The sequence below is a fragment of the Myiozetetes cayanensis genome, unplaced genomic scaffold (assembly GCF_022539395.1).
Source record: "Myiozetetes cayanensis isolate MyiCay16 unplaced genomic scaffold, myiCay2020 scf5-8, whole genome shotgun sequence".
NCBI classification, from domain to species: domain Eukaryota; kingdom Metazoa; phylum Chordata; class Aves; order Passeriformes; family Tyrannidae; genus Myiozetetes; species Myiozetetes cayanensis.
The window spans coordinates 60364706-60653063 of NW_026087742.1; the positions used below are offsets into that span (position 1 = coordinate 60364706).

At 39.7% G+C, this 288358-nt stretch overlaps 8 protein-coding genes across 14 annotated transcripts; 4 read left to right on the top strand and 4 right to left on the bottom strand.

Moving 5' to 3' along the window:
- Positions 1 to 3294: 3294 nt before the first annotated feature.
- Positions 3295 to 23669, bottom strand: SUCLA2 (succinate-CoA ligase ADP-forming subunit beta). Its single transcript, XM_050332590.1, has 11 exons — positions 23527 to 23669; positions 21955 to 22138; positions 13408 to 13507; positions 13050 to 13212; positions 10211 to 10339; positions 9655 to 9793; positions 8279 to 8440; positions 8055 to 8197; positions 5577 to 5697; positions 5209 to 5297; positions 3295 to 4108 (listed from the first exon to the last, which is right to left on the bottom strand). The coding sequence occupies exons 1-11, from the start codon at positions 23611 to 23613 to the stop codon at positions 4034 to 4036; spliced, it is 1392 nt and encodes a 463-aa protein (XP_050188547.1). The 5' UTR covers positions 23614 to 23669; the 3' UTR covers positions 3295 to 4033.
- A 6077-nt stretch (positions 23670 to 29746) lies between these two features.
- NUDT15 (nudix hydrolase 15) lies at positions 29747 to 31895 on the top strand. Its single transcript, XM_050333093.1, has 3 exons — positions 29747 to 30005; positions 30096 to 30286; positions 30865 to 31895. The coding sequence occupies exons 1-3, from the start codon at positions 29851 to 29853 to the stop codon at positions 31008 to 31010; spliced, it is 492 nt and encodes a 163-aa protein (XP_050189050.1). The 5' UTR covers positions 29747 to 29850; the 3' UTR covers positions 31011 to 31895.
- Positions 31896 to 34015: 2120 nt separating this feature from the next.
- On the bottom strand, positions 34016 to 41410 carry MED4 (mediator complex subunit 4). 2 transcript variants are annotated; one of them, XM_050333092.1, is made up of 8 exons: positions 41294 to 41410; positions 39484 to 39550; positions 38954 to 39124; positions 38517 to 38574; positions 37472 to 37558; positions 36574 to 36705; positions 35331 to 35549; positions 34016 to 34164 (listed from the first exon to the last, which is right to left on the bottom strand). In XM_050333092.1, the coding sequence occupies exons 1-7, from the start codon at positions 41377 to 41379 to the stop codon at positions 35377 to 35379; spliced, it is 774 nt and encodes a 257-aa protein (XP_050189049.1). In that variant the 5' UTR covers positions 41380 to 41410; the 3' UTR covers positions 34016 to 34164; positions 35331 to 35376. The 2 variants fall into 2 exon arrangements, with proteins under 2 accessions (XP_050189049.1, XP_050189048.1); XM_050333091.1 differs by lacking the exon at positions 34016 to 34164 and having other exon boundaries at positions 34797 to 35549.
- Positions 41411 to 70628: 29218 nt separating this feature from the next.
- ITM2B (integral membrane protein 2B) lies at positions 70629 to 97863 on the top strand. 2 transcript variants are annotated; one of them, XM_050333088.1, is made up of 6 exons: positions 70629 to 70866; positions 87663 to 87791; positions 89815 to 90021; positions 92005 to 92115; positions 95697 to 95847; positions 97136 to 97863. In XM_050333088.1, the coding sequence occupies exons 1-6, from the start codon at positions 70768 to 70770 to the stop codon at positions 97222 to 97224; spliced, it is 786 nt and encodes a 261-aa protein (XP_050189045.1). In that variant the 5' UTR covers positions 70629 to 70767; the 3' UTR covers positions 97225 to 97863. The 2 variants fall into 2 exon arrangements, with proteins under 2 accessions (XP_050189045.1, XP_050189046.1); XM_050333089.1 differs by having other exon boundaries at positions 70656 to 70866; positions 89818 to 90021.
- Positions 97864 to 104769: 6906 nt separating this feature from the next.
- RB1 (RB transcriptional corepressor 1) lies at positions 104770 to 176296 on the top strand. Its single transcript, XM_050333079.1, has 27 exons — positions 104770 to 104934; positions 105202 to 105319; positions 112892 to 113004; positions 114595 to 114729; positions 115947 to 115985; positions 116655 to 116722; positions 118133 to 118243; positions 120432 to 120580; positions 121314 to 121391; positions 124602 to 124711; positions 126155 to 126232; positions 128512 to 128599; positions 129064 to 129180; positions 129876 to 129932; positions 130019 to 130050; positions 130128 to 130204; positions 130421 to 130623; positions 168144 to 168262; positions 168641 to 168786; positions 169470 to 169615; positions 170179 to 170283; positions 171312 to 171425; positions 171510 to 171676; positions 172541 to 172571; positions 172897 to 173039; positions 173327 to 173376; positions 174377 to 176296. Exons 1-27 carry the CDS (start codon positions 104846 to 104848, stop codon positions 174448 to 174450), a joined length of 2757 nt encoding a protein of 918 aa, XP_050189036.1. The 5' UTR covers positions 104770 to 104845; the 3' UTR covers positions 174451 to 176296.
- On the bottom strand, positions 144880 to 147829 carry LPAR6 (lysophosphatidic acid receptor 6). Its single transcript, XM_050333086.1, is given in 2 exon segments — positions 144880 to 146308; positions 146311 to 147829. Coding segments are annotated over 2 exon segments (1002 nt in total). The 5' UTR covers positions 147188 to 147829; the 3' UTR covers positions 144880 to 146183.
- Positions 176297 to 178246: 1950 nt separating the features above from the next.
- On the bottom strand, positions 178247 to 214621 carry LOC126649172 (RCC1 and BTB domain-containing protein 2). Of its 5 annotated transcripts, none has more exons than XM_050333082.1 (13): positions 214527 to 214621; positions 205931 to 205991; positions 203283 to 203441; positions 202655 to 202805; positions 200455 to 200621; positions 199597 to 199755; positions 197993 to 198100; positions 195888 to 196030; positions 192922 to 193112; positions 189883 to 190009; positions 186741 to 186877; positions 186000 to 186130; positions 178247 to 182415 (listed from the first exon to the last, which is right to left on the bottom strand). In XM_050333082.1, exons 2-13 carry the CDS (start codon positions 205967 to 205969, stop codon positions 182275 to 182277), a joined length of 1653 nt encoding a protein of 550 aa, XP_050189039.1. In that variant the 5' UTR covers positions 205970 to 205991; positions 214527 to 214621; the 3' UTR covers positions 178247 to 182274. The 5 variants fall into 5 exon arrangements, with proteins under 5 accessions (XP_050189039.1, XP_050189037.1, XP_050189040.1 ...); XM_050333080.1 differs by having other exon boundaries at positions 203283 to 203444; XM_050333083.1 differs by lacking the exon at positions 214527 to 214621 and adding an exon at positions 212847 to 212867.
- Positions 214622 to 266143: 51522 nt separating this feature from the next.
- CYSLTR2 (cysteinyl leukotriene receptor 2) lies at positions 266144 to 267501 on the top strand. The gene is given in 2 exon segments (XM_050333087.1): positions 266144 to 267248; positions 267250 to 267501. Coding segments are annotated over 2 exon segments (951 nt in total). The 5' UTR covers positions 266144 to 266549.
- Positions 267502 to 288358: the final 20857 nt, after the last annotated feature.

Here is a 288358-nt window from a genome sequence, read left to right on the forward strand (position 1 = left end):
AGACACCAGCCAGTATCTAAGTTTTCTTACAATGAAACTTCCCATAATTGGGATATGGCAGATATTAAAGACACCACCAACAGTGATTAAGAGGTTCATCAGGCAGACTGACATAATGATTTAGAAGCAAGACTTGGTACTCCGACGCACAGGTTCCTCACTACAAAATAGCAGAAAGTAACTAACTATCTTCTGCCTATAGCCCTCCCACAGCTCACAGGTGAGCTTTTGCCTCATGCACATTGTAGGTCAACTTTCGCTTTTCTTGGTAACAGCTTGATATTTGAATTTAAATTTAAATGTTTGTTTTACAATAGTACACTCTCAGCTTGCAATTAAACCTCCGTTAAATCCAGGACTACTTTCATCTGAACAAGGTAAGAAGTTGGTAGCTACTTGAAGTTCAGCAGTTTCCCTTTCATGAAACTGGAGTTTTTCTTCTTGCTGCAAGGAGTTTTTCAAGGTGTTATTATACAGGCCTTCCCCACATTAAATGCATTAGACCCATAAGTAATTTGAAACACAGCTTTAATCTCAAGTCCTTTTGAGTTCCATTTTTTTTTTACTTCTTTCAAACTGTTCAACATAGGGATGCTAGCATAAGAATTGTTTTAACCAAATTTGATTACATCACCCAACAGTATCTATATTAATACTACTTAGAATCCTATTGTCTGTTTTTCCATGAAGGTCAACTATTTTATCAAAGTATCTCAGTAGAAAATGGTTTAATATATTGAATAGAAACTGGTGGAGTAGATAACACGTAAAAAAGTATGATACTTAATATTTTCAAACATTTATGGAATAATTTTCACCCTTAACTTTCACCAGAGCTGTTCTCAAGCACACTGGCCACAAAGTGTCCTGAGTCTAACACTTGAGGTTGCTAAGGAAAACGAGACCAGCTAATTTCTGAATTTCAAGATTAGTAGCAGTTATTTATACTACTCTAAAAAAGAGGCATTTGCTTTAATGGTATTTTAAAAACAGTTCCAAAACTCTGCTTTAATGACAAATGCATCAAAAGGCAGTAAGTCATCTAACATAAGCTCCTGTCATTAAAATTCCTGCTCCTTTGAAGCTCTCATCTGTAAGAAGTTGTTTATGCTTTATGTTTATTTTTCATGTTTTGTTTACTTTGTCAGAAATTTTGCTTTTGGCCGTATAGACTAATTTCAGCAAGTCTCCGTTCTTACAATTCTTTTGATTATTGATATTACAATATAGTACGTGTAAGGAGGTTGTCTAAAAGGCTTCAAATAGATTTAGATAGTTCTTACATGAGCTTTGGGCCTTTAAATTATCAACTACACACCAAATGGATTAACATTCCTTGGTTGCAACATCCTTTGATTTAGGCAAAACAGTTTGAAGGATTAAAACATACACATAATTAAAAGGTTCCACAGCACTCTTGTACCTCATTAATTAGAGCAATCTCCATGTGCCTACTTATTTCAAGATACTTAACATAAATCACTCAATCGCTAATTCTGTTTCTTCTTCAAGTGAAATAACAAGAAATAACATTTCCAGATGCCTCTCTTTGGAAAGGGGCATGATTCACACCTATATATACTACCTGTATGTGCCATCCTGGTCACAGTCCTTCATATTACTGTTCTCACTCCTCCCATGTCTCCCATATTGTCTGTGACATCATATCCAACCCCTTACACAACCCAATTCCAAAGGGAAATTTTCCATTCTTTTCCTATTAGGAAATACTTGGATTACAAAGCCGTAAGCATTGCTGAGGTAACTTAACATTACTATATTCCACTCTACAGATTCTTTTAGCCATGAGTGTGATTTGGTACCTTCTGAACACTCTGGTTGGGAAGTTGTGTGCAGCCACCTTCCTATTCCACACCTATTCTTCATCTGTTGTTAAAGGAATACTTTGGGCTTCAGAATTCCCCTAATGGCAAAATGCTGTTTTCTGTCGTTTCTGTTATGTGTAAAGACTCTAGTGAGAACGTCAGTATTTTACATTCCTCTCAAAAGATGGACTTGGCTCCCTCTCCCCTATTCTACGACATTTAACAGTTCAAACAAGGTGTGAGCAAATTCTGGATCAACAGCCAGATCTATTTTTGCCCACACTCCACACCAGGTTTGTATGAAAAGACCATTTTCATTTGTCATTTTTTTCCACAACATCAAGTCACTTTTGGTTTGTATGTTTAGGTATGTTGTTTTTTTTTAAATTACCTTCTTATGGATATTCCTTACCTGGAACATTATTACTTCACACAGATTTCAAAGTAAAAAAAAAAAAACAACCACACAAACAAAAAACTAAAAGCAAACCCACATACTAAAAATTAATTATCTTCTCTAAATTATTCAATGCCTAACAAATGTATTCAAACTAGTTATGTCCACAAATCAATTCAAGGCCATTGAACAGAAGCAATTCCTAGCATACACAGAAGCCCAATTTAGCATGATGGGTCAACAGCATACAGTACTCAGCTGTGAAAGACCAACTAGGATCAAAAATAACCCAGTTTAAATTCAGAGGGAATTTAATTTCTGCTGATTTTTTTTTTAGTACTGCCAAAAATTACTGAAATATACTATCCTAGTATAAGGTTTCTTCATTTACTACCCCTCAAATTTATTACCTAATTTATTACCAAATTTATTACCTTACCCCTCTTCATGTATTACCTACCTCAAAACCACGTTTTATTCATGTTTCCTGACACACCTGTGAGTTTCCCCACATTTTATACAATCCTTCCAAGTCCTTAGTTCATGACCATATAATTTCCCATTCTGAAATCCCATCATAGATAAGGCTTCATTATTTTCAGATAAAACTACGCTATTATTAGCCAAGAAACTAACATTTTAAACAAAAACAGATACAAAACACAAACAAAAAATGAGTACTGAATAAACAGATCATCATCCAAGTTCCAAGTTCAATTTAATGACAAAATCAACAGCACTGGTGGTATAAGTAAGGTGGGAATAATTAACAGTTAATACTAGATTTGTTAGTAGAAGCAATACTTCCCCAAAAAGCAATATTTTCCTGCATATTTATTTGTGCAGAGATCAGTTATGGACTCTTTAGAAGGATGTTATATGCATGATATCTGTCCAAGCTTTTCAACACAAGTTCATATGGTTTTAATCACACAATGCATTTCAAGGAAGAAAAAAACTAACGTGTGCCACTGTAACTTTAGTCCTAAAAAGCTTTTAGTTTACTATTTTAAATTATAATTTAATCCATATGCAATTTTTCAAAATGGTAACAAATAAGGAAGAAGCCAGTAAAAGTTTTGGGAGATATTTTATTAATGTACAATTTTATTAGCAATGTACAAGAGACATTTTAATTATCTATGTATCCTGTCTCCTTGAAGTTTGGTAAATGCTTGTTCATATATAAAACTACACAATGCTTTTTTGCGAAGACCGGAAATTGTGAAAATCTAAGTGCTACAGTATATTTTGTAGTGATTTAACACGTTGTCCAGAAGAGTTACCAGTTACTTCAGTGAAGGACTTCTAAAAATATTTCTGATCAAGTTCAAATGCATCTGTTCATAAATAACGATTGATTTGCTCATGTCCATCGTACGGCTAAGTACAACTGTCTCCAACATAAAATACCGTTTCAATACATTTCTCCACATGGACAACTAGATAATCCAGTCATATTTACTTTTAACCAAGGCTAATACAAATTTACAAGTAAAGTAACTTTAAAATTTATTCAGAATAATTATTTTCCAACCAGAAGCTTTACTTTGGACAACGCAGAAGTATATTGCAAGTGACATTCTGCAGCAAAAGCTGGAGGCTTGAGAATAACAACAAAGAGAGACTAAGTATCAGCAATACATGCTTTTACAAGAATTCTGACCATTCTGAATGTTAACATTAATGACCAGATATTTAAGTTTGTGCGCCTGTCAATCAATACCTCCACAAAAAGAAAAATTAAAAATATCCCACAGAACACAGTATTTCAGAGAACATGTTAGACACTGGCATGACATTTCTCAGATCAAATTGGCAACTGAAATTTAACATCCACCTGAGCTTGCTTTGCTAAGCTTACTATTTCAGACAGCTTCACCACCTGAAAAACAGAAAATAATGACTTAATTTCAAAGCAATCCTAACTTGACTGAGCTGGATCAATCTTTTTAAACACAGTAATGCCAGAGAATCATCAGTAAGATCTTAAAGGGGGAAGTAGGGGTAGGATTATTATCTAGTTCAGTACCTCTTAACCACTTTTAAATGAAAGATAGTCAGGTCTTCTAGAAAACATCTGAGTTAATAATGTTTGTTTCTCATTTACAACCAAATATCTTGATAAAATGCTAAAAGCTTTAAATTTTATGTGCCACCCTATTATCCTGGGAGCTGTTGGGGTACCCCCTCACAAGAGAATCTACATATCTAGAGCTATTTCTTCTCTGAATTTTTGTTGCAAGCATTTCTGGATCTTATTTTGATACCTTAGGGAGCCTCATCTTCTCTTGCATAACAACTCTACATCTCTCTGAATTATTTCTTGCTTAGAATGAAATGTTATAACTGAGTAAGTGGTTCCACCCCCAAAAAGAATACTCAGAAATGTGTTTCCCCATGATTAAAAAAAAAATCCACCAGATGCCTTCTAACTTTCTGCAGATCAGAAATTTTCATCCTCACTGTTGCTACATATTTCTAGTGTGATTTGCAAAAACAAAGCAAAGCAAAACACACACAAAAAAAAATCACAAACAATGTGCCTGAATGTCTAACTTTCTAATTATCTTATGATAATTAGATCAACAGGATGATCAACTATGGTTTTAATCACGCACACTGAAATACAGTGGTGTATCAAAGGAAGTGTTACATTGCATTTTTTCATCCACCTCAATTTAAATATTTTCTCAAAATTAATAAAGTTAATCTCTTAGCCATTCCCCTATCAAGCAGAGTGACTGATCTGATCCTTGGTCTGGTTTTGGTTTCTGGGGTTCAGTAGCTTCTGCCTGCATAGTTGTTTCCCTGACAAACTATGTACTTAGTAAGTTGTTAAACATTTGCTTCAGGTTCTGATAATAACAACTGGCACTGATTTATCCTAAGCTACCTTGAGTTGGTTGAACAGAGTTTCAACTCTTCAATATTCTGCAACAGATGCTATGTTCTGAAAAGAATATTCATAACCAGCTATCTTACCATTTTTGCAGCTTCATCCAAGTCATCACATGCAAGGATTTTGAGGCCACTAGCTGTTATTAAAGCTTTGGCATCATCAACTCGTGTACCTTAAGAAACAGATAAAATGCCACTTATTGAACAGGAGAGTACTACTACTAGGGAATGTCTTCCAAAAGTTAGTGAATAAATTTAGAAGATACCTTTAGTAGTTTCAAAGCAGTAAGCCTCTTTTTATTAACTTGCCAATCCTCACCATCTAAACTCAGTGTTTGCCATCTTTTTCCATAGACTTCAACTTACAAGCAACTTGTTACACAATATACAAGCTCAATAACAGTTTTCAATATGGACAGAAATATATTCAAATATATATGAAGCGCACTCACCTTGCAACCGTACCACAATAGGGATTTTTAGCTCCAAATCCTTTACTGCCATAACAATGCCTTGTGCTATAACGTCACATCGCATAATGCCACCAAAAATATTTACCAGAATAGCCAGTACCTACAGAATAAATGACAATATTCCTGTTAAAAATGGCCAAAGGCACATCAGATAAAAGCATCACTCAGCCTTTCAGCCTACGAAAAATTTAAGCTCTTTAAATGTATTAAGGGATTCTGCAAAAGACGTAGAACATTTCTGTTCTAGAGAACACTGGCAACAAAAGTACAGTTCTATAAAGTACAGCAAAACATACGGCATAACACAGAGCAGAACAGCTGCTTCAGGAAATCAAATTCGTCAACTGCTTGTCTTTCCATTTCTAACAGTACTCCAGCAGAGGTACCTCCCACACCAGTACCTCCACATACTGAAGATGCTGTGCTAAAGAACACAAAAAATTTAAAAAATTCTTACACAAGACAATGTTCATACAGTTCACAAAAAAAATTAGCATGCTTTGAGTTAAGCTATCTGAAATAAACTTTATTCAGGAGGACTAAGCTGGCAGCTAAAGGATAGTCTTTTTCCTACTCAAGCAGTGGAAAGGAAGGGTAAAAAGATCACAGTTAATGGTGAAAAATTAAATAAAGCAGGAGCCAAAATGGATCAACAGCCTTGGAGGACAGAATAAACTTAACAACACAAAACATTCCATTGCAGCTGATTAATGAACAGTAACTTGGTTCTCCTTATCTTGCAATTAGACTAGCTCATCTTGTTACATCGTTATTGCTCCTGCTACTGATGGGCAGAAGCAACTTAGACTGACATCCCAGAAGGCTGTTCCAAACTAGCCCTGAACTGAACCCCAAGTGCCAGCCAGACTGCAGTCCATGACATGAGCGGGCTGCACTGCTCTTTGACTTTCAGCACCAGGAATCCCAGTTATAGTCATCATTTTTTGATCAAAGAGAGAGCAGCTGAAATAAGGCAGAAAGGAAAAGTTGTATTACGTCTGTTTGGACATCCTCTGTCCATACATCAGCAGAGAACTGGCATGGAAAAACTTGTCGCAAATCACCAACCCCCAGATTCTCCCTGTTTTCTCTCTGCAATTTAGATGTTCTGTTCCTGTGTCCCTCACCATTCCCTTAGTTTGCTGGGAAAAAGGGAAGAAAGAACAAGTCCTATGAGGACTGGCTGAGGGAGTTGGGGTTGTTTAGCCTGGAGAAAAGGAGGTTCAGGGGGACTTTATGGCTCTCTGCAACTACTTGAAAGGAGGTTGTGTAGTGAAGTGGGGGTTGGTCTTTCCTCCCAAATAACAACCAGTAAAACAAGATGAAATGGCTTCAAGTTTCACCAGGTGAGTTTTAGATTGGATATTGGGAAAAATTTCTTCCCCTCAAGTTGTTAAGCACTGGCACAAGCTGCACAGGGAAGCAGTTGAGCCTCCAATCCTGAAGTTACTTAAAGGACTTGTAGACATGGTGCTTAGGGACAAGGTTCAGTGCAGACCTGGGTAGTGTTAGACTTATGGTTGGATTGAATTTTCAAGGTCTTTTCCAATCTAAATGGTTCAATAATTCTAAACACTCTTGCAGAGTGTGTCAGACTCTGCATTTGGTAATAAAAGTCTTTCCAATGAGGCAGAGACTAAGCTCTTCTGTTAAATCACTCACTATTTGTTTCAGGCCCCTTCCAAAGATGAGCAAGTGGTGCCCAACATTCTTGTGCAAAAGTAGCATATCATTACCCGGTTCTGCAAGTTACTCCCACCATTTTCAGTTACCCCTTTTTAATATTTTTCTTTCTTTTTAAAAAGTCCCAAACTGCCAAGTTCCCACTAAGACAAGCACCTCTTATGCAGACCATCAATCCAGTTCTCACATTATTTTTCTGGAACAGTAAAGCTCTTCCTCTAGTTTCATCTGATTTATTAATAACATGCAAACAGTTCTGATAAACTTTAATAGGATGAAACATTAATGCCCTTCCCAAGCCCTTTACAAAGTTATTTTATCTTACATGACACTTAACCTGTACTTTAGAAACTTGTTTGTGCACAGCACAGCTAACATTCATCTCTACAACTCTATGCACAAAGCAGACCCAGCTGCAAAAGAAAAAAGTAGAAACTCATCTGAGTACTGCCTTCTGTTTGAACAGTGGGCTGTGGGAGTTTCCAACTGCAAGATTTCTCAATTCAAATACAGCTCTAACTTCAACCAAAAAACACAAAACTGCCTATTCAGTACACAGCCAAAGAATCCATTTTTTAAAAAGTGAGAAAATGCAATAGGTTTTCATGCCTCCTTCATCTGCACCAAGATTAAACTAACATCTCCATCTTTTTCCCTTTCTAATTTTACTCTTATAAAAACATGTTTTCTGGAGAGCACGCACTAAGCATTGTCTTCCTAATCCCAGCCTTTCTGCCACTGTGTAGGACCTTGATACACCAACTCTTCCCTCACCTTTTTATCAGAGGTAATAAGCTTAAAGGCTTCTGTCACTTGCTGCACTGTAGCACCACCACCAACATCAAGGAAGTTTGCTGGAGTTCCGCCGTGAAGTTTAATTATATCCATTGTGGCCATAGCTAAACCAGCACCATTGACTACATGAGAATAAAGATAACATTTAGGAACTCAGTTTATAAATCCATTAGGTCATTTAAAATTCATTAAATAGAGCATACCTAAGCAGCCTATGTTTCCATCCAATCCTATATAGTTGAGATCTGCTTTTGCAGCATCCTTGTCTCTTTGGTCTTCCTGTGTCCAATCCTGCATATCAAAGATCTTCTTCTGACGAAAGGCTGAATTACTGTCAAAGTTTATCTTTGCATCCATGCACATCACTGAAAGGGAAAAAAACCCCCACAACTAACCATCATTTAATATCAGAATAACAGCTCAACTGCTACATGAATGCATTACAGTATGTTAAGACAAACCTGGCAGATAGGTAATACAGTCCAAGCAAAAAGATTTGCAGAAAAGACACACTTAGCACTGCAAGTAAATACAAGATTCTCTCCAGTTTACCCACACAATCAGTTAAATACCTTTAACTGCACAAAAAGGAGGATAACTACTTCTTGAGACACTCTAAAAGCAAAAAAGTTTACAACAAGCTGTTTGATAAATCTGGGCAAATTATGCTTCAGTAATTAGCATAAAATTAATCCCTACAGAAGATCTCTGGTTTGAGGGTTTTTAATCCCTCTTAGTTTTTTGCTTTTAGATTAAGTATATATAGTGCAGGTGCATGCATGTAAGCACACAGAACCACAATGAAACAGATGTCTAAGTTGGAAGAAAAAAGGTGTTGGGAGAAAACACACAAAACTGAGATTTACTTAGATATAGCAGGTGATGTGGAAAATCTAGAATGCTCAGTAACAATAATTACAAACTTTGATGAAAGAGCTACATTCGTGTTTAAATTTAAAGCTGTGGTACCCAAGTTCAAGTACAAATATTCTCTACAGATTTATTCTTTATTGAGAGGGGAATTGGCTGTGATTGAATATTAGATAACTATTCTGCAACTGCATATGCTAAAAAACTGATAACCATCAAGGTATTATTTAATACATCAGTAATGTCTTTCAATACATCAAACCCAATCATTCAGTCATTCTGATGCCTGAATAGTAAAGGTAGGAGATTTCTAGAAGGTGCTACTATTCCGGTTACCTTTACAGTACCAATTCTGGATACATGAGATGGCTCAAGTTTCAACTCATGAATTTTGAAAAGACCTAATTTCCATGAATGCCTTATCCTGGGTAGTCACTCAAGAGTGGAAGATGTGTTCTTTAAAAAGGAAAACCTTGAAAAATTAAAATAGGAAACTGCTTAAATTTAAGGTCCTACTTAGCAATTTAAAGCAGATATCTACTATGTTTAGGTTGCCAAATTTATTTGCTGTATTAAATTTGATTTTCACCATACCATGTTAAGGCTAAGTCCTCTTGCTGTATACAGCTGAAGTTTTAGCAGTGCAAAGCAAGTAAGATTTACAAAAATGTCAAGGTGGTACATGAAGCATATGAGTAAGAAACATTACCAACTCCTGATGCATCCTCCACCATAGGATTTATTTCTATCATGGTAGCATCATATTTCAGAAAGAGATTATATAATTTGATCATATTTTCAGCTGCTTCATCCACCAGATTAGGAGGAAATCCCATTTTCTGGGCAAGCTGAAAGTAAAAGATTGGTTATCGGTTAATTCATGTCAGCGGTGTCTCAGTTTAGCTATTATTTCAGTGTCAATTGAATTTACAGAAATAGAACCTGTCCTGTCTACCTGGGGGAAACAAAAGAGTAACTCTCAAGTTTCAAAAGACTGTTTTCAGTACAAAACACTGCACTTATCCTAAAACACAGCTAGTAAAAATTTATCATCACATGCCTTTACAAACCCATATAAAAGCTAGATAAAGCACTGCCAAGTAGTTGGATTTACACTATCACCTGAAAATACTCCGATACCTAGTTCAAATCTGTTTCAAAAAAAGGGTTTATGACAACTCAGTAGGTTGAATGCACATACATTTTACAAAATTTAGAGGAAACCCTCCCATCCTTGATAATGTGTACTGTCCCACATCAATTACCCTAACAGCTTGCTCCTTTTTTATGCCTTCCACTATATCAATGGGTTCCTTAATTATCGCGTCAGGATTCTCTGCAGCAACATCTTCAATATTAACACCACCCTGAGAACTGCCTATCAGCACAGGACCCTAGAACAGAGAGGGGAAAAAAAGGCATAAGTAATTTTATACCACAAAATCGAAACTCAGCTCTTCCCACATGATAACTCACAGCAATAAAACCTTGTAAGAATTTTTTTTATTTGAGCATTTTACTTGTATCCTCTGAGGAGAGTGTTATTATCTTCTCAATACTCCTATATAAAACCTTTTAATAACACTTTCAATATTTTAAGGTGTATGTTGGGTCTAATTTCTTTTAAAAAGGAAAACTGTCCTTTGTGTCCACTGTAGCAACAGAGCAGTTAACACAGATATACTAGTTTTAAATTCTGATAGAAAGACTCAACTTAGTAATCATATGCATTTTATCTTTTAGGTTGTTACTAGAAAAAGAACAACCTTCTCATCTCCATGTTCTCCACTAAGCCCTGTACAAACACTGATCAAACACCAGGCATTCATTTATTCATTCTGCCATGCTCCAACTCCAAGGACAAATGTAAGTGTGCAAAATCTAATGATAAATTACTGCAAAACCACACCTGTTCAGCGACTACAGCAATCACTGAAAGTAAGTCATGGAGTTCTGACAAAACAGCACTGAATTATTCCATAATAAAAGAAATCAGGAAACCAGAATTGATAGCATTTGCAGCAGTTTTGTTGTTTGGGTTTTTTTTAAGCTGCCTAAACCTCAACAAAAGCACCAAGGACTTGCTATCGTGGAACCTAAAACTCTCTCCTCCAGTTCACTGTTAAAACACACTCACTTGTATCACCTCAACCTACCTTCCCCTTATCAGCACCCATGCATGGATTATGACCGGGGTGTACTAAAGCATGGGTGTACTTATCAGCAGAGGTCTTAAACATTGAACAGCTTTATAACTGTTGACAATTAATTATAGAAAATGTGACCCTGGTTCAGAGAACATGCTTAATAACCATACCACTCCCCTCTCATTACCATCCTTCCAAATGGAAATATATAGCTGGCAAATTATCCTGCATCTAATAACAAGGTTGAACACACAATTAACATTTTTGGATATTCGTATCTTGAACTGTCAGGAAGCTACAAACACATCATAAAATAACAATCAAAGTGAACACTTTTGCTTAAAGCATAAACCCCTGTTGGCGAATAAAATCCACATCACCAAGTTCCAGTTTCAGCTGACTATTTTAGTCTTTCTTCCCCCTTAAAGGAAGAGGTTTGCAACATGAGGAATAAACACTGTGTGCTATTCAATCCTTACACTTCCTTCTTTTGAAAGGTATTTCCTCACCACAAGCATCCTATACAAGTTACAGCAACTACAAGCACATTTAAAAACATAACTTATGAAGTCAGCAATAAAAACAAAGCATATCCCTATCACAAGGCAATAGCCCACACAGTGTACTCAATATACACAAATAAGATTTATTTTTCATACAAGAGCAAGAACAAGTCAGGAAAACATGTTTCCCTTCTTTATCTAATTTGCTTAAATCAGTTACAGTAAATTTTATTTCCATGAGGATCCTTGCTTATTGCTTACAAAATTTTAAGTCTAAATCTGTTCATTTACAGCATTTTAGCGCCACCCTGTGGCAAATCTGGGGTTTGTACAGCAACATTTCAATCTTCCCCACTCTTACAGCAAATAGGTAGGTGCCTAGGTCACATAACTGTACTAAAATCCAACACAGCTGATGCTTTCCTATCAAAAAGAACACTACACAGGAAGAGAAAGGAGCAAATACAATATTTAATTCCTAATACTGTCACCAAAATATTAGAGCACGGCTAGTTTTCTAATTCCTCCATAGAATATCATTTCATACTCACAACAGAAATACTCCACTTACCAAAACCAGTGCCTCTGCAAACTCTGAAGCACCTGAACAGATGCATCTGAACAAAAACCCAGTTTTTGTTGAGCTTCAGAAAAATAAAAGTTTCAAGACCTGTTTTACCCCAGCTTCATTAAAATTATTTACCAAATCATGATCTATGCTCCACAATAGAATACTTGTTTGTCAGATAAACACTGACTCATCTCAGTAACCTGGCTTGAAATGTAGCCTAAAAAACTACATGCCCACACATAGAGTTCATACAAGCAGAAAAGACTGTGGTATTCATTTTCCTGAAAGCTCTGAAGACAGACCTGTAGCCCAAATCTTCTTACCACTTCCTGAAGAGCACTGGCATAAGAAAGCTACCAGCACTCTCAAAATCGAGGGACACACTCATACACCTCTAGAACATCCCCACATTAGAGAAAAAGGATGTTTGATTTACATAGGACCCTTTGCTCTTCCACAACACTTTTACCTATCTTGTTCCTGACACCCTTAAAGAGTGTGTACATGCACATGCACACACTGAGAACTCAGTTTAAAAATACAGCCAATACAGGCATCCAGTAGTAAGTGCAAACTAAAACTAAAATGAAAATAACCTCCTCATTCCACCCACTTTCCCTTCATCCCTGTGACTCTGAACTTCAGTTGGGACTACCGATGCTCATTTATTATCCCGTAAATTTAAATTGTAGCATTTTTAAAGCACTTCAAAACTAAGGCAATCATATAGTCAGATATTAGAAAACAAAATTTAGCTCATATATACTTTTGATTTTCAAAAGCAAGCAAGTGAACAACAGTACAATAAACAGTTTTGTTGATTTTTTTGAAAATTCAGTTAAAACAAGTTAACTAGCTTACTTCTATTTCTCATATTACTCACTTGAAAAGACCTTTCCATTGTTATTGCAAAATAGTATTCTCTCCTGGGATATCTGCGCTCACAGATAAATACTTGATTGCATATCCTGCCCTTTTCTCCTGTCTGCTTGGTAAACAACTTCTTTCCAATCATTTGGGAGGAGACAGCTTTCGCTTCTTCTGGACTAGAATAAAAGAAGCTCAGAATGTGACACAGAAACTGCTGGAAAAACAGAAGTAGCATTAAAAAAAATCTTACCTAATTTTTCTTATTTTAAGGTTAAGAATTAAAACAATTGTTCTAAAGAAAGCAATAGGTTCAATTGATAATGTGAAACTTAAGTTTTTCCACTTGGTTGGATAATTTAGAAAAAACTTACGAAAAAACTATTTTCACTCCTCCTTTGAGGCCACCTTCAAATGTTCCTTTTCCTCTACCACCAGCTAAAACCTGTGCTTTTACCACAAGATCCTTTGTACCTAGAACAAAAGAAAACCCAAAAAATTGTCATCTGTGACTACTAAAACAAATTGTCCCAAGTAGAATAATAAAGGCTTGCTTTAATTTTATCCCCCCTTCTCCACCCCCACCATTCAAAACACAAACGTGTAAACTGAAGACTGTATTGTAGCTCACATAGATTATTCCAAAAGTCTCAAATAATCCACACATTGCAGCTTTAGGCTGCTCTGTGAACAAACCTTGGTGAATTAGTATCCAGAAGTGTTGGTACTTTGAGTGTTCTGATACATCTTTAACATGTGTTTGAATCACAAATGATCAAGCACCCAGTAAGAAATGGTTAGCATCTCACGGACTATTAACAAGATGAAACTGATTACCTGACACACCATAATCCAAGATTTTCCTCAGTCAAGTACAAATACTCTATATCTGTAGCCACTACCTTCCCAGCAATGATGTGTAACTATAGCACTTACCCAAGTAGCTTGCAGGTCTACAGCTTTCAGCAGAGAACTGATGCATAAGCTTGAGTGCTTTGCAGAATTCAGAGGCCTAAACAAATCCACTACTTTTCCAAGAACAAGCAAAGTAAGCCCTTTATTTGCTTTAAATGTTTAAAAATCCTTTGCAAAATATTATTTTAGACAGGAGAGACTGTGCATTTGGGTTTAAAAAGTAAAGTATGAGAATATAATTAAAATGAAACCGGGATATTCTGGAATATTAAAAGCAAAGAAAAAAGTTCATAAAGTCATTTAAGATGATAAAGGAAGAAAAACTAAGTCCTGACTTATTATTCAAGTTTACTTAGAGTACAGAGAGCAACTAGACTGCAAGATGTTTTTACATTTGTTCAGCACATCCCATCTCTTCTCATGCCACTATTAGTTGAGCCACTCTGGTCTTTCTAAGCAAAGAAAGAACTTGCTGTTCTCCTGGATGTGAAAAGGGAACCATGGAAAAGACTATGAATAATTACAGTACTCAGGCAAAACTAGCCACTACACATACTGAGGAAGATTACGGCAGACATAAAAAAGTTGTGTTGATTCCTATTTTGACCTGTACACTGCCTTAACAGGTAAAATTTAACTTGCATGACATCACAAGCTAGGAAGGCTATAAACAAAGGGAATACTCAAGTTACTACTCCCAACTAGCTACTGGTTGATTTTACTTCTTGATTGTCTACCTAACAACAGATCTCTGAATTCACAACTGATTTAAAGCCCTTTTTTTTCCACAAAAGCATGAGGGTTATAAATACATAAGTATATCAACTTATTACAGCCTATGATCTAACATTTAATTCAGTTCCTGAAGATAACTATTTTTTTAAAGCTACCAAGTACTGGCAATTGAGTAAGATATTTGACAGAAGCCACAGAAGACTTAATTTTAAGCAGTTACTCTAAGTACCAAGCCTGCTTTAGGAAACACTAAGCCTCATGTATGAATAAGACTGTAAGTAGAGGCTTCATGGATAAATGAAGCCATGTACTCCAACATGCAAGATTAAAGTTCCATCCATCTGAAAACAATTTACCTTGTATATACAAGGAACACAACTTCTCAGCGTTAATATAAAAGAGAGGAAAATACTTTCTTATCTGTGAAGAGGTTAACAAAACCCACCCCTTCACACTTGTTCACTTGCTCATAAAGTATTCTACCAGGGCTCCTCCACAAGGATTTGAAGTGCCTCAAATATTTAAGATTTAATATATTCACAGCATTATTTTACTATTTTGAGGTTTCCATGGAAGATCTGACAATGTTTCAGAGGCAATATACTTATCAATCAAGACAAAAAGATTTAACTTACAGTCCACTTTTAAGTTCAGAAGAGAGAGTCCTATTTCTCCACTCTACTTTTCATTTCCTACACTAAGTCCAGAAGCTAAAAAGTTGCTACTACAGAGAAGTTTTCAGGAAAGCCAAAAGTTCACCCGCAGGCACCTCTTCTGTGGTGGTCATTCCTCCTAGCAATAAAGACCAGAATCTGAACAAGTCAAAACTAGATCCCAACTAATGCTCCAGTAAGATCTCAGCTGGAACATCACATTTAGCTCTGGACATAGAAGTTTTTTCTGGCTACTAGGATGATCACTGAAATTTTAAGAGATAACCTCACAGGAAAAGACTAAAGGAGCTTAGCACTTCTTTACATCTATCAAAGGAGAAGACAGTAAGAACATGATTACAGTCTTCAGCCATACCTGGGAGGGATAGAACAAGAACACACAACTGTGGTGTAACTCTTGGAGATGGTTCTCTGCAGAGCTAGGAGCTGGACTCAATGATCCTTGTGGGTCCCTTCCAACTCAGCATATTCTGTGATTCTGTGAACTACACGTACATCATTCAATCCAGTTTCTGCTCTACACCAGCCAAAAACAAAAGCAACCTACCGAGGGAAGTCGGTTTTAAAACAGTGCAAGAAAAAAGACCCTTCTTTACACAAAAGATAATGAAGACTGCCAGGAGATGGGAAAGAAGAACAGAAGAGTCAAAAGAAACTGAGTAGAGATGTTCCCTCTGATATTTCTAAGACAACAAATATGAATGCTGAAGGGAAATAGACAGCAAAAACAGGCAGGCTAAAAATTGTCCTAAATACTATGTTCTTTTATCTTTAGGTAGAGTATTGGGCTAAATGCATCACTCACCTGATTCCGTAAGATATTTCTTAAAAATGTCATTATTACACATTATTAAACTTTGTCAATATCTGAAAAAAAGCGTGATAAAAACAACTTTTGACTTTTCACAATCAGTTTGGCCATAACATCATTGTACTATCCCTTATGCAACAACTGTGTCACTGAATGAGCACGATATTAATGATTTGTAAATTGTTTTCCTACAGCACTCCAAGCAAACTAGCTGCTTGATTGCAAGAACACATAACACTTCAAGGTTTATTTAACCACCTATGTTTACAAGCAATTAAGCTGCACAAATGTATCTGAAACAAAACTTAAGATAATATGTCCCAAGAAAACCATAATTTAAGCCACCGTGCAGGAAGTTTATTGTTCAATAAACATTTTTTCCCACAGCTCCTATATAAAATTACCCTAAAACTAGAGGACAGAAATGTTTGCTCATACACCCCATGTGCAGCATCAGAGCTTCAGCACTGTCACACAATCTGACACAGAGAACTGCTGATACACGGTAATTCAAGGAAAAAAATTGGAAACCAGCAGCTACCATAGTTTTCTACACAGTATCAACAGTTGTGCCCTTGTGTTTTGCTTACGTGGCTTTGAAATACTACTAGGCTTTTGTTTCAATAAAACATAGCAGTTTCTGCCCTAGAGCAGGTACCCACATACAAAGCCACGACAGTTTATACCAGCAAACACAAACCCTCCAGCCTTTTCTTGTGCCAGCACAAGCAATTGTGTGATCATGCCTTGAGAAGAGCAATTCCCTGAAGGCAAAAGTTCATCCAGCAGACAATACTTTTGCAGACTTACGCACCGTGTGCCAAGCACATGCACAGGGACACTTCAGTGAGCAGGACTTCAGCTTTCAGCAGCAGTAACAAACCGTAAAGCCTTAACACAGGGCACTAGAACATCAGTACAGATAATGTCCAAGGTTACCAAGCTACAGGCCAAGGCACAAGTCTCAGAACAAGCATTTGTTAAGCATCACGTTTCCATGTTTATGAGAGTCAGCACTAAATGCACATATAAGTAGTACAGCCTGAAAAAAAATTAGGAAGTGTTTAGAAAATTAAGAGTAGATACCAATGAGGACAGGTGTCTGAAATCAGCAGAACGCTGACTTAGCACTAATGTGTTCAGGACAAACTTTATGAAAACGTTCTGCTTTACAAGTTTCCATTCTGACTCTTGTCAAATCGCATTAATAGCCACTTCTCTGCCCAACACTAACTGTAGCAGCAGTACTGCATTCCACATATTACAGATGCCTTCATGATAACTATGCAAGCCTAACTACTCGGACAAGACAGACAACAATAGAAGGCAGTGACAGGTTAATAACACAAGTGTCGACCAAGTTCTCAACTACCATTCAACTGCAACGTATCCTGGAAGAGAGACAGACATATAACTTTTGTCTCAGCTAGTCTGTATTTCAAAGTTCTTGTACCAGAAAAAGTAACTCTCGGGTTATAACACAAACTATTTTTTTTTGTTACACAGATACAGTAACAGCTCCAAGTTTAAACAATATAGTTGTATTTACTGGTATTAGGAAGCCAAAAGATGGGCTTGTAACTTACAACAGAAGTGTCAACCTAAATAATATGTTGACCCTAACTCTGTCAACAGAGGCAGAGAATCTCTTCAGATATACAGTCTGCGTTTTGTTAGTAAGTAGAGTTACTTAGAACTTTAACTTCAAAATCACTTTTTTTCCAGCATTTGAAACTTTTGAGTGTTCAAAGTCTCAAAATTATTTGTCCTACTTATGTGCCAGGAATCTTCATACTTTCACTGAAAGGACCATACCAGTCAGGAGAGTAAACAGATGTTTTGCTATTACAAATTATTTTCTACTCAAATACTTCATGACATTAATCAACCACATCAAGTTCGTCATCAGCTCACAAGACAGGTTTGGTTTTGGCAACAGCCTAAGTCAAGCAATTAAAATATAGAGGTCAAAATTTGAATCTGCTGGTTAGACAAGTTTATTTTAATTAGTGAATTATCATCAACAACATGTTTTGGTATTTTAACTTCAAAGGAGTGAAGCACTACAGAAGAAAGCAAAAGCTGAAGCAAAATCTAAGCTTCAGATGCCAAAAAGGTAACATTTGCCAGGAAACATCTGTTTGGTTTCTGGACTACAAACTGCTACTGCTGGTTATCCAGAGATTTTGACCAGGTAAGTAGAAACATAACTGCATGATTTTTTTAACACCTGGGGGATTTCTGCACAAATTTGCCACTTTAGATCATCATCCTTGTCCTACAGCATCTGAACAAACACTCTGGAGTTTCAGATTCTACAGATAACCTAAAAGACATTAGATAATATAGTCAAGCAGGTAACTGACCAACGGGGAAATCTGATAGTGGTAAAACAACCAAAAAATACTAGGAATAAAATCTAGACATGAGCTTTCAGTATGATATAGAACAAATAAAAAAAACCAACAACTTAACCACAGACTACCAAGGAAGGTGTGGTACATACTAGGGAAGAAAACACCCTAGCTATTGTGCCACAGTGCCTGGAATACCTTTCTTTTGAAAAGCTAATAAAGAAAAAGCACTTTACCTGAAAAAATTCTGTCATACATTGTTCTAAATTTTGATTTCTGACTAAATCAAGCCTGACAGAAAAATTTCTATTCATAAATCTGCCCAGGTTTACAAATTACTTTTTTGGTTTTTTGTTGTTTAAACAGATACAGGTTGTATGCTTAAGGAACAGACGAAAAAGTAAATAACATCAAAAAGAACTTAAAAGGTTTTAATAACATTGAAAAGACCTTAAGAGGTCTGAAAAAAACCACCTATTAATCAGGGAACTTTCAGCAGTAATACAGCCAAGCCAATTATTGGAGTCATACCAAAGCACACCAAAAATAGAACATTCTTTATAAACCACACAGATATGGAGCTGAACTAGATCTCTTAAACTGCAATAGCAAAAGCAGCAGACTCCATTGCTTTTAGTCTCCTTACAAAAACTTTGATGTAGAAAAGTGAAATGTTATGCACTCAGTTCTCAATATCTCCTATTCTGTACAGTTTTGTTCTAAAATTTGACACTCTGCCATAAACATGTGGGATTCACTATCTGAAAATCCAACAAAACTACTGAACACAAAAGCTTCTTCAAGATATTAATAATTTAAAAAGTCTTACTTCTCAAATCACCATGAATAGAAATATATGCTATAAAACAAAAGCAGGTTTTGCTACAGGCACAATATGTCACTCCCTTCCACACAGCTGTTACCGGAGGAAGGTGTCAGGAAGCATCAAAACCTCAGTTACAGCAATACATACACTTTCATAGGTGCTGTCTTAGCTCAGCAGAACACACTATTTGAAATGCTGTTTGTTTTCTGCTTTCCCACTGATAAAGCACTGTTCTTCACTGTTCTTCAAGAAATAGTCTTTAGGTTCATTAGTCATGTTCTTGATATCAAACACATATCAGCTTCTAAATCAGAACTGCTCACAGTGCTAGCTGGAACGCACACATGGCTGAGAGCAAACCATAAACTTGGAGGCAATCATCAGGACATGCTGCAGCCTCTTATCAACACTCAGGAACAGGACTTAGATCATTTTTTCAAAATTTAAGCGAGATGTTCATGTAACACTGATTTAGCTGCAGCCACAGCTAACAATGATAATCACTGTTAATGGGACATTTGTACTTGTTATACACTGGATAAAAAGTTACACATTTCTAAGTCAAGTATTTGCAAAAGAAATCCAATGCCAAATTCAACCTTTAGTCAGAAATCTGCTCTGTGTAAATTTATCAGGAGCATGTGGTTCAGCACTACAGAAACAGAGCAAAGAGTATTACCAACTATCTTTGTAACAGTCTAGGCACACATTTGAAAAAGCAGTTTAACACATAAAAAGAAACAAAAAATAATTTCGTATCTACTGGCAACTACTCTTACACAACAAAAATAAACAATGAGCAGGTGGACAAAAGAAGTGGTTTTTTTTCATTCTGCTAGAGATTTGGTTTGTTTAGTTTGTGTTTTGTTGGGGTTTTTTAAATACATACTAAATGAAAACTAGTGGGTAAATGGCAACAATAACAAAGAAAACCAAACCACTGGAGCAAAGGATAATCTGTCACCATTCAGAATAAGTTCATGTTTGAGCAATGCCTCAGAAATTCAAGATCCTTCATTGTGTTCTTCCTTTTGGGAAGTCTTCCTTTCCTCATCTCAGCCACAGTGTTGAATACACACCAACTTCAACAAAGTATCAGGCTGTCAACCAGGAGTCCTGAATTCCTTTACTGAAGGATACTAACTCATCCACTGCACAGCTTCATTTTTGTGATCCCCAAGAAACTGGAGTCACGTGCTCCAGAGAGGAATACCTGTGACACCACATGGATGACAGAGCTATAAAACACCAGTTGGATGCACTTACTTTGCTATAGGATCCCATTTTGAACAAGGAACAAAACAAAGGAACCCTGACCTATGAGTTTCTGGGCTGCTGATTGAAGAGCCATAGACAAAGTTTGTCTGTCTCGTTTGCCACCAGCAAGATCTGTGCAGATATTAAAATAGAGCAAAGGGGTATGCCTGATTTGTGAAGTTCTGATCATGTTACAAGCTCACTTTTGACAGAGGGTGAGGGTCTGAATTTTAAACCATTCTCAGAAGTACTTTAGTATCTTCCTTTCATATTAATAAAATTATTATAATTTTGTATCATTTACTCTGTAACAGAAACAAGATAAAGAAAGAAGGCAGACAATACCTGAATTTCTGGGACATCAGAGGTTTTCAATTCCTTTCTATATTACAAAGCAGCATAACTTGCTCGAGAAGAAAAATTATCTTCTTTTTCAGATTTCATTTCTTAAATTAAATCTACACATGAAACTGAAAAGAATCTAACAAAACCTATAACCTCAAGACTCACTACAAATGTATTCATCTGGAGGTGAATAGAGATTTGGGCATGTACATAGGAAAGTGGAATACAAGTAACATCCTTCATTAAAACTATGTGACAAGCCTACTACATTTTTCCAGGGGGAAAAAAACCTCAAACTTTAAACTAAAAAACAACCCAAACTAGCAAATCAACCAATCAAAAAAATCTCCACCTATTAATGCCTCACACAATAGAAGCTGATTATATATTACATTCAAATTAAAGAAAAAATTTTACTTGTGCACATAGTAGGTAAAGTGGCAAATTAATAGGCAGAGTCAAGTCCAAATTAAAGCTCATCCTAAATAAAGTATTTAAGCAACAGGCAAATGAGATTGGATACTTTTTCCACCAAAAATCCAGGAGTTAAGTATATAACTACAAGTCATCAAAGTGCTCCCCTCCTGTATGAAGCAGGTGCATTCTGCCAGAAAAGCACACTCACAAAGGAGAGGACTTTACTCTTCTTTTGCAGCCTAAAGGTAGGTATGTTTTGCATCTTCTGCTCTCTATGACATCTTGTCACCACCACTGAAGCTCTTCACACAAGATTTCCTTTAAGCTTGCTTGAAAGTAGAAAGAAATCCAGGATTTGCAGAGAGCTATTACTCATCTCAAAGTTTAGGTAGTTATATTAGTCTAGGCTAATACAATTTATACCTGACCTATTCCTTCTTAACAGGAAGGCTGCTTCACAGGAAGGGCTCTCTTAAAGAGAAGGTATATTCAGAACTCCAACCAATGCCTTACCACGAAAGAGAAAAAGCAGTTACACCTTGTATCAATCCCATGCCTATTTGTAAAATTTCTCTTTAATATTATACCTATTTCTTTTGCTATTTTGTAAGCTTCGTCTGGTGTCTTGGCAACTACTCCATGTGGAACAGAAATGCCAGCCTCCTTCAACAGTCCCATGCTCAGGTATTCATGGAGCGATAGCCTCCTCTGTTGCTGTTGTTGCACCTGAAACCCATGATTGTTGAGTATTCCTGGACCTCCAGCAAGTGCCTAAAGGAAAAGAATTTAAAAAAAAAAAAGAAAACAAAAACAACAAAGAACATGACTGTTGTGAAAAACTGCCCACTTTGTTTAGGTTTAAAAACGTTTACATATTCAACAAGCACAGGTCAGTATCCTAACGCAAACACCTGAACACTTAATCCTACCCGTCCACATCAGTCGTTCATGTCTAGTCAGGTATTTGGTTTTGGAGGTTTTATTGGGCAGTGGGAAAGCTGATGAAGCTGCTAGCACTGACAAGGACTGGGCAGGGTTAAAACACCCTTGACTATTCAGTTAACATTTAAGTACTTTAAGGAAAACACCTGTAAGGAAAAGAACCTTGAGGAATTTCAGAAGCATATTGTAACATAAAAATTACTAGGAAGAGAAGTGAAAAACGTTTGCTGCTTTTTTTGTATTTCACTCTACAGGAACAAGACCTTAGTTTTTTACACACATGAAACAGCAAGCCCACTGAATTCAGCTAATCCATGAAGAGAGATTAGCACCAAAAAATTCATGGCAAAAAGACTACAAACTTTTCCTTTAATTATGATTTTTTTTCTTTCCTATGCACCACTGGCACAAGCACCAAAGCAAAAATCAGCCTGTATTGGGAAGTTTCTAATCGACAGGATTTTTACGGTTTTTTGTTTTGTTGTGTTTCACTTTAAACAAGCAAGCAGACATCACAAGAGCTTTACTACGACATTCCAATCGGCAGGGCCTCTTTAACCTCCAAAGGATTCCTCCTGCAAGCAGGAGGCCCTTTCCTTGGCACAGAACCCAGGGGAGAGGCGCCGACTGACCGCCGGCCCCGGGAGGCCGCGCGTAACACGAGAGGGGCGCTCGCAGCGACCCTCCCCCGCCGGCGGCAGGCGGAGAGAGCGGCACCGGGTGTCACACGCTGTGCCACTCACGGCAGCCCCCGCAGCCCTTTCGTTTGCACCGCCTGCCAGGGGTGCCGCAGCCAAAACCAAGCCCGCGCCCCGCAACGGCACTCACAGGAATCAAGAGCGGAGGCTGGCGGAGATGCGAGCCGCAAGAATTTGACTGGCACAGCCCGACCGACCTGTCCCTATGGGCAAGGTGACGGCGGAGATGGAAACATGGGGTTTTCCAAGCAAGTTAGGGCAGGGGGGCGCTGAAAAGGAATGGAAATGGAACCACGCCGGGAAGAGCTGCCACAAGCAAGAACAGCGCCGGCGGGGGGGGCGAAGGTAAGCACAGGGCTGCCAGCCCTGCCAGCACCTCAGGGCAGAACGGCGGCGGGAGCGGGATGAGACGGCCGCTCCTCCCGCCGGCGCTACACAGCGAGCGACCGCGATCCCGGCCCGGCTCTGCCTCGGCCCCGGCTCCGCCGGCCCGCCCCCTCTCCCGAGCGGCCGCTGTACCTTCCCCGCGGCGGAGCCCAGCGCGGCGCGGAGACCACTGCCCCTGAGCCCAGCCGACGCCCGGCCGCAGATCATGGAGGCCGCCATGGCCGAGCCCCTTCGCCCTCAGGTGCCCCTGGCAGCGCGCAGGCGCCGCTCCCGGCGGGGGCGGGGCAGGAAGCGCCTGGCGCGGCGCCGCTCCCCGCACTGACGCCCTGAGGGGAGGAGCGGCGGTGTTGGGGTCCTCGGAGCCTTCTTGTTTGTCAGCTGTTTTGGTTTTTAATAAAGGTTACTTTTTTTTCTGACAAGGGTACTAAAAAGGGTTGCAGTCCACCCACAGCCTTTCCACCGCGTCGGCCTCGGCTGGCACCGCCTGTGTCAAAGGGGAGGCGAGGGGCACAGCTCCCTTCTGCCACCCCACCCTACCGGTTCAGCTTCAGAATGGAAAATTTTTCTGTATTTTTACTCTGAGGAATTGGGGTTTTTTTCCTATATCAGGGTACTTTCATGCAACAACTCAGACGCACCCATTACTTGATAGGACAAGAGGAAATGGCTTTAAACAGAAAGAGGGCAGGTTTAGATTAGACATTAAGAAGAAATTCTTTACTGAGGGTGGTGAGGCACTGTCACAGGCTGCGCAGAGAATCTGTGGATGCCCCATCCCTGGAAGTGTTCAAGGCCAGGTTGGATGGGACTCTGAGCAACCTGGTCTAGTGGAACATGTCCCTGCCCATCTTTGAGGTGTTAGAACTAGATGATTTTTAAGGTCCCTTCCAACCAAAACCATTTGCTGATTCTGTGACTGCAGTCCCAGTATTTCTAGGTATTTTGCAGCTCATCTTCCCCCCACCCCATGCCACAAAACCCATTTCTGCCCTATGCAGCTTCAACCTGCACCTCCCCCTCTGCAATTGAGGGTCTGTACCTTCACGGCCTGAAGTCGGTCACTGAGGAACTGAAGCACGGGAGAGGCATCTCTGCAGAAACTAGTGACCAGACCTGTGATTTACAAGGAGGTGAAGCTTTTTCCTTAAAACAGCAATTGGAAAAGAGTAGTGGCCTAGGAAATTGGAACGAGAATGTCCTCTACCAATAACAAGGAAAAATGCAGTTATTGCTGTACATTATGAACATCAAAGCTAGATCTGATTTAAAGGAAAGCCATGCTGGAGGCTATGATTCCCCTGAGTTTTGTAGCTGGAATTATCCATTAACCGGACAAGTTGCCTCTTTTTGTTCTGAAACTGAAAATGCTCTATCATAACTTCTCCTTGGATGAATATTGCAAAAGATGGAGTTATCATCGATCAGTTATTTTGCTCCTGAACCTCTGCTGTCCTAGTGTTGTCACCTCTTAGCACTGCAGTGAGCTCAGCAGAATGGTTAGCTCTGCACCTCTACGCTCAAACGTGCAAGGTAGGAGGATGTGTCACTGAACCTGTAAGCAGCTGCAAAATCTTAATAGACCATCCAAAATTTTCCACCACAGCTGATAAAATACTTGCTTCCACCAAGGGCAAGGGAAAACAAAGCACTTAAACTTTGTGCTCTTCCATTCCTCTGTACATACAGTGCCTCTTCTCTAATCATTGGGCCTACCTGTGGTTCCATCACAGGACAGTACCCATATGCCATTTCCCCATATAAACTTCAAGAAATCTCAACTCTGGGAGAGTCCCCAGAATGACCTCCGCCCTGGAAAGAGTACCCAACAAAGTTTACAAGACAATGTAATGAAGCTTAGCAAAACTTTAAAATTAAGCTTAAAAGCCTAAAGCTTTATTTTCAGAGATAAGTACTGGCTGCAGGTCAGGAACCAGACTTACCTCCTGACTCAGTTGCTTGCTACTGCAAGAAAAGTGGACAGCTCTATCCAGGCTTACAATTAATTCTTGCCTTAGCAAAGAGCTGTAAGACATTCAGAGTACAACTACTACTGTATCTTCTTCTCACTATAGGTGACTTACCGTTCCAGTTTTAAGATGAAGATGTTTTTTCCTTATACATCGAAAGAAGAAATGTTACATGGTTGACAATACTTAAGGACTTCTAGAAAGAATGATACCATTGTCTATAGTATGATACACAGCTGTATGGAGAGCTTTATTTATCTGATGTGTTGTCCAATTTCTTTCCAGCTGTGGAACTGGTTTAACTGGGATGCACTGAAAAAAACATGGATTTCTGTCTTATCTGTCAGCACAAGGTGATCAGGAACCAGTGCAACTCAAAAACAACAGTTCTTGGAAATGACACATTGACCTTTTCTTCACCTTCTTAGAGAAACAAGAAAATATAACGATCTTGACTGCAACCAGACAAATTCCTAGTGATTGCAGTTCAACTAACTCAGGTTTGTACAGGCTCAGCCTAATTCACTACCTATACTGCAAACGCAGAGTGTGTACAAGGAAAGGGGAACGCACTGTAGTATTCTGGTAGATATCCAGATGTTTTGCTAAACCTCCAGAAATAGATTTCTTCGAAGTTTAAAACTGTGAGATTTCTTGCTGAAGTTGGAATAAGCTTTTTAACATAGGATAGAAGCCCTCTATGAAGCTGTATTTAAAACTATAAAGAAGCAGGGAAAAGGTACATTGCAAATGAGATAGAAGGAGCCAAGATGTTTTAGCAGACAAGCAGTTGCTTGAGGCCAAATGAGAAAATGGCTTCAGGCCAAATTGAGAAAGCATCCCAGAAGGCTCAGGCATTAAGAAATAGATATTAATTTGCTTTATTATGGATTTACCACATCTACATAGTGACTACTGTACAATTTGATTTGTTTCCCAGACCTTGTAAGCTCCACTGGTTGATATTGCAGAAGAACATCAGAATGAGAAAGCCAAAGCCTCTGCCAATGATTCTGACATCTCTCGTAACAAGCATTTAATGTATGCAGTCTCAGGTGTGAATGGGTGCAGTTTTCTACAGGGGACAGTACAAACATTAAGAACCAGCCCACCATCTCCTCCATTAGAAGAACTGTAAAACACCAGGGGAGGCTGGTAGGTAAAATGTTCAATGAACAAAAGGATTTTGTTCACAAAAGTGATTCCTCACATAGTTAAGCTGTGGAGGACCTTGCCATGGATGCTGAAAATTATGGAAGTTTACATCAAGAGGAGTCTTGGTAGGTTTAAAGAAGAGAAACAAGAAGAAGGTTAGTAAATACATAGAAGCCATCTCTGCCTTGAGAAGTCACTGAGCCACAGATCGCTGTAGAATAGTAGTCATAAGCCCCATCATGGTTTCTTGCCTATTATATTCCAGACATCCACTCTGGACTGCCAGGTACTATGCTAGATGGATTTTGTTCTGAGCTAATGAATACTTTTATATTCTTCTGATTCAGTCTCCCCTGGGATTGAATACACCCAGAAGTTTCATAGAAGCTGAAGCACAGTCCATCTTCTCCAGTCGTCCAAGGTCACTTACTATGTTAGTGGCAGAGCTACAAATAAAACAGATTTGTTTCACCACCTACACTCATTCTGATGACTCAGTCTTTTCTGTACACAGCAGAGTAAAGAAATCATTAACGAGCAGTGAAGACAGTACACCTATAGCACAGCTCTAATTTGTCCTATTGGTCCCACATGCACACCCCATTATTCTCTATTACCTAAATGTGATCAAAACTTATTTACGTTTTAGAGTAAAAACAACATATCGTACATTGCCTGATTTCCACTAATGTCTATAACGCTGTAATATTACAACAAGGAATGATTTATTGTCAAAGACAGCAATTTAGTGGAAACATTAGGAGTCGTGGAAATGCTTCTGCTAAAATACAAGTGAGGAAACAGTTAACAATGTTAAATGTTCAGTATCAAGGTTTAGGATAACAACCAGCTGCTTGAACGCAAATGAGGGAAAATCCTCCGAGCTCAAGTTTCAGCCAGGTTGCTGGCAGGACTTCTGTGCCATGCATTGCTGTCACATTCCACCCAGCTTCTCAATGACAGCTTTCCAATATAAAATATTTAAATATAATCCTCACATCTTCCAGTTTATACTTCTGCTAGGCAAATGTGAATATATAGTAAATTCCATGGGCAGGGAACCATGTGCATGAAATTCTCAGTAAGATGGATGTTTTGTGGTTGTGTGCCTGCTTTTTAAGAAGCTGTTGTACACTGTGTGCTTTTGTGACCTGCTTTCTCTATGTGTGTACTTATTAGGGAATGGCTATGTAGTCATTCTAGGCTGTGTGGTCATTTTAATGCTTCTTAGGCTGTGTAGTCATTTTAATCTGACATAAATCTGGCCTGTCACTGACATGCTTAGTCCCACCATTCTTTTTCTCAGCGCTCCTACTTGCTGCCTCCCTCATTTATGTAGCTGATCTGTAAATCACATCAGGGAACACATCCTGCTGAAAAAATAATCTCTCTCCCAGTATGCTGAGTCAGGTTTGGCTTTATACTATGTTTAATGTGATCAAACTCTGTCCCGTCCCCTCTCTGTGCCTCCATGGCATGCTGGAAAACAAATTATTAAAAAAAAATGCGTTTTCTAAATCCAGATCGGTTCACTCATCCCATTCATTGCATAGCAACTGCAATTAATAACAGTGTTAGCATAAGGAACAAGGGATTGGACCTGAAAAGTAGGTGCCTCTTCTTTGGGAGCCACCTGGACACATGCAGGTTTAAATACACTGAGCTGTTTATCTCACAAAAGTACTCTGTCAGATGAAATATTAATAAACAAGATTTACAAGAGCATATAAATCATAACCTTGCAAGCTTTTCAACAAACTACCATGGCAGAAGATGCACCTTACCAGTTTCTCATTCTTGGCTTATTCTTATGTCTTTCTTCAGTGGATGTCTGTTCACTGTCAAACTCAGAAACAAACTTCATAATCTGCAAAAGCTAACATTCTAAACAAGCATAATGACTGTATGAATCTTTTTTTGTATTTCAAAATGTATCAGCAGATCAGTAGAATGACAGTGGTTCACCCCTCAGTCTTGTTACTAAATCCTGTTTGGTAAAAGGTAGGGGAAAATGGTGTACACAGGAACACAGGAAGTAGAATGTTTTTATTGTTCAGATAAACAGCCTTGTGGTGTTTTAATGTACTGGACCAGAATGAGCTTCATGGCTGAGGAGTATTTGATAGGGCTTTTGTAAGATCACTGTCTTCTTAAAATGTAAATACAGAAGTGACATAACTGAGTGATGTTTCATCTGGAGATTAAGATACTCCAGCTGTGCTGGAGGACAGATATAAGTGAATGAGCTTGGTTTACAAAAAATCAGTTAGCTTGTTAGCTTGGCAATTTGCCTATTATTATTATTATTATTATTATCATTAATTTTAACTAATGTCAGTAATTTGGGATGTGGACTGACATCACAGCTAAACAGCATAGCCAGCCACAGCCAAAGGGCAGTCTTCCTTCTAGCACATCCAGCCAATCACTTCTGCAATTTCCTTTATGCCAACACTGGGACTCATCTGATGCTGTACTGAGCCAGTTCAGACAATTAAACCTCAGAAAATTAATCCCACAAAAAGCAGTGATTAAGCTTCAGCTGTTTGGACCTGTGACCTTCATATGTAAATAAAAACATCTGTACATAGATATTTTAAAACCTTACGAAACAAACAAACAAAAAAACCCAACAAGTACTATTTCAAAGGTCTGCAAATAAGAAACTTCGTATCTATTGGGATCAATAGGCTGAGGAAGGGGAAATTATGACAAATTTTACAGTTGCTTGTAAGAAAATGAAAGTTTGTATATTCTACATATCTCTGTAATTTAAAAAAATGTGAAAATGAGGTAAATATTTGCTAGCAGAAACCTTTATTTCTTCTTTATCAGCCAGGAACTGTTATTCTGATTCTGGAGCTCCGCTTAGCTAAGTTTGTAGCTCCCTTTTTAAATAATTTCAAAGTGACTCTACAGAGTCAGACTCTTCACCCAGCAGAAACTGTGGCCTAACCAAAGAAGGGCCGCTTTTTAAGATCTAAATAAATCTGCAGTCAAGAGACCAGCTGGCTCCATGTCCTCCAAGAACCCGAGGTGTATCTTCCTCCTCGTTTTCAGACGCCCCTCATTTGCACAAACGCGCCTTCAGTTCTCGGTGCTCTCCCGCAGTCCCTCAGCGTCCAGCGGCCGAAGAGCCCCAAACAAACAGAGACATCACTCCCTGCCCATCCTGCCGGGGAACCTCACCGACCTCACCACCCGGTGCACCTCTGCGCGCTCCCGACACGCCCCCCGGGCAAGGGCCTCCCAAAACCGGGCATCCCAAAGCCTGATTGGCGGAGCCGCCCCCGCCCGCGGGGAGACGGAACCTCCCCGGGTGCCCAGGGCTGCCATGGGCGAGGAGGCGGCGCAGCCCCGGCGGCCCGGGGTCGGCGTGGGGGTGGTGGTCACCAGCGCCGCGCACCCCAACTGCGTCCTGCTGGGCAAGAGGAAAGGCGCCTTGGGGGCCGGCACCTACCAGCTCCCCGGAGGCCACCTGGAGTTCGGGTAGGAAGCCCTGCGCCCTCCCCTCCCCGCCCTCGCGTGCTGTGCCGTGCCGTGCCGTGCTTTCCCTTCCCTTCCCGTGCCGTCCCGCAGGGAGAGCCTGGCGGAGTGCGCGGCGCGGGAGACGCTGGAGGAGGCGGCGCTGCGGCTGCGGCACGTGCGGTTCGCGTCGGCCGTGAACGCGGTGTGCGCGTCCGCGCGGTACCACTACGTCACCGTGCTGATGAAGGGCGAGGCCGAGCCTGGCGCGGAGCCGCGCAACAGCGAGCCCGACAAGAACGAGGGTGAGCGAGGAACACAAGAGGCCTGGGTGGGAAGCGACCTTAAAGGTCATCTAGTTCCAACCCCACTGCCACGGGCGGGGGCACCTTCCACTAGATCGGGTGGCTAGTGGAAGGTCTAGGTCAGCTCTATCCAGCCTGGCCTTGAACACTTCCAGGGATGGGGCATCCACACTTTCTCCGGGCAACAGAGAAGTTGCTCAGGCAGAATGACTCTGTGTGCGACAGAGAACTTGGCTTTCTGTTGGCAGTTTCTGCACGATCCGTCCTGACTTGCAGGGGAAGAATTTTTATAACACAGAATACCCTGAGTGGGAAGTAACCCACAAGGATCATCAAAATCCAACTCCTGGCCCTGCACAGGACAACCCCCAACAATCCCACCCTGTACCTGAGAGCCTTGTCCAAACGCTCCTTGAACTCTTGTCAGGCTTGGTGCCATGACCACTTCCCTGGGGAGCCTGTTACAGTGCCTGACCACTCTGGGTGAAAAACCTTTTCCTGATACTCAGCCTAAACCTCCCCTATCTGAATTCTAAACTCTGATTTTTTTTCCCCCTTCTTTTTTTCCCCCCCTACAGGCTGGGAATGGGTTAAATGGGATGAATTTCCTCCAGCAGATCAACTATTCTGGGCCTTACGCTGTTTAAGAGAGCAAGGCTACAATCCCTTTACTGAAGAGCTTGATCATCTGAAGGGGTACACAGGAAGTCACCAACTAGAGTAAAACTAAATTGTACATATGTAACAAAGTAAAGGACAGAGCTGCTTTTTTGATGTAAAAGAAAAAAAGGGTTTATCGTGCTCACCCTGCCCACGTGAAAATACTACCCTTCCCAAAGCCAGAAAGATGCCAAATGTTTCAGCACTTTTACCATGATTCACACAACAGTGGTCTCTCATTCCAGAGTTATTTCTAGCTGTAGTGGTTAACAATATTTGCTTTTATAGCAAACTCAAAGTGTTTTATCTGGTTAATCTTTATATAGATGAACAGTTAGAACTAGCCAGAGAAGCTTAGTCACTTAAAAACAGTTGCAGCATCATGCCCAAGAAAACTTACTCGTTTAAACTAATGCCATGCTTTCTATGTAAACCTACTTTGTATGTCATGCTGCTTTCCTATAATTATTGGACCAGTTTTAAAACTTAGCCTTGTCTCTTAGCTTCAGTTATGAAGTTACTGTCATGAAAAAAAGTTACATTTCACAGGCAATGCCTCATTGTCCTGCAGACAGCAGTGTATACTTGAAAATCAAGAGCCCTATAAATATGAAAAGGTTATGATGGCTTATTGCAGGGAATGACATTACCTGATTCTTCTTGTCACTTGCTTTCATAACAAGAGTTCTGTTTGTGGCCTCAGTTACATTGAATTTATCTGCAAAAACGTCACAGATGTCTGCAGTTGATCTGACTTCATGTTACTAAACTATTATAATGGTGCCTACAGTGTTCTACTAGGCTGACACAAACAACAAAATTATCTCATTTATAGGTGTAGCTCAATGGCAAAAGTCATACTTTTCTGCTACAGAGTTGTCAGTATTAAAGAGCACAGATGGTGTAATTCTGTATGGCTACTGGGACTCAATAAAATTGTGAATTTTCAGTTTGACGTGATTAAATGACTTAATTGGTAGTGAAGATACATGTAAGATACATACAAAACCAATGAATATTTATTTTTAAATTTTCTAGAATCTGTAACCAAATTTGATTCTTTTACAGCTGTAGTCACTAGGACATCAGCAATTACTTTTAACATATGACTTTTAAAGAAATCACTAATTGGCTCAATTTTTTTTCTTGTCAGGGTTCTTCTAAAACACAGTTCTTGTCTGTTTCTTTTAGATATACTCGTACAAAAATGTTGTGAGATATCTTTAATTCCTTTTGAATAAAACACAAGCACAATATTGAAAGATTAAAATTGTCTGAAATTATGAGTTGACTCCTCAGTTCTTAAATAAGCTTGAAAGATTTAAGGCTCTTCCTTACTTTGCACATACATTTTCTTAAATGGAGATGACTTTTTTACTGAGAAGCAGGCAGAGTGATACGAGGTATGAGGACACTACTGCCAATGGCAAGTCTCCTGCTTAGAGTTTGAAGTATTGCCTATGTGCAACTTTCCTTATGACAGACACCCTTTCTCTGAAGAAAGAAGATAATGTTATACAGCAGTTTTGGCACTGGACATATCACCGAAAATTCCTTTGCTGCTGTACCTTTGTAAAAAGATTATTTTTTCTATTCAAAAGTGGAGATTTGCTTCCCAAAAGCAACCTTATGTACACTGAAAATTATTCTACTCAGCAGTCAACAAAGAAGCTGGAGGAATAGTTGACAGATGTCCTACCCATCTGTCACAAAGAATAATGAGGGAAAAATATTTAAATTATTTAGTACAATTTTACATTTTAGAAGGCCTCTGGCTCCTAATGAGAAAACAGTGGCTACTGTAAAATGCCTTGTCATGCAATAAATACTTTCTTACCCTATTTTGTTAATGGTTATATTTACTCTATCTCTTTTAAATACACAAATAGTTACTGAAATGAGGACACAAGCAGTATCTCCATATGTCAGCCTTCCTGTATCCTTTTTAAGTGGACTGATTAAGTAACTACAGTGCATTACTGCAACCAGCTGTCAGCAATGCCCAACTTAAATAACTGTTTGTATGTATCGTGCATTGGTATTTCCCACCCCCATTCCCTCCCCAAAATTTGGTTTAGTAGATTTTAGCTGCTAAGACCCAGTCCTTTCAATGAAATCTTTACTTTGGTTTTTGGTACTTTTGCTAAATAGGAAAATACATTATGTACATATCTAAACCACCGAATAACAGAACACTCAGTTACAACTTTGTGGCTCACTAAACTGCTTGTAACAGACAGAATTGACCTAAAATGGTGTTATACTTAGCCAGAGGAAACATACTCATGAACTGTACACAGTTGGGAGCACTGATGCAAAGAGAGTTATTAGAATGCATCTTATACCCAGAGTCTGTTTTTATGCTAAGTGAACAGTGGACAGAGCTGTTGTCTTACCTGTTTCTTACATGTAACACACTGGCCCCATTTAATCCTTTAACAGAGTAACACACAACCCAGAAACAGAAGTGGTCTTTGCTTTAGTTCCCTCTTATTCATGTCTGGAAACAATCACCCTCTCTACAGTATTTCAGTTAGTGAACTACATGATACAGCCATAGAAGAGTTTTGGGTAGGTTGCAACATTACACTTTGCATGACTTAAGTATCTATTTTTGTATTTCACTCCAAGAAAAGAATGTCCTTGTAAGTTAGAAGATAAAAGAGACTAGAGAACTGTGTCTGTGTCATGTGTTGAGAGAGGCATTTAGAAAGAAAATGCTAGTCCAATGATACCAAGCATTAAGAAACTCCATTTTGCAATATTGTGTATGATTCTGATCATGTTTTAAGAAAAAAAACCAAACATAAACGGGGTAGGCAAGGTTAACTAGGATGACTGAGACAGGGCATATGTATTGGGATTAACGTGAATTAGAGAGGAAAGACATTGGTGGTAAACACCTAAGAGGAAAATATGATACTGAATAAAGGTTAAAATATAGATGCATATGGATAGTCTTAGACTGTGAAAGAAGTGACAGTTTAATGACTCTAAAGATACTTCCAAAAGGAACAGATGAGACAAAACCAAATTGCCCATTTCTCTTGAAACAAAAACCACTGCTCCATATTATGTGATTGAACCTGACTGAAGTCCTTTTCCTTTCTGCATCCCTATGGGATTCATACGTACGTTGGTCATATGCGGCAGCATTACAAAGACTGTCTGGGCAAAGGAGGAAGTACGTGAGTCATCAGATACTTCCTGTAAGGAATCTAAAAAATAGAAAAGTGAAGAGAATTGTGATCTGTGCTGCAGGACAGAAACCTGTAACTGCCAGGAGCAACAGTTCCCATTAGTTTTCTGATTTGATCGGAAGGTTACCTAAGAGAAAAGCAGCTGTCATAGAATGACTCCTTAAGCAAAACAGAACAAGGAAAGGAGAGCCAAAGGAAATGCCTTTGGAAAGACAAAATAACACTGTAGCTGAGGCAGGACATGCAACTGACCAAGTAAACAAATTAGCAGGTTCAAAGAACTGAAAAAAAAATTACAGATGACAAGAATAAAAAAAATCTGTGAGCACTCTGAACTGAAAAGAGCTGAACCTGCAGTGTGCCTCCAGGGTCCCAGGACGCTTAACCAAGTGTTGGTGCAGCCTTGTGAATGGGCATTGCTGCCTCAGGATCTGCCCACTTACATGTGTACCTGATACAGCTCACCTGAAAACGGACAGGCTTTCTGCGTCTGACTCCTCCTCAGCTGCTTCTAACACTGAGTGGGCATTTTACAAAGGCAAAAATGGAGTACAAACTTCTGAAACTCAGTCAAAATCCAACCATATACTGGGATAAAATATGCTGAGTATTGATGTTACAAGGTACCTCAGATTCAAATTTGGAAAATAAAGTTAGATCAAAGCTGAGTTTATTTATAACAAAACATTCATTATATAATACAATAATTACAAACTCTTTTTTTACACCTTATTTTTGTTCTTGATAAACAGATGATCAAGAACATGGATTTAGGCAGTAACAAAAACAGATACTAAAATTACAAACTTCATGTCTCATTTCTGTGGCATAGAAAAGGTTATCATCAAAAGATTAAAGTTACTAACAAACATACAAGGGGATTCCCCTTACACCTTTTTTCCCAGGAACTTTTGTCATCTAATGTATAGTAAATACATATATATATATACACGTGTCTCTTGCAAACATACACACTCATACAATCACTGAAAATTTTACATCTCTCCCCAGCAGAAAGCTCCCAGTCACTTTTCTTGAATATGTAAGGGAAAAAAATAAAGTCTACAGTCCACGGTTTTAAATTAGTCACCTTATTTCTGAGCCAGCTGTTATCTTGTCCCTACAAAAGGCTGCCAGCGTAACAAAGGGATATTGCAGTTTGTGACAAACAGCATCCAACCTACCTTCACCACAGGAAAGGTCTACTAGGGATACTGTCCCTCTCGTACCCTAGTCTGAGTCACTGCTACTGCTTGAGGAGTCTGTTGACATAACTTCTACGTCATCTTCATTCTCTTTATTGTGTCCTGGAGGCTCCAACATGAAGTCATTACTATGATTAGGAGGTAGCATATTCATTGACATATCACTTGACTGCCAAGGATACTGAGGAGCAAGCACATCTGGAAAAAAAAGGGGCATAATCAACCAAACTATCAGTTTTATATATCAAAAACAAGACAGCTCAACCAGAACTTCAATCTGAAATCAAAACAAATCTTAAAATCCTTTCTGAATTTTGGAAAGATTAAATGCTCCAGTAACAGCTGGAAAACATTTCATGATGGAATAATTCTCTGACTGTAAAAGTCTACTCTGCCAGAGAGGCCCATTCATGTAGATGGCTCTTGATCTCTCATCACTCCACTTCAAAACAGTAAATATTCATACAGACCTAAAAAGAACAGAAAAGACACGTGGACCCATCTTCAGCATTTCCCTGGTGGGTTGCTATGGACAGATGTCAGGGTACTACTATTCAGCTCACCAACCCATTTTATCCAAGATCAGAGGTTTACAGATCAAGAGGATACAAAATTTCAAGTCACTTCCTAAGATGTGACAATAGGATTAGAGAGATGATCAGAAACCACAAAAGCCAAGTTTACTATTTCTGCAATGGTGTAGTAATATTTTTTTTTAAACAAATGAATCCCACTGAAGTCAATGGAAGTGCCTATTTCACTAAGCAATTAAGGGATTAAAGCTCAATTCCTACAGTCAGTTGTCCCTTGTCATGTCTTTTCCATCCAGAACTTCTAAGCATAAACTTAAATAAAGGCAGAGGATGAAAATAAACCTCTTCCAAAACCAGCTTTCACAATTCCATACTTTGTCATCACTACTAAGGAAATGTTGCTCTGAAAATGCTTCTAATATGATTTATCTTAGTTTAAAGCCATTTAAAATAAATTAACTGAGTTTTGGTTATACTAACATATTTGTCGTGTCTGCAGTTTAACATGAAATAAAATAAAATTATGCAATTTCTAATTGTTAACATTATTTACTAGGTCTTCACTGCTAGGTAACAACATTATTATTTTCATTACTTTGCCTCTGATTTGCCATTGCTAAGGGAAACGTGTAATTGCTGTGCCTGTACAAGGAATAAAGAAAAGCAAAACAAAACTGAGTTTCTCTTACCTGGCAGTCTGCCCGCTGCAAGTGCGTCCCCTGGTAAGTGTCCATTAACTCCATTGGTGGATGGGTTGTTCATCTGACCCAAGAGACCACTCCTCATTTCCAGATCTGTAGGATATGGCCTACGTGGGTCCCCTTTAAGGAAAAAAAAAAAAAAAAGCTTTGAAACATTTAACAATTGTTTTGCAGACATTAGTTTTCTCTTCAGTGCTGAGTTTAATGACCAAAAAACTCCATAACCTGCTTAGATAAGCAAAAAGCATTGAACCTGTTTTATTAAAATTCAATCCTGGCTTTCACTCAGACTTTATTTGTTCATTCAAACTTGGCAGAAAATGCACATTAAAAAACAAACAAACAAACAACCTAAAACAACTACAACCAAAAAAATCTCATCACGTTTAGAAGATATCTTTGCTCTCCCTGTTACTTCATATCTAAATGGCAAGGACAGGAACTGGATCAAACACATTTTCATTTCAGACAACAAGTAGGTAGTACCCAAAATTGAAATAGTCCTGAATTAAAGTCCTGCTTCTGACTCCATGGATTACTTAAATCCTCTGAAAAGAATATTGTAAGGGGCAAAAGGGAACACAACCAGGCACGCATAAAAGCCTTTAGCATACTTGGTTTTAACTTAAATCCAAGCCAACATTCCAGGGAAAAAGGCAAACAAAGGAGAGCGGAGGACACCAGTCAGTTAATGGAAACATATAGTTTTTTGAATACCTATGAACTGGATATCCATTTTTGTTGAAAATATTAGGTATAACTGCTGAAAATAATGTTACTTTAATAAACCCCAGTGGTTTTCATGGTATAAAAACATTATAAGACCAGATATTAACCATGATTTATTACAAAAAAAGAAATCTGTTGTCATAAACACAATAGTTACCTGGTACCCATGTCAGAGGGGCACAAACTGCATTGCTAGCACTGATCCTATGGGCATATTTAATTATTTCTTCAGAAGAAATGGCACCTGGAAGAATGGAAAAAAAGTTTCTCTTATTCTTAAGACATTGCATCATTTAACTATTTCCGAATATTGGACACTAATATCTAAAAGACTGGGAACGTGATTTTGCCAAACATTAACAGCCTGGTTTAAATGCAATGACTGTTCAGAAGATTCTCAGACTATGCACAAATGAGCTTTGCAGTGATTTTACAGCCACAAGTTCAGTACACCTTTGATGTCAACAGTTCTCTAACCTTGTGAAAAACACAAACCAATCTCTTAAACCATGTACTTGACAAGTACAATTTGTAAAACTTCAGCACCTGATTTATTATGGAGTTTTCTGTAGTAAAGAATTTTTTTGTTTATTTAGTAATTGTAGAGCATACCTGTAAGAGTCCTTCTAAATATGTGCCTCTATTAGAGTAACAGAAACTTTTCGAAATTCCTTGATTTTTTTAGATGAAAGAGGTATAACAAAAAGGTAAAAGACACTGTAAAAAACAAAAAACAAACCAAAACCCAGAGAAAATGCCTCTTCCCCCCAGAAAAAAGGTCAGTTTAGCTTGGCAAGTACCACAGTATGGGAGGAATTGCTACAAACTAGTATCAGCAGCTAGGCAGTCTTTCAAATACAATACACATACAAACAAACATTCTCTCTCTTTCCTCAACAGACCAACTGAGGCAATTTGGTGAGATACTTAGATAATCAGATATACTATTATCAGTCCAAAAAGACTGTTGAGACACTTTATTATTAAGATATGTCTCCCAAAAAATTTTTATTGCCTGCTTTTTTATTCTGAGGAAATGGTTATAGTTTCATAATGAAATGGAAATTTGTTTACACATAAAGCATCCAAAAACTGTGGTAGTAGAATTAAAAAAAAAAAAAAATAAAAAAGCCCCAGTTTGAGCTCACTAGCATCTTTCTTACAACTGCATTTATGTAGTATGGACAATCATGAATACTCACCTTTCCGCGCCTTTTCAATTGATTTCAGTTTTTCCTTTGCTTGATAAACAGCTGTTGCCTAGTTGCAAAAAAAAAAAACCCCAAACCATAAAGTAAACAAACCTTCAATGCCTCTTTAATTTGTAAACATCTGCATAAAGTCAGCTCTGTGAATAAAACCCTTAGTTTAATTGCATTTGAAGAGAGAAATTATTCAGTGAACCTTTTCTAAATATACAGAAATAAAGTAGGTTTAGAAGAAAATTAGCATTATAAAACAAAACTGAATACCATGATAACTAAACAGCGTTTGACTACTGAGAAAAAGCCTAAACCACTAAGCTCTTATGAAGTTTTAAAATATTTAAATCTTCTCAAACTAACATAACACCATTTTCCCCAGAACCACCTTTTCCCCAAGTAAATGCTCAAAAGAAAACACATCATTATGAACTTACCAGTATGTGCTCTGCTTCTTTTAGTTGTTTCTGCAGCTGCTGAATATCATTATCCCGCTTTTCTACTACCTTTTCTAAAAGCTGCATTTCATGATGGATTTTTCCCTGATCAACTGCCAACTTCATTAGCTCTTGAAACTCTCCATCTCTCTGAATCAGCAGTTCCAGGATCTATTGAACAAGAGTTTTGTAGAACTTTTAATTTGGCTAGAGTAACAACACACCCTCACGCTACAAAGAGGAGCAAATGTCATCCACAGGAGTATTTTTGTTTGAATGAAAAATGAAACAAAATTTCTTCCTGTTTGCAGAAACAGCCTATGAAGCATACAACAAACGAACAACAACACGAAAAACCAAGAATGCCTTTGTAGCAGGGCCAAAACCTCATCATCAACATTAGATTGAGTATAGGCAAGAACAAAGGGAAAAAGAAAGAACGAACAAAAGAACGAATGAAAGAACAGAAAAAAATTAGAAGTAAAGCATTATGGTTACCCAAAGAAATACAGTTTAGAAAGTCAGCTTACCTGGCTCTCCTCTCCTGGTTGTGGAAGCTTTTGGTTTCTCGAAATTGCCAAAATTTCTATTAGTTCCCTGAAAGGAAAACTCTGTTAAGTGCAATTTTCTAGGGCATTATCACATCATGTCCTCATAAAATTATCAGAGTACTGGTATCATTACAAAAGTATTTCTTGACTTGAGTATTTCAGAGTTTTATAGTACAGTGTAGGCAGGCATGTCTCAACCAAGAGAGCACATTTTCTTTGGAGTTCATGAAGTACTTGTATATTTGTACTCAAGAAATGTTGTGCAAAGTTCCTGTCAAACCATAAAAGACATAAGCAGAAGCTGAGAAACGAAACAGTATTATGAAAGTTGTCTTCACCGTTTTACTTCTCTACTTTTTCTCCATTTTTTTGCCAACTGAGCAAGTTTCATGTGTGTTTAGAGCAATTAAGACCATACTGCAGTCTGTTGTGAAACTACTTTTACAACAAGTATTTCCACAATGCTATATTAGTTGTGTATCAAACACACAAAAATACCAAAAAACTAGTATTATTCTGGTGCTAGGTTAGAAGTGCCTCTCCAACAAACCTCTCGATCACGCTTCCATGTACCCAGCTACTTTGCCACTGTTCTGAAAAGCCAGTAAGAACCTCTGAGGGACCTGGCCAACACTGGGCAGTACCAAATTGAATCTGCCGCAGGTAGGTCAACTACTGCCATCAAAGCCGATATCACAGAGCACTGTAATTCTGCCCTGTGTTAGCCAGACAATGCACAGGCACAGATTCAAAACTATGCGAAGGCTACAGAGTAGATGTTGCTTTATTTTCGCCCCCACCACCAAACAGATACTGTGACTGTGAAAGGCCTAGCTCCAGGGTGCTGCAACACTCTGCTGATCAACAGGAAGATTCACATATACTGCTCAGGGTTGCTCTGGATTCATTATGGTAGAATATTAGTTCAAACATTTTAAAAAAAAAAGTTTAGATAAAGAACAAGTGTTTGTTTGTTTTTTTCCAAAACTACATGTTCTCCAGCAACCCTTGTGTCACAATAAAATCTAAGATTGAGGATAAAACCTAACTAGACACAAAAAGGGCAACAGACCAATACCTTGTCCTACTAGTAGCAATCATAGGATAATTAGGAACCAGTTGAACTTCCAGCAACAGAGGTGGACAGCTTGGATGAGGGCTACCAGTCTGGCCTCAAGAGCACGGACTAAGTATCTAATCCGAGCACTTATATCACTCCAAAGGCGAACCCTGCAGCCTACCTGGAGTCACTTAACACTAATATAGCCAATGAGCAGGACAGCTTATGTCATGCAACACCATCTACACATTTCTGACTTCAGCATAATTTTTAGTGACTAATGGCTAAAATCGGTGTGTGACGGTGCATTTCACTGGAAATGCAGGTGTCAAACAAGAGAGAATGGCAAGTGGGAGAATAAGGATAATAAGAATAATAAGAATAATAAGAATAACCTTTTCTCTCTGAAAATAGGAAACGAAGCGTCGCCGGCGGTTTCCCACTGGGGTGAGCGCCGGGGAACAGCGCAGGGCAGGGCCGGGCCCGGCCGAGCCCCCGCGCAGGACCAGCCCCTCTCCCGGGGGAGCCGGCCTGGGGACGGCGGGAGAGCAGGGAAACGTGCACTCGAGCTCGGCCAGCGGTCGGGTCGCGCCGATCTCCAAGCCAAGGGGCTCCCGCTCCTCCCGCCGCCCCCGCCGGAGGCTCCGCGCACGCATCGCGCCGGGTGCCCTCGCCCCACCCCTAGTGCCCCGCCGCCACCTGGGGCCGACGGGGGGCCGGGCGCGGTACCTGGCCAAGAGCTCGAGGTCCTCCAGTGCCGCCAGGAGCCGGTCTCGGGTGCTGCTCCGCTCCCCGCCGGCCGCCGCCGCCGCCATGGCGCTCCGGGCGCGGAGCCGAGCGGGATCCGCCCCCTCCCGGCTCGCGGCAGCGCCCCCGCCGGCCGACGGACCAACTGCAGCCGCACGGCGGCCGCGCATGCGCAGGGAGGCCCAGGAGGAGACGGCTCCACCCTTCTGCCGGCGGCGCCCGTGAGGCGCGGCGGGGCGGCATGGAACGGGACGGGACGGGTGGGAAGGGCCCGCGGGGGTGAGCGGGGATTGCCGAGAGCCGTGGGTGTCAGGAGGGAGGAGGAGGTCACATCTGCTTTGGTGAGGCCCGAGGAGCGTCTGTGAGCGCCCCCTCTCCTGCAGCCGGATCACAGGATCAGTGAGGCTGGAAAAGACATCTGAGATCGAGCCCGAGCTACGGCCGAACGCTGTCATGTCAACGAGACCGTGGCACTGAGTGCCGTGTCCAGTCTTCCCTTAAACGCCTGCAGGGACGGTGACTCCACCGCCTCCCTGGGCAGACCATTCCAATGTCTAATCGCCCTTTCTGTGAAGAAATTCTTCCTAATGTACAATCTAAACCTCCCGTGCAGCTTAGGACGTTGTTCTCTCATTCCATTGCCAGCTGCCTGGGAGAAGAGACTAACCCCTAGTGGCTACAACCATCCCAGCTGGAGTGCATTTCCAGTCTCCGCGTTTCCACTAAGAGCCTCCAAACGAGGTTCAGACGTATGCTAAAGACACAGAAGATAGGCTGCAAGGAAAGGGCATGTAACTGAATTACATCCTGGATTTTTTAACTCAGTTTTTGAGTGTCTTGGTGTCAAAACATCCCTTAGGAGCTTTCGATCAGATGGAGGATGAAATCACAGAATGGGCCAGGATGGAAGGGATCACAGGTCATCTGGTCCAACGTCCCTGCTGAAACACGGTCGTCCTAGAGCACACAGATTCATGAATATCTCCAGTGACTCTGGAGACTCTGCAACTTCTCTGGGCAATCTGTTCCAGCATGCGGTCACCCACACAGTAAAGTAGTTCTTCCTCATGTTCAGGTGGAAATTCCTGTGCATCAGTTTCTGCCTATTGCCTCTTGTCCTATTGTGTGGCACCACTGAGAAGGGATGTGTCTGCCCTCTCGGCACCCCCACTTTAGATATTTATACATGGTGCTTTACTGATGGCCAAAGAAGGTTCAGTGCTTGATACTGAAAGTGTAACAAAACCCCAAGCTTTAAATGAGACCAAGCCAAGGGCTTTACCTGGGCTGGCTGTCCCATGAGTGACTGAAGCCAGCAGGGACCCATCTGACACTGCCCATGTAGACCTGTGTGGCCGAGGAGGCTAAAGGCAGCTTGGCATCCATCACAGACCTCCACACACGATGGTGAGGCAAGTAACAAGTGCAAATCCTGCCCCCAACCCTGCCAGCAGTTGAGCTATAGTTAAAAAATATTGGTTTATTGTGGGGAGTTTTAGTGGTGCCGTAAATAGGCCTCTCGTTCTGGGTGGGGCCATATTGAGTCCAGCAGAATTTTATATGTTCGTGAAAGTTTCAGGAATGTGAAAAGACACTGAGAGGCCGGGGTGGATGGCAGATGAGGGAGTATGGAGAGAAAGCTAATTTGGGGCCAAGGTTATTAACTGGTACAAGCACTGCCACAGAAGAACTGGGAGCCCCAGACCCCGTGTCTTTCTCTGTCAGCAGGCAGCTGCAAATCTTGCCAGTAAACAGCAGTTCTCTCCTCTCCTGATTAGAGAAAGCACTAGATGAACAATAACATCCCTGACTGTTCTGGTATTTACTCTTTCACCTTTCGCAATAAGTATGTTCCTGAGAAATTTACACTTATTAAAAAAAAAAAAAAGTGCAAGAAACTCATTAGTCAGTGTTTCTTTGAATTGTGGTTTAAATAAGCAACTCAACATTATGAGATTTGTGATAAAGCAATAAGATTTGGCAACTCTGACAAAAGAAAACTTTGCCAACAAGAGTTATTTAAAATTCATTTACAATACACAACAATCCCCAACATTCTGATTGTAAATAGTTTGGGAATTCTCTTTAAACTGCATAGCAGATAAAATCTCATCAAATAGTTCTGCCTTTTAAATAACTTTTACTTCCTTGTTTTTTTCTCTCCTATATTTCCTCACTTTTGTTCAGGGAAAGATGTAATCAGTGATGCTGTCTGGTTGTGCATCCAGTTCACTGATTTGTTAGTGTCTGTATGGGTGCATAAACAGAAAGAAATAGCAACTTCGAAAACAAAGCAATCCTTCTGCTAAATCATTTTCTTCCTCATACTCATTTTGACATCTGAATTATTTAGACTTGAAGTACTTCTGATATATTTCAGGACAATAATGCTAGTTTCACTAGAGCTAAAAACTTGCAGCATTAATAGCACACCCAAAGTTGACAGGTGTGGATATTGGTTATAGGAGGTTCCTATAGGCTTATCTTTCCTTCTCCTTGTGCCCAGGAGTTTGTTCCCTCCCTTCCTCTTGACAGCAGTACTACTCCCACCCAATCAGGCCAATACCACTAGTCTTTCACTGGAGCAGCCACCCTTCTCTCCCAACTTTTCAATTTTCTGTCCCTTTTCCAGGCAATATGTTCATCTATCTGCTTTCTCATGCCCAGTCCTTCACTTCTCCTTGTCCTGGGGACGTAGCTATGGCTGGGAAGTGCAGGGATATAGGCAGAGACTTAATTGTGCTTGTGCCCCTGTGTGGGAGGACAGGGTGAGACCAGAGGCATCAGGGAATGCCTGCCTGTGCCAAGACACAGAAAGTCATTCATACTATGTCAGAGGGGTCATCTCCTTCAGGACAAAGGGAAAGGCTGAGTGAAATGGGCTCATGCCCCAAACTTGCCCAGTGGGCTGATTGCTTTAAGACCGAGTAGATAATTTGCTGAATAGACTTCTGAAACACTTGCCCATACAAAACAACAGAGCCTCTGTTTCTCCAGTGTTGGTTCCTCTCTTTCCTCAGTTCTTCAGTGCTTTTGGCCTTCTTTCCCCTGAGTAAACTTTTTTCATAATTGTGTTGGTTTTGAGCCAGATCTGCTTCTTTAAAGATCATACCCCTCCTGAATAACTAAGCATTGTTCCTAATTTTTTTCAGTAGTCTGAGAACATTTTAGATTATGTGGTCATAAATGTGTCTTTCCATCCACAGTGAGATTATTAGGCATTTCAGAGCTCTTTCATTTCATGTTATCATTTCAGTGGTATACTAAATGTACTGTTAAGAACCTGCTAGCACAAGCAAAAATAGCTTACTTTATCCTGTTCAGTTGAGTCTTGTCTCTTCCAGAATGGGCCTTGAAGTAATGATCTCCTCTAGACAGATCCATGAGCAGCTGAGCTGATCTAATAGTTCACCAATGTCGAGAAGCTGAGATGTTGCTGACTCCTCGTCTCCCAACCACAGATTTTCACTCTCTCTTAGGCCCTTGGTGTTTGCCATATGCTTCCATGAGCCGCATCTACTCAGTAGCAAGACTGAGGAATATTTAATTTGGGAGAGGGTATTCATTTCCTTCTGGGTTAGCGAGTGAACTTGAACCTCCTCATAGGGAACCATGCCTTCAAGGTGCAGTTTTAGTTACAACTAATTTAGTATGACTCTGGGCTAGTGCTGAAAAGTGCAGTCTTGCTCATCTCTCTTCAGCCATGCTCCCCCCGCTTTTATGAGGTCCAATGACTGTGAGACTGCAGAATGAATCGAGTGAGCAATTGTGTTGAATGGAAAACCATCATTTTTCTGGTGGATTTGTTTTCTGTCAGATGAGCACGTTGAAGTCGCTGAGTTCAGGGCTGGCCATTGCTAGGTCACTAGACACAAGGGAGTATGTGGCCAGGGGAGGAATGAGCGATGCTACTCTCGTTAATAATGAAGTACAATTCAGACCTAGGTTTCCTCTGGTGCCAAGCCTTTTCTTCCAACATACTATTGTGATTTCTTAACTCCTGGTGTTCCTACCTTACTTTTCATGAACTAGAAGATCACTTGGGAACTTGGAAGTTGAGCTGTAGAGAAAGTCATCTAAGAAGCCCAAAGCAGGTATGTGTTTCACTTCCAGTCTGTATCTTTTCCACGCTACGGTGCTTTTCAGCTGTCTTCTTATTTATACATTCCAGACACTAGACATCAAGTGTTCAGTTGGCAACTGTTGGGTAGAACACACCTTAAAATAATAAGGAAAAATACTGACTACAGAAGATATGTAACTCCTGAAAGCTCTCAGGACCATGTGTAATAAAACAGTGCAATCACTCACTGCAGATAAAAAGGCAGGAGAATAAGCAAAGAGAGCAAGAAGGAAAGGGACATAACAAATTCTCATCTCCACTTCCCCTAGAAAATGTAAAAATAAAATCCTTTCTGTCAAATATCAACTAAAATAGAAATCAAACATCTTGAGCACTGCTTGGAAGGATTCCACAGCTGTACTTTGGTCTGTGGAGATGAGAATAATCATCCCTTATTTGTCAAACTGTCTTTACACCATTAATAGTTTGAAATGCCTCTGATAAATCATCTATTTCTTATTCCTATTTAAAAAGAAATTTTTATTTCCTTGCTCACTTATGTTAGACAGTGATTTTAGAATGAAATGAGAAAGGAAAATTAAAAAAATAAAAAGTGGCTTTGCTTAGCCGGTGTAATTCTAGAATACATTAAAGATGAGGTAAAAATATATAATACTATGAGCCAAAGGCTTTTTTTTTGGGGGGTGGGGGGGGAAGGAGTGTGAAACACTAGTACATATGGCCAAAACTAGCGTGTGGTATGCCATTCCAGAATGTTCCAGAACAGAATTAGCTCTGCTTTGAGCTATATTAAAACTGAGTTACACTGATTTCTGCCGGTGTAAATTTGGGCACAGAGCCCTCAAGACAGGAAGTCACCCAGGCAGAAAGCAGTCCTGGCCTTCAGTCTGCCAGAGGGCTTGTGGGGACTGGTACTGCCTATGAAGTAGGAGGTGTTGAGTGGGAAAGAGAATCAAAACTGGCCCTGGATAGTGAGGGGAGGGAAAAACGAAAAAGGTAAAAGACAAAAGAATGTCCTTTGAAAAGGGAAAGCTTGCTTGACAACTTGGCCACTAGAGATATTCACAATCCTGCCAAGTGTTCCCAGGAATAAAGGAAAATTTGGGGGCAATTAAATATGAGATATTTCCCTCATCAAGCTAAAAGTTAACACTGACTTCTTCATGAAATAAAACATCCAATTAGGGATAATGAGACTCTTGGGGTAACCCCCCAACACATATTAATTTTGAGTCTTCATTAAGTTAAATGTGTTTATTTGGAAAAAAAGAAATCTCATTTTCCTTGCAGCTCCTGCTGCAACCTGTTTACCAAAAACTACTGGGACACCCACACAAGCTTCTGTAGAAGCCAGGCTGAAATTTAGAGTTGTTTACTTCCCCTCACAAAAAAATCCAAGGGCAGTGATGACAGCAGCAGTCCCTGCTCTCCCACATGCTGAATTCCAGCTAGGTTGATAGGAGTGGTAATCTACTTAAAATGAATCTCTTCCCACATCTCACTCACCCTTTTATTGTGCCCCATTGCCTGCTAAAGATACAGCTGTCATCTCTTCCCATTTAGTCTAGGTCAGCTGTATTTTAACTGGGTGAGTTCATCTTCTGATCTCCAAGATGCTCCTCCGATTTTCATCTGCTTCACAGTAATGCAAGTTCCAGATAGGTTTTCAAATACCTGCATCTGATATCCGCTTCTGCCCTGAGATTCAGAAAGAGCAGAACACCAGCCAGAAAGGGAGGTAGCTGACTTAAATGAGTTTTGAGGACTGAGTTCTAGGGTGAAGATAAAATGTAAGATTTATTTTAAAACCTACAAGAGCGAAAATGGGAAAAAAGTGTTTTTTCTCCTAACAGTTGGAGATGGGCAGAGGTAAAACTCCTTATGAAAGAGGAGTCTTGGGAGAACTGAGGCAAGTTTTTATTGGCAGCTGAGAAAACAGTATGATACACTATTCCAAAAGCAATTACGGAATTGTGCTCAGCAGCCAAGTTGGATCCCATGGGAGATTCTGAAATCTAACAAACTACTAACAGTGTTGATTCCATGTGAATTGAGGGGAGAGTTCATAGCTATTAAGCCTGGGAAAGACTATTAAAATCAGCCTGTCCTGTGTGAAGCAGGCCTTGCAAGGTTCTCTGCTTCAGGACTGTGCTGTTTATCTGGATACTAACATATAATGTAGAAAGAAACTCCACTCTCATTTAAATACTGGCAAATTTATTATGCCTGTAAATGAGTTGTTCCAGGGTTAGTGGTTGGGCCAAGTGAAGAGTTGTTTCCATAGTTTTGATCATCCACAAGCGTAGATACTGAAGGCACATTGAACACACATTCTTCATTAGTGACTTATGTGGATGCTTTCAGGCCAAGAGAGGTCATTAGAGAGTCACCTTATCTGCTTCCAGAATGGATGAAGCCCTTCAGCAGCACTGTCATTCCAGAATCAGAGACTGTATCTCAAGGGCCAGGTTGGGTTGGGGCCCTGAGCCACGTGATCCAGTGGAAGGTGTCATTGCCCATGGCAGGGAGGTTGGAACTAGATGGTCTTTAGGTCCCTAACAATCCAAACTATTCTCATTTCTATGATGATTTCTATAATTTCTGTGATAAATTCACACCAAACATCTCTCCAGTAGACAAATCCTAACTACAGTTCATGTTTACTTGTGTCATATCTCCTTTTTAGCCCAAACTGCAACATGGTACTGACATGAGATCACTAAAAGCCATGCAGTCTTACCATGCCACCTTGTGCTAGATAGGTGGCAGTCAATGAAAGTAATCTGCCAAGAGTTCATACATGATTAAAATAAATGTATCACTGATATCCAATGTATTTTGAAATCATCCTGGGGTTTTTGTCTGTTTAATATAAACTTCTTGTTCCAGGACTTGTCTCTTGTGCCTTGTAAGGACATAGAACCTTGCCCAGCTCCAAGCTGCTTGTCAAAATTTCATATGTTATACATATGGCAACACTATCATCGGAAAATGCTTCTTTAAGAGCCTCTTTGTAGGCATGAACTTGGGCACATAAGGCATATATGCAAAATGCACTCTGGAATACAGAATATGAAAAGCAACCAGCACAATCTGTCACATCTTTACAGACCTTGGAAAGTGCCGTGACAGGAGAATATTTTACATGTTGTCATTTCTCTTAACCTCATTGAATTCCTTTCATAATCCCTGCCCTGTCCCCATCCCAATAAGAGGTATGTCGTCACTACAGTAGGAGGGAACGTGGCCAGGCTGGGATCCTATGTAATTCTTGTCTATAGGTGCTTCATAAATCACACTTAGGTTATCTGGTAATAAAGTTGGCAATGAAAAGAATGTCATAGCAGTGAGTTATAGGCATTTGCAGGTACTGTGGTGAGGAGTTCACCCCAGGGAACTCTCTTACTCAGTCGTCTGCTTCTTCCCCCACAATATCCCTTGTGCTTTCTAATTCTCACTTGTCTCTGATTTTGTTCTGATTACTCAGGGCCTGAGTCATACACCTTGAAATAACAGTCACCCTCATTTCCAAATTCAAGCCTCAAAGACACATGAACAATTGTGGTACTTCAAGAAATTAAGGTTCAGTTTTGCTAAGGGTTGACCTTGTGAAGTGCTAAGGATTTTTTCTCTCAGTTCAATAGCATGCCTCTCCCTGTGTTTAACTTTGGGCTTTGGACTCATTGCTTGCAATTAAGAACATATTTAAGCTGTTTGGTAGACTGTGGCCTGAGTATACACTACCTGGAAGATTCCAGTCTTGCAGGTCAGAGTACCTGGGGACACATTTGTGCTAGGACTGCACAAGTACATTTATTCTAAATGTTCATAACTGCCAAGTGCTTCTATATACCCTACCTTCCAAGCTGTGACACTTTGTCCTTTAAAATATAATCTAGTTCTGTTGTTCCTTGATCATTTCCACAAGGATGGAGTTGCATCCAACATGGATGCAGGCAGGACGCTTGTAGAATTGCAGGCAGTTGTATGAACTAGTTGAGTTGCTTCTGGTATGACCATTCCACTGTCACAGAAGAGTGTCCTTCCACATTCACCCAAGAGCTCAAACCAGTATAGATAAGAAGTTAGTGCTGGAGATGGCAACACGCTGTCAGTCCCTGCCAACACTGACTATACCTTTCTGTTGTGTGCGGCTGTAAGCAAAATTGAAGAATCTTGTGGGGTAAGCTCCAGAACCCAGCAGTGCCTCCACGGTAGTCCCAAGTCCAAACACATGTCTCTGGTATGCCAAGGGTGAGCCTTGGGTGTGCACCAATCTATCCTTTTGCCTCACCCACTTCTTTTCACCTTTGATTCATGGGAAATAAACTCATTCAAAAGACAACTGTGACACATTCTTCCAGACCCCCAAACAAGGCACACAAAGTTGAGTATTCCAGACCTGTATTCTGCATGTAGCCACATGTCTTGTGTTGTTTTACATCTTCTTTCTCTGTTAATTCTCATTACCTGTGTGGGAATATAAGTGTTAACATTTTTCAGGAAACAAGTATTTAATAAATAAGCTCGTTTTTGTCTCCATGAAAAGACTATCCTATCCTTATGGGACTTCTATCAGGCTATCAGTAGCTTTGCAAAATCGTTCCTTGCTTATTAGGCACTCATATAAAACTCCTGCCTTGTGAATTCACGTGTGCCATTTGTTCTGTCATCTTACTAGACAAACAGTTGCCTATCTCTCACCAAAACAGATAATCCAGGTACTAGGGTGCAGTCTTATAAGAGAGGACCATGCCAGACTCTGCAGAGATAAAATCCTAAATCCATAATCCTCCTTCTTATCCAGTTCCTCTTCCTGGCCTGAACATAGGTTGTCAAGAAAGAAAAGAAATAAAGAATTAAACAGTAGCCTAATGCTGTAGAGTCTTGTGAACAAGAGGAGGACTTGATACAGGTTTTTAAGATTATTTTATGCAAGGAAATAATATAGAAATTCTGTTCAGGCATAAGCAGTTAGAAAAGGTTTCAGGCTTTGATAAATTCTTCCCCTAAAATATAAAATTTTTTAAACCTTAAAACTTTCACAGGGAGACTTTAGTTTTGCTTTTTTTACATGATTTTGGTGTCTGTTTTTTACAGTCCTTATACAAGTATTTGGTATTAACCTCATGTGCCCAATTACCTCGAGGCTTGTTTTTATCAAAACAAAATGCTGTGATTTGTTTCAACATCTGAACATCAGAGGTAGGTTAGCTGGAGAAGCCAAGCAATGTCCTTAGTTTCCAACTGACCTCTGGCAATCCTACCTCCTGGTGGAACAACAACATCATGTGTTCACTTCCAAACACCTGACATGCACTAATTTTCTAGAAATAATAGTATGTAGGAAGGGAATCTAACTCTTGGTCAAACCCCATTTCCTCTGTCTTTTGGAGAGATGACAAACTTCTGTTAAGAGAAGGAGAATTGAAACAAATCCTTTCCAATTTGAAGTTTCACACATTTAGAGGAATATGCTAACCAAAGTTTGCTGAAAATAAAATGGAAAGTGATGCGGAAGCTGAAGTAACTGCACGTGCTATATTCAAAGCCAGACTGTGAATGGATTTCTTGAAATATCAAATTTTAACTGTAGAAAAGCTGTCAGAATGTATCACATATGAACACAGAAAGACATTACAGACCGCAGGCAGATGAATATCTGTGATGAAAAAACAACCCAACTGCCATGTAGAGGAATGCTTGAAGCCTCCTTTGTTATGACTACAGTAAAAATACACATCTATTTTCCTAGAATAACAAAGCATTCATTCTCTCTCCTGCTTGGAGCTGTTGAGCAGTTACAGCCTGTTATTAGCAACTGTACAAATGTCTTGTGTTTTGAAAAATCAAAGAATTTAGTGAGTAAAGAGAATTAATACCTTCCCTATAGCCCTGCCCCTGAATGTGCTTATATGTTTTGCTTTAAGGGGTCATTAAGGATGAAAAAATGTAATCTTTGCTGAAATAAAGGACTGGCACCCAAGATCTTTCAGGGGAACACCTCTACAATTAAGGTACAGAGATGGGCTTCCTATTGTTGCTTGTGCTTTTCCTGGCTTTGTAATTCTTCATTGTCTTTTTTGTCTAGTGGTCTCTACTGTAGGAGAGAAGGGTCATGCAGCTTAGGCTCCTGGCTCTGGCATAAGAAGATCTCCCTTAAGAGGGAACTGCAGGTTTGAACACCGTCCCTTTGAGGAAAACCCCGATCTCTTTTTTCTTTGGGTGGATATTCAAACCATTGCATATTCTCCTTGGAGGCCACTTTTCAACAAGACACATTTGTTTCCCAGGGCAGAGTTAGTTACCTAAGTCTAGAAATGAATGAAAGGAAGGAGGGATTAAAATATATTCCAGCCTGACACATGAAGAAGCCTAAATCTGAGAAGAGGAAGAATCTCAGATCTCCTCTGCCTTGTCTTTCCCTTTGGCTAATTTCAACAGATACTGCTCTCCCTCATTCAGAGGTTTTGTTTGTAGGAAAAGGATGCACCACTGTCTAACTCCCTCTGTTCCTGGAAGGGGCGAGAGATGCCTAAATCAAGGTCATGAGTTACAGCCCTTGAGTACCTGCCTAGACAAAAAATACCTTGAGTCCCTTGTGAATCTTCTCCTTTGTCTAAGTTTGAAAACACATCTACCATACATATTAAAACAATAACAGGCTGTTAAAAAGGCAGAAGTATCTTTCTCTCCTTTGTTTATGCCATCAGCTAAACATTTGTATTCCTTCCTTTGCATGAGATGGACTTGTGCAGTGTGTGATTCAGAAAATAGATTCCTGAGGAAAAAAATCCACTCAGGACAGGTTAGATTCTTGTTAGATCAGCTTCCTGAGCTTAGTTCATCTTCTTGTTCCACTGGCATCAGTGCTATGCAAGACACAAGGCCAAAACATGTGGGAAAGGAAGAAATATGTGAGGAGGGAGGGGAACCAGACAGCAGTAGCCCAAACTTAGAGCAGCTTATGCTCTGTTGGAATCATACTCCAAGGTATGGTTTGGGCTGTTATCTTCCCCGTGGGTTGCCATTATCTATACCTCCTGTAAAATAAATCTGTTTGAACTGCACACTGAGTTCCCAAATAGATTAGATATCACCCGTTGTAGGGTTTTGCAATTATAAAAAAAAAAACAAACCCAAAAAAACCCACAAAACAAAACAAAACAAAACAAAAACAACGAGCAAGGCCCACGGGTGGGGTTTCATAGGATGCTGAATGCAATTTAAAAGCTTGCTGCTGCTGGAAGAAGGGCTGCTCATCTTTTTTCTCCTGCATTTCCTCCCACACAGGAACATGCCATTAATGCTTGCCTTGCACCAACTCCAGCATTCAGCTTGCCCTTAGTTTAAGAGTGGGTCAGTTTGTCTTGCTAACCACATAAGAAAACATAGCCAGCAAAAAAGTGAATGGTCTACTGGGCTTAGGAGCTGAGTCAGCTTTCTTGGTCACCTGGCATGATCGGAGGAACACCACACCAAGCAATTCCAAGGAAGGAGCAGGATGCTCAGCTGGGAGTAGGATCACAACCTGTTGGGAACACTAAGCTGCTAGGTTGGCTCAGTTTCCTGCCAAATTGCAGCCCAGCTCTTCTTGGACTTTGCTATCCAAAGCATATTATGAAATACATGCAACTCCTCTGTCAGAGCCCTGTCAAACTTTTACTGCTATGCGCTATGGGCCAAATGAGTTTGCAGATCCTTGTAGATCCAAGAACCAGCGCTCTCCTTGGCTCTTACTGGCAGCTTGGGCAGGTTGCAGAACAGTGGTGCAATGTGCTTCCCCTACAGGAAATTCTGCTTACTAAGAGAGCAGTCTAATTGTGTGCTTGAAGCTTTTGGAGAATCCATATCACCAGTCCCTGGAGGGGAGCAGCAGGAATCCAGATGCTAGGCAACAATAGTAGGAAATGCTGCGATGAAGCCTGCATTCAGTAGAGAAGAGTGTCACTTAAATGACAAAATACCTACTTGAGAACTTCCTCTCTTTGAGCAGCAGTCTAGCAATTCCTTTGTTAAGACTTGACATTTTATTTGCTGTCAGGCCATAGATTTTACAGACAGCTGTCGTAATGGGCCCAGCCTCTCTCTGCTGGAATTTATAAGATTCACAGATCTGTTTCATAGGTCATAGCTCTGACCCTTTTCTGTTCCCCAAACCAAAGTGATTTCAGTTTACCAACAGTCAAGCAGAAGGAAGAGCTCTTTTGCCTCTGAGGAGCAGCAGGATACAGTTTGAGTGATTACAACCTACAAAGTCATCCACACTCTTTGGACAGCACAACTACTTATTCTGTTCCTGAATCCCAGACACCCAGGCAATAGGACCCACTCAGAGCAGTTTAGATGCACTGTGATTTTGTAGAAGCTGTAGCAGAGACCTGGGAACCCTTTTTTCTTCTCACACAATGAACAACATGAGCTTCCCAACCTCCTTCAAAGTGACGTTGACTTGCTTCAGTGAAAATTCCTCTGTGCGATACATACACCGAGTTCTTATCAACAGCATCTGCTGCTGAGCTATTGTTGAGTATGTAATGGAGCCATAGGAACCCTAGACTCCAGATTATTCCGCACAGAATCATTCGACTTATGCTGCCAAGACCTGGAAATAGGATGCATGCACTTTTTGACGGAATTTGGGAAGTGCAGGTATTGCAGTAACACAGCCAGGGACTTCTGAAGAGGAGGCATCCTGAATTTCTTGGAAGGCGTGGAAGAGGCAGGTCTGAGTCACCAGTGGTGCAGCAGAGCTTCCATATTTTCATTTGTGATGGTGGCTGCATTTTCTTCTTTCCACACTTAAGCCACAGCGTGCATGGTCTTTACACCCTGTTTCAAGATCTAGTTGTGCAAAGGAAGATGATTTGTGGTGGCTGCGTTCAGTGCCTGGTGTGGAGCCTACTTTCTGAGAACAGGCTTGCCTTAGGCTTGCAGCATGAGTGTTCAGATATGCTTAGCATTAAAATGTGGTTAACTTGGTTTCTAGCCCAGCTGAACTTTTATAATTAAGGAAGACACTATGCAGCAAAATCAGACTTCTGTGTTTATTTATTTTTAGCTTCTATGGAAATTGCAATGATGCGGTCTTGCTCTGAGCATATGTGTGCTCTTGTGTGTCTGTCTGTCCTCCACTTGCAAACAACCCCATGGCCATTCTGAGCCCAGTTTTACTCAAAGTTTTACTCAAAACCAGCAATTTCAAACATTCTGGGTCCCTACATTTATCACTAAAACAGACAGTTGAATATACCAGAAGGAAAGCCTACAGCCTTATATAGAAGAAAATGTATACCATCAACCCAACCCATGTTAGGTAAGAGGAATCTACACAGGAGTGCAATATTATATGTCCCAACCTCATAAAGTTTTAATCAGAAGTGGCACCACTATCAGATGGTGGAAGATCCACCATCAGATGAAAAGGAGTTGGAAACCAGGTTTCATTTGCTATGTGGCATAAGGAAATATTTGATTACTTAGGTGAATAAAAAATAAATACTAATTTTGTCTCCTACTCTTTCCTGCTCTGTTGCTTTGCTTTTTTTGCTGCAGGCCTGTACTGTAGAACCAGATCCTGTGTGACAAGGAAGTGAGGGCTGATAACTATGCATAGAAGGCTTAATTTTAAGAGAATGTTCATGAAACTTATCCATTGAATTTGCGTAAGGAATATTTTACTTCTCATGTTCTTGTTCATCTTACCCTTAACCCACCATTGGTTAGGTATTAGCAGGTCATTGCATGTTTCACATGTCCTCTGCAGGACCTGTAAAATATATTATGCACATATTATTCCCCTTAGGTGAATTAAAAGGCTCTATTGGAGAAAAACACAATAAAACTGTGCTAGCTTCAAAATTCTGGTAGGGTTCCAGCTACTTTCAACAATCCATACATCTCCCATCTTGTGGTGAGGGCCTTACCTTCTCCCAAAAACTGAATCATTCATATTACCAATTTTCTGAATCAGAACACAGTGAAGTACTAAGAGAAATATAATATAAATTGCTGTTGCCAAAAGAAATAAACTACATGTTGTAATGTGCATTCCCCATGGGTTTTACTGTCTGTCTTTGTCTCGACCACAGTATGTCAAACCCTTAAGTATGCAAGTAACTCTATGCATATAAATAGCCACCAGACCTTCTCAAGTATTCAGAGGTCTGTGGCTTCACAGAACAAATACATATGAGTATGCAGAGACTGATGTTGTAATAATTACTAATCATATTGTAGTTTTACATAAATTGTACAGTGTACTAGATCTATGCCTTCATTAGTATGAGTTATTCTATTGACTTCAGCACATTTATTTGCGTTAGACAAGTGCACTGTTCTCCCTACACTGGTGAAAGAAATAGTAAATGCCCCTCAGAATCAGAATTTGAGCATTCAGACTGTTAAACTGGAAGACGGATCCCAGCAAGGGATCCTGTCAGAAGGATCTCCTGACAACTTGAGCGAGCCCCTCCCCTCACGGTCCTGGATGCTGCGTGGTAATCAGTTACGGACCATTTGCAATATGCAGTTTGGATGCAGCCACCCTCTTTGGGGAGATAAGAGAGTTTAACAAAATGGGTAGTCACAGTGGGATCATGAGTGTGTTTAATTTGCTAGCACAGGCATTGCCTTAACATCATGCAGTTGCTAACATGGATACAGATTATGTGAATTTGTGAGCATAGAAAGAATCTCCTTTAAAGCCTGATTATTTGCTATTCTTGCCTACCCATTTTGTTCGTTTAAAGATGGTTTTAACGTCAGTTCCTTCTTCATCTTTGAGGCCCGGCTGTCAGCCTTTCCAGTTTCTCCAGCTCACCCTTAAATTAAGGTAGACTCCTTATGCTCCCCTAAGCAGCAGTGGTGTCAGCAAGTATTGCAGAAGCAATGCAGAGCCAGAAAGAAAGATCTGAACTCATCTTTGGCAGATTTAAAAGCCTGTTATCTTTCAATGCAAGAACAAGCCTGTGTAAGGGAGGATTAGCTCAGAATGCATTTTACATTAAAATTCAAACACTGTCATAGGAGAAAGACACTCTTCTGCTGCCTTTTTTTTTTCTTCTTCTTCTCACCCAAAGGAAAGCATTCTAGTGCATATTTTGATTGCTGTGGAGGAAGACTCAAAATAACAAAATGCTGTTTAAACAGGGCAAAACTTCAGTAATTAAGAAGTCAATATATGCTTTTTCTTAGTCATGGATGTATATGTTTTAGCCGTGTTAAAAGCTGCTGTTTAGTCCTTGATTACTTTTCATTCCCTTTCCTTATAGCTCCTTTTTAATATTGTCAAAGGATCTAGAGGCCCAGTCCTGACTGAGGACTAAGGTCATCATTGTGCTCACACACAGAACTTATGCTTGATGGGCTTATCTTTCTTTCAAAATGTTTGCTCAACTATGGTTATCACTCAAATGATGCAATACTATAACTATATACATAGGATTACCATAGACAGATGGTCTTGAATCAGTTCACTGTGTTTTGTTGTTTTAATAAATTACATGCTTTAATTAACTAAAATCTCAGCCAGGCGTTTCCCTATCAATTTTCCATAGGCTTCCTTTGCCTTTTTAATTGTAACAGCAGCCATTTCACATTCAGATGTTCAGAATATGTATATTAAAATCCCACCTTTCGTGGATAATTTTGAAGCCACCTCCAAATCAAGTGCTTATAGACAAATAATTATTTTCCCAGTGCACTTGTCTGATCATGAAAAAAAAGCTGACTTTGTCAGCATTCCTTGCTTTGCTATTAAGTATTATTCCTGTTTTATGGAGGAGGGCAGTAAGAAACACAGTTTAATGCCTAATTTCTGAAATCTGATATCAGGCAACTTGAACCCTCTGGGTGTATCTCAAATTGTGGGACAAGAGACCTCATTCCCCAAAATGTACCCTGGCCCCATTGTAACTACATATGAGGATAAGGTTCTGGTGTACAATTTTCCCTCCTTCCTGTGTTCTGTTTTTCACTGGAAGGAAATTCAGGTGTATAGGAAAAGGCTCTACAGTGTTCTCCAATTGCTCTCCATCTGAACAGGCACAGGATCACAATAGCAGCAAAGACAGGGAAGGGGAAGGACAGAGGAGGGACAAGCACTAAAACCCATACTACCCCACTCATTGCCTGTTACCAATGAGAGTAGGCATGTAAAGTGAAAAAATTCCATTAGCACTGGAGTCTAGATAAAGGAACTTGTTGACAAATATGGAACTAGGCTGCTTTTTCTTTTTGTTTATTCAGGGTTATGGTCTTATTCCAGGATCATTTTTCCCCTTATTTATGTTTGAATGCTGCTGCAGAACCACTCTGGATATTATATTACATATTCATATTACAGTTGCAAAATAATACTCTGTGCAATTTAAACTCTCATTTTTAGAAAGCACCTTGGGATAGCAAATCTGAGAAATGAACAAATTTTCTCCTTATGATCAGTTAATATATGACCTCTCTCTACAGCCATATTTTCCTGTTCCTGATACTCACCTCTAGATCACTTTGTTTTTCCAGATCATATTTTCATTATTACTCTTCATCTATGAGAATTATTTCAGTTTCCCTGCAGCAGACTGGCATTTCTTCTGGGATGTTTCAAGGGAAGCTAATTTGCATCAGGAAATTGCTTCAAGGTGATCTATCTGGGACAATCAAAAAGTCTGTATACTCTGTATGTGCTATGTAGACATATTTTGTTATTTCTTTTGTACTTCAAAACATAACCTCTGGCTCACAAGGATCTCACCACCATGACCAGTCTTTGCCTTTTTCATAGTAAGTGGGCAATAAATGTGTGGTTGTCAATTGCGGCATCCAAGAAAACTGGTAGGGAAGAATCTGTCCAAACTTAACCAACAGCTGGAGAATAAAGGGGACTTCCATGGGTCAAGGCTGGCTTCCAGCCCTGAAAGGAAAAGTGCTGAGGGACAAAACCGGGTCCCTTCTTTGCCTGGAGATATTGTGAAAAGACTGCTCAGAATGTCCTTCCTTTCTGCAGAAGGTTAATTATTTTTTCTAAGTAGAAAACTTGTTTATTTTCTACCATGTCCCAAGTTGGAAATGCAAAATGCTTCATTTACCACAGAGCCACTCAGCATCAAGTCAAGGGGCTCCATGCAAGAACTTGAAGTGGGTTGAATAAAAGCAGTTCCAGTGGGGAATTTACTGACACATCCTATTTTGTTGACTGACACTACTCAGTTCCTCAGGTTCCCTCAGGCCCATGTGTATGTGCCGGGTCACAAGACAGGCAAGACATTCCATTCCTGCAAAGGTCCATTTCTCTCTCCCCATCCAGCCTTGATCTCAGCCAGAGAGGAAAAAACCAGGATTGCATCTAAGTGGGGAGCAGCGTGTGCTTGCCACATTTTTACCCAGGCTATGGCATGGCTCTCATTACACAGCAGATGTGGCTTTTCTTCTTTCTCTTTACTCTCTCTTCTCTCTATCCAATGACTTTTTTGATCATTTGAACTGATTAGCCCAACAAAAAGCCAGTTAAAGGGTTCTACGCAGCCCTATCAGACGTATGCACTGCATCTGCTGATGCCATGGCTCAGTTAGACAGTGATCTTCAAGCTTTCTGCCTCCCACATCTCTCTCACAGGAAGGCTTTCTCCAGAAACATCAGTAAACGTGTCATCTTACACTGTCCCTCAAGTATTTAATTACACTCCTCAAAACTATCCTTTATAGGAAAAGTTGGTAACAGTGCAGGAAGTGCCATGCAGGTCTGTCATGATTCCTGAGTTGTTTTCTTGGTTTCTCTGTTCTGGTCTGTTGTCTTCAGTTTTAAGCTTAACTGCTTGGTTCTGAGAGGTAGAGACCTGTCCTGTGTGTGTACAGCACACAGCACTATGGTGTCCTGTGTTCCTTGCCTCAGGTTTCTAAAAATGGATGCACTCTGATTGATCCTAATTGCTCTTCTCCATTTCTAATGGTTAATCATATTTTGTGTAAGCCTACTCTCCCTCCCTGAGTATGAAATTATACTCAGAGAAGTAAAATCTCCAGGGACAGAGAACAAAAAACTATTTCCTTGACTTCTCATTAATTTTTGGGATGACAGTGTGTCTCCTCAAGGGCTCCTACACAGGACTTTTGTGCCCTAGGTCAATGAAAGTGCCATAGCCACACTGTAACAGGCCACTCAAACCTACCACCCTAAAGATTTCTACTGCTTCACCCCAAAATGGGCAGCCTGTTTGTAGCGCACACTGGCAGTAAAAATTCCCAGCCAGATCTGCCTTTCCTCTATCTGTCCCCGGGCACAAGACAGCCAGCTTGAGGTGGTACTGAGAGTAAAGTCTTGCTCCGGTGGTGGTGCTTCCCGAGGCAGATATGAACCTGTCAGATGAAGTCAGTGGTTACAACCACAGTGTCAAAAAAAGATCCTGCGTTGCTGGGTATTGGTAGCAAGTAGCTCTGTGGTGGAGAGGAAGCTGCCTGAAGCTGTGCAGTTCAGGATGTGTTTTAGTCAGAATGAAACTGAAAGTGTTAGATTAGAAAAATATACAAACCATTATGTGACAATAACGCAAAAGAATCTTGGAAAGATACTAATGCTTCTACATGATCAGAGAGAGAAAAATGGGGCATACTGGAGTATGGGTGGACAGGCCATATGTGCAGGGTTAGAGGTTTGGTGGAGAACTGAGAAATTGCTCCCTGTATGCTGTCTCTTCAGCATCTGTTCATTCTGTTGCTGCATGAAGGCACTCCCAAAGTGCTGGGCAGACTGAACACAACTTGCCATCACTCATTAAAAAATTGCTGTTCAGGCCATGAGGATGTGCTGCCCTAGCAGAGTTTGTCCTTGCTTACCCTTCTCCAAAGTGGCACATGGGCTCCCTGGAGGAGATGGACAGCCAGGAGGCAAGTCTATCTTTGTGGTGGCTGTGGAAATGGGTAGGATTAACCTTCCCACATAGGAGCCTGCCTGGCAACTGTTTCCACCCCCGTGACTGAAGAGCCCTTTGAGGACACCAGGTTCCTATCTCCAGTCACCTTAAGGCAATGTGGGGGAACTTACGCAAAGGGTCTCCCGAGGAGCTCATTCCTGGAAACACCCAGCTTAACTGGAATCCTCATTTGTCTTGCCTCACTCTATGAATCTGTAGGATTTTTTCTTTTTAAAGCCACATTTCATACTATATATGAAACACCTCCCTCTGTGACACCTCTCATTTCAGTTTCAGGGTTCCCTCAGGCCCATGTTTCATACCCAAGATATCATGTGGTCATTATTTTACTACCCTGCTGGTTGATCAGCATACCCTTTTCACCTGCTCCTGCTGAAAAAGCACTGGAATCACTCCCACCTTGAGACACACAGCAGTGTAGCCCAATTTTTCTGCTAGGATCTCAGTTCTCTTTCCATGCCAAAGGCTCTCTGTCCATATCATTTTCCCTTGTCACCAACCCTCCTACCCAGTGCAAGGATTTGTCTTCCTCTCATTTTTCCCACTCTTGGTTTAGCCCAACCTGATTTCCTGATGTTTAAGACTTGATGGCCTTTCTTTTTTGATGCTAAGGAGCAGATGGTCTTTTTTTTACAATTCAGGCTCCTCCACTCCCTTCCCTCCCTAACTCTAGAGCTCAGTTCATATCCACTCCCTCACTATTTTTATGGGGTTTTATTTCTGTCTGGAAGAGGAATTATTCAGTGTGTGGATGTGTCCCAGCTATATTGACAGGACATGCAGAGAGGATGGATGGGCCCTGCTATCTAGGATTTTTGGTTCACTGTACACATAGAAAAGTGCCTGGGACTGTAGTTCTGATAAACATAAGAAAAAGGTCTTCTACCTCTTCATTTTTTGTTCCTTCTTCATTATTAAATATTTATTAAAATCAAGAGAGTTCGGCCCACTTGTGCCAAGAACACACCCTGAAACTCGAGACATAAATGGAAACTGTGTTCAGAAGTTACTCCTTTAGAGAACTCAGAGGTACCATGAGGCTGAGTGCAGGGCTCACAAACTTAGTCTGTGACTTGTACAAGAAAGAGGAGAAAACACAGTCTAGCAAATATGATAATGTGATTTATTCAAAGATGTTTTCACACTGAGAGACATCTCTTTAGGTCTTCTAAACCAAAACAAGGTGATAACCCCTGTACATATTGAGAAAAGAATGATACACCAAAAGATGCCTACACTCTGTTTTTTTTTTATAAAATACTTACCACTTTCTTCTTAACGTGGGTTTAAAACTAGCATAGAAATTGTCTTAATCTCCACACTCCCAGTCTCATCGAACTGTCTACGTCTCTTACTCTTTTTATTCTGGATATTTATTTTTGGCTCCTCTGTCATTCCTGTTTCATATTTGTTTGTGTTTGTTCTTATTTTTCAAATATGGGACCTGCTTCTGTTGTCTTTACTCAGGCAAGTCTTTATTGAAAGCAAATGTCTGGAGGAAAGGCAGTGGAAATAACCCACGGTTTTCATATTAGGATTGTCATGGCTTGTGTGACAAGCTGCATGATGGTCGGGATATTCCACTCTACATAAGTAACCTCAGATTTGATCACAGATGACCAGTTAAATAATATGTTTCCATTTACAATCTCTGTAAAGAATGAATTGTTCATAAAATTCACTATTTTTAACCTATTTTTAAATGCTTTCCATTCAGAAGGAGCAGTATTATTTAGGAATCTAATTCTTGTGCTATGAATTATTGAAGACTGAAGGAAAAGTAACTAGTTTGCTGGCAAGGTACATATGTAAAACATTGACCCATGCCTTTGATTGATGATGGCTTCTTGTCATTCATTTCAGTGACACAATTTGCGCCAAAAACTCTGTATTCTTCACTGTTACTACCAGAAATGGCCAGGTGTTTCTTGGTAATTTTGTACATTGGTACATTTTGCTAATCTTAAAAGGGGATTGTAAGCTCCTTTTTTAGCAGAGTGAAGATGGATGATTTACCTCTAAGGCAGTCAAGACTCATAATTGCACATCTCCATTCAATGGGAATATTGCTCTTGACTTCAGTAACTACAGATGAAGTCATAGGCAGGAACACAGATCTTTTCTTTCTTTCTTTTCTTTTCTTTTCTTTTCTTTTCTTTTCTTTTCTTTTCTTTTCTTTTCTTTTCTTTTCTTTTCTTTTCTTTTCTTTTCTTTTCTTTTCTTTTCTTTTCTTTTCTTTTCTTTTTTCTTTTTTCTTTTCCTCCCTAAAGGAGATAGTTGAGAATTGTTCTTAGATTGAGACTACCATTTTCTCTTTGAGTCCTGATGTTTCTTTACAAATTACTCTTACCTTTATCTTTCTGCATAATTTATCTCCCTAGTGCAGAGTCTGAGCCACCCTGAACAGGGAGGTAGTCACATTGCCACAGCTTGTTTTACCCTGTGCCAGTGTGATCAATGCTGTATTACAGCGGATAGAGAAGATTATAACAACCAGCCATAGAGATTTCCGGAGAAACTAAGAAATATCTCTTTCATTTCTTTCAGCTTCTTCAGTGTTTGAGCCTTGTAATCATATCACTACCCCACTAATCAGCCTCAAAAATATAAAGAAAACTCGATTTGTTTGCTCTATAGCTTTAAATAATACTGAAGAGAAAAATGTTGCAGAGAGACTGCACGTTATTTAATTTTTTTGTCTTTGTAATCAAGCAAAAGTTGAGGTTTTCTGGGGAGTAAACATATTTTCACAAATCCATTTGGGATTTGAGAAGGTGGTCCTTTAGGAAATTTTCCTGAAGGAAATTTTAAAACAGGTTTAAATTATTGACAGATATCTAACTCTCTTTGGCCCAGGGACAGTACTTAACAAGCAGTATGATGCAGCCCACTCCAAATTCTACTGTCATTATAACCTATGGTTTTAACTTGCCTCACCCTGCCCTGCCCCACCTTGCCTCACCTGAGCAATACTGGAAGGTCTGGGCTGTGTGATGTGAATAAGTCATAGGCTGGGGATGCATGCTTATTGCTCTGCTTAGTAGAACTACAGTATCATAAAGGAAACCTCCCTCATGTTGAGCATTCCCAGGGAAATCTGTCCTTGTTCTTATTAAGCCAAGTGACCTTACTGAATTTACAGTTGTTTTTAAAATACATATAAAACGGGGTGGGGTGTTTTTCAAGTTTGTAAATTGAGTAGAAAAGTAATGTCCAAGCATCTTAAAAACTTACCTCAAATGCAAAAGTAGGGATACCTCTGATTACTGCCATGGGACAACTGGCAGATCCCATTTTCTGTTGCCAGTAATCTCCCTCTTAATTTATATTGCTGCTCCTTCTGTCTTTCCAGAATGTCCTTCATGTCACCAAAAACAAAAAAAAAACAAAACACAAAACAAAAACAAAAACAAACAACAACAACAAAAAAACAAACAAAAAAACCAAAACAAAACAAAAAACCCACCCACACCAAAACACCATAACCCCCACCCCCCAAAAAAAAAACAACACAAAAAAACCCACAAAAAAGAAACCGCAGAAAAACAAGACTTGATAAACACAGAGATCTCAGCCATTTTTGCATGCTCACACACAACCCCAACATCTTCATTGCCAGACTGACAATGTCAGTTTTCTGACGTAAAGAATGAGGTTTCATGTTACACCCAAAGCAAAGTGACTGTGGCTGCTGCCTGCGCAGAGCCCTTTAACTGATCCTTCCCTTTCCTCCCCCACCAGCCAGCTCTGGCTGCTTCCCTGGAGGCAGCTCCAGGGATGGTGCAGCTGAGCAGAGTGGCTCAGAGCTCATGCAGTGAGAGCTCATCCACCAAGCAAGCACAGTAATAAAAAAAGAAGCATTTTAGTCTTGGATCCAGCTGATTTCTGACCACACCAAGGCCTGACTCATAGGAAGCAACAGGGCTGTCACTGTAGCAGATATATGCAGTTGTCCAAACTTCATTGTAACCTGAAACTTCTCCTGAAGATACCAGATGATGTTTTAAGCAGGCACATCTGGGTTCAGCTCCTGCTGTTGGGAAGGTTTGTCTTAGGTGTGGCAGAACAGCTAGCAGAGAAATTAACCCTCCAACAGAAGACATGGTTTACTGTTCTTTGAGCAGCACTGAGCCAACCACATCAAAACCTGTTTAAACAGGACAGAGGCTTTTGTGCTTTGTATTGTGCAACTCGTGCAGCCTTGCAGAAGTTTATCTTACAACCCACCAGTTGTGAGGTAGAATTAATCTTACAGCATCAGGCTGAAAAGGTCAATTCCTCCCCTCTTTGTGAAATGCTGGTAAACACAGAAGAGATTTAATATCCACAAGGCTAACAAAAGCTTTAGGAGGAAAAAAACCTACCAAACACAAACAAATGGAATACCTTGGCTAATAGAAATTTTGACAAATTTGGTAAATAAGAATTCTGTTCCAGTCACACACCAATGATATTCCACTACCCTGCTTGCTTCAAACAAACAGTAAGGGTGCTATTGGAATGGTTTGTACCACAGGATTGCCTAGGGGCTAGTTAGCTAATGCCAAAAAGCACTATGTGCATGCTCATACTTCCACAGGATCTATGAAAAGACAATCACAGATCCAGAAAAGCCATGGGAACACACAGCAAATGGGGGGAAAGGGGTGAAAACAAGGGTGCAGAGCAATGACAGGATGATTTGTACTAGTGAGGTGAGCAGTCCGTCACTTCAGCTCAGCAGGGCTGTCATTTTACCTGTACATCAGTGCACAGGAGGCTGTGTCCTGAGTCCTGGGATTGCAGAGGACCTATAGTAGTAGGGTCTCACGGTGTGTGGGTCCATCCAGATGGATGATGGATGACTCAGTGCTTCAGGTATGGCTTCTTTTTCTCCTTGGCCCAAGGGAGAGCAATGTTTTAAATGCTTTAAATGCAAATATGTGAGATCCTGGTGGTCTGGTTGGGAAGTATGACATGATGGCAACTTTACAAATCTGTGGTGTCCCAGCTGCCATAGATGCGGCTCTTCTGCTGTGCTAAACACATAGTTTTAGCAGTATATGGGTTTTGATGGACAGGACAGCTCCTTCCACATATGGGTGAGCCAAGGTCCAAGACAAGAAAGTTTGCACCAGATCTGTACGACCTGTCACAAGATCTAACAACCAATATGGACAAGGCCATGTACTGGACAGGGAAAGCCTAGAAGGCCAAGTGAGAAAGTTTGCATTTGATGCAGCAGAAAAGGAGACAAAAAGACAAGTACAGAAAACTCCTGAGGCCTAAATAGAAAATTGAGACTATGACACTCTATGTTAGAATATATTGTAATGGAGCAAGTCGAATTTGTCTTTAACCTCCTAAAGCAGGTGTCCTGGGATAAATGAATCACATGCACCCAACAGTTCTGGCAGTCTTGAGTGCTAAAGGACAAAGTGAAAAGGAGTGATAGTGTCAGCTCAATAAATCCTAAAAGACAAGAGATATTTGCAGCATTTAATGTATAAAAAAGGGGGAAATGGCATTTGTTGGGCTGGCAGGGAGAAGGAAACAGCTGCTAGGATACTAGAGGACAAGGGCTTGCACACATTTTTTATTTCTGTGAACGGAAATGAAAGAAGGAAAAGAGCTTAAGGGAAAAGAGAGTGAGCTTTCAAAGTTATTCTGTGACCTTAGCTTCCCTGACAAGTTTTTCTTTCTGTATCTGATTTAGATTATAAAGTCCCTAGGGCAGCAATAGTCTTTAATTTGAGTCTTCTTCAGTACTGGCTAAATCATGACGCTTAATGAGCAAATAAAGTGTTGATAAATTCATATGAAGGTTGCCTTCCTGGAGTCTGGCACTTAATACAAGACACCCAGTTAGGACTGAAGTAAAAACATTTGTACTGAACCTGAGTACAGGATCAGCTTTAAGGGAAGAGCATGAGAGTCCTTTCACTGCCTTCGAATGAGGGAGGTTCTGGTTCATGTTGCAAACAATTCTTTGAAATTAAGAGTGTGCAACTGGGTACTGTGCATACAGGTACATTTCTGCATATTGCATATGGTAATTTCCCACCAGACAAACTACAGACCCAGTCAGGCAATCTGCTGTGTCTTGATGAACCGCAGGGTTCCACGTAGGTGCAGAAGCCGGCCATGCAAAGCAGCTTGCTGGATTATGGCATAATTCATTGCTGTGGTACAGCTTACTCACTCTAAAGGGCTTTATTCACAGCAGGGATGAGTGAGGTGCCGGGAGGCACAAGCCAAGTTGAAATAGATTTGTCAGGCTTATTTCATGCTTTGTTGTAGTGGATACATTTTGGACAGCTTGTGAAAATGATGTTATTCTTAAGATTTAGATTACAGTACTGCTTGGAAACTAATAAAAAAATGGAGATTCTGCTGCAAAGGTTGGGTCCTAAATTTTGTGAAAACACCAACAGTCTGCAATCCCAACCATCTGCAAGCTAAAGAATGGCAAAGATTTATGCACCATTTGGTTTGCCAACTTCAGCAGGCTCTGGGATATTTAGAAGAATATGGACGCTGATAAACAGACTCAAATGGCTTTTGATATGTTTCCTTTCTTATCCTCTTCTGTTTACAATAGTAAGTGCCATCCTTTGTTTTCTGCTTTAGCCCTTAAGAATTTAGGCTAATTTTTTTTTGTTTTGAGTTGTTAAAGGAAAGGTAGACTTGGAGGTGTAGCATATTTAACTCAGGACAAAGTTAAAAAATGCTGCTATGGCCATATTACCCCATCTAACCAAAACAAACAATCTGGAAAAAATTGCCAGATCAACACATTAACCAATGGAAAAAAATTCATTTTGCTGATAAAAATGGCATTCCCAATAGAGGCTTTTGTCACTGGAATTATACAAATAAATAAAATAAAACTACTATTCTTACCTGTGCTCTAATGTATCTAAAGTCTACTCTTAGTAAAGTCCTAGTGAATTAATTCAGGGATTGCACAAAAGGGACACTGTGACAGTAAGTTTTTTGTTGGCCATTTGGCTAAGAATCTGGTAGATGAGACTTCTTTCAGGTGAAAGCTGAGGGAGCCCTGCGGAGAAGAAGCGGGGGTGGAAGGCAGAATAAGGCAGAGAGGAAGAGCCAGCCATGGTGTGAAAAGCTTTGAAACAGTGTAAATGGATTTCAACTGCTAGCTAAGAAAGCAGGCTTAAAAAATGTCTGTCACAGAAACAACTTCCGCTTGTCTCCTCCCTCCCCCTGCTCCAAGAAATGAGAATGATATACATAGTTAGACATAAATAGATAAATATATATGGGGAGAGACATAAAACTGGGAGTAGTGGTTGAGGGAAATGTTAAGACACACCATATCACAATGTTATTCGGTTAACGAGAAACAAGCAGTAGCAAAAACAATTAAAAAATACCATGATACCATATGGAATTTTCCACATTCAGTTGCATTTGAAAGCTTTGTAAAAGAAACTTTAAATACAACTGCATTCTCCTCACCTCAAAATAGTGCCCTTTTTTTGGCAGACAAAATCGATATTTAACAGCCCTCCCAGTTTTACATGTTTTAATCCACAGATGTCTACCAAAGGCATTAGAATCTTATAATCCCAGTATAAGAGATAGCACAAGGTGATTTTGAACTGTAGACGGGCAAGCAGAGATACTGCTTGAAGTACTGTGGCATTTTAAGAGTGACATCAGGAAGAGAAAGCAGCTCCCAGTCCTATGGATATAATAGCCATTTTCCACTCAGGGTAAATAAGGAATCAATGAGTTGCCCACTTTTTAGTGTCAGCTGAAAGAATGCAAAACATCTGCCCAAGGACACAGACAGATCTAAATAACATAGGTCATCTCTTCCTGGGGGAGGAGTGTCTGATATCCAGTATATGATGGGGTAGGGCACTGAAGGAAATGAAGCCTTGTAGGTGATAGAAAAGGGGCAGAAACCTGAAACCTGAGACAGAATGAGAAAGTCATACAGATATAAACTGAGATTCACCTACTTGCCTGAGAAAAAAAATGACACTGTGGTTTTGTGAGAGGTAATGGGCTGGTTTAATACAGTTATCTATACAGAAGTGAGGAGACCTTTGTCCTCGCTTCCCCCCTTCTCCTCGCCTTGGCCTCATAGGCTCACTGTTGATACTGGTGCTGGTCTTTATATCTCTCTGGATTGACATAACTCACCAACCAAGCAAAAAGCTAACCCAGAAAAACTTAGATATGCAGGGGCCATATATGTAGCACAGGCAATGGGTGAAACTGCCGGTGGGAGGAGGAGAGTATGAAGAATGACAGGGAAGATTAAGGACAAGAGGAGGAAGAAGGTGAGACAAGATTTCCTTCTGGAGGAATGGAGCCATCCTATCAGCTTAGCTGCTTGTGAAACCACAGCCTGAAAGCAAGCACATAGAAGCAAAGCAAAGTACCTCGTGCTTTATCCTTTGCCTGGACACTAATAGAAGTAGTCCTAATATCCTAAATTGTCACTAAGAGAAAGGTCAAAAGTGGCAACACGTAAGTGTGCTGCTCTAATTCAGCTGCAGTAAGCTGCCATGGTTTGTAAACATGATTCATGAAGCAGACAGAGCATATTTGATCTGGAAAGATAAGAGTGTATGCTGCCCGGGGAAAGAGTTAGATGTACTTTGACACAGATAATAAGATGCCATGCCTTAGCCTTGACTGTCTTTTGCATACCCATCTCTCTGTGAGGAATATCTGAAGATGTCATTAAGGAGAACAAAGCAAAGCAAAACTCTGAACTGCAGCCTTTGCATGCTAAATATTGTCCTGAATACACAGTGTGCCTGCACAGATTCCCTTTGAAATGGGAACAGAGGTGTCACCTGGTGCTTTTCTTAATCTGGGAGTGAGACAATAAAGTTCCATTTATTTAAAAAAAAAATTAAAATCCATAGTAGTAGTCTGGGAAAGTGTAGCTTATGATAGTTTTATTAAAGTACTTTATTGTTTTCATGTAGGATGCTCAAATACTTTCAATGAAAGTTCCTATTAAAGTAAAACCTCCAAGGTCATACCAAATATGGTTGGAAAGTGCCTAGAGAAATCTCTGTGTTTTGTCTTCCTCAGCTCCCATAACTTTTTATACTTCAGTGAAATATCTGCAAATGATTCAGTTAACCTCTCTTGAATTTTAAGGCAGTTAGACCAAATTTTGGAATACCTGGGGCAATTTGCAGTCTTGGGTGCAAGCCATATCATCAGCTGTTTTATCTTGAGATCATGTAAAATTACCATGGTTTGCTTTCTGGATTTTGTATCTTAAAAAAAAAAAAAATTAAATGATCCATAGTTCTTTAAATACTTTAGGATGATAGCATGATGCAGGTTAAGTTTGCTTTTCTGTCAGCCATTTTATGTCAACAATTTTAAAGGACACAGATGACCAGGCACACAGCATAAGGACAATTCAGTCCTGGTGCCATCTAATGCTCTGGGAGAAAGACCAGATTTTGCCGAAGTCAGCAGCAGAGCACCCGCTGAATTCAAGGACTGCATTTTGCTTGCCAGGTATCTCACTAAGAGCGACAGAAACATTACTCTGCCAAGCTCGTGCCAGGAAATCAGCTGTACCCAGGTGAGTCACCAAAATGAAATCCTTGTCAGAGCAGCCTACAATCATCCCCACAATGTAAATTCGCATAGGCATATCACATAATTTCACTGTAGAGCACCCAATTAGGATGGTGTGCTGGGTTCACTGGACTTCTAACACCCATTGCACCGGAGATGAAGGGGGAAGGTCACCTCCACTTCCCCGTTGCTCCTCGTATCCTTCCCGAGGAGTTTAACAACTGCTGGACTTCACCTCCACGCTGTCCATGTAACATTTTGGGGATTTTCTTCCCGGACACAGGACCCAAACACTTTAACAGAAATCAAATTAAAATGGCAACCAGAGAAATGCTGGCACTGCAGCGGGTGAACCGAACTGCTTGTGCCACCCGTGCCCCCGGGAAGCGCAGGGCCAGCAGCGTGTGGGCCCGGGGGAGCCGCGGGACGGCCCCCGGGCCTCGCACAGGAGCCAGACGGCGGCTGGGCGGCCGGACCCCCGCGGGGCTCCCCGCCGAGGCCAGGGCGATGCCTCCCGGGCACGGCCAGGCACCGCTAAGCGGCTACCCTCGGCTACCGACCGGGCAGCTGCAGCACAGACCCTCCCAGCCACGACCCCATCGCCTCGCCGCACCGGGCCGGGCAGGGCAGGGCGGGGCGGGGCGAGCAAAGGGCGAGGCCCCGCTGCCACAACCTCCCCTCTTTCCGTCCGCCCCGTCAGGCACCGCCTCCTCCTCCTCTCCTCCTCCACCTCCTCAGCCGCCTGACAAGGGGACGGGGGTGGCAGTCGCTGAGGGGCGGCAGCGGGGGGTCGGCGAGGCAGGAGACAGCCTGCGAGGCTCTGCCGGTGCGGGCTGCTTCTCGTCCTCTTTCTCCTGCCTGCGGAGCGCTGAGAACCGGCCATGGTGAAGGTGTCGTTCAACTCCGCGTTGGCGCAGAAGGAGGCGGCGAAGAAGGAGGAGGAGAACAGCCAGGTGCTGATCCTGCCGCCGGACACCAAGGTGAGGGCGGCGGGGGCACCGAGGCGCCGGGGCCGGCCCTGCTGCGGATGGTGCCGGGCGCTCTGCTCCGCTCCGCGGGGCCGCCCGGCGAGGGGAGCGCGGCGGGGACGATGCTGCTCTTTGTGCGCCCCTTGCCCGCGGCGGTGAACCGCGGGCGGGCCAGCGGGGAAAGCTGCGCTGCGGTGCGCCCCGCTCGGCTCACGCTTCTAAAATGGCTGACAGGGAACGAGCTTTGCAGCTCCGCTTCTTCCGACTCCGGGGATCTCTGTGGTGGTTCTGGTTTAATTTTTTTGTTTGTTTGTTTGTTTTTGTTAGCTCCGACAGCTCATGGACCGCGGCCAACTCGGCTTTTAGGGCCGGCTGCCGGCCCGCACCCTCAGCCCCCTCGCTGTGCTCGGGTCGGCGGTGGGAGCTGCTTTGCGTGCAGAAGGCGCATCGTGCCTGGTCTTCCCACCGCATGCGATCCCCCCTGGCCGCACGGCTCAGTCCGGCGGGCTGCGGGCTTGCTCCCGGACCCCAAAGGCTTCGGGGCGAGGGAGAGCTTGGCGAGGGTGAAGTTGGGGGTTTGGCCGAGCTTGTGCCGCAGCGTGTTCGCAGAGCCTGGTGGTTGTGCGATACCGAGAACTTCGCCTCGGAACTTGGCGCTGGCTTAAATAAAGGAACAAAGAGCTGCCTCCCCCCACCCCAAAACAGCACCCAAACTCCAGGCGCTGCTGTCGCCTCCCCTCTGCAAACAGCAACGAAGCACAAAACAGCAGCGGCTTTTAAAGTTTTTGAAGTGCAAAACTGCCTAGAATATAAAGGGTTTTGGTTGCAATTTTTATGCTCCAGTAATCAAAACTACTCCTTAATTAGGAGTAAGGTACTTTGCTTTAAGCTCTTTGAAAAGCGAATGAAAACTTAAAACATGGTCAGTTGCACATAAACAGCATGTCTTGATGTTTTCATTTGGTTTCACAACTTCTTGTGCATCAGGCCTGTGAATTACCAGATTTGCTCTGCAAAAGCGACAGTGTTTGTTAATTTTCTAAATCTTCATGATGAACTTCTGCCTAGGAAGACAGTTTGTAGCATGAAGTTGTGCCTTCGTGCAGGTTTTGCTGTGATTTTGATGGGGCCAGGTTCTTCGCCTGCAGAATCCGTTGTCGTTTCAGGAACCACCAAGGTGTTTCTAGTGACATCTTCCTGGTACAGCAAGTGGTTAAATTTCACACTTCTACTGAACGTACTGCACTTACAAATAAAACTCTGACCAAAGTATTTAAGTGAGACTTAATAAAACAGTGTACCACAACAGATGAGACAGTATTGTTACCAAATTGTCTGCAATTATGGGAAATCTGTTAAGTGCTTCCTATTCATAGCAGGAGTGCCATTCTCTAGAAAGTCGTGGCTTCCCTGAGCCCAGATTGAGCTATAGAGTTCTTGACCCCAGGTTTGGTGGTCAGTTTAACACCAAGCACGTAAGGGAGAAACAAGCTACATGGGGTTTTCATACTATCTGGGAATCCAGACCTGCCCTGGGTGATGTTTGTTTCCAGACAGCCTACCATATTGGGCTTGTTTTTCCTACTGCTAAGCAAACAAAATACATCTGGCTAATTGTACACTAGGGAACAAATCCTTCTGACCCTGTCCAGATACTGACGGAAGCGTGTCATTTGAATATGATTTCCTTAACGCAGAGCTGTAAATTCTTGCAGCTGAGGATGAGGTACAGGATCTGCCTTAGCTTTGTCCAGGTCTTAGTAGTGCTTTCCTTGTCTAGAAATGAGACTTGTAAACATTTATTAACCAGGTCAAAAGGTGGTCTGGTCTCACAGTAGCTACTTAAAAGTTCTTGCACTGTTGTCAGGGGATGAACGTACCTTAACAAAGCGTAAACCAGTCCTTAAATAGAATTCTAGGAGCAGACGCTCAGTACAGATGAAAATTTGAAAAGCAGATGAATGCTCTTAAGGGACATCAAGTCTTTGACATTCTCCTTGACACATTTCGGTCTTTTCTCTGCAGGACTGCAGACCTGCACCTAACAGTTTGCAAAATTCTCTTGACTAAGGTTTTTTTTTTTGGATTGTGTGTTTTGGAGCATAAATAAAAGTGTATCTGAGAACAGTAGTGTCATCTGTAGTTTAGTAAAAAATGCTGTGCAATCCATGCAGGATTAACAATAGTGGAACAAATTATGTCATGTAGCTCTAGAGGTATGTGGTTCTTCAATGCTGGTAGTTTATTCTCAGATCTTAGGACAAAATAAAGGAACTGAGGGCCCTTGTAAAACTTGATACCTTTGAGGTAAGTGCAAGATAGGCTCTTTGAACTTTGCCTTCTCTAAAACAGTTGCATTAGAAACAGATCTTGCCCCTCCCGCTCCACAACTTCAGCTGCCTATGCGGTTCTTTGGAGGAAAGGGGGAAAATAAACCACATCTGACAGATGTATTATTCATATCACTTCATTGCTGGAAAAGTGAGGTTTGAAGACAGTGTGGGAATGTATACTGGAAGAGTGAATTCTGGTAGATTGAAAAAGTCACATATCCAAGCCAGCATATGTTGGACATTTGTTTTTCCTTCTGCTACATTGTTTCTCTAGGAAAATAAATAGATTTAGATTGCAACTGTAAACATGAAAAATATAACAACATTTTATGAAGCTTTCTTTTATAAAGAAAGTCCTGGGAGGCGTTCTGGACTGAAGTAAAGGGAAAACCATAACAGTGGAAGAGGATCAGAAGAATTGTACATTCAGAGTTTTATTATCAAAAACCTACCAAAGATTTGAGCAAGAGGTATTAGTAAACCGGTTGATATTAGTGAAAACAGACAAATGCTCTGAAATGTCCAGAAAATAGAAATTAATGGATTGAGTTTTTGAGCTAGTTCTTTGAACAGTCTTGTTCTGATGCTTTTCCCAGCACCATGTCTTGAAGAGTGCAACTCTACAATCACAAAATTACTCTCAAATACATAATCTTCCAAGGACTTATTAAAGAGTGTTTGCAGCCAAAATATGCATAGAAATACTCTGATCTTGCCAAAATTTGCTCAGTAACCTCTGATGCAGGTACCAATAGGAAATAAATTGGGGAAGGTAAGAGAAGATGCAAGAAGAGTAGGGAATATGTCATGGGAACAACAGCTTAAAAGCTTTTGCAGAAGGCAATGATCTTATGCACTGGAGTATGTTACTTTAAAAGGAGTTTAAAAATCAAGAGTGCTAATCCTGTCTCTGCATAAATCATCAGTATTACATGCTGTGTTTTGAAAGCATCTCCATACTTACTGTAGGCAGCCATTAAAACTCTCTTACTGACTTAAAAACGGTAGTTCTTTGCCACAGTTCTTGACCAAAATACAGAATATTCTTAGTGAAGGTTCTCAGGCCACATTTAATTCTCCACTTTGCTCACTGTCTTCACAGTAGGGTATTTTATGACCCAGTTTCCCAACAAACAAACAATGTGTGGTATTTTAACATTTCTCCCTACAATAGGTCTTTGGAGAGCCAAAGATGGTTCTGAGCACAGTTGAAGTCTTCAGACATTTTGCAGAGGCGATTCAATAGATTAGGCCCTCCCCAAAGATCTTTGAGCCCTCCATAGCTCTCAGGCTGTTGCTCCCTTCTGTGTTTGCAGTAGGTGGCAACATTTTGAAACTGTATTTTTTATCTGGGGGTGCTCAATGCAGTGCATCTTTACCACAGGCAGCTTTGGGCAGGGAAGCTGTGGGTTCACCCCTATGAATTGTAGCTGACCTTTGGATAACTGTATCTGCAGAGAGTTCAGTGTGAAAGTGTAAATATTAAGAATTTTAAAAGCAGCAGCTTTTTGCATTTATTCCTTCTGAGAACGTTATTACTCCGACCTTTAAAATTAATCTCTTTTTTTCACTTTAGCTTAATCTTTCCTAAAGTGTACTAAAATAGGCATTTTTAACATAGAGTGAGGGGATCCACCTGGGAAATATGTTGAGCAACTAATAAGCACTATTTTGCTATGCAGAAACCCCCTTAGATTTTATGTTATTGGTGTTAGATGTGTCTGAAATAAGGATGTTAACTTTGCAGTTTATATATAAGTACTATGTAACATATTTATGTGTTACAGATGTTAGTACACACACATAAATAAATAGTCATTTCCTTATTGGTTTGCTGTCAGAAAAGCATGTTTTCCCACTTTATGGGACATGTCTGTAGTTAGATGGTTAAGGGTTGGGTTTTTTTTTGGGTTTTGTTTCTTTTTTTCTTGGAGGAGCTTCCTTATTCCCTTTATAGGCTTCCTCCAGACAAATTTTCTACAGGCCTTTCACCAGTCGCCACTGGGGAAAGAGCAGTCTTTGTATTTTCCCGTATTTTCTGTGATGCAACTAGGTCATTAAACCAACCAGCTTCTGCTATATGTCAGATCATTGTGGATTAAGGCATGATTATTTAAAGGAGGACCAGAGGTAAAAAATCCTAACAAACTGAATTCTTTCCCCCTTCTCCTTCGAGACATTGCTAAGATTTTAATGGAAACCCAGCAAACCAGAGATGAAAAAACCTCCCAGTTTCAGGCACAAGGGTACCCAGGGTTCTGTTACTTCATTTGACTTTGTGCATACCTGCAAACATAAATTAGGATAAACTGAGTTTATTGAACAAAATTTGTGTTGTTAATGAGGAACACTTCAAAAGAAAAGAAGGCTTGTGGCTGATGTCATTGCCTGCATCCTTTTACTTGGTGAATCTGTGCTACTGGTTAAGTAGTACAGCTTCCTGATAATAAGGTAACTGTGATCTTGAGACATTTGGCTCCTAAAGCTATTCCTTAGAGGTTGCCAGCCTTTGAGAGATACTAAAAAACAAGATCTTTAAAAGTTTGTGGTGCTCCTCTGACAATCTCTTGCTATTTTTAAGTGTGTTTCAGGATTTGGAATTAGAAGCTAGAAAGTTCAAAAAGTGATCTGGAAGAGCTTGTGCCATTCCCATCCCCCCAGCAATGGAAATGAACCTGTGGGACAGAGGAGTTCTGTCAGTGCTCTGTATCTCACTTCCTTTTCTGTTTCTCATAACTTCCTGACCTGAATAACAAATACAAAGCCTTGGTTGGGAAATACAACCATTTCCCAGTAGAATGATATTTAATGCCAGACCTTTGTGATAACTGCTGTGTCAGTTATTTGTATCATTTGTGCTTTTGGCTGACTGAGCAGGAGCTGATGGCTGTACCTTACAGCTCATGTGAATTCACTGCAGGGATGACTACAGAGACAATGCAAATGCTTTATGCAGTTCTGAATAGTTTCTCTTTCCAGATTAACAAAGTTTTACTTGGCTGAGGCCCATTGCCCTAAAAATGTATTTGTAGAAGTTAACATCGTCATGTGGAAAAGTCTGTAATTAGATGAAGCTTTATATAGTGCGATATTTAGAAAAACTGTCCTGTGCTGTAGTCATATAGTAAGTGCCATAAGCACTCCTTTTATGTTCACTCCTGTCCTTCTGTATTGCAATAGTCTTGTCTTTCTGATAAGCTCCAAGAAACTAGTTTGGATATTAACATTGTATAGTAGTGTGAAGAATACCCCTTAAGAGGCTGTTGGAACCAAAGTTCTATTCAGTGGGAAAGCTCAAATTAAATTAGTTAATTTCTGAAGATGTGGGTCAAAATGAAACGCTGAGCTTTACTGTGAAAAACATTTGAAAGAAAATTTTCTTGGCATCAACAGTGTTTTCAAGGGAAATGGTTTAGACTCCTTCCATTATAATGAATATTTAATCAAAATATGAACATCTATTTCAAGAAAGGTTTAATTTCCAAATATAGTATATATATTGTTTTCATGTTAAGTGTTTTAATGAAACATTTGCAGTTGCAAGTATAATCTTAACAGTTTTGTTTTTATAGACTCAAATTATATTTTTTGTTACTTGCATTTTTCCCCCCCCTTTTTTTTTCTTATCAGCATTTTAGTAAATGTTGATGCTACAGGTCTTTTGGGGACAGTGTAAGAATGGTAAGCATACTTACCTCCAGTAATGTTTTCAGTTAATTCTTCTGCAGTTGCAGTTTTGGAATATTTGTCGGCATTATATGTATTTTCTCTCCAGTAGCCACTAGCTACAGGCACCAAATAGCTTACATACGAAGAAAATAGTCTTTTCTGTGACTCTCAGGAAATACCTTCAAAAGCAAATGCTGCATTTTTAAGTCCTAGTAGTTTTAAAAGTTCTTTATTCTGTGCTTCCAAAAACATTATGACATATTTAAAACATAACTACAGCTGGGATATGTAATTATGTGTTTTGTTAGCTGTTGCACAGATTCCTTTTTTTTTCCCCATTTTTTCTCCCCATCCCCCCGTATGCTATGATTGACAAAGGTTAGTATTATCTGCTTTTACTCTCTTGATCTGTATGAATAATACAACATTCATTTTCTTACTATTTATGTACTGCTTTTTATCCTCAGTGGAAATTACTTTGAATCTACAGATGAAAAGCATGCTAATTTATAAAACTCGGATATCTGTCCTAATTTTACAGATGTGGTAAACCAAAGGAATGAGATAATTAATAAGATTAAGCTCTGCAGTGAAGTCAGAAATGGTTTTGTGGCAGACATGACGTGGCCTAAGTAGGGTTTGGATGACAATAGACATACAGAGAAACATAGGTTCTTTCTGAGGGATCAAAGTGTCGTCTACAAGCAAAATTCCCCATCAAAAAATGGCAAAGTAATATTTGCCCGACAGTTACTATAGAGATTGTGAAAAAAAAAAATTGGTATCTTGTTTGTCCTTTCCATATAATAGTGTCAGTATGTGTATACAAATATTCTTATAAAGTTTATATATTATTAAGTATGTAAATATATATATATACACACACATAAAAATAAAACCCACAGGCATTTTAAGAGTAGAGTTCCTTGAATGCAAATCCTGGGTTAATTTGTGGTTGTCTTCTTCCTAGGGTTCAGCAAACAGCTGCTTTTGATGGCAGCTTTCTGCTCCTTTGAGGGTAGAATGAGAGAGTGGAATGACTGTGAAAAAAGAATATGCTGGGGAGATCATAACTGGGAGGTGTCCATGATCTCTGGGGTGGATCTCATATAGTTGCTGAATCACCAAGGCCTACTTATTTATGTATTTATTTATTTTAAAAGATAAAGTCTACAGAGAAATAGAAAACCCTTGCACTTAATACATGTAGTACCCTGTGCAGCGTAGGAGGCCAAACAAAACCTTTTGAGATTGCTTTAGAGGGTGATGAGTTGTCTTGCCTGAAGTTTGAGTTTCGTGAAGTTCTCTTGGTGAGGTGTTTGAACAATGGCCATCGTCTGTGATTGTGCAGGGTGTGATGCAGCCAGGTGTTGGGCACTGGAGTGTGTGCTCCACCTCAGGCTTTGAATAGTCTAATTGCAGTGAAGCCCTGTAGTTGGTTACAACAGTTTTTACAACAGTTTTTCCTAGAAAGGGGACATAATCAAATATAAGCCTTTCAAGGTCAGCTCTTCTGTGCTGATACTCATAAGTGCTACAATTAAATGCTATTTGGTATTTGCATATAGAATGGTTTTCACTCGGAGAACTCTGCTTGCCGTACAGGTACTATGCACCTTAATTCTCTAATGTATGTATTAGCAGGGTATATTTGTTTGAGGACGGGGCTCCCATTTAGAAAAACACCAGCAGGCTACGCTAATGGGCTGAACAAAATCTCCTGAGTTTCAGAAATAAGAAATGCAAATACAAAGTCCTCTACCTGGAGAAGACTCGTTCCCTCCATCAGGACAGGCAGGGGATCACCTGGCTAGGAAGCTGCTCTGCATGAGAAAGACCCAGGGCTTCTGGTGGACCATCAGCTGGGCTGAGAGCTTTCTGATCCAAAAAAAGACAGTCACAAACTGGTGCAAGTCCAGGAGGGGCCACCATGATGGTCAGAGTCTGGAGCATATGCCCTGTGAGGAGTGGCCAAGGGAATGGGGCTTGTTCGACCTGGAGATGAAACTCAGCAGGGGGATGTCACAGCAGCCTCCCAACACCTGGGCAGGTGACTGAAAAAACAGTGGTCATAAACTGAAAAAGGAGAGCCTCTAATTGGTATAAGCAAAATATTTTTCAGTCTGAGGAGAATTGAATGCTTCTGAGGAGGTTACCCAGAGAAGCTTTGAAGTGTCAGCCTGATAGGTTTTCAATCTTGGACAAGAGCTCTGAGCAACCTGGACAGGCTTCAGAATCCACCCTCATTTAGAGCAAAAGGCTGGACTACAGACCTCACAAGTGTTTTCAGTGATGCTGGATTCTGCTTTTGAGAGAAACTGAGACACAGCATTTGTAACTTGCTTGAGATGACATACCATCTGTGGCTGAACTGGGAATAGAGTTATTAAATTCTGAGGCTCAGTGGCGCATATGTGCATGCTAATGAGATCTCTTGGGTGAAAGAGCCAATGTCGCTTGGGAAAATAGCCTTGAGAGAAATCTAGGTTAAATCCACATGGTGTTCTATCATACTGATGTCTGAGATTCAGGCAGCTGTAGGAAAAAAGCAGAGAAATTTCAGATAAAAGAAGTGAGCAGGATAAGAGAGACAGGAACTAGAACAATCAAGGTCAAAGAGATAATTTAGTATTGATCCATTTTAAGTGCAATAGGAGCCTTCTAAGTTCCTGTTTTCAAACATTGATCTAATTCAGGATAAAGATGAGAGAAATACTGCATTAAAGTTATAGATTGATTTAGTGTACTTTTTATAAGAACAGGAGAATGTAAGTCAGTTGTAAGTCAAAGAATGCAAGTGGGGAAAGGGTTGTTTTTTGTGATGTTTAAAAATGAAGTGTTTCTCAAAATTGGACAGTTTAATGAAATGCCGTGTTTGACATGCTGTAACTGTAAAGGGTGTAGTGTTTTTGTTTTCTGAAAGCAAAATGCGTTCTGAAAAATGTCCCATATGACCTCTTTGGTTTGAGGGTTTTTGTTTAAAATAAATACACGTCCCTCAGGCACCTCTTGCCAGATATGTAGACAAACTTTCACCTGCATGTTTTGGTCTAGGACTTGCAAACTTGCACCAGAACACTTATCTTTTTTATAAATACTTGAGAAAAGTAAGTGTTGAATGCAGAACAAATCTCCAGCATCTTACTTGATGAAAACGCATCGATAAATTCAGCAACATTATTATATCATATAAATAAATGTGACTTCCACCACCTCTTCACTAGCCAAGCTTATGAAAACTCTTTGTATTCAGTATAGGACAGTGGCAGTTATGGATTTCTCTGATAGTCAGTGGCACAAGAACTTTTGTATTCAGCATCCAGACATTTAAAGACAAGACATTTTTCCAAATGTAGGTTTTGTTGAAGTTTTCATGTGTGTGTGTATGGGGGAAATGGCAGAAGAATGATAAAACCCCAAAGCAAAGAAAATTAAGGATGTGTGGAGCTTTGTTGCTTGTCTAGCAGAGACCCAGCAGTCCGGGAGGGTATTTTTTCTGTAATGAAGCCAGTGGTTGAGTTTATTTATTAATCCTTACCCTGTATAGTGTTAGTGTTACTTAAAAACTGTAGATATGTGTCACAGAATGGTTGGTATTGGAAGAGGCCTCTGGAGGTCACCTCCCCCCACCCCGGCAGCTCTAGCAGGGCCACCTGGAGCTGGTTCCTTGGGACCGTGGGACCGTCTTCAGTCAGGTTCTGAATATCTCCAAGGGTGATATCTCCACAACCTCCCTGGGGGAGCTGTGCCAGCATTTGGTAACACTCACAGTAAAAAAAGTGTTTCCTCATGTTCAGAAGGAGTGTAAGGGGGTGTTAAAATCCTGTTGTACTAATCTCTGTACAGAAAGAAAAGAGAGAGCAGTCCTTACCCCTGAGCGTTTACAGTAAAGAGGCACAAGAGTGCTGGCTGGTGTGGCAGGTCAAAGTACAGAGCGCTTCTGTGGCCACAGCCCAGCTCCTCTTCACCAGAGCGTAGCACACTGATGTGGTGAAAGGTTTATTTGGTGGCAGTGATGAAAGGAGGAAAGGGAAACAAGGTGTGCCCAGTTACTCAGTACATGGCAGAGACTGGAGAACTCTGCTTTGGGGTGGGGAAAGATGCAGGGGGCATAGACACAGGACAAGGAGGAAGTTATAGGAAGACTTGAAACCACTGGGTTTAGTGGCAAGAGAAGGAAGTTTGTGGATCTTGGAACTGGACAGAGAAGAGGAACAATCTGGGGGAACACAGTTTGAAGAAAACAGTAAAATACATTGTGTGTGGTTATTTGTACAGTTGTTGTAGACAGCTTGGTTTGAGGATATAGCCAGAAGTTGTGCATGTGCACAAACAAAGACTTTGCCTGGTCTACAGAGACAGAACTTTGAGGCCATTTAAGCACGTCTGGGTGTGTCACACACACTCCACCTTCCTTCCCTCCCATACCACTTTCTAATCTGTGTAAGACCAAAGCTAACAATCTACTCTTAACGCTACTCCAAAGTTTAACCAAAGCAGCAGTCTAACCAAAGGCCTTTTCCTTCTTTACCCATCCTTTTTAATTGTTGGCTCCCATCAATTTTTGCAGTCTCTTTTCTCAGAAATGAAGGCAGTATTTAGGTAAATCAGGATTACTCATGTCAGTTAGTTGCAGGATTACTCTTCAGGACATGTTTTTGGTTTTCCCTCTATCACGTAGCTGTAGGTGAACTGCTGATTCACGTCCTTTACATTCACTTTACAGTTGTAATTTTCCTTTACTTCCTGCAGGGAAATTGAACTCTTCATTTTCTATGATGTTTCTCTCTAGTTTTATTTCCTGCTGCCCTTCTCTTGTCTGCATTCCGATTTTTGTTCTCTCTTCACCTCTGTCTTTCCCAATACATGCACCTGCAGCTCCTTTCCTACCCATCAGCGATGATTCCCTTTCTAAGATGATTTTGAGCTGGCTGCTTATACTAATGTTTTTATTCTGTTATAGTTACGATGTTTGAACCGTGAAATGAGTCATTTGATAGATACCTCATTTTTCATAAAACTCCCCCATCATTTGATGAAAGGTAGCATTCAAGTAATATGAAAATTGACTTTGGATTTTGAACTTGGTAAAGCTCTTAAAATGTATTTTCTTCTCACTTCTGGATTTCCCAATGCTGTATAACATATTTTGCATTTACAATATTATTTCAAAGACCATATACAGATATTAGAAATACAGAAGGAGGAGTTTAAAAATACAAACTACCTAATAGTTAATTCTGATTAATCTCCTTGTTTTTTCAGGCTATGTGACTACAACAAACAGCAGTAGAACTAAGTTCTGGTTTTCATGCTATTCTTCAGGCAGAGAGCCTTTGGCCAGATGGACAAGTCCCTGTCTATTGTGACAGAAGAGGAACTGGCAGTGCTGCCACAGAAGGGTTGCAGTGTTCAGATATCAACTGCACATAAACAACCATAGCTTGTTTGTTGGATAAGCGAGAAATCTCTGAACCATCTATTGTATATAGAGTGTTTTTTTCCAAATGGCAAGTTAAAAGATCATTGTACTTAAAATTTAAATTTGATTTTATTAGTAAGCATAAAATTACTGCTTGAGAGGCAGATCAGTACTATGGCCTTACAGATTTGCATCATCTGCCAAGTGAGGAGTCTTGCAAAAGCCTGCCTTAATTTCCCATCTGCAATAAGTAATAAATAGAATACCAGGCTTGGAGCAGTCTCCAGGCAGGAATGCCATTGAAGGAATGCAGAGCTCTTCCATAATTTAGTTCATTTTAAATGGACCGTCTTTTCTGCAGATGTCAGATTTACAAGTCAGAGCAGGTGAGCCTGACCAACAGGATTCAGTTTATACAGCCGTTGGTCAGTATTTTCTTTCAAGACTTTTTAGGCTCTCATTAAAAAACACTTTTAGGGAGTCATCATTAACTTCCCTTCTTCCTGTTCCACTAATTAAAGCTGCAGTTGGTCAATATTTGGATTTAGGAAGCTCAGTCTGCTCCACTGTATTCTGTCCATCCATGTGAACTAAGTGGCATACTAAGGACCTCAAAAGAAAACTGTTCTGAACAGCTTCCAGCCAGTTTTACCCACAGTAACTGTAAGCTTTTATATGTGTGTGTGTATATATATATATATATATACATATACACACACACATATATATAGTAGATGTTATTCTCACCTTCATTATTATGGACATTTTGTGTATTATGCTGTAGACATTTTTAGTAATATTTGTAATACCCAGCAATACTCTGCATCTGGTTTCTCTGTGAATCAAAGACTGTGTGTTGGTTCTCAAAGACATTTCCCCCTCCCAAAATTGCTTGTATTGCTATCATATCTATTTTTAAACTGGGGACATTATCTTTTGCGTAGCTGTTTAGCAGTCATTCAGTATTCTGGACTTCCCACAGCATATTGTCCATCATACCTGGTTTAGGTGGATTATTAGCTAACTGATTCGTTTTAATTTTTTTTTTTAATCATATCATTGATGTGTCCTTAATTTCTGCAAAGGCATAAGGTCTGATAATCTCACTCATTTTAATATGAGCTAGACATATGCCTTGTAAGTTTTTAGACTGCTTTACTTTTATAATGTTAAAGCAATTATATTCCACTATGTACAAAAAGCCACAAGGGGAAAATCTAAGTAATTACCAAGTCTAATTATACATATTTGTGGCTCAGTGTTGGAGCTTCTTAGAATAAATTTGTCATACTACCCCAAACATGAATTTGGTCATTCTGAAATTCAGGATTTATTTAAAGAAAGAAAAAGTAGCATTAAAATTGAACTGAAAAGAGCAAGAGCATATATGGCTAGTAGCCATTAATAACTGCTAATGTTTGCATGTTTAAACGGGTATTAATTTTTTTTCTTTTAACCTACTGCAGAACAGTTAATGCTAATTATCTTAAAGATGTTCTTGTGAAGAACTCTCTGTAGTTGAGTGGTGCTTTGGTAAATAGTTTGTGGTATCATCTGTCCATCTGCGAAGTGTTTCATGGTTTCAGTAACAAGACAGCAGCTTTACACTACCTACTGTGGTCATTGATGAAGGGATCTGTACTGAAATCTGCATTAACTTCCTTGTGAGAACTCTAGATATAAATCTTGTGAGTCTCAAATAATACAGAATTTATTGCTTCTGATTTTCTATCTGCAGGAAAATTGTTCCTGCAAGAGCTTGAAGCTACTGAGTTTGGGAAGTTCTGAACCATTTAATTTTAACACTGTAGTATTTAATGTTCAAGTGGCAGAGAGATGCTTCTGTTTCCTGTCTTGTCCATGGGAAATAGGCTAATCAAATGTTTTCCAATTAGAACAATCAGCTCATCAAGGGAAACAAGCCAGTTTTGGGCTTGCATCCAGTTCCTCCTAAGGCATTTTGCATCGGAAAAGATGAGTTCTGTGGCATCATCTTAAGGCTGAGGATTCACGAGAGAGTTGAAAGTACCCAGGGCAGGGATGAAACAGAAGAGGGGAAAGAAAAGGACTGTAACATTAATGATTAATTATCACTGCTTACAAAAGTAGAGAGGCATATTTTTAGAGGTCAGTCTTCACCTCAAGTACACGAGGCTTCCTTTTGCCAGATACCTCTGTCAGTGGAAAGCTGGCCTAGAGAAAAATTAGTCAGTGAGGCTGCAATCTCACGTTGTGCTCTGGCAGTTGTAACCATGTGGGGAGAAGTGCTAATTCAGCAATGTCCCTCCAACTGGGAATCTACTTTCACTTAATGTGTTCTCCTTCGGAACATGAGTTACCTGGAAGGAGGGTGAGCATCTATTGCACTTTGTTCTCTTGCAGTGCAGAGGGTCAGATTTATATAGCAAGGGACAAATTATTCTTTTGGGTCAATGCAGTCCAAACTAAGCTGTCACGGCAACAATACAAAAGCTTAGAGAGCTTAGCCACGGTGCAGCTAGTAATATGAGTATAATTTAGCTTCAGTAAGTTATTTATAATATTTTAATTTAAGCTGTTTTTAAACTGCTTGGTAATATACTTAGTTTTCAGCTTAGGAAATCAATCCTGTGTTCTCTTTCAGTAGCATAAAATGTTTTCAGTGTTGTCAGTCTCAGTTTTTCTCTGTAATCAGGTGCTGTGCATTTACGCATTCTCCTAAGCAAGAACCTAAACTGGGCTTGAACTCTTGCTCTAAATTCCGTGGGCTGTTTTCAGTAGGCTGGGGACAAATCAGTGCAATAGGCAAGTACAAATACAAAATAGATTGACATGCCACCACTAGGGATTCTTTCAGAAATAATAATGATAACATTTAACTGCTGGTAAAGGATAAGAGAGTTGTATTAAACCTGTTGTTTACACCTGTCATCTTACATATCAAAGCAAAATTATTTACGTTGGAATAGTGAAAAACTTGTCCTTAAGGTTTCTTCTAGCATGGTGAAATGTAAAAGTTACCTTGTTTTGTCTGATTATTTTTTTGGACTATGTAAAATTAATCTAGCATTAATTCCCATTTCCAGTAGGTGCTCACACTGTGTATGCCTTCTGCACCATTTCCCAAATGCATGTTTGTGTTTCTGAACTTAAAAAATAATGTAAAAATGGAAGATTATTACACTAGTGGGTAATTGTGCTCGGAGAAAAAAAGGTGTGTAGGATAAAAGCAGTACTGAGAAAGAAGAAAGATTCTCTTTATATTCAGGTTTAGGGAATATTTTGACATTGTATCCCAGAGTCAGTTTGCTATCCCATTTTCTGACATTAACTTACAGTGGTTTAAATGACAGCTATTTTAAAACGTTTCAACGGTGTGTCCTTTAAGCTTTGAAATATCTAGGGAAATAGTTACCTAATGATACAGGGCAACATAAAAATCCTTGGTTTACCTGGTTTAGATTTATAATTGAGATGATTTATAGAAGAGTCCACAGTGACTCTCAACCTGACCTGAGAGTTAATTAGCTTAGCATGGGTATTATGTCCTGTTCTGAGTCTTTGCAAGCAACCAGGTTAAAAATCAGGAAGCTAGAAATCCTGTAATTTTTACACTGAGTTCCTTAAGTAATTAGTAATGTAAAAACTGTAGAGTTCTTACTTGTCCTTACATTCTGCTTTCTCAGTCAACAGCAAATGTTTTCTTGCCAAAATCACTTTATCTTGTAATGTATCCCAGAAATGTTGGTTGGAAGTGGCTTCTGGAAGTCATCGGCTCCAGCCTCCCTTTAGAAACAGGATGGTTGCCAAAGCAAGATTAGCCATGGCTTTCTATGGTTGAGTCTTGAAAACCTCCAAAGATGGAGATTTCGCAATCTGATTTACTGCAGTAGTTAGCAAGGTAATGTAAAACAAAATCTGTGAAATATCTTCAGTTTGACTCCAGATATTTCTGAACCAGATTTTAGCAGCCATTGCCTGGCAAAGAAGCTGCATTGCCACTTTGGTATGAAAGATAATTGCAGTGTACTGTAAAGGTGGGTTTCACATCACTTAATTTTAGTGCATATGAATTAGGTACCTAATTTGTTAACCAAGGAATTTCCCTCTATAATCAGTGGAAAGGAAGTAAGTCCCTCCAAAATGCTGCTTCTCCTTCTCTAAGATGGCTGGGATGAGTCATTCCAAAGAAGTGCCACTTTCTCCCATCATTTACAGGAAGAGTCCTCTCTCCATTAGGTGTCTCCAAATAAGTGGAATTACTTTCTAACTGGACAAAGACGGCATGGGGACTACACCCACAACTTTGTTCACATGCAAAATCGTTTATATTTAGCAAATACTGCAAAAAACCCAAAACCATGAAGCACAACATTGACTAACAACCTTAGCTATCAAAGCCTTCTCAAGCTCATACTCTTCCTCAGTTTTCTGGTTTGGTGGTTTTTATTCATTTGGTTTTAATGATTTTGCCCTGATCATCATTCTGTGCTGTTGTTTTTTGGTTGCAAAGATGTAATTAATTTCTCTGTATTTATTTGAATTCAGATATTTTCCCAGGATTATTATGACTTGGAACAGGGTGAATCAAAGTTGGATTTTCTTTTTTTTTTTTTTCCTTTGGGTGTGAGTTATGCAGACACTTGGAGGAGAAAAGAACATTGTAATGTGGCTGATAGAGGAAAGATTTTGCAAGCAGCAGTGTATTGCTTAGGATGCCTGTGGGGACTGCATGGTTATGCAAACTAGTGCCCCAAAGGGGAAACATCCTGTCATTCCTTTAGTATTACACAAACAGCAGATAGAGGCATGGCAAATGCTGTCTTAGAGCAGAAAGCTTCCTTAACAACAGCTTACAAAGCATGTTGTTTTTATTCCCATTTTTACCATTCTGCCAGCTGTGGTAAAGCCTCTTTCGACCCGATGGAACAACTTAGGAAAGGATATGTTCTGCTACTTTGATATTTTGTTCATTCTTCAAGTTAATTTAAATTGCATATACTGAGGTAAAAAAGAATCTGACCTTTCTGAATTGACTTCCTCACTCTGCTGTTGTTGCGTGGAGGTTGCCTGAGAATGGATATTTTTCTGTCTGCAATCTGTGAAGTAGCTGGCTCACTGTGTGTTATTAGGTATCTCGGGAGTTTTTATTATATCTTTAGTCTACTGGTTTAATCGGTGGCAATGGCATTAAAAGTGACTAATAGTACAAGTTTTACTAAACCTCAACTTAAATAGACCTGTTTTAAACTTTGCCAAATACAATAAATTTCCAAACAATTTCGATAAAGTGCATACAGCCTTTTCTGGTGGATGCAGTGTTTGTACTTGCTGGGCCTGAAGTATCTGCTCTCATACCTGTCATGGGAACAGTGTGTTGAAGGTCCCTCTCTGATGCCTTGCAGGACCCTGAGGATGCTGTGCCTGTTGGGCAGAGGAGGGCCTGGTGCTGGTGCATGTGCTTTGGATTGGCCTTTATGCTGGCTGGTGTGATCCTGGGTGGTGCCTATCTGTACAAATATTTTGCATTCCAGGTAAGTCACATACTTGTAATGAGAGGGTTGTGTTAATGTTTTTATCTGTGGGAAGTGGAGTAACAGACTGTTTTTCTGCATTACATTTAGAAGAGGAGCAGCAGACTAAACTAAAGGAACAAAATATTTTTCTCTTTCCAAAACTTCAGCTTTTCTAAAGGCCAGTGGTAAGGGCTGCTCTGAAGTTACAGATCAGCAGAGGAGGGCGGAAGTGAAGCTGACAAATAAAAGGGAGCAGCACTTTGAAAACCTTACTTTGCAGAGAAAAGATTGTTATCTAAATAGAACTTGGGTTTATGAACCCCAGTGGTGTCCCAGATTTTCATCTGCTCTCATTCCTCTTTTACAGTGCCAAATGTTGGAGGTGGATTAACCCCTTGAAAGCCTCTTTGTTTGATCCCAGGTTTCCTAACACATGTGGTACTGCTAATGCACAGGGAAGGGACTGCTTGTCAAAGCAACACAGTGACTCTTCTCTTTCCTAGCCTCCACAGGGAAAAGAAATATGGGCCCTGCAGGGGACTTGGGAATAGCACAGTCACCGTGGTTTAAACATGCTCTGTCAAGTTGAATCCGTGATGACAAGATTAGATCTCTAACAAAATGTATTTTCAGTCTTTTAACAAATGGCACCACTGCAAGAGGAGCCCTGTGAAGGCAGTGGTGCCAGGGAAATGGAGCATTTACCTGAAACATGGGAGATCTGATTTAAACATTGTCTCCCTTGCAGGCAGTTGTCACTGGGCAGTGCTGGATGTGCTGGGCTGTTGCCCAAGTGGTGCGAGCACACCCTCCCTGCTTCAGAAACTGCTGGGGTTGCAAGATCACAGAGTCAGAAAGGGAGAGTGTAAGCAAAACATGAATCCCTCTAGCCCACTGGTAGTGCACATAATTATAAGGTAGAAATTCTTGTTCTTGTCCCTGATACCAGGATTGTTGTTTTTTCCCCATTTTAGTAGCTGCTAATGTGGAAGGCAAAGTGATTAAACTTGAGAAATTCTAGCTGGCTTTGCAGTTTATAGTCTCTTTGGCTATCACATTAAACAAATTTACGGGGGAGCAGTGGTGTTGCAAATGATGCTTAAACAGCATAGTGTATCTTGGTGGATTAAGAAGCCGAGTAGCTGAAGGCCTGCTGTATTTCTAATGCACTGGGCTGCTCCACCTTTCACACGCCAGTAAAGTGAAATTGAAAGTGCCATTTAATTCAAACCTGTGGTACTTGTCTCTGAGTCAGATCTGGCTTGAAGGAAGCATTCAGGAATTGAGCTAACCTTGCACTGAAGACATGTTTTTAATGCAAAACTTCAAATTGATGGCATGTGCGTATGCATAAGTTGCATATTTCTGAAACTATCTGGCCTATAATTTTGGTATATGACTTCCTCTGACTCAGGACTTTATGATACACTTCACTTAGACAACTTGCCATGTGTACTGTGACAGAAGGACACAAACTAGTTGTTTTAATTTCTTTTTATTACTGTTTTGTCTTTTAAAACTGTTGAAAAATTATTTTGGAAACTGACTTCCAAAACTTTTGAAGTCTTGTAAAACTAAGCAATTTCACAATATAATCGAGGTTGGAAGAAAAGTCTTGAAGTCATCTGGATCAACCCTCTGCTGCAAGCAGGACTAAAGAGTTAGACTTGCTTTTTAAAGGTGATTTGGATGACTACTTCTAAATTGTAATTTTGACTACAGTTAGATCATAATTTAATAATATGCATATAGATGTAGGAACTTCATTGTCTTTCTAAAAATACATGTAAGACTAGATTTTAAGAACCTGTTTATGGGATCCTGTTTTCCTTGAATTCAAGGGAAGAACTCCCTTTGAGTTGAGTACAATCAAAGTTTTAGCCATGGTCCTGTTGTAGATAGCAACTGGCTCCTACTTTGGCGTAGGGAAAAAATTTCACCTACCCTGACAAGTTTTTCTTCTTTGCAATGCTTTGAGTATATTAGTTTTAGTCTTCTAGGTTACTGATGTTTTTGTTGCTGGGTTGTTAACTATTTTTAGCAGGGTGGTGTGTATTTCTGTGGAATAAAGTACATTGAAGATGGTTTAAGTTTACCTGAGGCTGGGGCACAGGCTCAGAGTGCTCGCTACCACACAATTGAGCAAAACATTCAGATCCTGGAGGAAGAAGATGTTGAGTTTATCAGTGTGCCAGTCCCTGAATTTGCCGACAGTGATCCTGCTGATATAGTCCATGACTTCCACCGGGTAAGAAACATTTCTGAAGAAGTTTTAAAGCATTTAAAACTTGAAAAATGTTCCCCCTCAGTCATCCTGATAAATGTACTCTCTCATTATTGTGGTTGGGGAAAGTGAAAGGTGAACGAGGCGGCAGAAATGTTTTGATCAGCAGCAGGCTGCAAGCAATTATTAACTGGGCATACAAAGTACAGCATTATACAATCATTGTGAGGAAGTATGTAAACCATCATTTGTTTTTAGAATGGGAAAAATCTTGGACCTATTTCCTTTCTTCAGTATGAGGAAGTTAAGAGAATATACTTCTTGCTTGGCGAAGTTCACTGGGCCAGAATTTGACCAACTGCTGTGGTGAGGAGGAAAGTTTGTAAAGGGCTGTCATAGCTTTGAGGTCAGCTTGCAGAGGCTGATTGCATCTGATGTCACGAGGTGTGTTCAAGCACCCCCAGAGGTGCTCTCTTAACATGGCTCAAAACCCCAAAGCAGCAGCAGAAAGGGAAGGAAATGACAAGTTGACCGACCGTGGAAGAGAGCTCATTTTCCAGATGCCATAGGAAGCCTAGCCAAAGTTTAATTTCTTTGTGCACTATGGGCTACTATGATTTCTAGAGGCACTGAACTAGGACATCAAAGCACTTCTAGCTGTTTCTTCCTTTTTTTGAAGGAATAACCTTGATTGATAGGAATCATGGTAATAAATTTTTGTTAAGGCAGTTGACAGGCCTATGGCTCTTAGTATGAACAGCAGCTGTGAAACAATTAGAAGCCCTCCTTTTCTGTATCCACGTGATTGGAGCTGATATATGGCAATGAAATGTACACCTGGTTTTCAGGAAGCTAAATTTCTGTGAACATTTGAAGACTTTGCTGAACAGCTTTTTTAGCAAGGCTGAAAAAGAAGAATAGGGAAGTGTCCTATTTTTTTTTAATGCAAACTTCAGAGTTCAAAGTTTTTCAGGCAAAACAAGTTCTATCTATCAAATATTCATAACCAGATTTAGAGGAAAACATTGCTTGCTCGAGCTATGTAATTTAAAAGTATTTCTGAATATATTTAGGGAGCATCTGTTAAGAGTTAGAACAAAGACTCTAAAGAGGAAAAACTAGAAAACGGAAAAAAAAAAAGCAGCATCCAAGAAGTGAGAAAGAACAATATAATACTAGAAATTTACTTTTTGATTCAATAAGATAAAGGCCTTGCTGTTAGTGTCATTTGCCACAGGTACAACATTTGCTTCCATGTAATGAGATTAGTTGCAGTGATGATTGCTGTCCTGTACTATTTTGACTGTTGGGCTCTTGGTGCTCAGTATTTTATATACATCCCCAGCCTCAGAGCTTTCAGCAGCTAGAAATAATGTCTTCTTCAGCAAGAACAGGTGCAGTGAAACACAGCTCAGTGAACAGAGCTACAGGATTCATCAGGATAATTCCCTCAGCTTTTTATCAAATAATGGCAAATACTGCAGTATAAAGATAACAGTTGAACTAAGAATAATGATTAACTCTTCAAGTCAGAAGTATTTTTGAAAATAAAAGGACTTTTGTTATATTATCTGTAATGGTATTTCTTTCCTTCTGTGTTTTGTTCACACTGTCAGCATTTCCCCTTTAGAGTATAACAAAATATAAAAGCAGGGAGATTAGAGCAAGGCTTTTGCCCTGTTGTTTCAAAATACAGGCACCAGCAATAAAGACTGAACTTATTTCTTTAACAGTGCAGATACACTTTTGTAGTTTCATTGCTGTAGTGCATTTGAGCTACTCATCACCTGCTGTCTTGCCCAAATCCCTGTGGTGGATACAAACTCTCATCAAGGTTGTGTTATTTCTGCATTTACCTACCCTCAGATTGGAGTTGTTGTACAGACTTTACAGTGAACAAAACAATAATTTGAAGAACTGCATAAGGCAATAGCATTTCAGCAAGATCTGTATGTCAATTTTCCGATGTTCTTGTTATTTTGATTAAAATAAATATTTTCTCAACAGAGACTCACTGCCTATCTTGACCTTAGCCTGGATAAGTGCTATGTGATTCCTCTGAACACTTCAGTTGTTATGCCACCAAAAAATTTCCTGGAGCTGCTCATCAATATCAAGGTACGATTAAGTAACAAGTAATTTGTTCTTAAGACAGGAAAAAAGCAGATGTTTTCCTTTTTATTTTTTGCTTCTGCAGAACTCTGACATTTGCACAAGGTGCATATGTTAGAAAGTTAACTGATCACTAGAGATCCTTGCAAAGAGAAAAAGAGTCTCTAACCTACTTAGTTAATGATCTACAATCATGAATGAATTATTAATTCAGAGGAAGTCAAACAAATGTGATTTTATTATTTAATGCTGTAAATTTGGCTAACAAAATTGTGTAAATTTGGTATACCTGGGTTATTTGGTATAGTCTGTGTGTTTTTTAATTTACAATCCACTGTGACTAAAATTTCCACAGAGCATGGATGCGCTGGACTAAGCCTGGTTAGATGAGAGGAATGAAGCAGATGACTGGGAAGTCCTTTTAACATGGGCCTTGTTTAAAGAACTGGTCCCTAGGGTTGGTCCCTACTTTGATCCAGTGGCTTGAGGGTGATGTACATGAGGCATATTGGATCTCTTCTGTGTGCTTAGGGAAATTGGATGTGGCACTTAGGTGTGATGGAAATTCATGAGGCTTCCAGCAGCCTTAAGATGGACCTTCCTTTTTGCAGGGAGGTTTTGTAGGATTGATCAGGATGTGAGCTGCATGATTAGCAAAGCCAGTTTAAGCAAGAGGCCGGATTCCTGGTCCTGTGAGCACCAGACCTTGAGAATCAAGATTTGTTGTCCTTGCAAAGACCGTGGAAAAGACTGAGATGCCACAATTGCTGAACAACCAAACATGGGTTTTCAGTGTAATGTTGTGGGAGCTCCTAAATGCTTCCTGGCAGGGTTTGATAATTGAACACTACTGCTGGACGTAGGGTGCTGCTGCCGCCTCACTTGTCACCATCAAAGGGACACACTGTTCCATTAGTCGTGGTAACTGGGTGAGATGCAATGGCCTGTGAAATTAGGGAGGCCAAAGCAGATAATCTAATGGGGTTTCTCACTAACTTAATATGAATCTTTCTTTGTTTTTTAAACTTTGACATATGTATGCTTTTAATGCAAATTTAAATAGTATTTACCTTGGTTTTGAGCCTTCTGGTTTCTTCACAGAACAGCAAAACAGTCCAGATGGGGAAGAGAGTTGATTAACTTGTGCCTTAAGATTTGGGGAGAGTGTTTCGAATTTTATTTTACTGGGCTTTTTAAATTAAGAACTGTTACATCATCTCTGGGTTTGCATCTTTCAAAAAAGGCTTTGGAATTAGGACTCCAGGAACCATTTTAGCCATTTCTGAGTGGTTTGTATATATAAATAAATTCCATGTGAAAAATTACTTCACAAGTAAGTCCTCCGCTGCTTTTTAGCTGCCTATTTTGAGACTGGTTCTTTAACCACACTTTCATTTCCTGTACGTAAGGATGATGTGGTGTCTGTAAAACTCAGTGACCCCGCATTTTTTTTTTACTTTCTGTTAGTTTCCTAGTTTGTCATTAATACCAAATCAAATATGCTTGGTTTACGAGTAAGAGGATAACCAGGCATCATGCATTTAACTGAAAATCTGTGCAAAGGCAAACTGTTTTGATCAGTGTCCCAAACAATGAGTGCCCTAATTTTATGAGACATCTGTTTAATTCTCATTGTATTAACAAAAAGCTGTGGGCATTTGATGTCACAGAAAATCAGGCTAAATGTTTTGTAACTGAAATTTGGAAAACTACGCTGCTGATGCACAAAGAGAGTAAAAACTGTCCTGCAGTCACACTGGTTGCACCAGGAAAAAATGTATGAAATTGATGTGCTAGTTTCATTAAAATGAGCTGTGACTACATGCAGAGGGCATTTTATGAAAATGGAGGTTGTCTGGGCTGGTTTGTTTTTTAAGAAAAGCTGTAATTTTAGCTTTGAGAGCCACATTTCTCTATATTGATACAGTTTGCTTGAATGTGCAGACATGAAAGGCCTCCTTTCTTTTGGAAATGAGGCTGAAACCCAGGTATATTTGCTCACCCACCTCGTTCCTGTTGTTGAGCCAACTGGCTAATTTTAACTGTACACGATGCACAGGATGTCTCAAAGATGACGATATTTGCGGCTGTGCTGGATCCCAGTGTTGGATGATTGCTTCTACGGAAGCTGGGCAGAGGAGATTCCTGCACTGAGCTCCCTCTCCTCCTGGACTGGGACGTGGCTGGGGGAGTCCTGTGATTTGGAGGGCATGAGCCCAGGAGCGTCCCTCCAGGCTGCCCCCAAGTCCTCAGCACTGCTGCCTACTCTGCCAGTGCCCTGTGCTGCTGCTTTGCTCTGGAGCTCCCTCAGGGCTCTCTCCTGAAATTCAAGAGAGCAGGAGTTATGATACAGGAATTTACAGTGATTTAATTATTAAAAAATAATGAGTGGGATAATTTGGGAGAATGACGTTTTCTAAGCTCTTACTTAAAGAAAAAAAGTTGCTGTTGTTTTCCTCATAATGTGTGCTGAAGAAAATATTTGTGATTTAGAGCGAATTTTATGCAGTCCTTTATTTACTGAGGAGAATAGCATTTAATCAGCTTCTCAATATGTTGCTGGGGCTGACAAGATGGTCTTGTTTTGCAATGGAAATTTCAAGTTGTTTATTGTCAATAAAACATACAGCCATCTTTCGCCACAGAAGCTGAATATGTTTTCACAATAAGCAATCATTCTATTTTTAGAAATCAAGGAACACCTTCTCTACTGCTCTAAATTAGAACCACTCTAACAGGATTTCTTTAATGAAATAATATTTTTAAATATTGATGATTATTTGCCAGTGGTAGTATTAAGAAATTGGCTGGTAGCTAAGTCTGTGCATCTTCAGCCATGTACAGTGAGGTGTGCACAGAGCAGGATTCCACCATCATTTCATCTGATAACACTGAAATAACACTGAAGGGATTAGAAAAGGCTTGGGAAGCCTTTGCATATCGTCATGGCTCTTCCCTTTTTTAGTGTATTGCCATGAAACACCTGATGTACCACCATGGCTTTCTAGTACCTTTCCATATAAACGATAGTGGGAGTCACCATAATAACTTACCTGGCTAGATGCCTTGTTTAGGGTTTGTCTTGAGAATTGTGACCCATGCTGTGAATAAGTTCAAGGCTTCCCAACCCCATGGACTGCAGCTGGAGTACACTGCAGTTGGCCTGCTTCATCAGCAAGAGTCTCTCCATGTAGATCATGCTTGTGCCAGCTCCTACCTGAGAGTCATTCTATTGGCTCGTTACTAATTAAGTGAAAACTTTGAATGATAAGTGCAGGACTGATCTGTGACAATGGGCACACCTGGAAAAAAACCTGCTGAAGGCTGATGTCACCGTGGCGGGAGGGTGGTGGGTGTATGCACCCGTGGAAGTTTTGTGACTTTTTTGAATATAATCATTATGTATTTCTGTAGTGTAGTGAAGCTTGCACATTTAGAATAAAATTGCGTGGGTAATAGGTCTTTTGAAAGAATTCAAAGAAGATATGTCACAGCCATGTTAAAGAAAAACATTACAAAGTGTGTCTTGTGCACTTAGACCATGAAGAGATGGATTTTGACAGAGCTGTTATATTTTTGTTCAACAGGCTGGAACATACTTGCCCCAGTCCTATTTGATTCATGAGCAGATGATCGTTACTGATCGCATTGAAAATGTGGATCAGCTGGGATTCTTTATTTACCGCCTCTGCCGTGGCAAGGAAACCTATAAACTACAGCGCAAAGAAGCCATGAAAGGTAAGTGTTCCTCCTGCAGTCCTGTGTGTTAGCAAAACGTTCAGTGATGCCTGAGTTCAGTAAGTAGGATTGACTTTGTTGAAAGGAGTGACTGTAATTAAAGCAAGGGTTGCTTACTGCAGTAGTTGCTCTGTGGGACTAAGTACAGCTGATATTTTCTTGTGTAGGTATGGAAATTAGTCACTTCATTGTGCAAAAGTGCTCAAGGCTCCAGTGAGCCTGGAGTGCCAGAATGAGTGTGTGCACGCACAGGCTTGTTTTCTGGAGTTCAGCCTTTCATTCATGCTCTTCTTTAATCTTGTTTCTTGACCCATCCCCACCCAAAATCAAAGAAAGACCTCTAATATATGAGAACCTATAGTCTTGTAGTCCACGTACAGAATGGCAAGTTCTTCCTGTCATTAAAAATTGTTCCACAGTTTCCTGTTTGCATCAGTGAAATGTGAATAAGAGTTGTCTTCACAGGAAAATTGTAGTGGTTGGTACTTCTTCATGGAAAATGTTTGAAAAACATTATTTGGAAGGGTCTTAACAAGCTATTAAATATTGCCTTAAAATTTACATTTAAATGTTACTCAGATTTGCTTTTTGGTTGTTTTTTCTGCTGTTTGGTTGTTTGGGGTTTTTTTTCGGTTGCTGTTGTTGTTTAGTGAGTATGTGATGGGCAAGTGTAAACCAAAGCAGTTTGATTGCTTTAGTCATATTGTTGGACCTGACTGCTTCGGAAAACAAAAAGAAGAAATAACATTTTATGAAAAAATTCAGAAAAAATGTTTGAAAATTAAAAGGTCTTACTAGCAAAAGCTCAGTATGTTTATCCTGTAGTAATAAATGATGAGCATAGGTTGACAGCATTGGTGTGGCTAAAATTTAGTTAAATTCTATCCTTGCCCAATTCCAAGATAATGTTTAAATACTACAAGTCCACTCTTTTTTGCTTATAGCTGTTTATTCCATTTCTGTTCCCTCTCATACATTCTCACAAGCATTTTTACGGACACATGGAGAGGGAGATTGGGAACTGATTGAGTTAAAAACTAGCCAGGGTAGGATTTGGGCAGTTTGGGTACTGCACTTTGGTTCACCATACCTTCAGAATCGTTGCCTGCTTATTGATTCTCTACATCTGAATGTGTGCCTGTGTGTGTTTCCTCTGAGGGGTGAGTTGAAAGGGGGTAGTTCTGATTTCTGGTGACATCTTACCATAGCAAATGTTAAACTATTATGTCTCTGATGTACCTCACCCCCTCTTGTGTTTACCCTCTGTTGTTCTTTACAAATACAACAGGGATTCAGAAGCGTGAAGCCGCCAATTGCCGAAAGATCCGACACTTTGAGAACAGGTTTGCTATGGAAACGCTCATCTGTGAACAGTAAGGAGGAATATTACTGTTACAGGAGACTTAAGAATTACAGTATGACCCCACCCTTTGTATTGTGTGCAGTGATTATTTTTTAAAATCTTCTTTTATGTAAGTAGTGGACAGGGCTTTCTTGCTGAACACCTTCCATACTTTTCATCTCATGATACATGTAAAATCAATATGGTTTAGTTTTTTCCTTATTTTCAGGTGTGGTGTTCTTCTTATCTTTGAATAGCAATTGTATAAAGACTTAGTTGCTAGTGCATTTCACGTGATGAATCTTGAATACTAGGAAGAACAGGAAGTCTTTGAAATATCCACCAATTTTTAAATAAGTAAAATTGAAAAGAATTATTAATGTACAAATGGACTGCAAGAGCTACTTCTAACTGTAATATTACCTGCTATATAGTTTGTTACAGCATATAGACAAACCTGTATTTGACTCTCCCTAACCAAGTGCAATTTGTTTTGTTTTTAAAATATTGTCATATTTACCTTTTTAGATTGATTTCTGACTTGATGGTTCAAAATGGCAAGTGTTTGCTGTAACAATCTTTTAGAAAATTAAGAAGTAACTTATGTTACTAACTTGTATATAATCCATGTATGTGCAATGGAAAATAAACCTTATAAACCTGTTTGTCTAAAAGTCTTGTGCTTTTTCTGCTAAGACTGGGGTGCTTTTTTAAATGGGGGGACTACAGTTAAAGTTAAAATTAATGCTTTTTACTTGAAGTGCTGTTTGTAAACATAGAATAGGTGATGGCTGAGAAATTAAATACGAAAAGAGAAGCATGTTTTTCTGTTCCTTTTTCATTTAAAGGTAATATTGTACTGCTTGCTTAAATTCTGGGTTGGTATTTCCACAATACGTACAATCAGAATGGAGACCCAAAGCTGACTTAGCATTTTGTTAATGTCTGAAATCCCTGTCGTGAGTATTTGTCAAAGGACAGGCATCATCCAGAGCGTGCCGTGAGTCAGGCTGACCTGCCTAAGAGCCAGGAGCATTCACTATATGAAGGACTTTGCCATTCCCTTTGTTCACTTTCCTGGCATTTCTGCCAGCCTGTGCCACTGAGCTTTGCCAGTTAATCTGGAGCTCACTTAAATACCACTAATGCTGTTCTGCATTGTGCCATTTGCACTTAGAAACTGCTACTCTGAAAGCAAGACTGGTTTTGTTGTTGGTTTTTTGGTTTTTTTATTTTTTAATATGATTGGAATCTTTGTAACATCAACTTTTGTAGGGGAGAGTGCAGAATAAGATGTATCATTGTACCTGCTGTTTTGAAGGTGGCTGCAAAACAAAATACAGAACACAAAAAAAGGGAGTAACACTCAAGGCTGGAAAATCTCCCCCAAATCCACTTATGAGCTTCCATGATATGGGAACTGATCTGTCTTCTGACCAAATTCATCAGGAAAGTAGGAATGTTAAACAGAGGATTTGAAAAAAAAAAAAAAAAGTTTAAACCGATTTTTAAATAATATGCACCATAGGTGTCTAAATCATTTGTCTTAGGTTAATTCAGTTAAGAGGCTTTGTACTAATCTTATTTTTCATCTTTTAAAGAATCTTTTCTTAATATAGTGAGAGGATGCTTTACTGTTTTTGGAACTATTATACAATTATAAACATGCTATCGTCCAGCTTCCTGCTATTGTGAATGTTTGGTTTGAGATAAAATAATTTGTTTTAAAGGAAGCTTCCTAAATACACAATGCTTTTTTTTTTCTTCATCTCCATGTGGCTTGATTTACAGTGTAGTCTTAGTGTAAGTGCATTATATATAAAATGAAAAGTATAACTGCTGTTTTCCAAAAGCCAGACTTTCTTAATCCAGTCTTGATGGTGCATGGAAGTCATGAGCATCAAATAAAGCCTCATGTATATATAGGCTACGTGTTCATATATAAATTATATTTATAGCTGCACTTAAGTATAGATGCAAGCAAGCTGGAAAACCTGCTGGGAAGATTTCATGTGCAGACATTCAGGATGTTGCAATTGTGAGCTTGCAACACAGGTCAAGTCTATGTCAGGACAAGGTTATTGGTGCATTCTTTGGAGCCCTGTATGATGCAAGATTCATGCTGAAGTACTTTTTTTTCCTACCTTTTCATGAGCGTACTGTTCCTATTTTCCATTAGTTAAACATGAAACTTGTTAATTTCTAAGCAAACTTCACATTGTCTTTAACTTGTTTTCAAAATAAAACTCAACAGCCAAACTTAGTGATCTGTGGTATGTCCTTTAATGGAGACACCAGCAAATGAGGCTACTGAAGGGGTGGTGAAGCAGGGGGAGAAATAGATTTGTTCTTACAGACAGGTGGTTTCTAAGATCATGCCGCTTGCCTGTGTCCATTATAGCTTTTGAGCCTGTTGGATGGTGGAAGGAAATTTGCTTTGGTCAGTAGTGTGAAAATAAGCATGGGGAAGGAGGGAGAAACTTGTGAGTACTGAGGGGAAGCTCCCAGCAGGTACTCGTGTCATATTAAATGCCAGGCAGTTTGCATGGGAAGATGACCTAAAACACCCAGAGTGCAGCGAAAGCTCATGCTGAAACTTCTGCCCTCTTAGGCATAAGTCCATGAAGCATGGGACATGAATCCATGGAAAGAACTAGGAGATGCTTGGGCTTTTTTCTTTTAAATAAATAAATAAGTATAATAAATAGAAGTATAATAATAGTTAAGAGTAATAAACAAACACAGCTGTGCTGTTCTGAAGAAAACCATGTTTCTAGCCCAATGCATTCCAGAAAAGGATTAGTATAAAAATTACTTCATTGGACAATTATCTTTGCAAATATTTTTAAAACTCCTTATAAGAAAGAAAATTAATTCTAATGCTGAGACACACTTTGTCACTGATGTAGCAAAATCACTAACCTATGCATCCCTGTTTATTTGGTGGAGGGGGCTGTGTTGGTCTCTCACAGGTCTCAAACAGCCTCATGAAATTCAGCTGGTCTTTGCCTGTGTAGGGCTGTTGTGACCAGTATATGTGTATGATCTGGGCTTGCAGATCATGATAAAAGCTCCAAGTCCTCTCTCCTCTAGCTGAAGTCTTGCAGCTTTAGTCAAGGTGCACGGGGCAAGTTTTGGCATGAAAAAAATACTTAAGTCCTGCAAGACAGAAAATGCAAGAGTTCAGTTATCTGACGTCTGGCAAGGTGTGTACATGCTTTTGTTCATAGTGGTTGGGTGGGAGGATGGAAGTCTGACATGTCAGTGTTAGCAGAAGCTTGTGGTTTAGAGAGATTAGAGCTGCATTCGCACTGACGTTGCACGTTCTAGTTGTAGGAGGATATTTTACTGCTATGGAGGAAGCAACATAGAGCCTATAGCACTGTTGTCATACTCTGAGCTTTTCTGGAATGCTATACACAAATGTTTTCACCTAATTAGGGTATTTCACTGCCATGGCTTAGTAAAGAATGTCATTATTTTGGGCACACTTGAAAAGGAAAAAACAAGATCAGAGAAATGTCTATGTCTGTTCACTACAGGCTGTGGTTGCTAATTTTCAACTGGGTTTCAGGTTGTTGGTTAAGATTAATTTCATTCCTGAGAGCTACTTCCAGTAGAGTGCATTCTGCTTCTTATGGGCTTAGGAAATCTTGGAAGCAGTGGCATGGGAAACATCCTCACTGGGGAGACCGCCAGCAGCAGGACAGGGTGTTCCCATGCTGGAGCATGTTGAGAGGAAGCAGAACCTGGAACTGAGCAGGACGGAAAGGGAGGGATCACAATGGGGTCATTAATGTGACAGAGTAATTGCAAGCAATAAGGGTCGTGGCTTGTTTGCTGACCTTTATTTCATTACCAGTTGGCAGTACCAATGAAAATGAACTGCCCTGCAGAGGGGACGCAATGCCCTGCACCCTCTGGGGTCAGAATGTGTCTGGGCCTACACCAGTAAACCATTTCCAGCTTCCAGGGCAGAGCTGATGCCACGGTAATGTCAAGGCAGCATTACCAGGGAAGGTGATGCTGGGATGCGGAAAAGGTCTGTTCAAACCATGGCCTGAGTGTCCTTGAGGCACTCCTGAAGCAAGACCAGCATGTAGGTCTGTCTGTTGTGCCAGGTGCTGCTCCAGGGAAGTTCTTCTTAAGGCCTGGGGCCTATAGGGCAGCAGCTGGAGCAAAGTTGGCCCGCAGGGAGCTGGAGTGCGTCTGTCGCTCCTGTTAGCACTTGTGCTGGGACTTTGAGAGGGACAGCTGGGCTCCAGGTGACACTGATGGCAGAGGGGGATAGAGGCTGCTGCTCTGAAAAGGCTGACCTGGAGAGACTATGTCCCCTCCCTGGTTAATTCTGGCTGTTACAGGCAGGGGAATGCGTGTGATTCAGGCAGACATCTATAATCTGTGAATTTTACAGCCTATGGGCTTTATTCAAGCAAAAATTCTGCCAATATTTAGTACTTGCACTAATATCTGGAGGCTCCCAGCTTGGTGGGTTTAGTGCATACATTTTTGTCATGCAACTCCAGAAGACCTGATTTTACCATAAGTAACAACTTAACTGATAGAGGTCTGTGATAATCTAGAAATAAGCAACTAGTCTTGGTAGGCCATGGAGTGTACTTAAATCAAGTTTTCCTCTCACAAATATTTCATGTTTGCGAAAACTAAAGGAGTAGCAAGCTTCTAGGCTTGATTTCATTTGCAGCGAAATCATGGCTTCTATTCCCACTGGCAATTACCATGAAACTATAGCAACAGTTTTAAGTGAAAAAATTAAGATAATAAAATTACCCAAGATTTTGTAGCAGCTGGAAACAATGTGTCAGGACTGCAATGTTTCACAGACTTCCATCTGCCTATGACCTACTCTTTAAAGGCAGTCGTAGTGAGATGTTTAGAATAAAGATATTGGCAAGTCAAATGAAAAAATGATCATTAATACTTTATTTGACCTTGCATGTTTTCTTTGCTTCTTTTTTTCTTTTTCCCACTCACAGCTGATTTTCTTCTTTCCTTTGTCATTTTATTGAAAAAGGTTTCATTTAAAAGAAGAAGTTTTAAAATAAAGGATTAAAACATTCAAATCGGTACCTCTGACAAGGCAGGGAAAAGTGCAGAAGTTTACGTATGTTTTTACACAAGCACGTGCCTTTCTTTGGAAGTATATACATACATTTTGTGTCTTCTTACTGCAGTTCAGATGTAGTTTCCACATCTGAGACTCCAGGATGGACAATTAAAGATTATTATTGCTTGATTCTTATGCTGCCTCCCTTTTTCTCCCTCTAGTTGTAATTTTAAGTATTCTGAGATAATATTTTGGTTATACCTGCTTATGGAGGGGAGCCCTAAGAGCCTTGCTTGATGAAAAAGTGCATAAAGTTTGACTTGAGAAGGTGCTTGGCATACTAACAATTTTGGAAAATTGGTATTTACACTGAGGCTGGTTTGTGAACTCCTTAAAAAGAGCAATGCACAGAGGGCCAAGAGGAAAATTCTTTGCCTATCATTTGGATGATCCAGGGCCTGGCTCTAACAGCATGTTGAAGCAGCTGTGAGGGAACTGACCCAGGAGGGTGTGTTTCCTTCTTGCTGACAGCTGGGATGGTCTCCACTCACTGTGACCAAGTTTTCTGAGATGCTTTGCTCTCCCTTAACAGTATTTTGTCCTCTTAAAGCCAGTTGTGAAGAGAAGACAGTGGACTCACCTGTGGTTTAGGGTTTTAGCTTACTTTTCCAAGCTGGTAAATCCGTCTAATTGTCTGTGATACAACTGTAGATGACAGGCAATCCTAGACTCTGAACCTTCCAAAGCATCTGGCATCATCTTATTACAAGAAGTATTTAAATGTGCTTAGAAGCAGAAAAAATATATTGCCACAGTTGTACTAGGATCATAACACAGAATGTCTAAATCCCAGTGCAGTCTACAACTCAAACATTTAGTTTGGAGTTTATGTACATTGATTTGCCCCAGAAATCCCACTTTTGGTAATTTGTTTAATTCTAACTATATAGCAGAAAACCAGTCTGTTCTCCTGTTTTAAGTTAATGAATATAAAGGAAAAGCCTGAAAAAATTAACAAAATGTATGAATCTTAAAAATTCTAGTGAATTTCAACTATACTATAGTAATACTCATCTTGGGTTTTGTTCAGTTTTGTTTTTTTTTAAATCTAGAGTTTTGACAGCAATCTCACTAAAACAAGTTGCTTTACAGGCAATAGATAAATATGTGCATGTAGTAAGAATCCCTATGTACAAATATTTTTCCTTTTTCTAAGAAGTTGTCATCATACAAATCTGAAAATAAATGTGCTTGTTTACAACAGTGATCTGCCTTCTAAACATGGGTATGCAACTGCAGACAACAAAGTAGATTTTTAAGATTTGTGAATCAGGGAACTGGGATTTGAATCCCATTGGCTTAAAATCCAGGGGATGCCCATAGACTGAAAGTCTTCCATTAAGCACAATTGTAACGCACGGTGCTAAAGTAACATTTCATTGAGGACTTGGATGAATGTTAGATTGAGAGATCAGAGAATGATTTAGATTGGAAAAGACCTCTAAGACCACAGAGTGCAACCTTTGACTAATCACCACGTTATCAACGAGACCATGGCACAAGTGCCACATCCAGTTTTTCCTTAAACACCTCCAGGGACGGTGACTCCACGACCTCCCTGCGCAGCCCATCCCAATGTTTAACAACCCTTTCTGTGAAGAAATTCCTCCTGATGTCCAACCTGAATCTCCCCTGGGATAGCTTGAGGACCTCTTTTCCTGTTGCTAATTGCTCGGGAGAAGAGGCTGATCCCCACGTGGCTACATCCTCCTTTCAGGTAGTTGTAGAGAGTGATAGAGTCACCCCTGAGCCTCCTCCAGGCTAAACAACCCCATCTCCCTTTGACACCCCTCACAGGACTTGTGCTCTAGATCCTTCACCAGATCCGTTGCCCTTCTGAGGACTTCTTTGTAGTGAGGGGCCCAGGACTGGACAGAGCACTCAGAGTGTAACCCCCCAGTGCCGAGTACAGGGGGACAAGCACTTCCCTGGCCCTGTTGGCCACATTATTGCTGATGCAAGCCAGGATGCCACTGGCCTTCTTGGCCCCCTGGGCACACTGCTGGCTCACGTTCAGCAGCTGCCAACCAGCACGCCCAGGTCCTTTTCCTGAGCAGCTTTCCAGCCACTCTGCCTCCAGCCTGCAGCGCTGCAGGGGGTTGTGCCTTATTGAACCAACGGTCTTAATGGATCTGCAATTCCTGCCCTGCTCTGCATCTGTATAGTTATTTATTTTTATATGTAGGTCTGTGGTCCTTCCCATGTCACGGAAAAGATGTATCCGCTGCCCCGCCAGCTTGCCGAGCACCTGACGTATCAGGCACAGCTGGGCTGCCGTCCCTGGGGTGAGCGAAGGGCACGGACGGATGTCCAGCGCCGGCAGCCCCGGTGGTCGCTGTGTGAGGGACTGGCACCGGCGGCCCGGCCAGGCCTCCCCTTGTCCCTCACGCATTTCCCGGTGTCCCGGGGGCGGGGCGGGGGCGCGGCCCGGAAGTGACGGCGGGCGGTTCGGGCAGGGGCCGGGAGCCGGGAGCGGGAGTCGGGGAGCGGGATCCGCGGTCCCTTCCGTGGCGGTGCCCGGAGCCGCGATGCCGCCCAAGCCCCCGCGCAGGGCGGGTGCCGCCAGGAGCCAGCGCACCAGCCCCGACGGCGGCTCTGCGCCGCCCGCCGCTCGCCGGTAAGCGCCGCCCGGGCCAGGAGCCGCCGCGGCGGAGCGGCTGGGGGGGCGGGCGGGCGGACGGGCCGCCCCGGGGCTCTCGGCACCCGGGGGTCCGGGCCGTGCCCCCTCCCGGGCTGTGCCCCCTCCCGGGCTGTGCCGCCAGGTGGGGTGGCGTCACCCCGGGGCGGCTCCGGCAGCGGGTGGTGTGGGTTCCCCTCGTCGCTCCGGTGTGCGGCCGGTCCGCCGCACCGAGTCCCCGCTGGCGATGTCGGATGCTTTTCCTAGGCTTGAGATCGGCGAGGCTGACTTCATCGTCCTCTGCGATGCCCTGAAAGTGTCGGAGAGCGTGAGGGAGAAAGCGTGGAAGACGTATGAGAGCCTATCCGCAGTGGATGGAGCTCTGGTGAGTACCTGCTGCTCTTGGCATTGCTCTGTGGTAGTGTCTGTCCTGTGCCCCAGTTCAGATATTGAGCTGCACTTTGCTGCACCGGGCACCAAGTGTCTCACAGCCAAAGCTCGTGCAGTGTGACTTAAGTCTAACTTCACTTGAAAAGAAGTGAAGTTGGATGTTGCCGTATTCATGTCTATATATAAACTGGCTTCCACACTTTCTCCTTTTTGCTACTGTTTTGCAGTAAAGGTATGGGGCTAAAGAATTCTTTTAAGTGACTGATAAATGACAGTAGGGAAAAACACCACGTGCTCAGCTAAGTGTTCAAGCTGCAAGTTATTTCAAATAAGTCTTGGTCAGCTTTATAGAGCTTGTCTCGTTGTTTCTCTGTACCTTTCCTGCTGCCTCCTTTATGAGGCTGCAGAAAGGGTCTGGAGAAGACTAGTGTGGAGAAAGGAATGCTTGCATGTTAAACTCTTTTTTTTTTTTTTCTACTGTGTAATGTTAACCTGTATGTACCTGCCATTGAGGTATTTCCATTCAAAATTAGTCATTGGGCATTTGTAAACAAATTAATAAAATATTAGACCTTTTCCTGATTTTTGCTTTTCCTTCTCAGTATTATTGCTGTGTCAACAAGCTGACTCAGAGAACAGCTATAATACAATTAAATCACGTCAGAAGCTTGTTATACAAACTTAGATTTGTAATACCTAGCTGGGGTATTACTCTTGCTGTGTGGACTTGCACTGATATATATGTTGCACGTCTGCTTACTCTTCTGCAACTTGAGCTGACCTGCCAGAACTACCACAGAATAGTTATGGTTGGAAGGGACCTCTGGAGGTCATCTAATCCAAGCCCCCTGCAAGGCAGGGTCACCTAGTGCAGGTTACACAGGAACACGTCCAGCTACGTTTTGGACATTGCCAGAGAGGGAGACTCCACAGGCTCCCTGGGCAGCCTGTTCCAGTGCTCTACCATTCTCAGTGTAAAGAAGTTTGTCACTACTAATACCTGGTTGTCTGTAGCTTTTAAACTGCAGTGTGGATTTACCAGCTCTCAGTGCTTTTGAGTTTTACAACCCAGTTTAGTAACAGCATGGGAGAGAGACTGTACAGCTCTTTCAGTAACAGATACATTTCTGGCCATGGGTGTTCACAGGAAGCATTTCCCAAAAAGGATACTCTAGTTCCCGTATATGAATGAAAACAGGAGTAGTCAGTTTTCTTGAGTGAAAAAAATAAGGCAGGTTTCAGTATAATCCTGCAAATTTCACTTACGGGCCAAGTTTTTGTTTTCACCAATTTGTTTTACCTAGCACTGGCCAGATAAGATATGGGATACTCAAAACCTTTCAGCACCTGAAGATGACTTCCTTTACCTATTCAGAACAGGACAAGGACCAGACTTTCATTATGATTTATAGCTCATATTTGTTGTCATAAGACCAGTTGCTAAGACCTTTTCAATGTATAGGAAAAAGAAATCTACATTATATTGTGTTTCAATCCAAGTCCTTTTCCTCAAACTTTCAGATGTATCAGCAAGGTGTTGAAATGAGTTAGCTCTCAAGTGTGTGCCTCTGTCAGGACCTGGAAGGCACTGGAGCTGCTACTTCTAGCTGAGAACAGACTTCACTTGACTGTGGAGTCAAACAAAGTAACAGCCTGGCTAATTGTTGCTGCACTTTCAAGGTCGAGCTGTTACGGTGATGAGCCTGGCTTCTCAGGGTGACACTGGTTCAAGTTGCAGGGATTCGGGAGGAGGCTGTATTTAAATACCTGCTCCTTTCTCTCTGTTGGTTAAGGTAATATGTCGGAGGGGCTGTCACAGGGCTTGTTCTGCAAGCACCAGCTGCATGTTTTAATCAACAGGGGTCAGTACTAACCAGTTCTGAACTGGAACAGAAGCTGCTTGTGTAGCAACTTTCTGTTCTCAAGCAAAAGGGGAAACGGCAGGCCACTAGTTGAGACAAATACCTACACTTCTGTTTAACACTGTAATTGGTTTTACTTGAGGAAGCTTAAATCATCAGGCCACTGATGGAAATAGAGGTAGCATCTGATGATCCCACTCTCAAGCCATTTACAAAGCACAAAGACCTGAAACCTTACCTTCCCTGGCACACTGGCCTTGTTCTTTATGGTTGATCTCAGAATTGTGCCTGCCAAGCCTCTGAGGTTATGGAGGGGACTTGCAGTGCTAACTAGGAAGCATCGTGGCCCAGACATTGGGTACTGCGGTAACTGGCAGAGATTCTGAGTGCACATGTGGGCGTAGACATAGTCTGAACATCTGCTGTATCCTTGCTCAATGAATATTTAGTGACTTAAAGTGAAAACATCTTTCAGTATTGTCCTTTTGGAGTCACTTAAGGTACATGTAACCATGTGCAGAGACTCTGCAACCAGGTACATGAATCTTGAAAGTATAAAGCCATAATTTTTGGCAGGGGTACACAAAAGATTGCTATAATGTAGTGATGTATCAGCCTAAATGTTCCTGCACTTTGGTGAGACACTTTGCTGGCCAGGAGGCATCAGTCAGGAAGGAGAAAGTTTGTTATCCACTGCACCCTGGAATGAATTCCAATGCCCACTGGAGCCGCTGGCATCACCAAAACTGGCTGACTCACTGCTTTTTTCTTCCTTCAGCATGTCACACCTTTCCACACTGATATTTTTTTCTTTTGAGTATTTGAGCTACTAGTGATGCTAATTCTCTCTGAAATTTCAGCTTTCTTATCTTGCACAGTTGTGCACTGTAGCTTTCCTTGCACTCCTCTCAGTTTATCTGTTTCCTCAGCGTGTGAGTCAAGGATACACAGCTGCACTCTCTTGCAACTGGGCCTTGGGTCCTTGAAACAGCTGAACTCCTGTGAGAGGTGTGAAGGAGGAGAAAGGTGATGAGACAGATGGTAACAGTCTTTCTGGAAAATGTGGCTAACTTGTAATTGTAAAAACTAGATCTGCAGACGGGGATTGTTCAAATCGCTACAGCTGCCTGTTAAATAGGGTGGTGTTTTTCCTTTGTAGCGGCAGAACATTAAAGCTTTCCTCTGTGACAGCCAGAGTTTAATGACACTCTTACAGTAAAATTGTAACTCAAAATCTCTTAGACAAAACCTCAAATGCTGATTCCAGAGATGTCGTACTGAATCAGCACTCTTGGTGTGTGGAGTGAAGGTATCTGATGTGTGTTCAGAAAGATCTTTTCATTTTAAATTCTTTTTATATCTGGTGAACTCCCACACAACTTTATTGTACACATGGAAGTGTTTATCTGAGTAAGAGCTTTTGCATTAGTGTCATACAAATACTTCTGTTGCCTCTATGATTTCTCTTCTTTACCAAACCGAGCTACCTAGGGAAACAGAATGCTTTTTACAGTTGTGGTTTTTACTGTCTTTATTTCAAAACTCTTACACACCCGCAGTTGTTGGCTTAACAGTTGGCTCTGATACTTGCTTCTCTTTTACTTTTAATTTTTTGTAACTCTCCTGAAATTCGTACTATGAACCAATAGTACTTGTAAATTCTAGAAGGAGTGAATAGATTTAGTGGAATTACTAATGTACTTTGGTGAGCAACATGTGATTGTTGGTGTAAGAAATACTAGAAGAGGTCCAGGAAGGCATACTAACACTCCTATAAAAAGCTCAAGGCATTTGTTATGTTCTGATACTGTATGTTCTGGTAGAGAACAATAAAATGAGATTCTGAAGTAGAATACTTTGGATATAATTGATGATATAAGGGTGATATAAGCAGAAAAAAAGCCTTGAGTGAATTGTTGCTGAATATATTGCGAAGAACTAGTGTGAGGAACAGATGACATGCTGACTAAATTGGAACCAAACTTCTGCAAAGAAAATTGAAGTGGTTTAGGAAATTGATAGAAATTGGAGTCTGCCAAGGACCTTGAGGCATAGGGTCTGGTGTGCTTCAGCCTCATCAGCCCAGTTTGCTCTAATATGTAGTGCGTGGGTAGGAGCTCCATTTTTTGTTTGCTGTTCATAGCTCTGTTTTGGAAATGTGTCTTGCTGTTCTCCTGCTGCTGCTCAGCTGTTCAGACTCATGAATTCCTGAGCCATTTTTATCAAGTGTTTGTCTAACCTGCTGTTAAAAAATTCTCATGGTGAAAGATCTGCGGTCTGCATAGTTAGTCCTTCCTAATTTAACTTTCTTTGTCCATGAATTTTTTTCCCCAAGTACAGTACTACTTTTGTTTCTGTGTTATAATTCAAACCAGTTGTCATTAATGTATTATTGCTGCTTTTTTTTTCCCCAGAAATTCTCTAGCATCTGGAGATGTTTCAGTCATCTTTTCTTGTTTCTAATTCCTAATCTTACATTCTGCAATTCTCTCCAACCGATGATTTACACTGGTATGCAGGTGCTTCAGAGCACTTGATTCGCACAAGAGTTGAACTGGTTTTAGTGAAGAAAACTTAAAAAGTGAACTTTAGCTTAAGTCGAGGAATGAAATAATAAATTCTTAATTATAGTGAGGCTGCTCTATATAGACCAAAGAGTTATTGATCAGCAGGTCAGATGTCCCCAATTCATAAAATTTCACGTTTCAATTAAATCAGTTCCTTGTGGTTGTGGTTTCTTATTAAAAAGAGAACATTGTAATTAGCAAGCCGTCTCATCCTCATGTTAAAAGATACAGAGGCTTCTTGGTTTTGGCAAAAACATGAAACACATGTGAGCTAATAAAGTATTTTCTGTTTAGACCTTTGTCTCTTATTTATAGAACTGCAGCTAAACTGAATCTGAATCCACTGAAGCACTGGATGGATGAGCAAAATAGATATTTTAGGATCCTCTGTTGTTAAACAAAAAACTAAGAGCTACTGAAAGTCCCAAAGCAAACATAAATCATCACCATGGCCTCTTGCTGATGATATTCAGTATCCTAGCAACAGATGCATTGCTTGTATGTGCTGTGCCCTTGCACTTTAAAAGCCCAGGTGACTGGCATACTGTTTCTTTTTTTACTCATCTTCTGCCCATCCTGGGTAAAGATGGATGTCCCCTCCAGTCTTGCTACATGCAGAAGTGTAATGGGAACTTACCGTGTCAGATGAACTATTTTCATCAGTTCAATACTTTCCATTGACCTCCATTACTTTTAGATAGTATTAGACTTGAATTTAATCTAAACTGTTGAAAACTGAGTAATCTTACATCCCAGACAATATCCAATAAAAATTTAAAACTGGTATTGCTGAAAAATGGAGGATCTAATCATCTTTACAAAGATCTTCTTATGTATAGACAATGGGTATAATATTCACTTTCAGAAATCTTTTTCCTGGGATATTTTTCCTGCAGGTTTTAATTTTGATCAGTTTTCTATTGTGAGTGCTTCTTGAGTCTTTTCCCCAGTCATCTTCCACCCACTGTAATCATAAACATATAGAATCATAGAATGGTTTGCGTTTGAAGGGGCCTTTAAAGGTCGTCTTTCAACCCTCATGCCATGGACAGGGGCAGGGCCATGGACATCCTCCACTAGACCAGGTTGCTCAAAGCCCCATCCAACCTGGCCTAGAACACTTCCAGGGATTGGTCATCTACAGCTTCCCTGGGCAAGCTGTGCCAGTGTCTCACCACCCTCACAGTAAAGAACTTCTTAATACCTACTATAAACCTGCCCTCTTTCAGTTTGAAGCCATTTCCCCTTGTACTATCACTACATGCCCTGTAAAAAATCCCTCTCCAGCTCTCATGTAACACCCTTTAAGCACTGGAAGGCTTCTGTAAGGTCTCCCCAGAGCCTTCTCTTCTCCAGGCTGAACATCCCCAACTCTCTCAGCCTGTCTTTATAGGAGAGATGCTCCAACCCTCTGGTCATCTTTGTGGCCTCATCTGGACTCTATCCAACAACTACCTGTGAATGTTTCTTGTACCATCAGCTAGGTCTATACATCGACTGGGGTGTATTAGCTGAGATTTTAGTAAGCTAAGTTTCACATTGTTCTCTTCAAAAATCAGGTGCTTGACAGTGAGACATCCTATATCCCATTTGATTCAAATACCCTTCCGTGTTTGCATATTTCTTATGTACGTTTCTCTTGACCTTCAGCATTGTTTGAAGTTTCTATTCCTGGATCACTTTTGTAGGCTATCACCAAAATTGTTTCCAGTGTTGGCAGAATAGAAAAACATCTCTAACTGTGTACTAGAACTGAGACTTCCTGTGACCATCTCCTCCTTGTGACTGCTTTAACACAGGAGAACTTCTTGAGGTAGAAAACAGAAGTTATTTCTGTTGGTGCCTTTAACACTTTGCAACTACATCTGGAAAGAAGAGAGTCAAGAATCCTATTTCACAGTACTTCAGTTGCATGAGCATTTTAAGCATGTGACTCCTCCAGGTTGTTTTCACTAGATTTAAGCTAAAACCAGATGAAATAATAGTAAGTCCAGAACGAGAAATGAATATTTTGAAAGAGTTTGTAAGAGTTGTATATTGATTCAACTGAACTGACCTAACATTTTCTGAAGTTATAGCATTGGTGCCTTAGAATCCTAAATAAAAGGTAATAAAAGAAAAAAAATCTACGTAGACTAATAGGTTTTAAATAAGCTTTGGGCTAGTTATTGGTAGGTAGGCTTTGCTTTGTGATGAATTGAATTAAAGCCACTGCAGCTCATCTTACTGAAACTGAATGACAGCCAAGGGCAGATGTTGAGCTGTTGTCCTGCCTGTTTTCTGTAGTGATGCTGTATCAGCAAAGATCTTGAGTCCGACTGAGCAAGAAGAAAACCCTCAGAAATTAATGTGGCTGTGAATTTGTGTTGAGTTCATTCCCATACATTCAAGTCCATCTGGGATGAATTGTCTGGCTTTAACTGTAAACAAACTGTTGATTTGTGCAATAGGATTGGCTCCCCTGGAGTTTTGACACTGGCAGAATAGTGAGTGGCTTGTTGAACCATCAAGAGTTCTACTCCATGTGGGTGGCATGTCTCATTGTGTGTTGGCTTCTTTTGATGAAAGATGATTGGTTATAACTTGCACCTTCTAAGTAGCAGAAGACAGACCTTAAATGTAGATGTATGGTAGGAAAATGCCTGTAACTGCTTGTTGCTATCATGCTTTGCTAAACAGAGAGATGGATTTGCGGTTCAACAGGAATAAGTGGTTGAGACACAGCTGTACTCACTTAGGAGTGTTTGTTGCCTGTCATTGTAAAGATTTTATTTACTTTTCTATGACTTGGCTTCTGATTCCTTAACCTTCAGTGTCTTGCTAACTGTAAAAAAAAAAATGATCATGACTTCTGCTTTGTGTAAACGTTCCATGGAACCAAAGCCTGTATTTTGGAGCTTTGGTGAATTGTATGGGTAAAATTGATCTTGTGCTGTAGGAGTAAGTATTGAAGTCTTTGGTCTTTCACGTACATTGTAAAACTTGTAATGGTTTTCCATTATGAAATAACTGGCTATCATAGTCAAATGTTTGAGGATGTTTTGATTAACCATTTCTAATGTTTGGACAAATTAGTGCTTTCCATATATTACCAATTTTTGTTGAATAATGAAAATGGCTTCCTCTCTTTTCCAAAAGGCTTGTAACAAAAAGAAAAAGGAAACATGGGGAGTGTGTATCTTTATTGTAGCAATTGATCTGGATGAAGTGACATTCACTTTCACTGAGCTTCTGAAAAGTATAAGCATAAGGTAAGTGAATTAAAGTATGTAAATTTAGATTTCAGTAACTAACTCATCAACGTTTTTATAAAGAAAATGCTTTAAAGCATTGCAAAATTTTGTGCATATAGGCTAGTTGATTTTACAGTGAAGGTTATTTATGAGAATTCTGAATATTTTGGTAAACTAGAAGTCTTGCTAGCATATTTTAGTTTGAGGGAGCAGTGATACTTGTTTGATTCAACTGTGGTTAGCTTTGATTGTATGACTCATTGTATGACTAATTCTTGTTCTTACTCAACCTAAAGTATTCAGCAGTTTTAATTGGTGTAAATTGCACTTAAGACATGTCCCTTTCTTCCCCTGTATCAAGATTTTCTATAAAACCTTTGTCCCAGCATTAGGCTTAGTCTAAATCAAACAGTGGAAAAAAAAATTACTCTTCAGATGGTTGCCAAGCATGCTGCTCCTTTTAAAACATTTTAGTGCCAGTCTAAATTTTGTACTTTTGTACACACTTTCTATAGGGGAGGGTTACTGTTATATTGTATATTGACTAAGTTAGTGGATGAGAAATTAAGATTGTAGGGCAATATCTGCTTTTAAGGTAAATTTAAGTGGCAACAGCAATAGGCATAGCTTGTGTTAGATTCATCAAGGTCTTGTTAGCCCTGGGCTTTTTGTCAGCTATAGGGAAAAACTGGCAGAGATTTCTACCAGTCATCATATCTTCTAGAGCCACACAGATATATTGAAAAGATTTTTTTTATTCCATGGTAAAAGAGTTCTTAAATGAGCTTCTGTCTGGTTTTATATTGTTTCTTTAATCTGACAAAGATCAAAAAGTCTCTCAGAATGCTATATTCTGATAAAGGATCAAAATGTATTTGATACAGTTGAAATGGTTGAATATGTTTGAAAACTTCCTCCTCTTTGATTTTTAGCATTCTGCTCGTTTTGCTTATCAACATAACAACAAAGTGCTCCCCTGATGGCCATCATATTACATGGATGAGTAGGGAGAACTTTGGTCCTCTGTGCAATAGTGTTTCCAAAGGGTGGGAATGGCCTTGCCCTGATACCTGTTGCAAGACTTGAAATTCCGTGTAATTGAATGCATTCATCTCAGTTTTCACTCCTAGGTCTTTATTTAGAATGGATGGAACCAACATTCATGTTCTTGGAGTAGTAAGAGCATTTCTAAAGTAGAACAGAAGAGTTGAGATGTGTTTGTTGGATACTTGTGGTTTTACTGGCAGAATAAGAAGAAAGGTGTGTCTAGTTAGGAAATTCCTACTTCCAAAGATAGTATCTGTGCAAGCCAAGAAAATTTTCCTTCTGTAGTAGTGCCCATACTGCAGCATACCTCTGTTACCTGGTTGAACAGTATTCCTACATCTGGAAAATGTAAAGGTGGGGCTTGAAGTAAACAAGTAGCGTTTCCCAAGGCAGAGTTCTCTGTTACTGAGAGTAAGAATAGTAGTAAAAAGATGCTGGAGTCTAGTGAAGTGAGGCAATGAGTTTTGGTGGGGTTGTGTTTTTTTTTTTTTTTTAAGAGCTATTTCACTATACTCATTCTTAGAGTTATAGATAAACTGTTATTTTTTCCCTTTTTTTCAGTGTATGCACATTTTTTCAGTTTCTGAAAGAGGTGGATGTTAACATGGATACTGTAAGCACTAAAGTTGATAGCACTGTATCAAGGCTGAAAAAGAAATATGATGTATTAGTTGCACTATACCACAAGTTTGAAAGGTAGAGTACATTTTTTCATTTTGAAATTATGATTTCTTTATGCCTGTCAACAATTAAGTATTTGAATTTTTCAAACTGTGTATTACAGGAGTCCATTTAAACTCTGTGTGCTAATATTTACAGAACAGTGAAATGGAACTGTTAACATACATTGAATAAACACATCTTATGTTTTACTCCATAACTATTACAATACTTTGTTAAACAATCCCTTTGTTGCAGCACAAACAGTAGTAAGAGTAGCATGACAAGTGATTGCTACTCACTTCAAACTATTTACAGATGTATAAGAGGATTACTTTACAATCTAATATTTTCTTTTATTTAACATTTTTCCTCTGAAATCACAAAGTATCTCTTAAATGACCCTTGAAAGGGGTAGTAGGCACCCCTTGGTAGTTTATAGGATGAAGGTAGAAATGTGATATAAGCTTTATTTGTCTTTTCAAAGTCCAACCAATCACACTTACTGTTATTCTGGGCAATATGTGTATGACAATACTTCTCTAAAGTTTATAGTTGCCTTAAAGCTGTGAAATTCTGTGAAAGTTTTAAATAATTTGTTTTTATTAATTGCAAGTCTTTTCTGGGCCATAAGTGTGATTGCAGATGTACACAGGCATGTTCTGGTTTTTTTGTCCCTCCTCTAACTTTGCTTACTTTTTTTGAACCTTGGAATGCAGTAAAGATTTTTTCAAACAAGATTCGTCTAATTTTTTGTTTTCCTAATTTGTTTTTGAATAAACTGAATTTATTTCTTGAAATGGTGTACCTAGAATAATTGGGAAGCAGCCTTATACCACAAGGCTTGCAGTGACACTGCAGAAATACTAAAGATTTTAAAATGCCCTTTTACAGAGTGTTCTGTGCAGCAGTAGCACACTTTGCTGTGTTGTACAAAACACTGAGTAACAATGTGTGTACAAATCTTGTCTTTCTGGAAGAAAACAACAGATTTTATTATATCAAGGTAAAATGGTTTTGCTGTTTCAAGCTTTGACATAAGTATGCAAGCAACAACATAATTTCAACTCTGGCAAGGCTGTAGTTGATCTGTTGTTAATTTGTTCTCTGACAGCCAGCATTTTTTTTTATAAAGTTAGAATATGTTTTGTGAACTGATGTATTTTTTTACTGCATTGAAGTCAAAGATACTGCATAGTTCACCTTCAGAAAAAAAAGGTGTTCAAAAACATGAATTTATTTTTATTTTCTAGGACTTGTGGCCTTATTTATCTGGAACAACCTAGTAGTGAGTAAGTTTGATTTTCCTAGATTGTGTTTGTCAACATGAGATATAAAACATGACAGCATTTTATCTTTTAACCCTTCAAGACTGACTTAAGTTGTAGTGCGTCATGTGTTTAATTTAGCCTTGGTGGGGACTTTGAATTTTAATGACATGATGAGAGACTCAGAAATTATATATCTATATACGGCTATGTATATTATATATATATATATCCTTCATGAAGGATCACTCATCCAATGGCATATGTCTTGACATGATGGAAATGACCATTTGGAGAGTGAGCTTCCTAATCACAGCAAGAAATGAGAGTGCTAAAAAATGCCTTAGCAACTCCAAAATGAGCTTGAGCTCACGCTGTGGCTGGAGAACAGGGCGTTAGTCAAAGACACAAGAGAAAACAGCTTGTAACAGTTACGTGAATTGCCTACGTTTGCTGCCTTTTCCAGGGATGATACTGATATTTCGTGATTCTTGAATGGCTTTACAGACTTAATTCTTTCAGATGTGTGGTCATATTTACATAAGGAATGGAATGAGATTTTTAGTAAACTGAAGTATATGGGGAATGTTGCCTGTTGTCTTAAATAATTCCATAGACTGAAGCATGTTTTCAGAACTTATAGTTTAGATTATTACAGAGCTATCAATGCAAAGTATTTTTGTCTCTCTACAGGATTTCTCCTGAACTCAGCTCTGTATTAGTCCTAAAAAATTACTGGATTACTTTTTTGCTGGCAAAAGGTGAGTTTTGATTAAAAGACAGTTATTTTGATGAATATTGTTGAAGTGAGTTTGTTTTACACGTCCATTATGAGACTAGCATCGTTATTACAAATGTGCATCATACAAGCCCAGAATGTTTTGATTGCCTGTCTTTTGTAACTACTCAGTAATATTTTTTAATGCAATTTGGCTATTGCTGTCACTGGTATTACTTTCTGTATAGAAATATAAATATTTAAGATTTCTAAGATTTTTTTTCTTTTACTTTAAAGGTTGGTATTCTGTATCTGAGTCTATTCTGAGGTGCTTTGTAGTCTACCAGTATTTTAATAATGGACAATTACCTGAAAAGACTGGCAGATTTTTTATATTTTATATATATATAATTACATATAAAATAAATATATATTATAATGCTATATGTTTATTACATATATATTTATATGTAATATGCATAAATAAAATATACTTAATAATAAGATATTGTAATAATAATAATAATAATAATAATGGCCAGTCTTCGCAAGCGAATTATAAGATATTGTAATAAGTCCCTGAAATCACATCCTTTGAATACTATGAATCTTTCTTGAAAAGGCGTAAGTTTAAGTTGAGTGATAAAACAATTGTAGTAATCCGTGAAGTCCTGTCTTATTTTACTACTCCTACAGAGGAATTAATCATATATCTTAATTTTTGCTTACTCAAGGTGTGTGTTACCAGCAAAGTCTACACATCTCTGATATCAAAATTGGTCTTGGATCAGCTGAGTTTCATGAAGCTTTTTCACTAGAATTCTCCAAGCATTAGCATAAAACAAAACCCAAAAAAGTTTTTCTAGCCCGCCTTTTCTTGAGAACAATGAAAACTAAAATTTATCAGCAAATAGTTGCAGGAGAACCTGTGTGATGCTTGCTAGTTCTGATAGAAAATAAATACAAAAATTGGACTTGTAAGTAGAGCATGAGTAGGGGTCTGTAGCTGTTTTGAGTCCTTATTGGCTTTCCAAATTTTTCATGGCAATGCATGCTCTCTTGGAGATCTTCCCTGGCATATGGAATAATGCAGCTGGAATAATACAGCTTTAAAATAATAAATAATACAGTAAAATTGCCTTCACCATTACCACACTGCAGTAAAATGAAAAAGAAATCATGAGGGAGCATTGAGGGCAGGAGTTTTGTGCACAGTAAACTTGTCTATATGTATCTGTATATGTTGCTATCTCTAAAGCAACAAACCTCTTTAGAGCCATGACTTTTAAAATCAATAGCCTTTAAAGAACATTGTCGTTGTGTGTGATGCTTTCTGAATTCTAGTGGAAGTGTTTTATTATATGAACTTTGAAATCTTTGTTTTTCAGAATTACTTCTAAAATTAGGTCAAACATCTCACAAAGGCGTTTTTCACCCTTTTAAATATTTGCAGGTAAAGTGTTGCAAGTGGAGGATGACCTGGTGATTTCCTTCCAGTTGTTGCTGTGTGTCTTAGATTATTTTATCAAACTGTCACCCCCTGCTATGCTCAAGGAACCATACAGTAAGGAGTTTAGTTTTTTGTTCAGTAAAGTAGAAATTAAATTGATTAAATTTCTATTAGTCATGCTAACATTCCTAATTAACATAATAAAACGTCTTAAGCTTATTAAAATGGATTTTTTATATTTTACTTCAATTTAGATGATAGCGAACTTGAACTCAATTATCTGAATGCGGCAATGTATTTAATTTTTTTTTTTTCCTGTCATCCGTTTGCTATGTCCTTTGCCCATGCAAATTATTTAGGGACTTGTTAAAACAGCAGTTTTAATTTGGTAAAAGAATTCAGATTCTGGGTAGATTGTAACTGAGAACTATTATTTAGATTTGTTTTGAGTTAAAAAAGGAAATGATGGTGCTATTACTCTCTTACTTCGTTGATGCATAACAATATGAGGACAGCAGAAAGGCATAAGATACTGGACTGCACAGACATTTAAAACAAATATGTGGTGGACAAAAGCTCAAAATAAAATAGTAGAGGTAACATGTAGATAGCTTTACTTTTTTTACAACCCCTTTGTTATTTACAAGTGTCATTTTTTAATTAAAAATATAATGGGTTTTCACTATAGAAACTTCTGTTCAGCAGTAAGTTTTTGTACATTCAGTACAAAAACTTGAGAAACCTCACTAAAAATGCACAGAAAGTAAACATTTACGGCAAATTTCAAAAGTAGAATTATATTTCAGTTAACTACTTTCTTCAGCAAGCTATGGAATTGAAAATGAGTTAATCCTCTACTGGGTTGGGATGTGACCCTAATATTTTTAGCCTAATTTCTTTGTTTCACAACCAAACATCTACTTGGGTTATAATGTCGTGGAATAGATGACGTAGTAACTGCTATATTCTTTAAGTTCCATGTTTTGGTGGATATTTATCTGGCCTAGTAATCATTTGTTGCAGGTGAGAACAAATAACCTTGCTTTTATTCTAATGCCAGTGTAAAGGGTGGCAAAGAGCAGGCTTGGGACAAGCAAATCACTGCCCTTCTCCAGTGCTGTTTTGAATTTAAATTTGTCCTTTCTAATAGGAGAGACATGTTCTACTATTTATTTCAGATATTATTAAGCAGAGGCTTTTCAAAAAACACTGAATTGAAACTACCTGTTTTTGAGCTCTGTGCTCACATTGATTTAGGAGCTCATTGTTAGAAACAATTTGGTTCTGTGCATCATATCCTGAAAAAAAATGCTGCCACTTGAGACTAAATTGCAGATATGAGTATCACCATCATAAATGCATAGTGTTAGATTTCTAATGTGAAACTGTGTATGATATTGTAACTATCAAACAACTCTTCATTCTTTTAGCAAATAACACAGTGCATTGTTCAAATCCTCATGACCAAGAAGCTTTGTGTGCTGAATGATGTCAAGCTTTATGATCTGACTGAGGCTGAGGGGATTAAGATGCGACCATCCCAGCAGTGTAGTTTGTCAGAGTTTCTCAGAACAATTGTCAAATATAAATGAAGTTACAGATGAGAACAGCATGCTGATTAGTGTGCCAGGTTTAAACCAACAAAATTTAATTATATTAATGTACATTATTAATACAATTAACATATTTCAAGCTGACAGTATTGAAGCCATCTCCTTTGAGCTTAACAAAATGAAGTATTTTTAACTAAAGGTATTAAGTCTTCTTTGATATCTTCTTCAAGGTAAATTTGTTTCTTTCTGCTTATTTGTTTGGGCGTATTTGGGGAAAGGATAAATTTCCTGCAGGACCATATTCCAGGTTCCCACTGGCACTTAAGTCCTGAATTGATTTATTAACCTTCAGACATGTAGAGTGAAGTTCATCTTTCAGCTTGTTTTACAGTTCTGTAGAAATGTAAAAAATAGTTACTCATCTGTGAAAAGATAAGGCTTTCCCAGTTTTACAAAATAGGTGCTTATTCAAAGCTACTTACAAAAAGTGCTGTTACATTCTTTGTAGAATAGCTGTTTAAAAGCAAAATGTCAAATATGGATACAGGAATTTAAAAATTAACTTTATTTTTGTATGGGTTTTCTGTAACGAAGGTTTCTTACCCAGCTGAACAGATGAAAAGGAAAATATTTTTAAGAGGAAAACCTGAAAAGCTGTATAAAAATGTAATCTTTTTGGTTTAATATTATAAAATTTCTTTTTTCTTAAGAGGACTCTAACCTTGTGATGGTTCTGAATATCTTTCCAGAGTCTGCTATGACTGCAGCGACTGTTAATGGTTCAGCTCGAACCCCAAGAAGAGGTCAGAACAGGAGTACACGTACTGCAAAGCAACTTGATACTGATACAAAGATTATTGAAATCCTTTGTAAAGAACATGATTGTAATTTGGATGAGGTAATGCCTGCATTTTAATGTCTGATAGGTCTTGCTGCTAAACCCCATCTGGAATATGTATTTATTTAAATAGTCTTGTTTTAAATGTCAATAGTAATGCCAGCTTAACTATTCTCTCAAGTTCAATAGTGAAGGTATACCTTCACACCATAGAATGGTATACCATTCTATACTTTCTCTAGTAAGTAGCTTGAAAAACAAGAAAACAAAAAACCCCAAAACAAGCTCTTTGGTATAAGTGATAACTTTACCAGGGAAACTGAACTGTGAAGAATGCAATATAGAGTTATAGGCTGATCATGGCATGTAACATGTAGGTGCGTGGCTGTTCTGATGGGTTTTCAGAGCTGCATCCCATGATGAAAAAATGTATGCAACAAGCATACTGCTTCTCTGGGGGATCTTAAAAACCCATTCCCCTTTTCCTTGGCTGATGAATCTGTTCCTGTAAAAGTACTGATTTTTGAATACCCAGATGGATGATGGAAGTAGAAATATGAGAGGGCTGGGAAGAGTGCAGTTCTTTCCCAGTTTAGTCACTGAAAGTTCAAGAAGTGGAGTGCTTGCTGCAAAACTGTGGTTTGGATATATAAGGAATTTCCTTCTTGCTTTACTGAAAACAAAACACAGCGCATTACAGAAATGTCTCAATTTCTTGATTGAAAGGTGTGAAAGCAGTGTGTGCATGGCTGACTCTGTATACTGCTAATGTTAGATTTTTTCTTTTCATTAGGTCAAAAATGTGTATCTCACAAGCTTTATTCCTTTCTTGAATTCTTCTGGTATTGTAGCTTCAAATGGACTACCAGAGGTAAGTGGAGGAATTTAAGACAGTGATGGTTTGACCCTGGCTGACTTCCAGGTGCCCACCAAAACCGCTCTATCATTCACCTCCACAGCTGCACAGGGGAGAGAAAATATAACTAAAGGTTCATGAGCTTAGAAAAGGATGGGGAAGAGATCATTCATTGAATACCATCATGAGCAAAACAGACTGAACTTGGGGATATTCACTGAATTTATTAACAACAAAATTCCTATCAGGAAACCTGCTCCAGCGAAGGCTCCTCTCTCCACGAGTCTGCAGGTCCCTGCGTGCTCTAGCATGGACTGCCTATGGGTTCACAGCCCTCTTTCAGGCACCCACATGCTCTGCTGGGGGTCTCCTCCATGGGCTGCAGGTGGATCTCTGCATCCCCATGGTCCTCCATGGGCTGCAGGGGCACAGCTGCTTCACCATGGGCTGCACCATGGGCTGCACCGCGGGCTGCAGGGGAACCTCTGCTCCGGTGTCTGGACCACCTCCTGCCCCTCCTTCTCCACTGACCTTGGTGTCTGCGTTGTGTTCCTCTCACACATTATTACTCTTGTGTTCCTCTCACACATTATTACTCTTCTCTTGTCTGGCTGCAATTACATATGTCCAATAACTTTTTTGCCTTCTTAACTATGATATCAGAGAGGTGTTGCCTCCATTCCCAATTGGCTCAGTGCTGGATTTGTCCTGGAGCTGTCTGGCATTGGCTCTGCCAGACACAGGGGAAACTTCTGGCAGCTTCTCACAGAAGCCTGCTACTAGAACCTGACCACACAAACCCAACACCAACAACAGTGCTTTACTTATGCCACATTGCTTAAGATTCCCTTTACATGTTGATGAAATTTAAATAGGTTCTTCTAAAATCATCTAGCAAAATGCATTGTTTTTCAGGAATGATGCTTAGCAGGGATTTCAGTATTCATAAAGTATGTTTAGCTTTTACATTTGAATTTGATAAATGAATCTCCTGAGGCTAAACCAGTCTTTCTGCTCAAAGCAAAACATGACATAAGCATTGTATATCCATGATCTTGGTAAGGCTCTTCATCTAAAACACAAGTATTACAATATTAGGTTTCTGAAGTCACTCTGTAAATGCAAACAGTCTTAAATTACATACCTAAATTTAAATATAAATGAGACGTGTTACTGTAGTGATGTTGGAAAGATATCTGAAGGCTCAGTTTCACAACTTGGCAGAGTTGGCTTGCTGTGTCCATGCAGAATTACTTTCATCTTGCCGAGCTGTAGCCTGAATGCAACAGATTACCTCTATGCAGTTGCATCCAAGAGTGCACCTTAGTAGGTAACTTCCTGCAATGTGTTTTCCTTTCATCATTCTTGAAAGAGTAGGTCTATCTGCACGTCTCAAATAGATGTGGTAACCTGAAAACAAGCAGCTCTGAAGTTTATCAGACTGATAAGTCTGCAAGGTTCAGCCAGGTGTATCTTCAGTTTCATGGTGCATTGGGTGGGGAACAAAGTACAAGACCCACTAAAGATGTTAATCTCTTCCTAAATTAATTTCAGGGTATCAGTAACCTGTTTAGACTTTTTAATTTATGTGTGTATATATAGTTGGGAAACCCTGTATGAACTTCCAGGCAAAGGTCATTAAACACCTTATTCTCAAATGAGAGGGTTTTCATCCAAGGGTGCTCAACTTAAGCATAGTATCAAAAGTGCTAAGACTCTGCTGGTAAAAATTTTAAAAAACAATGCATTTGAAGAAAAATCCAGTCACATTATCCTTGCTCCTGAAACTTGAGCACCTTGAATGCCAAAGCATAAGATTACAACTATATTTCAGAGATAGTTGGTTCATATGTGTAATCCAGATAACCATCAGCCATAGGTGATGTGGCAATAATAATGTGGCACATTTAAATTGACTTGCATTTTCATAACAAAAACACTGAACTTTTGATAAATTTTAATATTACTTCCAAAGCAAGAAAAGCTTTTTGATGAATAGATTAGTACAGAGCTCTGATTTTTGACTGAAGGTTTCTTTCCAGTTACCCAGTAAAGCTATTTTGTCTAAGAGCTTCTGTTTTTTTCTAGAAGTTTATGAAATACTAAAATATTTTAGATAAAAAGAATGCATAAGCCATTGGGAAAATAATAAAAATAAGGTTAACTTTTAAAATACAAAAAATAGTGCAATGAGAATTGAAATATAGTCTTTAATAGTCCTCATCTTAAACTTTTAACTGTGAGATCAGTTTGGAGCAAATCCATTTGGTGAAGGTAAAAGGAGGGTGAGGAGTGAAGCTATGTAGGAGAGATTTGCAGCTTTCTCTCTCTTGGAACTGAGAGGGGACTAATTTGGTTCATATGTACTGTTACCTGTTTTTCTAACAAGAATTTGCCAGCATCATTTAATATGCTGGGCTCAGGGAACAGACAATTGAGGTGACTGCCTACTTCTGCAGGAGAAAAGCAGCAGGTTTGAAGTGGAGGCCTAAATAAAAAAAAAAAAGCAGAGTTCAAGTTAATGCTAATCACTTAAAAAAATAAAAAATAATAATTAAAAACAAACAAAATAATAATAATAAAAAACACAACCCCCCAAAAAAACAAAACAAAAAAACCCCAACACCACACCATCCAAAAAATCCAACAAACTTTTCTGTGCAATATGAAGTTGTATCAGTCTGGGATCTAATCAATTTAAAGAACAACAAAGTGGATTTGAAATGCCTGTGTTTTTGCAGAAATAGGCACATCTCTTAAGAACTACACCAGTACAAATGTATTAATATGAAATGGGTAAAATCTTAGAACAAGAATATTTGAGTTTGAGCATTGGCCTCCATTTCCAAACCGTCAGAGATGGACCAAACTGATTGTCCAACAGCTGTTCTAAGAACAAGCATTTTATATTTCCTACTCCTGGAGACACCCCTCTTTACTGGAAGGAAAGATTTCCAGATCTGCTTCCCATTATAGCTATTTTTAGCTCTTCTACCCTGTCAAGACCTACACTTCTTCGAAAAGATCTTGGGTTGTCTTCTCTTATAAACATTTTCCTGTGGATGTGTTTCAACTGTCGTATAAGAACTAAATTTGTGAACCACAAGGTCACTCTCTTAGCATTTCAGTATTGTATTTATGAGGTAGAACTAACTTATATTTTTCAGTAAATTGTCAAACTTGTTCCTATAAAATAAATTTGGGTTTTTTTCCGATTTTTTTGAGGTTGAAGTTATCTTGAAACAGTATGACGAACTCTATCTCAAAAACAAAGATATAGATGCAAGATTATTTCTGAATCACGATGAAACTCTACAGCCTGATGTCGTAGCATGGTAATATTTCCTTTTACTGCTCTCACTTTACAATAGAAAATTTGAACTTGGGTTGCTTTCTGCCCCCTTGTGTTATAAATGCAGATCTCTGTATCCTGTTGACCTTCTAGGTTTGTCGTTCAGATAAGGTATTTCTGTCATAACCAGCCTTGCTTTACATTATCACTTAAATAATTAAAAAACATCTGAGTGTGACTCTACCATAAAATAATTTGGAAATTCTGCTCTAACTCTTACTCTATGCAAGGCACTGTCATCCAGGGAGAGCTGAGGGATTGTAAGGAGGAGGCAGAAACCATGTCATGCTAGTTGATTAGATGCAGCCGAGCCCGTGTAATGGCCCTGGAGCCAGCTGGCATGAAGTGGCTTGGGACCTCACTGTCCACATTCTCCTTCCTGAAAATGGATAGTGACATTTGGAAGCTGCCTGCTGCAAGTGGTCTTGAGCCTGTTCTGACTTCTGACCTGTACCCACAAATTGGGAAGTGGTAGTTTGCATGGGACAGTTGATTGAGCAGAATAAACAGTGTATGCCCAGGCACACTCCCTGGAGCTGTTGGGGTCAGCTCAGAGGAGGGCCATGAAAATGATCAGAGAGCTGGAGCATCACTCCTGATATGGAAGATGGCTGAGAGAGTTGGGGTTTTCCAGCCTGGAGAAAAGGAGGCTTCAGGGAGACCTTAGAGCAGAATTCCAGTACCTAAAGGGGGCTTATAATAAAGATGGGGACAGACTTCTTTTAGCAGAGCCTAATAGTTGTAATAAGGCAAGAGGTGATAGTTTTAAACTGAAAGAGGGTAGGTTTAGACTAGATAGAAGGGAAAAGTATTTTATTATGGAGGTGGTGAAACACTGGCACAGGTTGCATAGAGAGGCAGTGGATGCCCCATCCATGGAAACATTCAAGGTGAGGTTAAGTAACCTGATTTAGTTGAAGATATCCCTGCTTGTTGCAGGGGATTGAACTAGATGACCTTTAAAGGTCCCTTCCAACCCTGAAGTATTCTATGATTCTGTTTGTTTGAGTTCTTTTTTTAGTTATACACCTAAATTCCAGTAATTCCTGGCAATTCAAAATTTCCATAATTTGATGTTGAACTCACTGTGTGAGCCTGAATATATACTAGAAAAATACTCTGATTTAAAATTGAATTAAAAAGGAAGTAATATAATCTCTCTATATAAATTAAACTGTTTATAAATAGAATTTAGAAAAGGAGAAAGAAGAAAACTTTGGAGGTCATCTAGTCTATCTAACATTCTGCTCAAAGCAGATCTACTTGGGAATTTAAATTACATTGTTTTACCAACTGGAGCAGTTGGACATCTAGATCTTCTAAAAATATGTTCCACAGTTGTCTCTTTGGATTAATAACTCAATATAGAAAACATTGTTTTTTGAATTACATTAGTTTTGTATAAGTCTGTTTTCCATTTCTGTAGCTCACAGTTGGAGAGGACACCAGTGAAAAACAGTCCAGAGGAAGAAATTAGTCATATACTTCCACAGACTCCTGTTCGGTATGAGTTTTTCTTTTAAGGTGTTTTATCATAGCTCTCTATTTTCTGGCTTCCTTTTGTGATACCAAACTGTATATGCACACACATTTCTTCTGTGATCTTTGGCTTTTTAATATTATTTTTTCTGTATGGGAAGATTTGCATTTCAGAGTACTTACTTTCGGTATTTTTCCTATATTGGGAAGATGAACATTTCAGAGTGCCAACATACTTTGTTCAATTGGGCAAATGGACAGATGTGTTAGAAATGTAGTATTAATTGGAGATTGTTTGGTCTGTAATCAAATGCAGAAAAACTGCAAGCTTGAATTCAGTTAACCAAAGGAAAGGAGATTTGCACATACAATTTTTCCCTTGTGCCATGTAATTTTTTGATAAAATCAATGTGTTTTTGCCTGATTGTGCTTAGAAGTTCCTGGACACTCAAGAACCAATCAGATGTGTGACTGCAATGCCATGTGCTACGTAGGGAGAGAAGTGTCTTCACAGACAGTCATTCTTAAGGTTTAAGGAAATCAAACAGTGAATTTTTGTTCTGTGTTTAATGTATAAATTCCTTTCATTTTAACATGCTATGGAGAAGTTAAAATATTGTACTCTTTATTATTACTTCAGTTTTTTCAAATGAGTAAAATAATTTTTGTTTTTATTAATAATACTTCTGCAATGGAAGTTGGTTGGGGAAGAATGAATTAGGCTCGGGGCTTCTGCATCCACTATAAATCTGCTCAATGCCATTTCCAGAAACTGTTTTCTAGCCAAAAGAGCAGCAAGGTTCTGAAAAGCTCCTTCATAAAAATAATAAAAGGAGACACACAGCTGAGATATTGATCAGTACATAAAAGAACTTTTAATTGCCTCAGACTGCGAAAGGCTTTATTTGATTGCCTTGTGGTCCCATTTAGTCTTATGCTTCAAATCTTTAACTACCAGTGATGGTTTTTAGCCACAAAGGAATCAGTTTGTTTTCTGGTTCCCAGATTTAATGTGCAATGCCAGGGACTAGACCACCTATAACACTCAGTATATTTAACAAGAAGGTCATTGACAACAACAAATCCCATTTTTGACAATTATAGATAGATGTTGACATTTTTCAAATATAGTACAATTAAAACCCTCTAATACTGTGAAAGATGCATAATTAAAGTTCTTAACATGGAAGGAAGTTCTTGACATGAAGAAAGTCCAGGGTATGAAGTTTCTGCACTGCTAAGAATTTGAAATGTGCTAAACCGACTTTGATCTTGAGAGGAGGTCTAGTGAGATATTTAGATTCTCCCCATCCACACTTGGGCTTTGCTCCGAGTTTTCCAAAACTGTTGCCATTTAAGGCAATTCACGTGAAGGCCTATTCACCAGCACTGATTTTGAGCTGTGGTAACTGTTTTTCATAAAGCCACAGAAGTGTCAGCAGATGGCAGCAAATACTTGATCACCAGCATAAAGTGGAAAGTGTATCACTGACTTTCCCTGAATTAAACAGAACCCAGATAGGATATCCTGAAAGCTCCATACTTATTAGTTTGACTCTTCTCATAATGTCATATTTCTGAACTTAGACACTTAGGATCTGCTTTAAAACCCCCTGGAACTGGAGAGAATCTAATAGTTTTTATCAGTGGATTTGTATCAGGTCATTTATGTAGAAAGTAACAGAAAAGAATTAGTGTAAGTACTAGTTCAAAGCACAGTGAGAATCAGGTGTGTGTTTTCATTATATTTTTTCCACTGTCTCTATGCTGTTTCTTATCATTAGTAGATTTCTGACAAAAGTAATTTTACCAAAACCTTCTAAAAACAGATTAAGGAAAATTGCATCTTTGCACTGATACAATAATAATGATTGAACACTTTTTTTTTTCTTTTTGCATTTATTTGTCTGGTGATAGGAGCCAAACTGAGGTTAAATGACACAGAAATTTAAAACAGACAAACACACAACTCCACCAAAAACCAGATTGAAAAGTTCAGAAAGTAACAATACCATAGAAGAATCAAACTGTTTCTTAGGTGTTAGGAGAGAAATTAATACGCTAATTCTTTTGGTTATTAAAATTATTGCAATCCATAGGTAAACAATTAGATTATTGGGTAAACAACATTATTAAAATTCACAATAGTTAACACAATGCAATGGTTTTCCCTAGCAGGTTGTTTGATAACTGGAGTGAGAAGTAAAATTTTTTTTTTTTCTTTTTGGTAGTATCGCTGTTCAGTTTCTAGGAACTGTCACGCCAACCCTCATGCTTAGTATGTATTTTATTGTATTTTTCTAGAGCGGCGATGAATAACATTCAGCAACTGATTATGATTTTAAACTCAGCACCTGATAAACCATCAGATACTCTCATCACATATTTCAATGTAAGTTACTACAAGGAAGCTTTGTTAAAGATTCTTGGAATTACCACTCAACTAAAATATACACCTGTAGATCTTATGCACATGTTTTGGAAGCTCCTTTATTAAAAACAAGTTTTTGAAGAAGTATGTTTTAATTGGGATGGTTTAAATGTAGTTACTTGTTTTAGAAAGCACTTCTATCTAACTGATGTGTACTGGAACCTTATAAGTGCTTTTTTAATTTTTGTTACTGCACTAAATATTAAAATTCGTTTATGTCCATACTGGATGTAAGAAGAACGGGTAATAAAAAGGAGAGAAGATGATGTACTCTACTCTTTTAAATACTCCATTTTTATTTATGCTGGTGAACTGATTGAGAGATGTTACAAGTAAAGCAGGATTAAATCATTAAACTGACTTTGAAGTAAAATGTCCTTTTCTTTGCCTTTCCTTCCCCTACTTTGCTTCATGTACTTTATTAGAATTGCACAGTGAACCCTCACGATAGTATCCTGAAAAGAGTAGAAAGTCTTCACCACATCTTCAAAAAGAAATTTGCTGAAGCAGTTGGACAGGGATGGGCTGAAATTGGCTCACAGGTAAGTAGCGTTTGCATTGAGGGTTACTCATTTGAACCACTGTTAGTACTACCTAATGTGAGAACTAAATTACTGGCTGTGATCAGTGCAGATCACTAATGATAAAAAGTACCAGTATTCTTTTCAAATTGATGAGTATTTTTTTTGAAGCACTGTAAAGATAATATTTAAATTCCTCTTAATATATAAGCAGCAATATGAACCAGGTGGAAATATGTTGGAAATCCTTTACTGAAGAATGGGAAAATTGCTGGGCAAAATGCACTCAGTGAAACATCTATTGGCATTCATTAAGGTAACTTGGCCTAAGACTGCAAAAGGTGACTCACTTCCTTATAAAATCAGTAGAGCAGCTGTGTTTTCAACAAGGATTTTGGAAAATAAATCCAACTGAGTTTGTATTCAACAGTCTCCTTCCTGTCTGTCAGCCCTGCTTTTTATCCTGTTAGCAGTGAATCAACATGGACGCAGTTTATGCTGTTACACTTGGTTAGGTTTTCACGTGGTTGGGGTAGCCACACACCTTAGTACTTTGAGGCATCTCCAGTCTTATTGGCAAATGGAACTGGGGACAACAACTTCTTTATAGTGGCTCTGTCAAAAACTGGACGTGTCCTGGATTGTTAAAACACAAGTCTGCCTGTTGTAGTCTGTTAAAACTTCTTGTAATACTCTTGAATTTCTTCTTCTAACAGAGATACAAGCTTGGAGTACGTCTCTATTACAGAGTAATGGAGTCTATGCTGAAGTCGGTAAGTTTAGCGCTGGTAGCTTAGTACTCCGTGCATTTAGAAATACTAAGAATATTCACCAGTTTGGTCTGATTTATATATTTCAGGAGGAAGAGCGCCTCTCAGTGCAGAATTTCAGGTACTTGCCCTTAACTTGTTATTGAAGTGTGCTATTTTAGCCTTAGAACAAGTACTAATAACTTCCTTTCTCTTTAGCACACTTCTGAATGATAACATCTTCCACACATCTCTTCTGGCGTGTGCTGTTGAGGTTGTCATGGCTACATATGGCAGTAAGTTAAATTTAAGGTCTTAAATAACATTGATATTTATTGATAATTATTGTCATCTGTTCTAATATATAAAATAGAGTAAAGAGCCAAAAAAACCAAAAAACCAACTCACAGAAGTGTCTGAACTAGCAATGATTCAATAAATACAAAAAGGAAAAAACATCAAAAGTGAAAGAATGTTATACTTGTGATAATTTTAGTCCATTTTCCCTTCAGGAAATGCTTCACAAAGTGATGGTACCAGTGCTGAAACAGACTTGTCTTTCCCATGGATTCTCAATGTATTTGGTTTAAAAGCTTTTGACTTCTACAAGGTGATTGAAAGCTTTATTAGAGCAGAACCAAGCCTAACCCGGGAAATGATAAAGCATCTAGAACGCTGTGAACATCGAATCATGGAATCTCTTGCTTGGCAATCTGTAAGTAATACTTTAAAATAGTATTTGCCCTTGTATAACACGCTTACCTGGAAAAAAGAAATCACACCCAACTCTAAAAAATTAAAGTTGTGGTCTTGCTGAGATTTATTTCTAGAAAAATAAATTACAAGAGCAAAACAGGATCAGTTTTGCCATGTCTTCAGGTTTTGGAATAAAAGGAGGAAACAGTCAGAGGAAGGAGTCAACATAACTCTGCTGATTTATTTGACTGTAAGCCAAATTCATTTTACTGGTTGGGCATGAATTATAAGGCCAAATAACCTTAAACAGTGTTTTTGTACCAAAGTCAAGGCAATAAATTCTATGCTTTTATATGAAAGTTAATTTTTATCTAGTTGCTATTCCTACTTGGCAAAAGGACCTTAGTTCTGGGCATCTGATATGTTTGTTAATAGTGCTTAAAATATGTTGTCCTCTGTGCTTCAGTCACTTTGGTATTTTTGGATGCCATTACAATAAAATGCTGGAAGGCTGGGGTTTTTTTGGCTGGATTTCAGTAAGTCAAATACTGTTCTTCTTATTATTTGTTACTTATAAATCAGAAATATGCTATTTATGCCATAAAACATGACAATATAGACTGGTAATTTTGACCAGAGAGACATAATGCAACCATTTAAGAACCCATCCCATATCTTTTAGTTCTGGAGAGTTTGAAAAATATGGTATGCCATAGCTAATGGAATAGTTTAATCATGAAGTGAGTTTTCTTTTCAGGGTAATCTGTGTTTAGTTTGTGTATGACTTGAGAATGTAAAGTTAACAGTTTTCTAGTATGGGTGATACTTTATCAGGCACTGGGTTTATAGTCCCAGATTCAAGGAGTGTTGTTGGCCTGAGCAGTCAGAGCCCCACCTAACCCAGGAGAAGCATGCTGACCTCAGGGTAGTATGGAGGTAATTACCTTGATTCAGAGTGAATCTAGTGGGCCACCTTGTGCCAACCAACCCTTGCTACTTGATTTTTCCTTGCTGACCTTTTCACTGGGGAAACCAAGACTTGTGTATCCAGCTCCACGCTCATCACCACAACACGATATGCGCCCCGGGGTTTCCGATGCGGTGCCACAGCTACTGTACTACAGTGTACATTTTTCCCCTGTAATATTTTTGTATGTTTGATGTCTTGGGAAATGTACATTGCCTCTGCATTGCTGTGTGAATTTCTTAATGGTTTTGCTGTTTTTTGAATAAGATGGCCTGAAAACCCTTGAATTCTTTTCGTCAGAGCCTACAGAAATGGAGGAGGTGGCAGTATTTTAAAAGGCAGACAGTATTTTAAAAAAACTTGCAATGCTCTGCTTGAATGTATTTTAATGTATTGAATCTCTCTGAGCTTCTAGGGGCATATGTTTGATACTGTTTTGGGGTGACTTATATAGCTGATTTGAGTGTTAGTAGCATGGAATAGTTTAGTTGGAAAGGACTTACAATGATCACCTAGAAACAGTGAAATATGTAGAGTGGAACCTAGTGGAGGGGATAAAAAGGAATGTGCAAGACATACACCCAAGGGCCCTGCTGCTTCATTGACCTACGGGTGATGTCTCATCTGGGTCTCCCCAAGCTCAGGACAGAGTCCTATTGTTGGAGGTTTAGCACTAGAGACCACCGTGGGGTTTTCCTCAAAAGCTGAGGGCAGCTATGGCAGCCAGGACAGGCACCCCAAGATTCAGTGCTGGCCTCCATTTCCTTCTCTGCCTACCCATGAGGAAAGGGCTGTGAACTGTGAACAGCAGAGTGTTTAGTGGTGGCTCAGGAGAGCAGTAGTAGTGAAACATTATCTATGCTAAAATGTCTTGCTGAGTCTCTGCATCACTGCAGCAAAGGAGCTGAGGCCACACATAGAAATGGAGAGCCATGAGTCCTCTAGTGCAGAAAATCCATCCCTTCCTCACATCTAAATATTGGCTGATTTTGTCTGGAAACACTTAATGTGTTAGAAACAGGAGAAAATGCTGCTGTGATTGACTTAAGAGGCTGTTGAGATGTCCCAGAAAGGCTCAGCAAGTGAACAAAGGAATTACTGTATTCTTCTGCAGTTTTTTACCTAGATATTGTTTCCATCTAATGGTATACAAGGTTTACAAGTGTCTGTTTAATTAACAATTCCCTCAAGAATGATTAGGCAATTAGAAAAGTGCAATTCAGATCAGTAAATACCTCTTAACCTCCAAACACTTGATAAAGGCGGAGAGAAAAGTCAGATGCCCTCTTACTTACAAAGAATGTCTCGCCATAACTGATTGCTTTGGGTTAATTTTAAACAAAGTACCTGATAGTCTGAGGAAGATTTAATCTCGCGAAGGTTCAAGTTTGCTCATATGGTTAGAGAACATATTTTTTGAGTGCTAAAATGAAGAAGAAAAGCATGGAATGAGTAAAGCTTATGCAAAAAAAAAATTTGGCTTGATAAATAAAAATAGAAACTATTGAAAAATATTTATTTACTAATATTTGCATAATGCAACTCTGATTCCCCTACTTATCTAGCATGCGTTTTTGTTTAGTTCTTGCCTCTCCCACCCCTCCCAGGTAGTGCATTTCATTACAAAGCTTGTCCGCTTTTTGGAGAATCAGGTCTGGTTTTATCCAGTCTTTCCCCATTCTCCTGACTGCTTTAGGAAGCAGGACTTCAATAGGAGATTTAAAAGGACTGAGCATTTAAATACAGAATAGCTTGAATTTATTGTAGTTTTACTTGTCACAGAGCTTTTGTGAGGAAAAATGCCTTGCATAATTTCCCTGAAGAAAAGTCTTAAGTGCATCTGACCTTTAGCTGACTTTGAAAGCTGTATCAAATCAGTGTGAGATTTCTTACTGGTATCTGAAGATAATATATTACTTCTTAGCTAGTCATTATGAATATGTTTATTGCTTTTGCATAGCTAGCTGACTTAGTTGTTTGTGCTTTAGGAAGGAAATTAAACTTTTCTAGGTCATCCTTTCTTTTAACTACAAAAAAAAAAAAAAAAAAAAGAAAAAAGGCATGGCCAGACAAAATAAAGAGTGGAAAACAGCTGAAGGTTCTTCTCAATAATTCTTGATTTTAAAAAGGGGCAAATACATACTGACAAAATCACGTGTAAAGTACTTTCTTTTCCTTAAATTTTTATTGAACCCTGAAAGGAGAAGCCCCATTTATTGACTCACGTATTTACCAGTGAGGTTTTGATGCTTCCAGAGGCAGATTGTGTGGAGATGTTAATAATGCTGCATAACTTTTAGCTGCAAAATAGAAATCTACTGTACAGTAGTCTTTCTTTACTGTAGAACATTTGTGCTCACAGTAGGCACTATTTTGATTTCGTAACTTTAAATATAGGGAACTGAAATTACTTTAGACTCAAAGATGATGATAACCTTTGCTTCATTTTTATTGTATTTATATAAATATGATTTAAACACTGCCATAGTTGAAATCTGTTTCCCGTGAAAGGGATAGCTCATTACCTACCAGCCTGGAAGTTCATGCTCAACCTTTTCCATAATTCTGTCAAATCGATCTCTCTTGTGACCAGCCAGAAAGTAATTGTTTTAAATATCTCAAATCAAGATTGTGTGAACAAATTCCAGAATATCTGAATTTTCCTTAGAGAAATCCCTGTCAACTGCAGTGTCACATCTTTGACTAAAGTGTCACTGTTTGCTGCACTGTGTTAGGAATAAACAAGGAAGAGCAGGTTTTCAGTGCAAGCAAATCAAACACAAAGTCTATCAGTTTTCAATCTGTTTTGAGTGATATGTCTATATATCTGAAATGCATTTGTTTCAGTGTGACTTAAGTTTGGGTTTGTTTTTTTTGTTTTGTTTTTTTTACTGTGTCCTTCAAGAAAGTAAACACCTATGATCTTTTTTATCTGTATCTGCAAAGCAATCTAGCTGTATTTCCCTGTCTCTCAGCTTCCATTCTTCTCCCAAACTCTGAATGGGAGGAACAAGCAAGGTATTACATTTTTCATGCTGCTGCTTAGAGAATGTTCTTCCTGCAAATGCCCTTTCACATGTACAGTAAGTGGAGAGTGTGGAGCATACACATGTTCTAAATCATCACACTTAGCATATTTAAAATAATTTGGCCCATGCTACAGAATACTTTCTCTGCAAACCAGCTTTTGGAGGGCCCAACACAAGATGTGTGAAGCCCTTCTGCTCTGTCAGGGTTCACCTGCCCAGTACTGGGATAGTGAAAGGGTCTTGTTCTTCTGCACTGGAGTTGCGGGCAAGCTGCAGCCTTGTCTAAAGATAAGGTAATTTATGCCAACACAGTAAGGGGGGTTAGAGAAGGAAGCACTCCACACTTTTCTTGTTAGACTCTATGGTTGGTAGAGTGTTCTTTTGTTAACTTGTTAAATCATCTGCAGGAGCACTAGGAGTCAAGGGGTATTCCACATAGGACTGCAGTTTTAAAAGATTATGTGGTAGCTTTTGCTGTTAACAGGGATGAGGTCAGCCGCACCACCTTCTGCAACCCCACAACAGCCCAGAACAGAACAAAAAGGTTCACTGTGGTGGGCAAAAGGGATTTCACTCACAACCTGAGTCTGCTATCTTCAACTGTGGTTTTGATGTTTGTTTTTGTGTAACAAACAGATGTTGAACTAAGTCAGTGCACTGCACTGCAGCTGTTCATACTGTAGCCTTCTTTGGCTGTATTGGTCTGTCCTAATTAGTGTTCGTATTTTTCAAAGGAAGGACGAACACCAGTATTGACATATGTTGCAATTTAGAGTTGTGATGTGCTTTGGAGTTTTACTGACTGATGCAAGATGAAAATGGCTCTATGAAGTTACTTCTCTTAATGGTTAAAGTATGATCAGCAGTAGACAAGTGTGCTTTGCTTTATTTATAACTTCTTCCATGTAGCATTGCCTAAGCTATGCTTCTCCTTTATTACCTGCTTCTTTGTGATTTCTACTGTCAGTTCAACATTTGCCATGAAATCTACAGTACTGTTTTATCACATATATTTTATTTAATATAACTCGATGTTTGCATAAGTATTTGTTAACTAACTATGTAGGTAATGTTTATACCTCATCCCACACAAAAGACTTCTGTTGGTTTTAAGTGATGCAGCTCATTGTGGCAGAAATGCCTTCCTGATGAAAACCATGTATTCCTAGAGAATACATTATTGCATTAATATGACAAACTCACTGAGCTGGAATTACAGCAGACTGACTTTGATCATGTGGTAAAGCCAAAAATATTAAGTGGGTATGTTTAAGATTTGTGTAAAAAGTGTTAAACAAATCCAGGTCAGGGTAAAGCTGTGAGCAATTACAGGTCAGCAAGTACTCCTTAGTACTTTGGTATAGCACAGGCAGCTTCCTAGTCTTCGGTTGTACCAGGACACAGTTATTGTGGAGCTCAGTGTACTCAAGTGCTTCGTGCCTGTTTCCCTGGATGCAGTGCACAATTTCAAGTTAGGTTTCTGTGCAACTTGTAAGGAGTAATCGAGCATCTCAGAAGGGGAGTTAATACATTTGCTTGTGGTGTGTATGCTTCTCAGTAGTGATTTCTATAAGGTTCATCTCAAGTCCTACAGGTCTTCTAGAGACAGGTGTCTACATGCAGTTTGAAGACCTCTTTGATTTCAACATTTTACATAATTCCTTTTAAAACAGGAAGAAATAGGAATGGTCATACTGTCAATGTTTTATACATTAGGTTACTGAATAAATCATTTACTGTTGTATTAAAAGAATGAGTCTAAAATCTTGGCAGCCAAGTAAGGTCAGGTGGCAAAGACTGGGTCTTTGGGGCTAAGTCTAGTAAGTCTCTTTAAAGTCAGTGCTACTGACTTTAAAGAGACAATAGTTTGGGCTTGAGTATTGCCCCACATCAGTGATTACCGTGTCATCAGCAGTGTTTTGTTGGTATTGGGTTCCCTGGTCTGTTTCGGCATTTGTCAGCTCTCCTCTGGACAATGCCTAGGCAAGATTTGGAGCATAATGCAACTCAGGGACTATTTTCAGCTGCTGGTATGGATTAGCAGTGGAGAATGTTTAGTGGTGGTGCATGTGGGTGCAAGCTGTACTTTGCCACTTGCCCTTGAGGCCCTAGGACATGCTGTGGCTCGTTGTGTTACCAACCACAGATGTAGCCATGGGTTCAACCACATGAGTGACTGCAGTGCTGGCAAATGAGTCACAGGTTCCTGCACTGTCTTTCCTCTAGGCTCCAGGACTCATACGTGTTTCTGCACAGCAACTGTCTTCTCTGGGAAAAGCTAGTCTGTTCCTTTCGTGCCTACTAAATTTTGCCTTTCCTCAGATATAGGAATACCTGATTTGTGAATGAGGGACAGCCTTAAGCACAAAAAAAGTGCTCAGCATATCCAGAATGACAACATTTGCAAGCATGCTCGCTGTCAGGGTGCAAACTACTTAGGGAGCTTCACTGATGTAAAGGCAGGCGCCTCAGGAATTGCAGACAGCAGATTGCTCTTGCAGATATCACTCAGTTCCAGTGGTCTTCTGGATTTTAGGCACCTAATGTCCTGTCTGAGCTTGGAAGTTGCAAGGGATGATGATTTATAATATTTTCTAGGGTTTTTTTTGCAAGGGGTGAAACATACTAAGGGCCACCAAACGATGGCTTTTCATGTGCTCAGCGTGCTCCTTTCAACAAAGTTACATTAGGAGAGTGCAGCTTTAACCTTCAAAAAGGAACTGAGAACATATTTGAGGTTTTCTGTCTGTACATACATACTAAATATATTTCAGCTTGCATCATGAATGTGTTTCAGAAGCAAGTGGGATGAGACGGAGGTCACTACCACCACTGCTGCTCTGCGTGATAGTGCTAAAGGAGCATACTGGTTCTGCTGCATGTGCTTTTTAAATTTTTTTTAAGGTTATGACATTTCAGTTATCACAGCTGTTGGTGGAAAACCTTCTCTGATTTTGCCTTTAACATATAGGGCACATTCTTAGAAGTCTGTAAGATGATTGGGTTTTGGGTATTTGTGAATATACTAAGTAGTGTAATATAAATATATATATTTATGTTTATATAGGTTTTTATTTTGAGCGTATATATATATACATACTCTTTAACAAATACTTAAATATGTGTTTCTCTCATGCCTTTCTAGTACTCCTGAAATGTTTCCTTTTATAGAAATCATGCTGTACTTTTGAGGCTTGAAACTTTTATCTGCCTGAACAGCTGAAGGCAAATTGAAAAACCAGGAAGAATAACGAACTATAGCCTTCACTGTCTGTACCACCACTTTGAAAATCTTCCCTGCCACTCCTGTTTATCATGAAGATGACTCAAGCTGTTATTCATGCTTGGGTGTTACCATCTGAGCAAATCCTCTAGGTTAGTGGAAGAGAAACCAGAACACTTAAAGCCGAGGTCCTGTGTTTCCTGCTTTTGTCTCTGTTGACAGTGTGTTCACTTCTCAGTAGACACTCACTAGGTGTACACAACACTCTCCAGGACTGTAAGAGATTGGTTACATTAGCACAGTGTTAGTGGGCTTATCTGCTGCAGGTATACCAAGTCAGCCCAACCCTTAAGGTGCTCTTTTGACTCAAGTACGAACACGACCAAAGAGCTTACCTAAGACACAGCAACTAGGTGGAGTTTTCATTCTGTGAAATTTAGATGCCTTTTTTGATTAAGAACTTAAATTTTTCCCTACTTCATCTACTGCTTTAGAGTTTCTCTTATTAAGGGAATATGAGTCCTACTTCAATAGCTTAGATATTTAGGCTTCCTCTATACTTGAGACGGAGCTGCACTTCCAGAAAACAATTAATTCTGTTTATTTTAAACAGATATTTTACAGTGGGTTTATTCATTTTCCCTAACTGTAGAGAGCACCTGTCTCAATGACAAATCTAAACTAGATCTATAATATTTGTCTGTTAAGGTTAGTAGAAGTGAGTCACATGCTTAATTCTAGTTGTCATAACTGCATTTCCCCCTTCCTTTCAACATGAAGGGGACATTAGCAAGGCAGTTGTGTAATTATGCCTGGTTTTGCTTTAGGTGGCTACTTGTGCTGTATATCTTGCCTGTAGTCACTGTTGTGTTTTCTGTTCACACAGAGGTCATGTATAGTTACAAGTGTAAGTACAGAAGCAGAGTCTGTGTTAGGATCTCTCTGGTTATAGATTTACAGCTGTAACAGGGAACTGGGGTTGACAGGCTGTGCTCAGTGGAGCTGCCAGCTCTTGATGGTGCAGTATAAAGATATCTTGCTTGTCTCTACACCAGTCCCAAGTACAGAGTTAGTCACAGAAATAAGTCTGTGTTAACATGATAGACTATTTTTTTCCTTAAGGTTGCCCTGATTATGAGTAACACTTTAACAAGAAATAGTGAAATAGTTTTCTGGGAATACTTGTTTTCCAAGTTGATCTTTTTTTTATATTGTCCAGTATGGTTATACCACAGCTGTAGGACTTTCATTTTAGTCCTGCTATGTTTCTAGGTAGTTAAAACTTCAGCATTTCATCCTGCAACATTGTAATATCTGCGTTGTAAATACTTTGTAGGAACATTTCAAGGTTGCCCATGAGGGAAGAGTATATTAGAATTCAGAGAGATATATTTGCAGTCCTTTCATTTTTGTAAAATCTTGCTGAATTGTGGCAAATTTGATGTGTCTGCCTTCTTAAATACAAAAATAAACCATGCTTGGGTTAAAATCTGCGGTCATATCGCTGCTGCTTCTTCCTTGTGTGGGATTATGCTCTCCAACCTTGTAGTTTTATGAATCTCTGTAGTGAAACAAAACTGGTAAAATGAATAGAATGAAGTTTTGTTTTGCTTGGGTTTTTGTGGTTTTTTGGGGTGTTTGTTTATTTTATCTGAGCCACAGTCCTGAATAACTGTCATAAGTTTTTATTACTCTTTCTATCCTTATTGCTGTGTCATTTGAACCATTTCCTTGCTAACCTTTCTACGGAAGATAAAATTAGCTTCTGCTAAGAAGCTAAGTAGGTTCCAAACAAACATTCTAATGTGAAGGTTTGGGTTTTTTCCCAGCTATATGCTCAATTTTTGAGCTCTTAAAGGGATAACAGTATCATGTCAAATTCAAACTGTCAAATTATATGCTATTGGAAGGGAGGTTTTGTCTCTCTGCTTCTTGCACTTTAAGTTACTTTGCATAAATGCGTTGGGTTTGGCTTGATTTGGTTTGTTTTTATAGGCTGAAAAAGCTCTTTTGTGCCTGCTTTTATACAGTATGAATACACAGTATATCAGTTACATGTTTGTATCACTTGAGTATGTGTCTTACAGTAACTTTCCTGTAATAAAAACCCCTTGTCAGGCATGTGGATCCCCCTATTCACAGCTGTTGAGTAGACGTAGTGTTCACCATCCTCCAGAAAGGTAATCCCTCAGGGTTTTATTGCAGTTTTTCATTTGGGTTGGAATTGCATGTCAGAATTGGTTAGGCACAGGCTGATAAGAGCCTGTGGTACAGCTGAGTATGGAGGTCTGCTAATCTCTGGACCTGTGTACCAGGTATTCTCCTGAACCCCTGAGCAGAGACTAGAGGTTCACACAGTTAGACTCTGCCTAGTCTAAGCTTGACTTGGGTAAGCACTTGGGCTGTCAACACCCTGTTCTTTCCTTTTGGGAGTTAACCTGCCCAGACCAGAGCCTGTGCTTGGCATGCTCCATCTGTGCCTATTGCACCTTCCAGCAGCTCGGAGGAGCTCACAGATCTTATCTAGACAACACATGGTGCTGATTTTACCACCTGTGGGAGCATGTGAAATACAATGCGAGCATGCACTGTATGTGCTAAACTTTGTTTCACACGTTAAAAGTGTGAAAACATTCAAGCAAACAAGTAGACCAGCAGTTTTCAAATTTGATTTCATTAATGAAACATGTTTTTTCTTAGGGCTGAAAATACAGATATTTTGGCACTTGCTTCACCATCTGTATTCTCATTTTTTCCCATGCTTTACTATATACTTAACAAATGTCTCCATTAAGAAATATCTGCAATGTCTTGGGTACTTTTTTCATTACTTTGTAAGAGCATCAAAGTTCTTTTATAGATGGTTTCAACTTTAGTTAAGTGTAACTCTTGATGCTGCAATGAATGGTAAATTTTTTGTAATCCACTATCACTCCTTAGTGACCAGGAATGTCTTCAGTTTTTATTACTTAAACAATTGCTTTAAAAAGTGCTTGCCAGGACAAACTTCCAAAAATTATTAGGTCTGATAATGTTGCATGATTTTACAGAAGAGTAAAGACTTGCAACTGATATGTCCAATTGACTTCCTTTTATAAAGCAGCAGTATTTGCAGAATTCAGCTGAAAAGCAGAGGACTTAACATAGCCACAGTTGTTTTCATTTAAAATAGACTTAATATTATTCCCAAGATAATGCCATTAATTTTGGGTGCCTCCTGTTGCTAGCATTGTTATTTATGAATTTTGTTATTTATGGCAAGAACTCACTGATTCAAAAAAGATAGAGTTAGGGCAAATCTTAAAGCTGTGTATGTGGAAAAATATTCTTTTTATGTCATCATAAAAGGATTAGAACTTCTTGCTGTAGGACTTCCTTTGTTATTGCTTGTGGTTTGATTCTCAAGTTTAAACTGTAGAGAACTTACCCCTTCTTAGTGCAGGACAGCTTTTAGTTTTGCCAGAACTAGAGTGGGAGACTGTTTCTTAAATAGAAAAAAAGAGTTATTTAAAATCTAAATTCTCACCTCTGGAATTTTTAGTTTTCTAACAAAGCAGTAGGTTTTATAAAAGTCCAGAAGATGTGTGAAGAGTTCTTTTTGTTTGGTTGAATTTTGTGGTAAGGTCAGTTTTCTTACAGGAAAAACTGGGCTTACTTTATAAACAGCTGTATAACAGGAACTGGATGGGAGGGAGGCAATAAATGCAAAAGGCTTCAGTGTCAAAACAGAATTAGACAACTAGAACAAACTTCTCCATCCAACTTCTTGCAGAAGTATTAGACTGTGCAAGCTTGGCTTTCTGAATCTGCATTAACCTTAGATGAGTTCTATTGAGTACATTCTGTAAATGTACTAATGCGATGGCAGTTGCGTTTATACAATGTTTTCAGCATTCTGGTAGTTGGATAACCAATGCAGCCCAGACATTTAAATCTTCTAGATTTAGAATAATTCTGATTTACATTTTACTTTAACTTTTGAAATGTATTCTCTTTCATTTTGTCAGTGGTGCTCAGATGCCAGAAACCCAGAAGTCTAAATTATAATAGTCTGGCAAAAAAGGGAACTTGTCAGGATTTACAGGTCTGCCTAGGTTCAAGAACCTTATAATATTACATTTACTGCTGGAAAAGTATGAACAAATTGCTCTTCATTGATGAAACTACTAGAAAATAACTTGAAAGAATAAATAAGGCTAGAGGATACTGTGCTTGGGTGGGAATTTCAAACTACCAGTCTCAAGGTAAACCTCATGGGGTTCTCTGTAATTTTAGCTGAGTTCTTTGTGTATTTCTGAAAGTCTCATCTTTGGTGAAGATGCTGCTTGAAATTACAAGTGCAAATCACTATCTCATTTGTGAGAGATGATGGAAGACCAACCAATCAAAAGTGATGTGGAAAGACTGAATGACAATCTAGTGCTCCCTGCCTCTTTCAAAAGTGAGGGGACAGTAATGAAACTAGTGGATTTGAAACAAAACGGTGTTTGCATTTCTTAGTTTTATTCCCTCTCCACACATATGCAATGTGAACTTCTACTACTGTGAATGTTAAAAACTTTACACACATTTGAAGGAAGACAGGAGAAGCTCACAGAAGAGAAATTTTTAATGTTGCTGAATACACAAATACATCTGAACTCCAGAGGTCCTGAGATATGACTGGTGAAGTGGGACAGCACTTGAGAAAGTGTTGTGTGCCTCTCCTAGTGTTATCTTCTTTCCCAGGCATCCAACCTTGGCTGCTGTTGGAGGCAGGACTGTAGATTAGCTGAATGTTTGAGGTCTGATCCAGTACAGCCATTCTCATCTTCTACCTGGTCTCAAAAGGTCTTTCTCAATCTTTGCATTTCTGTGTCTGAGGTTACCTCCTTAAGAAATGAAAGCTTGGAGGTTGATTCTAGTTAAGAATTTCTTATCTGTCTGAAGTATCTTCTGTGGGGTTTTTTACACACTTTTGGATAAAAAGTATGAAAACGTGTTTGACTTGGTATTGGTATTTCTTTAAATATCCAAGACATGTATACCAAGGTGGGGGGGGAAATTACTTGCATTCTGTTCCTGAAAAAAACAGAAATTAAAATTTCAAGCTGAGTATAGAAACTATAAAATGGGACATCTTTTGATTTTTGAAGCAGTGATATGTTAGGTAAATCTGAGGCGTTAATCATAAGTTTGTTTCTTTTTCCTTGTCTTTTGAAACTGCTGGTTAACTACCTAGTTATCAATGTCTGCCTGCCTTGATTTAGATAAAAAAACATGCTTGGAATCAACTAAATTTCCTCTGCTTTTATTTTTACAGTAAGTGTGCATTTTCTGCACTCTGTAGATGAAGAAACCAGACTGCAAAGAACAGTTTTTTAAGTTTTGATCCTAAGACTGAACTCCTAATGCCCCCTGTATGGGCATATGAGTTAAAATAATTCACTTTTAGGAAGTACTGGTTGCAACACATTCAGATCCTCAGGAACTCTGACAATATGAGCCTTTTAATTATTTGAGATCTCTCGGCATGAATTAAGAGCATAACTCCTAACCTAGATTTTAAATTTAAATTTTGTGTAAGACCTTACCAGAGAGACGCAAGAGTTGGTTTCAAAGGCAGGAGCAGAGGGAATGAGTGCATTTGTTTAGGAATGTACCAGTGAAAACATTGCTCCATCCACAAGTCTCCAGGATAATCTTGTTGCAGAACCAGAAAAGGTGGAGAAAACCTCATCCAGTCCTGAATAGCTGGTACCTTGGCTTTATATCGGCTTGTTGTGGGAGGTACAAGTTCACTCCTCTTCTAAATCAGTCAGATCAGGAATTTTTCAAGTAATGGTCTGATTCTCAAAATTACAGATGATGGGTTTTTGACTGTGTTGTTTTTTTGTTAGAGTATTTGGTTGTCTCACACACACCCCTGTGGAAGAGTAAAGTAAGTTTAATTATAAAAAACACAGAGTTTTCTCAAATAGTTTTGGGATATCAAACTATTAACTGGTTGGAAAGCTATTGTGTTGTGTGGCACTGTGCTGTTGCAAAAAGCAGAAGCTTCTGCCCTGGATAGTGAGTGCAAAGCAGAAAGACCTCCTGTTTGTGCTTCTCCAGCCTACTCCAGATAATACACCAAGGAAGTCTGGTTTGAAGGGGAGTGCTCATGCATGTGACTTTATCTGCTTGTTCTGCTTGTAAGTCAGTGATTTTTTTTTTTCTTTATTTTCCCCCTTCCCCCACACCCCATAGTTGTGTAATCTCAGACTGAGTAGCTTCTCTTTACCAGAGTGAGGCTCCGGGGAGCTCACTGCTGTAGTGCAGAGGTGTTGCTGAACAAGTTGTCACTCAACTGAGTAACAACTTTGACAAGCTCAGTGAGAGTAGTAGTCTAGAAACATAGCCCAGCATGTAATTAAGGGCTTTTGTCTCCCAGTCTTTAAAAAGGAGTCTAGTATTAAACAGGCTCTTTAGAGAGGGATTCACTGAGATGTTAGAGATGCATATCTGGTTTTGAACTTTGGATTTGTCAGTGGCATATGGAAAATGTACAGGATATCTACTCTATGGTGGGGGTTTCATGCATTTTTCTGAAGTCAGATATGAATCTTAGAAGATTTTAGGATTCCCGATGAAGATAGTTGCTTATTTTCAGATATTATGCAGATGTTTTTATCTGTGATATGTTTGTAGCTTAAACTCATACTGTTTGACTTTTCCCTGTGTAAGTTGTACAGATAAAGATTGAAAATGCTGTTAAATTTAAAATTCAATCAACATTACTTTCTAGCAGTCTTTCAGTAACTCAGTTTCCCAGAAGTAGGAAGGAGGCAATGCACAGTTGAGTTGTAAGAAGCTTTGCAAAGGAAAGTAAACTCAGCCAGATAACGTAGGATATTCTCTGACAGCTCAATATGCATTTTCTCCAACATTGATTCATGCTTCTGTATAGAGCCCTGAAGTAAAAATGCCTCAGTGCTGTATCCGTGTTGCAGCTGACTGTCCTAAAGTGCAAATTCATTTAAACTCAGTTCTTATTCTTGACTCCATTGTTGTTGGGGAGGAAAAAACAACACTTAATTTTACCTTTTAAATTTTATTTTATTTTACAGTGATGTTAAATTAATTTTGAGGAAAATTTACACAGTGTTCTAGTAGCTGGGAAACATATATAGCAGGATGTTTTAAAGTACTTTTGTCTATGTATTCTTGTTTGTAACAGTAATATATGTAGATTCCTCCTTTTACATAGCATTGACTTCTCAAAATGTCTTGGTTAATTTTGCCAACACGTAGCCCCAAGTACTGATTTTTACTACTTTTTAAAGTTTGAAAGAAAATAGCATTTGAAATTTCAAATGCTCATGTTAAAATTATTTCTAGGACATGAAAATTGAGAGGAAGTTGCACTCAAAATCACAGTGTCTTGAAATTCTGTAGGGGACACTGAATAATTTCCTGGAAGAAATATTTGAGTTTATGCACATGTTCATTTCTAGTTGGCAAAAGTCATGTTTTTCTAAGAAATTACTACTTTGAATCGAATTAACTTATTTGGAGGATGTTATTTTCCTCAAAAGTCATGTTGTGTTGGAGAACTCATGAAAGAAATACAGTGTTGCTGTACCTGAAGCACTAACTTCAGTCATCAGAAATTACTTTGTTTTAATTACACAGGCATCTGAGACAGAGGTGAGGAGAAAAACCAGTCTGTCTAAGTCATTTCCAAATCCTCCAAACTATCAGAAGACTTAATTACTTCATGGGGGCCAGACTTGTGGAGATAGCATATGTTTTAATGAGATAAACCTTGGAGAAACAAAGTTCTTATAAACCATGGATTGAAGCCTCCTATGAACAAATGAACATAACAAGAAAGGTGCAGGGGGAAAAAGGAGGGGGAGGAGTAAGAGGGACAGGGAGAGAGAGAGAAGAGCAGGCACAGTAACTGAAGTGATATGACAATATGGGGCAATTTTCCTGAGTAACTGGATCCTATAGCATAAAGTAGGTAGCTTCACCCCCATCCTCAGTAGCTTGGAAACTGATATCATTATTAAAAATGAGCAATTGTTTTAACTTCAGGAAAGAAAACCGATCTATTTTTTATTTGTGTTTGACTTGACAAGAAGTCTTTGGACTTTGGTTAACCTAATCCAAACCCAGTCTGTCAGAACAGACCTTTGACATAAATTCTTAAAATACTTTTTCAGTGTGCTATTATGCTTAATGCTTTTACAGTCTTGTAATAAACTTTTCAGATGTGAAGGAAGCATAACATTTACATATCAGAACATATGTCCACAGCTGAAGAAATGTGCAGGCTTCTAATTCCAGTTTAGTCCCAATAGTCTTTTAATATCATTTATATTGTAGAGTCACTGTCAAATATTTTCATTTTTATGGTCTGAAGGCTGTGTTGAATGAAGTTTTCTGAAACTGGTCTTTCGGAGAATCTGACGTCCCGTGTTCTTGTGGACCGGTTCTTTTTTATTGAATTTTGGATTGTATCTGATGTGAAGTAGTAGACTATAGGGTCAAAACAGCAGTTTGAAACAGCGATACACAGAGTGATGGGGTACATAGTCCTGACTGCAGTTACCACTGAGCAATTAATCCAGGTCTGTGTTCTCATGAGGGAGTAAAGTATTAAGGTAACATTATAAGGCACAAAGCAGAAGCAGAATATCACCAAATGGACAAAAATCATCTTGAGTACCTTTTTCTTGCTTAGTTTATTCCGGCTTAATGTAAGCGGCTTATTCAAAGTCCGTAGGACCATAGTGGAGCAGGTAACATTCAAGATGAGTGGAATAAAAAACCCAACTGTTTCAATGAAGATAACAATCCGGGATAGGTAGGTTTTCCACGTGTCCTCTGAAAAGTTTTCAAAGCATGTCCTTTGTGCAGAATTGTTATGGCAGTTTGTAGACTGGAAAAAGCTTGCTGGTGTGCTGCCTGCTAACACAATTATCCACACTGCAACACAGACAATTTTTGCATTCCTCTTGGTTCGGAGAGTCTTAGATCGGAAGGGGTGTACGATAGCTAAAAAGCGATCTACACTTATGCAAGTCAGAAATAAAATGCTCCCATACATATTCGTATAAAAGAGGGTGACAGAAATCTTGCAAAGAATGTCTCCAAACGGCCAGTTTCTGGTTACAAAGTAATAAATCCTGAAGGGTAATGTAAACACGAAAAGCAGATCCGATATGGCTAAATTAAGCATGTAAGTTGTAGTTTCATTTCGCACTTTTAAGGTGCAAGTGAAAATGTAGATTGCCACACAGTTTGCTATGAGGCCGAGAACAAACACCATGCTAAAGATACACCCATACAAAGTATATTTAAAGGAGTCCTCAGTGGAACAATTAGAGCTTACCATTATAATGGTATGTTTAAAATTCCTGTGATTTGGAGGTTTCTCTGGTATTTTTATTGCAACTCTTTTGAAATTCCAGAAGAACTCGCAGACCAGATGTATTTTGAACGGTGTGCTTTGGCAAATGTGTTGTGCTGTGAATCTTCAGGGAAGAAAGGCGAGCTCTGTAGCAGGGGAGTACATCTCCAGCAGAAATCACCAGAAGGTCACACTTTTCTTCTGAGTGCTATTTGTAATCACATAGCCAGTTGGCAAAAGTCAGAAAAGACATCGTCTGTGGCAGATGAGATCACCTCAAAGCTTGCTTAGTTCCATTTCCCACCTCGATTCAATGAAGCCATTGTAGGGCTTTCTGCCTTACTCCTGGCTGCAGATCGTGACAGCAAACCCTTGTCCATCCAAATGTCCTGGGAGCGTGCGCTTTACGAAACGGTCTCCTGGATGCCACAAAGTGTGGGCACTTGCATTTCTCCCTCAGACTTCTTTCTGTACAACAAGTTTTTCGGCTCGCTGGCTGGCCCCATGGGGCAGGAAGCAGAAGCAGAAGGGAGCTGCTTGCCAGGGCAGAAACCGAATTCCAGAGCGTGTTTGTTCCTGCAGCCCACAGCCCTCGGCAGCTCTCACCAGCTCCTTCTGGGAGGAGAGCAGAGCGCTCAGGCAATTTGTAGCATGACATCACAGGAAGAAGAGGACGGGCCTGAAGAATGGTTTGTTTGGTTTGTTTGCCTTCCCCTAATCTGATAATGTCTCTGCTGTACCTTGCAGACTGTAGCTTGCAGGCGTGCAAATAGTCACCAGCAGAGAGCTCCAGCTGCCTCTTAACTCTTTCCATGCTTCCTGAAAGGTCCTTTGTCAATGTTGCCAGGGCCTGAAAAATCTTTTTCTTCAGTCGTGAGACTTTGCAGTGCCTGAATAACCCTCGTGCCTTAAAGTTCCTGTTTTTCTTTGGAGATAATAGTGATTGTGGGATTTTATGTAGGATTGAATTAGCGTTATGGTTTTTGTTAGATACCTTTCCTTGATCATATTGATCACCAGGAGTCAGCTGAGTAGTTCTATCTAAATTCCCTCAATACCAAGCTCAGGAGGGACAAAGTAACATTGTTAGGTAATTAAATAATTTCACCAAATAATAACTGAGAGAGGATTGCTCTTGGATATTCCCAGGACTGGGATGTGTTGCAGTGGGAGGAGAAATTTTTAACATGTTCCGTGTTAGAAAGCACACTCCAAGCTTTATTGCTAATCAGAAAGGTGGTTCTTTAAAAAAAAAAAAAATTACACTTCAGGGTTTTTTTTTTTTAATATTGTGATGCAGAAAGCATTTTCTTCAATATGTAAGCACAGAATTAATACAGCAAAATGCATACTGTACTGTGCAGTTGTTTCTGGTGATTTAAAGGGGCCAGTTATCGCATATGCACAAAACAGTCCCATTAGTCACTGAATAATGAAACGAAAACATGTTATAACTAATTATATTGTTAAGTAAATATAAAAAAACTCCAGCTCTTACTGCCTTTAGGGGCAGATATGAGGTAAATCTCAGTTTAGACAGACTCATTTATTTAACAACGGCTTGGATAGACTCACTTCTGGCATCAAAACCAGTCTATTTCTAAGTCTTAGAATAACAAACCTCTTCATATCTGGCTGGGTGGCATGGTTCTTTTGAACTAGATTTTAATCAGTTGTACCTAAGGAAGGCTCTGGGCAAAATCTTTATAGTCCGCTGTGAAGGAGAGTAAATAATAGTGCTTCACAGGATTTTGGCATGATTTCTTGATGTAAGCTATTCAGAAACATGAAGAAGTGGTTCTTGCTTATTTTATTTCAAGTTTTCTTTGTAGTTTTTTGTTAAACATTTTCACCTTGATTTTGAGTTGAAATCAAGCAGTTTAAGTTCAATAGGCTATAACCGCAAGAAACCTTCTTGACTATTTTTGAAATTCATGCTTAATCATAAAGCATAGTGCATTTTGCACTTCTAAGTCAGCCAGAAAGGAAAATGTGAGCTTGGCAGAGTCTCTCATGTGTCAAATTTAATTTGCACCTTAGCATAAAGTTGTCTTAGCTGACTTTACTCACAAAAGCGCAGTAAATTTTGTTTCAGTTTCTGGCAACCTTGCATGGTAAGAGAGGGGTTTTCCTGCAAAAGTTCTGCATCAGGACGTGGGAGCTCTGATCTCATTTCTACTGCTCTGACTTTGTACAGGAACACTATGCAGGGCAGGTTCAGTTACTAGAATGAAAATCCATGAAGGACAGAAATTTGACGTCACATGGCAAAACCTCAAGCAATAATTCACTTTTATAGAGAGAAGCTAGGCCACAACAACCCCATGCAGTGCTACAGGCTGGGGACAGAGTGGCTAGAGAGCATCCAGGCGGAAAGGGATCTGTGGGTGCTGATTGACAGGAAGCTGAACATGAGCCAGCAGTGTGCCCAGGTGGCCAAGAAGGCCAATGGTATCCTGGCCTGCATCAAGAACAGTGTGTGACCAGCAGGACTAGGAAAGTGAACCTTCCCCTGTACTCAGCGCTGGTGAGGCCACACCTTGAGTATTGTGTTCAGCTCTGGGCCCCTCAGTTCAGGAAGGATATTGAGGTGCTGGAGCAGGTCCAGAGAAGAGCAACCAGGCTGGTGAAGGGACTTGAACACAAGTCCTGTGAGGAGAGGCTGAGGGAACTGGGGTTGTTTACTGGACAAGAGGAGACTCAGGGGTGACCTCATCACTCTCTACAGACTACCTGAGAGGAGGTTGTAGCCAGGTGGGGATTGGTCTCTTCTCCCAGGCAATCAGCAGTAGGACAAGAGGACATGGACTTAAGCTCTGTCAAGGGAGGTTTAGGTTGGATATTAGAAAGAAGTTCTTCACAGAGAGAGCGATCAGGCATTGGAATGGCCTGCCCAGAGAGGTGGTGGATTCACCATCCCTGGAGGTTTTTAAGACAAGGCTGGATGTGGCACTGAGTGCAATGATCTAGTAATCACAGTGGGGTTGGACCAAGGGTTGGACTTGATGATCTCAGAGGTCTCTTCCAACCCAGTTAATTCTATGATTCTATGGTTCTATGATTCTTTGAAATGAGTATGTGTCTCATCGGTCAATACTTGATTTGGCGTTTGGGCGAAGGTGTGGGTGCACAGAGGCAGGGTGGGATGTCTGATCAGAGGCACTGTCCATTTTACCACAGTGAATGTGCTTTAAGGCAGTTGTGAAGGGGCAGCCTTTGCTTCACCCATTGGAGCCCCTGCCTTGCTGTGGTTTGTGTTGTTGCTCCTGTTACATATGTGGACACTACTTATATCTCTGTTTTAGGGTGTTGTGTGTATGCTTATGTTATCTTTGTGACTATGGCCCCTGTACCCTTTTGGTGCAGTACAGTACATGCACTTTGCGTTAATTGAAGACCTAAGTCATATTTGTGTATGTCCAGAAATACCATTCAGATGTGGAGTCTCTCCATCTGTGGATGAAAATTTGAAAACCCCAAGTTGACAGGTTTTTCATTCCCCTCATGTTTCAGCAAGGAAGGATTATGACTGAGCATACTGGCTAAGTTATTTTAGTGTAAAAGTGTGAATGGCAAAGGCAAATTGTGTACCCTTTCTCTTCATTTAGATGTAGCTGATTGTTACCAAGCAGTGTTTAAATTTGTGTGAGCTGCTCCAAGCTGAAAAGCCTGTACTAGTGCGCTGGGAGCAGCTGGGAGTCAGGAGTTGCCTCCCGTCTGGCCATGCTCCAGCGCGAGCAGGGGCGAAACTTCATTGCATGCTCCCTGTTCGCTGGATCGTGTTCTAAGATGTTGGGCTTTGTGCTGACAGGTTCAGAAAAGAGTTTAGTAGACCCTAGTGCTTTAAAAATTTTTGAAGAAGAGAAAGAATTGGCATGGTAATGACCTTGCTTATGCTCCTTCACCAAAGGCAATTTTCCTTTGGGATGGGGAGGGGAGGTAGGCAGGAGGAAGCAGCTGCAGGGAGGGCCCTGCACACTGAGGGGTGTTTTTTCTCCAAAGGAAACAATGCTGTTGCTGCAGGGAAATGCATATGTAAGTCTGTCTACCTTTCTGCGTCAGGCAGGAATGAGTTAGGACCTGTCATTTGCTGCTAGATGAGCAGAGCCTGCATTTCCCTTAACAGGCTTCCTGTGGCTCTTGAAGAGGCACCAAAGGCAGAGTGAGCATGGGTTCCTAAAGGCAAAAGCTAATGAGATTCTTAAAATCTCTCACTTCAGCAGTGGAAGATTTCATGCACTCCTTCAACCAGTTACCACTTAACTCTGCTTATATGAGTTTAGATACCTGAGTTTAGGTATCCAGGACTAGTTACACCTTTAAACAATCTTGGATTTGTGTGGCAAACCTATTCCAGCATTGAACAGAGGGTCAGAAGGAAAAGCCCTTATAACCCTAGCAGTGTGCTAGTAGAGTAGCTGTAGGACACTGCTCCTTTGTTGTACCCCTAGACGCCACAGAGTTGGATATTTGCTTTCATTTAGGACACAGGGGCAGGGTCCCTTAAATTCAGAAGCCCCAGATGAATGGTAAAGAAATATTTCACTGAAATAAAAAAAATATTGGAAGGCTTTCTAAGCCCTTGGAGTTGTGCTGACCAGGGTTGGGTATTCCTCTGGTAGTGTTTTCCTCACCTTTAGTTCTGGTGGGTGCTTCTGAAACAGAATTTATAGGCAAAGGTGAAAGAAATTTTCAACTTGTCTTATGTACTGTAATTAGTTTGTGTTGATGCTACTACTAAAAGCTCTTTAGAGAAAAAAACCTCAACATTAATAGTGCTGTAATAAATTTCTGCAGTGTTTCCAAGGCCAGAGTATGCACTGTTAAATGATGCACAAAATGCTCTATGTAACTCCATTATTCAATAACTAATGTTACTTCTTTTAGAGGCACATCCGTGTCATGGTGCAGGCATTTGTTCTCACTTTGCTTAAGCAAGCTTGTGCAGAACTTATGCTGTCTGTTGCAGTAAAGACAAACTCTGGCAGGACAGTATTTTCTTGGCTCTAAGTTGTTGTTATTTATCCAGTCATTTTTATGGGTTTAGGCATTTCTTGTCTGTTTACTGGAGTTTCTCTTTGAGCATGTGTATGTACAGAAAGGAATTTATTACGATTGAGAAGTAGAGCTGGGAGCCAGGAAGTCTCTTTCTGGCTGTGCCACAGATTTTCTGTTCCAATCCTGGCAAAGTTTTCTGTGACTTTGTGCTTTAGCTTTCCTGTATGTAAGAGCTCATTCACTTCCACACTGGGTAATTGCTAAGTATAGTTTGAAGTCCTTGGATGGAGAACCCTTTATTAAATAGGATCTTAAGGTAGTGAATGTGATGAACCTGTAGAAAGATTAAAATTTTGTCCTTTTAGATTAGCTTCCAGCCAAGCAAAAGGATCAGTTAAGAGGCACATACAAATTACACGTAAAAGTTGAAAGAGAACTGTAAACATTTTTTTCAGTGAAAGTTTAACCTTCTAGAACCAGTTTTCTCAATTAGTTTTTCTTTTACTAACCATGTTCTAATACATAGCAGCCAAAAATCTTCCAAGTATTAAAAAAAAAGTGAAGTGAAAGTATTTGGGCTGTAGTCTGTTAGGTTGCGTAATTGCTTAAAAAGGGAAAATGAATCTCAGAATAAAACTCTAGAGTTCTTTATTCTCACCTGTTGGAAATGCTTTTTTCTCTTCAAAATTGTTTCAATTTCCTTTACAGGAGATGATACAACTGCTCCTCTCCTGCCTGTAGAAAGAGGAAAGAGTTTCTCTCCCTTTGTATGAGGTTTCAGTTTGCTAGAGTCCTTTCTTTTCCCCTCTGCTCTTTAGTTGATGGAGGGATTTTAAAACCCAAACATATGTACAGCAAAGGTATTCTGAACTTGAGAAAAATAGTTTGCCTTGGTTCTTTGTTCTTAAAAATATGTGCAATGAATATGACAGTCATACTCTAGGAAATGCCACTTTTAGTCAAATTCTAGTTCTGAAACACTTCTTCACAGTATTTATTGTCTATCTGTGTGTAAGCAATTAGTTAGTTATATGAAGTCCCTTCCTGGCTGTTTCCTATACTGTCCTTGATGTACCTAGTGGTATAAAGAGAAGTGGATTAGAGACAACATGTTTTGACTTCAGGAATAATATGTAAAAGCTGATACAGGCAGAAAGGAAAACCAACGTGTTGGTTGATTGATAATATTTAGGCAACTAAGAGGCAAATAAGAATATTCTGTTGTTTCTGAGGTGAAACGTTCTCCTTTGAAATAGAATTTCAGACTTAAAGTGCTGCTGTTGGGACTGTGTTTAGTCATTGCAGTATCCCTTAACATAGTAGAATCCTTCAGAATATTCTTAAGTCTGCTAGAGGCTTTCTAAATACTCTAACTTATGGGGAAACAACTTAAGAGAATGAGAAAATAAGAGAACCTTAAAAAATACTATTAATTTTACATTCTTGTTTTCTTTTGATTTTGCATAAAGGCTTTTTGGAGGAGAGTTTTGGAAAAAGCTTTCTGTGCACAGTATGGAGAAAAGTGCAGAACTGTGTGCTGGAGTTTGTCATAAAAGTTCTGAAGATATTTTTAGGATATTTCAGAAAATATATGTACTCTTTGCTTACATTTTAAAGCTTGGTCTTGCTGTTATTTGGTTTGTTGACCACAAGAGTTGAGACACTGAAAATAGGGGATTCATTTTTAAAAGTATAATAATGCAATTTTGAAAATAATATCTGTGATAGCACTAATAGAAAAATACTATGTCTAATGGCAAAAGAAGCTTTTTTACAAGAAGCTCAAAGGTCCAGTTAATACTGATGAACACGTTAGGGTTACCTAGAATTATGTAAACATTATAATGGAATATGCAGATTGGTTGTTTGCACTGTAAATACACAGGAGCAGTTACAGCGGTGCTTTAGGCCACTGACACGACTGATAAATTCTTGAATGAAGCTTCTAGATTTGCATTTTTTGTGTAACTCATGAAAAGTCCCAGCAGCAGTTTTTGCTTACATTCTCAAATATTTTGATGTGCAAAGTAAATTTTTCTGAGAATGCAGTTATAAAGATATCCAGAGGAAACAGTAATTGGATAAGGTGTTATCAACGTGTCCATTTGTTATCTGATATATTGAAAAGGGTGGCCCCCACCTGCCTCTAATACATGCAGCAAGAGGATGGCAAGAAATGGCACACCTGCTTACCCACCCCTGCACTTCAGCTTTAAATTCTTCATTTTCTGTAGCTATGAACAGTGCTGTTGTGTATGTGTGTGTTGATTAAACCTCTGATCCTTTGCATGGTCTCGTTTTAAGGGAAAATTTACTTTGCAGGATGAACAAAATCATCATTTCCATTGCATCTTAAGAAGCCCACTTGGCAAGATAGGAAACTCTTGAGAGATGATTGAAAATGGTTCTGCTGCTGTGTAGCACAGAGGCCCTACAGTATATGTAGTAGGCATCGTACAGAGATTTGGTAGGGATAGTGACCTGGAGAGTTTACAACAGGTATCCAGACACATCCTGAGGTGATGTTCAGAGCTGCACTTTATAGTGCATAACTTCTTTATGTATACTGCAGTGTATTACCTGGAGAAGAGGGAGCACAGCGTCATGCCTTAGAAATGTGTGTTAGACATCAGGTGATTGTGACACATAAAGAAGTCTAGTTGATCTTACAGTAGGCTAGTAGAGGTTAGATAACAAGAAATCGTTTTGAGCTTTAATCTGTGGTTGACTACAAATTTTTACTCGAGATACCTTTCAAGTATAAAACATGACCCTTTTAAGAAAAAATAAAATAAATTTAAAAATTGGTTGATATATTAAGCAAATACTAGGAATGATAGGAAGGAAGAAGCCTCATTAATGATTTTGGAAACCATTCCAAAAGATACAGGGTGAAATGATCAGGATAACAGATAAGAAAAACATTTGCAATTTGTGGAGTTCTAAGGCAATTACTTGTTATTTTTCAGATCTTTAGCCTAAGTTTTTGGCCAACATGCATTCTGTGGCCCTGATTAAGGTAGTCTGGTTCAATGTCTGGATTACTGGTGTTACTTTACATAGTTCTTGAGGGGATATTTTACTTTCATGCCAAATTACTTGCAACCACTGCACATCCAGTGCTTGCAACCTCTTTCAGTTTTGGCCAGATGGAGGCCTCTGAATTTGTGCAGAAGATTTTAACCTCTGCTTGCCAGAGGCAGCACAAAGCCACAGTCACATTCCTATTCTCTTTTTTTGTAAAGGATAACATTATGAAGCCATTGAAAGAATTTACCATAGTCATTCAATAAGATTTATGAGTTCATATTGTTTAAAAAACCCAAAAACCTATGGTATTAATTTGGTTTCCTTCAAAAAAGCAGAATGTAAGAAGTTAAGGGGGGAAAAAATGTTTTGTAAGAATTGTTCAAGCTGGTAAACTAATTAGTTGAGATAAATACTGACATGAAAATGCTTGTCAGGGGAGAACTGCTGCCAAAAAGCAGAACTTAGGTTTGATTAATGTGAAGAACTATTACTTTCTAAATCTGTAAGTCAGCAAATAACCTCTTTAAATTCTGCATGATAAGACCACTTAAATGATTACCTAGCATATAATTAGTACTGGTAAACAGCATTTAAAAATACTTCAGCTGACTTTCCCCTACAACTGCTCTTTCCTTCCAACCCGTATCCTGAAATTTTATGAAACCAATTCAGTACTTTATGAACTATTTTATTACATTGTTGATCACATTTAGCAGTTGTGTTTTCGGTGTGACCATCAGCTAATACCTAGAAGGTAAGAAAGGAAATGTCAATTGACAATGGACAAAGGACTTGCTTCTCATGTGAAAATTTTCTGCTGCAGTGTTGGAGGAATTGAGTGATGCTTTCAAATGCAAAACATTTGTCATAAATGATATATTTTCCCTTGAATCTGTGTTAATAATCTTCCTGGAAGTGGAAAGGTGTCTCTCTAGGAGACACTGATTTGACCCTGGCAGGAGAGGAGAGGCTGGAAACCACATCACATGCCCTGAGCAAGTGCCCTTGTTATGAGGGATTCTCATGTTTTGCTGTAAGAGAATGAGTCCTCTGAAACAAGGTACTCCATCCCTGAAAGTATTCAAGCCCCAGGTGGGATGGGGCTTTGAGCCACCTGGTCTAGTCAAAAGTGTCCCTGTTTCTGGTGAGGGGGTTAGACCAAGCTGATCTTTAAGATCCCTTCGAACTCAAACCATTCTGTGATTCTGTGATAATGTATTTAGCCTCAGAAAAAGGTACTACATGAAAAACATGAGCTTCATGCTGGAGTTCCCAGTGAGATATCCATTCAATAGTATTTGGCTCCTCCAGGGTACTTCCAGTGGTGGTGGCAGAGGAAGATCCAGGTAGTGTCGAGCAGCATACACTGTCCTGCACACCTCTTACTCACGTCTCTGGGTTTTGTCAAACTTTCTGAGCTGTTATCTACAGTGGTTTAGTGGTTCAGTGGTATAGATGCAAAAAGATAATTTTTGGCTATGCAAGTCTTTAAAATCTGAGGTAGAAGCAGTAGTCTTGAAAGTCATTGGCTCTAAGTTTCAGTTGTTATCACATCATCTTTGAAAGTAAAAAAGAAAATGTTTGATAAGGGGACAAGGGATAAGAGTGAGTGGATCAGGTACCGATTGGTGTGGAAAGATCACAAAGGTCCTACTTCTGCTTACAAATATTACCTTAAATTTCTCTTTAATTCTTTGGGTTCTGATACAGTTTTTATGGTTGACTTAAACAGCTTGAATGTGGGCTGTTGCTTGAAGTAATCCTACTGCTGTCCATTTAAGCCTCTGTGCTTCTTCCCTTGTGCTGTGTGTATATATGCATATATATGAATGAGAAAAACTGTTTGGTTTAAAACTAATCCTAAAAAATATATAATGTCCAGTCATAGCTGTACTAATGCTGAAGCAAAGGGTTGAAGCAGAAAGTGCAGATGTGTAACTTAGAGAAACACCAGTGCACTTTAACTGATTTAAGCCACAGTGAAACAATGCTGCAAGTGTTGTAGCGATGTTCAACTTTAGGGCTTTAAAATCTGTATTGTTTTGGCTCTTGGCCAGACATTAACTTAGTGTTTGGCTGTGTGAGGTTTAAAAGCCTCAGCTAAGCTCAAGAGTGATATCTGTGCTTCTGGTGTACTACCCTATAATTTATTTTCATGTAAGTGGTCTGAAATAGTGATATTTATAATGTAATAAAAGAGAGCAATGTACACCTAATTGATTTTTCCACAAAGAAGGATAAGAATGAGTGGTAATACAGACATAGTATGCATAGTCATGCTTTCCTATTTAAGATTAATAGAGGTGATAAAGGATGTCAGCTTTGTAAGGCAAATATCCAATCCAGCATAAATTGAAGATGCTGTTAGTTTTCTTACTGACTTCAGGGTCTTGGGTGCTTTGGGCCCACTGTCTTCACTGCTGGTATTAGTTTCCATTTTCTTTGTCATACTCTGGTCTAAAGATTCCTAACCAGTCTAGAGGGTTATAAAATCACAAACAAATATGCTACAGATGCCTCATTTCACCTGCAGTTAAAATAGACAAAATAGAGAGCCAGGTAGCAGGGAGATAGATTCAGGTTGAGATCGTCATTTGATGGTCTAACCTCAGAAATGCTTTAATTAGCAGCCTCTTACTTCTTTGGAAGTGGATGGTAAAGCCTGTTTTGTTTTTACTTAGTTGTTGGTTTATATGTTTTAGAGTAGCTATAGAAAATGTCTGCTGAATGATTAATGAGGAACTTGTTAGATACTTAAGTTAAAAAGCAAAATAGAGAAGTCTACATATCAGAACTTCTACTGGATTGTTGTATCTAAGTTGAGGTGCCTTGTACCAGCTTTTCTTAACCAGTGGCATAAAAACATGTTTATATGTAAGGCTTCTGGCTGCTGTTTGGCTATGCTTGTGGGCACACTTTGGGTTTTGTTTGATATCACTACATTTGTGGTGAAGTCAGTGGAGTTGCCCGTAACGGATCCCATGATAACTAAAAGCAGAAATGTGGGTTTTCTTTACAGTAAAAGCAAAGACAGCAGAGCAAAAGTGCATCCAAATTAAAGTAACTGCTTTAAATTTGACAACTATTTCCGTGTGTTCTTTGTCTATCTTCCTCTGAGGTATCAAAAGTGTATAGGTATCCAGAACAACTTAATATATATACCTAAGTCAGTGTGAAAATGGTTTGTTCTCTTATGAGAAGCAATGTGGTGAAATTTCAAGATCAGCTTCTAAGCCTTCTTTTTATTCTTTATATTTTCTGAGGCAGGCAGATTTTCCTTATTAAAATGCAACATGAATTTATGAGAGCTATGACTTTTTAATCTCATAAGTTTTACTTCTTTTGAGATAACCATTTTGGAGCTCCCCTCTATAGTAGAGATGATTTAAAAAAAAAAAAAAAAAAGGTCAATTTTAAGTGAGGTCTCTATTTCTGTCCCCCAACCTTTCTAAAAAATTATTTTCAGTTTATTGAAAATGATGGGAGGAAGGCAGGTTTCAGAGAGCTGTAATTGGGATTGGAAACTGTTTGTTTAATCTACCTGACCGTGCAGTGCATCTGCAGTGTTGTTCCTGCACAGACCGGTCAATCAGAATGCACTTTGAGTTACTTTAGCAGTAGCTGGGCTCCAGATGTAGGTGTAGCTGGAGTCCTCATACCTGCAAGAAGTAGGTTTGACTCCATGTCCATACAGTTCGAGCAGGCTAAGCTTCAGTATTGCTCTGTAGGCTGATGGCAGGAAATATCCAACTTGAAAGTATGTGAAAGGCAGGTTTAGCAGAAATGACTGAGCTGCTGTTCAGGTTTGTGTTTTCCAGAGCAGATAGGAGAAGCTGTAAAATTCAGTAGAACTTCAAATTGCATCATACTCTACGTAACGTGTGACCTTTACACACAGTTTGGAATTTGAGAGCTAAAGGGAAACATTTTAGGGGGTTTCTGTAAGCCTAACAGTTCAAAATTCTGTGGCTTACAAGCCATCCCAACCTTCCTGCATTTGCTTAAACCATAGGAAATAAACAGTAACAATTTAATGTGGTCATATGTAACTTCAGTGGAACAGAGATGAGGTATTTCAATTAAGTCATGCACAATGACAGTTCATGTTGTGATCAGGTTTTAAAATGAGCATGAGGCTTTTTAAAACACTGATCAGCAACTTTGTGTTTTGAAATTGCTAAAAGAGATACCACAACCAGATTTGTGGTACTAGCAGAAGGAATTTGAAATACTTTTGTTGGAAAACATGCTGACAAAATGTAGGGTTTCTGTGGGAATATGTTTCAGTGAAATTTCTTCCAAAAAGGCCAACTGAAGTACAAGAAAAATCTCTAGAACCTAAATAAGTTTTCCTTAAATTTCTGCAAGAAAAACTAGAATCAAAAGACTTGAATTTTCTCAAAATAGGATGTAAAGCATAGTGATTTTCCCAGAAAAATTTAACTCGGAATTTACTTTGTTTTCAAGTGACTGAGAGTTTCTCACAATACAAATGCAAAGCTTTAATAGAAAAAGCACATTGTTACTGAGAGATTTTACATTTCTCATTTGTGTTTTCCAGCAGGGTATTTGTAATTTAATGAATCAGGGGAAACATGATCAAACATTTGGATCATTTAGTAATTGAATGCACCTTGTCAGCTAAGTCTGTTTTACTGCTTTGTTGATAGGTGCTCTTCATGTATTGCCTAATGTCACCGAGTTACTACTTCAGGGACAGTCTCTTACATTCTCTTTTTACATGCTGCAGTTTTTAATTATATTCCAGTGGAAGTACAAGCCAAAAGATAAATGGTCAAGAAGCAAGTGTTGCACAGAGGAAGGAGAGAGCAGAGGCCGTGCAAATTTCTTGATTTCCATACACACATCCATTCTCTACACACAGTAGTATCTGAGCACCAAAAAAGAAAAAAAGGCATCAGAAGCGTTCTCAAAACTTTGACATTCTTTTAGGATATGTTACTTTTGAAATTTGCTCATTTTAAAGGGAGGCTTGGCTTCCTCATTATCTTTATGAAGGTCTGAAACCCACATGCCCGTGCTTCAGCTGGGCAAGCTTTTGCTTTTTAGTCCCCAGTTGGGTGTGTGCTTCTTGGCCAGCATGGCCTGTGTTAATGGCCTCCAAACTAAGTTCTGGCTTCAGATTCCAGAATGGGTGGGCAAAGGACAGCAGATGGGATGATGAGCATGGGTCCTTTACTGCATAGATGTGTAGCACAGGGGCTTCCTAAAGGGAGGGAAGTTTTTACATCAGTGCTATTCAGATGTGATGTGGGGGATCTGGTATGTGGCATTTCAGAAAACAGTTTTTTTGTTTCAAGTCTGTTCAGACAAGTTATTGAAAAGTTTGGGGTGTTTTGAGTGATTATTTTACTATTCTGTTTCACACTTTGAAAATTCCATTATTTCTTTTCCATTTGGGAAGAATGTTTTTTTAATGAACTCTAAATAATAGCCCGAGACCTTTTTTAACCTTCTCTCGTTAATTTGATTTCCAGTGCAGTCTTCCTTACCTCTATTATAGTGCATTTTGACTGATTCTCAAATAACTGCTTGTAAGGCAGAAATGTTTAAATGAAGGCACCTTAAATTCTGCCAGCTGAGCGCTCAGAAGGTCTGCATATGCTTCTGCTTTGAAAGCCAAGCACAGCAGGATGACCACCAGGTCATGTCTGCCATGAGTTAATGCAGGGTATAGACTAACTGAACTTGAGATATTCCATAACGGTAACCACAGAAGTACTGCCTCAAATTAAGACCAAAACTCTTCTCAAAGGTTGTGCCCAAAATGTTGTGACTCAGATTTTTTGTTACAACTTCAGTTTTTTCCTTCTTCTTTGTCATGTGTAATTTTCTTCACATTGCAATGTTTTCTAGAAGTACTTGATAAATCTGTCACATAAAATGGTTTTCATGCTTGTGTTGCCATGCTTTGGTATAAAACATGGCATATTGGTTTTGCAACTCCAATTTCTTTGTGCTGTTTTTCTCTTTTACGTAACATGAAGCTTGTTGCAAAGTATTTATGGTCATTTTTGCTTTTAAATAATAATAGAGCAGTCTGCTCTTAATGGTTTCAGGACAGATGCCATTCCCTAGCTAATACTACTTTTTCTAGGGAATTGGTCTTTCTGTGCATGTTGCTTATTCACATCCTCTGCAGATTATCTGTTATATCCTTTTTTGTTCAGTTCCTGATTCGGTGACTCCTTGATTATGTTGGTGAAAGATACTGTCCTGCTCTTTCAAAAACTGCAAAGTTTCCTAGCACACTTACCACATTTAGGTTAGTAAAAGAATTGTTTGAGGTGCTTTGTACCTAAATTTGTCCAGTTAATGAGAAACTGGAAAGAATACAAGACTTGAAACTGAATTACTGGCTTTGAACAAAAGTCTCAGAGACACCTCATTGTCATGTTTCCACTTGTAGTTGTAAAAATATTTCCCAGAACCTGTCTTAATTGTTCTGGGAACTGGGTCTGTGTAAGTCAGTTAGAATTGAAACCGATGGAAAACACGATGTGGTATTGTAACAGCTTGTTTGACTGTTGCAATAGTAATTACCTAAATAAATTCTCTTTACTGAGGTAGGCATTTTATGACCCAAAAGTTCCTCTGAAGAAAATAAGTGCTTGAGTGTTGTTTTGCTCCCAAGTGTAATAATTTTTCATATATAAAAATAACTATAGAAATGGCCTTTGTAATACTTTGTGATGTCAGTTAACATAATGGTCCCTTAAAACATCTCTTCTCTATTTCCTGTGCCGAAAATATTGCACTGTAGTGTTTTCACAGTTGTTGCTATAGTTCTCAACCTCAAGATCTTTGGCAGAGTGTGTTGTTACTGACTGATATATTGTCATTCCCAATAGTCAAAAGGTTCAGATCAGGTGCATTTTAGTTTAGTGTACACAGTTTCTATCCAGAAAGTGGGGGGAAACTGGTATCCATTCATTTGTCTTTAAAACCTTTGGCTTTTGCCTAAAATTCTTGAAAAGTAAGATTTGTCTAAGAATGAGTCATATTGAAGCCTGGTTGCCCTGGGGGGATAGGTAATACAGTGCTAATTACTTCAGATACAGATTATTTCTGCAGCAGCACTGCCAGTGCAGACCACAGATTCATCTGGAAGACCCTCATAGCAATTGCTTTGGGGAGAAAATGTGTCTTAGATAAGCCTAAAATGATATTTTCTTCATCTTATTGTATTCTATATTGCTTTGTGAATCTGCATGTGCAGAGCATAAAAAACCTGTTGAAGGAAGTGGTGCAAGAGCTGACTGCAGCCTGCTCAGGGTCGTCCTGAGTAGTTAAAAAACCCCAGTTGTATAGAGTTGTAGTTCTGCTTGTAGACTGTCTTTCAAAACTCCTTTCAAACTGATTTTTAAAAAGTTAATCTCACAGGCTTGGCAAACAGGAGCATTCCTGATGACCAGGGTTCATTTCTCCATTCAACTGGTAATTGGTTGCAGAGCTATAAAGCAATAACTGTGTCAGAAGTTTCCATGTTTGCTGAGCGTTATCATTGGTCTGTGTAATATTTTTGAAGATAACCAATAGTATCAGTCACTATGTTAACACAGAAGGCCTATGCTTGGAAGGATATTTTAATGATGCTCTTTTACTGCTCTTGTGCAGTGAGCTTGATCCCATGGACCTTTGCTAAGAGACCCTGTAAAACATAAAAATTGACTAATTGGTCTTAATTTGGTAAAGTGTAATTTTGGGAGTGGAGGGGTTGAAAACTGTAGTATTTATTTTCTGAAATAATGTCTGATTTCTAACAAGATTTGACAGGTCTCTCCAGAGAGTTTTTAGAAAGAGTAGGTTATCCCAAAACTCTGAGGAGAGTGGGTTTGCAGCATCATTTAAAGCAACAAAACTTTAAGATTTATACCCAGACTGTGGTGGCCTGGCTTTCCTTCTCTAACTGGAGAGCTTTAACTCCTTTATCACTAGATAAAAGAAGATCTTCACAAAGCTTGATGACCCTATTACTTTATTTTAAATGCTGGATATGAGTAAGATTGGAATAGGATTTGTATTAATCATACACACGCTGTAAGGAGTGTCTGTATTCTTACATGAATTAAAACATTAACACTTCAATTGTTAATGTTTTTCTTTATAAATTTTGTAAGTAGAAGCTCCAATAGGAACATAATTTATGTAACACAACTTATATGTGTGAAATTAGGACACAATCCTTAATATTACTCTTTTTTTCATGGTCAGTATTATTTCAGTTTAGACTGTGAGGTGTACTTTGCTTTGCCAGGCCTAAATTATTTCAGAATTCTGATAACTAATTATCATGTGAAGCTTCTGAAATGACAACTTTCAAAACTTGCAAGCAGAAGTCAGCTTTCTGGGCATGCAAATCTCTTATGAGGAAGAGGGTTGGAAATACCTTATACTGATCCAGTCCTTGCACTTCCATTCCAAAGCTGTCAGTTCTAAACTGGCTTTGTTTTGCCTTGTATATCACAGCCATCTTTTAGCACATTTTGAGGAAGAAAATTGTTTACCATTATGTATTGTTTTGACTTGATACAATAATTTGAAAGCCAAAATAAACCCCTCCAAAAATAAATAAAAAAGCCAAGGGACCTTGGCACTGAGATATATGAATAGGTAAGTGTTAAACACTGCATTAAAATTTATTGTGAACAGATAACTAAAACCTGGAAATGTATTAGGAAATTATTATAAAGAATAAAAACATAAAGCTTATAGAAAACAAAGACAAAATCAGTTTTTAAAATCCTGTGAGCTGCTAATAGCACTGCTTAAAGCTGCTCAGGGTCTTTCTCTATGGTAAGTGGAGTACACCCAAACCCCAGGGTAGCTCTTCCCCATATTTAAGGATTTAGGTATTTTGTTTAATCTTTTAATGGAAACCAAAGTCTAGTTAAACATGTTATTGGGATAAAGCCAACACAAGGATTGGGAAGGTGGGAAGCACCTGTGTGTCCCGTAGTTTCACTGTAGCCAAATAAAGATTAGCCAACAAGAAATTCTGCCTGTTTTGTCCATGACAGGAGCTTTCAGATGGGGGAAAATCACTGCAGATGCCTGTGATGGAGGTGTTGCTGCAGGGAAGCATCCTACAGAGCTTCACTTAACAAAGCCCCAGTTAATTCACAGATTTGGCGTTGGAGATTTAGTTAGCCCTGGGTAGTGTGAGAGAGGACTGAGTCAAATTTCAGTCTTATTCTTCATTCTGATGCCAGTGGCCTTTTGACCCTGAGAAATTTTAAGCCTTCGTTGCTTTCTTCTTTTTTTACACTAATAAAATGGGGTTTCTGTAGCCATCACAGGGAAACCTCAAATGAAAAGTAGCATTTTGCTTAATTAGTGAAATTTATTCTGTAGCTGCATCTAGTAACATCAATCACTTACTGAACATTAAATTAAAGTAAAAACTGCAAATCAGCTTTCATGTGAAGGGAATGCGTTGGAGGTGACCTATTCACTTTAGTGCTGCTTAAAAGCTTTAAAAAGCAATATAAAATTTGTAAAAGGTAGTGTGAATGACATCACTTCAAAAACAAGTTCCCAATAAACATTCCTGTTCGATTAAGCTGGACCTGGGGGTTAAAGTTCTTTGTGACTATTACTTAGAAGACTAGTAATTGCCTGGTTAATAAAGTTATACTTTGCTCATTTGAGTGTTGAATATCAAACAGGGGGTCTAAAGCTGAAGTTTGTCCTGGTGAGCTTGAAAATTCCCTGCAAGCTGCACAACGTGCTTTGAATTCACTGAACAGAATTATTTTTCATGAGTAAATATGAAGAGAGGAGACAAAGCTGTAATTAAACCCATCAGTTTCTCAGGGTGGAGGGTAGTTGCATTTGAGAAAACTTGTCCCTGTGTAATTCTACATTATGGCACACACTTTTTTTGTAAGGCACCAGTCTTGTCAGTGTAGCACCTATTTCTCCAACTATGTGACCATGCATTTGGAAAGGTACCATCAAGAGTGGTAGGGCTCCCTGGGGAAAGAGCACAGAGGGCTGCATCTAAAGTCTGAGAGGAAGGTGGAAATGAAACAAAAATTTCACGAGGTCTGAATACTAAATGCCCTCTTCCTGCTCATGCAGCCACAGGGCTAACAAAGGCTGTGCAGTCAGTGTAGGTGACAGAGCTGTGGTTTCCCCAAGGGCATGTGTTGAATCAGGCTGTCTCACATCCTGCCATCACCGATGCTGGCAGCTCTGTGCTGCTGGGGCTGGCTGAGTTGCAACACCCTGTTTATCTTGCCATGTTTTAAACTACAGGGTCAATGAGTATTTGTGGGAGCCCAAAAATATTGGACTCACTGCGTCTTTATTCGGTCTCTACAAATAGATGTTTCTGCACAAAGAATATCCTTTTGCTGACTGTGGCTCATCTAACTGATGGAAAGCAGCAGTAGGTTTTGTATATTCCTGTCAGATAAATTTCACTTGCCAAATCAGTTCATGGAACAGGTTGTTGTCAGTAAATGAAGGACATCTTGTACTTTGTTTTCTGTTTTTTTCTGCTTTGCTCCCAGTGTTGCTACCTTGTCTGTTCTTACTGATTATTCTGGCTCTGCTTGTGATTCTCTGCGGAGTGGACCTAAATCTGTGTTTGCTTTCTCTATTAACTTTCTGCTGGCTTAGTGTATCAACTCCACTTAAATGGAGGTCAACTGATTGTCAAGGCTGGCAGGTAGAAGAGGAGGAGTGGAAATTATGAAAAAGTAAGCAGACCTCTTCCATGGGTAGCAAGCTGCTGTGTCCCCTCACTTCATCTAATGAAATCACACTTGGAATAGTGAAAATTAGAGCAGGGATGAGAGAGGACCTGGAACTGCTGGTCTCAAGTGCTAACTCAAAAATAGTAATTTTTGCTTCTGTTCCTAGACCTCGTTCCCCTTTATCAACCCTTTTTCCTCCCACTGATGTTTCATTAAGAGCAATACTTTCCTAGTCATAAATAGCTAAAATGTGAAATGTGAATGAAGCAGGGCTCACTCTTAGTCAAGATATCTCAGCAATAAATTAGTGATTGTGCTGGGAAAGAAACTTGGATTCTTTGGAGCGTAGTGAATGGCAGGAATAATAAAAAAGGAGAGGCCAGAAGAATGAGAAATGGAGAAGGTAATGTGTCTGTGCTTGCAGCAAGTGCAATGCTGAGAGAAAAAAGTGAGAAGTGTGTGCACTACTAAATGCAGGGGAAAATTATGCAAACCAGCCCAAGAGCTGAACTGGTTGAGAAACAATGGAGGAACAACTATGTGGTTATGAATCAGTAACTGATGTTTTTTATGTTATGGATGAAACAGCCAGTATTGCCAAAATCATAATTTAAAAATTGCACAGTGTGAAAAATTGTAAATCTCAGCACTCTCGTCTCATTGCTCTAGATTTTTATTTGATGCACTTCAAAAGAAAAGTGGGGTTTTTTGTTGTTGGGTTTTTGTTTTTTGTTTTAGAAATAAGTCTAAATGAGGAATGTCTTAATGCTAGTTTTAATTCTCATAAATCTAATCTAGTTTTACTGGGCCATTTCTTACTGCCTTAGCCAGGTGATGCTGCATACTTTACATGTGTGCTGTGCTCCTGTTTGTAGCTACAGATTTGTCATCTATGCCAGCACATTTTAGGATTAATAATGTGCATTCGTAGGTTCAAACAGACCATAGACCATCTGATAATGTATTGTGTACAAACAATGAGCTGACTGATTTTACTGCTGTCTTTTGGGAAGATAATTTCAGGAAAATGGTGAATCCTTGTTTTTGCCCACTTCATCCTCAGTTGCTACTATGGACACTGCTTCCCCCCGCAAGAAGGCAGATATTTGCTAATCAAATGTTCCTCTCTTGCTTCAGGAGTTCTGATGCTGCACTTTTGAGAGGCAACATTGTGCTCAAGGATGAGTCTTCTGTTTAAAGAAAACAAAAAACCCTAGAAGCCAGCAAGCCTCTGTTTTCAAAATTAATTATAAATATGGTCCCAAAATATTTTCCCACACAATCTTGTTGTCTCAGCATAATTCTGCTCTGTGCATGACACACAAGCAGCCTGAGATTTTGTTTCTGCAAGACTGATGTTTGTTACTGACATCAGCAGAAGTGCTGATGTTGCTTCACCCAGAACCTTCTCCATTCCACTTACATTCTCTCTGCATCACTTCCTACTTCAAGCTCTTAGTTTCCAATGTATTCCAACTGCCTTGCCTAAAGTATTGATAACTAACCTCAAATCTAAATGGTTTTTGGTTTTGGCCAAGAGGGCAGAGACTTAATGTATCCAGAGTCACTTTAACTCTTGCCAGAGGTGGCTCTGGAACATGATACAGCAGAGACCAAAGTCTCCAGTGCAGTTAAATTAGTTATGACCATGGTTTGTATATTATCATATGCAAAATACTGGGTAGATGCTGTAGCAGAAATAGAATGACAATAGGTACAGCAGTAACTTTCAGTCACCAATGAGTTGAGGTTTCCTTTGATTGTTTTTTGTTTGTTTGTTTTTATTGATTGCTGGGGGTTTATTTGTTTGTTTGTGGGGTTTTGGTGTTGGGGGCTTTTTGTCATTTTTTGAAATGTGACATTTTATGTATTTTCTTCTATTGTTTGCTCTTCTTTTCAGGAATGGCTATTTAATAGGAAGTAGTGAGGGACTCTAGAATACAACTGTGTCTCCAATCTGCAGTAATCCTGTATCTGATGGATTGCTGATGAAACAAGAAAAAATATGCTTGGTGTATTTAATAGTTCAAATTTATCTGGCAAAATATGAGTGTTCTGAAGTACTTCAAAGCTTTAATCTTCTGTTGAAGATCAAATTTTGGTGAATTTTTTTATAGAAGAGGGAACAAAATCCACTTAGAGAGGTTGTCTATTCTTAGTATAATGTAGTATTCCTGTAATTTTTTTAGGGGTCGCCTCTGTTTGATCTTATCAAGCATTCAAAAGAACGAGAAGGCCAAACTGATCAGCCTGAGACCTCTTCTACTCCCAGTACACCTTCCCAACATAATCACACTGCTGCAGACCTGTAAGTGGCATGCATGCCTGAGATCTAGGAAAATGTGAAGTTAATATCACCCTTAAAATTTAAATCCACCTTTATTCTGTTTTCATTTTTGTTAGGCTTGGTACTTAGGTTTTGTTAAATTGTTGTACTTACAGATATTAATTACTTGTATAAATTTAAATCAAATGCTGAAATCTGTTTTTCTAAGACCCATCAAACCTGCACCTGCAAACTGTTACCTCATTTGCCTAGGAATAAATAAGTCCCTCTATCAGGTATGGAGGATAACAGATTGCAATGGCAATTAATTTCTTAAGACTTCCTGCAAGTATTACTCATATAAAATTGTTCTTTTATCCTGTGATGTTAAGTGCTATATGTTATATGTTGAATCTCCAGCTATCTTTCTCCTGTGAGATCTCCTAAGAAGAAAGCATCTGGACCCCCTCCAAGTGCTAACTCTACTCCAGATGCTCAATCTGGTGCGACCCCCCAAACACAGAAACCACAAAAATCTACCTCCCTCTCTCTATTCTACAAAAAAGGTTTGTTGCTTCTGTTATGTGCTGACATTTGCAAAGTTATCGTATGTTATTTATCCGTTTTGGTGCTCAACATTTCTTAAAAGATTATTGTAGAATCTCTAGTGAACAGTGTGCGGACCCTCTGAAGGAAATGGTAAAGTGGTGCCAGCAGGTTAATGGGTGTGCTCTGCACACTGGAAGGTCCAACCAAAAACTTACCTACTGACTGTAAGAATGTCCATATGGGCTCAGATGGAGGGTGTTTCTTTTCCCAGCAGTGACCATAAATACATGTCAGGGGAAGCTGAAGAACTGGGCAAGCTTGGACAGTGTTTCCCCTCAATGCTTTCCCAAGCTTTGACTTTGAGAAGATCGGGGTTTTTTTCTGAACCTTTTGCACTGTGTCTGCTTAGTAACTCTCAGCAGATTCATGTTCCAAATGCTTGTTCAGGCTCTTTTTGAATTGACATATAGACATGCATGTGCAGCATTGTTTGGTGTGGCCTTCCATGTGTCTGCTATCTCTTGTATGAATCTTTTCCATTTATTTTAAAGCTGGCTTTTACTACCTTCATTTGATGTCTCATAGTTTTTGTAGTTGGAGACAGCAAACGTTCAGTTGCTGTCCAATCCTCCATTGCATTATTATTTTGTATCTTCCTATTATTACAATTCCAGTTTATTTTTCCTCTCTGTTTCTGAAGTGTATCTTCTGGCCTATCGTCGGCTACATACCCTATTCCTTCATCTTCTCTCTGAACATCCTGACCTGGAACCTTTGATCTGGACCCTCTTCCAGTACACACTGCAAAATGAGTATGAGCTAATGAGAGACAGGCACTTGGACCAGGTAACATGAACAAAAAAGTTTCAAAAACCTTGAAAAGACTCTCCTGGACAAAATGTTTCTTAGACATTCTTTAGCCATTAGAAATTGTACTCTGAGTTTTTATTTTTCTGTTGATCACTGAGAGGAGAACCTAATTTACACTGAAGTCTCTCATCTCAGTTTTCTAAGCACTGGCAGTTACTCACTATGACATCGTCAGATACCATTTTCATCTATTTTCAAAATAATGAAGACACACCACAACTTCCAGTGATTTGCATAAGAAAATAATGATTTTCTTTGGGAAGACAACATGGGTGGTTGATAAATGTTTTGTTACTCTACTCTAAAATTGCATCATGTGAAATGAGTGTTAGAAGATACTATCAGCTCCAGTTAGTTGATTGTCATACAGAAATAGAGGTAACAGTAGTTGACTTACGTTCTGGGAGCTCTTATGAAGTTGAATTGCATGCTAGTTTACAGAACACTAATAGTAACAGAAAGCTTATTTCTTAACTTGAAATGAAGAAGCTGATTTCATTTTCTGCATTTTCAGTTGTCTTGTCTTGTTTCTTTAATAGATCATGATGTGTTCCATGTATGGCATATGCAAAGTAAAGAATGTAGATCTTCGATTTAAAAGAATAGTTTCGGCATACAAGGAGCTTTGCAACACAAATCAAGAGGTATGGAAGTTCTTAAATGTTACTCCTCCATAAAAATACTAAAAACTAATTCTTTCTCTCTGAAATCAAAATAAACTACCCTTGAACATGCAAAAGAAACTTATTCACGGCATCTCCATTTTGTGGAGGAGAAAACTGACTCTAATACTAAATATCTTTTTTAAACATATTGCATAAATTAAACTTCACTCCATTTTTTAAAAAATACTAAATAATGGTTTATGCTTTTATTTGGAGAGTAGATGAAAGATTTATATGTAGAGCTAATAGGATTTTCAAAAATAACACAAGTTCCTTTAGGAGTTATCTAACTTCCCATGGAGCATTAAGGGAAGAGAAGCAGATAACTTTCTACAGAAGCTTTCAATAGAAATATAGTTTGATATGAAACAGAGATGTATGGTTATATATCAAACAGCTCAGTATGAATTAAAGTTGCAGGCTTAATTCTAACATTAAGAAGTTTCTTCATAGGAGCTTTAATGTAATGAAATTTTTGCACAACACAGTAATTAAATCAGTAGAAAAATCCTCACCAGTTAAAGGAACTGTAGGCATCCTTTGAGTAGCAGAATTTCTCATAGTGTGTTTGTGGATCTTGGCTAAACTCCAGACTTTGTGTCCAAGCCTATAGAACTATTTTATCCACATCAGGTCAGTAATGAGTTTTTTTAGCCTTCCAAGGCATGCACAGTAGTCTAGACGTCTTGACACGTGTGTGCGTGAAAGTAAATGGAGCTTAAATTTGGAAAACGTTAGTTAGAACTGTGTTCACACGAAGGGGCTGTGCCAGTTAATGAAATAGGTGCTTCTACTGGTGTTCATACATGTTTGGGAAAAAATCCTAACAGTTTAGAACAGTTCTAAATAGTAGTTACAGTGGCTTGCACACAGTCCACGTGCCATCCTAGCTATTATCTAACACAGGCTTTATGAATAGTTTTTAAGTTTGTCAAATGTAAAATTTTCATTCCTTTTTTTTTTTTTTTTTTTTTTTAACTTTTGTATGATTTTCTCACCGTATGTAGACTTTCAAACGTGTTCTTATCCGGGAAGAACAATATGACTCCATTATAGTCTTCTACAACTTAGTGTTTATGCAGAAGCTGAAAACAAACATTTTGCAGTATGCTTCCAACAGGGTAAGCCATTAGCTCTGTTCATTTTTCAGTGGACTAGAAATATATAGACAACAAAACCTTATGATTATTTTATTATTCTTATAGCCTCCTACTCTGTCACCCATCCCACACATTCCTCCCAGCCCTCACCAGTTTTCCAACTCTCCTCGGCGTGTCCCTGCTGGCAGTAACATCTACATCTCACCTTTGGAGAGCCCACACAAATTCTCTGATGGGTTTCAATCACCCACAAAGATGACTCCAAGGTCGAGGTAGGTTGTTGACAAGCATTTCTTTGACTAAATTGAAGGTACTTGGGGAATTTTAGTGGAAGCAAATTAGAAAACTGCAGTCTAGTTTGTCAGTCTGTGGCTGTTATATCTTTTCTGTTAAAAGTTTGTCCTCTATTTGAAACCTTTATTCATTTTTGAGTGCTTTTCTGTTGTGCTCAAGGAGGTTTTTGTTGGTTGTTTTTCCTTTTTTTTTTTACGCCCCCAGAGAGGAATTTCCTGACCTAGTTGCTTAAATGTTGTTGGCTTTGACTCTGGATCACGCTCCTGAAAAACAGATGAGCTTTGTAAGCTTGTTCAAAGGAAAAATACTTTTTTGGAACAAAATGTTTATTTAGTTGGCTGAACAGAATATTTCAAAGTGTTGGTCACTAGTTCTTAGTGGACAAGGATGACAGCAAACGTGCCAGTTTCCAGTGGCTTTTCAAACTAGGATCAAGTGAGTTCCAGTGCATCTGGCCCACTGTGTACCAAAGTTTAAATGCTGCTGTGTATTTCAGGTTGAAGTCTTGCATGGTTTTGATTAGCAAACACTTAAAGGGAAAGATGAAAGGATGATTGTATGAGCACCCAGCACACAAGGGTCTTCCTGGTGTGTTCTCTGGTTCTTTTAAGCCACAATTTCATTTCTATCTGTGCGATACAGTTGATTTAGTGATTCAGCATTCACTGGCCCAAAGAGAAATATCTCACTGCAGTAAAGCACAGTATGAGTTTGTGCTGTTAATGCAGAGAGAGAGGAAGGGATCTTGTTAATGCCTTGTGCTAAGCTCTGCAAATTAGTGGATGCTTCTGTCATTGTTAAATGCAGCTTAATCTTAAACAATTCTCTTCTTCATTTGGCAGAATTTTGGTGTCAATTGGAGAATCATTTGGGGTGAGTTTTAACATGTTTAATGTCTGCTCTTAAATGCATGTAAGTTTTAGAGGAATGAGATAACCTGCTCGCATCTCCGGAACTTGCCAGTGAGTGTGTCTGATTATATGTAGTAATTAGAGGAAAGTTGTTTTAACTCCTTCCAAATATCCAGATTCACTTCTAAAATGTGTTGCAGTTTGTTTTTAAGTTGCTTTGGCAAAAGACAAAGTTCATAAAACTCCAGAGTTTTTAGAACTACTAATTTTTTTAGTGGATAATCCGGAAAGTTGGAATTGTTTCAGGATTCATTGGCAATTCTTTCTCTATTTTCTTGTCACTTCAGACTTCTGAGAAGTTTCAAAAGATAAACCAGATGTTGTGCAACAGTGACAGCCAGCTGAAGCGCAGTGCAGAAGTAAGTGCTGCTCCAAAGCCACTGAAGAGGCTGCGCTTTGATATAGAGGGGCAAGACGAAGCAGATGGAAGGTGAGATTGTCCTTGGCTCTTCAGTAATCTTACGTGTATTTAGGTGCTGGGGCCTTCCATCCTGACTTCTTCCCGATATCCTAACTTGTGTTAATTTGTGAACTTTGGTAACTCTATTAAATGAGGGATGGTAGCATCATGCTTCTTAGATGTCAGAAGTGAAGGATTTATTCAGCGCCTGTAAGAGAAGCTGATAACACTGAAATGAACTAACTTTAATTTGAAGTTTAGGTTACAAGGATAAAGAGGTATTTTTATTGACTTAATCATGTGGTTTCTGTCTGCAGCAAACATCTACCCCAGGAGTCCAAGTTCCAACAAAAGCTTGCAGAAATGAGTGAGTATTATTTTCCTCATAAACTGCACAGCAGTGAGTGCTTTGGATAGAACAGTTTGGGCCCACTCAGATGAAAATGTTGCTCAACACTGATGTCATTTGGGTAACTTGCTCGGTTTTTAAAAATGCAGATTACAAAATGGAAATTTACATACACAGGAAAATCATTCATATAGTTTTGTTTGTTGCTTTGCTGTCTTTTGTACTAAAATGTCTGACTGCTTTTTCTTCTACTGTGGATCAGTATTTCCTTCAGATTTTATGGGATCAGTTTTCTGTTTTTTCAAATGAAACTCAGATCTAGCTCAGGAAAAGCAAATCGCCCCCTCCCCCCACCATGTGAGTTGTATTATCTGCTGCCGAGAAGGAGCACACTTTGTCTGGCCAGGCATTCTCACTGTCTGGTGGAATCTGAGCTCTGTAGCTGAGCAGATTTGCCCATTAAAAACTCTTACCTCACTCATCAAGATAGGTATGAATGTGGATCCGGGCACCTCTCCTTTATTTTAAGTAGGGGAAACACTTCAGTGTTTACTTGTGTCGGAGGTTAAGAAGGAGAGTTCTATCTCATGTCCGGTGGTGTTGGTGTGTGTCACTGAGGGGAAAAGGCATTTCCTGGCCAGCTGGCTCTGGCATGTGGGCACTGCTCGGCCCACAGCATCTGCCTGGCATCAAGGCAAGATTCCCTGTGTGATACAGATCATCTGCCCGCCTTGAGGATGAAAACAAACACAGTGAGGGTACAGAAACAATGAGAACTTGAGTGAACAGGTGGAAGAAATTTTCTAGGATGTGTAAGATTTAACAAGAATTGCTGAAGCAATGCAGAATTAGGTGTTTATTTTATAATGAGGGATTTGGTTTATTTAGAATTCAGAGTAGTGTACTTCTATTCCATGTGTCATTACAAATTTTTACAATTATCAGTCCAAAATAATTCTGAAGAAAATTATTTCATTTCATTCTTTTTTGTTTTGTGTTTGGTTTTTTTTTTTTGTAGCATCTACTCGAACAAGAATGCAAAAGCAGAAGCTGAATGATGGAAATGATACTTTAACCAGTGAAGAAAAGTGAGATTCTTCTCAGGACCAGGGGCTGCACTGCTGGCCCTCTTAGATTGTTTTTGTTTTACAGCCTTCATTAATAGAGTTGCATTTTTAGTTGCTTTTTATTCCAAACTGCTAGTTTGAAAGCATTTGTACTTCTTAAATTGTTAAATGTCTTTCATGATACCTTTACCTTATGATGTAGCATATATACAATATAAGCCACTGAATTTAATTTATATATATTTTTGAGGACTAAAAACAGAGAGTTGCAGGGTTTCTGAAATTCCTGTTGCAGCATTACTGATATAAGCTGACTCAGTCTCCTTGAATTGAATTCTTTCTGCCTAAAGATGAAACGTTAGCTAGCATGATAATGAAATGCACTAATTTTGTTTCTTAGGTTTGATTTTTAGATTTTCATTACTTGCAAATTTTTAAGATGAGGGGCCAGATACTACAAAGATTTCTGTCTCTGTACATAATTAGCACATCAAGTTCCCGTTGACTTAAACTGGACAGCAGTCGAGGGCCTTGCAGAGTGTGGGCCTTGCTTCACAAGTACAGCCTGAATTCAAAGTGAAGTCATTACGTAGCCGTACTGCTGAAACCAATACTTGGCATTTTGCAGTTTTCAAGTGTAATTTCAGAGGGCAGTTGGACTGTCCATCAGTTCGAGTTTCATGAAATGTGATTCCCACAGAGAATCTTCCCAGAAGCTGAAGCCTCTTCCCATATGCAGAGTAATTGATGTGCACTTTCTTTTCTTGGAAAATCTCAAAAGAAAAACAAACAAACAAACAAACAAACCTAAGCCTCACCTGGTACACATAAGAATTCAAAATTCTAATGGTGTAGAATTTTCTTGATTTCCTCAAATTTTTACCTAACTGTAGCCAAGCCAAACAGCTTGAGAAGCAGCTGAAGGCTCAGTGACTCCAGCTGGGTTCCAGGTGAGAGTAGACTGAACTCTAAAAAGCACAGGACATCTCCTGTTGGCCTTACTGCAGTGTCTGCACAAAAGCTGAACATGGTGAACCCACGTTGGGAAAATCAATCTGCCTTATTTTACTGAAAAGGCAGTTAATTGGGCAATTTGTGAATGGCTGCAACTAGCAAAAAAACCCAAAACTCAACTTTTTGTCATCTTTTGTAAGTTTCTGATTCAGATACTGGAATTTTTCCTTCAGTGACAAAGCTTTGTAAAATACACATAACAAAAGCACATTTTTTACTTCCAGTAGATTAAATATAAGCAAATGTCTTGCTTTAAAATGACCCATTTTTATGAAATTTAGCTTTTGCAGCTACTTAAATTAAGAACAGTTACGGTAGAAAAGCATGATGTTCATGACACAAACATTCTAAACCAGTATTTTCTCCAAGTAGCTTACGTATAGGTTGTTTAGCTGACCCTAGAGTACTTACAATAGGATTTTTTTTAAAGATCCATTCTAAGCTAATCCTAGAGCTACTAAAAATTCTACAAGCAGCACACTAATGTGTAAATGAATATTAAAATAATATTGAGGGGTTTTTAGATTCACTACAGCTTCAACTTTCTTCCTGAAAAATGTACAGAAGTTTTAAGAGTACCTTATGTTTATTTTCTCACTTTTTGCAGAATTTTACAGAAAGAATGTATGTTAGCATTTGGGTGCACTGACTTAAGATCTGTTACAGTAGTCAGGGTTCTTCCTTTGGCGAGGGGAAGAATACAGAGTCCAGTACCTAAACAGATTCATTATTTCTTTACTGTGACAGTGTATTTTTTTGTTCAAACAGACTGAAGGCTTTACATGAAATTTATGATAATATTTTATACAACTAATCAGTTTCTCTCCTTTCAAGGTAAATAAAATAGCTTTTAAAAGGATTTATAGTCAGTAGTTTTCTTTTACTAGATGGGAAGGTGACTTCATATGGTAATGATGTCCTCCTGTATCACACTCCCACCATGGCTCTGCAGCTGATGCAAGCAGAGGTCACTCCACCTCCAGTGATTCTGTTTGTGTGCAGAGGTCTAAAGAGTTGCACAGTTGGGCTTGTGGTTACCTTCAGAGGCTTCCATGGGATGTTCTGGAAATAATCTCACCAGACCTCGCAGCAGGGTCACTGGCAGGTTGGTAATGCTGGCATATGCAGGCCTGTAGCATGGTCTGGGTCATTGTCATGGTCCGTGCATGGTCCTTCAGGAGGTTGGTGTCTGCATCTGGAAGCATTCCCATCATGAGTTGGGGAAGGTTTAGGTTGGATAGCAGAAAAAGGTTCTTCACCCAGAAAGTGGTTGGGCACCCAGGGAAGTGGTCATGGCACCAAGCCTGACGAGTTCCAGAAGCGTTTGGATAATACTTTCTGGCACATGGCGTGACTCTTGGGATGTCCTGTGCAGTGCCTGGAGTTGGACTCGATGATCCTGATGGGTCCCCTCCCACTCAGCATATTTTGTGACTTCACCACCCTGCTTTTCATAAGCAATTCCTTTCTCTCAGAACTGCTGGAAATAGCCAGGATACCAAGCTCCAGTGTCAGCCACCATGGCTTTGGTGTCTGGCTGTGGGCACATCAGCCTCACAGTCTCCCTGTCCCTGCCTTTTTAGAGTCCAGAGGTGCCTGTGACTCATGACACTGCTGAGCATGCAGGGCTGTTTATAGCATCAGTGCTCGGGACAATGCTTAGGGCACAAAGTTCACTGGCAGGCTTGCCAGTTCCTGCCCCCTCAAAAAAAGGCATTTTCAGAGTCTGATTTTTAAACAGATACATATGCAAATAAGCATATGTTGAAACTAATGGCTTTTCATCAGATATATGGAATTCTTACTGTTTGACAGCACTTTTCTGAGAGCAAGACCCTGTACTAAAAATGACCTAGAATACTGAAACTGTGTTCCAGGAAAAAAGAAAATTAGCATTCACAGCAGAAGAGTTGGACAAAAAAATGTGATGGGCATTTTAGGTGCCTAATGGCACATGTTGCACCATTGGTTGAATGATAATTGCTGCGGAGAAACATAAATTTCTGGAGAAAATATGTCTCTGCCTAAAACTGACATGCAAGATGAGTGAACTGGATCTCAGAAGGGCTTGTTTCTGTCCATTGATGTTTAGGGGAATTTAATCTATTGGCTTGGCTGTGTAGCCATCTGAAGACCGAAGAGCTGATTTTCAGCCTCTTCATTTGCTGTTCTGTAGCTTCATCTCTTCCTGTTGTCCACTGTTTCCAAATGAATGCTCTTTGTTCTTAACATGTCACAGGAACTCATTTCTTCCTCACTGCATTTGACTTGCAAGTGAAGAATTTTGTGCTTAGGCAGTGTTAGTCCAGGAGGGCTGTAGTAAAGAGCAAGTTACTCACAGGTGCTGGAACAGCCATGGGAATGTGTAAAACTGCACATCTTAAGTACAGGAGTGGCTGAAGGAAGACACCTGTGTTGAATATGAAACAATTGGAGAAGGTGATGGCTCTGTGATACCACCATAAAGTACCAGCTGAAATTGTTTAAATTGTTAACTAATAATGTTATAATGTGCATTTGCTTAAGAAACAATCATTGTTTGGTGTTCTGAGGACCATTTTATTAATCATTATGTCACTAATTTCTTAAGGCAATAATTTCTTTGAAAGGTGGAATACACTTGCATAAATTCTCCAGCTTACAAACGTGTTACCTGGTGATAATGATTTCCTAAAGAACACAAATAGCCTTTAAGGTACCTCTGTGAAATATTATCTGGTTTATTAACTACATAGTCAACTTGGTCTACAAGCATCAGGCTTACTTCATTTTTACTGAAAAGAAAGGAAATAACCCCACTCATAATCTTTTAATTATTATGGCATTTTTATTAATGATCTATTAAACCAGGTAAGTTTATAAAGAAACAAAAATTCAAAACATATATTTATGTTCAGGCTGTAAACTTTTTACATCATTACAGAATCACAGAATATGCTGAGTTGGAAGAGACCCAAAGGATCATTGAGTCCAACTCCTGGCCCTGCACTGGACCATCTCCAAGAGTCATACCGTGTGCCCAAGAGTATTGTCCAAATGCTTCTTGAAATCTGTCAGACTTGGTGCTGTGACCACTTCCCTGGGGAGCCTGTTCCAGTGCCCAACCACCCTCTGGGTGAAGAATCGTTCTCTAATATCCAACCTAAACCTCCCTGACACAACTTCAGGCCATTCCCTCAGGTCCTGTCACTGATCACCACAGAGAAGAGATCAGTGCCTGCCCCTCCTCCTCCCCTCATGAGGAAGTTGTAACTGCAGTGAGGTCTCCCCTCAGTCTCCTCCAGGCTGAACAGACCAAGTGACCTCAGCTGCTCCTCATATGCCTTCCCCTCAAGGCCCTTCACCATCTCCATTGCACTCCTTTGGACAATGAGTCCTGCCTCTGTGGGGTAAGTAAATGCTTTGTTTTACAAGGAAAGCCCATGGAAATTGTTCAGATGATCTAAAACCAGCAGTTTATGTAGTTATCAGGCATTATAACAAAACTCTACAGCTGGGTACTATATGACAACGCAGTGCTGGCTTGTAACTTCAGTAACTTAGGTGAACCTTTAAATGACCCTCCATCTGTAATTTCTTTTTCTTTCAAATTCCATTTGACTCCCTTTCTGCAAAGTGGAACACTGCTCTTAATTTAAACCCCAGACACAGTTTATGCTTGACCATATTTTCACTTCTTAATAAATACCTTTTTTCTGTGGTGTCTTAAATTTACCCAGCGAGATCCACAAACACAATGTGTTTGATGCAGACTATCTCACAATGGTAAAACGCATCCCTACTTCCTTCTGAATTCCCATGGTTAGGTTTCAAGCACATATTTACATACATGCATCCACATTTAACCACCTAAGCCAGTACGTTTTTTAAACATTGAGCTTTAAGTGCCCAGGAAAGTGCATGCAACAAAAGTTTAAATAAATAACTGTCTCTATGAATGTAACACTATCACATCCAGGTCAGATGATACAGATGGTATGTATAAATGCCAACACTGACACACTGAGACTTTAGGATCACCCTCATTCAATCCAGAGATGCTTTTTCTCAAGATTACAGGCTTTGTCAATTACTCTGAAATTGCATCTAGGCTTTATTGTGTACAGTCATTTGGAAATTATGAGCAGGAAGGAAATAAATTGGAAAAAAATGGCACTATTGTTTATGTTAAGTAAAAATGCCTTGTTTCAAGTAGCACATCATTTTGATTGCAGTAAGTATTCAACTACTGAGTTATGAACTTGAGGCAATGCAGGAGAGTGGTATTCCTCTCCAGCACTATCATTCCATGGAGTAGTATCTCCAGGGAGCCAGAGAATGTTTTTGATTAGATGTTGAGTCAAAAAAACCCATCATTTCATATTTACAGTTTTGGTTTGTTTCTTTAAGTAAAGCAACAGAAACATCTGCAGAGACCTTTTATAGTACATGTCTTAGGAAGACTGGAGTGACTGCAGAAAGGCCATTACCAGGGGCATGGCTGCCCAGCTGGTTCCAGTTCCCAGTGAGACTGGTTGTGTGCCATCATAATGCCATCTGTGTGGAACAGGGTCTGGTACAAGCTGCTGCCTGAAGGCTGGGCCGTGGTAGTACACCCTTGTTCTGTGTGCTGCTGCAGCTAAGGAAGTGCTGGCAGGTGAGTCTGGCAGTTTGCATGCCCAGAACTGGAGAGAGGAAACTTCAGCCATCCCAGGCTTAACCAGGGATACGTTGCCTTGGCTTTCACGGGATCCTTTGTGTGTATGCTTTGGTATGATCAGTGCTGGGCTACAGCACACAAGGTTTGCAGTAAAGTTGTGCCCTACCATGATACTGTTTTGCTGTCTGCATTAGCCTCTATTTGTGTACTGGCATCAAGTGCTTTTCAACACAAACTTATCAAAACTGATCTCTGACCCTAGCAAAGTTGCAGTTTTGATGAAACTGCAAAGGATGTACTGGAAAGGTTTTGAGCACTTCTGTTTGAATACAAAATACAGACACAGTTGCTGAATTAAAGACTTATCCTGCTGGAGGAAGTTGTACTAATCACAGAGGGGTGACAGAGGTGGCACAATTTGCTTTTTAGCCATAGATGATCCAATATATTTCTAGTGAAAGTCTGAGGCAAATGTCTCAAACACAAGTAAATATTTACCACCGCATTTTCAAAAATGTTTGGTCACCACCCTCTTATAAGTAAATCCTGCTGTCTGCATGCTTCACCCTTCCAACTCACACCCATGAGGTCTAGCGTGAAGAGGGGCAATACCTTATTACTTCTCATCTTCTTTTCTGGAGTATGTGCTGCTCCTTTTCCTACTCCTCCTCAAAGAACAGGATTGTTTGAGAAATGAGCCTCCAATACAGTAAGGAACAGTTATATCTAATTTAGAAATGAGGATGTGATCATTTAAGGGAATTAGTTTCTTAGAAGCCACATCCAAGGATTAGAAAAAGTCGTTGAAGGATTGATCTGCAGGAAGGTCACGTGACTGTATTAGTGTACTGCGCCTTGTCATCGGGCTTCTTGTCTTCCCCATTTGTAAAATACTGCAAAAGGCACTTGAAGTCACTTAACTCAGTCAAAATTTTAAGAGAAATAAATGCTCAGGCTTAATTCACAGTTACCTCTTGGAAAATTCAAGTAAATGCTCCATAAGCTTCACATCTTCTGTAATGGGGCAAACCTTCCTCTGTGCAGCACTGGGTGAGGTTTTCATCTTAACTCACTTCAGTCAGAAATTAAGCATCTACTCTACTCTAGCCATCGCTGATCAGTGATGGGAGAGAAAGGCGTGTCCAGAGGGCAACTTCTCTCTCCTAAACAGGCCTGGTAGCTAAGTGGTATGGTCACCTCACGGCACTGACCAAAGGAGAATCTGAAACAATGTGTTTGGACAAGGTGTCTTTATTGCCTTGTGGAAACTACTGTGAGTTTCACTCTTAGGATCTGATGGTAAGGCCCGTGTTACCACTTCAAAACCACCTTTTCCTCAGTTTTTCTGAAGAATGTCTATCTCAGGCAGATAGCAAGACAGGAGTAAATAAACCTCAAGCAGAACTTCCTTTTCTTGAAATTCTGTTTGGGTTTGCAACTAAATTATTTTCTTGGTAGTAAAACTCATAGCATGAGAATTCACATCCAGACAAATATGGTGAATGCTTCCTGGCCCACTAGGGTGCCAAGAACTGTTTTCAGTGTAATGGAAAGGGAGATTCTTTTCATTCTGCCTAAATAATGGACATAAGTGCTGGAAACTCAAAGCAGATAACCTCCTGCTGAAGCTCCTCATAAATAAACTCCAAATAAACAGCAAGTGAGATATATCCTCCTGCCAGTCAGAAAGCCTCTCATGCTAGAGAATTTATATTACTTTATCATATGTTCAGAAAACCAAGTTTGGATCTTCACTGGATGATAAACCAGACAAACAGAAGCCCACTATGGCATATTAACTTTGGAGATAAAAGTACGCTATGAAAGTTTTAGCAGCAAACAGGTTACTGTCCCATAAAATCCAAATGAACATTGTTTAAAAAAAAGAAAAAAGTCAAACCAGACAGAGCAGATAATGATAGCTTAGTTTGCTTGACTCTGAGTGGGAAAGAGTACTTACTGCATTAGATTTTTGTGTTAAATTCTGTTTGTTGGCAATGAACAGTTACCACACATCTATGCTGTAGCCATCTTTACAAAACCTGCGTGTCAGTGGACTTTTACACATTTCTTAAGCTGATGGATACTGAGGCTTTCTTTCCAAACCACTGCACATTCTGACCAAGGAGAAGTTCTCCAAAGAAGTGCTTCCAGGAGGGAAGAGAACGCTCTCTTCAGCTTGGTGGTAGTCAGAGCTCAGTTTCGGAATGCTCCCACTCTGCTTGCTTTGCTAATGAAGTTTTTCAGGAGGTCGTGGTCCATTTCTGCAAAGCCTTGAGTTTGTGTAACAACAGTTAAATGGTTTATGCAAAATCTGAAGCAAAATTCTTCCAAGTCCTGGGAACAAATTGAGATAATTTGTAATATGAATGACTGATAAAAAATTATTATTATTATTTGTTTCAAAACTGTCATTAGCAGAGAACACACCAGACTGTTCATATTACCAACCCCTTTACTGATCTATTAGATGAGATCACAAACGATAGGATGAAATTTGTTCATAGAAATTATTCAATAAACCCCCTCTGAGAAAACAAGAATAGCCACGTAAATAAAATCAAGAACTCCATCACGTTTACTGAGGTCATTAGAAAAGTTACCAGTAAGTGAAACCATCACTTTTCCCTACATAGAACTACTAGAGCATCAATAACTCTTTTCCTTCCTGCCCTGAATTCAGTAGTACTCCTTTAAAAAATAGCAGATATTCTAGTCTTGCTGAAAATAAAAGCAAAATACGATGCAATATTTGATGATGCTCACTGAACACAAACTGGATGTTAGGATACATGTATCTTTCATGGAAAACCTAGGAATTGTATCCCCCGTCCACTGGGATTCCTAGATAGAAAAAAAAGGTTCTGGTTTGTCCTGGTCAGGCTGAAACAGGATGCTCAGATATTCAGCACAGGTTAAGTACAAGCCATTAAGCCATACAACCATGATTTCATGCAGCGAATTTTGCCCACTCAAACTCCTCACAGCAGTGGCAATCCTTCTCTCCATGCACTGGGTCAGCCTCCTTTATGCAACAACTTGCTGTGATGCAAAATGAATTACCTTCTGCGGGAAGCAGACCTGGAGCCAGCAGCAAGTCAAGTCTAAATTGGTAGTATGATCCATAAGCTATGAACTCCTCAAGGGTTGCAGCAAAAAGAGGTCTCTTAACCCATGCCAACTTGATTCTGTGTTAACTACACTAACGTTGCAGCCTGGAGATTAATATTACAAAGATACTCAGCACAATACTTGCGCATTTTCCCTTTGAAACCTTTAAGGAATTCCTTAGATTCCATGTTTCAAGATGTAACTAAAGCTTTACCAGAAGCACAAAAAAATCCTTCAAGAAATAAGATATAACAAGTATGCACAGCAAGTAAACTGCATCTCTCATCAACAAGTACTGGAAAAGTAAGAAGAGGAATGAGAACAGAAGAAGCAGCAAATTTGAGAGGAAATAAAAAATGTAGAAGATCAAAAACAATGACAACTGTAGTTCCTGCAGACCTGAAATGGTACTGCCAGAACCTCAGTTGCTTTACAGTCAGTGCGTGAAGTTTTATGCTAACTGAAATGAACAACAGTTGCCTTTTCTGGTGGTGATATGAAGAGGACCATAGATGATAAAAAATCATGGTCACTAATTTTGCAGTTCCAAGAAATACTGAATCTTTATTCTGTTGTATAGAAAATGTATCATCTAAAATTTGCTGGAGCGTATATTAGAAATTTGCTTTAAAATAACTTGTAGCAGCAACTCTTTGTATTTTCTGAGGATAGAACAAAGTATTTTCGTTCATTTTAAATCCTAACAGATGCATACAGTAGTAAAGTCAGTCTTCATTTAGTTTGCTGTGTTAAGGGCATGTGACACAGTACTATAATCTTTCAATTGCAGTGTTCACATTTAATTACAAAAATTGAAATCTGTATTTTCAAACCTCCAAAACATTAGGCCTCTTTCATAATTCTTCTTTTGACAGTTTCCTACTGAGGTCCTGATACACTGCACATCGTTCTCAAACCAGGAGTTATTACTATTGATGGCACAGAGTAAAAAATCCTGGCTTTGTCCATGAGTCCTTAGACAGAGGCTATCCCATGTCTTTGATAAGGGACTCTTTGCTGCACTTCCCCAAAGCAGTTCTACCACAGCCCTTTCTGAGCTGTGGATGTAGGGAGGAGGAGCAATGCACTCCTGAGTTTGGCACATGCTGCAGGCAGAGCAGGGGAACCAATTCATCATCTGACAATGGTATAAAATATTACATGTTTTGAAGGAGTAAAGCACTGAATCATAGAAGGAAGAGGAGGATAACGTACATTTAGTCATCTAGCCAATCCCTTTTATTATCTTTCTGCTGTTATAAACTTTAGAACTCTGTCCAGGCTAGTTTCACTACTTCACAATACACCTAAATATGTCTTTAACTACTCCTTAATTACTTCACCTGGTACAGGACAACTGAAAATATTTCTGCTTCAAAGATGTTGAAAAGCTTACAAGAGGAGAAACTCCAGAGTAAAGTTTTAATGACAAGACTGCTGTTAAGAGAACCACATCATTGGGTCATGCCTTCCTGTACAGTCTTCCCCGATATGCTGGGCTTGTACCAGCACAGTACACTGAAAGTACAACTCCTCTTTGCCTCAGTTGTTCATGCCCTCTGTTACTGATACCTTGGTTACAAATGCAGCTGGCAATCTTATTATCTACTAATCTGCTGTTATCCCCTCTTCCAATTTACAGAACTCACTGACTTCCTGGCCTCCTCTTTGCAACTCCTACACAAATTCATCTCCTCTAGTCACCATACAGCACTGACTACTGGAACATTTTTAACTTAGTTTTGTTTCAGTTTCTTCTTTCTGTTTACTTCCTATACTGGGGAGATATAGGTAGATTGATCCACCCTGTTATGCTTCTAGCCTCTCCTCCTTTAAAACTTCATCCTACATTTCATAGCCAGGCAAAGGCAAAAACCCAAGTATTTTTAAAAATAAAAATATTGTAACCAGCTACATATTCTGACTCTTCTCATAGGTAATCTTCTGTTTGGCTATATCAATTTTATTCTTGTAAAGCAGGAGCCCTTAAAAGAAACGAGGACTTCTCAAACAACATGTTCATTCATAACAATGAATTAACTAAGTCTAAATACATAAGCAGACTTTTTGAATAATAAAGCCCACCATATCATTATTTCCAAAATCAGCATAGCATTAAAAAGTTGAGAAAAGGAATACATCTTTGAAAGCTTCTGTTTACAACAAAAAGTGTTTGCAGTGCACTGATAACAGGTTGAGTGCTAGTGACACATTCCAGAGCCAAGGGCAGACCAGATGACAGGATATGGGGAGAGTAATAACAATAGGTAATTTGTTGTATGTCAGCACAATTCACTGTAAACAGTACTGGAAAAGCCCTTTATTTAAGCACAAGTGTCAATAAGGAGGGACTTCACAGGTAAATTCTCCCACTGCCTGTAAAAGGCAGTACCAGAATGACCTGTACCAGACACTGGCAGACAAAATGATCAGGTGTCGAACTTGAGGAGTGAAAGGCAGTGTAAAATCCAAAGGCAGGGACAAATTTGCACGCCATGCCCTGACGTGCCAGGAAGCAGAGTAAGAACCCTGACTCACAGGTGCAAGCCAAAAGGCCAGGAAGAAAACACTAGTACCTGGTTGGTTGGTTGGATTTTTTTTGTTGCTGTTGTTTGGTTTTTTGTTTTGTTTTGTGTTTTGGTGGGGGGTAGTGTTGGGTTTTTTATAGTTTAAAAAGGAGAAAACAAACATCTGGGAAGCCGGAAAGGGAAATTACAGTAATCATGACTCATCAATTAAATGCAGCTATGTTTATATTAAGCAGCATCATTTCTCAGAAAACAACTGCTTGCCTGAAGAGAAATTCTTACCTGAGCTTCGTATTTGACAGCAGCAGAAAGAAGAGCAATGGCATTCTCTTCACAAATGCCTTGTTTGATCGTTTGCTGACAAAGCTTTTTCAATCTGTTTTCTCTATACAGTGTTGCCAAATCTAGCAGCCCTGTGAAAATTCATACAGCTTTAACCTTCCTGATGCAAAACATACTAATTTCTTTTCAAATTAATCAATTACCATATTATTTTAAGCTGAAATCAGCAAAGACTTGTAATATTTTTTCCCCTAGATGATGTGTGCATCCTTTAAGGTCCTCTACAGACATATCAAAAAAGGAACCATTTTATTACATGCAAGTATTCTCTTTTCTTGTTCACTGTATTGCATTTCATTCTAGGCATCAATTACTGACTTGCATCCTCTTAAATTCATCTGGGGAACAGCTCTCTTTTCATTCATGATCAAATCACCACAGATACTCAAACAGAAAAGTTTTAGGATGGAATTTGTGCCTTTTTAAGCGAAAAAAACCCAGTTCTTAGTAAGAGAAATGAAGAGTCCTTATTGAACATTTTGCATCTTTGATCCCACTACTCATTCCCCATGGACATATTTTCTGCTGTTGCATCCCTTCTTCCTGACACATGCCAAAGTCAAGATTTAAGTGCAAATAAAACTAAAATTAACAAGCCCTGCTTTCCTCACCCTATTACGACACACAGCTTGAACTTTTCAGAAACAGTAACCTAGAGTTATTTCCATTTATGGCAAATACCTATTGCATCTTCGGGAGGGAGCCTAATGTTGTCTGTATACAGGTATTCCAGGAAGGCTCGGTAAACAGGATAAGAAAATTCACTCATTTCTATAATTTCATCATCACTGTTCAGTGTGGAGCGAAAATGTTCACACCTACAAAACATGAACAGAGATTGCACACTGTAAAGAGTTAGGATTGAAAGATGTTAGTAAAGAAGTTGGTAATGAAGTTGGCAAAAAAAAAAAAGGCAAGAAGTTGGTAAAAAAATAAATCAGTCATAACAGACAAAATACACAAGCATAAACTCTAGCTACATGATTTCTTGGTTTGAACGTGTTCATTTCTTCAAGCCTTATAAGGCTTATAAGCCTGATATATATAATTCAGATTTTTAATTCTGTTATTAATATTTCATGGTAGGCTCCATTTCTACTTATAACATCTACAAGGATGACCCATGTGGTTTTTATGCCATTTTCTTAAATACATTATACATTAACTATGAATTTTATTAGCTGGCTCATAACAGATAAGAGATTAATTTAGACAATTTTGAGGTTTGACCCCGATTTCTCCAACATGAGCTAATGAAGAGGGAAATTATTAACACTTTTAGATATCATTTATTCCAGAGTCCATACACAATTTAGCATTAAACATTATATTCAATTCAATTATTACATTATTTGAAGACACTCTCAGATTTTTCATCACCTTTTTCTTCTAAGTCCAAATACTTTTGTGACAGATACACACAAGGACAAAGCATTGCCTTTGATAGCTGTAATCTGCAATTTACAGTTCACAGTAATTTACAATGCACTGTAACTTACTGTTTCTTAAAAAACATCCTAATCCATGCATTGTTTTCAAAATTTTTTGTTGAGGTAAATGAACATCCCCACTTCTGATAACCTTTCCTATAACAACCACAATTTAATCAGACTTTTTATACAACACTAATTTATAACTCTCCCACATCTGAATTTTCTCTTCTTTTACTACAACTTTTCTATAAGTAGGATGGTTTTCTTTTAGTGTCCCTGGGACAAAACTACAACAAAGACAGTATCACTTAAATACAGATGAAAAATAATTATTTAACTTATCATTTCTTCAGATTTGATTTTACTAGTTATTGAAAGAAATTATTTTCTTAGTATTGTGGGACTTCTAATAAAATAAAAGGAACCTCAAGTCAAAATCATAAAGAAATAAGAAGTCATTAGCTAGCTTCTGGCATGTCTTTTACCACATTCTGGCATTGGGAGAGGCAGACCAAACCCCACTGTTTGGCTTCCCAGGGCCTCATGTTAAGTAGTGGTGACCATGCTATCCATCCAGCGTGGAACAGGCCTTGGGAATAGTCTGTTGCTCCAATGGCACCACACGGAAGTCAGAGAGAAGGTGGTGCACATTGCTCCCTTAAAGATTAATAAGTAAATAAATAAAAATTGGTTAGTACACATCCTCTGGTCTGCAAAGTACCTTGGAGTGACTCATCCTTTGGAGTGTCTGTCTCCCTCTCACTATCTCTCAGTGGAGACAGACCAGACACCTAATTTTGGCTGGCTAAATGCAGAGCTGATGAATCCCACCCACATGCTCAGATGTATCTGTTTCTGTGGCTTGGGCTGCCTCTCACTGAGCGGGGCATTCCCTGACATTTTGCCTCCATGGCAAGCCAATAACCACCAACAGTCAGATCTAGTTCAAGAATAGGAACAGAACAACATGGAAAAAATTCCTCTCAAGTAGTAAAGAAATGACCGGATAATGAAGAGGAACTTTACTGCATTCATGACAATGGTCTGAACAGGCCAAATGTTGCAAAATACCATTTTAAATACGTTATCCTCTGATCCAGTTGCATCTGAGACTTAAAGAAAATATTAAGTTTAAAGACTGTGCCTGATGCTTTATTATTCCTCCATATCATTTTGATAATGCCATATATTTAAATTCATTTTAGAATTAGACACATTTCCTTCACAGAATGCCACATAGTCTGAGAAAAGTAGAGCAAGAAAAAGGAAACAAGGAAAAGTTACATATAGTCAGATTATCACAAAAAAGAAACTCAGGAACATTTTGGGGATACGTGAGATTTGCCGAGGTATCTGATGGAGGACACATGGCATTCCAGACAAAGAGGGTGGACTATAGGCACGAGTGTAATGCACAAGCAATGAATCCAGTAAAGGGAAGAAAAGAGTAATACAGGTAATTGGAGTAGAAAGAGGAGAGCAGAAAAGACCAAAACAAGGGGAGGCAAGAATTGACAGGGAATTTTAATTTTATGTCGTAATAGACAAGAAATCACTACCAGGACTCAGGAGCAAAAGTATGAAGACAAAAGTGTTGATAAGCCAGATGAGATAGCCAAGCATTTTGAGAAAGAAGATAGCAAAGAGAAAAAAATATTGTAACAATGAGGAGGATAAAGTAGAAGCAATTAGCAAGGCAGAAGAGATCTAAAATAGTGTCTCTAGAATATCCCAGCAGAAACTGTTCTGGCAGTAGCAAACTAATCTCTGCATGTTTATAACAACGTGATTACTCTGTAGATCTGTGTATGTCAAGTATCACTGTAAAGCTGTAAAACCAAAAGAGAAGCCATTTGAAAAGTCAGACTGTTTGAAACAAGTAGGATAAGAAATTTGATAAAAAAGGGGGAAAAAATATAATCTGAATAGCAGCTACAGAAATTGCTGAAACAACTGAAGGGTCCTGTGGAAGGAAAGAAAGGCAAGAATAAACACAAAACCCTCAAATCATTTCAGTGGAGGAAGCCAAGCATATAAAGGAAGAAAAACTGATTCAAACTCCTGAGAAGACAGCAGAAGGAAGTGAGCCTCTTCCTCAGTAGAAAAAGGTTATTGGAAATCAAGGTCAAGGCCATTTAGGTAGCATAGAGGATAAATGTCAGATGGAGAGAAGTGATGAAAGGGCTGGTAGTAAAGCAGCACGTTTGATAATCACAAGGAGCGATGAAATGAGGAAAAAAGACTAACAGTGAAGGACAGCAGATGAATGCCGTGGCTCAAAGAAAAGGGAGTTTGTAAAAACAAGTCAAGAATTTCTTGCAGTAATTACTCAGCACAGTGGACTATGCTACACCGTTTAGTTTATATAGTTTACGCAGTTTGTGCCTTACCTAATTTTGAGAAGAACTTTATGAACATGAATGTATTTTCCATCCACTAGAAACTTCAGGTCTGCAGTTTCAGGGTTGTCAAATTCCTTTTTTAGTGACTGGGCTACTGTTAGGTGGTCATCAGGCTCTAGAACAAAAAGGGGACTTAATAATAAGTAGTAAGCAATGCAAGTATCTCACATTACAACATCATGGGTATCTGTCAGCAGTTAACACTTTAATAAATACGACATCTCCTTAAGGCTAGTAAAAAGCCCCAGCAGATGATGTGTTCTCTCTGAGTCCCAGAAAAGCAAAGAAAGGGTAGCTTTCTTCAGTCCTTACTAGCTTCCTACTCCAACTAACCATCTCTATCAAAAGACCTGTAAGTTCCATTCCTCTAACTCATCTGTATAATGCCAGAAAAAAAAGTTAACAGTTCCAGGAGTTTACTGCTGCATTTGATATGTCTCTACAAGGAGACATTATCTTACAGCAAAAATAAATCTATTGCATAAACAACGTATGCATTGCAGTGAAACTGCCCAGTACAATATCCCTAAAAGTAAATACCAACACTTACAAGTCTATTCAAAAAGAGTAGTTTTCCCTAGATTTAATGGTGTTAAAAGTACTCTGTGTGAGTGTCTGCATATTCCATATTCTGGACACTCAGAGTGCTATTTGTGTGTATATCCCACTCAGCATGTGACAGCTTTGAAAAGTCATCCACTGTCTGCATACAAACTTTCACCTCCTGAACTGATCCAAATCTCCATCATATTTGGCAGTATCAGAGAACTATCCTCTTTAATAGTAGTGGAAAAAAAAGAAAATCAACAACCCAACCCCCAAAACCTCATTCTTAATCCTGAAAACATTTTGTCTTCTTACTATATAAATACATATTACGGGTTTATACAGGTCTTGTGAGTCAGTAATTAGTTGTTCTCTACAGAAAATTACATAAATGCTAGGTCCTTTAGCCTACCAAACTAGAAACCAAAATAATATTCTGCTCAAAATGGAAAGACCTCCTCCACAAGCTCTAGAAAAAACTTAGCACATACACACACACTTTGATACTGTTAGCACAATCATTTTTCATTTCAATTAGAGGATGTCACTGATGTTCAGCTGTACCCAATTAGGGCAATATTATCGAAGTGTGGTGGATTACAGGTAAAATGACTGGAGCGGGTGGGGGAGAGAAATCCAGTGTAGTGATAAAATAAAAAGTCCTTCTGAAACAAGGATACTGTAAAATACTTTGTTAGGTCTTATTTTGTACAATGTGTGGTTTATTTATTCAGACCTCTGCTATCCAAACAAGTAATCATTTTAAGCACTAATGCAAAGCTCTTCTTCAAAGTTAAGTGGCAATCCAATGTTCACCAACACACATCTCCAGACAACTTCTACAGCCAGCAGAGGAAAACTGAGTAAGATTTTCAGCTTTGAAATTCTTAGAGGGAAAATAGATGCTTTTATTTGTTACAGCAGCTAAGGGGGAGCCAGAGGAAGGAAGCGAAGAGGCAGTTCACACTGACAAGGCACAAAGCCAAGAAAACTCCTTTGTAACAGTCAGTGCTAAGAACTGCATTAGAAATGTTAGAACTGCCACAAACAGGGAGTGCATGGGAATGCCTGGCTGTGGAAGCACCAGAATAAAACAGACAGAGAAGGGCTGTAAGCCTGGCAGATGTCCATGGCACCTATTTCAGCAGATTTAAGATCCTAGGATGCAGCTGCCTGAGGATTCTCACCACGCATAGGTCAGATGAAAAACAACAGTGAGTCAGTCCTGACAACTTGCCAAGGGGGGACCAGACAAAGAGGTTAGTCATTCTCAGCTCCCAGAGCATGCAAAAATACACATCCAAAATGAACAAAGAGTCACCTAACCAAAAGGTATCCAGGAGATGTGATTAAGTCCTGTTAGCCAGCATCCTTTATCCTGTGTCATCACAGGGAACCCTCAGACTACCTGAACACACATTTTAGTACCGGGATGCTGGACAGACAATTTGGCACATATGAGAATCTGTGCCACAAATTTGAAAGTGCATCTGAAACTATATTTTTTTAATAGTAAAGGAACCTTTTCCTCCTGTAAGGTTCCACCTTATGCTTCCGCACAACGTTGCTACAGTGTTGCAGCATTATTTCCAAAGTGACCCAGACATCAAGGTAAAAAAATAAAACCCCAAAAACCAGGGAGCTGCTACAGTTAAAAATTACTCCCAAGGTGCCATACAGCAACACAAGAGCAATTATGAAAGCAGTACAGAAGTGGGATGAAGCATGATGGACTCAGTACAGTTCAAATTACAAAGTAACAAATTGCTGCATTCCAGCTTTTAGCTTAAGCTCCCAGATGACACCCACAGACAACCTAATCTTTGATTAGGTCAGCAAAACCAGTAACTTTATTAGCAACCATTATGGGATTGAACTGTAGCTGAAGAATGAGCTCTCTGTTAGACAGTGCTATATAGTGAACTCTTTCTAGTCGAGGCCAGCAAGACAGACCTTAATGTTAATCAAATATCTGCGATCCAGCAACTGGTGTCTTCAGAAGCCCAGGTCATGATTAGTTGTGATGAGACTCTAAGTACCTGTGGCCAACTCTGAAAATGGGAATTTGGGTCCTTCAGTTCTTAGTAGTCTACTTAAGGGTATTCAAAGAAAGCTTCAGCGTTCCTCTAAGTTCTCCATGGCTTGCTCAAATCTCCAAACTCAAACTCAGCTTCTCCACCCACACCATTGGTCAGTAACACGCAGAGATTATACACCACCCCACCCCCAAACCTAAGGCATTTCCCCACAGAAATGAACCGCATCAATAAAACAGACAATTATTTAGAACTGCCATCAGGCTTAAGCAATTTTTTACAATTCCATATTACCATTTACACATATGTAATATGTAATTATGATTATGCTTCCCAGTATAAATTTGTGCAAGAAACAAAGTTTAGGCTTTAATTACATGCAACTGTTTTATGAACTGATGACTCTATTTAGAAGACGTCAGAACAAAAAAATATTTAAGCTCACCTACTGACAGCAGACGCCACATGACGGCAGGAGTAGCAAAGCAAGCAAACACATCGTCAGTGCAGGCAAAGTGAGTGAGGTGGGGGAAGGTCACGGACTGCCCTCGGCACTGGCCCCACATGTACACCTGGCCACTCTGGGTCTTGGCAGCTGATGTGTTAGCAGAGTGGCAGGCTGCAATCTCTATAACTCTGAATTTACAAGCAAACAAAGAAATTAAAGCAAGTCACTCTCATAAGAACAAAATGCAGTAAAAACACTACTGCCTCCTGTCTTTCTCTGGTGCAAACGGTACTTTTAAGCATGCATGTAAGCAAGAACATTTTCTGATCAGACACAGCAAAATTAAAAGGGCTATCAGTATTTCTTCAAATAGCATGCTCTCAGAATGTGTCTCTGTGGAAAAGTAACTTGGGAGCGAGCAGACACTGCTGCAGCAGAGCTGTGTATCTGCTGCAGCACATGCTCTGCTGATCCCCTTGGCTCCCTCAAGCAAAACTATGATGAGTTTCAGGTCTCTGAATGTCCTCAGTGGTGCTGGGCAGTGAGGTGAGTGGCTGCATTAAGCTGTAGAGAACAAATACTTGGAGAAGATTAAGAAGGAAATGAGGACACATTTAAAAAAAATTTTAAAAAATGTGCATTTTGGCTTGTAACTGAAAGTTAATGAAAACCTTTTTTTCTGCTTGCTAATTTGTAACAGTTATAAACTAACAATTTAAATACACTTCTTTTAATTTTTAATAAGTGAAGTGTTGTTACTCATATAATTATTATTACTTATGTTTAACAGATTTTCATTTTGAAAATTAAAAATTAGAACGAAGCAGCTGTTTCTAAGTGTGTTTTAGCTAGGCTATCTCTCTAATCTTAAGGTTGATGTAAGACTTACAAACTCCCACTGTATACAACATTACACAATCCACTGTTCTGCAGTCTTAACTATTGCTTGTTTACTTGCTTCCCCAGCTGCCTGGGGAAAATGGCTGGGAAACAACTTGTTTAAAGCTGCATGCACAAATCTTGCAGGCTTTCACGAGGCGATATTCTCACTGACACTAAGAATGCGTATTCTGGCAAAAAAAAGCAAAAGGCAGCATACAGCACTAAAACTTGTATAAATTACTGTAACATTTTAATTGTTGTCAAAGTGTCTGGAAAAAAAAAATCTGTTACATTTTAAGCAAAAACACAAACACACACAAAGAAATAGCAATGTTCAAGATCATAGAATCATAGAATAGATTGGGTTGGAAAAGACCTCCAAGATCATCAAGTCCAACCCCTGATCCAACTCTAATTACTATATCATGGCACTAAGGGCCATGTCCAATCTCTTTTTAAAAACTTCCAGGGATGGTGAATCCACCACCTCTCTGGGTAGGCCATTCCAATACCTGATCACCCTCTCTGTAAAGAATTTCTTCCTAACATCTAACCTAAACTTCCCCTGGCAGAGCTTGAGCCCATGTCCCCTTGTCCTGTTGTTGGTTGCCTGGGAGAAGAGACCAACCCCCACCTGGCTATAACTTCCCTTCAGGTAGTTGAAGAGAGTGATGAGGTCACCTCTAAGCCTTCTCTTCTCTAGACTAAACAATCCCAGCTCCCTCAGCCTCTCCTCATAGGACTTGTGCTCAAGTCCCTTCACCAGCCTGGTTGCTCTTCTCTGGACCCGCTCCAGCACCTCAATATCCTTCCTGAACTGAGGGGCCCAGAGCTGAACACAATACTCAAGGTGCGGCCTCACCAACGCAGAGTACAGGGGAAGGATCACTTCCCTGCTCCTGCTGGCCACACTGTTCCTGATGCAGGCCAGGATGCCATTGGCCTTCTTGGCCACCTGGGCACACTGCTGGCTCATGTTCAGCCTCCTGTCAATCCAGACTCCCAGGTCCCTTTCCACCTGGCTGCTCTCCAACCACTCTGTCCCCAGCCTGTAGCGCTGCAGGGGGTTGTTGTGGCCAAAGTGCAGGACCCGGCACTTGGCCTTGTTGAACTTCATCCCATTGGAGTCAGCCCATCTCTCCAGTCTATCCAGGTCCCTCTGCAGAGCCCTCCTGCCTTCTGGTAGGTTGACACTCCCTCCCAACTTGGTGTCATCAGCAAATTTGCTGATGATGGACTCAATCCCCTCATCTAGGTCATCGATAAAGATGTTAAACAGGACTGGGCCCAGCACTGATCCCTGGGGGACACCACTGGTGACCGGCCGCCAGCTGGATGCAGCCCCATGTCTCATCCCCAGAGTGGAGATGACACTTCCTTACAACAATGTACACAGACACAAGGTTAGGAGGGACATCTCACTTGTCTTATTATTCACAACAGAAGGCCAAAATCAAGACCTCAGTCTAGAACAGACTAAGATTTCTGGCCATATACATACATGGCTTTACAACAGCAATAGAAATAACTGCCCTGCTACCCGTCAAGGACTTAAAGGAAAGTACTTATCTTGCAAAAATCTAAGCTCAATTTTTAGACAACAATATCAAGAAGGAACTTCTTCCTTTTCTCTCTCTCCTGGATTATGAGCCACATTTAATAGCAGTAAAAACACATAACAATCGCATATGTTCACTCTTCATTTTTCCTGTGCGCTTGTCAAAAGTAGCATATAAAAATAAAACTTACATTCAGAGACAATAAAACTTTCATCATTGACTTCAAACCATGAAACTACATACCACTGAAGGGAAACTGCAATTAGAGCCTATAAAGTACAGTGTGAGCTGAAGCAGAAAATAGCGCATTCACACTCGGAATATTCATTTTCTCTTTCACAGGGGTGGTTATAGGGCAGATTCAAGAACTTTCAGTGAAAATTCTGTTCATATTGAGCAGATGAACCATTGCAGAAAATTACAGGCTACTACTTCCAAAAACAGATTAAAAATACCATAATTTTCTGTAGCTCTTCTGAGAGTATGTCAACTAATGTCTGACTGCAGGACTGTAAGTATTACCTGTCCTTATCCACAACAATTGATGTAGGGTAAGACTGGTTACTTTTATTCCCAGTACCTAACTGGCCATATGAATTGGATCCCCAGGCATATATCTGACCTTCATCTGTTAGCACTAATGTATGTGCATGGCCACAGGCAACCTACAAGGAATAATAAAGAGAAAAAAATAATCTCACTTTTATGTAACATAATACAGATAGATACATGTTATACTATAGGTTAATGCTATTGATACTATGTCAGTGTAAAATTTACACATATAGATAATTTTATTCAAAAGGAAAGGAAAGTAGACGAGGTGACTTTGAGGAAAAAATATACCAATGAGACACCCTGGCAGATAATTTCAAGAGCAGAGAAAAAAAAAAAAAAAAAAAAGATGGAAACTGAGAAAGGAGGAAAGCTATATGACAAATACAAAAAATACGCAGAAAAATGAAGATTGTCTGTCTTGCATTGACCTTGCTTTATGGGCAACTACTCCAATGTGAATAGCTTACCTCTGTAAAAACAGGTGAGGTCTCCCTCCCTGGTCCTCTCCTCCCTGACTTCCAGCCACACAAAATACCCGCTCCTGTGTCCACTCTAATGCTCACTGGGCTCTCTAATACCCCAACCCTAGAAGGCCAGGTTGGATGGGGCCCTGAGCAACCTGTCCAGTGGAAGGTGTACCTGTCCATAGCATAGGGGTTGGAACTAGATGACTTTTAAGGTCCCTTATGACCCAAACCATTCTGTGATCCTATGAACTTAACATCACTTGAAAAAAACTCTCACAATAGGGTCTGAGGACCACTGGTGCCTACATAAGGTCAGCAACCAGAGCAATCAGCCAGGAAAGAGAGGGATGAGACAAAACTCTCCATCTTGATGGCAGCACACAACTGTGTGAGCTCACAACCTCTTGTACAAACCCAAGCTGTCCTGCTGAGCTGCCCTCTCAGGTACCTCACATAAGATCGCTCAAATACCCACTTTACATATGCAGCACATGCCCCACATACAGACAGATACACAGTGCCAATATTAGCAGCAACAGTCTTGCTCTGATTGTGTTAATTTAACTTGGTAAAGCCAGATGGCTACCAAGAGCCAATTTACATTGTTCAAAACTAGTTCACATATATTTATATAATCTGCAAAGCATATATACCACAAGTACATTTAGTCCACTGACATACACGAAGCATGTGATGTGCTTTGAATGAAGAAAATCCTTGATTTATTTACTGATTGGAGGTCTTCAACATGGTAGTAATCAGTATCAGGCAAAGGAAGTGGATGGAAATAGGATCTAAGCCAAACTTACTGGAGCACTCACTCTCTAAATAGGAGAATAAATACAGGGGAACATAACACTCACTTTATTACATTACTCTCCATCAGCAATTGTTACCAGAAAAGCTACTGTCTGCACCCTAGGCACTGAATGTAAAACTATGTAATTAAATTAGTTTCTTTCAAAGAAATCTTTTAAAGAAAAGATCTAAAAAATCCCTAATTTCCCTGAGCAAATGCAATGCAATAAATATGATCCAAAGTTCAAAACACTCTTGTACATTTTCATTAACTTCAAAACCACTGTTTTCTAACAAACAGTATATTCTATTTTGCTTAAATCAATTAAAAACTTTCAGTATCATCTCTGCAGTTACTTTAAATATTTCTTACCAGTCAAAAGAAGTTATCAGTTTGCTAGTTACACTGATGGCAGCCCAGCTAGTTGGTCAAGTGTGATAACCTATAAAGACCAAGACTAACCATGAAATCATACCAACTGTTGACCAAAAGCAGTTGGAGACAATTAGTTCACTCCTTAAACACCAGTCAGTCACTGTGGCTGGACTGCATTTATAAAACTGAGATTCAGTCTGCAAGACAAACAAAATGCTAAACTGCAGTATTTCTCCAGAAAAGAAGGCAGGAGTTAATGAAGAATAGGATATCCTAGAAAGACTCTTAGGATGCATGTTTTTTTATTCTGATAAATTGCACTTTAAACAGCGAGAGAAAGGACTGTCTACTTCAAATGTAGCATATGTATGCCTTAGGATACTTTCAGTGGTTCACAAAGGGTTTGCCACGGAGCATCACAGACGTACCCGCTGCACACGAATGCCCTGCAAAGCTGCGATTCGGCACGGCGTTGGCTGGTTGCCACTGCTGCCCAATCCAAGCTGGCCATTCCCATTGTAACCCCAGACATACACCTTGGAACAGAGACAGGGATTTTTAACTGTTTGCTACTATCTCCTTCTCTCAGAAGCAATAAAACTACTTCAGAGTCTGAATAATAGTAATTTTTCTCAAGATTTCTCTCCCCACATTTCAGGATCTGTACTTTACACGTAGATACACAGACACACACACGTACACATACCCTTATAAGCATACATATATACACACATACATGTTTTTCTGCACTGCAAATTTTGGATGCCATTTCTCTTTAAAATACCAACTCATCTAGAACTCTAAACTTCCACATTCATGTTGCTCTTTAAGAGTTAGATTATGTAAGACTACAATATTTTAATAAGAAGAACAGAAAAGAAGTGATTCATATGCCCGCCTGCCAGCACAGAGCAAATTCAGTATAATACTTCCCTTTTTCACAGAGCTAATTTCTCATTCCAAAATCCTCTAACAGAAAAGAAAACACACTAAAACAAGCATAAGCTGGAAGCTATGCCCAACAGTCTGAGTAGGCAGCTTTACACCAAACATAAAAAGAAGGGAAAATACTGAGCTCTGATTCTGTTTTAGTGACATATGTTCTATTGCAGTCAATAGCTACTTAGTTTTAAACTCAAATGCTGTCCAAAATCTTCAGCTCACATGAACCGAAAAAACAGTAACTCTACAACCTCTTTGTATCTTTGCAAGGAGGATAAAGAAGTATGAGAGAAATTCAAGAGGTACTGCAGTACAACAAATATATGCAATACACTTTTATTTTCTTTGTTTTCTCTTGAGATAAGGTGTGTGTATATGAGCACTGAAAATTATAATACCATTCACTGATTATTCTCATACTCAAGATTCTAGTATAGACAATAGTTTATCTACGAATGCTAAAGACAGCAGTGGGATAATGTATAAATCAGCACCTTAATTTTTACTAGAATATAACATCAGCTCTAAAAATCAGTAAATCAGTGATAAAATCTTAGTTACTTTTACATACGAGAAAATGCAACTGGCATGAAATGCTAAGTATACATACATATATATTCAATATTATTTAATCCCGAATGTATAAAAATCTGACCTTCACAATGCTATTTTTACTTTAGAACTGTATTTTCAATTAAACTTGAAATTTGATACTTGAACTCCTACAGCTCAAAGCCAACTGCAATAGTTGATACAAAGTAACAGCTGCTAAATTTTATGAGAAATTACAGAAACTGAAAAGCCTTAAAACAAATGTCAGTGAACAATTTTACCTGTTTCACTCTACCTCCTCTCTAAAGAAGAAACCACAATCAGCATGGATAGGAGGGTGTGTTTAAGTATGTTGGAATGTGCAGGACAATTCATGATAAAGGTTTTTAGGAGCAGTATAAGCAGGTAGACTTGAGGGAGTCTGGAAAGGTATACTTTTCTGAGAAATAGCTCATTACTATCAGGTTCAAAATTACCTACATGCCAAATTATTACATAAAATAAAATTCAGCCCAAAAATTCACTTCGAATTTCATACCTCTCCATTTTCCACCACAGCCATGGAACACATCTGTCCACAAGCTATATTAACTACTATTTTATTTTGTAGGCAGCTGGTAACTCTTCGAGGAATTGGTTGATTAGCAGTCGAACCAGATCCAACCTGGCCTGAGTTATTATAACCCCATGTGTATACCTGTTGCAAGAGAATTGTCATAAAAAATAGCTATATAACATACAGTTCGAAGTACATATTCAAGAGACAAAAAAGTGATATGCATGAAAAATGATATCTTAAGTTCAAGTGGATGTATTCTAGTACTAGGAAGCTACTAGGAAGATACACAGGTTTACAACTGAATTGTTTCTAACAAAAATACACCAACCTAATTACTTATATATCCCATTCTTTTATGTTCCTCCACTCAAAGGTAAGAGGCAACAGGACTGCTGCATTAATGCTGGAATAATCCATTTCTAGTTTTCCAGAACCCAAAGTAGAATGGCACAAACGGCACCTCCAAGTAAATGACAGGAAACTTTTTACTTTAGCAGGTAGAATTCCTTAGATTAATGTACTTTACATTAAAGTCAGCTTTAATGCCATTAAGCATTTACAGTAGAAGGTAACATAGGAAGGAACTGGCTTCCTTCTACAAAGAAATCATATTTTGGTATTACAAGCAGATGTGGTACAAAAATCAATATTCCCCATGCACTTCAAAACCACTACAACCTTACGGGTTTAAACTTTTTTTCAAACATTTGTGTTGCATCAGCACTGTGAAGACAGCAAAAAGCAACCTCTAATGCTCTAGGTGCAGAATGCATTCCTGTTTCTCACATATGTGAGTTTCATTATGAGAAAATAGGTATTTACTCCTGCTATTCTCACCTCTCCATCAGATGTTAACACCATAGAATGATGAGAGCCACAGGCAACTTCAATAACTTTCTTGTTCACCAAGTTAGTAGAGACTTGACAGGGAACGAAGCCATGATTTGTTGTACCATTGCCCAACTGACTATAAGCATTGTGACCCCATGTATACACTTCTCCTTCTACAACAAAAATGTAAAGAGCTGGTTTAAAAATCTCTATTTTTCCAGTAAGCACACGATGTAAAACTACAAACTGAAAAGTCAAATTCAATAACAACACACATATTTAAGTGTATAAATATATATATGGCCTTTGGGGCTCTTCAGCCCATGGACATACCAATGCTACCTTCACATAGTGTCAAACGCAAACCCAAAATGATAGCATCACCATAATCATAGTAAAGGAAAGCATTGTTACAAGAAAAGGGGTGGTGCAATACAGAAAAGAAAAGGATGAAATGACAGTCCCTATTTCAATTTCTTTGTTACTGACAGTCAAAGTTTCTTGTCTATGCTCTGGCACTGTTTCCCACTTTGGAAAATTCAAATAACAAGCTTACAATATGCATGAGGATGCTTGTAAGAAAAACCTATTGCTACTTACTAATAAAAATTGTATTATTTACTTATTATTTAAACATACTATTCATGCCCTGTATTTTGGAAAACACTAGTAAAATTAAGACTGCAAGAAATGTTTGATTGTGTTAGACCCAATGGTTGACCAGTGCAAAATTTTGTCTCCAACTGGCAATAGCAAAACCAGCTTTCTGTTTAAGGGATACACAAGCTTGGTCACTTTTTGCAGTTCCTAAGCACTGACAATCATTAGAGTACAGATGTTACAAGGTACTTCAATTCTCTTCAGTGTACATATATTGGCCTCTTCTCTATGAATGTAACACCTTTTCATACTCGCTTTCCTTTATCTGTTTTAAAGCAAGTGTCCTCTAGTTACAGTAGTGCAGGACTTGATGAATAGCTCTCCCACATTCATCTTTCTATTATCACCATCATTTTCTAAACCCAAATTATGCCATTACTGTAGGAGAGCTGGGTTTGATATACAACTCCATCAGATTTCTAAGGAGATCACCAAACTTCGTTATCCCCAAGAAGAGTTCCCTCAGAACTATAAAGGCAAAATATGCTACATTAAACCAATATTTCCCTATAATAACTGGTTAAATCTAATCACTTTATCCTGTCAAAAGTCAACATTTTCTTTGTTTGACCAACATGTGAATACAAATTTCAGTGAAACAGCCACACAGAAACATACTGGAAATGACAATAATTAACAGAATACTGAATGGAAATTATTCATATGAATGGAGTTATGGATAAAAATGATCAGGGATCAGTTCTAGATCCCTGACTCTTTTGCAATACTTCATCATCTGGGCAAGAAGTGTGAGTGTATCAGTGAGAACTGCTATCAATAGAACTCAGAATAATACAGATACATATATAAAAAATGGATGCAGAATGATCTGCCATGAGGACTAGAGAAAACGGTGGAACATAACTGAATATAAAGAATACATTTACAGCATCATTCCCCTCACCTACTTTTAGTCATCTAATCTAGACTACTCAAAAACATTTCCTGTCATTAATGTAGAAAGAGAGACAAATGTGAATATCATCAGTCAGGCTCTAACAGAACCTCACTCGGAACAAAATATTAATAATTTGTCTTTGAAAATAATGCACTTAATTATGAACAGAAGGGCCACTACCATGACATGGATAATAGAGTGTCAATGCAGGAAACAAAAGGCTGGGAGGTAATTAAACAGGTCTTTAAAGCATGTTCAAAGGTAGGTACTGGAGAGAAAAGATGAATTTTAGCTAAAGGACAGTGTTGCCACTCTCTCTCTCTCTCTCTCCATATATATATATATATAAAACCAGGTATAATATAGCCACTAATGCATTTCAAAAGCAATCAGAAGTTCCAAACTTAACTGAAAAGTGAAAAAAAACCATCCTAAAAGTAGTTACAAGATCAAAGTAGAGCTTGAAAAGCTTTTGAAAATAACAAGCTATGAACAAAGCTAGCTGACATGTCATATTCACCAATGAAAATATGTTGGACTTAACAGCCCAGAATACCTCTCTCTATGTTACCACTACAGACCTTTCACATCTGCTGAATGAATTAAAGTGGACTTGTCAGAAAAACCAATATTCAGATCATACTTTACCTTCTGTAGCAAGAACAACGTGAGGGCCACTTCCATAACTCAGACAGGCTATCTTTTTGCCACATAGGGAATCTAACCTCTTTGGTTCAATAGTACTCTGCATGTCTCCTGTTCCCAAACACCCACTGCAGTTCATGCCAAGCACAAAAACCTGTTATAAAAGAATCACAGACTTAAAATTTAGGTTGGAATGGAGCCTTCTCCAAAGGTCATTTAGTCCACCTCCCATGTTCAACAAAGATCTAAACAGACCAGTTGACTCAAGGCCGTGTCCAGTCAATTCTCGAATATCTTCAAGTAAAAAAATCCCACAATACCTCCAGAATTTAAACCCTCTTATGGTAACTTTTATTTTCTAGTACTGAATCAGAATTTCCCATCTGCCAGTTTATGTCTCATTCTGTCACTATGCACTTGCAAGAAACGTCAAACTCCATCTTCTCCTTATCCTCTGATTGTGGTAGGAAGCCATTAATTTAAACTCAAAATGTTTCAGTAGCAAACAAAATAATCAGACATTTTTGCATGCAACTTTCTCTAGGTACATTATCATAGCACCGGCTTTCAGAATAACTTGATACATAAGTGATTAAACATGCCATGTTCATACACACTCTTGGACAATTACCTCATCATTTTCAGTTGCATATAACACCTCATTACCAGCACTGCCAAATACACAGGCTTGACGAATTAACTTGAGCTCCTCTTGGGAACAGAGAGAAAAAATTGGCCATTTCCCAACATCCAGCATCTTCAAGGCTGACAATAGTGTTGCCTCCAAGACCTGCTATTATAAAAAATGCTATCAAATACCTAGACAGAGAGATATATATGCTTTTGCACAGTAAAAAATCAGAGAAACACCACTACCTCCTTCTTCAACCACAAATCAGTATTTTAATTCTAGAACAATACTTGAAAGGAAGACATTAAAATAAACAAACAAAATATATCATGATGTAGAAAGAAGGGATCTATATTCATAGAGAAAAGTACCATACAAGAAGTTAAATGGAGAAGTCATAGTTTCAATGTATTCGTACAACATAACAGCTAGCTTATAGAACTCAGTGTACAGGATTCTAATATAAACCGTAAAGTACATATTCAAAACTCGAAATTTGTGTATTTTCCTCTGGGGCTAAAATTACTGTTAAAAGAAGAAACCAGAAAAAAAGTCTGCCCAAGATTATACTTATCTTTGAAAAATATACACATTTGTTTTCATGCACTGAAACTGAAAACTTGAAAAAGGAAAAAGTTTCTCAAGTTTTCGTCTTTACTTCTGAAATTTACTTCTGTCTTTCAACAAGTATCAAGTCTTTGGGAGCTTCCTAAGAATATTTGCATTTTAGGAAAGTAGACTTTTAATAAAATAAAAAAGATAACTGAACATTTTCCAGCTTATCCAAGGACAGATTATAAGTCTACAGTTAAAGGAAACGAGTAAATGATCTGTCCCAACATCAAAACTAGTCAAGCAAATGTCTGAACCTCAGGCAACATTTCTACTGCTTTGGTATAGCATTAAGTAGAAAAACACTGCAGCATCAAAATTTAATAACAAATTCTACATGGTGTGTGCATCAAATTTTCTTCACCAAAATTGAAACAAGCTCTCCATGTGACAGACTTTACTTGCCAAATCAGAAGATAAGCAAGAATAGACTTTACTTATCACAGGTATAATGTATATCACCACATAACAGTGAGGACTGCATCATTAGTTTATTTTAAGCAGATTTTTCAAATTATCTGTTACACTGCGTATTTTTTCTACCTCTGGCTGAAACAAAGATGTGAATAAATTCTAGTTTGGAGTCTGAAGCATGCTGTGTCTGTCACAAGGAAAACATTTACTGGGAAAAAATGTACACAGAAATACAGATAACATTTGAAACTCAAAATATAAACACTAAATTAATCCAGAATTTTAAAAAAAAATTAATTTTAAAGTAACAAATATCACCTAATGACACATTTCTTTATTATATACTTCTGAGAAGAGGAAAGGAGGATTGGTCATTTTCACAAAAACAAAAATAGTTGTGGTTTTGATCACACTAGTTCTTTCTCCGTCTCCTCATAGCAAGTAACTGACCAATTTCAGCCACATTTGCAAGTGAAAGGGAAGTAAGATTCTGCTGACACAATCCAGTTGGCAGCAGTCAGCTGGACAAAGAGACATTATATTATGAAATAAGTCAGCAAGCAAGTAGGTACAAGTTAGTCCTAGCAAATGTTGTCCTCCGTGACACATAGCAGGCTAATCAGAGACGAAGGACCAGAATCCATATGGAATCAGTCTTCATTCATCTGCTGTTTGCAGAATAGTTTGTTTTATGTCAAGAGGTTAGCATTAATTCTACAGCCCTCTTAAAATATGATAATGGATACTGAAAGCATCACAGACTACTCTTCCAATTGCATCACCAAAACTGCATCCCACTTTTGCTCAAGACTGACGAAGCCTGAGGTTCAAAATGACAGTCAGGGTGTCCTTCATTTGTACAGATTCCTTTACTGGAATAATATATTGATTTCTATACAATGTGGGCTCTGAATTACAAATGCTCAGTGGGTCAGAACCCATTCATTTTAAATAGAAGAGTTTTTACTGTAACTTCCTTCTAGAAAGTACTCAAGTCCTACCCTCATAATTAGTACGTTAAAAAAACCCAAATTGTAGCATTTCTTAACACTAAAATAATGCACTGAAAGAAAAGTCCCTAACTAATCTTATAATAAGCAGTCAAGGACATACTTATGATATTTATATTTTTTTAACAAAAGAAATAATAACAACTTTATCAGATAAAAAATATCCATAATCTAAATCATGTCTCTGGAATTATTAGTTACATTCAACTCAGTAAGAGTTACTTTCACCTTTCAATACTTTCTCCCCTCACACACTTCTCCATTATATTTAGTTTCAAGAAAATGAAAAACAGCTTGAACTATCAGCCTGCCAATATTTATATCCCATAAGTGATCAGTTTCCTCATTATATCACAAGAAGTCATGAAAGGCAGAGTTACATCTGACTCTTAGGACACAGACCTGAATCATATGAATATATTGTTCTTCTAATATTTCATGGGTCACTTAAGCAAGATTTCTTTTGCCAGTATCCTTTCTTCTACCTATAACTTCTGTTTTCTGTCTATCTTGAAAGCCACCAGCATTTACAAAGCTACTGCTAAATGGAACCAAGATTCTTCCTTTTGAGCAGAGCAGTACAGAACTCCCAATACAAATTCACAGTCTGACCTTGGCACCGACTCCTTGAGGAGGAGGTTCATCCTCCATATGGATTTGTGCTTCTGTCCCCCTGCAGAGAGAGAACTGTGGTTAAAATCACCATATCGCATTGCTGCAAAACTACATTATGAAACTATACACACTTAATATTAAGCCAGAGCTATTTGATTCTGTGGGGTGAGAAAACAAGTAATACAAAGCTCACGCAGTTCTGCTTTTCTATTCAACTGTACAACTATCAGTTAGACAGACTCTGCACTTCTGTATTCTTACGTAAAATATTAATTCTTGGACAAAACCAGGTTTTCTGAAACAAGTAGTAGAACTAATCATTCTGTGACTGGAAAGAAAGATGCTTTACAAACATAACGCTCTAATGTCTTTTTATTGCAGTAGAAATAAATTGAGAATCTTGTTGACATAATTCTTCAAGACATTTCTTTCTGCAAAGAAAAAGCACGCTGGCCAGAGGATTCCATTTCTGGCCTAAGCCTTCAAATGCTTTTTTTCCAGTTACATTATAAAAACTAATATTAGAAAAATATTTGGGTCTTTTCAGGTTTACTGAGAGTTGTTAACATACTCATTCTACTTCAGAAAATATTGCCAGAAAATATTGACTTAAAATTACATGTCTGTAAAATTCTGACTACAGGCAAAATAACATCCAACAAGAGAGCTACCAATTTACTGAGTTACTTTTCAGAGGAATATCATGCTAAAAGAAGTATCAAATGCAGCTGCATAAAATGACCTAACTTACTTCTCAACATGTTTCTTACGTAAGACTTCATGCCATAAGACCTAAGCCAAGGACATAAAATATATGAAATTCATACGACTTAAGTATTATAAATGTTAATGATTTAACAAATATAACTTAATTTACTGAATAAACAAAAAAAATTATTTACTTAAAACTAATAAAAACCCAAATAATTGCTGCAGCTCAGCTATACTGAATATGCACACTGTTAAGCTTACTCTTTACAAAACCCACAAATCTAGATATGCACAGTGTATTTTATACTCTTAGTTTGGACATTAAATGATAAATTCAGCTCATGTGTGAAAGCCCAGCTACTCTCTTGTCCATGTTGACTCTGAGCTTAAGGCTCAAACACACAACCAAACAGAAATAATTTGAAGCTAAGTTATATTCCCTTTCAACTAGAGAAGACTAAAGGGCTGATAGAGTTGCCTACACGTTAGCACCTACTGCTATTTGAGATAACCTTGGTGATCCCCGACACCAAACAGTGCTGGCAGATACAGGACCTATAGGGAATCTGTGCCAAGCTGGAACAGCAGCTAAGAATTAAATGGCACCAGGCAGTTATCCATGTGCAAGTGGGCAGAGCCCTAAATAAACACATGCAGCCATTTACCATGTTTTACCAGCTTCACGGAAACAGGGTAACCTGTTCAGCTCTTGCAGTTAAGCAATTTGTTATATTTTCTTATTTTCTTCAACACACTTACTTGTACAAGAATTTGCGTACATTATCTCTACTTAGATTAGAAACAAATCACCTAATCAAGGCCTTGGGCATGACCACAGCCTGAGCAGGACTGTACCACTGAACTGAAGTCCTGAAACATTTCATTTCAAGTATGTAACTAGTCCTACTGTGTAACTGATTATCAAGGCTATCCAATATTTTGCAGTATCAATTTCCAGCACTGCCTAGCAATGCTGTTATGGTACCCATTTCTTGGCCATCCTTAGCCTACACCCAGCCTACACCCAACAATTAATTTTCTAATTTAAATAAACGCAGAATTCCAAATTTTCTTCCTCAGGCCATTTGATACATAACTGATATCCATGATTTTTCCATTTCTAATATTTTCCTTCAATTGCGTCTGTTCGGAGAAAAGCACGGTTTGACTTTAAAAGCAGTTTGTTAGTATAAAGAAAGATACGTTAGGGTCTAATCATCTCAGTTTCATGTTTGCCTACTTATAAGAATTTTCCCTCCAGAGGAACAATCATTGTATATGCAGAGTGAAACACTGAAAAAACAGTATTTTCATCAAAAATGAAGAGAAAAATCCTGTATATTTGACTAAATCAGGTACAGAAGAAAAACATATCGTAGCTATTTCAGACAAGTTATTGAGTTCGTTCATCTACTAAATCTTACAATATTCACATAATTGCTAAAAAACCTTACTTTAAAATAGTTAGCTACTACATCTAAAAAAAATGCAATGCTTACTTTAGAAAGTAAAAGGGTAAGCAAAAAAGATTTCCCATGTATTAAAACTTTATATAATTTTCACTAGCTGCATTTCTGCAAAAAAATTCTAAAGTGCAGATCTAAAGGAGAAAACATCGTTATTGTAAACATCCATTTCTTGAGGAAGTGCATAGCATTTTGATACGAAAATATTTATATTAACATTTCACAAATCTCTTATCTGGAATCCAAGAACAATTAAGAATCTGGACAGAATACTCTGGCAGTTTGAGTTTAGGACTTTGAATCTGAAAGTTCTGAAAGTCCTGACCCTCGTTGCAGTCCAGCCGTGATAGGTCTTTGGGTAAAGCACACATGCTTCTGCAGTACAGATAAGACTGAGTTAAGGAACATAAATACTAATTCTAACAGCCAAGCTCTATTAGCAGTCTAAGACCATTTAACTCTAAATACTTAAACAGGTTCACTGACTCATTAGAATGTAAACATTCTTGTAGATTCTCTCTCTAGGAACTTGGCAAGCAAACAAAAATTTTGAGAACTCCACTTAGTATTTCCTCCCACTTAACTTGAGCATTTATGAATCTCATCTGCCAAATCAAAGGTCTGTCTGCAGCTTCTTCCCCAAGGACTCTAACCACAGGCCTAGGAAAAGGAAAAATTCACAGAAAATATGTGACTTGATGAGACTTTTAGGAAAGGAACCAAACTTTCTCTATTTCTGACTTCTCAGCAGTTTCCTACTGGAGTAGTCATGACATGATGCTACCTTGTCCAAGCAATTTTGCAGGAGAGATAAGACCAGTAATATTGCCAACATGTGCTCTGATTGAACAGGTTGCATTCCTTTTTAGGAAGAATATTTTCAAAATTATCTTCCTTTTTCATGTACATGGTGTGACTCTTAGGGATGACCCTGTGCAGGGATAAGGGCTGGACTCGGTGATCCTTGTGGGTCCCTTCCAACTCAGCATATTCGGTGATTCTCTGATTCTGTGAAATGTCACTACCTCATCCAGTGCTGACAATAAATTGACAGAACTCAGCTTATCATTCACTCCTCCACTGATGCAGCATTTTCCATCACCAAGGAATTGCAGACCTTGAGAAACAGCAACTGGTTGTTTGAAAAACTGCTGACTCCAACTAAAGCATAATCTTCTCTCCTTCCCTTCTTGCTTCATGACACCAGACTGTGAATTCTTGGCTCCGGACACAAGTTCCCCTGTCTGGCTACTAATTGCATGAGCAAATCTATGTGCAGTTTAGAGGCTAGATCCAAGAAACTCTTAAAGCCAGGAATATTTAGTCTAAGAGACTGACATCCTTGACCTTGCAAGGTAGGCAACTGCTAGAGAAATTTATAGTTAAAATTATTTGAGATAAAACAGCTTTATTGCCTCAATCTCCAGAGGCAAAACTTTAGTCAGAAACATCTTGTCAGACACCACCTATCTTTTGGCATGACATCCAGTTCCACCTGTGTGCTCCAGGGATGGACCTCCAGCATGACTCTACTGAAGTTTTCAGAGGTTCACCTACATGCAGGCTGCTGTATCAGAGCTAGATGATTGAAACCTATCTGCAAAGCCCTTCCTTCCAGTATCATCATCACCCTCAAACAAAAATTGGTTGCCATAAACACAAACAGTGAAAGATAAGATGTAACCAACACACAGAAGAAACATGGGCACATGAAAAGTAAGGAAGATAGTGGGAATACTGTTCTGTTACCCATATTTAGAAACATCTTCCAATAGAGGTTCAACACTACTGCAGTGAAGAGCGAATACATCACCGTAAAATGTTTTGAAAGAAGTGAGAAAATAGGATAGAAAACAGAGGGCATGATTTTTCAACTTCACAATGGTTTAAAAATAAGTGTTAGGGTCTGGTGTGAAATTTCTGCCCTAAGTGAAAAAATTGCTTTGAAAAATCATACATAGACTCCTGAGAACACCTTCCACTCACCTCCAAAAAATTTAACAGTGGGATTTTGGGCTAGCAAGACAATTTGTCTAATTTGGTTTTTAGAAAGTCACCTAGGACTATTAAAAGTCCTGTATGATAGAAAGACAAGTGCTCATATTAAGTTTCTTTATTTTTCTCTTTACTATTCCAATTACTTTTTCTGTTTTAGAACTGTTTATCACCATCACTGATGTAGAATGGTGGATTGTTTACCAGCCAGCAACAAGAGTGGAAGTGATTGAAAAAAATCATCATCACACACAAGAAGGAAGATCTTTATAGCAGAAGAAAAAAATAATCTTGTCTTGTTAAATAATCAAACGTTCTGTCAGATAGTCTCTTGAGAACAGGATGTCATTCCTGTATCTAAATCTAACCTAATGTAGTCTAATTTAACCTAAATATAACCTTAGATGCTAAAGAAAAATATTTGTTCACAATTGTGATGTGGCTGATCCAAGATTTTCAGAAAATTAACTTGAAAAGTTCTTCCTCTTTGCTAAATTGTTAGCCAAACTCTAAACAGACTTCAGTTCCTGCAATCTATACATACACCAAACATAACAAAATATAACTGATGTAACTGCTGGCTCTTGCCTATTTTAAATGCTACATAAAATTTTATTTACCATACAATTGATTTGGTAGAATTGAAAACTTATTCTTCATTTTGACTTTCCAACACGAAAGTTGGAAAGGCTTTAGGGGAAAAAAATTACTTCAAAGATTTGATTTTAAAAGAACTTTATTAAAAATACAGACCATGTAACAGAACAAAACAATTCAAAATAATGCAGTAAGTATGGGAAAGAAACAGCTACTATTTTTTTTAATAAAGTTAAAGAATCATAGCACAGAAACTATTCAAGTTTTAGGAACTTAAGAAACACTAATAGGCCATGTAGTTTTTCAGGATAAATCATGTACAAACTTCAGATGTCAGGTGCCATTGTACCTGCACATGGAAGCCCGACTGAATATCAGTTCAATGCCATAGGAACTCCATGCCTGGGAAGATCCCTTCTGTTACTGTGTAATCATAGATACTGTATTGCATTAACAGAAAGCCATCATGCAAATGCACACATTTTGTTATGTTCCCTCTAGGTAGATCTGGTCCAGCCTAAACTGATGGCAGCCTGCAGTCACCTGAACCAGCCAAATCCTGAGCCACACATACACACAGATCTAGTTGTCCTCTGACCTCACAGTCTGTTCTAGCTGTTAAAGGAGAAATATTGATAGCTTCTACAGTTCGAACCTTTAATCCCCTCCTTAGATGTCCACAGAAGGTCATTCTATCCTTAGACTAAATGCTTTAATTTACAAAATATATCTTCTTAAACACTCTAAGCCTTAATAAAAAAACCTAAACGTAAGCATTACTAAACCACACCTGGCTTTCTTCCCTATATTCCTTGTTTACTTCAGGTTAGCACAACCCGCACATCGGAGCCTTGGTCCGTGACAGTCTCCTGCCTACACCTAAGAAGGCTACATATTGAGTCACCAAGATCTTTTTCAAGATGATGTCTAGCACAGCTCCAGCATGAATCTGGCTGTAGCATCCCTTTAACACTGGGCATTTGCCAGAGCACTTCCCATGAACCCAGCATGCAACGCCTGGGTGAGTGGGAGGATGGTGAAATCGTTCCCTGACACACAGTCAGAATTTACCTAGGTATATACCTGAAACACACATATACAGAGGTATATACATCAAACACATACCTAAAAAAAAATTAATCTTATATTTATACAAATACACACACATCACAGGTATTATATTCCCAGAGCTAAGAATTCTGATAGTTTCAATTTTTATGGTTATAGCTGTCTGCATACAAAGATACTGTATGTTAAAGAGGAGATACAATCTCTCTCCCTACATTCTATAAGTAAAAGGTGTATATGAAGCTCACTTCCTCTACCAGTAAATGACTCTGTAACTGTCCATTTGTGTATTTAAACAGCCTTCTGATACTGGAACTGCTAAACTTTAAGTGGCAAGAGCATTGGATTAGATATAATACATAGAGGTTTCCCAACTCTTAAAAATAACTAAGAGACAAAATGTTATTCTTTATGGTATAAGTGTAGGCATCTAATATTAATTCTACCCACTGGAGTAGTCTCCTCAAAACTGCAACAGATCACATGCATCATGATATCATGGTCATTTTATCTCAAATTTATCTCTCAGTGGTCTTACTTCTATTATTGCTTTTATCTTACTTCTACCTATTTTACTTACATGATTAAAGAAGCTTTAAAAAACAATTTTCTATAACTAACTGAGAATTACTTATGTCAATCCTCACTGTAGAACTGCACTTTACCTCTTAATTTTTATTTTACTTAACTATCATTTTTCTACTCTTTATTCCTAAAATCCTTTTTGAGATGGGTAGAAGTTGTTTTCAATAGATCTTTTCTCTTTTTTTGGATATAAATTCCAAATAGATTCTACCTTTGGCACAAAACAGCTTTGTACCCTCTTTACTTCTAGGGCCCTCAGGGTTCCTGTGCAAACAACATCACTAATTAATCCTCCTGATTTTTCTAAGTTTGCCTATCTAAAATTGAGAATTTCAAACCCTGTCTCTGTTTAGTCACCTATTTTATTTCTATTTGTTTAAAAATGTCCAAGACACAAGATCACAAACTAATAACCAGTTCTTCCCAGAATTTTTCACACTGCTTACTGAGAGCAAGTCTAAAGCAATTCAGTGCTTATTTGGTAAACTTACAGCAGCTGTATGTAAGATCAACTGGACTGCTATACGCCCAAATGATGCTGTTATCTGTATCTATTGGTTGTTCAGCCTGGAAAAGACAGGGCTCCAGGGAGATCTCATTGTGGCCTTTCAGTACCTAAAGAGGCCTTACAAAAAATGAGGGAGAGCAACTTTTTATAAAGGTAGATAGTGACAGGACAAGGCAGAATGGCTTTAAATTACAAGAGGACAGAATTAGATGTTAGGAAGAAATTCTTTTCACAGAGGGTGGTGAGGGCACAAACACATTGCCAAGAATGTTGTGGGTGCCCCATCCTTGGGAGTGTTCCAGGCCAGGCTTGATGGGGCCCTGGGCAACCTGGTTTAGTGAGCAGCATCCACGGCAGGGGGCTGGAACTAGATGAACTTTAAGGTCCCTTTGAACCTAAACTATTCTGTGATTCTATGATCTAAGAAAGAAATCCATCTGTGACATAATTCCTGATAGCATCTCTCAGTAAGTGACAGTCTTATCCAAATACAACTCCTGCTGTCTATGGTAGACACAATAAAAAGCCCTTATAATTTTATTTTCTCAAAGCAATGATACATGTGCTTTACTTTTTTTTTTATCCACAAAATCTCTTCCTGCTACCTTAAGGTCCATCACACCATTCACATCCCACATCATTCTTACACATTTATTTCTCATATCTGGACAGCATTATCTCTCCTACCCACAGTTAGCAGGGCGATTGATTCTCCACATTTCCTTTACCCCACGCTTGCATTCATATCCTCCAGCACAGAATCACTGAATCACAGAACGGTTTGGCTTGGAAGGGACCTTAAAGATCATCTAGTTCCAACCCCCTGCCATGGGCAGGGGACACCTTCCACTAGACCAGGTTGTTCAGAGCCTCATCCAGCCTGGTCTTCAACACTTCCAGGGGATGGGGCATCCACAACTTCTCTGGGCAACCTGTTCCAGTGCCTCGCCACCCTTACAGTAAAGAATTTCTTCCTAATAGCTAATTTAAACCTACTCTCAATTTGAGCCCTTTCCCCCTCGTGTTGTCACTACATGCTCTTGTTAACAGTCTTGCCCCGTCTTTTCTGTCAGTTCCCTTCAGGTACTGGAAGGACCATCAGTTCAGCCCAAATGGTTTCTGATGGTGCACAAGCATGACTTCCTAGAGACCTTACTCTGTTCATAACCTGGAGTAAAATCTTTTTACTAACTGTGCCTGATATTAGGAATCCATCGATATCAGAAATTTCACCTCCACAAGGAAACACCGTTCAACCCGCCCGTCTCCGACACAATTAACGGTCCCTGGTTTCCAAAGTATCCTTTTTTTTTTTTTTTCCTTAAAACCTCACATCGTCACCAAGCTCAGCTTGTCTAAGGTGCCGCCGCCACCACCACACTCCTGTGCACCTGCGGGCATCGGGCACCAGCACCACACAAAGGTAACTCGTGTCAGAAGTGGAACACACGCACAGACACAACATCCCCCGCCTTCCCCCCGGTTTATCGGCCATTTCCAAATCCGGTGCCTGGGAGACGCAGCCCCGGGGAGCGGAGCACCCCAGGCAGCGCCCTCCCCCTGCCCCGCTCCCCACCGACGGCCGCACGGGGAAGCGAAACACAGGGAAGGGGGGGAGCCAAACCCCTTCCCTCCCCTTCCCTCCCCGCCGCCCGCAGCTTACCTTCCTTCCCCAAGCGGCGGCGGCCCCTCCTCCCTGCTCCAGTGAGCCAAGGGAAGATGCTGCCACGCTCAGGCGCCTCCTCACCGCGAAGGCGGGGGAACAAGGGGAAGGGGAGGGAAGGGGGTGGGCACCTCCCAGGGATCCACCCACTGCAGCAGCAGCCTGGAAAGCGGCGGCTTCTGTCCTCAGAGCCCGGCGGGGGAAGGGCTTCTGTCCCCGCGGCAGAGAGGCCGGCTGGCTGCCTGGGAATGCTTCATGCCTGGGAGTTCTGCCCTCTCCAGGCCTTGTCCCGTGTGATGACATGTCTGCTCTAGGAGGACATGGTCAGAGCGAGTGCGGTGTCGTGGGAGACACCACCACTTCCCACCTCAGAATCACAGAATCAGTTAAGTTGAAAAAGACCTCTGAGATCATTGAGTCCAACCCATGAGCGAACACTACCATGACTAGTACATGAACTAGACCATGGCACGTCCAGTCGTTCCTTAAACACCTCCAGGGACATTGACTCACCATGTCCCTGGGCATGCCGTTCCAGGCTGTTACCTGGGCCTTACTACATGTGGCAACAATGTATGACAACACATGACAACAAACACTGCATGAGACCTTTGGTCAAACGCAATTGTTAGGGGAAGGATAAATATTGCTATGTTGTTCCAATGTGCAATCACTTTTTTTTTTTTTTTTCCACAAAGGAAGTGGGAGAATATTAAATACTCCTCTATTTCTCCTATGGCTTATGTTTAAAATTAAGCACTTCCAAAGAGCATAGACTTGATAAGTTTTCCTAAAAGCAACAATCTGGCTGTTTTGCTTGGTTGTGACTCTTACCTGAGTGTGATAATACCCTGCTATCTTGCTGTGGTAGATATTCACTGAATTACAGAATATGCTGAAATGGAAGGGACCCACAAGGATCATAAGGTCCAGCTCTGAAGTGGATGGCCCATACAGGGATCGAACCCACAACCCTGGCAATATTAGCACTAGGCTCTAACTAACTGAGCTAGTCTTAGGGTCACTGAGTCCAGCTCCTGGCCCTGTACACGACTATCTCCAAGAGTCACACTGTGTGCTTGAGAGTATTGTCCAAATGCTTCTTGAAACATGTTGGCTTTGGTGCTGTGACTGCTTCCCTGGGGAGCCTGTTCCAGTGCCAAACCACCCTCTGGGTGAAGAATCTTTTTCTAATATCCAACCTAAACCTCCCCTGACACAGCTTCAGGCCATTCCCTCAGGTCCTGTCACTGGTCACCACAGAGAAGAGATCAGTGCCTCAGTGCCTGTCCCTTCTCTTCCTCTCACAAGGAAGTTGTAACTGCAATGAGGTCTCCTCTCAGTCTCCTGCAGACTGAACAGATCAAGTGCTCTCAGCTGCTCCTCATATGGCTTCCCCTCAAGGCCCTTCACCATCTTTGTTGCACTCCTTTGGATGCTCTCTAAGAGCTTAATATCTTTATTATATTGTGGCACCCAAAGCTGCACACAATATTCAAGGTGAGGCTGCACCAGTGCAGAGCAGAGTGGGGACCATCTCCTCACTCAACTGGCTGGTGATGCTGTGCCTGATGCCCCCGAGGACATGCAATTCAGAGACCTTTGCTGTGGTATCCAATGATATTGTTACACTTTTGCTGTGGAAACCTTATTCAGAAGGAGGAAGTTCGCTCTGGGGCTAAGGAGTTACCATCCTATCAAAAATGGAATTCCTTTAGCATCTAGGGAAGGTCTCAGGTTTTTTTGTGGGAATGACAGCCTCATGAGAATTTCTTGACATTTTAAAGATTGATATACTTGGATGCAAACCTTTGACTGTCCAAAAATTAGGTTTGTGTAAGTAAAAGTAAAGTAGCAAAAACCTGTCCTTATAGTTACCAAAGGAGTAGAGACTCCATACTTGTATGTTCTCCCTACTTGCTAGGTTGTGTGTGAGTCTCAGTCACCAGGCTTACATCCCATTCCTCACCTATATAATGCATGATGTGCCTGTAGTGCTGTTCACTGTACACTACCAGTGTTCTTCCCTAACATGCTCCTTAATGCCCATGTGTTTTCTGCCACTGACAGCAGTGTTTTCTGGAGTCACTATCTCCTTTTAGTTTGTCAGCTATTTTTTACACTTGAGAATGCACTCAACTTCCTATGCACGCATCCTGAATGCATTGTCATCTGCAAAGATATATGTTTACTGTTTTGTTGGTTCAGTCACTTTGGTTCTTCCAAGATGAGAGTATTTTTTGCTTGGAATTTTTGCTCTGAAATTCATTAATCCATAATGATGTGTGCAAAGTGTGGGATGGAAGACAATGAATTTTTGGGGACTGGGCTCATTAAGGACTATATACCATGTCCAATAGTTTCATTTTCTCTTTGTGTAGAATAAAATGATTACTCTGTAACACAAAGCAACTTGTCTGTTACCATGTTCCCTCTTCAGTTTTCTATTTTCTTGCGCACAGTTCGAGGGTGATGAGGGGGGGAATATTATCAGACAATCACAGAATGGTTTGAGTTGGAAGGAACCTTAAAGATCCTCTAATACCAACCCCTCTGCCATGGACAGGGACACTTTCCACTAGACCAGTTGGCTCAAAGCCGCATCCAGCCTAGCTGGATCTCAGATACATGTGTAAGTATAACAATACACCGGATAATTTCAGCCAAGCAGTCAGTGCTAACAACACCCAGTGGAAGCTGAAGATATTAATTTTCAGATTGGCAGTAAAGCTAAGAGTCATTGTCCCATAAAAAAAGTTTCAATATGGGCTGTGAGCTATATATTGATTCTTCAGTGCCCATTTCTAAAAAATATTGGATATTCTTCCTAAAGTTATGCTCTATTTAACTCCAAGTGCTGTGTTAGGCTGAAAGTTACACTTACAAGCAGTGGAACAGATGGTGTATTTGATCCACTGAAACAAAATGCAGTTTGATACAGTGAAATCCTTAAATCTAGAAGCAACGTAGATCTACAAGCATAGAAATTGAATTCTGGAACTGTTAGCTAAAAGATTGAGTTCAGTGAATGACAGCTGAAAGTGTAATGCCAGAGGATATAGAGGTGAAAAAGTGAAAATTTCATTCCTGAATGTGTCAAGAGAGTAATCAGCAGTAGTTAAAAGGTAATTTGCATCCAGCAATTAGTATTTTAAGCCAGCCAGTAAGATGCTGCATATAATGGTGTTTTACATTCTGATAAGGAAGCTAAAAATGCGATAGGCTACATGAAATGATGAATAGTTTGAAAATAAAATATGGCTAAAGAGATTATTTGTTTAGTTAGTTGAAAATGGTTTTAAAAAACCCATTGCAGTTTATAGCTTCCTTACAATGACAAAATATTAGGTACTGAGTGGCATTTTAATTTAATGGGAAAAAAACCATAAGCAGCAATAGAGAGAAGTTAAAGCCTGAGGAATTCAAATTAGAAATGGGGCTCAAATTTCTGAAAGTGAAAGTCTCCATTTCTTATGCCTTCAGGTAAAACCTGGTCACATTATTTTTGCCTTTCCTTACATGCCAGTTCTTGAACTCCAGTCTCATTTTCTTCCTTTCATTTGAACTGTCTCCAGTTTATTTTTCTTCTTTCGTAAATGTAATTCCAGATTTAGAACTGAGCAGCAATGGAAGAGAATTGGAATGGAAAGGAATGCTCATTGCATGGAGGTTGGACCAGATGACCTTTAAAGGTCACTTCCAACACAAACTATTCTATGATTGTATGATTCTAATATGTGCTTGTCTCATCTTACAAAGACTTTTACAGTTCTTTCCAGTATTTCCATTAATGACTTGGATGATGCTCGTTTTTGTTTGATACCAAACTGGGAAGGACTGGCAGTGCACTTCAAAGCAGTCTAATTTTAGCTTATACAGTAGCATCACGTCATTGCAAAACAGGTAAACATCATACTAGGATGTTTAAAAATAGTATCCTAAGATAGAAAAGAAACATTGCCAGTATCCTAAGATAGAAAAGAAACATTGCCAGGTTCTGAGAAAATGCAGAGCAAGGAGAATTTTCGTTCACTAAATACTCAGGAGAAAAACTGAAGTAAAGGAGGTTCAGCTTTAGCAATGAGGAAAACTGCTTTCACAGTGATAATAAGGAAGTTGGGAATAGATTGCCCAGTGAGATTGTAGTTTCCATGATTTGAGATTTATATCAGAAATAAAATTACTTTTGTTGATCCTAATTCAGGTCACGAAAGTCAAATAGATGACTCGTTGAAGTCCTTTCTACTTTTAGGATTCTATCATTAGTTCCATAAAATTAAAAAAATGTTTGCAATAAAAGTGATAAAACCTGTAGTTAAAATAGGAACAAATAGCAGTTTTAATCAAAGAAAAATGTCTTTCATGTGCGTTGATTAATAAAAAGATTATTTCACAATAACCTAATTATTCAAAATACTCAAGCAGTTTTAGTGACTGAATTCCCTTTAGAAATCGGTAGAAGTTCACTATTCCTTTTTTAGGGGCAGAATATTTTAAGAATGGAATAACAGACTACAAGTTAGCCTTCACATGGCTGATAAAACAAGTCTAGAAAGAATCATATACTTTGCTTTCATACTCAGTAATGTCTTAGAGGTTGGTCTTGTCAAACATTTGTTTATATCCAAATGCCAGCTCCCTCCTGATTTTTTTATACTACACATTACGTTTGTAACACATCAGGATTTTCCTCGTTTGAAAAGTCATGATTATGGAAATACAATTCTTCATAATTTTTGAGTATACATTTCAACAGATAATCCTTGGTTCCTCTTCCCAGTGAGTATCATTCTTTTGGCATCTTCAGTAGTACTGTTTTTCAATCTAAATAACATTTTTTTTTATCTTTTCCAGATATATTAGCAGAAATACTGTTTCACTATTAGTCTCAGTGAGTGAAGGATCAGGGCTCCACCACCTCCATGATTACATTGCTTCGATCTACATAGAACAAATTTACTTTGAATTTTTTTTTAATCTGTGAAGTTCAAACTTTAATGAATGTTTTTGTAAATTCTGAAAACAGTTTTTTTCAAAGTTACGTCATACTATACACAAAGAACAAAACAGGACAGAAACTAAATCTGTGACTATTGCCATTTTCTATAAGCACTGTCATTTAATTCCTTACAAAGATGCTATTTCTGGCACCACAGATATTCTTTTTCCCACAAAAAATGTTACAGACAGGAAATGTTTTGGATAGTGTAAAAACATTTCCTGATAAACATTTTATCACAGCTTGATAACCATTTCCTGTTGGTAGAATTTGTTTTAACTATTGTCACTGTGTTTGCTTTCTTGCTATAATTAACACACATATGTGATCTCTCTAAGGGTGCTCATCCTGTCAAACAAAGGTTTCAGCAAGTCACACTTTTAATTATAATGTCATACAAGATTTTATATTGTCCATTTCCCTTCATTTAAACTTTGTCTGGAGCGGTAAATGAAAGAGCAATACACATGCAGCAATCTGGGAACTGGGAATTCCCAGAAGGGTGGAGGTTCCTCAATATTCCAAACAGAGCATTGTCTGCTGTGGGCTCAGTGATTTCAGTAAACTTCTAAAATAACTTTAAATAAAAAAGTGGGACTTCATGTAGGATCTTGTTGTTCAATGCAGACTTGAACCTGAATTGACCTGGAAGCGTATCAGAAGACATTTGTCACTTTCTAAGGAGCTTTGAAGCACTGTCCTTGCAACCCAATATTAAAATAACACTACATTCAAGAATTGTATTCTATCAAAATATCATCTTTTCAGTCAACAGAACCAGGTTTTGTAGCCATTTTTGTAGCTACCTACTTACTTTATAAGTGGTAAGAGTATCATTTCCATAGAGCTGATTCTGATTCTCATTCACACAAAGATTGGAGGCGTATTTAGTTATGCCTCTACTAAATAGTAGATGGCCAGGACACAGCCTCTGCCCTGCCTAAGGGCATAGCCTAGCTCATGTCCATATTATTTAGTGCTGTATTTCCCTTAAGATCAGACTGGCCAATCAACATTACATCTCTTATGGCCCTGAAGCTGCTCTCTGTTGTTTGTCATCCTGTGGCCTTCCACCATAATACTTATTTATGTCTGCAGGGGGTCTTTTTCAGTTCATTGTCTTTGAAAGTGATTGTTTATTACCTTTGGTTTAAAAGTTTTACCTCCACAGTTCTCTTCCCCACAGTTTTTGGACAAAAGTAAAATTAAGTCACTTTACTGAAAGCACTTAGTATTTGAGGGTGCAGTGCCTACTGAGACAGCATTGAGGGAGTCTGGAGGGAAAAGACTTGGAGCAGTGTTGTCCATAGAGTCCTCTGGAAATAGTGTTTAGTGTGCACTATCCTTGAACTGTGCTAGTTGGCACAGGCAAAGTCTGCCAGGAAGTCAGCTAACAAGCAGTCTGGATGTTTGTTCAGAGGTCAAGTGGTTAGGTATGATGAGATAATGGAGTCTAATTAGGCTCTGCCGTAAGTTTTATTTTTATTGGAAAGGCCTGAGTAAAGAAGAGTGTGGAGGTCAAGGTTTTAGGCAAAAGCCAATATGCATAGAGCTGAATTTGAAAAAAAAAAAAAAAAGATTATTGATGTATTGTGGATAGGTATATTTTGTATGCACATCCTCAGTGTAGTCTTGGAAAAATATCCAAGGAAACAGAATCTGGGAGGTGGTCTTTTTTTTGTTTGGTATTTTTAATTGTACTGAAATAGAGTGAATAAAGTATTCTTACAAAGTGTAACCCAGTGCTGACTGCATAAACTATTCAGGCATCTGAAAGGTGACATTGGTGTAATCACATGTGTCACTCGCTGAGGATGATTGTAAAAATATGAAGTGTTCATGCAACAGGAAAATGAACTCACAACCTTGATTTATAATTCCAAAAGGAAACAAAAATGGTTGCACAGGATCCAGTAAGGGTGAGGATAAAGTAGTTTGATTTTCTATTATTATACTCTAGAAATAAATCATAAGTAAGGCAAAGTGAATGCTATTTATGGATAGTGTATCATATCAATTATCATCATCTGCTTTCTATGGAAGAGATATCTCAGAGATCCTTTGACCATCATGAATAAAGCAGTTTTCTATACTAAGAATGAAAAATTTATGGAAGCATATATTTGATGAGGTGTAAAATTTACAGTAAGTTGCCCTCAGTTCTGTAACTGTGTTATTAAAAGACAAGGTAATTGTTAACTTTAAGCAAATATTTTAGCACTGATCTTAGATAGCTTTCTTGCAAGGAATATATACAGTAACCTTATAAGAGGGAAGATCCGGGGAAGGTTTTTACACCTTCCAGCCTGCGCATTGGATTTTTTAGGTGAGACACAGTGTGCGCGGAACTGAGCCCACCCTTTAATCCTAAGGTTCATCTGCCGGGGCCAAGCGAGCTTGGACGGTGGCAGCGAGGTCCTTAGGACGTAGGTGGGTTGCCTTTAAGGGCTAACGAGCCCCACCTGCCCGGGAGTGGCCCTGACCGGGAATCGAACCCGGGTCTCCGCGGTGATAGCGCGGTGCCTTTACCCCTAGACCAAAAAATCCAATGCGCAGGCTGGAAGGTGTAAAAACCTTCCCCGGATCTTCGCTCGCGAAGACTGGCCATTATATATTTTATTATATTATACTTATATCTCAGGTTCTGTAGGATTTATGTTGCTTGATGCAAACATTTTAAAAACAGTCTGCAATTTTTTCGTTGGTGGTAATTTACGAGTCACTCTATGGACTGTTGAAAAGCTAAATAAAATCAGGCAATAGGTTTTTATTAAAAAGAATGTTACAGATGATAGCAGCATCCCATTTTGTCAGAAGCCAAGAGCAATAATATATTATTTATGATTGCTATCAAAATGTGAACTTGTGAAGTTAACTGTCAGAAGAATAGAAAACTTTTTTTTGTTGTTTGTTTGTTTGTTTTTAATTTACAGCATGAATCCTAAGAGTTCAAACAAAAAGCGGTTTTCCTCTTGCAATTCAAATGGCAGAACTTCCCCTTGTAAGATTCTGGAAGTGCTAAAAGTTTGCATGAACAAGTTGAGGGAGACTGAGATTGCTCACAAGAGTCTCCTGCTGAGGAAGTCTCTGAGCTATGAATGTTCAATGCCTAAGATAATGTTTAAAGGAAGTTTCGTATTTACTTACCCTGTTCTTTTCCAACTCCCTGCCAGGGAACAGATTTTGTTAGAAGGCCTGACCCCTTATGCCACTTTTTCCATTCTGTGTCCTTATGTAGAGGATGTTTAATTATGTGTCTAGCTTTTGAGATAACACTGATATGCACTTTTTACTTCCTGTGAGGAAATGCTCGATGATTTCTGGGATTGGAGTACTTTTTTGTGTTTTGTTTTTAACAGAAGTGTTGTTGCTGCTTGTTGACGTGAGGATTATTCTCTGTTAAAGTTCAGAGGGACTGAAGATTTTGGACTAGTCTAAGAAATGCAATGCAAGACCAGCTGGACAAGTAGGCAGGCCCAAACCCACACTGAATCTAAAATTGAAGTGTTTTCTATACTATTATACTAAAACATACAGAAATAAATAGCTTTAAAAAGGAAGCATGCTGTATATTTGGTATAAATGTATTTTATTATACACACATTATAGAGTATGTACACCATATATAGATATTGATACACTTAAAATGCTGCATTGACCTGTGATATTTCAGCTCTAAAGATGACTTACAGAGTGTCATACATAAATGAAATAGATGGTCATGTTTATGAAACAGCAATATTAAAAAATAAAGCAAGAATTTGCAATTAAGATGAATCAATTAAGTGACAAGTCTGGGTCTACTTGAGGAAGTGAACATGTTATGTTTTCCCCAAAGTGGTGTGTAAATATTAGTTCTCACAATACATGGGGATAAGAAAAATAAACAAGTTTCTCAGGGGAAAAAGCTGGAGCTATAAACTGAACATGGACAATTCGAGTTTTTGGATTCATTTGAAATATTCTTGAAACCCTCAATCTCTTCCAGTGTGAAGAGTCTCTGGATCACCACAAGGTATTCAATATGTGGTAGCCTGGAAAATAGCTCACACTGCGCTTCACAGCTTTTTCATATGTTTCTGTAACTGCAAATCATGGTGTGTGACAGTTCATCAAACCCTGTCAGTTTTTCTTTCACTGGAAAAATTAAGATGGCTCTAAAAAGTGTGATGGAAGCTCTGCCATTCAGGGGAGCAGGGAGGGAGGGAAGGAGGGAGGGAAGTTGGAAGAATAAGCAAGTGCCAAAATGCTCATTATGTCCTAATTCTAATGTCAAAACCCTTTAATCTAGGTAAAAATAATTTATTTGAGTCATAATGCAAATTGTGCTTTACAGTTTAGCAATGGAACAGAATAGATCATCTGAAAAGTAATTTTTTTTTTTTTTTGGTTGTACTTTTAACTTGTTTGTCCTTCAGGGCTATGGTTTTTCTCTTTCATTACTGCTGCACATTTTATACAGCACACATTCAACAGCATTCCTTTCCTTCTCTTTCCCAAGCCTCCTACCTCTCCTGTCTTGTAGTCTTCTTGAAAATCTCACAGATGAGGTAAAATTGCTTCAATCGAGTCTTGCAGGTCTAGTTGTTAAATGCCCAAAGCAGGGCTCTGACCACACCATTATCATACAAGACTCACTTCTTAAAAACAATAGATACAGAAGTCAAGGAAGCACTTTAGATATGTCAGCCACATTCTTCAGTAGAGTGCCTAGCCCAGACCTGTAAATAAGCACCAAGACAAGATGTCACTCCTCTTTGCTACTTCCTCTGGATTTGAGCATCATGCATAAACATTCCTAATGAAATAAATAAGTGTTTGAGTCAAGTTTGGGGCACACAGCTCTCCTAAGTCAGTGTTTAAGTAATACAAGTAGCTTTCAAATGATGGTCTATTCCACTTTTTTCAGTACCAAATGTCACGTGGTTTTGTGTTCCTCACGAGTTTACTGACGGTTACTGGTGTTCCCTCCTTAATGGTTTTGAGATAAAGGCAGAAGTGTCCCAACTGGTCCTGACTATTTAAGAAATGTGTCTGAATTGGGAAAAAGTATAATCACCCTAACTTAAGTAACTTATATTCCATCGGTGGATTAGTTATACAAAACATTTAGATCCTACAATGTTAAACATCCTTGCAGTGAACTATTTTTTCTTTTCTTTTCAAAACCAATGCAGAGATTAAACTACAAAATGCCTTGATCAAAATCACAAAGAGTTTCAGGCGCAACCAGGAATGTAACAAGGCCTTATGACGAAGACTTCCATGCTTTAAAAAAATGCTGTTCAGTCTTTCCTTTGTTTTCTAACTTCAGGAAGGAGTTATCGACATTTGGTGCACTTATTGGTTATGCAGATGTTGGTTCTACATATTAATTTGTAGAGAAGGTTAGCATTTGGGTAGTGGATCCAATCAGCTTAGCACAGAAATCCTTAAGAACTCATGTGGGGATGAGTTTCAGAAGATCATTTTGTATATATGCCATCCATTGACTCCATTTTCAAAGGGTCAGCTTGGGCTCCCTGCCCAAACCTTTCTTACCTGTAAATCAGATCTACCATCACTAAAGGTATTCTGTTCATGTGAAGGAGGACTTTAGTTACAGAACAACCTTTTAGCCCACAAGTCAATAAATTATTTAAGGAGGGCAGATTAAAAACAAACAAACAAAATTAAGTTTAAAAAAGTAATACGTGTATGAAAGCTAGCATTTGCAACCAGATGGTAGGACTCCAACTGCCAGGTAACTGGGTACAACATCATGGCTTTATGTTAGCCCTGAAGTTACTTAACCTTATTAGAGAGGAACAGCTCCTTCCAGGAGCATCAGGACACAGCTGGAGCATATCTTGGCTTGCAGGAGGCCTCTTTGCTGATGTCAGGGAGCCAGATTTTGTTCATCTTTCATGTCCCTTGCTTTTTCCCTTTTGGGATGAGATGGACCAAGCAAACTCAAAAGTCCCTGAAATGACCATCTGGAATTGTACGCAGCACACCAATCTTTTCGTGTCTCTATGAGTGCTGGTCAGGATGAAAAAACAAAAGTGAACTTAGACCTTTGAAGAGGACATGTATACAACTGTGCTCGCTTCCCCAAAACACTCATATCTGAGGGTGGACAGTGACTTCGTGGCAGGTTTATAGCAACATGAAATCAGGAATCTACATTCCACCCAGGTCCCAGTTTCAGTAAATAAGTAGGTCCCAGTTCTCTGAGGGTCTCAAGGCTAAGTGCTTGTTACTCTTTTCCATGCATCACTAATGGAAGCACTACAGTTTTATGTTTCTTCTGCAGTAGTTTACCTAGCAAAGAGAATAAAATAAGATTACATCAGCATTACAGGATTTGCTTCATAAACAAAAAATATTAAGATGTCATCTATTTCTTAGACAGATTTAAGTGAGCACATCAGTGATTAGGGAATAGAGCAACATTAGCACATTCACAAAAGACTGTTTTATGTTTTGGGAGACTGAATTGTGTACTGTTTATCCATAAAAATGCAACAACTGCCCCTCAGACACCTTTCCAAAAAAAAAAGTCCCCACCTGAAACAGACAAAAGGAATGTGCTGTTAATGGAGAAACAAGGCTATGTTGGAGGCTGTGATTGGTACTGTTGTTGTAAGAGAAGCTTGGACTGGAATATCACATAATAAGTATTATTACAGCCACATAAAAATGCTAAGTAAAAAAATTATCTCTAAGTTGTGAAGCAAATTTTTGAGATGCTCAGTCAGCTATTTGACACCACATGTTAAGTTCTGATCACCTCAGAGTTGTGGCCCTTATGACATTTTAAGGGACATAGGTAGAATATACTTGGAGAATAAGTTTGGATTAAGAGGGTTAGGCCCAATGTAATTATGGTACCTAATTCTCAAGGTTCAGCGGTGTACACCAAACCACAGCCTCTCAAAGCCTTAAAAATCCAAGTTTCCTCTTAAGAGACTTAAACCTGAAGCTTAAAGCATTTCTGAAACCTCTCTCTGAATATCCACATTTCTTCCATCCCAGTTTAAGACTGTTTATGTTTCCCATCTGCCCTGGCCGCGAGCAGGGCCAGTGTTCCTCCGGGAAAGACTGTGGAGTGGTTTGTCTCTCAGCCTTGTAATCTAACTGAGATGTTTTGTAGATGTCAAGCACAGCTGGATTGGTTCATAGGGATGACAAACACCTGGAGAATCCCCTGAAAAAGTAGGTATGGTTTTCCCTGGACATACAGTTTAGGCTGCCTCTGAAGACTTCCACAGGTTTTTTATAAGCAGGCAGTAAATCCAGCCCCAGGTTAGGTTAAGTTTACTCTTGCAGGGCAGTACTGACTAATGGGATAGGATGCAGCTCCCCTCACTATTTTGATGATGCTAACACTGGACTCCAGACTGTCTTGCTACTTCTCTCTCCACACCCATCATGTTTAGCGCAGCTTTGAATCACCCCAGCGCTTGTCAGGTTGCAATACAAATGCAATCACATGAGTGCTACTGGAGTTAAGTGGGAGTACAAGCAACATAACTGAAGAATGAGGGTACTCAGGTTGAATACTGAAGATTCTTTTAATACTTTGCTTTCAGACCATGAACGGGATTGCATAATCTGATTTCCTACATTTTCAAGACAATTTAATGACCAAGGAGGTCCTTCAAGACTTCCATTCTGTGGGCATAGGAGCACCTTACTTCATGCGTGACTGTGACATGCAGGGTGACCATTCTGCACACTATACTGACATCAGGGAAAGGTTGCAGGCAGCTCAGAAGAGGAACAGTGCTGAGTGTGGCTCAATCTTGTTTAATTTCTCCCTTATCATCCTGACCAGTGCTATTTCTTCAAGACGGAGCCAGTCAGGATGCTTTAGCTATGAAAAACTACAATGACAATCAAGAGAAACTCAAAAGCAAGAACTTTCCATGAGCAAATTGCACTGAATAAACAAAGAAAACTTCAGCTTCACTTAGAATATTTAACCTGAAGTCTCTGTTTCTCTTGCCTCCACCACAGCCTACTTCTCAGGTTTTCTAAGCACTTCTGCAAATGCAATTCTGAAAAAACCCTTTAGGCCAGTGGAGCCATGTACAGTTTTCTACAAAAGCAAAAAGAAGGAAAAACGAAGGCCAGTGGTCTCTTCTACACTATAATAACAGCAAATCAACCATAGAGGATAGTCCACATATCTCAGTCCCTGGTAATCCTTCTTGGTAACTACCATTTCGTGTCTGTCTCAAAGTCCCTTGTGTCCTTTTCCTTACAGAAAATGTTTAGGGTAGAGAAAGTTTGCCCTCTGGTTCAGTACCTTGGTGTTGCCAGGACACAAGCCTATGCAAACATATTTTAAGCTCTTTAGGGCTAAGCAGTAATTATCCAGCTTTGCCAGCTGACTGGTTGACTTGCTGCCAGGGGACTGAAGCAAGGCTTGCGACTTCTAAGCGTATTGCCTGACAAGTGACAGAACATGCAGAGGGGATAAGGTACAGATTAGCACAGTTCAGTGAATAGAAAAAAAAAGCAAAATGGGGCTAAATGGGGTGTGGTCAAAACAGATATTTTTTCATCTGAAAGCCATCTGGCTGCAAGCTTCATATAGTGAATGCTGGGATGGAACTATTCGAAATATCAAGTGGGGTTTCTCCCAGCTCTGGTTTGCCAAAAGCATTTCCTTTGTGGGGTTTTGTCTCCTGCAGGGACTTCATATATAGCGAATTGTTCTTCAGAATTTTTCTTTGGCTTTTATTCTCCCTTAGTGGAATTTCTTTCTGAGGAAGAGCTGTGGTTACAATCCTATTTAACCCATTTCTATCCTCTACCCAATTTCCTAAAAGAAATATTTCACCCTCTTTTAGTTTTTCTGCCTGTTTCTTTGAATCCAAATGGCTAACCAAACCTGAAATTTAATGGAGAAAAATCAGTTACAGTGAAGCAAAAAACCAAACTAATATTGGTTTGCCTTTGGAGAGACTGAATTAGGGATGCAGCTTAACTTCAGTATCACAGCCTAAATTAAGGAAGTTTTAAATTATATATGAAGCTTCAGTTTGCTCATTGCTCTGCTTGAGGAATGGGAACCTGGATAGGATGGAGTTCTATGAAGCAAAGTAATTAAGTATTACATTATGAACCAAAAAGTACTGTTCAAACCATACCTTAATCTTCCCAGCACATGCATGCTTTGCCACTTTCTCTATGGGATATATGCTTCAAAGACAGACAAAAAGTTACATAAGTAAATAAATATGGGTAGAAGTAAATCTATGTAAAGAATGCCAGACTAAAAGTGAGTCTTTTTATAATGTGGGATATCAAGAGCTCAATTCTCCATAACCAAGAGGCCTCACAGAAGTATAGATGACTTCCCTTTTTAATAAATCTAAAATACTCCTTCCTTCATTCTGTGAAAAGCTGTGGTCTCTTAAGCAGGGACTGGAGTTCATAATGATGTGAGCTGAGAGCAATGTCTGTGTTCCCTAGTGAGGCCAGATCCAGTCCCCACAGAAGCAGGTATCATGGGTAGGAACACCTTTGCCGCCTTTAGATAGCTACAGAGTAGACCTATACAGTCACCCATGAATCCCTCATAATCAGTGAAGAACAATCCTCATTTTGAGGGGTGATTTATTTTAGTTTAAAAGTCTCCTGGAGGACAAGATGAATTAAATCCTGGCAATGACTCTTTTTCTCTGCTATTATAGTTGCAATTTTGGATTGTGACTAGCACAGAAATCCTTGTCTGATGGGGTAATTCATCACTGGCTACGGGCACACAGCTGTTTACAAAGCAACAGCATGATAACCTGCTGAAATGTACTGTACTGGGTGATTTTTGGATAAATAGAACTTGAGGTTGCCTATTTGGCAGTGTGTGTAATACTGTAGTGAAGTACATATGATATGCTTTCAGTTTATTTTCATCACAACAAATAACTTTTATTCACACTTTTTTTACCCTGATTTGAACAAAGAATTAAAAATGCCTGTTCTCTGACTGCGTCAGGAAAAGCTGAACATAATCTTTGAACACACAGGTTTAATTTTAAATTGATAACTTTCCTAGACATTTAAATTACAATTAAGATATTAAACAACAGAAGTAAAAAAAAAAAAGATCTCTCTTTAGAACAGTGACAGTCAGAAATAAAAAAGACATCGGATATTATTAGTTTCAGTATATACTGGGTTACTTAAAATGCCAATTGCTTTCTGGGTCCTTAAACATGAAGGCCTAAGTATTGATATCTATTCTTGTCACTGATTAGTTCTGTCTTTTCTGGACATGCTAATAATAATCCGAGTACTATTTCTCACTCTCCCTATTTTGTGGGACTTCCTTACTGTCTACATTTTTCCTGAGGTTTTAAACCAGCTTTTCTAGAAAAAAAATGAGGTCTATATGACCATTTCATTTCCTGACCTCTCCCCATCCCATCCTCTCAGCCAATTACTTTTAAATTTCTTGTCCTATTTCAGTCAGATGTAACAGAGGCATAGAGGTTTCCAAAATAATTACACTCCTACCCGATTTGTGGAGACTGACAGCTAGGAAGAGGAGAGAGCTGAACGAAAGCCTCTGTTGATGGGTAAACAAGCAGACTCGGGTCGTGACGCTGCTCTGCCACCAGTGTGCACTTTTTTTTGTGGTACTTAGAGGAGCCAGAGGGGACTTGGGAGGAATTTGCAGTTACTCTAGGATGAGTACGTGGGTGCAGATGAAAGGAAGGAACCCAAATCAAGAAGTCTGATTTACCTATTATTTGTGCCATTCATGAAGCCATTCCATGATTTCTTTGTCTTTCTCCCCCCTAATTTGTTTTTCTTTGCTTCACCCTCTTTGAATGAACTGATAAGAGCTTTCTTAACTTGTGCAAATAAGCAAACAGACTGAAAACAAAGTCTATTTGACCTTAGTTCACTGCCTCAGAATAAGCTTTTCATGGTGTTTTAATGAAAAGTATGTGAAATTCCAGGAAAAGGGATCTGTAATCTCAAAGTTTTAACCTGAACTCCATGAACTCAGAAGCAGGGCTGCTATTTCTGTGCCAGATAATGACACACACTGTGTATGCACCACAATTAGTGTTACATTTACTCCCATGTAGAAGCCTCAAAGAGGATTGTGGCCTCTGAGTCTGATGTTTTGCAAGTGTATATGCACGAGAGAGAGAATGAGACATAAACCAAAAGCAAAAAACATTCAATAAGGTTTTCTACGAAGATTATAGATACTCAAGAACTTTTCACCAAAGCAACTGCCATCACAAATTGCCAATTATCTGAAATGAAAACTCCTTTTGCAAATGCATTAGTTTCAGCTTAATTTTTTTTTTATGAGATAGAAAGAAGTCCCAGACTTGGTCTACCCTATGCAAAAACTTGTTTTGTCTGAAGAAGCACCTGCCAAAAGCACACGTCTGTAAACAGGTTAAAAACCTCGCTGGAAATTCAAATACTGAATGTTGAAGCTGATGTTTATGGTCAATTCAGAAAGACTTATCATGACACCCTGCATGCTTGTGGAGGGATCCATGTGAACCTGTTTGTGAGAGCTGCTCCTTGGAAAAGCACCCACAGCCCCTAAAATGGGCAGACCAGCACCTCTGCTCTGGGACTTAGGCTCTAACTCAAACTGGGATCTCACAGCAAGAGGAATTTCCCACTTTGTGAGGGGGAGATCATGATGCATCTGACACCATTAAGATTTTGTACTAGCAACTGGGTGAAGCCCTTAACCCTGTAAAGTTTGTAACATTCTACCACAGAACATTCTTTATGCCATCTTGGCTGTGAAAGTTAGATATTTTGAAATTTCTACCTTGTTACATATTGAGGTAATGAAAAGAACAAAATAACATTTAAAATTTATATTTTTTAGTCCTCATCACATATAGAACCATGCAACTTGTTTCTTAAACAATCAAAATCTGGTATTGGGGTGCACTGGGTAATTTGCTGAGCAGCACAGAATCATAGAAGTATTTGGGTTGGAAAAGACCTATAAGGTCATCAAGTCCAACCATTAACCCAGTACTGTAAAGCCCACCTTAAACCACGTCCTGATGTGCCATATCTACGTGTCTTGGGATGGTGACTGGGGATGGTGGGATCAACAAAATCTTCCAATAAAGTCCTGATGAACTTTGAAGCTTAACTACCTTTTTTCCTACTGTTATTTCATAGGAGTACTTACAATAATTTTAAACATAAAAACTTGTTCTTTTCCACAAATGGAAATAAGATGTTTTCTTTCAGGCAATTTCATATGTTGTAATTACTTCATCTGTCCCAGTCTTTCATGTTTTGAACCACAAACTGTAAGACAGATCATTTTGTTTGGACTGATGGACACATGGACTTGAAGTGAACCAACAGAGATAACGTGATGAATGGGTTTTTGACCTCAAAATTTACATCTTCTGCATTAGAAAAGAGAGCCTAAGGCAAAATTATGTGTGCAAATCATTGCAGCAGCTAATTCCCTTAGTTTGGAGAACTATAGGAAGAATGAAACTGTCTTTGTAAAAAAAGCCAAAGACAGTGGCACATATATAATTATATTCTATAAATGTTTCCATATACAGCTGCATATGTTCCAATATTCTGTGAAGTGGCTTTTCCACCCAGAGCTGTAGGAAAAGGGGAAGATGAGAAGTGGTACCTCAGCAGCAGTTCTGGCCAAAGGCATTTTGTTGTGTGGTGTTGCTCAGACTGAACTTCTTTGTGGCTCCTGGGAAAGCTCCATTTGAAGCTGCTCAACACCAGTTTTAGAGATGAACTCTACATCCTCTCTGGAAATAGCTATATTTGAATAAGGGGACTTGTTTGTAGCCTCTTTTTCAGCCACACACGGGATGTATCTGGGTTGCCTTTAACACAAGTGCAGAACAGGGAGAAGAGGACTGTCAAAGCCACACCTCTTCCTCTCACACAACCTAAAGGAAAACCAGAATCTGACCATCACTGAGATATTTTTATTTCCCCCAAAAAAGTATTTTTCACACAGATATGTTTTGATTATCTATTGTTCCTCCTAAATATACTGTGTATTGTAATATACTTGTGTGTATATATATATATATATTTATGTATAAGCATATTGTGTTTAAAATAAGAGCTTACATGATCTAAAAACCTATCTCATGCATTCATTGAGCAATTCTGGAGTTTAAAGAAATCATGTATACTACCAAAACAGAAAATTGAAAGTTAACAAACAGAAGAAAGGCAAAGTACCATTACAAGTCTTTGGTCACCATTTTGGCCAAGAAGCTGAGGCTGGTATATTTAGATCTAGCAACAGAGACACCATGAATACACAAGAGCTATGTCCACATCATGCACACCAAGCTATGCCAAAAGAGCATAAAGGCTTTGGACCCAAACTCTCAAAAGTTATGAAATACCGGAAAAAAATGCACAGGAAACCTTGATTTTTCCCCTTTGTACAGACATGTTATTATACAGTCTTTAGCTATTGGTTCCCTGGCTATTTTTCCTCCAAAGAATTTCTACCTTTATCTGCCCAAAGAGGAAGAGTGCTGATTGTTCAAGAGCTGCTCCTCAGCAGTTTGTTTTATCCTGCTTTAGCCTTCAGCCTTTGGCCTGGTTTACTGGCACTGGAATTAGGGCACGGATGTCCAAAGCTCCCTGTTGAGTCAGTGGAGAGACATTAGTGCTTCCTCAGAGTTTTTCAGTTTGATGTACAATGTGACTTACTTTCTGGAAGCATTTCTTTATCTCCTCTCTGCAACAGGGACCCTAAAGTGAGTAAGTGCTTGTATCATACACTTTGAGTATTTATTTAGGTGAAATAAAGCTGGTCTATAAGTCTTGTTTACAGAACGTTGTTCTGCACTGAATGGTGCTTCACTGTCTGAATGCTTTGAAAATTATAACTTTTTTTCAAGATCCCCTAGAATGAGGGGATAACTCCCACTAATCTATTGAGAGCTGAGACCCTGAGTAACATTAAAAAAACCCAGTCAATTTTGACTTGAGTGTACTATGCATTATTATGTAGATAAGGAGAGAGTTCTCATTTCCTTTGGCTATAGCTCTGAGTCAAGACATGATGCACAGATCACCTCACAGTATTCAAGACAAGCCCAGGAAAATGTACTTTGTGAGCTCCTGTGAGTGGTCTGGTGTAGATGATCTGCCCAGGACCTTTGAGGATGGTCTCTCCTGGAAAGGCCATTTTCCTTCTCCACAGTAGCATTCCATCAGCTGGAATGCACAGCTATCTTCTCCTTTCCTTGCCTCATTCATCAGTTGTCTTACAATTTCTGTTAGTTCAGGTTTTCCCGTTCCAGGTCTCCCTTCCTCTTGGCCCCCTTCACTTCTCCGGATACCTCAGTCTGGGCTTTCATTCCCCTGAGCCGTGTCTGGGACCTTCTCTTCCTCAGCTACCTCAATAGGGTGAAAGGGCCTCCCAGGAACAGCTCTTTACAGGAATCTTCTTGAAGAAGTTGTCTTAGCATTAAGTAACCATCTTGCCTCCTGTTTGAAGCTACCTCTGAAAGGTAGCATATCAAGCAGTGCACAGATCAGCTCCAGCACCATGTTGAGACTGGTTCAGATAAATTATCTTCCACTTGCAGTGGTTTTTCTTGTCACATTTTGGTTTTGCCAGTAGGGTTGTCCTCCAAAGAAAAGCCTGACCTCATTAAAATATTGGCCCTATGGACATTGTGTCATGTCATTACTGCTAGTACTTTATGCTTACCACAGGGGAAAAAAGCATGACAGCCTTCAAAGTTCAGAGGTGGAATCAAACATGACTGCCAACCTTCTTACATTTCAGGTTTTCCATATCGACATCTTGACACAAGTCTGAATATTTTGCAAATTTAGAGGCCAGAAAGTCTGGAGTCTGCTTTTGGATTTAAATTTAATCCCAGTGCTCTTGGAATCCAGCACACAGAATTCCTGATTAGGCTGAGTTTGGACACAGTGTCAATAAAACACTTATTTTAGCTTGGAATGTTTTGGATCACTCTCTCTAGGAGTGTAACACTGAAGTTAGAAGCTTAGTTAAACAGAAATCAGGAGGTAGAGTTAACTTATAGTTGTTAAAATATATTAAAAAATCACAAAGAATAACTTCATATTAGCTTATTACATTTTTCATGCTCACAAGCTGCTTTTTGGGCCAGAAGAAGGGAAAGGGCAAGATATAAAGGCAATGAGCTTGGGGGACATTTCCAAAACTATTCCTTAGCCATTGCCTTTTAAAGCCCAAATCATCTAATTTTCAGTACATTTTGTTGCTGTTCCTCATTAGTCAAGCACCAGTTAATTTATATCTACGTCATTATAGTGTTTCTATGCCAAAATCTTGAAATGTCCCAGAGACCCTTATGATTCTCTTATCTCCAAGGATCAGTATGTAGTCTTAAAGGTGGTGTGAGAGCAGGAGCTGGGTGGTTCAGGAGCTGAAGTGGCACAGTAATGTCCTACCAAATTCATTGGCTTCCAAAATGGCTAGAAACAGTAGGGTTTGATTAATCAGTTTTATGTGCTCTATGGAATTTGTAGGTGATGAATCTCCTATAGGCTCTGGAAAAAGGCCAGGGATTGAAGTTCTGGAGCACTGCTGGTTGAGTATATTTGTATCCATATCTAAAATAATTTGCCAAAGTTTCTGCAGTTCTCATTTTGCTGGCTGTTAGAAGATTTACAATATGTAAGTCATAATGCATCAAAATAATAAAATAATTTATTTTTAGGAAACAAAAAGCATAGCAATCAGGAGGTAACTCAGATCTTTCTCCCCTCCCAGCATGGGTTGCTTGTAAGTGAATATTTCAGAATACTGTGGTTTTTATAAAGACAACTGGGGTAGACACCTATAAATTCAAACTACACACTCTTTTCCATGAAGCAACTGTAATGAATGTAACTCAAGTTACAGAGCTAGTTGCAAGCAGATCTGCAATGAAAAACATATGCCAGATTGCACATGTGAAGGATCCCAGCAGGCAGTAACTGCTTGGTTGTAAGCTGTGTGGGGGACAATTCTGTGTTGTGGGGAATTGTCTGTGGTAAACTACCGTAGCTCAATCCATTAAAAGTACCAAAAGAACAAAATGACCTTCAATATGTCTGAGTTCAAGAAGCATTTGGACAACATTCTCAGGCACATGGTGTGATTCTTGAGGTTTCCTGTGCAGGACCAGAAAGTAGGACTCAATGATCCTGACAGGTGCCTTCCAACTCAGCATATTCTATGATTCTGTGATTCTCTGATTCTTTGATCTCTCAGCTGAGCTGATGGCACAGCAGACATCCCAATTCTCAAATGCCTTACCACAGCCTCTCTGTCACTCTGTCAAACATTATGATCTCTCTCTAAATCCATCCACACTGAGAAAGCAATACATGACAAAACTTCCCTGCCTTTTATTCAGCAGATGCCTTCCCGTTCTTACTTCCCTTACAAGAACTGAAGTAGAGTCCCAGCCACCTTGGCCTTTTGAGCTGCACTGTCTGCACCGCAGCAATGACCAGCTGACATGGTCAGCAGCGTGTGGCTCAAAACCACAGACTAGTCAAGCCAGTAATTTGGCAACCACAAAGGCAGATGCATCATACTTTCATACTTTCTTTCAGCCTCTCCCACACTGCTGGTGAAACTGGCCCTGGTATTTCTACGAGGTAAGTCTATGAACCTATATGACCCCATCATATGACCTCCTTAAAGATTATAAAACTTTTATGTCTTATATTTTTCCTTTTTTTTTTTTTTTTGTAGATAATTTTTGGATTGAAAAAGTACTCTCTGAGCAACATGGATGTGCAGGCAGGTTTGGAATTCAGAAATCATGGCCTATCTAGTCTCATGGAAACACAGTAGAGACTTCCCACCACAGATACGAAATCTGTTGACCCAAACACACAAAAGAAACAGATAGAATCAAACCAAAAGTTATAGAATCAAACCAAAAGTTATTTGAAGCCAAGCAGATGGAATTTAAACCCGAGAGAGGGCACCTGATGAAGCTTCATACCTTTGAGTAGTCATTTATAGTGAAAGGACAGGATAGTTTCTTTACTGAAGGTGGAGCTAAGAAGAGCAGTCAGTTCTGTCTTTAGCACAACAACATATGAAGAAGAGAGGATTGTAAAATCAGAGATGTGTATGTAGAAACACAGCTGAGGTAGGTGCTCTCAAGACATGGCAGTTGCAGATGGAAATTTACAGGTAGTGGGATATCCCAGATAGCTGATCCTCTGTGTCCTGATGATCAGGCTGCTTTGAGCAGTGCTGTGGCTTATCTGGTCTGGTCTTTCTACTGTGTCACTCTATTAGCAGACAAGACAAGCTGCAGCTGCTGTATCTCCTTTGTTACATTGGTGTCATGGGACACCTCCCTCCTAAGCAATGGGGAGAGACTTCACATATCCATCATACACCTGAGTGGTGACTGTTGTGTCAAAATTCAAGGTTCCATAGTGTCCAAATACTTATGAATACAAGATTGTAATAAAGGTAGCATGAAGTGTTACTTCTCAATGCGCCACCAAGACCAGTAATGTTTTCCACCTTTGCTCTCCCATCTGGAAATGGTTCCTCGACTGACCTAAATGGTCTATTCCATGTGGCAAAGAAAGAAAACACCCATCATTCCTCTTCCCTTTCTCCCCAAGCCTACCCAGCAGTAAGCCACAGTCACATAGACCACTACAATTTGCAGGGCTTCTATCAACCATACAAAATGCCTCGATGTGGCCCCTCCAGTGACAGGAAAAGTGGATGCAGCCACTGCCTAAGTGAGCCCTAAAAATTCCCACTTTATGGGGGAGACACATCCAGGGACTAAGTCGTATGAAAAATGTATGTAAAAACAGGATTAAAACACTTAAAAGTGTTTTTAGAATCACCGAGGGTTGGAAGAGTGGAGAACGTTCTTCACTGAAACTTGTCCTTGCAATTCATAAAAATCCCGTGGAAGTGGAATGCTCTGTTACACTCTGTAAACTAGGTCGAGCTGCATTTTATGCTCCACTTAACTTTTTTTTTTTTTTTGGTGTGTGTTTTATTCCTCTCCTAGATGGCGCCAGTGTCTCGTTAATGAGGCGGCTCCTTTCTCTTCATGAATCTCATTTTCATGATTTTATTTTAATGACTGCTTGTGTAAACGACTGAAATAAGTATTTGTCAAGAGCCAGGTTTGCATCCTGTTCTGCTAACTTTTGCCACTGGCAATTATTTTTCACACACTCCTGACTTTATGGTATGGAATGCTTTCTACAGATGTTCATGGTTTTAGTACTTCTTTTACACCTGTTTTATGCTTTATTATTGTTATATGGAACATGCCAGTTAACAAGAAATACGAAAGAAGATTAATTATATTAGTCTAATTTTTCCATACTCCTTGGCCCTCAGGAGAGCAGCCCTGTACTAGCAGACATTCTCTAAGAGCAAAATGGATGTGTGTGCTGAAGCATCCCAGTTCATGTGTAAGGAAGAAATCAGGGGTTTGTGGTATCCTTTCACATATAGCTGGTGGAGTTCAGCTTGTCTTCTGTATGTTACTGTAGTTGTAAACACTTTACCACACAATGTCAGTTGGTTCTTTCTGCAGGACAGATGTCTCTGGTAACAAAGAAATGTGATTTTCCACACTCCAATTGTTTCAAGAAAAGCTGATGCCTGAGGGGGGGAGGGAGAGAGGGAGGGAGGGAGGGAGGGAATTAGGGAGAGGGGGTGAAGAGGAGGGAGAGAATTAAGGAAGTGGGAAGGGGGAAAGGGAGGGAGAGAGGGAGAGAGGGAATTATACAAAGACCCAAGAAAAGAAACTGTTAGCTAAGAAGACCAATTTTTTTAAATAATGTTTTTTGTTATAAGGATGATGATGTTTATGTTGCTTTGTAAAGTCTGGACCAACATTTTTTTGTGTGTGTCACCTCCCCTGGCTAACAGATTTTTTATTCCATCACTCTGCTAGTCAAAATCCATACCTGTCACAAGATTTTCTACAGCATGTGTCATCCAAAACCCTAAGTACCCTCAGTGGAACTGGGATTTTCTGGCTTTTCTAGTAAGAATGCTGAAAGAAGAAAGAGGATTTTGCAGCATACCTAGAGGTTAATCACATTTTTTATAATTCTGATTTCCTTCTGGGTCTCATTCCCCATTGGCAACCTTGGACTGAAAACATCTATCTGTGACTCACTGCTTTGATGCTGAGATTTGTTTCAGCAGCAAGCAGCTGCCTGGGTGGCATGGGGAAGAGGTGACACTGCTGCAGTGAGTGTCTATTTCCTGGACCTGATGCTTTTCTGTCCAGCATCCAGGACAGGTAATGCTCTGCACCTTCAGTGCCTCAATGCCACAGCCTTGGTAATGCTGATGTTGCCTGTTTGCAGCCCTGAAGCCTGACAACTCAGAACTGTGTTACAGCTCTGCAACCTCTCACTATAACTGTTGTGGTAGCGTATTTCAGAGCTTCTAAAGTGATGCTTTTCCCCTCTCAGGCTCATTCTCTAATCATTTTTCGTGGTTTTGTACCTGTAAACCCAGATATTCCTACAATAGGTTTTTACAGGACATATCTACCACTGGCATAAGTCTGACACCTTATTTCGCCTTTTTCCTTATCTCTCATTTTGTAGATTTTCAGTCTGAATCAGAGAAACCCAAACTCTAGTTTGTAATAAAGTAAAAAATTTTTGTAAAAACATAAAGAAATAATTTAAATACTCAGTGAATATTGTCCAGTAATATACATGCAGTGCTTGCACCTAATGGGCATATTCCCACCAGCACTAAGAGCCTCCTGAATGGGAGCAAGTAGTAGGGTGTTTAAGTGGGTCCCAACGAAGTAAGTAGCTGTAGGGAAACAACACTCCTCATCAATGCCACCAACTGAACTAGGAGACACAGGGGAGGATGCTCATCTGGGTCTCCATTGCTGCTCTTCCTGGCTGGTCACTCAGACAGTTTTTACTTTCTCCCTTCTTTCTCCTGTGATGTTTTTTTGTTTCTTCCAAAAAGTAACTTTTCAGCATTAGAATAGATGTAAGCCATCAGCTGCAGAGCCTGCAAATAAAACTGCATGTGCACCTCTCTGAACATTCTTTGTGCAACATAAGCACAAAGATGCCAGTCCACTGCCATCCAGCAGTGACACTGTGGTGTCCCTAAAAATAGCCCTCATGCTTCCATCATATGAAGACATGAGACTCTCTGGTCTCTCTTTCAGCATATATTTAAGAGAGAGAGAATACAAGTGTATATGAAAGCAAGTTTTGAGTTCAGACTCAAAAAGGCTTCACTGAGGGGTTTTAATCCTAAAGCCTTTTTTTTAATTCAGTGAAAAAAGTACTGTTTTAATCCAGATGATTGTGAAGTGTCATATGAACCACTCTACTTGTAACAACTTGCTTTCTTCCTTGAAGAGGAACTGACAGGGACTTTTGCTAACTCTGTAGATATAAATGGAGATCAAAGAATGCTCACACCCACAGATCACACAGAATTCAGTAGATTACTGGAAAGGTTAAAAACCCCTTAATCAAATAGCAAATGGTAAAATCATGTGGCAAATAGGCATCCAAGTGACTCATTAAGAGAGTGCAAGAACCAGCATGCCTGAAATTCTCCTCTCCCTATTCACACAAGACCAATTAACTTTGCGAGAAGATTGACACATCTCCGAGAAGTAATTCCAAGTCAGTTTTTAGGCGTTTTTAGTATTTTTATAACACAATTGCTCATTTTTCCAAACACACAAGTGAGAAGTCTGACCTTTTCAAAGATGAACTGAAACTTCACTATGAATGGCTAGAGGCTTTGCCATCCCATGTCTTGCATTACATGAAGTCTGTTAGGAAAAGCTACTAAAGCCAGCTACAAGAAGGGGTAGGAGGCTTGTGGCTAAATGAATTATCCAATTTTATGCAAAGTATTTAGCTTATGGGCCCTGTGGCTGCATCTGCTGGCATTCTGTCTGTATTTACACTAGTATCACACTGTCAGCAGTGCCCCAGCCCAAATCCTGCATCATCTCAGCTCAATACTGTCACACACCAGGATAGCTGAGCTCCTCTCTTATGCTATCAAGGACAGACTTTCCCAGCAGGACACAGCTGGCACATCTGGTCTCGCTCAGACTTTGCACCACGCTGCAATGGCATGTCCTGCCTCAGTGCTGCTTCACTGCCAAGGGACTCAAATTTACCTCACAATAGGTATGTGCCTGAAGAGATTTAATGCTTGAGTAGCTGCTGTTCACAGCCACAGCCTGTCCTGGCTTGAACATGTGTCATCACCATCGCCACATCTTGACAGGGGCAGCCCAGATAGACAAAGCCTTTGGGGCACAGAGCATTGCAGCACATGGCCAGATTTAGAGAACAGATGGAGACAGAAAACCCAAACAGCAATCTTAACATGACATCCTGATTTTGCCTTGGTGATTTCCCCTGGAGTGTGGAGTTGAGTGTATGGGTGCATGACTTCTCCTATGAGTTCCACTTGGGTACACAAGGAAGCGTGCACCTCTCTTTGGGGAGCCTCACTGTGCCAGGGGCACAGGGCAGTGTGTGGGGCTGTAGTCACCAAAGGTTCTCTTGGTACTTACTGTCTCCTGCTGAAGTGCCCTGGGCAGGCTCCCCTTGTGCTCTCAGTGTACCAGACTGCAGGCAGGGTCTTGTGTGGCTTCTGCAGGGTTTTCTCAGGAGACTGAGAGCTGTGAGAGCCCCGGCTTTGCCCACAGTGTCTGAGAGTAAGGAAGGAGAGCAGAGGTGTTAAGCCTGGCAGCAGAAGTGGAGACAAAATGCGTATTGCTTGACTGTGTGTGCCTTGCATCCTCTGACTTATTGCACTGAAGCTCCCAAATCCAACTCCCCTTCTTCATCACACACAGGTATTATTCCCTGAGGACAATTGTTCTCCCTTTACCACAGCCTAGGCATGTGGTCTGTCATGTCTGTGGGTGCTCTCAAGTTTTGTCTGAGGCTTGTAAGCTCCTTTTGTGGAAGAAGGCATTCAGGCATTTACTCCACAGCAGAAGAAGCCGTCAGTGTGCTGGTGGTTTGTCTGTGAAGTCAGTGTTCTTTCAGGGCCACCTGCTCTTGTTCTCTCTTCTGGGACAGGAAGAAGCCAGCTTGGTGAAAGCGATGTTCTCATTTGTTGAGGCACAATAAGAGCTAATAGGAACAGAGCAAAGCCTTCCCAGCACTTGCAAAATAAGTTAGGGTTTAGAATTTTACACTAATAGCTTTACCTCTTTTTTGTCAATGGTGTTAGTAGATGCTGGACAAGAGGCACATTTGACTTTCAGATATAGCGTGGACAGCTTGGACTAAATATACTTTCAGATTTTCATATTATAAAGTTCTTCAGAAACTGCATGATGGTAATAGTCCATTCCTAAATCTGAGAAAGAAGAAACACACAATGACAAGTGACAAGATGAGGAATGTTTGTATCCTTCAAGTCAACATCTTTTCTGAGACATAAACAAAACATGTAATAGCTCCTAGGATATAACACACTTAGTGACCTGGTCGGGAAAATGAGAGTTCCAAGACTACCTGAGTAATCTAAAATCATTTTAGTCTGTCTGTTCAGTTTGTCAGAATTAACTGCAGGTATAAATTCTTTTCTTGTTCGTTTCTGTTTCCTGTAGAGGGTGTTGAAGTACTTCTTAATGTGGTCTCTGTAGATGGGTTTTTTGATGGTTCAAAAAACTGCAGATAAATCAAAATGCATCTCCTGAAATCACAACCTTACTTACTTACACTTGTTTTTCATATTTTTTCCCTCTGTCTTCATGGAGATATTACTGAACTGGAGACCTGAAGTGCAAGAAGCACTGTGTTAAGAAGAAGTCCACCATCCACATTTTGGTCCTTTAAAATTCAACTGCCATAGTCTAGTTTCTTTGGAGCACTCCAGCTCTGCTGGGCTATTCAGTTCAGGAACTGCAGCACTCTTGGGATCCCGTCTGACACTGCTACAAAGCACTGACTGCAAGACGGTCCCTTCTGACAGTCAGTGAGTTGTCACCTTGACATATAATCTCTCACCCACAACAAAACCAGCAAAGCCCATCACTCTTCATTATCCTCTGGCAAGGAAAGAGAGTAAGCACATAATCGACCTTTGCAATGTTGTGCCCAATGCTCACCGCAGTGGCTTGGGAGCTGATGTGCTGGGAACAGTACAATTTGCAATAGAATGGTACCAGAGGGACTATTTTAGGTGCCATATAATTTATCCATAGTTAGTAACCAGAAACATATACAACTGGAAATGAAAATGCTGCATTTGGGGATCAATGTCTCTGTGCCTTAACTAACACTTCTATATTTTACAATCTTCAAATCCCTGCATGCTTCAGGTAGGCAGCGCTGTTACCAGCATAACAGAGTGTGGGAAGGAAGCACTCTAAGTGAAATCTCTTATAGATATTTCCCTAAATAGATATATTTCAGCTGTTTCTTGGTATTTTCCAGACCTATTTTCTATAACTTTATGAAAATGGCCACTTAGTAGAAGTTACTTCTACTGGTAGGATGGAAAAGCAAGATCTACAAAGTGCCTCAAGCATTACTTTCTTCTGGCATAGAATCATAATGAGACAACAGCCCAAACTTATTTCAAATTTAATAACATTACCTTTTATTCATTTTCATTATTTTCTCACTGGTAAAACCATAATTTTCATGTGTATCATAAATGAATGCATATTGATTCACTTCAAAGAACCTCTGTTAACTGCATAGGTAAGTAATTTTGCCTTAAAAAAAAGAACATTGCCTAGTAGTCCGTGCATACAATAGACATCTGTAGGAGACATCTGCTGATTGCTTAGATCAAAGTCTTTAAGCTATTTTCTGAAGGCTTTTTTTTTCTTTTTCTGATAAGTTGCCAAGAACAACTGGTCTACAAAAAAAAAAAAAAAAGAAAAAGTGAATTTCTGTAAACAAAAATTTGGTTTAGCCCAGGTAGCCCAGTTTCTCATAGTCAGATACACTCTAAAATAACTCAGACTCTTCCTTCAGCTTATTTTGAGAGTTTTGCAATAATTTATGTAAGGTAGCCATTTGCACCTACTAAATTTGGGTTTGTGCACATGGCCAGCTTAGTCAAATATCACTACATCACCTGACAGAGGTTCAGTCGCAAAGACGAGACACCAAAGTGTCAGTTCTAGACTTGCTCTGGAGTCAAAATGAAGGTTACTCTAATAAAATACCTGGTCTTTCAGACTGAAGAGCCAAACACAGGGGGCTTGTAAGACTGTCCATCACTTCCCTTTGTGCACATTTTGCTAGTACTTCTGCAATGCTTTGTTCACCCCAGCTCCATAGGTTACCTTGGCTCAGGCAAATTACTCTTTAACTAGACTTCAAGCAGCACCCTATGCCACTAGACAAGTGCTTGTGTGTCACCAGAAACAAAGTGAAAACAAGCACCCTTTGCATTAATTGGAATATTGTCTACCAGTATTCTGATATTGTTGTTTTCTCTGCTGCAGTGGAATGAAACAAGTTCATAGCCCTAATATGTTCTCTGTATGCTTATTGCACTGAGGGAAAAGGGAATAGGGACTCACTGGTTAGTTCATTCGTCACCACTGATTTGAGTTACAATTTAGTAATGTGTCCCAGAAAAGCAACTCCTTTGGCAAAGTTTCTCTTCTCCTGGACATCTCCACATAGGTTTTCTCTCTTTAGGCTTTAATGGAAAATGTTTCAAGTCCTGTAATTGCTGAATCAGTATGCATGCCCTGTCAAAGTGGCAGTTGTTCTGTAAAATCTTTTCGTAATTTACTCTGTGGGCAAGATATTTATACTAATAATAGGAATGCTCTGTACATTACAATTAGTGTTGGTGCCTTTGCCTGATAGGCCATTGTTAGTATATTTTTCAATATCTTTTCCCTGCTTTGGAAGCCACCCTAAATTGTTTTTGTGGCCAAGGAATTCACGTCTCTCTGTTTTCTCATAAACTCATTTTTTTTAAACTCAGAAATCTGCTGTTTGTCAGCCAGATCATGCCTCAGCTCTTGTCTTGAATCTTTGAATTACCAGAGAAGATGAGTCTGCTCTAATAGGTTTTAGTCATTCCTGTTCTTCAGTTCACTTTCCAGATCAGTTGCAATTCCCAGGGTTCCAGCTATACTAATAGTCAGTGTGCTGAACTATTCTCTCACACTGACCTGAACGGCCTACATGCAGGTTTCAAAACTTAGACTGCTTCAGTCTTTATGACCCTCTGTCTTTAAAACCTATAGTAATGACCCTAGTAACTTCCAAAATACGCATGGAATTCAGAAGACCCCAGGCTGGCACTCTCAGTACCAGGCTGCTTTAACCATTATCACCGTAGACTATCTGGGAACATTTCTGACATCTGAAAACATCTCCGAGCCTGTATTGTTTCACTCTTCTAATTGTAGACTGTGTGTCTTAAAATAGCTGTTTTATAGACTCATCGCACTTCCCAAGAATATCTAAGATTTCCCAATGGGGATTTTTCAAGAAATAACATCTAAGGTTAACATTTTTTTCTACTATAAATACTGCTAGTGTTTACTGTTCATCTCAAAACTTATAAGCACAGACTCTTCGGTAATTGCTGTCAGAACCTCCTCATCTCTGTTTAAAACCACAGGGATAGCTTTTAGTGGGCACAGTATGCTGACAGTCTTTCCCTGTCTCAGAAGTGGAGGCTATTTCTTTGCCCACTGTATTCCCATAGTGTACCCAGTCCTGCCCAGTTTCCATGCACTTCTCTTGCCATCCAGGAGTCCAGTGCATCTAGTCACCAACATCCAGCGTATGATAGTGGAGTCCACATGAGGGTGTGATTTCTTTACCTCTTCAATGACTCTGTCTTTGCTTCTCTCCCCACTGGGTATCCCATTTTATTGAGACCTCCTTTCTCCTGATGCACAGCTGTCCTTCCCTGCTACTCCTGCTACTCTCTGCCTAGCTGCTGTTTTCTTTCATTCTGTCTGTTGCAGACTTTCTCTGATACCCTTCCCACAACTGCATGTAATCTGTTAACAAAGCCATTCTTTTTTGTTTCTTGATTTAAGAGGCCTTGTCCTCCTGGAGGACCAAATTTCACCCACACAGCAATTGGATGCTCAAACCCAAGATAGCTTCAAAGGACCTGACTCATCTTCCTAATGAAGTAATCTGGGCACCAAAGGTCTCATTCTGTCCCAGAATTATTTTGAATGATAGTGCACAAGGTTTTACCAAGCCCAGCTTTACCAACCTAGTCCCTGGAAAAGAAACAAGCATTTTCAATCTCAGTGTTCTTTCACAGCTGTGTTAGCAACAATCCACCTCATTATATTGCTGTCCACATTTTATTAATACTTTTCCAAACATAAGCAGGCATCGTTGCTATGAATGAAATACAGTTCCTACAAGACAACTCCTTGTCTCTGTCAGTTAAGGTCTTAGTGTTGATCTGTGTGCTTTGCTGATCAACCTGTCTTTATCTATTGATTAGTGATGTCATTCCAGCTGGGGGGAGCTAATAAGTAGGGACTGATCACTGGTCAGGGACTGGCTGGGCAATGGTCAGTGGGTGGTAAACAAACACCCTGTACATCACTTTTTTTCTCGGTTTTATTCCTCTCTCATTTTTTATCTCCCTTTTCTTCATCATCATCATTATTATTATTAATATTATTATTATTACTTTTACTTATTTCAACTATTACACTGTTCTTATCTCAGCCAACGATGTTGTGATTAAATCACAATATAATATAACGTTATTTTCTGGTATATTATTGTTATTAAATAATATTACATAATAATATCACAGAACAGTTGCAGGCACCTCTGGATACTGTCTAGTCCAGTCCCCCTTTCCTCAGCTGGAGTAGATTGCCCAGGACTTTATGAAGGAACAATATTAGCATATAATGACTGTGACTGTGAAAGAGGCATTTGGTAGTTGTGACTGTGATGTACTTGGATTTACAACATTTTCAGGATCAAAAGAAGTGAGAATGCCCAGAGAAACAACAACCTTCTTATGGCTTTTAAATTTTGCAAAGGGGAGCTATACAAAAGTAAGGATGTTTATTAGGAAGGTATTTACAATGGCACTGAAGTTCTGCACACAACTTTAGTATCAGTGGTACCATATACATAGTGGAGAAACAAAACAAATGCTTTCTGCTAATCAAAAAAGATTTGAGAAAGCACAGAAAGGAGGCAGCATGTGTAGACACCATTGAAAGAAATGTTATTAAATACAAGAAGAATTCCTTTGAGCATCTGAAGTCATGCCCAGATAGGGTGGATGGGAAGATCTGTATGCTGTAATTAAGTGCAAAAAGGTATCAAGGCAGGCCAAAAAAACTCCTTCTAAACACCTTCCCTTCATAAATTGAAATAATCCAGGAAATTATTTACTAAAATCAATTAATAAATTCTAAAAAGGCATCAGGAGCAGAAAGCCTGTCAGGGGTTTGTTTGGGAAACTCAATGATTGGAGTGTGAAACGTGCAGAGAAGAAACAAATGTTTTCATAACTTTTGGATCTGTCCACTGAAGAAGAGCCTGGATAGCACTTCTTACAGAGGATTTATCAGTGAATATGTCTCAGTTTTAACTAAAAATGTCTTGGAATAATCAGAAAGTATTAGCATTAACAAGTCCCCATTACTTGATGGTTTTTATCCAAAGTGCACCCAAGAAGCTCTAGGCAGAAAGCACTGCATTTCTCACACTAATGTGTAGCTTTGCACTCAGAACTGTCAATACCAAAGGAAAGGAAGAGAGTGAATGTGAAAAAGGAAGCCACCAGTTCAGAAACCTAACATGTGTACTGGGCAAATTACTATTAAAGAACCACAGAGAATTAGTGGATAGATGCATAAACCAGACAGTGTGAGGAAGAACTTCTTTCTAGTGAGGAAGAAATTTCACAATGGTAAATTGTGTCACACAAATATATTGAATTTCTCTGAATGAAAAATTACAAGAATAAAGGAAAACTGGATTCAGCATATCTGATGATGCCCAAAGGATATTGAAGAATCTAAATCTAAAGGGACCTTTGATTGAGCAGCTAGTGGATAGAGGGGAGAACCTTGTGTGAATAATCAGAAGAAAGGATAGAAAATGATAATCTTTTAGAGCAAAAGGAGGTTGCCACTGTTGTGTTCCAAAGGCATTTGCTAGGACTTTGTTGTTCTACATAGTAAAATAACTAGAAAAGAAGTAAAGAGTGAGAGATAAAATTTGAAGATGATATGCAGAATACTTTGCTATTCTGAAAAATAGCAAAGATGAGGATTGAATCTGAAGAACCGCAGAAGCACCATGTGAGTATGAATAACAGAGCAATTAAATGACACATGAAATTTAGTGGAGACAGATGCAAAATGATGCACATCAGAAGCCTCCTTGTTCAGCAATTTTACCTTTATCACTAAGATGGGGGGGCTCTGAGCTTATGGCTGCCTCTCAAACCTCAGAGTTCAGAAGCAGACAAAACCCCATGCTACTACACTGCTGGATAAATCCAGAGTTTTTACCATTCTGTGCAGCATCGAGCTCCCCTGCTTGGTGGTTATTAAATTCGATAAGTTTTACAGTTATAAAATGACCAAGGTGAGTAATCCGACTTCTAAACATTGAATGCATGTGTAGGCTGCGACTCTTCAGCCTGCCAGAGATGACATGGAGGGTGTGGCAAAGGTCTACAAAACTACCTGGAAAGAGTGAATACCAATTCACTGTACTCACATCAAGTTTGGAAATAACAGAAAATCTTTCACCTATGTTAATGCTCCATTGGAGACTGGATGTTGCTCTAGGTAAATCCTCATTCTGAACCAGCCAACTTTTTCCTTGGGTGTACAAAGGAACAATGTTTTCCTGTCCTTTTTCAATACAAGAAGTAAGGAGTCTTAAAGAAAGGTGGCAGCCAGAAGGCTCAATGAAAATGAACGAATGGGATTTTTTTTGCAGGTAACGTGTGTATGTATATATGTCTAGTGTATGTGATCTAAATCTGCAGCATTTATTTTCCATGATATGTGCTTATTCAAAGGAATTCTGTGCCAGATATGGTTGCCAAAGGTCTACATTCATTGAAGAAAAACCCAGCAAGGGTTCTTAAATCTCCAGACTGTTCTCCTGCAGCAAATCCTCGAGCAAGAATTGTTGACAGCTGAAAGACTATTCTAGGGAAGCATCATTACGTACTTGTTTTTTATTGAACTGCTCCACAGGCATCCTTGATTTGTCCCTGTCACAAGAAGGGTACCAGGCAAAGTGAGCATCTTGGCTGATTTTGTGTGGCCTTTCTTGGCATCTGATTTTCTCTTGCAATGACGTGAAGAACGTGTGTGTACATCATAGGTTTGATCTTCCAAAACCTGGTCTTCAGAGTAAAGCTTTTTTGTTTGGTTGGTTTTGGTTTGGTTTGTTTTGTTTTGTTTGTTTACCGTCAAATGGCAGCAGTGTATTGGATATATCAACTCTTATACTTTCATATCTGATTACTATGGCTACTACCATGCACTACCAGAGGCAGTCAGTACTTTCTAGCTACAGTCTCTCATGGTGCTGGTGAACACAAGCATGGCCACCTGGTCACCCAGCAGTGTGTTAATACATACTTTCCATCTCTTCATCACTAGTTTGATTTCTTTTTCTTCTTGAATAGTTGTAAGTGAAGCAATATATTTATGTTTCTATGTCTGTGGCCTGCAAACATGAGTGTATTGTATCTCAAGAAAGAGCCAAGCATGGTATCTTTATGGATGTGAATCTTAAATGTGGCTAAAATTTCTTGTGCTGAAGCCAAGGAAACTTTCATTTTCAAATATGTATAATTGTGTTAGGTTTACTACAGTTTGCCATATCAAACAGAAAAGAGCCTCTATCACCCATTGGCAAACCCTTGACATGGTAAAATTGTGCTTTCAGCTTTTTGATGATTCTAGCACTTTAGTCTTATGAATCCAGTTCTAATTTCAGCAGTACAAGTGATGTATCTGTGCAATAGAGAGATGAAAAATGAAAACCAGAAAACATCCCTAAAGTGGTAGCACGCAGTTTCCTCAGCCAATTTGCTTACACTAGCAGATGTTTTCAGGATTGCCTGTCAAAGGTAGCAGAATTTTCTAGTGTTATATCTGGTGTATATTGTACATAATGCTGCTTTGTAGAGATGCAAGCAGAGGATACTTAGACCCAGCAGTTTTACTTCACAAAAAGCAATGTTGCTGATATATAGAAACTACTCTATTACCTACAGAGGTTATAGTGACCATGCTTAGTTACTAAAAAAGAAACTAAGACATAGTACTGTTTTCAAACTAGAAGATTTGGTTTATTTGCAAGAATTGTCTTTGATTAGTGGTGTAATAAAGGTTTAAATTATAATGTAATGATGCTAATACAACATAAGTGCTGATACAAATTTGCCAGAAGTAATTTAGCTAGCTCATAGAAATTATACTTACTATCCTACTGAATGCACTTAGGAGATGCCTAGGAAATTAAAGTGGAGAATGAAGCAAATGAAGTGCAAAAGACATATTAGAGGTCTTGTTCTTTGGAGCTTCCCTCAGTGATGTTTTTAGAGACAGCATCATATAGTTCTATCATGTCATTATAAGACACAAGAGGCAAATTGCTGCCGTGATTTTAAGGCGTATTAACTTCATCTTGTTTCCATCTAAGCCTGTGACTTTCTGTAATAACTTCAGTGTCACAAAATAACCTGGCAAATTTTGTGCATCCGAAGCAGATGGGATGGGCCTCAGTCCCACTCCTGTCCTGTGCATGGGTGCTAGTGATTGTAGCAAGAAAGAAAAATTACTGAGAAATGCAAAACGTCGGTTTGTCAGTCAGAGATATGATCTACACTGTAAGAGCTTTCCTTTACCCACAGCACGGTGCCACACACACTGCACAAGTGAGTCAGTCCCAGCAGACTTGGGAGGGGACCTCTAGGGAATTTCTCCCCCTTCTCCTTAGCAAGTGATATTCTGATCTTAAGGGAATCAGTTGGACACATGAGAGATTCCTGGCAGCAGTGCTTGTCTGATGCATATGAGGGCCTTGTTGTGGGAAAGCACTAGATTTGTGTGACAAAAGCTGTGAGATTTCATCTGAATTGGAAATCTGCTGACAGCCTACTGTGTCTTTTGTCTCTTATCTCTCAGCCAGGCAAGATGTTAAAATCAGTCTAGCAAGTGGAAAGCAACAGCCATGAGAGATGTCCTAGGCAAACACAGCCTTCACCTGGGAATCCAGGATCAGCCTTGCTGCCAGCAGAGTACAGCATGATGACATGGAAAAGGGAGGACTGGTTACCAGCAGGGCAGACTACACAGGCTACACAGACTTCCTACGAGAACCACTTCATCTGCCTGGGGATATGGTGTTTTATGTTGGCACAACACAGACTCAAAATCAGAGGGAGCCATGTGGGCAGACGTTTTGGCCAATGTCCTCTTTAGAATGGCTTCTGCTTTGCAGTCATGAAAGCGTGTTAGCTGAGATTACAAGAAGCCTGGGTAGAGAGGAGGAGACTCTGTATAGTCTGTACTAACACTTAGTCCCCTCATGGCCCCTCTTTCTCCTAAAATTAGCTATATCAAAGCTTCATGTACCTGGTTCTCTGAAGAGCCAAGCAGAGCTAATTGTAGCACAGACAGTGAGTCCTGCTGCAGCTAACCAGAGCCAGAAAAAGTATATTTTCATTGTGTTATTCTCTTTAATGAGAGGCAAAATACAAGCTAATGCAGGAGATCCTGGGCAAGAGAAAGCTTTATTACATATAAAAATTTCTGTGCTTTTCCCCAGTCTCTTATGTGGAAAATGAGTCATGTTTTTGACAGTGACTGATAAGAAAAGTTGTGGCTGAAGGATTGTGAGTACAAAGAGAGGCAGATGGATGGGTGTTGGAACACGCTGAACAAACAGCTTACTTCATTTTGTTTCTTCTCTTCTAAATGCTCAGTAGCTGTGTTTTGGGAATGTTACATAAAACTAAAACCATTGTGCTAATTCTTCTCTGGTGGCATGCTCTGGATTTCCAGAGAATTACAGCTTTGGTTTTGTAGCAATAGCAACAGCAACAAAATGGAAGAACCTTTTCTGCCGAACAAAACTGAATTAAACTGTGTATTTCTCTTAAGTTTCTTCCTGCAGCAAAAGACCAGTTAGCCTCTGCCTGGCTTCTTCGCAATGCACTGAGGACTCTGAAAGAAAAACATGAGGTAGTTTAATCAAGATGGAGTGAGCTATCTCCCTGTTTTGCTGTAAAACCCCATGCAAGACTGACTGACTATCACACGGTTGTGCAGCCAGCCTGACATGGCTGGCTTAGACCTTCCCAGACTGGTCCCAGTCACTACTGGAGATGGTGAACAAGGTCACTTGATGACAACCAACCACAAAGAGTCGTGCTGAGGTGCCCCTGGGCTTGGTGCCTGAGCACATGTAGGAGGAGAGCACACCCTGAACTTCTCTTGTCCTCTGCCAAGAAACCCAGATTTCACAGAATGGGTAAGGTTGGAAGGGACCACCAGTAGGATCATCTGGTCCAACCTCCCTGCTCAAGCAGGATTGTCCTAGAGAACAGAATTGCACCCAGATGGTTCTTGAATAACTCCAGTGAGGGAAACTCCACAACCTCGCTGGGCAATCTGTACCAGTTCACGATCACCCGCTCAGTAAAGAAGTTCTTCCTCATGACAGAAAATACCCTCTTATTTATTATGATTAAAGAATTTTATTTTTCTGATGCTGCCTTTAATTACTGGATACTAAACATAAAATCTGAGACTAATAAATCACAGAATCATGAATGGATGGTGTTGGAAAGGACCTCTGAAGATCATGCCACCCAACACCGCTGATCGAGCAGGCTCACCTAGAACATGTTACTCTGGATTGTGTCCAGAGATGGCTTTTTATCATCTCCAGTGAGGAAGACTCCACAACTCTCTGGGCAACCTGTTCCAGTGCTCAGTCACAGCACAGTAAAGAAGTTCTTCCTCCTGTTCAAGTAGAACTTCCTGTGCATCAGTTTCTGCCCATTGCCTCTTGTCCTATTGCTTGACATCACTGAGAAGAGCCTGGCTCCACCCTCTTGTCACCTTCCCTTCAGATACTTACAGACACTCTCAGTGCATCACTCTCAGTCATCTCTTCTCGAGGCTGAACAGGGTAAGGTCTCTTAGCCTTTCCTCATAAGAGAGATGCTCCAGTCCCCTCAGCATCTTTGCAGACCTTTGTTGGACCTGCTTGAGGAGCTCCATGTCTGTCCTGTACTGAGGACCCAGAATTGGACTCAGCAAACCAAATGTGACCTCACCAGGGCTACGTAGAGGGCAGGATCACCTCCTGGGACCTGTTGGCAATGCCTTTCCTAATGCAAACCAGGATACTATTGGCCTTCTTGGCCACAAAGGCACACTGCTGGCTCATAGGCAGTTTGTTGTTCACCATGATTTAAAAGTCTAAGATAAAGGATAGGATGAGTCTAAGATAAAGGATCAGGTCAGCATGGCAACTTCCCAGTGTGCAGCAGAGTGCAATATGTGATGGTGATGGATTCTCATTATCACTGAATGATCCCCATCCTGTAATGCTGGAGGACTCTGTCAACTCAGAATTTCACCTTCCCTCTCCCACCCATGTCACCACACACGCAACCCTGCTTAGACATTCTTGTTTTCAGTATATGCCTGTCAAGAGGATTTCACAAAGTCATGTCACAAAAGCATGTAGTCTATGACAAAGATGAGCTTAGATGAATTCTCATTTTTATCTGGGGGGACACTGGTGGCAAACAAATTACAAAATGAATATGTAATCCGAGCAATTTCCAAGGCTAGAAATTTCATTTATAAATGGATATTTTTTTTGTCAATATATTTATGATCCATCACAGACCACGTTAACCTAAAATTCCAAGTAAAAAAAAAAGGACCAAAGGTCATGATATGATCTTATGCAAAATCACATCTATAGATAACTTTATATGCCATTTTAAAATACAGTTTAAAAATACCAAGCAGCACACAATAAACCATTTTCCAAAGTCAGTAAAATAGAAAATGTGGCCACTGTATGAAAGGAGAGTTTCAAGAATTCACAAGATTCACAACATTTAATATGGGGTAAATAAACACAGACCAAAACACAGCGCTGTGTGCATGCATACGTGTGCTAACATATACAAGTCTTTAGGAGACCAAATCTTACATAGACATAACTAGATTAATTGCCAAATCCTTCAATTTCTGTGCTTTATTTATCCCACCAGTTTGCCATCCTGTAATGTCTAACACACAAACCAGAAAAATAGAGTTTGCAACTGCAGACTGCAGTTATTCAAAATACATAATGCAAACAGAAAGTCACTTCAGCATCACAGTGATCGGTAGGTAGAGAAATGTCTGCAAAAATAGAGAAAGAGGTTTTGAAAGGTACAATACATGAAGAAAATAAAATATACTTGACATGCTGACAAACTTGCACATGTTAGATCTGAAATGCTTTTAGGTTGCTGAAGAAAAAGGGAAAAAAAGTTTGGTTTCCCAGTCACAGTTTTCGAGTGTTTCTTATTTAGGTTTTAATCCAAAAAGTCACTATTCTTTCCAGTGACTTCAATAGGTTTTAGATTAGGGCCTTAGAAAGTGTTTGGTGTTTTGTCCTGCTCTGTTTCAGTCTTTTCAGAGCTGAGGGTTGGATCGATTATTCTCTGGGAAGAGTATTAATGCTCCCAGCTGCCACCAACTCCACAGTTTTTGAGGACAATCAATTTTTCTCAAGGCCCACAGCCACCTTTGAAGGAGCTGGTAAAAACATTTCCAGTTTTAGTGCTTTTTAGTTAAAAAAGAACAGTTTATTTTACTTGAAGACAACATTAGGTGTCTTTTTCCATTCCAGCTATATATTAACATTCCTTTGCTCTCAACAGTATTTTAATGAGGAACTGCAAACAAATAAGAAGGACCACAGGCAATTAAAAAGATTTCATCACTAATGTTGCAAAAGACACAGCCTGAAAACCTTCTGTGCTTTTCGTTTCTGAATAATTCCTTTTAAAATTGCCTCTGCTTCTTCCCTTCTTCATGCAGCTGTCACTTTCATCTTCCCATCCATCCAGCCTTATGGCTGACAGCAGATGAGCTACTAACATTGGATGCTGGTTTTTTTCTGGATTGCACAGAAAATGAACATAGGGTTCTAATTTTGGTCTCTGGAAACAGATACATGTTAGTAGGCTAAGGTGCTGCATTGAAGACATGCAGTGCTACAATCTTCAATGGAGGTAATCCCTTCTGCTTGTTTGACAGATCCATTGTTACCAAAAAACTTTTGTTGTGAAAAAAGGGAAACTCTGCCACTAGAAGTTCATGCCTGCAGACAGCAAAACATTGACTGAGCGACTGGAAGAAGATGCAGACTCCTTCATCTGAGTTGGCTGTGACATTTGATGTCTCACCCCATCTCCCCTGCTGCTGGGAATTGCCATGTCTCCCGTGAACATCCTCTGTGTCTGTGGCACACAGCCAAGCTACTGGAACCAGCAGACAAGTGTATTCATGCTCTATGAGCTGGTGATCTTGCGGGACTCTGCTGGGCTGTGTGCATCCATTCAGACCTGAGTGGGTTTCATGTGCTCTCAGTCCCCTCTGGAGAGTTGTGAAGCAGATGACAACTTGCCTGGTTGTCTTCAGTGATGGAGGAATGCGCCAGAAAAGGGTGTAGGGATGGACCATCCTAAGACAGCATCTCACCTGACCTTATGGTGTCACGGTACAGCTGTGAGGGGAGGCCTGGCCCTATGGAACACATGACAGTATGATGCATATTTGGGATGTCCAAGGTACCCTATACAGGGAGTGTGGTAAACAGGCTCCTTTTCTGGCACTCTCACCAGGTAGTGCCCAGTCTGTAAGGACACTTGAATTAGCCTATAGGAAACTTTGAACTGGGGAAAGAGAGTCTAAATTTTTGCTTCTACTTAGCCTGGAGTGCTTATTTCACATCCAAAATCTGGCTTCTTCACACTTTTGGAGACCTCCTGTACGGGCAGTGCCCCAGTTGCAGAGTTAGAGGGAATATGCATTTGTGAGGGAGGGGAATGGATAGGATGAGTCACCACTCCTGCATTTCTGTCTTGAAACTGGGCTGTCGTGGAGCCAGAAGTGCAAAAGGGAAGAGAAATGGATGCAGGATGGCAACTAGCTGCAGCACAGAGTGGTGGTTTGCACTCTGATGTGTCCTCAAAATATCTATGCATTTTATGGGACTCAAAATTCAGAAATAATCTAGGCTCTTAACCACTGAATATGCGATATGCATGCAGTATCTTGTGATGAAAGTCTTTGATTCTTCGTGATATTCTGAGATGTCTTCTCCAGAATTACCAAAGTTTTTATTAGTAAGAAATGTAATAAACTCCCCTCGGAAGCTGAGTCATACAGCGAATGTTTCTAAAAAATTCCAAGCAGTCAGTCCGGATCTAGCTCGTCAGGTGCAGGGTGAGTTGGCAGCCAACCTCATTTATTCAAAGCCAGGCTAAAAGCATAACAGAATTACTTTATAAAAGGGAGGAAGCAGTACTCTCCAGAGAGCAGGGTGTTTAAGAAGGTGAATGTGGGAAATTACCCAGGCGATGAAGATATTCATATCACATGGTGAAAGAGATGTTCTCAAAACATCTCGGGAAAATAAAATGTAATCAATGTCTTAACCTTTCTGCATGCTTCATTCTCTGATTCTGTATCTGAGGACAGCCTGCCTATCAGTCCCAGGGTGATGATTGCCATATGCCATGTGATGGAGATGTCATCAGACTGCTACTGCAGTGCCTAAATTAGTCTCTACCAGTTGCAGATAAGAGGCAGTCTGAGTTACTGGGGCACTGCCCAAGTGAACACTTAGAGCCATAACTCTCTTTTGGCAGTGGCCTCGCTGGCTGAAGCAGTTGCACTCTCTGATGCATGTCAAGGCTCCCTCCCTTTGTCCACAAAGCTGCTCATGGGATCACTTCTAAGCTTCTTCAGTCCATAGGAGGTGGGTGAGAAGATATCTTATGGTTTCAGATGTCTACAGCACCTGCCTCAATGACTGTGTGGGATTAGGGAGAGCCCACGAGCCACTCTGCAGGCAGACCTTGGCAGACAAGGGAAAGAGCTGGGACAGTAACCAAAGTGGCCAGCACAACCACAGCTGGAAGAGGACACCTATCCACAGGCTTAGGTACCGTGAGAGTTTGCAAAATCTAAGTTAAGCAACAGTGGTCTCAAGAGAGTCCTAATTCACTGTCACAGTGCACCTTGAAAATTCACTCGATGTGGATCTCTACTGGGGAGCTTCTTAAACTTGCTTTGCTCTGTCAATGCAAATGCAGCCAAGTGTCCAAAATCACCACACAAGGATTTTGTGCTCACTTTGGAGACAAAAGGTGTTAGACTAGTTCTTAATTAAGCTGTCTTTCTTTCTCCCTTTTCAGCCCCATGCTAAAAAAGACCACCAGCAGAGCTGCTTACAAGCTGAGTTACAATCATTACCATAGCACTTTGGGGTGTAGACAGCTGCAAATTTGGGTGGTGAGAAGGTTTCTTTTGCAGGATCCTCATCTGCTTTAGTAAGCAGCAACGTGTGGACTCCTGACCTGCTGCTGACATGAAATACAGCACAGCAGCCAGAAGGCACTTGAAGGTGTCTGGTCCACCTGCACGTGCTGACAGCATGGAAGAGGCATAATCAAGCTTTTACACCTATAGTATGTATAGATACCCATTTCACAACCACAGTGGGCTCAGAGCACCCACCTGTGCAGTCAGTGTTGCTCCACTGAGAAGCTGTGAAACTTGAGAGGAAGTAAGGCATTCACTGCAGCCATTGGCTCATGGCCTAACAAAGCTATGTATTCTGTTCCTATCAAAATTCAGGAAAAATTAGTTCCTCAGCTTGGTAAACTCTGCCTTGAACTATGAGCTGAATGATATTATGCACTAATTAAGTAACCTGCTTACAATTTTGTTATTACTGTGATTTCTGCATGAAAAGCCCCTTGGAAGTGATCCCAACAGGTATCCTCTACCTTATTCCAAGAAACTCTAATGATTCATGTGAAGGTTGTACAGGTATCTTCTCTAATACTTTGAGCAACTCTGAGTAATGAAAGCACATATATGGGCCCAAATACAGAAATCCTGAAAGCTTCCCGACATGCCCCATATCTGAAGAGCCACTTTCATTGGGTGAAAGTGGCGAAAGATTGGCACCATTCTTTGAGCTGAGAACGTTTCTCTTTTAAGAAGATGTAAGAACTTTCAATAAGGATTTTCTTCCCTATATTAACACTCATTGCTCATCTGTGGCTTCTATATAAATAGCACCTGGGTTTTGCATGAAGTTTTTGTGGTTTTCCATTCCATTAAAAGGGCTGAAGTTTGTAAGCAACAGCAAGCAGAAGAAGGAAATATTGAACATACCAGAAGGCACATGAGCTGAGGTAGGACAAGATTTGTCTACTACTTTTTCTGATGTAGATAAAATTGTTGCAATAGTTAAAATACAACCTACTTTTCTTTCTTATTATTTGTAGTTGGCTTTTTATTTGCCAGAAGCAGTAATCATTGACTAAACTTCTCTATGACAAAACCGCTCCTGAGAAATGTTTTTGGTAAAAAAAAAAGGGTAGATTTATGGAACTAGGATTATTTGCCAGATGGAATCTAACAATGAAGTTATGAATCTGATTAAGTGAGCCTTGGTTTTTAACTAGATGAAAAATACGTATTTGGCTTGTTGCAATCTTTAAAAATAGAAAGTGTTAAATGTCAGACTCTCGATTTCTTTTCATTATTGTGCATTTAGAAATAAAATACCAGGTTTTGATTAATTTACTGTTAATTCTAGATATTGCATTCTTTTACATTTACTCTTGGTAATGCTGCTCCTGAAACACAAAGTGAATGCTAGAAAGAAAGCCAGTGTTAACTTTAAAAAAACACAAAAACTTCTGTCCTTGGAAGTGCAGCGGCAAATGAAAGTTATCTCCTACATAATAGCAATATGATAACTGCCTTCCTATTTGGGTAATGACCATGAGACTCAGGTGTCTGGGGTCCTCTTCAGACACAGAGGATAGATGTGATAGATGCAAAGATCATCTTTTTTCCTGGTATACAAGAGGTTCTATGTATTTATCACCTGACATAGCAAAGTAGTATATTTTTACTGAACAGCACATTTCCCTATTTAACTTTGCATATGCAGAACACCTTATTAAAAATAAATTGTTTGGTCATTCTTCGTGTTACGGTGAATGCAGTGTTTCAGAGCAGCAGATTGCAGATCAGCAGTTTGGAAACAGAGAGCTTCATGTTTGCACCTTTAGAGACAGTACGCGTTTCATATTAACACCTTTAGCAGCAGCATCCCTCCACCAAACTGCTTCAAAAGGAATATGTTCTTCTGTCCAGGCATGGTAGAGAAATCCATCCCATTCTCTTCTGAGGTGTCATATGACTTGATTGACTGCCCTCCACAAGAACTGGGGGAGCCCAGGGCTATTCACTATTGCCACTTTCACAGTAATAACATTTTGGCATACAGGGTGGAATCTCTGTATTAATATCACTAAAGGCACTGGGCTCACTTCACCAGCAGGAATTAAAGGTAGTTCAGTGAAGTCAAGTGTAAGAAATGTGCAGGCAGCCCAGACTGCCATCTATCTAGCCCAGTGTTCGGTCTCTGATGGTGGCAAAAGGAGAGGCTGGTTAGAGCCTGATTATTTGCCTGGTCACCTTCCAGTGTGCTTTCCCTTTACATTTCCTGAGCTTTCTGACTGCTGTCCATGAACTCTGGGGTATGCATCCTGCCTAGCCTTTTGTTTCCCCTGTATTATCCTTGCATTTGTCCTGTCCTCTTGACTCTGCTAAGATGCCTGCCTGCACTGCCAGCTGTGGCAGCACACTCCCAGCATTGCCCAGTCCTTGCTGCACGGAGGAACACCTCTTTTACCTGACTGAAACTCAACCACTCTGCTGAGCACCCCAAATCCCAGTACTGTAGGATACAGTATATGCATAACAGTCTGCATTCACATTATCTGCCATCTCTGTGACTCTCTAAACTTGCCACATCCTTCTTCAGCCTCCTCCTTTCCATACCAAAGAGCCTTAGGCTTTTTAGCTCTTTGTCTCCTTGATCATTTCACTTGCCTCTCTCTACAACTTCTCTGTTTTGAATGTAGAGACAAGAACTCTTCACTATGGGGGTGCATGAAGATTTTATACAAGGTGATACTTTGTTCTCCATAGATTTCTTGATGCTGCCTCTCATTTTGATGACAATTTTGGTTGCTTCTGCTGATGTAGTAGCCAAGACAGAGCTCAGTCAGTGGCCAATGATACCAATGCCAAGTGCCCTTTCCTGAATTTAACAGACAGTTTAAAATCCATATAATTAGGCACAATTTAGATTATTTTTCCCAGCCTGTATCACCTTACTTTAAAATACACTAATGCTCATCTGCCACCCTTCCAGCATGGTGTCTGCCAACCTGGATAGCTGTCATCTCCAGGTTATTGATAAAGACATTGAATAAATCTAGTCTGAGTACCAAACCCTAGAGGACTCCATTTCTGATTTATTAAGCCCCACACTTTGCTTCCTACACTTCAGCCAGCTTTCAGCCCACAAAAGAACATGCCTTCCAGCTCTCTGGCATCTTAGGTACTGAACAAACCCATGGTGCAGAGCTATGTCACAGGCTTTGACAAATGCAACCATATAAATGCACACATATCATAGAATCATAGAATGGTTTGGGTGAGAAGGGATCTCAAAGATCATCTAGTTTCAACCTCCCCCCCCACCATGGGCAGAGACATCCACTAGACTAGATTGCTCAAAGCCCCCTCCAACCTGGCCTTGAACACTTCCAGGGATTCCATTCCCCCTTGTCTTATCGCTAAATACCCTAGTGAAAAGCCCTTCTCAAGCTTTCTTGTATGGCCCCTTTAAGTACTGGAAGGCTGCTCTAAGGTCTCCCCAGGAGCCCTCTCTTCTCCAGGCTGAACAAACCCAAATCCCTCAGCCTGTCTTCATAGGAGGGTTGCTCCAGCCTTCTGATCATCTTCATGGCCTACTCTGGACCCACTCCAGCAGGTTCATGTCCTGTGCTGGGGTTCTCGGAGCTGAGTTCAGTATTCAGGTGGGATTTCACAAAAGTGGAGTAGAGGGGGAAAACCACCTTCCTTGGCCCTATATGTATATCCTTATGCACATATAAAATGACCACTGGGTCCCCTTCATCCATCATCATCACTGCCATTCACTGGGTGAGTGAAACAGGGTCTTCCTTTTCAGAAGATGTAAAGACTCTTTCTCAGTGGACTGGCACTACAATGAGCTCAGTGCCTTTGCTCTTGGTTACAGAGTCCCCCCATATGTGCCAGAGGTGGAAATAGGTGTCAGTGGTTTGTAGCTTCCTGCACTGAGATGACCAGCTCATGGTCCTTGAGCTGTCTTCTCAAGCCCTTCTTGTGAATGCACTGGTGACACGTCAGTCCCCTGGCACAGCGCCTGATTGTAATGGTGGGTTATGCGCCTTGGCCAGCAGTGTCACAGCTGAAATCTGTTGGGATACTTGTATGAATGCCATCTGGTCCTGATTATTTATTGGCGTCTCCTCTCTTATCTGTTTGGTTTAATACTTCCTGCACACATCTGTCTAGTGGAGCTGGCTCCTCTGACCTGTTTGCTGTGTGAGGCAAGAAAATAACCCCAAGTCTTTGGCAGGCAAGAGTGAAATGGCAGAGTTTTTCTGCTGTGACCTTGTTGTTCCTAAGGGATGTTTTGCCACCAAGCAGCCCTGCCAGTTCCCAAGCTGTCTTTCCTTTTTCAGAGGGTTTACAAAACTCACTGTCAGCCAAAAAATCCTTACCAGAAGGTCTTCACTTTTTTTCCTTTGATGCTCTTAGTTTCCTCTCCATATTTGATCTGCCATGATACAGACTTCTGTCGTCCTCATTTGGACAAGCTTTCTCAATGGAGATCTTTTCCATATAATAGTCTTGCTAATTATTCTACTGATAGACATTGGACTCAATATTTATTAAAATGTCTCTTTGTTTTGGAATGTAGCCTTCTAACACAGATTTTGTAGAATTTTCTGTTGTTCTAAACAACCCCCAAAATTATGTGGGCTTTTTCCTTTTGGGACTGCTTCTCTGCCCCACCATGCTGCTGAACTTAGCTCTAGTCTGATTGCCAGTCCAGGGCTTCCTCTACCTCCCCCAAAACCTGCTTGAATTAGAACCTATGCAGCAGTAAAGATAAAACGTAGAATAAGCATCTTGTGTTGTGGATTTGTTTGCAGGACTCATTATTCTAGGCATCAAACAGTTGTTGCATATGGACATCCTATCTCATTCTGCTGCAGCATTGCATTTTTATAAACATGCCCAGAATCTCCTGCTATTGCTACCTGCTTTCACCTTCCTACCCTCACTCAGTGTTTTCTGGTAACTGTCATAATCATGATAAGGAGTTCAGTGCTGCATTCCTAGTCCTATATTTTTATTACTGGAGTATGTGATCTCTGCCTACAAGAACTCTGTAGTGTGTCTCTTCAGCCATAATATTTTTATACTGTTGCAAGTTATACAGTCCCTCATGCACAGCGTCACTCCTCCACCCATGCATCCTACGCTATCATTACCCTAAAGCTGGTAGCATGGCAACACAGACTCCCATTGTTTATCCTCTCTCCTGCAGGTCTTTGAGGTTGTCCTTGCACCACAGTTGTGGTCTCATGCCAAGCCTGACAGCACCCCTGTCTCTTTTTTGGATTTGGGCATCAGTGCGGAATTACACATAAGCTGTGTTTTTGATCAGACATTGAAGGTAGCATGTGGCAGTCAACTGGATTTGTGGACAGCTGGAGTTGCCTTCCCTAGTTATTGCAGTTGGGCTTTATTTCCCCCCTGGGCTTTTCGGAGGCGCACTGGTTGCAAGTTCACTGTCCTCACAAGTCTCGCCAGTCCAGCAAATATCCTGTGCCCATCAGCTCCCCTATTGCTTCTGATTAAATATTCCTCTTCAAATCTTTCAGTCTGCAAGCACCAGCAGCCTCAATCTACATTGGGTACAGTAACACTTGCCCTTGTTCCCTCAGTTCCTCACATACCTAAATTTCTGCTCTCTAACACCTCATCCATGCACTGAAACACTGGGCCTGGATGAGCTTCTCTCTTGCCTCATAGCTGAGCCCCCGAAGATCACACCTTCATTCCTGGTACCCACAATGACCGCAGCCACCACCAGCTCCTCTCTCACACCCCCCAGGTGATATGCAGAGATACCTCAGAAGGTCTGTTCCTTGGGCAAAGCTGCTCCTTTCTGCTCTTGCTGAGCCACTCTTGCCTCAAGACAGCCAGCCTCGTCCCTCCGTGTCCCCAGCCCCTTTCTCTGCACACAAACACATAACACCTGCGCTGGCAATGCAGACACACACATCACACCCAGGGCAGTTTATGGAGTAGCCCCTACTCTGCTGCTAGACTGATACCTGCATTCTGAGTTTAAAATATGATGGGTTTGGGGCATTTTTTATGAGTTTAGTATTTCCTTTAATTAAACAAACATCCTCTTACTTCTGCTCTCTCAGCCCCCCAGGTGGCTTGCACACCCATCCATTTGTTAAGGGTGTTAGATTCACCTTAAGCAAGGAATATCTTTCTGTTATCACCTTACCTTAAATCACACTCAAGCCAGACTAAGATAAAGGCAAAATAGATCTTCATAATAAAGATATATAATTTATAAGATATATGTACTTCATAATGAAAGGTAAATATTTATTTATAAAATCCACACTAACCAAGCTGTAAATATTTTTAAAAGACTTCACAGAGGTGAAGAAAAGACAAAAACCCACCCATAGTCTACATCGCATCTACTTATGCAGCAGTTATTTCAGAAAGGCTCCCTTTTTCTTGATCAGCTGATGTTCTCTCTCTCCTGCCAGGGAGATTGTCAGAGCCTCAGGACATGTGTCAGCTGCTTCCATTTGATAGCTTCCATCAGGGAAGTTCATACATAAAAAAAATCTCCTGCTTGAGAATTTCTATCAGAGAAGTCCTGCAGTACCACTAAAGAGAGAGTCAGTTCTTTCTTCCCCCCGCCCCCCCAGCTTTTTTTTTTCTCAGAGGGCTGTTAGATCTTACTGCAAATATCCCTTCTTTTGGGGGACCCCAAAAGGTCCTGTTGGTCCAGTCTCCCACCCTCAACTCACCCTGTTCATTCCTGACCCAGGAGACTGCCTGGACACTCTGGCTGAAAACAAAGTTTATTTCCAGTCCTTAGATATGTCATTCTGTGTATCTAGGAGCCATCTCTTAACCTTAGCTGGCTAAGGTTAAGAGGTTCTTGGATTCAAGGTGGAGTAAAATTCTCCCCCTCTCCTCTGTGGTTGCTTGAGACAGTCCTGTGTGAAATATATCTTTCACTTCACCTTTCTTTCTATATTCATCTGTGCATTAAAACACAGCTAATAGGAGCATCTACATATCATAACTGCATGGGTCATTGCTGACCCCCTACTGAGGGTAGGCACCATGGTGCTTAAGAGCTTCCCACTGACTGGTCTCCAGTGTCTTTCTCTTAGACGTTCCCTGACAGCCTGAAACTTTTGTTTGAATAACTTGGAGAGGAATCTGAGTACTGACTTTCTTACCAAGTTCAATGATACTGAATTTTCCCAATTGCACATTCACATCTACTTTTAGTCTAGGTCTTTAGCTGGAAAGAGATTTGAGAAGCACTTGTTCAGCTAGAGCACAAAATAGCTTTAAGCAGTTGTCAGCTAGATACCCTCATATGAAGAGCTTGAGCAGAGTGCCTCAGGCCCTGTGCTTGTAGTGCTCTCTGAAGGGTGCAGAGACCCAAGGACTTTTCACCAATTGAATTGGCATTGCCCTAATCCTATCCATCATAAGATAGCATTTGGCCACAAGCCATCACTTGCAGTGGTGAGCAGGACTTTGAATTTGTCCATGCTACAAGTTCTTCAACCTCGTTTGACTCCTCTACCTCACAGCTTTCACACATAATAGGAATGTTTCAACAGGTGGCAGTTCCCTTCACTAATATTTTCTTGTATTTTAGGGTTCCTAAAAGCAAATATGCTTGGACTATAGGAAAACACAGCCAGAAGGGTTCTTCCCTTTGCAGTACCTCAGGCTGCAATTTTTCCCCTGCAAAATGGAGAGATCAGGTTCCATTAGGAGAAAATCTGCTTTTTGATCCTACACAGAAAACATGTATATGAGACAGCTGTTGTGTGCAGAAAACCAAAAACCATTTAAAGTCCTCTGATTGCAAAAAATTTGTTCTTAGGAAGAGTATTTTACCTCTCTCCTCTCTGAGAAAACAGGATCTCAAATGAGGAGAATATTTCCTTGAGGAGCACATGCTTACTCAGTCCAGGGCCTTGCTGAGGCTCAATATCCATTAAGCTCTTCTCTTTGGGAGAGCAGGACTGTGCTTCCCACGCTCCCCATCTCAGTGGTGACAGCTACTATAAAAGGTGACTGCTGGAGCACGTCTGGTTGCTCTATTAAGGGATTCAGAAAGACTCTGAGATACCATCCTGAAGATACCATAGGTTGCTCTGAACACAGCTCAGGCTCCCACATCAGGCTTGAGTTTGAAAATTATCTCCCATTTACACCACACTGGGTAATTGGGAGTCCAGAGCACCCAAATCTAGAGCCCACTTTTACCCCCAAGTAGACTCCACCTGTGCAAATAAATTAGTTTCAAATTGTGAAGCCACTGAGGTTCAGAGTAAGAGATACAATGCAGTTGTGTACCGTGAACACATTATCACTCTCACTAAGGCAAATCAAAAGCTTCTTTTTCATGCATCTAGAAATGCCGTGTAGTTGTGGTTTTTAGGCTAAAATTTTCCATGCCCCATCTTTAGAATATGTTGGTAGATGCAAAGAGGGAATGGCTCCCACTATAAACAAGCAACAATACTGAAACCTTCCTTTGAAAATATTACTAACTCCGCAACAGCAGAGAGAAAGAATCAAGAGTTTGTCAAGGAAATAGACAATAAGGAGAAAAACAATTTGTTATTTAGAAGGTTTAGTGGTGAGTGGTTTTGATTTTATTGTATTAATCCTCATAGGAGGAAAAATGTCACTCTCTCTGAATACACCCATTTGCTCAGAGGACATTTTTATTAAGGCTGCAAACGTGGGCTGCCCTGGAAGCTGCAGTGTGTGTAGATGACTGTATGGTCACAGTTTAGCACAAAAGATGTTGAGGGAGTGGTAAATGACACAAAGGTATCACAGAAAGAGACATGGAAAGCCATCAGAAGCTAACAAGAAATAACAAATACAGTTCAAGGAGGAGGGAGTTAAAAAAAGAGCAATGCATGACTAGCATAGTATTTACACGGTGTTTAATGTCCTTAATTTATACATCTTTCAATATAACTCTGGTATTGCTCAGGAAATGCTGTCAAAAACATACCAGAAAAATTTCACTAGTTCCAAAAGGCAAATTCAGTTCTTTTGTCTTTCTATTCTAATTTGAAATGCAGACTTACCAGTGGACAATGATTTCTTTTCTGATCAGGTTTTGATGTTTCCATGGTAGGTGACTGGGGACTCAAAACCTCCCTGCCACAAAGTGGCTGACAGCAAGTTGGCTTGTTTTGCACAGCAAAGATCAGAGACTTGTCATTCAAACACACACATAGCACTCACATTGAAAAGGTAACACTTTCATAGGCTGAGGCAACAATCAGCTGCTTATAAAACTGAAACTATTTAGGGCTTACTTGGGGCTTTGTGCCTCTAGATGTGTATTTACTGGGACAGCACAAGCAATTACTTATTAACCCTTACTTCCCACCATCATCTTCACCTTGCAATTTCTGCCCTCAGTGAAATAGTCCCAAATAGCCAAACTTCCTGCCCAGTCTGTAATACAGCACTCACATCACTTCTTTTCACTTTGGCAGAAAAATGGAGAGCCTGGCTCAGACTATGAATATTTCCAAGATGGCTCTAGATGACAACTTCACTAACAGCTCCTTCGACTGTTCGATTGATGGCTTGAAACAAGTAATTTATCCCATCATGTACCTCATTATCTTCTTCCTGGGTGCTGTTGGAAATGGTCTCTCCATATATGTTTTCTTCCAGCCTTCGCAGACGATGTCAGTAAATATTTACATGAAGAACTTGGCTATTTCAGACCTCATGTTTGTGAGCACCTTGCCCTTTCGGGCTACATATTTCCTGTTGGGATCGCGGTGGATATTTGGTGATATCCTCTGCAGGATCGTGACCTACACCTTGTACATGAATATGTACTGCAGCATTTATTTTCTCACCGTGCTCAGTGTGGTTCGTTTCATAGCCATCATCTACCCGTTCAAACGTGGAAAAGTAACCAACGCAAAGTATGCCAGAATAACTTGCACAGCCATATGGATCTTCGTGCTGGCAGCCACCAGCCCTCTGTCAAGCAAGGAAATCGCTGGGTACAGCACCCCAGTCAAATGCTTGGACCTACACCCCTTCAACACGCACAGGCTCCTCGTGATGAACAGCTTTGTCCTCATCGTGGGCTTCATTCTGCCGTTTTGTACAATTGTTGTCTGCTATGTCTTTGCAATCAGAGCGTTGCTCAAGTCCAGGACTCAGCAGAGCAAGAGGATGGCTTTGTCACAAGAAGGCACTGTCAACCATCATCATCACTCTCATTCTCTTCCTCCTCTGTTTCCTGCCGTATCACATACTGCAAACTGCCCACCTGATGTACAGTGTGTGCAGCCAGGCCAGCCTGCCCGTGCACAAAGCACTGGTGGTCACTCTCTGCCTCGCTGCCACAAACAGCTGCTTTGATCCCATCCTCTATTACTTTTCTGCTGAAAATTTCAAAGCAAAAATCAGAAGTTTGTTCTGCAGGTAGTTGATGCAGAATTGCAAAATAATATATATATAGTTCTGCGGAGATACCTAAACTACATTCATACTGTTCAATGATAGAGACTGTGTGATGTGCTGCTAGCTAGCCTGCAGCTGTGCTGCTCAGTGTCAGGCATCTCTGGAGCAAAAATCTCTGGGTAGAGCTCTTTGGGGATGGCCAAAACTGAGTCAGGATGATCAGGGGTCAAGAGCCTGGGTGTGATCCCCGATCATCTTCTGTTTAGCAGTGTAGAGATACCTCTACTGCTCACCCTCCTCTTGACAAGGGGTTGAAAGGAAATTGCCTTGCTACCAGAGCCCCTTTATTTTGTTTCATAATACTCAACCAGTGACTCAAAGGGAAACTGTTCACCTGACCGCTTCAGTGCCTGTGCCTGAACCTCTCTGTGCTCCATTTCCAGGTGTGTGCAAGGGTGCATTGTTCAGATACTGTGATTCCCAAGAGATTCATAGTTCCCTGTCAGTTCCCCTTGCAAACATTGGCAAAGGGTTTGCACATAAAGGAACATAAAGCATCCCTGATGCTTTCTGCTGAGGCTGACTTGAAGAGCAGGCAGAGAGACACACAGGACCCAGCACTCCCTCAGGCTTCTCAGAAGGCACTAAAATTTCTATATTTTCCACTCTGAGCCAGCCACCAAGGTATTTTGCTTAACATTTCACTGATTGTCAAGTGAGACAATGATTTCAAAGGAATGGCATTAGCATGGAGTGTTTTAAATAAGGTGACTGCTGGCAGCGAGGGCAGGATGCAGGCACCCAGAGCACCAGGCTGCATCCTGCAGCTCTTCATGTATGTGTTGATTCCTCCAAGGTCATTCTAATACTTTTTTTTTATGCCCAGTGTTGCCAGTGCTTTTCTGAAAGCTGAGGCTCAGCAGCCCAATTCCCATGCAGAGATCCAAAGGCAAACTTTTAAAATTATTTTGGTCCAAAGGGGTAGTTAGGGAATGGTGTCCTCTGCACAGGTGAACCAGCCTGACAGCAAACTGCTGCCAAAAACATGCCTAATCCCTCACCTCCTGCTTGCTCTAAGGAGGAAATGGATCTCTTTTCTCATAGTATTAACTTCTAGCTGTTTAGAAATCCCAGATATCAAACATGAATGAATGAAACAGGAAGAACTAAGCCAGGAACAGGAGGAAAGATGGGCAGCAGAGAAGGAGGAGGAAAGTTGTTTTAGAAAGCAACAGGAAGCTACACCTATGTGTACTTTGCAAAATTTCATCAAATGGCTGCCTGTATTTTTAAGTCTCTGAATATTTTCTAAAATACATTTTCTAAAATTCAGGCCTAAGTGAAAACAGACTCTCAACTCACTTTGACCATATTTAGATTTTGTTTTCAATTACCTCATCTTTTACTAAAAACAGACAAGAAGTTTAGTCATATTTTCCAGGAAAGCAGCTGGTCTCATATGAAAACTAACAAAAATACTAAAAGCCTTCCCTGCCTGTGAAATTCAGCCAAAGAAAGGTTTCTGTCAGTGAAGTTACTTCTCAATGCCTTGAACTTTTTCTGGAGAAAGTACTCTATAAACTGAGCGTTACTGCTCTCAAATAAAAATAACAGCAGCAAGCTATTTTCAGCTCTGTTTGAATTATGCAGAAAACAAATCATTGCTGGTCAGGTGGAAAAGTACTTGGCAAATCACTGGGAAAGGCACATTTTTCTTGGCTATCTAAGGGTTGTGTTCAATCCGTTTCAGTCACTTGATGCTACCTTTGATGTAAACACAGAGTTTTACCATGTCTTCACTAAAGTTCATGCTCCAAATCCTAATTTCAATAATGCATCAGCATACCTGAGAGCTGACCTAATAATGCCCCATAAACTGCTGCAGTGCTTGATCCCATGCTGTTGGTGAAAAAGGGAATATTAGCACTGTTTTGCAGTGTGAATACAACTGAGGTAGCAATCTGTGCAGACAGAGCAGACATAATTGCAAGGAAGGGGCAAACTCTTTTTCCGCGGTCTTCACCTGTCAGGATCATAACTGAGCAGCAACAAGTGACAAGCTTGAAGCCTCTCATGAGATACCATACACTCTAAATACTACAGGGGAATGGAAAAAATTACCCACAGTCTAATCTCACCAATGTGGGGGTTTTTTTGGATCTTTCTAATGTACCCTATTGTCTGATAATTTTACATTTAGAGAATATAAGTATCTCACTTATGAGGTTGCTTTCTTTTTTTATTGATCGTGCTATGACTTTGTTGGTAATTGAATTAACTGTCAGGACTGTGTTTAATAAACTAAATTTACTAGTGGCTGAAGATATGTTTTTTATTGATTGTACGTCTGACAAGGAATGTCCCCAGTGTGCAGGGGGGAGAAAGACAAAGAAAATGATATTGAGTTTCTTATGTGGGCCATCATTTCACAAGAGAGGTCTTTAGAGGTGTGAGAACATCCTGCTGCCTTATTCACATTACTAACAAAATAGTGAGCAACATCCATCAAAATCTGAGGTGCAGATAAAGTAATAGAGTTTTTTAAAATATTTATTTACTTACAAAAGGATTTAAGACCATCCTTGTTAGGAATCTCCTCATGAACCTTTAACAACACTTGTATAACATGCCATGTTCCCACTTACTGTCATTTCTTCCTTTGATATCCTTGCATGTGTCTACTCATGGAGGTAAACCCAGGGTTCTTCACTGTGAAAGTATCGTGATAAAAATGTAGTTAATAAAGAAAGCCACCATATTTATTCTAAAAAGTAAAGCTCATGACAGCTAAGTTGCTAGCAATGTGTCTAGATTCCTCAAGGGACCACATATCCCTTTGAAAGTACTTTGATACGCTTTGATGCTCCTCAATTTTCCAGGAGACAAAATCTAAAAATAGCTGTGTGCATAGAAAGCTAAAGAAACAGTAAACTTTTGAGCTTGAAGGAGATACAAGAACAAGAAATGAAGCCTTGAAGTGTCAGGGACCCTTCATATGCGTGTTTTCCTGTCATTCAGGGAAACCCTGGTATTTCTAGACAAAGTTAATTTTTCAGTCCAAAGCTACACTAGAGACACAAAGAGATTTTCTAAAGTAGTCTTGCAGGCAGCCTGAACCACTTCACCATCAGCAGAAGGAAAGTCCGCTCCTCACATTAGTTTTTTAGCCCTGGTTCAGGACCACATGTGCCTATGATTGCCTGATGGCGTGGTGTCACAGTGAGTAGGGAGCATCACATGATTACCATTGTCCCCTCTACTCTGCTCTCAGGAGACCCCACATGGAGTGCTGCACCCAGCTCTGGGGCCCCCAACATGAGAAGGACTTGGACCTGTTGGATCAGGTCCAGCACAGGCCACAGAGATGATCAGATGGCTGGAGCTCCTCTCACATGAAAATGGACTGAGGGAGTTGGGGTTGTTCAGCCTGGAGAAGAGAAGTCTCTGGGAAGACCTTACAGCAGCCTTCTAGTACCTAAAGAGGTCCTATAAGACAGCTTGAGAGGGGTTTCTTAGAAGGGCATGTAGTGAAAGAGGGAAGGTTTAGATTAGAAAGGAAGAAATTCTTTACTGTGAGATGGTGAGATGCTGGCACAGGCTATCTGGAGAAGTTGTGGATGCCCCGTTCCTGAAAGTGTTCAAGGCCAGGTTGGATGGAGCTTGGAGCAGGCTCGTCTAGTTAAAATTTGTCTGTTTTGATTTCCTGTATCATATCTGAGACAGCTTAAATGACAGATTATTTAAAAGACAGTGTAAATGAAGTGCAAGTGAAGACTTCCTGAAAGAGTCTGATGTTGTTTGAGGTGCTTCAGCTTTCCAGCCAGCACTGAATGTGACTTGCCAGGCAATACAGCTGTCCCGACGTGCCATGCAGTCCTGTACCTCTCACACAGTTGTGTCCTACCTGGACAACTACAAAAGGTAAGTAGTATATTTAATTGCATTCAGCTGATGTTATGTAGCTACCAGTCATCAGCTTAAGGAGGCCACTGAAATTAAATAGGTTACTTTGTCCCAAATTCCCTTTCTACCTTTCAGAAAAACTGGCCAGATTTCCACCACTGCTTCTTCTCCTTTTTGATTTTACATCTGAAAGGATAAAGCTGCCTAACACAGGGGCTAAAGCATGGTCACACAAGTCATATTCCTGCTCAGAGTAGCAAAATTTGAGCCTGTATTGCTGAAGCTAAGAAATAAAGCTCTGGAGCTTAATCCACCACTCATATTGCCTCACACAGGGCTTGAATGATCAGAGTGGTGGTTGGCAGGTTGGCTCTTCCTGTTTGCTGTCTGCATTTCCAGATGTTGAGATGCTGAGCATGTTAACTCTTGGATGATATTATGTCTTCTTCTGAGCAGCTGTGGCAGATGCAATTGGGAACGATTCAGTCAACATGGAGCTGTGTTTCGTAACATATAAAAATTTTGGGGAAGGAAATCCCTGAAGAGAGGATCTGCACTCTCTGCAGATTTTTCTTATATTATCACTATCTTTCAGTTCTGGAGGTAAGGAGCCTGACTGTCTCTGGCAGGCCTGCTCCAGGTCCCTCTCTGAGGTCCAGCCCTACATAACAGATAAATCCCTTCTTGTGCTTGGTTTTTCATTGTAACTAGTCTCTCACCAGAGTTTCAGGATGTTTAAGGATGCTTTGCTCATTGGTGAGGTACTGCTTGCATGCTGTAAGTTAGCAATTTTTTCTTGGCAATTACAAGGACAAACAATCCAGAAGGAATGAGAAAAACAATCTAGCTCAGGAGCCATCATATATCTTCTGATCTTTATTACTGTAGCTAGATCAGTCCCTTCTACCAACCCAGATTAGGAAGGTGAGCGTGCTAAAAAACCCAGTGCCCTCAGATAGACTTCTTTTTTTTATTTCATTTTCTTAATTTTGAATCTCACTGACCTGACCACCAAAGACCTTGATGCTTGTAGAATTCTTTTTATAAAGCTCTAGCTGCAGCACAGGCTCACTTGAATCCTCCAGAAGTGGAGGCGGTATGTGAAGTACACAGCTCAGGGCTGTTACACCAGCCTTTCACAGACTCACAGGCACTTGGGCAGTCTGTGAAACTGAGTAGAAGCACATCCTATGGCCACAGAGGTTTGTGAACCTTCCTGTTGCCTGGGAACAGGCCAGCTACCCCTGACTCCACACCAGCACAAACCCAGCCTATGCATCCCACACCTTTGTGTCCTGGTTGCCATGGAAAGGAAAACCAGATGCATAGACCAGGTGGGACGGATGTGCCCCAGTAGGTCACCAACATGCATGACGCACCCAAGTGACGTATCTGGCCACATCACCTCCACTGACTTGTATGTACCAGGTACAATTCGAGATTGGCCTCTTCCCAGTTCCTTTCCCTTCAGATTTCTGATGGCATTTAGTTACAGCTGAGCTAGCTAGACTATGTAGGTGAAGGTTGCCCTGGGAAACATAAGACACTACTCCTAACCCATCATCAACGGAGCCAACATCAGGGCTCTGTTACCAGCATGCTGATCTAAACACAGCACCTAAACAAGAATTTCCAGACACCACTCCACAAGTAAGACTCTTACCCTGAATATATGGCCAGTCTTCGCGAGCGAAGATCCGGGGAAGGTCTTTCCACCTTCCAGCCTGCGCATTGGATTTTTTAGGTGAGACACAGTGTGCGCGGAACTGAGCCCACCCTTTAATCCTAAGGTTCATCTGCCGGGGCCAAGCGAGCTTGGACGGTGGCAGCGAGGTCCTTAGGACGTAGATTGTTTGACTTTAAGGCTAACGAGCCCCATCTGCCCAGGGAGTGGCCCTGACCGGGAATCGAACCCCGGGTCTCCGCGGTGACAGCGCCGCGCCCTTAACCACTAGACCACCAGGGGCTCCCTACTGAATAAACCAGGAGTAAAAACCTTTAAAAGCCACAGGATCTCTTAATGAAAATCCTTAGGCAAATGTGTCCTCTTAAGACATCTTCTAAAGCAAGACCGCAGACAGAGCTACCTACTCAGCCAAGTCAGTAAAATATACTCAGAGAAACCCACCTATAAAAGGAAGCTCCCAAACCAAAACACCTGCTCTCCTATGCCTCTCTTAACCTGCTACACCTCGCTGTTTCCACCCCTACAGTTTGTACCCCATCTAGGGATAGGGCCCACGTGGGTAAGATGGCTTTGGAGACAGCTCAGTATTTTGACAGAGGGTTTGTACCTGATCACAAGAGAAGGGACGGGAATGGCAATCATTCCTGCATCCCCTGAGCTGCTTAGGGGCCAAGGATACCCTGACATCTGCCCACATTCCCTGTCCCTCTCTCCACTCAAATAGGCATATGACAATTTTCTTACCTTGACCATCCAATGAGCAGGGAATCAGAGGGAAAATGTTGAGCTAAGCATGACTGCTACTGACTTCAGTGCACCCAGCTACATGTTTCACAGAGAATGAGGATCATGAGGCAAAATAAAAAAACAACAGTAAGGGGATGAATGCCAGAGACTTTCTCAGAAAACAGCAAAAAGCCAAGTTATGAAACCCCTACCGGGAATACTATTTATAGTATTTCTATATTATATATTCTTCTAGGAATTGGGAGGAGCTGTTGACTCCCTTGAAGGCACAGAGGCTCTGCTGAGAGACTTCGACAAATTAGAATGCTGGGTAATCACCAATTCAATGAAGCTTAAAAAGACAAGTGACAGATTCTGCATCTGGAGTGGGGCAACCCCAGATGTACCGACAGACTGGAGAATGAGAGGCTGGAAAGCAGCACCAAGAAAAGGTACCTGGGGGGTCCTGGTCAATGGCAAGTTGAATCTGAGTCAGCAGGTGCCCTGGCAGCCAGGAGGGCCAACCGTGTCCTGGGGGCATCAGGCAAAGCATCACCAGCTAGTCGAGGAAGGGGATTGTCTCACTTTGCTCCGCACTGGTGTGGCCTCACCTTGAATATTGTGTGCAGCTTTGGGCACCACAATATAATAAAGATCTGAAGCTATTAGAAAGCATCCAAAGGAGGGCATCCAAAAGATGCTGCAGGGCCTTGAGGGGAAGCCACACAAGGAGAGGCTGAGGTCACTTGGCTTGGTCAGCCTGGAGGAGACTGAGGGGAAACCACCTCACAGTCTACAGCTTCCTCACAAAGGGAAGCAGAGGGGCAGGCTGATGTCAGGGGATGTTTAGGTTGGATATGAGAAAGAGCTTCTTTACTCTGTGGGTGACTGAGGACTGGAGCAAGATGCCCAGAGAGGTTGTGGAGTCTTCCTCATTGGAGATAATAAAAAGCAATCTGGACACAATCCTGAGTAACATGCTCCAGGTGAGCCTGCTTTATCAGGACAGTTGTATGGCATGATCTCCAGAGGTGCTTTCCAGCTCTACTCATTCTGTGATTCTGTGAAGACTTAGTCTTGGATTTTATGTTTAGCACCCAGTAATTAAAGGCAACACCAGAAAAATAAAATTCTTTAATCATAATAAATAAGAGAGCAAGTGTTTTCAGTCATGTAGTGCATTTAAAAAAACATGTGTGTATGTGCATATAGTTATACAGGTGTATACAAACTTATATTTATTTATTCATTTTTTGTGTTATATATTTATGTTCATGACCACAGATCTTAATTTGCAAAGTCAATGAATACATATTTGATAATCAGTGCCAAACTTCTCAAAACTTGTATCTTCTGTAACCCTATTCCATTAATATCACAGCAATGGATTTTTAAAAAGAAACTAGGACCAGCCATACTACATCATGAAATTGCAATGTAGATGTGAAGTATAAGAAAGTGAAACTTTGGTCCCTAAGCGATGTATCAGAATTAATACCTTCTCTGATGACACCCATTCTTCATTTGGGGAAAATACAAAAGCAAACTCAAATACCTTATCTTACATCTTGCTAAATTTTGCTTGACATCCTTATTAAGAGAGAATTTTTACTTCCAGTTTCATTGTGACTCCCACCTTGGCCTGAGGTGACAGGTGAAACTCTTGACATGCTGTCTTTTTCAAGAAGTTGATAAGCTGTCTATTTTTCACACACAGAAAAATGGTGGGGAAAAGATTTCAAAAATCTCTACTGACAGCTGTGAAATTAAGAACACTTTTTTGGCCTGATGCTAGTATAGTAAACATTGGTTTTTTACCCTATGGTGTGCAGACTGGTGGGATCTGTAGATTCTTCTAAGAGATCAGAGTAAGAAAAACCCTCAAATTTGTGGTCAATCATGTCGAACATGCTGTTGGAGGGTTCACGTATTTCAGAGGAAAGCAGAAAGCTGTCACAAAGCATCATTCCCAAATGTGGACAAGTTGCTTCCCAAAATGCAAATGTCTGTGTTCAGTGCAAGCACTGACAGCATGTGTAAGCAAGAGCAAAAGAGCATCAAGGTTGAACATTGCATTTTGAGAAATTCTGCACAAGATTCTTGGGAGGTTGCTGGGCACTGGCTGGGCTCCTGAGCACTTCCATTTCTATGAGGAAAAAAAAGAGACCTGGCAAAAATTCAAACTCTTCAACATCCCACTGAAGAAAGTAAAGGGATTCTATTAAACTGTTTAGGAATAAACCCACTCTCTCCCATCAAAGGCAATGTTCCCAATTACAACCAATTTATCATTGTGGCGGGTGTCAGGAGAATTCCAATTTTTAAAGTAGAATGAAGCGATGAAAATGTAATAGCCAAAAATAAAGATAAAATAAAATTATATTGAAGACTCATGAGAAATTGAAATTGATTTGAAGGCCAATATAATATTCCTCCAGTAAAAGACAGTATTATATCTTCTTCCCATACACAAATGTATAAGAAGCAATCAAATTTTATTGTTTCAGAAAAGATGTGCCATAAGTGGAGGTGGTAACAGAACAGAGTCAGATTGTTCTGCTGCTCTGGGGACTTTTGTTCATGCACTGTGGGATTGACCAGCTGCCTCTAGCAAATGTGGAAAAATGTAAAATAGGATTCAAACTGCACTGATGTTAGATTTTCAAAATTCAAGCAGAGTGTTTAGTAAGTGCCCAAACCCAAGGAACCCAGAAAAGGATGTTAATGATTATCTTAATTTCTATGTAAGGACATAGGTAAAATAGTAAGTCTGAGTAGGAAGAGAAGTTAGTATAAAGACCACAATTATAAGAAGTTCAAATTCATTTGCAGGAAGCTGAGTCTTGTCCAGTATTAATTAAAACTTAGATTAATTAAAATTAGTCAGATTATTTAGACCTCAGTATTTCTGTATTGCATTGTGGTGTTCAATAAACATGTATGGGATGTGTGTGGAGACAAAGTCTAAAGTCTGAACTGTGACTCTGTGGAAATCCACAAGACACTGCCCTAAAGAACAAAGATTTCCATCTCATAAAGCATACTGGAATAGAAATCATAACAGTGTAAGGTTCAGAGAAACGTAGAGAGGTCACATAGTGAGGATGTGCACGTAAAGCATCCCAATTACATCTGTATATGGTCAGGTATAAAAGTCCAGTGCAGGAGATTCATGTTGGATAACCTTGTCTGGAGATGTCTGACCCGAGTCAAGGGCCTATGAAGGAAGCCCTAGTATGTTTTAAGAACACACTCCAGCACATTAAACATGGTGTTATTTCTTAACATAAAATACAGTGCATAATGAGGCAGATATCATTTCCCCCAGATCTGTGGTGAAAGAAACCAGCTCCAGTTCCTTGACATTTCCCCAGTGCACCCCACTGCAAGAACTGCTTCACATCGGCTCTGTCCCCCCAGGTGGACTTTACTCTGTCCTTGCAGAGGTTGACTCCCTTTTTCCTTGATCTGCAGCCCTGTGGTGGTCACTCCACCAGCCAAGCACCCCTGGCTGGTGAACAGATACTGGGGCAGGGCTAAAGCCAGTCAAGATGTCTCCACCAGCTCCATGAGTCATCCTGACATGAGCTGCCCCTCTTGGCTTTAATGGCAGCTGGGTGTTATTAGCTCCACTCTATTTTTCTATGTGACAAATAGCTACACTTGGGCAAGACACATCCCACTGTAAATCTTTCAGTTCTCATTCATGAATACTACAGGGACACAGCACTGGAATAGAACTTCTGAGAAATGGTGCCATTCTGTCGCTAGCAACAACATCACCATATGTTCATCTACACAAACTGATCAGAGTTGCCTGGAAAGCAGTTAAACTACTTAAGAAAAGATTTTTTTGACACTCCTTTACCAGGTGACAGTGCTTTGATGGCAAGAAATAATTTTCCACTTTTCACTCTTCTGTTTGACTCTCTACTGTGCTTTGCATAGCTGTTTTTCTCCATCTGGAGGTTATCTGCCGGGTTTACTACTGAGGGGAAACATTTTTGTTTCAGTTTTTGCTAGCCTAAACATGCCACATACTTCTTGGCACAGTGTCTCCAATCTCCTTGATCATGTTGGTCATTCTTCTCCACACCTGTTTGAGGTAGTGGACTGATAAATCTTCAAACAACACTGGATTTTCTCATGTTTACATAGTGCTCTTGGGGCTCATATTTGCCCTGTGGTTTACTACTTATTTTACCTTTTTTTTTTTTCCCCACCAGAGGTCATTCATCTGCTTTTTGTCATGAGTCTTTATGGCAATCCCTACACTGCTTGTTAAAGATGAGGCAAAGAAGCCTGGATCAGCTCACACCCACACTGTCACACAGAAATGCCTTTGGGAGAACCAGTTGAAGTCCTCTAAAATGGAGTTGGAAGATAAATAACAGGTTTGCAGAGAAGCAGATAATCAGCTTCTGGGTTTGGCCTGGCTGACTTTTATCTAGTGATGTGGAGATACTCAAAGAGTATGTGGTTTCATGTTTTGCACTACCAAAGTTGCTCCTGATTTCCATTTCCCTCAGGCTTTTCAACAAGATGCAGGAGTTCTTTGCTTTAAATTCTTTATCATGTGCCCATTTTTGGTGATAGGATTGTTGATAATAAGGTGAAAAAGGGTGAGTTTCAGGTCTGATTCTGGAGGACCCACAATCCAAGGCTCCTTCAAGCTTCTAGCTCCTTCCCCTAGCACTACTTGCTGTGACCTTTCTTTAAAAAAGCATAAATGGCTGCTTTTTATTAGACTCGTCTACCTACACCTTTTTTTCTTCCTCTTAAGTAGCAGTACTGACCAAAAGCTGGTCATTAAGGGCCCCTAGTTTGAGGGAGATAAATGAAATGTTTTGCTTGTGGCAACATCAGAAGACGTAGATGTCATCATAGTAACTTAAGGAGCCTGAAATGTGGTCAGTCAGGGATAGGTCTATAGACTACTTGTCAGGGAACAGCTTTCTGTGAAGACCACAATGATCAACATGGTCAAGTGGGGACTTTCCCATCTGCTGTACCAGTATGAGCACAAAAAGCAATGTGAAGAGAGAGAAGGAGGGGACAACAGAAGGAATGGTAAAGAATACACAAGGCAGAAAAAAAATCAGTGGTGAGGGAAAAGGGAAATGGGAAAAAAACAGAAACAGAAACATTTTAGAGGGATAACTCATCACAGTATGAGCCAGCCTGAAACACCAGGCCTGGACTTTTCTCACACGATAGTTCTCTTTGGCTTTCCAGGTTTCTGCCAGATAAGAAATGGATGCCTAGGCAAATGGCTTGTCCCAGGGGAGTAAATGTGAGGAGTCAGACAGGCAGACCCTGCTTCCTCACTGCTACTGCTGGGAGAGGGCAAGGACCTGGCCTCAATGAGGAGGATCAGGGAAAGGTGATGTTGATAAAATTAATACCTTAATGAGTAACATCTTTGTACCTGAATGGGTGCTGGAAGAGACTCCTTGGTTCAAGGAATATGGTCATAATTGTGTTTTGATGCTAACTTCTGGCATCATTTAAACTTGTCACTTCTTCAACCACAGAAAATTAGAGTGGGGGCACAGACCCAAGGAAAGGAAGATGGGAAAATAGGGAAGGAAAGCATACATTGGTGGGGAAGTGAGGACTAGGGGAAAAAGGAGAAACAGTGGGTGATACAGAAGGGTATGCACAAAAGAAAAGAAGAGGGACAGAGGAGAGAGAGAAAGGGAGACAGAGAAAAAAATCTAATTGCTGAAGCCCAAGGAAGGAAAGTCATTCAGTGACAGAGAGGAAGACACGTGCTGCAGATAGAGTAGGTATATAGAAAAGCTTAACATACATCAGTCTCATTATGACTGCCACATAAATTCAATACAACTCAGCTCTTACATGATGCTTATTAGAGAGGTAGAGAGGGCAGGAGGGTCTGAGACACTAGTCTAAAAGATTTCACTCAAATAGAAGCAAGAAGGAAGAGAGTTTAAGCATATGGACACAAACCATATTGCACCACTTGGTCTCAGAGCGAAATAAGAGACCCTGGACTGTTCTCTTTACTAGTTTAGATGTAGAGCCAGTGACACCAGGGGAAGGTTTTGGATGAAGTACTGATTACAGTGGAGATATCTAAAATAAGGAGAGATGAAGCTGCCTTGGTCCACTGGCAGCCTCCTTTGAACTATCCCCTTTCTTCTTCTGCCCAAAGCAAACTCTTCACTTCTCCATTATGTGACCTGAAATCACTCAGTTAAACACACAGCATTTTAATTTTCCCATAAATAAAATGCAACAAGTGCTATGAACAATGTATTACTTCAAACAAAAACTGTAACACTAATGTCCCCATTCCTAAACTGCAAGTGAAGTGAGAAGTGTTTGAAGAATTTCATCTGGAAGTGGGGCTCTGAGAGTATGAATAATTTTGCCTTGTTGCACCAATGTATAAACTCTGTGTAGCTCCACAGAGGTCGATGCTGCTTCAGATTCCTACAGGTGAAACTGAATAGAAAATGTGAGCTGCCTTGCAGAGCTGAGAATAGAAATGAAACAAATCCTACTCCAACACACAGACTTTTAGATCAGCTTCATACTAATCACACACTAATCACTGCATGCTTTTTGGCATTCCCAAACATGATTTTTCAACAAAGCAACGCAGGCTTTTAAAATGCAAGCATGGCATAGCAGCAGACAGAGGAAGCTCATACAAGTAAATCCCTAGGTATAGATTACATCACCAAGCTCTTTAAATGATAAACTTTCACCTTTCTGAGCCAATACAAAAGAAGCCTATCTTCTTGCTAAAAGTACTCTGTACCAGCAAACTGCATACACTTAAGCTATGCATCAAAATGCAGAGAGAGCCCCTGGGGATTTGAGGACAAATATGGTCTTGTGTCAGTGCTGACTGATTTAAGGATGTTAAAGTGATGCTCTTAAACAATTAAAAATATCATCCCATCCTGTCAAGATGTTCTACCGGGCTCTTCCAGCTCCTGCTAAGTTAGAGTAATTCCACTGTGATAGGATGATGGTGATGCACAGTGACATATGAAAGTGGAGGTATGAGCTCTTACATTACCAGTCTCCAGCACTCTGGATAAAGGACAAGAAGAGAGGTGGTTGCCATCAATCAGAGTCCTTGCCCAGCACAAAGCTCGGAAATGTCAGTGCATCTAGAAAGATAAAAAGAACTGAAATTCACAGCAAGGACTCAAAACTCACACCACATTTTCAGAAAGTAGATATTTCAGGTTGATTATTGAGAATGAGTATTGTGTTCTCCTGGGACAGAGAGCGCCAACATGAGTTTGCTTGGATTTATAAGCTCCTTCTTTCAGAAAGTTATTCCAGCTAAATTCTCAGTGAACAGGGACTCTGTCCAGGCCTACCCTGTAAAAATGGTCCTGCACAGCAGCAGAAAGGTGGTGTGGTGTGGTATTTTCCAGCAAAAAAATTCAGAGCTGACCTTTGCAGTCTAGTCCATGGCTGCAGGATGTCATGGATTTTCAACTCAAAATAGCTGGGTGAAGGTGCTAAGGGGATTCTGAAACACCCAGATTTCCATGTTTCCTGCTTGCATTTCCAAAGAGATTAACTCCCCAAAGACTGTGAGACCAGAGACCCTGCTGGGCAAGAAACCTTCCCAGTAATAATTACCTGAGAAATGGGCAAATTTTATGTTCAGGTTTCATTTCTAAGGAACTCTGTCTAATTGTGTGTAGCCTTAGCCTTGCCTTCCATGAAAATGGAGCAAAATCAGCCCTTCAGTGGAGTGGTTACCAGAGGAGTGAATAGTCTGATATCCTACTTATGTGACAACCCCTGCCCTGACATGGCTTTTTTTAACTTGATATACATACATACATACATATGTATTAATTCTTTGTGCCCTGTCCCTAGCCTTTCAGGGTTTGCATCTGAGGCAAGGTCCGCAAGAATCTGTTCACAAAGAGCAGCACAAATATCCAGAGCTCGTCCCTGACAGCAGAAAGGGGAACCTGACTGGTAGCTTGGAGATCCTTAACAAGCTGGGATGTGTCCATGGCTGAGCTGCCTCAGTTACCTTTTTGGGACTATTCAATTCTGTCTCAGAGCTCCTGAAACAGCAGCAGCAGAACTGGACTGAATATGGAGGTTAGGTTCAAAGAAAAGTGGCTGCTCAGGCAAGTGAGACCCAATTGTGAGGTTTACTACTTTAAATAATAACAAATTGTAAGGATTATGGCTTTACTACCTGTGACCTTGCCTGTGGGTGAAACTACTATTAGTTGCATCAGCCATCACCAGGTGCAGCCAACATGAGAGCTGTTGACATCATTCTGGAGGGTGAGAACATATTTTTCAGTGTATTAGTGGTGGATTTTTTTATTAGGCCATTAGCTGTGAAAGCACCCAGGTGAATAAAGACTCTTCATTAGAAAAATAAGTGATCAGAGAGGAGCAATGCATTGTTACTGTCATTTCTAGGGTTATTTTGTTCTATGCTTTCAACCATATGCAAAGAAACTCTGCAAGGAAAATATACAGCTTAAGTGTATGTGGCGATGAATTATTGATTATCACAGACAAATCCCATTACCCAAAGACTACAGCCCTGGAGGGAGGAGGAGCAGAAGAAGTGTGTTAGGAAATGGAGTTGAAGGAAATATCCTCAACTGGTCATATGTCAGTCCTATTACCTGCTCACAGTCTAAGGATTTTGAAGATGCTCATGAGTGCTCCACAACTGGAACCTCTTGTAAAAGACGGTCCAGTTTCTGAGCCTACTTAATGGAGGATGCAGAGAGATGAAGAAGGCATCTGAGCACCTGCTGCAGCTGGTACCTACATCCCAAAAACTTCCAGAGCTGCCAAAATCAGACGACCCGGGAGATTTACTGTATGGATGGTATTTCCCAGCAGCCCCTTTGGGGATAGGTTTTTTTCCTACCCTGACTGTACCACCATCACCTGTTTCTCCCCAGGAGCTCAGCCCAGTAAGTGCTTGCTGTGGTCTGTAATTTTACCCTACTTCATCATAAAAATAGAGGGGTGAAGGGTTAAGAAACAGGTCTTTATGTTAAAGGCATTTATGTTTTATTATGACATTGGGGAGATGAGAGACAGCCAGATTCACTCCCTCACACAGCAAAAGGCAGCAGCAGAGGCTGAGCTGTAACTTGTTGTGCCAGCTGGACCATCAACATTCTGTTTGAGAAAGGGACACAAAAAGGTGTAGGATTTTTGCTCTGGGAACAGGAATATGTAGTTGTCATGGGAAAAGAAAAAAACAGATTCAGTGTTTCTTCCTAAAACATCTTGTTTTCCCACAGTACAAGAAAAAGTGATTTTTCTGGTAAAGAACTAGTAGGTGGAAAATCAGGATGTTTTTCTGCTTATTTGGGTTTACCGCTGGATTTGATAGGTGGAGGAAGAGTTTCTCCATAGGGACAGTGTGATAAATTCTCAAATCCTTGCTCCCCAGCATGCACACACACATACACATTCATACATGCGCATACACACAAAGAGCTAAGGTCTCATGAGTGACAGGTCAAAACGTTTTTCTCATCTGTTATATCTGGTTGGAGTCAGATACATCTCCAAATGCCTTGCCCTTTCAGTATGTCTCTGCATGTTCCAGCTTACAGACCTGCCCACCTACCAAGGACCAAAACTCAAGAACTCAAGAGAACAGTTTGCCTGTGGTCTAAACAAAGGGAGACATCAATTAGATCTTCTTAAAAGGAGAATTCTCTGGGTCTTAAAAATGTTTGTATATTGCCTCACAGCTATTTCTCTCATTTTATTTCACCACACCTGTGTACACACATATACCTGCCCTGAAAGTGCATCCAGTGGAGAATTCCAAAGTCAATTTATAAATAGGATTTAAAAGCACTGGCCACCAAGAAAACCTCTCAGTTGTATAAAACAAACAAATCAGACATCAGCACACCCAAAATGTCCAAATGAGCTCAGCAAAGCCTTTGTTATAGATACCTATACCCAGCTAAATTCTCCATCGGAACAGGATACTTGATAATTTACTTGATCATTAACTTGGAAAACTACTATAGACTAAGGAACTCGTAGCTCCAGTTCAAATGACACCTGACAGATGAAGTTGCACTGGAGTTGAAAGACTGTTGCAAGCCTTGCTTATATATTTGAATTTTCTGGATGTTGAGTGAACTCATATAAATGTCCATACAGAAGTGCACACTAATTCCTTATGCCAGGAAAGTGTTGCTGCCTGTTACTTGGGATGGAGAGAGCAGAGCACAGCAAGCCCCACCATGGACACAGTTGGGTGTTCCAGCTGTAGACAGCCATTTTCCTGGCACCACCCACCCCACATGGACTGAGGTAAGGGAAGGCTGGGAAGCCTGGAAAAGGCTGTTGGGCAAAAGTTTTCTCACAAGCATTTATTTCGCTTCTTATTGTTCAACCATCTCCAACCTATCACATCTAGGGCAAGCACAGAGGCAAAACTGGCCTATCAGAGACTTTTCGCTGGCAGGAGGGAAGTCTCCTAGGTATGAGCTAATTTCCAAACAAGCCTGATGGCGCTCACCTCCTGGTCATGGAGATGCTGTTTGGGGTTGCCAGATCTCAGGGTGCAGGGAAACCCCTTTCTCAACAGGTCCACTGGGATAGGATGCAGATCAGTAACGCAACCAGGTGAGCATGTCTCCGTGTCAGTGACAAGTCTGAATTTTCAACAGTGGTGCTTCAAGGCTCAGTTTAGCCACTCGCACACAGTGCCACTTAGAGGTCCTTCAACATCATCATGGTACTAAGAGATGTGACAATGAGTCTTGGGTTACCCGAGGGCATCCCAGGGTATGATGAATGTTAACAGAGACCCCCCTCACACAACTGGTCAGCTCAGTGACTCATTAGGCTCCTGTGGCAGTTACTGACATGGAGCTGAGTTTCAGTTGTCCAATCATCCCTCCCAACATGGAGTCATTTGAGGTGTCAACTTCGTGTTGATTTAAACAGTGTAGGATATCCTGTCTGGTTTACCAGGGGATGGACCTAATCTAATCACTGTGTCTTATCTGCCAGCTCTCAGTAGGTGTCATGGGACCATAGGGCATCTCAGAGGGCATCAGGTGATGTGATGCACATGGCTGAGACTGGTAGAATAGGTACCTATGTGAAGGAATCTAAGCTGAAACTGGATCCCACCCCCAATATCTAAATCACAAAGAAATCTGCAACTGCAACTTCTGCCTCTGAGTCTTTAGTACAATTTGATCAATATCAGCACGGCCTCAAACCAGCCTAGAAGACACTCAGTCAAGCACTATTTATTTGTCTCCTTCCCAGACTGAAATCCACCAAATCATATTGGTAAACTGAGCTATTACCTTCTAAGAAAAAGACTGAACAGAGGGTTTTGGCATTTGGCTGTCCAGGATCCTTCCCTAGTCATTTGACAAGATGAGCATGTAATAGCAATATAGTAACACTTTATAACTCGGTCACAGTAACAAATCACTGGTATTACATCTGTACACGTAATTGTTTTAATATTGATGAGTACAACCTGCGCTGCTCTACCTGCACACAGCTCCTACTGCTTTTACCCATACTATATTCCAGGTAAACAAATAAACAAATCTGAAATGACTTTTGCCACACTAATCCTGTCTTCCTCCCCTGGTAACTCTGCAGTGTCTGTTATTAACAAGCATGATATTGGCTGTACATTAATATCAGGTTTTATGCTCTTATAAGCCTTAGACTTTGTGCTGAAATTTTGGTTCCAGTAGTACTTTGTTCTACTAACCTTGCTCCACAGTTACCACCCAACAGTCAGGGCTAGTTCAGTATTTCAGCACAGTCAAAACCCAGTGGGAGATCTTTATGTGCACCTCTTTTTGGCTGCAATATCTTTCCTCAGTGACTTTCTGTATGGCTGAGTTATGACTGACAATCTCACACAGCAAATCCATTCCTGTTCTGTCTGGGACTTTTTAAGGACTTAAAAACTACCAGAAACATCCACTGTTTGTGGGACAGGCCACAGTGGCCATGCAGAGCTCTCTAGGGATTGCTTTAATATGGGATATGACAAAAATGTACATGGGGAAAAAAATACTACAGTATGGCCTGGATAAAGACAGTCTTGTGCCCAGATGCCTCTGTGACCATGTCTAAAAGCCTTTCTAGGTCGGAAAGGATAGGCCAAAGTATTTATTTAGGAATTTTAAGCAGTGGAAGGTTTAAAGAGAATGCCCTTTCCCTCAGATAATTTAAAAAATAACCAAAAATACATAAAGATGTTGAGCTGTAGTTTGGGTTTAGCAGAGACAATTGGGGTAAATACCACATCCTGCCACTTGAGTGTAAACCCATGTTGCCCACCAATAATTGGAAGTGTGAGGTTTATAGCATCTGGATGGACACTGCAGCTGGGATGGACAAGATGACAGCTTACAGGTGGCTCTTGTTTATCAAAGGCTGAGCTGCTTTAAAAAGACCAAACATACAGCCCAAAGGAAGCAGAAATAGCCTGCTGCCTTTTCTCACCTTACAGCACAAAGGATGTGATTTTCCTTTTTCATGTGGGACTTGCCACAGTTGTCTTTTCTGCCATCTCCCATCTGGAGGATGCTGAACAGCCTTCAGTGGCTATTTGAAGGTCACATGGAAATTTTTGTTAGCACAGGATGGATCTTCATGGTTGATTAGTAGTGTTTAGCACCTGGTGCCTCCATCATTTTCTGCCTGAAAATGGAACTAACTCCTACTGCAGTTTGAGGTACGGTCCAACCAGCTTTTTTTAGTTCTAGCCCTTTCTTGTTAGTGTCCTCTATTTCTAGCAACTTCCCTCCATATTTAAGAGACAACTTAGGCGAAGATTTTGCCAGATCATCTGAATGGCTAAAACAGAAAAAATACTTCTTCCCATATACCTAAAGTATTTTCCTCCCTCCTAATTCTGCCTCTCATTTCTCTCTTTTCTCCTCTTGTACATTCTCTAGTGGCAGTTGTAACCTCTTCCAGAATTTCAGAGACTTTTTTTGGCTCAGCTTCAAACCCAGCTCAATTTGTCCTTTTCATGTTTGCATTTAATTCCTTCAGCCTTTGCTTTTGCATGTGTATGCACCATTTCAGTGTAAGTTCTCTAAGATGAAACCCAGATCTTCTCCCTTTGGCCTTTTCTGCACCATCTGTCACGGTGGGCAAATCCATCTTCTTCTCTCTGTCTTGTAATCTGGACTCTCTTCTTCAATGACACTAGATCTTGTCTCATTAAATCTTTTAATTTCTTTTTTTTTATATAATCAAGATCAGTCTTTTCAATGCTATCTTCAGTCTTAACACCTGATTCATCTTCTGTCCTTGTGACAATAAATTCCTGTAATAGATGGATAGCTGAAACGTTGCTAGAATATTTCAGTAAGGGAATAAATCCTGCTCATCTACTTTTTTTTCAATCTGAATGATTTGTTCCTCTATCATAAACTGACTCTGCTTTTTTGGACAAAGCAGACCTCAGATGTAGTCCTATTCTGCATACTGTTAATTGTATGGCCAGTACCACTTTCAATCTGAGCTATTATTAAACAAAATTTCATATGGTGTCTTGGCTTTCCTTTACTACCACATTGCATGGTCATCTGATTTGTTTTCTGCTCTACAGTAATTATTTCATGCCACTCATTAAAAGTGAACAAATCAATTCAGTTTATAATCTCTGACTCTTCCTGTCAAAGTATTTTCTCCAATGAGCCCCTGGTGGTCTAGGGGGTAAAGGCGCCGCGCTATCACCGCGGAGACCCGGGTTCGATTCCCGGTCAGGGCCACTCCCGGGTAGGTGGGGCTCGTTAGCCCTTAAAGGCAACCCACCTACGTCCTAAGGACCTCGCTGCCACCGTCCAAGCTTTCGCTTGGCCCCGGCAGATGAACCTTAGGATTAAAGGGTGGGCTCAGTTCCGCGCACACTGTGTCTCACCTAAAAAAAATCCAATGCGCAGGCTGGAAGGTGGAAAGACCTTCCCCGGATCTTCGCTCGCGAAGACTGGCCATTATTTTCTCCAATGGGCTGGTTCCAGCTTGTGTTTTTCTCTGAACCACCGACTGAACACTGGATGTCAGCGAGAGAAAGATCTTTTTTCTTTACTTGAAAAGTGATTCCATAGTAGCCCTACTTGAGTGGGAAAGATGATGATTCCTCTACAACAGCTCTTTATCTAAGCTCTTTTATTTGCACAATCTGTCTCTCTTCCCCGTGTATTTTGTGCATTGCCAGTTTAAACTCTATTTAACTGAAACTGTATTGCTCAGTGCATTTGCAATGTGTTCATTAGCAGCCACCTGGAAGATGTGCTAGTCATCAGAAGCATCTTTGCTTTTCAGTCACATCGGTTATGGGCCAGGCCATCCTCACCCTTCAACTCTTAGGAACAAAAATATCCGTGAATCTTGTATGTTTATATGTCTATGATGTTATATCACAGAGAAAACTGGTAGGGATTCTTCTCTTTAGGAGGTCTAAGTCTTCGTCACTGCAAAAAAATTTTCTTTTTACAAATCCGGGATGTATTTTACTGTTTGCACCACTTGGAAAATTGCAGTGACACCAAGCATGGAA

Bases quoted from the DNA above. Each gene is read 5' to 3' on its own strand.
- LOC126649172 (XM_050333080.1), bottom strand. From the start codon at position 205,969: ATGGAGGATGAACCTCCTCCTCAAGGAGTCGGTGCCAAG. The intron at 196,031-197,992 runs GTACGTCTGTGA...TATTCCTTGTAG, and splicing joins AGGGCATTCGTGTGCAGCGG to GTTGCCTGTGGCCATGCACA. The intron at 182,416-185,999 runs GTAAGAATTTCT...ATTTGTTCCCAG, and splicing joins CTGTCAAATACGAAGCTCAG to GACTTGGAAGAATTTTGCTT.
- SUCLA2 (XM_050332590.1), bottom strand. From the start codon at position 23,613: ATGGCGGCCTCCATGATCTGCGGCCGGGCGTCGGCTGGGCTCAGGGGC. The intron at 10,340-13,049 runs GTGAGTAATATG...TCTCTGTTCTAG, and splicing joins CAATGGAAAGGTCTTTTCAA to GGTCCTGTGCTGATAGGCAG. The intron at 4,109-5,208 runs GTAAGATAGCTG...TCTGTTTTTCAG, and splicing joins TGGATGAAGCTGCAAAAATG to GTGGTGAAGCTGTCTGAAAT.
- MED4 (XM_050333092.1), bottom strand. From the start codon at position 41,379: ATGGCGGCGGCGGCGGCCGGCGGGGAGCGGAGCAGCACCCGAGACCGG. The intron at 39,125-39,483 runs GTAAGCTGACTT...CTTGTTCAATAG, and splicing joins AACCAGGAGAGGAGAGCCAG to ATCCTGGAACTGCTGATTCA. The intron at 36,706-37,471 runs GTAACTATTGTG...TTTTCCTTAAAG, and splicing joins CCCTCTGACATGGGTACCAG to GGGACCCACGTAGGCCATAT.
- RB1 (XM_050333079.1), top strand. From the start codon at position 104,846: ATGCCGCCCAAGCCCCCGCGCAGGGCGGGTGCCGCCAGGAGCCAGCGC. The intron at 130,205-130,420 runs GTAAGTTAAATT...TTTTCCCTTCAG, and splicing joins TGTCATGGCTACATATGGCA to GAAATGCTTCACAAAGTGAT. The intron at 171,426-171,509 runs GTAAGCCATTAG...TTATTCTTATAG, and splicing joins TGCAGTATGCTTCCAACAGG to CCTCCTACTCTGTCACCCAT.
- ITM2B (XM_050333088.1), top strand. From the start codon at position 70,768: ATGGTGAAGGTGTCGTTCAACTCCGCGTTGGCGCAGAAGGAGGCGGCG. The intron at 87,792-89,814 runs GTAAGTCACATA...AACTATTTTTAG, and splicing joins ACAAATATTTTGCATTCCAG to CAGGGTGGTGTGTATTTCTG. The intron at 95,848-97,135 runs GTAAGTGTTCCT...CAAATACAACAG, and splicing joins GCGCAAAGAAGCCATGAAAG to GGATTCAGAAGCGTGAAGCC.
- NUDT15 (XM_050333093.1), top strand. From the start codon at position 29,851: ATGGGCGAGGAGGCGGCGCAGCCCCGGCGGCCCGGGGTCGGCGTGGGG. The intron at 30,006-30,095 runs GTAGGAAGCCCT...GCCGTCCCGCAG, and splicing joins GGAGGCCACCTGGAGTTCGG to GGAGAGCCTGGCGGAGTGCG. The intron at 30,287-30,864 runs GTGAGCGAGGAA...CCCCCCCTACAG, and splicing joins CGAGCCCGACAAGAACGAGG to GCTGGGAATGGGTTAAATGG.